This window comes from Budorcas taxicolor, chromosome 1 (genome assembly GCF_023091745.1).
Source record: "Budorcas taxicolor isolate Tak-1 chromosome 1, Takin1.1, whole genome shotgun sequence".
NCBI lineage: Eukaryota > Metazoa > Chordata > Mammalia > Artiodactyla > Bovidae > Budorcas > Budorcas taxicolor.
In genome coordinates, this window is record NC_068910.1 from 85058057 (window position 1) to 85346414 (window position 288358).

Below are 288358 nucleotides of genomic sequence, written 5' to 3' on the forward strand. Positions count from 1 at the left end.
TTCTCGGGTGGTGCTAGTGGTAAAGAACTCACCTGCCAATGAAGGAGACTTAAGAGATGTGGGTTCAATCCTTGGATTGGAAAGATCCCCTGGAGGAGGGCATGGCAATTTACTCCAGTATTCTTGCCTGGAGAATCAGATGGATAGAGGAGCCTGGCAGGCTATGGTCTAGAGGTGCAAAGAGTTGGACATGACTGAAGTGATTTAACATGCTACTGAATAATCTATTTTTAAATGGACTGGGGCTTCCCTGATAGCTCAGCTGGTAAAGAATCTGCCTGCAATGCAGGAGACCCCAGTTCTATTCCTGGGTCAGAAAAATCCTCTGGAGAAGGAATAAGCTACCCACTCCAGTATTCTTGGGCTTCCCTTGTGACTCAGCTGGTAAAGAATCCGCCTGCAATGAAGGAGACCTGATTTCAATCCCTGGCTTTGGAAGATTCCCTGGAAAAGAGAAAGGCTATCCACTCTAGTATTTTGGCCTGGAGAATTCCTGGGGTTGCAAACAAGCATACACTACTGAGCAACTTTCACTTGCTACTTACTACTTCCTAGAATATTCTAGAATATATGTGAATTTAGCATATAATAAAGGTGGCATTTCACATCTCTGATTTCTACTTTCTCCCCACTATGGCTACCCACTCTTTTCTGGTTCTCATTAACCTCTGCTAACGTGTCTTTTGGTGTGTGGGTCTTTCCCCTTTGGAAATTCTTCCCTCAGCAGTGAAACTATCTAAAATGCTGCTTTCAACAAGCCCAGTTTGCTGACTAACCCTCTTTCCTTGGTTCTATCTGTTGTTGTGGATCTTCTGAAACTCCATAGTATCCTCCATTTTCCAGCTATCTCCTTGATGCTTGTTGAAGGCAAGGACATTTTTCCAGATCTCTCCTGTGCCCTGCTGAAGGGCTTTCTTGGAAGAAGGTGATGGGTGGAGGGTGAGAGGCCGGGGTGCTAGTTCAGACTCCCTCTAGTTGTCCGCTGCTGCCACTTCTATAAGCATCTACAAAGCTGTCCCGCCTAGCCCACCCAGGAGGGCTCCAGAGGGCAGGGCTCATAATCCCTCTGGCTTTCATGTCTTTATGCTCATCCAGCAGGAGCCTGTTACCTGTTTCCCTCCCCTAGAAGTTACAGCAGTCAGAAGAGAGTATGTGATGTTCCTTACCTACATCCAATTTTCTCCCCTCTCTCTCTCTCTCCTTCTCTAGGCTCTTCATACACCCAGTCTAGAAAGTTTCATGCTGTCCTGTGAGATGAGCAACTACTTGTAGCTCATATCCTAAACTCTTCTCTAGTTTAGGGTTAACTTTTATAAATCCTACGATCCAAATCTCTAGTATCTAGGTTACGATTTCTAACCAAGCCCTTTAAGAATTAAAAAGAAAACCATTTCCCTCTCAAGAGCCCAGCTCTTCCAACTTAGAACAGTGTGTCTTTCCACTAAACGAATAAATGGCATTGATCAAATGTGTAGAGAAAAATAAAAGCAACAAGCATAAATTGGGGAAATGATAGCCTTGGTTAAAATTTTTCAGATCTCATTCTACATGCAGTTAATCCCTTGGCTCTTCTAAACACTTCTCTGTTCCATCATTCTCTCTCCACTTCCACTGACACCACCTTCATTCAGGCCGTTTTCATCTATCCAAATTAATATATCAATGGAATACTTATATATAATTATATAAATGTGTATTTATCATCAGAATACTATTTATAATTAGGAAAAAAAGAATGGAAAAAACTCAGCTTATACCTATGAATGCAGTAGGTAAATTAATCATATTATACCCAAACAATAACATAATAAGCATATGCTAAAATGATATGTGGGAAAAGTTCCTTTGGTATTAACAATTAAACAGCAAGTTACAAATATTTATGAAGATATTCAGTGTATCTGTGAATGAGAAAGACAAAGAAGGAGAGAGAGGTATGATTATATACCATATGACAACTGGAATTATTTTCTGAGTGATTATATATATATATATATATATACACACACATATATGTATACATATATGCATACATATATATTTGATATTTTGTCTGAAATTTCTAATTTTATGAAAAGAACCCTTTTTATTATGCAAGTAATGTTTAATATATTTTGTAAATAAGCTACTTGCCTGTGTTGTTGTTCAGTAGCTAAGCCATGTCTGATTCTTTGCAACCCCATGAACTGCAGTATGCCAGGCTTCCCTGTCCTTCACTATCTCTTGGAGTTTGCTCAGACTTATGTCCATTGAGTCAGTATCCATGAGTTGACTATATCCAACTCATTCTCTGTTGCCCTTCTCCTCCTGCCCTCAATCTTTCCCAGCATCAAGACTTTTTCCAATGATTCAGTTCTTTGCATACATGGCCAAAGTATTGGAGCTTCAGCATCAGTCTTTCCAATGCATATTCATGGTTGATATCCTTTAGGATTGACTGGTTTGATCTCCTTGCTGTCCAAGGGACTCAAGCGTCTTCTCCAACACCAACATTCAAAAGCATTAATTCTTTGGCTTCAGCCTTCTTTATGGTCCAACACTCTCATCCACACATGACTACTGGAAAAAAAATATAGCTTTGATTACATGGATTTTGTCAGCAAAGCAGTATCTCTGCTTTTTAATATTCTGTCTAGGTTTAATACACTGCCTTCTCAGACAACCACTTTACCAGTTGCCTTTAGAGTAATGTAAAAATATCTTAAAGATTAATTGAGATTAGCTGGTTTAATAACATTGGACTGGTAGGTTACTCTAATTCTAGTTACTCTGTTTTTAAAAAAATTAATACTATCTTTCCAGTTGCATACAGAAGAATTCCAGCATTTTCAGGATATGATTCACTTGAGGAAGACAAGAGTTTTAAATGAGATATATTTTCATAAACAAACAATGTTATAAAGAAATTTCTTCCTCTTTCCAATCACCATACTTACTTAGGTTGAGATAAAATGTCTCCATATTATGGTTCTGTTTCATGAGTTATTGCATGCTTCAAAATTACATATTTCATTATGACAAAGATTGCCATTTTTCTGAAATTATCTATTCACTTATTCCTCTGGTTTTTAGCTGGATGAATGCCTACCCAGAATAAAGTCTACGTTTCCATGAAAAGCCTTCATCAAAAGCCTTGTGGACCTTCTGACTAAATTCTAAGGGCATGGCAGAGTTTTTATTTAAAAGTAAGTGTACATTCTTGGACTTCCCAGATGGCACTAGTGGTAACGTATCCACCTGTCAATTCAGGAGACACAAGAGACCTGGGTTTGATCCCTGGGTTGGGAAGATTCCCTGGAGTAGGAAATGGCACCACACTCCAGTAATCTTGTTAGAAATTTATGTGGGCAAATGAGCCTATTGGGCTACAGTCTATGGGGTCACAAAGAGATATGATTGAGTAGCTGGCTCTGTCTGCATGTAGTGTCCTTATTTTCCTCCTTATTCCTGCTGACCTAAAAACAACATGGGATAGCATCAGTGATGATTTGGAGATTAACTGAGAATCTGAAAGAAATGAATATCAGTCAAAGAGAGAAGATAAGCCTAGATTCCTGATTTCAACATGTTCAACCAGCTTTGTGTAAAAATTATTTTCAAAGCTGAGGAATCACATCCAAAATTTTAGTTAGTTCTTTGATATCTTACCTTTGGGAGTCACACTGACACCATGAATCTGACATGCATGATATCAGATTTCTATAAACTGCAATAGGAACTCGGGGAATCTGGTTCACAGAGGATTATCATTCTCATTCTTCAAGTGTCAAAAGGAGGAGGGATTTATTGTCATTTTCCATTTGTTTTTTCCTTACCATAGTTTTTATTCCCATGTAATCTACTAGGTTATGAAATTATCTTAATTATATGGTCATGATTTCTCATATATACCATCTCATTTTCACACTAATTATTCCTACCAGTTCTTAATTTTTGTGTAATTTTAGTCTCAATTCAGAATCTTAGAAACACTAAAGGCTCATTTCCCCCAAAATAATGAATATCCCACTCAAAATATTTCATATAATCTCATGGGAACATGGCAGACCTCAGATCAGGAAGCCCAAGTTTAGATCTCTATTTTCATTTCTTCTTATGTCTAATTATCCTTGTTCTTCTCACCAGTCTCTACCTTATCTAGGAGCTTTTACAAATGCATCTGTGTGGGCTTGACTTCTATCCAACTGAGTCAGAATGTACAAGGTTAGAATAATGGTGTATCTTCATAAGTCTTTCTGAGTAGTTCTGATATGTCCCCTAAGTTGAGGTCTTACGTTACACTGATTTTGGATTAATCTTGACTCTTTCCCCAAATCTTTAAAGGATGCCCAGTGTCTGCCATACTATAAAACTACACAATTATTAGAAAAGCCTCTGTGAGCACTGAAGGGCCTCTGTTAGCTGGTCTCAGGTTATCCTTCAATAGGCATTGCATAAAAATGCACCTAATGTTCCAACAAAATTAAATGCCAAACATAGCCTGTCTTTCCTGCATCTACACATTTGCTCATGCTGCATATTTTTACTGAAACTAAGCCATCACTTCCTCTAGAATTTCTGTCACAGACTAGCTAAATACAGCCTCCTCTTGAGAATTGTCTTTGATTCTCAACAGCCAAAGTAAATACTTCCTCTCCAAACCCCAAACATTGTGTTTTTATATTCCTCAGGATCTGTCATATTCTGATTTGATAACTTTTTTTTAATTTTTAGCTTTTCTTATTTTTTCTTAAGAATGTATCTTGTGAAGAAGGAATTCTAACTTCATTTTGCACATACTTACCATAGGGTCTTGTTTTGTATAGATTATGAATAAATGGATGGATGAAAATAAGGATGGATAAAAAGATTGGGGCGTTGAGTGTCTCCTGTTTGTAACTGCCTATAACCGCACTTGTTGCTTGTTGTTGTTTAGTTGCTGAAGCATGTCCAGTTATTTTGTGACCCTGTGGAATGTAGCCTTTAGCCTGCCAGTCCATGGGATTTCCCAGGCAAGAATATTGGAGTGGGTTGCCATATTCTAATCCAGGGGATCTTCTTGACCCAGGGATCAAACCTGCATCTCCTTCATTGGCAGGAGGATTATTTACCACTGAGCCACCAAGGAAACTCACACTTGTTCATGGGACCCTTCAAAACAATGAACTTAGAAATCAAAGAATATTCTTGTTTGAAAGTAAGATTTGGGACAAAATTGAAGACTCATAATGGAGAGGAGAAAGAGAAATCACTGCCAGACTTTGGGGTGATTTTTCCATACTTGACAAGAGGGATGATGCCCAAATTCTCAGTTAATAGTTATGTTTCGAAGATCTAAGGTTTCATTGAGTTTAAATCAATCTTGTTGAGGGAACAAGCAAATCTATTAAGGAAGTACAAGTTTCTCTTCCTCTGTGGGTTTAAAGAAGTTGGTTCCTAAAGGTGAAAGACATAACAGAATTGTTAATTTTTAAAAAAACATTCAATGGGAAGCTCCTACAAGAGCTATAAAGAACTTCTTTTTACACTAGTCAAATGTAGATTTTTTTCTATGCCACTTGGTCAAAAATATTGTGGCATAATTTAATGCTTGACCTATGTAATACAGTTAAATGCATACAATTTCTCACTGACTCTATAATCCTTAAATCTACATTTTATGTGCAAGAACATAAAAGTATAAATCAATACTTTTCATGGTATTCTAGGCTTGAGACTTGCTTAATTGAAGTTCAAAACCACTCCATGAATGACATTATGTATTATTAGATAATCAAAGTTTAATCTGGGAATGTGTGCACAGAGCTCGCATTTCAAAATCACAGAATTTTACAAACATTCTGCAAAACTAATGGCAGTTACTGCTACTGTCATATTTTAAAACTATCACTACATCATGGTTAAAATAAAATTTAGCTTATCAGTGATTTTTTTCTTATATAAAATTTTAACAATCAAGTTTTCCTTCTTGAGACTGAATAAGGAAGTAAGAATGTTTTTTACAGCAAGAAGATGTATAATGATGCAAATAATCCTCTGATGAGCATGAAAATTCCAAGCAAGTCTCAAGAAAACACAAGAAGAAAAGACTCAGAGTAATAATCCAAGATTTGTGAAATAAAATTGATTTCCATTCAAATCAGTTCTTTTATTCTTCTTGAAAATGTCAAGGTGTCAGCCTTGGTCATTACGAGGCTGACTTATAGTTGAGACAAAGTGATAGTACCAGCTGACTGTCTGGAGCCACAGCCTAGTGTCTGGAAGGGCTGCCAATGACAGCCCTTTTCTTAACCAATCAGCAAGGCTTAACTAAAACCCTCACCTTTTCCCTCTATCTTGATAAGGAAAAAGATAAAATACAATCTGGAAGATTTATTCTGTGGGAAATAAACAAGCATTATGAGAGGAAGTAGGTATCACACTTCCATGGAATAAATAATAAAGATTATTTATGGCAATCTATATTTCAACATTTAGAAACACATATTCATAATATGAGCAAAAACAGATGTTCTAAATATGACAACTTATTTTAATATACTGGAAACCACAGCATAATTTTGTAATTTGATTAATTAGGAAGAAGAATTGTGGATGTGAAAATCAATTTTCAAACTTTCTAAATTATATTTATAGCCTTGCTCATCTACATCACAAAACCCCAAAATGTTTTGCATGAAAATCATTATTCATAGCAAATTAATCTTTTTCTCAGTGAAGAAGATCCCTAAATAGTAGTCAGTGGTAGTATAATATCTAAAATTGTCCAGTTCATAACATGGTAAAAAACAGTGCTGAAAAGGTTTAGGATCTAACATTCTAATAATATAAAATTATATAATGGTTATATTTATATAAAGATGCAGTTGTTTATATGTGCATTTTATGAGTATATGTATTACTATGTATGCTCAATCATGACCCATATGTTATAGCCCACCAGGTGCCTCTGTCCTTGGGATTCTCCAGGCAAGAATACTGCATTGGGTTGCCATTTCTATTCCAGGGGATCTTCCTGACCCGAGGACTGAACCTGTGTCTCCTACATTGGCAGGTGGATTCTTTACCACTGAGCCATCTGTGAATACATGTATAACTATGTGTATATACAAATATGATTATATCTGTATAAAATTATAGCCATTGTATTGATTTTATACAGTTAGACTGTTATATATATATATAATATATACATACACACTTACACATGCATACACACACACACACACACACACATATATATATATGTATCTCTAAAGATAGTAGAAGAGGAAGAAACTAACTCACAGGTCATAATAAAATATTTGTAACAATCAGCATCATGAAGCTCCCTAGTACTATAATATTACAGATAAAGGTAAAAGGATATAAAATTTTCTATAACAGAATGACCTAATCATATGGTGGCTGAGGATAGACAGTTCAGTTCAGTTCAGTTCAGTTGCTCAGTCGTGTCCGACTCTTCGCGATCCCATGAATCGCAGCACGCCAGGCCTCCCTGTCCATCACCAACTCCCGGAGTTCACTCAGACTCACGTCCATCGAGTCCGTGATGCCATCCAGCCATCTCATCCTGGGTCGTCCCCTTCTCCTCCAGCCCCCAATCCCTCCCAGCATCAGTCTTTTCCAATGAGTCAACTCTTCGCATGAGGTGGCCAGAGTACTGGAGCTTCAGCTTCAGCATCATTCCCTCCAAAGAACTAGACTACATAATATTAACAATATCCCTTTTATACCAAACTCCCATTTCTAATAATCCTAAATAATTTTTAAAATGACAAATTCCTAAATGAGTCTATCTAAATATTGACTACCCAATATACGCAAACTATTAAACGATCATGAAAAAATGCTAATGAAATATAAACAATCTCAGAACTTTTGCATTCCAGTGGTTAAGGTTCTGCCTTCCACTACAGAGGGCATGGATTTGATCCTTGGTCAGGGAACTAAGATCTTAATTAAACTCTTAAAAAAAACACTATAATTAATCTCCATGTAATTAATCTCCAAGGTTGAGATTTGCTGCGGCTAATGTTTTATAGTTACAAAGCTATACAGAACACATTTGTTTTAAAAAACGTAATATGACTTATGTTGATAGGCCTCCACTAAGTTCACCAAGACAGAAGCCTATAATGTATCATTCTGTAAAGCTGGAATATATAAGCTGGAAACGCGGAGTGGTTGTTGGGAGCCCTGTTACATTTTTGCCTGCTTTGAATTTCTTTCACCTTCTGCCAGTGACATTGAACTTGCCAGATGTATCTTGTGAGGCTTCCCAGGTGGTGCTAGTGGTCAAGAACCCACCTGCTAATGCAGGAGACTTAAGAGACGGGGTCTTGATATCTGGGTTGGGAAGATCCCCTGGAGGAGGGCATGCCAACCCACTCCAGTATTCTTGCCTGGAGAATCCCATGGATAGAGGAATTTGCTGGGCTATAATCCATAGGGTGTCAAAGAGTCAGACACGTCTGAAACAACTTAACACGCACACCGGTGTATCTTGTACTGCCTCCCCTACACGGCCTGTCCAACATGAGTCACAAGTGGACAGAGAAGTTGCTCCAAAACAGAGGCAATCTGAGCCTTTCAGAGAATTGAAATTGATGTAGGGATTAGGAGAAACATTTTACTGTTTCCTCCTGGAGTTACAAGCTGTAGGAATGTGGCATGAGGAACATCTAGAGTTCCCATTGGTCATATTGGCTATCAGCTAGAGAGAATGCGAGAATGAGGTCAACTGCCTGAGAATGAAGTCAACACATTTATTGGAGATAGAGAAGGTGGGGAGAGATATTGTGGAGTAAAGGAGACGGACCCAGGTAGAGGAGGAAAGGAGAAACAAGAGAAGGAGGAAGAGAAAGAGGAGAAAGAGAAGGAAGAGGAGGAAGGGGAGGAAGAGGAGGAGATGATGTCCATATAGTTTTCTCTTTTGTATAAACTATCTTGAGCTGAGTTTTGATCTTTTGCTACTGAAGGAGTCTGATTAGTCCAATGATCTAAGCTAATACTGGGGTTTCCCAGGCGGCACTAGTGGTAAAGAACCCATCTGACAATGCAAGGAGATATGAGAGATGTGCGTTCAATTCCTGGGTCAGGAAGATCCCCTGAAGGACAGCATGGCAACCCACTCAAGTACTTTTGCCTGAAGAATCCCATGGACAGAGAAGCCTGGAGGGCCGCAGTCAATAGGGTTGCAAAGAGTCGGACATAACTGAAGTGACTTAGCACACAGTACAAGCTAATGCTAGTCCTTCCTGACATGACTCAAAAAGTCTCCTGTGGGATGGAAAAAATATGTAACTATCTAATGATATACCAATTTTAACCTGAAAATCATTATTTTATAAATCAATCATAAATTTAAAAAGTGAAGAGGACAGAAGTTCAGTTTCATAACTAGCGGTAAAAGTTGTACTAATATTCTGGTTTTTTATTTCTGCTTCACTATTCTAGTTCAGTGGTGGCTTTTATGATGCAAAAGTCTAAAAATCCAAGTTTATTCTGTATGTTTTATTAACTCCCAGAGAATAGCCCAATTAAAATGTTTTGATCTTTTGACTAATTAATGTAATTGCTGCTTTATGAAACTCTGCCTGATCAATATCATTATATCCAATTTAGTGCTTTCTTAAAAGAAATTAAATGATAGTGCTTTTTTTTTACATGTACTGACAACATATGTAAATATTGCATTTTGGTCCAATTATTCTGGAAGTGCCATTTTTATAAACCAGTTATTTACATTGTCATGGTCTGACTATGCTTCTTAATCACCAGACCTTTGCATAGTATCTAGGCACTGAAAAATCCTAGCAATATCCCACATCTTGTCCAAATATATAGACGTTATCTCATATACACCTAGAAAATAGGACAAGCCTCATAAAATGCTAATCAATAAAATATGAAAAAGAATAAAGCCTCCAAAGTACAGAATTTATGAAAGGCTAAGGCAAACAAAAAGGACACAAAAGTGTCAGAAAAGTGAAAGACAGCTTTTGTAGAGCATAAGCTATTTAAGAGCAGAACTCCTCTTTTCCTTTCCTACAACTGACACTCAGAAAACCGTTGATAAAGATATTTATGATAAATGATTTGTGAGTGCCCTGGAGCTGAAATGATTTCCTAACGGTGTCTGAATCTCATCCTTTGGAACATTGTCTACCCAGTAAATTTGGGTGATGAAAAAAATAGTCTGTTTAGCAAAAGCAATTTCTTGGTGATAGGCACTGAGCTAAGGAATTTACTTGAATTATTTTGATGATCATTTCTGAAGTCCTCTGAAGTCCTTGATATTAAAATGTCATTAAAACATAACCAGAAATGAGTTCAGTTGTTTGGTAAATTATGAATCAAGCTTCATCTAATGTACTGAAAATAGCAACTACTTTTTATGACTAAATATTTAATATCTATATCTCCTAATCACATATCTGACATCTCATTTTAAAGTCAATCAAATTTTGTTAAATGGTCACATTTTTATTGGCCATGATGAACCCATGTATTTATGCAGCCTTAATTCATTATTTTTTATGTTAAATTTACATTTATGAATGAATGGATGAATTAACAAATTAATAGTTTATTTTAAGTTTATAAGTTATATTTATGAATTGGAAATTCATATGGGCTTCATTCTAAAGTAAAATCTTTTCTCAATGGTGACAAATATGTGTCACTAGTGAGACCCAGTTTTCCTCCTTTTTTGCAACCTGTAATCCCTGAGACAAAGGATGACAATCTTTTTCTAATATCTATATTAATTCTACAAGAAGACACTAGGAAAAAGCCCACTAGAAATTTCATCCCTGAGTCAAGGCCATAAAGGCCTTTAAACAAACTCTACAAGCAGCTATTTATCTCAGCACTAAGACTAATAAAATATACATTCTTATAGATGTGGTACTTCTTATAGATGCACATGTCTTATAAAGTGGAAAGAGCATTTTCTAAAGTCAGTAAGAGATAAGATAGGTATCATTTTAAAAATCATTTTTAACAACACAGTCGTATTATTTGTCAGCAATTTACTCTTTCAGAATTACTTTGTTACATTGAGTTAAAAATATGTCACAAAAGTGAATGGAAGGGAATGAACTAGAGAGAACATAGAAGTTGAGCTGCTTTTCTTCCAAAGGAGGAAGAGCATTTCCATTATTACATCATCTCTTTGTCTCATGTATACATTTGGGTGATTTTCATCAGTACACTTGGCAGACCTCACTAGAGCACACTCTATGGAAAGAAAATGCATTTTCTTTAAAAATAAGACACAGTTACTTTGAGACTCTGTTAATCACTCTTCCTTTCTAATGGAAAAAGTCACCACAGAAACTAAAGTACAAATTTCATTATTCTAGAAAGAACCTTAAAAGTTGACATGTCTTTGAACAATTGTTTCAGAAATCCTATTTTAAGTACATTTTCATTTTCTGGCATGGCTTGAATTGAATTCTAAACTTTCTGCTGTTTGTCCTCTAAGCCCCTCTGGTGAATTTAAATAGGCTTCCCTATATATTTAGTACATTCAAGAATTCTTTGTCATAGTGCTTACTCTGCTTTATTATTAGAAGGCTGTCTCGGAAGTCCAGCAGCCAGTTTGTTTTCTGCCATTAATAAAGAGTCTACTCTTTTCCCCACTTCTTTGAAGAAATTGAAAAGACTCCATGTTGGGTGGAGGGGGGCCAGGAAGAGAGAGAAGCGAAGGGAACCTCTGTGGTGTAATCCCCCAACAAAAAATGTTGTCTAATGTAGGATCCTCCTCAAGGTTCATAAATGCACAGGCTGGGTTTTTTCAATGCGATGTTTAACAGAGTAATAACTTAGCCACATACTGGTTCTCCCCTCACCACTCAAAAGAGGAAGTTTACCATGAGAAAGACATTACATTTTTAAATTCTACAAAACCAAGTGCATCTAACATTTCAACATCACCCAAATCTCTTAGTGAAGATGTCTGAAAACTGGAAACACCACAACAGTGTAAATTTAATTTCTCATAATTCACTTATATGTCCAGAAAAACACATAGGAGAATTTCAAGAAAGACCTACCAATTTGGCTGTATATTGATGTTGATTCTTGGCCTAGGGAAAGCTAATTCAAAGGCAAGGAAAGATGGTTCCACAGAATAGTTATCTGGGGTTCACAAATCGTCAGACACCTACCAGGAGAGAGGAAGAAACTTCTTAGAAAAGTGAAATGGTTAAGTCCACTTTACATCAAAGACCTAAAATGCCCCAGAAACCCAAAAGGCCAAGATGAAATCTACGAATCATTATTCTCATTTGGTTGACCTAACAGATATAGCCCATGATTATTTTGCACTCTAGTTTTGTTTAGGAATAATTATTAAGGTAACACACTTAAAACCATATTTCTTACATCAGATACAATGAAAAATTTATTTCACCATATGAAAATATTTCACTTTGAAACTCTTTATAAAATATGCATGGCATTAGCTGATTATATAAACCTATTTTATCTTAAATTCACTTAATTACCTTCAATTTCCACCTGCTTTCAAACTGCTACAAGTAAAGCACTACATACAACTTAATATTATTGGCTAGTAATGCACTCTATCTGATAAAGCTAGGAAAAAAGCAACATTCAATGAAAATCAAAGCTAACACATTGAAGAAATATTGTGGATAATTATATGAAATATTCTCAATTCTCATACTATTTTTACCAAAGGTTTGAAAAATTAAGATATCTTTGAATATATAAATATGTATAGTAACACATATTAATTTATATATTAAAGTATGTATTTAGTATATATGCTAATGTCTATTAATATACATACATATAATGTCTCAGAGTGTAGTTGGTCACTTAGAGATAAAAAACTAAATGTGGAGATGACAGTGTCAGTGCCTTAGTTTCCAGATACTATGTATTTGCAGCATTGTAGTAAAAAGCCTATTTTTCAAAAGCTTACAAATGTTCAGGATTTTTGAAAACTTCTCTATATTAGGAACTTTGTTTTCCTTTTATAAATACAGTCACTAAGGGATCAGTGGGATTTCAGTGCTAAGTTAAACGTCTAGTGAGAAATTAAACAAAAGAATCCCAAGTAATCAAAATGATGCCTGCACTCACTGCCTACCGAAACGTAGGCTGCACTGCATGTGTAAATGGCAAGAATATTTGGGCATTAGCTAACCCTTTACATACTGCTTTTCTAGAAACTCATCTAAACACAACAACTTGCAAAACCTTTTAAATATTCACCAGGTGAATTAGACTAAGTCTGGGCACATGTACTAGTATGTCCGTTTGAGTTTAAGGAATTTAAGGCAGTGTCCACCACTTGTAATTTCATTAGTAATTAACCTGCATTATAATTCCCCTGAGACACCTATACCTCTTCTAGACATTATTAATGTAGCTTAATCTCTGCACCTCTACTGCAGCTTTACTGGCACACTAAAGTGTTAAGGACTTTTATACTCAGAAAGATATTGACCCCATGAACCCAAAAATGAAATATAATCATATTTAGATTTGGCAAAATTCCAGAAGTGGCTTCCTTGATGGATCCTAAAAGGCTTTAAAAAATGTCAGTTTTGAAAAATTGCTGTTTTCCTTATAGAGATTGAAAGTTAAAAGCATGAGTATCACAATATTAACAGAGCAATGTGAAAGAGACAAAAGAAAAACTAATACGTCATTGGTATTTGATAGATGTTTAAGGTGAGAGATGATACTTAAAAAAAAAAAACAGAGCTGGAAGTTGACAGTAAATAGCAAACAATGTGAAAAAGGCAAAGAATCAAGCAGGGGTTAGTATGTTTCTGTAAAACAGTGATTTGCTATTTCAAAATTAAAATGTAAAAATAAGCTGGTGTCAGAGAGGAGGTGATTCCTCATTTCCACCGCATTGAGCAAGCTCACATCGGCGGCAGACAGCCTTTAATATATGCGTCTGGCTCAGACTAGTCTCCCAACCAGGAAGCCATAGAATTGTTAAGATCACTGCTTTTTTTGTATGCAACACACATCATTTTCTCACTCTTTGTTGTAGATCTCTCCCTTTATTTTAAGCTTAGTAAGATCTGATTTTCCAAATCATTTTATATAGCACCCAAACAATATCATCCTGTGACAGCTAAGATAGAAATGCAGAAAAAGTGGCATCCATCTATCCATATACAGCATAAAGTAATTTATATGAGTAAAGTTACTCACTTATATCTGTACTCACCTTCATGGAGTAAGAGAAAAGCTTTATCAATGATGCAATCAGAACAGATAGTTGACATATCAAACATTACATACAGAGGGTTCATACAGAATGCATGATGATTAGTAACATGTATACATATATTTATATGTTCATGTGGAAAATAAACACAGTTGCACTTTAAGTCTAGCATTGGTATCTTCTGACTATGAAGCAGAAGTTAATATATAGTGTGATTCGTAAATACGATGACATAAAAAATCCTGCATTTGAGATAGCTTACATTTGATAACATTAAAGCCAACAAACATCTCTCCCTTACATCATTTTGGAACTAAAGTGATGGAACACATTATACATATTGCGTTTAAAACAGGTGTTTGTAAACATATACCTGCATGTGGTGGTGTTTTGTATGAGACACTTTCTGATTCATTGGGTAAATGTTGTTATTAAATATAAGCAAGTTTCTGTGTACTTGTAGGTACGTAGAGTTCTTTGTACTGAGTAGCTTATGCGTTCAACAATGTTTAATTACAATGAGAACAAGGTTAAAAGAAATAAAAAATAAATACTACCCAAAACTTTACAGCTTATATTATCTCTGTTCATTTGAAGTTTTAAAACATGTTTATACATATATACATACTTAAAATTTTGAGATATTAGACTAATGAAGTAGGTGATATAAATATAAAATCTGAAAAGATACAGAGTGGATTCATGCTTAAATACATCCTTAAACACATTCTATGTGCCTGTATAGATGGGGGGTATGTTTATGATACTTTAACAACAATTTTTTAAGAAATATAACTCATGAGTGTTTTGTATTCTGTGATAGTTCAAATAATAAGTAATTCTAACAAATTCAATAAAAATGTAGACAGAAACTCCATTACAGTATTCTAAAACACATCCTGAGATTTATTTTTAAAATGAGAAGATATATACAATTTATAGTATCCCTGTAAAGCAATAGAGTTTAAAGAATGAAATAATATTGTTTCTTCTATTATGGAAAAATCTCTTGCCTCCATTTTGAATCTTAATATCTGCAACATAATTATAAAATTTAAAAATAGATTTAATGTAAGATTCTGTTTTCAAAAATGCACATTTGATACGGCAATAGCTAATAATGTTCAAGTGTGACATGTTATAGTTGTAATAGTTACCTTATATTAGATTAAAATTCTCATAAAAGTATAAGTCTGCAGTTCAGATTCAATTTATAGAAGAACTAGAACTACCTGACTTCATAGGTGGTGTTTACTAAATTTTCTCACATACATTCATGATATATGCCAAGCAAAATGCAAAAATGAAAAGATATCATATTCCTGCTAATTATGATAATTCATGCTCATAACAAAATAATGTCTTATTATAAGACATTTCAAGCATTTTGTCTGGTTAAAAAGACTAAAGAAAACTCTGGCAACAAATACCAAGTATAAAACAGCATTCTTCTTAAATCAGTATAAATTCTAACAGGGTCAAATAAAGAAGACGGCAAATCATTTTCTTTCTAGGCCTCAAGCATGTCTAGAGCTGTATATTACATATTTTCAGCCACAGTTACGAAAACATGTAGGAATTATTTAAGTAGCTAATGCATATATCTTTATGCATAAGAAAAAATATATAAATATAAAACACTCTCTTCATTATTAACCAAGGAGTTACTCTCTTGGGCTAGCCACCTGAAAATGCACCAAAAGAAGCATTTCAAAAACACTGTATTTTAATTTTGGTTCTTACATAGATATCTTATATTGCTTTTATATGGTCATTATGATATAATACAAATGCTATTTCTGTGCAACTCTGTCATCACTTGAGAGAACAGCTTCTGAAAATAGCATTTTGGGGGGTGGGTCATGGTGATAACATTGCTGATTATAAATAAGAGCATTGTTCTTTTCTCCTAGGCAGAATCTATGTGCGTTCTTTTGTTCTGATGGCAACTGCAGACAGTCAATAAGGTCCAAAGGTGCTAGTTCCCTCCGCCTAGGTCCCAAGAGCCTGACTTGTGATGTTACTAAAATACCTCACAAGTTAGGGTCTCAGGGACTAGGAAAAGTCCGGTTTGATGCGGTAGAATTCTTCTTCCAGTAATAAGGCTAGTTTAGAAATTACAGTTGGGTTCAGTTAACTTTTCCCTCTAAATACTAATGAAAATACACACGTAGAAATATAGATGTATGTATGGCATATATAAGTTAGGATGAGCTGAATATTGACAACAACCATTGATAGACTAATTTCAGACCTTAAAATAATGAAGACTGTAAGGAACAATGCAGATAATGAACAGTTAAGAGTCATTCCATTAGATCTAAGAAAGAGACCAAAAATGGGTTAAAAATCTGTTTCTAGCAAATTTGTACAGCAACACCATAGCTTCTATTACATTAAAGGAGGATTATATGCCAGTTAATGGGACCTAATTGAATTTTGCTTCCCATTATACGCCTATACACCACAACTTATAAGGTGGGCCCAGGACATATAACACTTTAAATCTAATACATATATATATATATATATATATATGCATACATATATATATGTATATATATATATATATATATATATATACACACACACACTGTTTCAGTTAAGAATAAAACAAAAACTTTTTGCATGTCATAATTTAGTACCTCTGCAGCTTGCTATTTCTCTTTGAATCTCCAAACTATTCAGACAGCCAATATTTCCATGCATACTCTGTAGTTATTTGATCAGTGCCACTTAATAAACACGTAACTTAAAATGCTGGCAACATAAGAAAATAAAAGACTCTATCTTTAAATAATTGCATTATAAAGCTCAACACTTCTGAAAATACACAATTCCAACCCTGGATATTCACTGAATTTCTTCCGATCTTTTATCCTTGTTTGTGGTTCGAGAACAGAATTTGTACTTTAGGAATGATCCAAGGTTTAGAAGCATAGAACGCAGGGTAAAACAATCAGACCAGCCATAACATAAAAGTCCTGGCCACAGAAGTGGAATCTGGTTCTTCTGAAGTGGTTGATCTTAAAAGGGAAAAGAGGAGGAAAAAAAAAACAAAAACAAAAACGGAAAGAATTAGAATGTTTTCCTGTAAAACAGGTGAATCATCCATTTCCAAGTAAGCTGCAAGGAAAGCTATACTGCACAAAATATTTGCTAACTGGCCCCCCTCCTCCACCCTAGTACCACACCCCTTTCCAACCACCAGCCCCCACGCTCTGTCCAGATCTTTACTTTGCCTTGTAAGACTTTAAATATTCTGCTCCATGATGTAATGCATCATTATATAAGATCTCTTTTTGTTTATCGTTTGATTTTCCATACAGAATCAGTTATGGTTTAAAATAGTAAATAGTTTTCTAAAAAAATAAAACAAAAAAGCACCACTCACAAAAAGCAAAAAAATGAAAAAAAAGAATAATAAAACAGTCCTTAGATATAAGTCCATGCTTTTCCTTAAAACTGAATATGGCTTTACAATTTTTGACCATAGCATTCAACCAATTATTAGAATGAAAAATCTCACCCCTCCATAAATATGACATTAACATAATTATACCACCCCCATCACGGAGACCCATCCTCCTTAGGGAATACATCTGATGCTCCAAAGATGGAAATCAGTCAGATTTTAGTTGCTCTCCAACGTACCTTTGCTTCTCACTGACTGACTGGCTTTTACCCTCCACGCACTCACACGCCACCCCCTCCCCTCGGCTAGACACGGATGCCCGAGCGAGCACGCGCGCGCACAGGCATACAGACACCCAGCGAGAGGCGAGGCAAAGCATCTGATGCTGACTCAGAGCGCTTCTGTGTGCAGGGGGTGGCAGCGGCTGGTATTTTCACTGCGCTCATCATTAACATTAACTCACAGTCTAGCATCCACCCTCTCCCAGACCTGCGGGACTGCAGTATTTGCATGACGCTGTCACTCTAGCCTTTGCAGGTCAGATGGAGGGGAGAAAAGAAAGAAGGAAAGAAAGAAAAGGAGTAAAAAGGAAAAGCCCCAAAGCCTTCATTTCTTCCAGGGTCTCCTTATTTTTCCACCTTTCTACTTCCTCTGTGGCTATGTCTGAGTTGTTTGACATCTTTCCGGAAGAAACTGTCTTGTGCTTCAGTGAGCCAGTAGTCAGTTGGTCCTCCCCTCACCTCACACTCCGATCCCCACCCCTTCTCCACCCCCCCAGCCCCAAATCAATAAGACAGATTTCCAAATACAGTTGTGGAAACAGGCTCCGACACAGTCTTATCCTGGATTCACTACCTCAGGAAGCAGGCAGCCAGGCTCACACGTGATAGAGAAATAATGCCAGCAATTCTCTAGCAGCCCTGGAGTTTATTCAACGCCTTATTCCACATCCACCCCTCCCCAACCCCCATTCTGCCTCCCCGGCTGACGAAAGAGCAAAAGGAGCTTTTCCACTTCTATATATGAAGCCCCCAAACAGCCCAAGAGACAGATGAGTGAGGTGGTTCTTTCAGGATCAATCATTTCTATTGTATGATGAAAAAAGCTATGATTTTAACAAAAATAATTGCTTAATATTTTTATTAGCTGTGCTCTCATTTCATAGGAATTACAAGATCTGCCAGTATCTGAATCATCAATATGATTTAAACTGTGTTGAAACCCTAACTTACTGGAATGAAATCAACCAAAAGGATGTTGGTATATATTTTACTTTTTTGACTTAAGAACTTTCAAAAATAATAATACATAGCCGTGTTGATGAATATGTGAAAGTCGTGGAGACTAAGAAATGTGTGCAGACTACAAATATTAAAAATTAAATATATGTTTACAGAAAATAAGGATTTGTGTACAGATGTGAAAACAATCTACTCTGTGCATTGTTACAAAAGGAAGTAAAAGTCTGGCTGAATGGTCGTGTTTGTGCTACAGCATTTCATAACTTAAAAAGCTGTATATAGGTATTTTTCCAGTTCCTTTGTTCTTCAGTTGTTCCCTTGAATGATAGAATGCAGTAAACAGCCTACCTTTTCTTTCTACATGAGCGATATTTCTGGATTACTTGCCAGACAGAGCTAGCCATCGGTGACTCTGCAGCACACAAGAAACACACAAAGGGAAGAAAAGTAAGGCAGCTCTCAAGCCAACTCTAACGCTGTCTGGTGGTGGAGAGATTTCGGTTTACTCACACAGACATATCCCAGCATGCACTGCAGCACTGCAGGACCAACTAAGGTAGCAGTTTGGCAACAGATCTGTGGCAACAAACATGAAGGACGATCCTTTGCAGAGGTTCCAAAAAAAACATCACATAACTCAGAAAGAAGCATCTGCAGTAGGATATGTACCTCTATAAGCTGCTCCTACAGGCTCCTGATTTGAAAGAAAAAGAACAGAAAAAAAGGAAAAATTCAAGTGCAAAACCAAAAAACGCAAATAAAGAAGGAAGTGGTCACCGGGAGGAGGCATGGTATTAAGTACACACTCTCACCGGAGAGAGAAAGGCAGGAAGGAAAAGAATATGAGGTGGGAAGAAAAGGAAACGAAGAAATAGGAAGAGGGAGGGGAATGGAGAAGGGGAAGAAAGGGACAGGGAAGAAAGAGCAAAGAATCACTGAGCATTGAAACAACAAATGTAATATTAGATTTCAGAAACCAAAGACTAGAATAGAGTCTAACCAAAGCTTAGAATCTAATGAAAAATCATAACAGAAATCAACACATGCACAGCACAGCTTAAAATAGTTATTGTTGGTAACAGTGAGACGCCTGCTGACTTCATCCCTCCTGTTCTACGTGTGTGTATTAAATTGGTCATCTCTTAGAGTCTCTTTGCTCTGATCCATCTTTCTTTTTCTTTTTCTGTCTCTCTCCAGCATCATCAGTGTCTTTTATGCTATTTTTTCTCTAGACAGTTGCCCACAATACTCTGGATAAATTAATGTCGTGACCTCGCTATGGCTATCAGACATAAAATGTCGACTATTTTAATAATTGAACATGTGCTTACAGCAAACTGCCGACTGATATCTTAGCTCTGTGGACTGCCTGCATAAACACCTCACTCCTAGCTCTGCGAATCAGAAACAGATGCAAAGGCAACTTCTTTTCCTATCCCATGCTTTCTTTGTTTATTACATACAGATACACATGCTACTTAACTTTACAGAAGGCATAAAATATTAACCAAGTAAGTGAATTAGAAAATCAAGAATAAAGGTTTGAAGAAAAATAATAATTATAAATGGCCATGCATTTAAAATATTAATATCCAGACAGGACTGAGCCAGTTTCAAGTGCCTAGGCTTCTGTCAAGACCACCATTGGACCAATGGGAATGCAGACATGATTAAATCAATATTTGTTTGATAGACAATGTAATCAATCAGTTCAACTATGACCATCATAGACATGGATTTAAGGTCTCTTCTTATTCTAAACTTCCATTCATCAATACTAAAACATCTGTAAATGAGAGTATGACTATGGCTAAACTATTTACAAAGTAAAATTTCCTTCTGTTTTATATTTAATTTGAGCAAGCAATGCAAGTATGGTTTTCCTAGATTAACTATTTTTATATGTGTTCTGTTAACTTAAAAAAAACCCACGATAGATCTGGATGTATATCAAATGATTTATTAAGTTAAAAGTAACAATCACTGCTCTGAAATATTTTAATATAACCTGCCTCCTACATTACAAAAGATCTTCTCTCAGAAAGGCCATTTGAACTCATTGTTATTGTGGGAAATATATTTAAAATCACTGATGAGGTTTAGGACAGGGAAGATGGAGGATGGACAATGATCTACAGTTCAAACTTGGACTCAAAATACATGGATGTATAGATTACATTTTTTTTATCACTTGCATATTTTCTTCATTTTATTTAACCTACACTTTCTAACAAACCAGCCACAGGTAGTTATGAAAATTAGAATTAAATAAGGTAAAAATTCAATTCCTCTGTTGCCCGAGCCATATTTCAAATGTAAAACAGCACATGTGGCTCGTGGTTACCATTCTGAACAACACAGTTATAAAACATTTCCAACCCTGCAGAAAGTTTTATTATATAGTGCTAACTTAAAGAGTCCTTGTGAAAAGTTTATAGCATTAACTGATCACTGGGTCCCAATACCTTCATTCTGGTCTATTTTAAGAGGATGAATTTATACAGATATATCTGAAGATCTAAAATACGAGAATTTCCTTTGACTACAGAGCATCTAATATTTTTATTTACTAATAGCTTAAAATATGAAAGATTACTGAAGGGGAAGGGGTGTAAGAAGTGAACTTTAAGATAATTGACAACAAAACCATGAGAACACACAAAAATATACTCCAGCTAAAGTCTCTGAACATATCTGACAGATGCTTATTTGTCTAACCTTTCCAGAAATGAGAGTCGTGCTCTTTTTAGTGCCAAACAACGTATATTACATATCTCTGTTTCCAATAAAGAAGGGCTGTAATAGTAGCATGAGTAGCAAAAATACAGAAAAAAAAGCAATTTTAAAAGTTCTGTTAAGGAAGGAATTGCAGTTAAGAGCAGTAACAGCTATGGTTATTCTATTTTCTTTCTTTCTTTCTTTCTTTTTTAAAGAGATAGGAACAATTAAAGGGCAGGGGAGACAACAGTCAGATGCCAGTGAACTAGGATGACCTGGTTGGGAATTTTCTACTAAATGAAACATGAATCGGGGAGAAACAGGTGGGTACTGGTGTGCATGTAGACCTTGTCAAGATAATTCTGGGCTATCAGTCAGATTCTGGAGCTAATCATCTTATGCAAAATGAAAATAAAGTAAAACATACAAATTATTACTTTAAAAATTTCCTGGTGAATGATGCAGCTGGTTTTCCACAAGGAAAAAACTTGACATCTTTTCTTTTAGTGTTTTAGTATTTGGACTAGGGGATGACTCAGTGTTTAACTCAGACATGTTCAGACTGGAATGCAAAAGGCATATTTGTCAACCTCAAGTTACTTTTTCTTTCTCTTTTGATATGTAAGTACAGAGCATCACAAGTGACATGGAAAAATAATCAGACAGGTCTCAGTTCCTTTCAAGGATGATCCTTTAGACCCCGGCATGTGAAGTCTAATATTTACTCTTCTATTTAGAAAATGTACATGACTGTAACACTGCAGCCTCTCTCTCCCTTTCTCCCACCTTCTCCCCATTTTGCTCTCCTCTTCCCCTCATTCCCCCTGCTTTCCTCAAGTGTATAACCCACTTGCCAATCCAGTCTGTCATCAATAGCCACAAGGGGACCACATTCAAAGCCACACTAGACAGAAGAGAGGAGATCAAGTCTGAAACAGGGGTAATTAGAGCAAGAACATGAACTTGAGGGAGGTCTTGAGGGGAAAGTGACAAAGACAGCAACTTTTGTAGAGCCACACGCATGAACAAATAAGTCTTGAGGGTGCTGGTCGAGGGCTTCTCTTTCAGGAAAAAGGTAGAGTATGATAATGAGGGGCAATTTGGGGGCCACAGAAAAAGTTATGCTGTGCTAAATTATCCTGAAATTCAGAAGAGTAGTTTTCAAAAGATAGCAGGATTATACATTCAAACAATCCATGACTAATTCTGCTGTGTTGACATGCTTCCTAACAGATAAGTAAGAAATTAATTTTGACTTTTTTAGATGGGACGTTATGTGGAAATGATATCAAATGACTTCAGAATTACTGTTATACTTAGAGCATGAAGACTATAGCAAAAGAGAAAAAATAACTTATGTTTTAGCTAACATACTATAAAAATATAGGCATCCTTCAGATTCTGTGGGGGCTTGGTTTCAGAACCCCCAGGGAATACCAAAATCTTTATGTAAGGGATGCTCAAGCCCATTATATACAATCCTGTAGTGTAGTATTTACATATAACTTACACATGTCCTTCCATATGTTTTAAGTAATCACTTCTAATACCTAATACAATGTAAATACTATGTAAATAGTTGCCAGAATGCAGCAATTCCAAGTTTTTCTCTTTAGAACCTTCTGGGATTTGGAGGGGGGTGGAATATTTTTGAATATTTGAATGCGTGGGTTCAGGAAACACAGATTTGGAGAGCCAGCTGTATTATTTTCCTTATGTTCTGTATACAACACTTTCAAACAAAGTGAGAAGAGAAGTCATCTTACAGTCAGGTAACTAGTTCTGGTGCTAGTTTGGTAAATGATAAAATTTATGGTCTTGGATGAGTCATTTAACTCTTGGAACCTTAGTTCTCTTGTCTTTAAAATTAGGTTGGATGACTAGGTTAAACACCAAGGTGTAATTCAGTGCTAAAATTTTGTGCAATGAAAGGGAGTAAAGTTGGAAACACGTGTGATCACTGCTACCTTCCATTTAGATATTTGTATGCATAATTGTGTCATTTAATCTTCATGGTACCATCCAGTAGCATTCATTCAGAAAGACTAATGATAAATCCTCTTCATATGTCCCTGTGATACCGCATCTAATAATTCAATCTCAAAAGTGTATCCTTTCATGCTAGCCATGTGATATGGCAATATTAAACTGTTATATTAGATTTTTTATGTGGATTACCCTGTTTACATTTAAATCATCATTGATTTGAAACAATATATGAAATATTTTTATTGTAGAACTACAGATGTAATAATTTCCCAAGTTTTAGAAAAATATATACACATGTTATGGTACATGCATTAAGGAGATGAACTCAGTCTCCTCAGATAACTTATTTACAAAAATTAGCCTACATGGAGGTAAAAAAATCTAGGACTGGTTGAATAGACATATTTTAGCTTTAAAAATGCATTTACCATTCAAGCTAAAATATGTCAGTTTATAAAACTGCCTTAAATGGATTTAGAAATTCTGGGGGGGAAATAGATATCAGAAAAACAGGTGAATCATAGGTTTAAAATTCTCTTATCAAAACTTTAAAAACATCTTTTTTGATTTATTAAAAATACTCATTTTGAATACTGCTTAATTTCAGTGAAGTTATTAATGGATAGTTATTTTGTTTGCTCATAATCATTTTTATTATAGATTTCTAGTTATTTTTATTATGAAAATATGCTAATTTTGTAAGCTTTTTTTAACAGAAAGGAAAGATAAAACTTTATCCATTGACTATGATAGGTAGGAATGGAATACAAATAATAGGATCAATTAAATAAAATATTCTCTCTTTATAGATTCCTTTATTTCATTTCCTGGTTTTCCCTATTATAACACTGTGTAGTTTTGAAACTTAATATCAAACAATCAAAGACATTTTTTTAAGACTGAATTTTCACTTTGCTATCTCTGTGCTTCAGTGATAAATATTGTTTCCTGGTTAGCTTTCAGAAGCATACACTTTTAGAAGTATAACTATAAAGAGACACTTTTTAACTTTTCACAACATATTCTTTCATGAAGAATGCCACTGTAACTTACCCTTGAACCTTATTATACAAGTATTTAATGTAGGATGAAGAAGCTTCCATTATATGGGTGGAGAAGAAAATACTTAAAGCATTATAAATATCATTTAAGTATTTCTGAATTGTGAACATTCAAGTGTATCCTACATTCTCATGTTTTGTTCCCATACTTCCCAAGCAATTGCATTGATTTGTTAAGGGGTAGAGGGTATACTTCCATTGATCAGAGGAATAGCCTGACTCAGCATAACCATCTGCCGGTGAAAACAGATCAATCCCACCTTTGTTTCCTTTTGGATACATTATGATTATTCATTCTGCATCACTTAAATTCTATAATACACATCTCAATCTAAGAAAGGAAAGGGATAAAGAATAATTGTGGTAAAAAAAATGATACATTCCCCACACTGAATTACTATGACTTTGCTGTACATTATAACACCTGATCAAGTGCTTGGTCTCATTTTCAAGTTCACTTGAAATTCTGTCCATTTACATTTTTTCCAAAACCTTTAGGAAAAAAAATTAGCTTGGAATATAATTAAGAATAATTCATACAAGCTTACATTATCTTGGAAGGATACTACTCTAATAAATCTCCAATAGTTACTAGCATTTTGACTTTTCATAACCTGAAAAATTTGTTGCTGTTGTTGTTGAGTCGCTCAGTCATGTTCCACTCTGTGCAACTCCGTGGATTCTAGCCCATCATGCCCCTCTGTCCATGGGATTTCCCATGCAAGAATACTGGAATGGGTTACCATTTCCTTCTCCAGGGGATCTTCCTGCCCCAAAGATTGAACCCATGTCTCCTGAATTGCAGGTAAATTGTTTACTGCTGAGCTACCAAGGAAGCCCAGAACCTGAAAAGTTATATGTTATTTAATATTCTTCCAATGCTTACCTATAAAAATTTACTTAAATAACAACAAAAATAGTCACAGATTCAACCTTACAGACATGTCAATTTTTTGCAGTAATATGTGATTATATTTCTTTATTTAGTTAGTTTAATTTTATTTTGTGCTTCATGAGCCATAAGCCATTAAAGAAAAAGGTTAAATTAGGATTTAAGTTCAAATACTTTGCTATTATAAAGCTTTGAGTATAAGAGAAGCATACCTTAATTCATATGCCTATCGAAGACATGTTTTAAAGTACATGTTAAACAAAAGGAAATGGCTTTTCAATGACTAAATTCAGTGCTCAGTAGGACAGAAAACTTACTGCTTTTCTTAAAAGCTAGACCTTTAAAACATTTGCTGGAAGACAGCATTATATTAAAAAAAGTTTCTTTAGCAAAGAATTAAAGCTGAATATGCAACATTTCTTAGGAGCATTGAATAAGTCTATTTGTCCAGCTTACTTTGCAAAGACTGTGTAGAAAACAGCACCATAAACACTTTCAGCCCCCACACAAGGGCTAAACAAAGAGTCCTCTTTCTAGCCATCTAATCGGGTAATTTATTTTTTCAACCATCACATAAATCGAAACACAGCTGTAACCAATGACTTGCAGATCCAGTTCCCAGCCAGCTGGAATCAGTTGTGCTGAAACAGCAAGATTTTTACATTGTTCACTTCTGTACATCTGGAGAAATCATCGAGGTTCAAAGGTGACCAGAAAAGCTCTTGAAATAAATTCAACCAACAGTGAAGATTTGCCTACGGATCTAAAAGCTCCACATTCACTTTTACAAAATGTTCATTTCATGAAATTAATGCTTATAAAGGCTATTTGCATCCTCATCAGTAGATTTTATGAGTTACTAATTGAATTAAAAACTTAAATGCCTGTTTTTTGTTTTTTCTTCAACTTGCTTAGGGTTCTTCCAAACTTCTTCCTAGGAGTTGTAGCTACTAAAGATGGTCACATTAAAACATTATGTTACATGCAGAAACATCGACCATAAGAAACTGTAACAAAACCAGACACCAGCATGTGCCTACTCATATCTCAAATTTAATCATGTTTAGCTAATATAATCCTCTATTTAGATAAAATGAAGGAGAAATACTATCCGAAAGAAAGCAGAGCTGGAATACTTCCACCGAGCTAGGCAGCCAAATCCCTAAGGAGCCAGAGTCCTGGGAGAAACAAATGTGGGTTAGGAAAGTTCCCCATGCAGTACTGCAGGGGGGTGATTCTGCTACTAGAAGAAGAGAAACCCCAGAACAGCAGCCCCTTTGCTCTACCCTGGAAGCATATAACTGCACACAGGATAAAACTTAAGAGTTAGTCACTCAGTAGTGTTCAACACTTTGCGACCCCATGAACTGTAGCCCACCAGGCTCCTCTGTCCATGGGATTCTCCAGGCAAGAATGCTGCAGTGGGTAGCCATTCTCTTCTCCAGGGGATCTTCCCAACCCAGGGACTGAACCCAGGTCTCCTGCATTGGTAAGTGGATTCTTTACTGTTTGAACCACCAGAGAAGCCTTAAGATGTTTGTCCCCAAAATAAAATATAATGCAGCCAATCCTTGAGGTAAAGAGCCTTCATAAAAGTTAGATAAATTTAAGGCAAGTAAAAACCCAGAAGAATAAATGTATTCTTGGCATTTTAAACTATGCACAATAGATTGACTCATATGTGTCATTTTCTTCACTAAAGCCATCAAAAAGACATTCTTGGGAAAATAAATGTAACTATCTTGCAAATTCTCAATCTAGCTTTTGTTGTGCTAAAACATACATATTTTAGTTCAGTTCAGACTCTTTGTGACCCCATGGACTGCAGCATTCCAAGCCTCCCTGTCCATCACCAACTCCCGGAGTCTACTCAAACTCATGTCCATTGAGTCAGTGATGCCATCCAACCATCTCATTCTTTGTCGTCCCCTTCTCCTCCCATCTTCAATCTTTTCCAGCATCAGGGTATTTTCAACTGAGTCAGTTCTTCGCATCAGGTGGCCAAAATATTGGAGTTTCAGCTTCAACATGAGTCCTTTTCAGGACTGATCTCCCTTAGGATGGACTGGTTGGATCTCCTTGCAGTTCTTAGGGACTCTCAAAAGTCTTCTCCACACATAAGTCACAAATAAACTTTATTTTCCCTCCTTAGTTAAATCAATATGCAGGATATGTTATTTTCATTATTTAGCCTTCTTATTCAAATGTGTGACTATTTCAATTACACTGAATCAAAAATCAGTAACTTCCTCATGAGTTGTAGCTCTAAATAAAATGAGTGGGGTGGAAATAAACAGTTCTAAGGTGTACTTTCCCTGCACTGGATGACAGACTGTGCTCACATAGGGAGATGCATGTTCTATACCTGGGTTGGGAAAATTCCCTGGAGAAGGGAATGGCTACCCACTCCAGTTTTCTTGCCTGAAGAATTCCATGGACAGAGGAGCCTGGTGCGCTCCTGGTCCATGGGGTTGACTATTTTTTTCACAGTAAGGTGTTTAAGTTCATTCACAATGTAAACACGTGACTGATTTTTATGTGTCATTCACTGTGTACAGAAGCTATGGAAAAATACTCTGGAAGAGTTCGAAATGTGATTTAATAAATAATGAAATTTTCAGAGTCCTTAGGATTACCTCTAAGAAGTTCAGGGTAATATAAAATTGCACCTGACAAAAGGTAGGCGATCTCCCCACTTTACTATCTTTGTTGTTAACTGACTGCGGGATATACAGGAAGCACTTCACCTTTTTAGATCTCCTGTAGAATTTAGATCTAAAGTCCTTTACACCTCAAAGGTCCACACTTTTGTAGATAATTCAAAAGTCCCTATGTATATCTTCTTAGCCAACCTGAAATATAAAATCCCCAATTTTCTTTCACTTTGGGGGTAAACGCCACTAAAAATCAATCTGTTTATCAGATAAGAACCAACCTCTTCAGAAATAATCAGAGTCTACTAAATAATATTCTTGGGGAGCAGAGGGAAAGTTAACTTGATTGGAAAAACTGTTGAATGGATATAGCTTAATTTTATGAATATGTCATTTAAAATTAAGCATCCAGTTAAATTTCCCATTGTTTTAAAATAGAACTGAAATTAGGCAACTCCCACACTGTTCTCTATTGAATATTAAAACATGCTTCATAAGGAAATCCACATGACTAAAGTTTTCAGTGCTATTTATAAATATTTTTCTTATTTGAATTCATATGTATTCCAGAGTCCTATGACGCTATGATGTCTATATATTTATTCACATGCAGTAAAGAATCTGCCTGCAATGCAGGAGATTCCTGGCTTGGGAAGATCCGCTGGAGAAGGGATAGGCTACCCACTCCAATATTCTTGCGCTTCCCTTGTAGCTCAGCTGGTAAAGAATCCACCTGCAATGCGGGAGACTTGGGTTCAATACCTGGGTGGGAAAGATCCCCTGGGAAAGGGAAAAGCTACCCACTCCAGTATTCTGGCCTGGAGAATTCCATGGACTATAGAAGTCCATGGGGTCGCAAAGAGCTGAACATGACTGAGTGACTTTCACTTTCATTATACTTTAAAGACACATGTAACATATGATGTATTTATATAAATACACATACCATAGAAAATCACCTGTGACAATAGCATCACAAATTGTTCCACAAATACTTTTCCATGGCAAACAAACAAAAATGACAGTTTCAGCTGAGATTAAAAAAGGAGGGGTGGGTCCTTATTAAAAGTAATTTATCTTAGGTGTTCTCCAACTGATAATATCTTGAAACATGCCCAGCTAAACACTAAATTTCATAAATAATAAGTTACTTTAAAACATGAAGTTTACCTTTAAGTATTACAAAGTAATGGAAAGCAATTAGTTTCTTACTTAAACTAAGCATTATTGAAGTTCAAGTTTTTACCCTTTTTCTCATAATTTCTTTGGCATTTCAGTTATAAAATAAACTTTTAATATTTGATCTGTGCAACACAGGCTATGAAAACTTTACGGAAAAATACTATATCTGTGTTATTCTAAGTTGTTGAACTCTAAAAATGTGTGTCAGTCCTAATTCATCCTCAAGAACTGAGAATGGATTTCTCATCTAGTTTTGAGCTGGTAGACTGAGGAAAGTGTTCTTAAAACGGCAAATATTTCACGTGTATTTGTGATTTTTGCTCTTAACTATATTAAAGGATTATTTAATTGTTAATATTAGCTTGATTCTTTTCAAATGCTAATAAGACATGATGTTTCATCAATATTCCAAATACTTTATTAGGCATATCCCATAAAACTTGTAAGATGATAAGAGTTTTAATTTCTTTGGGTTATGTATTGAGTAACAGCATAAATTTTAAAAGTATGTACTTAAATGTAATTGTCACTGAACTAGCTTAATAATTGCATTTTTGTTTAATAAAGGCTTCTGCTATGTTGCTATGTTGCTTCAGTCGTGTCCGACTCTGTGTGACCCATGGATGGCAGCCCACCAGGCTCCCCCTGTCCCTGGGATTCTCCAGGCAAGAACACTGGAGTGGGTTGCCATTTCCTTCTCCAATGCATGAAAGTGAAAAGTGAAAGTGAAGTTACTCAGTCGTGTCCGACTCCTAGCGACCCCATGGACTGCAGCCTACCAGGTGCCTCCGTCCATGGGATTTTCCAGGCAGGAGTACTGGAGTGGGTTGCCATTGCCTTCTCCAATAAAGGCTTCTAGGTCCTATTAATTAATTTTGATCATCAAGGCAGCATTTATTTATACTAGTTGTCTGCCTATATGCTTTATGTATGTTTCGTTTGTAGTGGTGGTACACAAGTATCATCCAGTCTCCACAGGGGAATAGTAGATTATTATATATTTAAAAGGGCTTCCCAGGTGGCACAGCGGGTAAAGAATCTACCTCTAATGTAGGTGACACAAGAGACACAGATTCAATCCCTGGGTCAGGAAGATCTCCCAGAGGAGGGCATGGCAGCTCACTCTTGTAGTCGTGCCTGGAAATCTTATGGACAGAGGACCCTTGCAGGCTACAGTTCATGGAGTCATAAAGAGTTGGACATTACTGTAGAGACTGAGCATGCGTGCATCCATATATATTTAAAAATGGTTTGGAACTTGGCAATGTAGAAAGTAATAAAAATACATATTCAGGATGGAGCGAGAAGTCCTAATTTGTTGCATAAATATGAACATGAGGAGAATGCAGGGGTGGAGGGTGGGGGCTGGAGAAGCAACATGAAGTGAAACAGAGAAAGGACTCATAAAATAAGGTGAGATTCTTAACATATTCTAGACTCTTCCTAAATCAAATAACACTTCCAAGTTAGGGTTACATGTGAATCAGTTTGTCTTTTTTTCTACTTGAAGAAAAATATGTACTTAAGGAGCTTCTCAGGTGGCTCGGTGGTAAAGAATCTTCCTGCCAACGCAGGAGATTCAGGTTTGATCCCTGGATTGGGAAGATCCCTTGGAGGAAGAAGTATCAATCAGCTCCAGTATTCTGGCCTGGAAAATCTCATGGACAGAGGAACCCTATGGGCCATAGACCATGTGGCTGCAAAGAGTTAAACATGACTGTGCACACAAATGTACATGTAATTACTTAAATGATTCCTTCTCCAGTTCTGATAAAAGAGAACTGGAACTTGCAAAATACTAATGGATTTATCTTTAAAGTTTAAGTTCACTACTGCATGTGATCAAGAATAAAGATTTTTGAAAGCTTACTCTGACCTTGATAGTTTTAAATTTTGATGGGTTTTCTCTGTTAAACTATGGCAAGTAGAGTCACTTCTTTAACCAGGGTTGGGTCATTCAGTATGAAACACCAAAAGAAAGTAATCAAGATATTTAAAAATCATAAGCTTATGATTACACATTTTGATTCTTTGATTGGATTATCATGTATATTGACTTTGTCAGAAAATGGATATCATGAACCATTTTAGTATGTTTTATCCAGAGATTAGCCAAACTGTGTAGACAAGAAAAGAATAGGCAGTTCATTAGAGTAAAATTCTTTGAAAAAAAGAACTATATTTGTCTATAATGTATACATACACATTTATATATTTTATATATATATCAGATTTTGCAGTTTAATTGATCTTTTCAATCACTCAGAGTAACGTCTTACAAAAATGGTTCCTAGATTAGTAAAGATGTGAAGAATTCAAATACCTAGAAGGGCAACTTTTATTTTTTTGAGGCTTAATGGATATTACCTATCAATGGGTGAAGATCAGGTTGCTAAAAAATATTTTAATTAGACTGAAGTTAAGAACTCTTTTAAGATGAGCTGACATTCATGTTAGGATCAAGTTTTTCACTTTTTCTTTCCCTTAATATCACCGCGAGTCAGTTTTAAAAACCTAAAATTTCTTTCTCTCCAAAGAAAGAATTATAAAGTATGTTTGAAATCACTAGTCTATTTTCTTTCCAGAGGATTCACAAGTCTTCCAAATAGCCATGTTAATGAATGCACTTATAATGCACTTATCTTTCCCTACTTTTAAGTAGTAAAAATTTCCCACAATATTATAGACACTGTTGAAAACAAGCCAGGGATAGAGCTTGAAGATTACATAAAGGTTATGTCCATGAATACACCTAAATAGAAAGAATATTATACACATTTAATTTGTACCTGTAAGTTTTATATACTCCTATGCTTCTTATATCTGTATAATTTAATTAAAGTGAAATTAGAGTGGGAAAATTGATCTCAGGTCAAGTATTCCAATACATTTAGCCTTTATAGGACTGACCTCACAGAAATGAAATTTTGATATGTTAAAATTAGAAAAGTCACACTCCAATGGGCACTTCAGTAGCACTTACTCATCAATAAGTGTCACACAAGGTTTATTTCTGGAGCTTTCAGTCACCACAACGTCCCCCGTGGCTCAGACAGTAAGGAATCCACCGGCATTGTGAGAGGACTGGGTTCAATCCCTGGGTTGGGAAGATCCCCTAGAGAAGGCATGGCTACCTACTCCAGTATTCTTGCCTGGAAAGTTCCATGGACAGAGGAACCTGGGGGGCTACTGTCCATGGGGGTCACAAAGAGTCTGAGTGACTTTCACTTCACTTCAGTCACCTTTGAATTTAATTTGACACATAGTTTCTGAGCATCCACTGTGTACAAGTGATTAAGTTGCTGAAAGAATGAATAGCGTGTGGGGAGATAAGATCTCTCTCCTAAAATAGGCTAATATGTAGTGGAAGTGTCTGACACAAAATCGTAACGCATGGAAAGTGGGAATCATGCTGTTTTAAATAGACTGTGCAAGAACACAGGGGAGAGAGACTACCCAACAAGTTCACTTGAATTGAGCCTTGAAGGACACAAAGGACTGTTTGAGAAGGCACAGTTAGAATGAAAAGACATCAGGTCTGAGGGCAGAGGGAAAGGTACGGCTTAAAGGTGGATTCATACAACATTTGGGAAATGACCAGGTCAGAGTGCTAGAAAGCTGCTTTTGCAAGGAGATTTATTGAGAGAAATGGCCAAGCAATTGGATTAGGAAACAGATACAGAGTGTCTTTAATATTATACTGAAAATAAGCTATTTGATCAAAAATGAACAATTAAAATATTTTTCAATAGGATATTTTTTAATGAGTAAAATAACCCACCAAGATAATAGCAATAAATTACCATGTATTCAATACCTAAACCCTATGTAGTCTGATGTTGGTTCAAGTCATGCCATTTTATCATCACAATGTCTCCATAAGTGATATCCTTATTTGCAATTTATTGACAGGAAATCTGAAGTTCAAAGAAAGTAATGTATCCAATATCAAGCCACGAGAATCTGATCCTTGCCTTTTTAAGTCTGAGGTTCATCTCTCTTTTTCTGTGTATTATCACAGCACCAGACAAAATTAAATTGGCCTCTCTGAGAGCACACTTTTGAAAAACTAATAATTATATTTATTAATCTATTTCTGTTTATTTTTGGCTGTGTTGTGTCTTCACTGCTGCACAGGCTTTCCTTTAGTTGCTGCAAGCAGGGGCTACTCTTTGCTGCGATGTTCAGCCTTCTCTGCGGTGGCCTCTCATGCTGCAGAGCGTGGGCTCTAGGATGTGCAGGCTGCAGTAGGTGTAGCACATGGGCTCAATAGTTGTGGCTCCTGGACCCTAGAGGACAGTCTCAATAGATGTGCAAGGGTTTAGTTGTTCCACACATGGGATCTTCCCAGATCAGGGATCGAACGTCAGCAGGTGATTCTCTACCACTGAACCACCAGGGAAGCCTCAAAGGAAACTTACAAATTTGGATCCCACTACTCAGCCACACAGGTGGTCTCCATCATGTCAGGAAGAATTTCTAAGAGGGCACAGAGATTCTAGAGATCCCTTCGTCCTGAGGATTTTGGAAATGGCAGAAGGATTCAAACATAGGTCTGTTCAATCCCAAAGCTGATGCTCTTCCCTAATTGCATGTTACTATTCCTCTAATTAATAATTTAAATAGCTGTATAAAATTACATTTGGGAAAGTCCCATAGTGTGTTTAACTGTTTCAGAATGCTGAGAATCTCTGGAGGTTCCAGTTTGTGGATGTTACAGATAGCGTTGAAATCAATCCTTTTCTCCATGTGTCTTGTTCCCTATTGAATTTCTTCCCTTTGTATAACACTGCAGAAGTGAGAAAGTTACAATGATTTTAAAAAACTGAGCAACTTAGGCATCACTAAATAATTTTGGTGGCCTAGAGATTTTTCCATTTTTGTTTAAATTTTTGCAACACATCAAGCATAGAATCATAATATCTAATATAATTTCCTTAAAGCCTTTGCTTATGTTTCATTTCACTCATTCAGTTATTTTTCCATTGGTTCATTACCCAACTATTTTGTCACTTATTTTTCTCTGATTTGACTACACATTAGTGAGCTAAAAAAATCAGCTAAATTTAAAGTTTTTCTTTATCTAGTAGATTTTGAGAATAGTCACTGAATGCTTTAATGTAAGAAGGAAATATCAACAAAATATTCTATTTTCTCCCATGTGGTATTCTCAAGTTTCAAGATAAAAGAGTGTTTAGCAAAACACCATTATGTCTATTCCAAGGAATAAAGTCAGTTTGTCAAACATCAAAGTTTGTACCAAATCTCCCATGAGGATTTTATTAAAACAAGAAAATTATCAGTTTGGAGGATTTTATTTGTATTCCTATTTCATTCATATTTCTAGCATTTTTAACCTTTTGAAAGTAAGCACGTGAATCATAGAAAAGCTAAGTATATCATAGGACAAATGTTTTTGAGAGGTTAAATTAATTTTAAAAGCCCATATCATTTCTAATTTGAGAATTTAATATATAAAAGAAAAGCAGATGGAAAAAACATTGAAACTTAGAAAAGAAGTTCTAATTTTGTCTCTGCCATGTTCCTGGTGCAACTACCAACAGGCTACTTAACACTTCAAAGTTGTGTTGCCCCACTTGAAAAAGCATCAAGCTATCACATTGGAATGGAATGTTAATTGTGCAACTTTAAACCCAATGAAAACAAAAAGTACCATATCAATACAAAACAACAGCCCGCGTAACAGTTTGATTTGGGCTATTTTTCTTGCTACTTTTAAATCAAATTTTGTTAAATGAAACAAACAAAAAAATACCCCCAGTCCATTTCTATTTTTTTTTAAACTTGGCTTGTGGTGACAAAGTTGCTGGGTTTTAAAGATGTGAAACAGAACAAAGAATAAATGGGAAAAGTCTAAATATTTCCCTTTAGTTGAGGTATATAAGGTCTAGAGGGTAAAAAGAAATAGAGACAACTAGTGGATGGCAGCACCGACTCAATGGATGTGAGTTTGAGCAAACTCTGGGAGACGGTGAAGGACAGGGAAGCCTGGCATGCTGCAGTCCATGGGGTCACAAAGAGTCACACTCGACTTAGTGACTTAACAGCATGTGGACTTTTCAGGGTCTGAGGGCACTTTTATTCTGAGAGAAAGAGTCAGATAACGAAAATTTCCAAATTGTAATAATGCCATCTCAATTCACAAGTCCCATCCAAAAAGGCGGTTTACAAAGGCAATGGAAAATATGAAAGGCATGTCAGACTCCTTGGAAGAGATAACCTTATAATAATTTTGAAAATAACAACTTGCACATAGACCCTAAAAACACATCTATTACTTATAATGAGGAAAAGGAGGTAAGTGAATAAGTCAGGGGAATGTAAGACACAGAGGTTCTTTCCCTGGTTTCTTTCAGGCACCCTGATCTTTCTATCTGAAAAGTGGTAGCCGTGAGGGACTTTCTCAATAGGGTAGGAGAGGATCCACTCAGCGGTTTCTCAAATAACGCCAACCAGGTTTAAAGGAAGTTGACTGGTGATTGCAATAAGGTATCCCAATTCCAGGTAACCAACTTTTATAACTGTAAAGTGACTAGTAGTGCATGCCCATATAACTTGAAATGTTTTTTTAACTTCTTTTCCCTTTTACTCATTATTTAGGAAAAAATCAATAGTGTGGGTAAAGAGGAGGTAATACTTCTATTCTGATTGCTCTTCATCTCCTATTCAGATAGGCATGAGGGTACTTGGAAAATTTTTTATCAATATTCCAGACAATACTCCCAGATAAATCTCTGTTAACTAAAAGAAAATTAAAATATATATCATCTTTATATATATGTATAATTTCATATAATACATTAAATTTCATATATATATGAAATATATATATATATATATTGGAGTAGGAAGTAGCAATCCACTCCAATATTCTTGACTGGAGAATTCCAGGGATGTAGGAGCCTGATGGGTTACAATCCATGGGGTCCCAAAGAGTTGGACACAACCGAGTGGCTAACACACACACACACACACACACACATACACACACACACACACACATATATATATATACATATTACTGTTTAGAAGTGAAAGTATTTCACTAAGGGTTATTTTTTAAAGAGAAGAAAAACATGCTGGGCATTGCATGAATTAGATGCATAAATTATAACAACAAAGGAACAGCAGCAATAATACAAAGCTAAGCTTGTTTAATATAAAATGCTTATTCATTCATTCACTCTTCACAGTCAAAACTCTTTTCACAAAAAGGCTGTCCTGAACAAATCAGAGAGGTAGAATTTCTAACCGAAGATGTAATCTTTGACCTTCCTAATTTTCTCAGGATCCAGATGTTTTTTTTTACACACTTCAAACCTCTCTGGAATTTTGTTTCTTTCTTCAGAATGGTTTGCTCTCTCTTTAAAAATACTGAGTTTAGGATTTAAAGAAACCCTGTAAAATTTTCCTTGAGGTTAAGTACAGAATGTGTTAGATACTATTTTTAAAAACATGAAGACAGGAAAGAAAAGTCACAGAACAGCCTGTTCTAGAGGAGGAATAACAATGATACATAATAAAAAAATGAAATTACTAAGGGTTTCAAAATTGAACAACATATGAGGTTCAAACATGCTCATTTACCTTCCTAGCTCTCTTGTTTCGCTAGTTTATATTTTGGGGGGATTTACCAGACAACTTCCATATTACCTGACACTCATTCCCTGAGCAGATGCCTTGAGAGATAAGTGAAAACCCTGACTGCTGATGTGTCTTTCCAAGCTCCAGTGCAGTCACAAGGTAACAGAAATCCTACTCTCGACTAGCTAAGTGTACTTATATTTTGATCTACTTGAAGGATGCTTTTGCTGCCATTTCTATAATTTTCACTGGCCTTTAACCAAACTTCCGAGTGGTTCATTCACAAGACCTGATTTTCTTAAAAAAATTTTTATTAGAGTATAGTTGCTTTGGCAGCAGGGTGTGGGGGCCACTTCCCAGGTGGTGCTAGTGGTAAAGAACCTGCCTGCCAAAATATAGGAGACTTTTTATAAGAGTCAATCCCTGGGTTGGGAAAATCCCCTGGAGGAGGGCATGGCAATTCACTCCAGTATTCTTGTCTAGAGAATTCCATGGACAGAGCAGCTTGGTGCCCTACAGTGCATGGGGTCAGACACAAAGAAGTCAGACCCAATGGAAGAGACTTAGCATGTGCATTAGCTTAGCCACTATAGAGACTTAGCCGCTTATAATGGCTTTATAATGATGTGTTAATTTCTACTGTATGGCAAAGTGAACCATATATATATATCCCCTTGTTTAAATTTCCTTCCCATTTAGGTCTCCACAGAGCATTGAGTAGGGTTCCCTAAAATATACAGTAAGTTCTCATTAGTTATCTATTTTAGAGATAAATCCTTCTGTACATGGGATTTACCAAAAAAGAATATTGGAGTGGGTTTCCATTTCTCCTTCTCCAGGGGATCTTCCTGACCAAGGGATTGAACCCAGGCTTCCTGCATTGAAGTCAGATTCTTTCCTATCTGAGCCACCAGGGAAGTCTACCTATTAGCTTTACCTATTATTTAAAATAATTTATTTTCAGAAAAATTATTAGGAAAGAACATACTGGCTTTAAAAATTTTATTGAAGAGTGGATATTATATGGTTTAGTAAAATGTACATATTGTTTATATAACATATAAGGGGATATTGTATATATAACACATAGGACTAATATCACAGTGTGTCTCTCAAAGAACTATTTAAACATTTGAACACCAGCATTCTATGTAGGCCTATGAAACTGAAGTCAGTATTAGCAAATAAAGAATAATTTGAGATATAGACACTGGAAAATAAGTATTCATGAACAGAGCCATTAATAAAACATGCAGGAAATATGCCCTTCAACTAAACCTAATCACCAAGCATTGGGGTCTGTATACTTGCTGGTGTGATGTGAATTTTGGTTGTTCTAAGAAATATTAATACTTTTGACAAGACAGGGGCAAAACAGTTTAAGCAATGCCAAAGATAAGTATTTCTTTTTTTCTTCAGAACATGTACACTGCTGCTGCTTCTGCTGCTAAGTCGTGTCAGTTGTGTCCCGACTCTGTGCAACACCATAGACAGCAGCCCAACAGGCTCCTCTGTCCCTGGGATTCTCAAGGCACGAGTACTGGAGTGGGCTGCCACTGCCTTCTTCCAGAATATGTATAAATATATAATAAATAGAACCATTAGAATTATTTGAACATTAGCCTTCTTGGAGAATAACACATAAAAGTTTTCATAGCTATTCAAAATTAAGGTGTTATATTTTATTACAAATATAAAACTAATAAAAAACAATGAGCATTATTTTTAAAAAATAAGAGTAGTACAGACAAAATGAACAACGTGGGAGTAAACCTTTTCAGTAGCAAAAGGGAGAAATCAGGTAATAACACGGTCTATTTCACTTTTAAGACCTATTGTTGTTTAGTCCCCCAGTCGTATCCAACTCTTTGCTGCCCCATGCTCTGTAGCCCGCCAGGCTCCTCTGTTCATGGAGCTGCCCATGCAAGAATACTGCAGTGAGTAGCCATTCCCTGCTCCAGGGGATCTTCCCAATCCAGGGATCAAACCTGAGTCTCCTGCATTGGCAGGCAGATTCTTTACCACTGAGCCTCCGGGGAAGCCCTTTATTATGACATTAGTTTCCTTGTAATCCTCTCTAACCTCTATTTATAGGACAGGAGTTAATTCATCTTAATTCCATCTCATATTCATTTTTTTTTTTTTTGGCTTTTTTAGATTCAAGAGGAAAACGTGTCTGTGATCAGATCTTCCCCTTTACAAGATCCACCAGAAGGAGAATGTACACAAGCAACAGTTTCGGAGGCATTAAAAGTAGCAGCCTCAGGATGGATAAACACAGACCATGAACATTCACACGACATATTGTGCAGCGTTAATTGAAGAATGTTTATTTGGCACAAGAGCCACCCCTTTTTGTACATTCCATAAGATGGTGGTGTCATGTTTGCATGGCTGTGTCACCCTGCAGCAATGCATTCTGCAAAACAATGTTTAAGTGCTTTTAAAATTACCTGTTCTGAAACGGGCTTTGTACACTTCACTGGGTTTATGTTTTAGAACCCTGTGCTGTGCTTAGTCACTCAGTCTTGTCTGGCTCTTTGCGATCCCATGGACTGTAGCCTGCCAGGCTCCTCTGTCCATGGGGGTTCTCCAGGCAAGAATCCTGGAATGGGTTGCCATGCCCTCCTCCAGGGGATTTCCCAATCCAGGGATCGAACCCTGGTCTCCTGCAATGCAGACAGATTCTTTACCATCTGAGCCATCAGGAAAGCCCTTTGGAACTCTAGGTGCAGACAATGCATTATCAAATATTTAGATGCCTTTTTCAAGGTTGAAAGAGAGGCCTCACATATAAACTAATCAATTTCATTGCCATGCAACTACCTGTGTGAGTCAGTGGCACAAAAGAAAGGATAGTAAGTGCCATATGTTCTTCTGTGGGATACTCACTTTCTCTTAGTTAACAAGAAATATATAACATTGTAGTCATTCTTTCATCTAGCTAAATGTGACAGTTAGCAAAGAGATTACCCTAGACCAAATATGGGTTAAAAGTTGCCTATAAATATGTAGGGGAGACTTTTGCTTGTAAGGAAATTGTTAGTGAGCAATGTTGAGGATATAATTATTTTAAGGAAAATCTTCTGTTGTGGATGATGGCATGGTACTGATAGCCAGTGAGAAAATAAGAACACCAAAAATGTTAAGGTTTGGTTAACTGTTCAGAGAATGAACTCCTTAGAGTCTTGAATTTCTCCAGGTAAACCTCTTAGAGTCTTACAGATTTCAGGAAATCTAATATTTATCAGTGTACATTAAACTTGCTTCAAGGGATGGGAATGAAATTTGCTGGGTTCAAGAAAAAGACCTTTTTAATTGACCACTGTGCAACATGGATCCATAATTTTCCATTCTTTAAATATTAATTTTATACAAAAGTTGTCAGTTACTAGGAAGGGAACAGGACAATGTGGATGCATTGAATAATTTTTTAAAACTTAATTCTCTCCTTAAAGATTTTGTTGAGAAACAGAATAATAAATTGGCTTTTTTTGACAAGTAATATTAAATATGCTAAACTCACTATTTAACATGGGCAAAAAGCTCAAAATCAACTAAAAAACCCTAGAAATGTGGTCATTTGTATTCTTTATAAGAACTTTTAAGTAAAAAGTTGCTGATAAGAACCAAAAACAATGGCTAAGTGGGATCCACACTCAAATTATTTGATGCAAGTAAGATTTTAAAAATATACATGTCATAAATTTAGGTTACAAAGTATTTAACCAGAAACATCATAGTCTAACAGTGCAGGATACAATTCACTATTGAATGTGTCTCTTTCCTGACTAATTATATTTAAGGTTTTATGAATTTTTCCATATGCATAACTTTAAAATTTTATTATATGAAATTTTATATTAATTTTAACTTTCAATTTTGAACATATACTGTAACTGGAGGTTATATTATGGTATTTAGAACACTTAAAAAATGTTTGTCATTGTACTTACTCCCCAATTATCTCTTCTACGTACATTACTTTTCCAAAAAGCCATCATGTTATACACACACACACACACACGTGTGCACGCGCACACACACACACACGTGTGCACACACACACACAGGATCTGAAGGTAAAAAATCAAGTAAAAATGGGAAAAAAAGAATGGCAGGTATGAATAGTAACTAATAATCATTGCCTACAGTGTCACGAATGCATGTCCTTTATTGTGTCTGACTCTTTGTGACCCCATGGACTATAGCCCACCAGGCTCCTCTGTCCATGGGATTTCCCAGGCAAGAATACTGGAGAGGGTTGCCATTTCTTCCTCCAGGGCATCTTCCCAACCCTGGGATCGAATACACATTTCCTACATTGGCAGGCAAATTCCTACCACTGAGCCAGGAGGGAAAACCGTTCTAGAGTGTCATATAGGGGACGTATTAGACTAACAAACCTTGTTGGTTTCAACACCAAAATGATATTCACAATTTTGCAGATCCATCCTCTCCAAATTATTGATGTCTCTCAAATGACCAACAGAAGTAAGTAAATTCTCACTGGAGGGCATGTGGTCTCTTTTATTATGTTTTCTGTAGGTAATTAGTGAAGGCATGACACTTAAGAACCAATTTATTCTACCTGAGAATGATAAAAATCTAGACGCCAGAATGTGAAATACACACTCAAAATCCAAGAACTAGTAGCTTTAGCATTAGGAAAATATCATGCAAGTAAAATCGAAGGTCATTTATTTTCTTAGATAAACACACACTTTCACTCGTCTACATCTATTATTTAGGAAAGAGGAATTATGGGGAGAAAAATCAACGTTATAACCATCACCATGAAAAATAAATGTTATGGTTCCACTAATACATGAAGTTAGAGCATGAAAGTTTTTTTTTTTTTTTTTTTTTTAAGACAGAAGCATAATGCCTATCTGGAGAAAAAGAAATCCAATGTTTTATGACGTGTTATTATGTAAGACTATGTAAGAAAACGGATACAATTTATGGTGAAATAATACTTAACACAAATAATTACTAGATCTCACTACAACTACCTTGCTACACTACAGTAGAAATTTTAGTTATGTAGGGCTAATTTTTAAACTTCAGAATCTTGCTAAAGCTTTATGAGAACTTTACTGAGAACAATATTACTGATAGAAAGTACGAGAATTGGGAACAAGTAATCTCCACATAAGAGCTTCCCTTGTGGCTCAGCGGTATAGAATCTGCCCATGCAGGAGATGCAGGTTCAATCCCTGGGTCAGATAGATCCCCTGGAGTAGGAAATGGTAACCCACTCCAGTATTCTTGCCTGGGAAATCCCACGGACAGAGGAGCCTGGTGGCTACAGTCCATGGGGTAGCAGAAGAGTCAGACATGACAGTGACTAAGCAACAAGGCCAACTTCCACATATGGGATTCCAAGGTGGCACAGTGGTAAAGAATCCACCTGTCAATGCAGGAGACACAGGAGATACAGGTTAGATCCCTGGGTCAGGATGATCCCGTGGAGTAGGAAATGCCAGCCCATTCCAGGATTCTTGCAGGAGAAATTCCATGAACAGAGGGGACTGGCAATCTACAGTCATGGGGTCCCAAAGACTAAAACGACTGAGTGACTGAGCACACATGTGCGTGCGTGTGCATGCACACACACACACACACACACACAACTTCCACATATCCCAAGTTCAGACGCTCCTTGAGGGGGATGCATAGGTGTCTACATAGCAGTAAAAACCAGTGACATAGTACAATTAGTCCGCTTTGCTGATTTATTGCTTCTGCTTAGCAAGAGTGGAATGAATTTCCTGACAGATTTGTTTAGTAAGCAGCAATTGGACAGTTTGTGAACACTGGTAAGAGGAGGATTTTCTGCCTGCTAAAGCCATTCACATGACTAAACCACTTTTTGGTGGCCTTAATCTACAGTGAAAACGGCAACTGGACAAGTTCATGGATACAGGAGCCTGGCGGGCTACAGTCCATAGGGTTGTCCTCCATCCTTACAGTGGGAAAACCCTAGCAGGCAGGGGAGGGTGGTCTGAAGGGGCTTCAACCAAAAAATTATAGTGACTCAAAGGCAAAAATATTATCTAGCAAATTCTACGAGAGTTACTGTGTTTATCTCTGCAGACCTTTCCACTCCCTTCACCAGAAACTTTCAGACATACCCTTTTCCTCTTTTCACAATGGGTTTCTGACTGACTTACAGGGGAAAGGGTGACAGGGTGGAACATCTTGACAGTTCCAGAAAGGCATCTCTTTCTTCCCTATTAATTTTTGCACAATGCAGTTTGAAGTGGAGAGACACTGGGCTGAGCAAAGTCACCAGCGGGGGAGGTGTTCCTGGAATGTGTTGAATGCACATTCTTTAGATGCTTGGGAGGGGTGACTACCCCCTTATTGGCATCTACCCATCTTCACTGGTTTGGCTGCTTCAGTAGGAAACAGGTATTATTTTGAAACACTCAGTGAATTCTCTAGCTCTTAATCACTGACAGAAGACTGCTCTTAGGTTTCTGATATTAGGCTTTTAATGCAAAGTGACATTTTCTGTACACTTTATTTGGTTTCTTCAATTTTTGTTTATTCTGTTTTAAAGAATGAAGTTGAAAGTGTCATCTTATCTTGGTAGAAGATTTTCAGTCATGAGTAAGACACCATACATAGCAAAGGAAATACGTAGATTAATAAGGCCAGGCCCCTTTCCTCCAGATTAGTAAGCATTGCAAATAGACTCATGCTATTTATTGACAATTTCCTATTTTTCATTCCTTCAGTAAGATATTTTGTCATTATTAAATGTCACCATTTTCCATGGTTGTTTCCTTTTTCTGAAGAATAATTTAAAATCTATGAAAGGAGAAATAAATATTTTTCTCCACTCAACTAGTTTTTCTTTAAAAGATTTTTTTAAAAAACAGCAGATGAACTTCTGATCAAAACTCAGGCACACAGCTGCCTTCTGGAACAGTCTTGCAAGTTCCTGCCTCACGCTAAGCCATCGTCATGCCATACTGCACTCCTACCCCAGTTCTTCACTCGTCTATTATTGTTAATGTGCTTGTGATAACTGTCTCTTGAGGATTATCTTAGGATTCCAAGTTACATAAATGACAGCGAAAGTGATTTTACTAAGCAAGCCGTTTAAAACTATCATGGGTGAGCCTTTATATAGACTTTTGTTTGATATTCAAATTCATGTGTAATATGAACAATAATGAAAACTAATTAGTTTAGAAATAGTATTGCAATATTTAAACTTCCATTAATTTGCCTAGGCTTCTGCCTACCTTTTTCTGAAAGAGTGGTTATGTACTAAACATTCAAACATAAAAGGGTAATAAAAGAACATTAAAAATAAAATGAAATAGAGCAAATGAACATGCACGCTTTTTGTTCCTTCTTTGGAAATGCCACAGCACAAGAGCACATTGTTCTGTCAAAACCCTTATCACATTGTATTATAATTTCTGTTTATAGTCTAGTTCTTTGACTAGGCAGAGAGCTTCAGGAGATCTTAACCTATTAATCTTTGGATCCCAGGTTCTGACATAATGTCTGGCAAGTAGAGGATGCTCAGCATAAATCCATTAAATGAAACGGAAGAGAAAATGTGTGAGATTTCCTCATTCTGCCATTAACGGTGCACGACCACCTAGCTCTTAACCCCCGTGAATCTCACCTTCTTCATTTGTACTGTGGGTGAAATAAGGAGTTGTGAAAGCCTCAGAAGAGATCCTCTGTAAATTCAAAAGAACGTCACAGGGCTTGGATAGCTTTGGGATCTTTCAGCTCATTAGAAGAGATCAACACACTACGTGTGAAACACTGAGCTAGTTAATGGGACACTCAGCTCCTTTCCTCATGGAGTTTGAAAGTCTAGCAGGACATATGTGTGTGTGTACATGTGTGTGAATGTCTTCATTCATGTCTGACTCTATGGACCCAGCGACTGAAGCCGCTAGTGGGAGATAGTGCCAGGTAAATGGGCAACTGCAATAACACGCTCTGATGAAGGCTGAGATGCTTTAAAAAAGCACACTGGAGAATCTTTGCTACTGCCTTGAAGCTTGTGAGGTGGATTCTTGGAGAATGTGATATCTGAGACTGGTGTATGATAGGTAAATATTTCAAGCAATGGAGAGGAGATGAAAAGACCAGGAGGGACGAGTAGGAGGAAGGACGCTGTGTGTGTAAGGGGGACACCTTCAGTTCCTCGTGTTCTAGTCTTGTTCCAAAGATCATGGCAGCAATGCTTTTGTAATCTTCTATGGTTCAACTATTTCCAAACTGTACAGAGAAATGCCTGTTAAATTATCTTTTTTCTTCCATCACATTGGAAGTTTTCTCTTTGGAACTACATTTCTAAGAATTTCCTAACTTATAAGCTTACTTTTGTGACTTGGTAATAGTTCTATCAAAAGAAATACAAAAATCTCATCTTCATAATGCAAAAAAGAAACCTTGTTCATAGTGTTCCTAAATACATTGCATATAAGCAAATTAGTTTTAAACACCTGAAAGCATTTTACCACGGAGTGGTTACACTTCTCATTGATTACTGTATTATTTAGCTTCTTTAAAATAAAAAGAATACTCTTCACAGAAACATTAATATTGACAGAATTAGCAATTTAATGATTTTTTTCACATTAGATTGCTATTTGTGATTTATTATCACATATTAGGTGTCATATTACCATTTATATTTTGTATGTTCCATGTAAACACAATACTATCGTGAGGTATACTTTGTGTTGACAAAGACAAAGCCAAGTATTCAAGTCAGTTGTGTAAAATAAAACACTGACTTCTTTAAAAGAGTAGTGAAAAAAATTTGAACAATTGAAAAAAAATCAAGATAGGATTCTTGGTGGAGTCATGAACTAATTCAGAGGCTTCAGGCATGTCACTTAACTTCTATTTTAGTTATTCATTATTTACTCATTTACATTTTAAACAATATGGGAACAATGTTTGCAAGAACTATCCATGGAGATTAGTTATAAATACTCAAAGTTTATTTGTGTTTGTGTGTGTGTGTGCTAAGTTGTGTCCGACTCTTCGCAACCCCTAGACTATAGCCTGCCAGATTCCTCTGTCCATGGAATTTTCCAAGCCAGAATACTGGAGTGGGTTGCTATTTTCTTCTCCAGGGCATACTCCTGACTCATGGATTGAACCTACATCTATTGCATTTCCTGCATTGGGAGGCAGATTCTTTAGCACTAGCACCACCAGGGTATGGGTAATGCCTACACATTAAAATTAAAAAGAAAAAAAATTCCACATTATCACCTTCTATTTCAGTACATGAATTCTAGACTAAGAATCAAATCTCCTGGAACAGTAATTTAAAATGCAAATGTAAAATTTAATATATATTTTGTTAAATCATTATTTATAATTATCAGATCTCAATGTTTGAAATAGATTATAGCAATATCAATAAAGGAAGACACTTAAAAATAATGTTAGTGTATCCAGATATCCAACATATTAAATAAAACATAGATAGAAAGAATCATGAAGTTACTATAAGAGGAGATCCTTAGGTATTTTTCTAGAAATTTGGGTTTTCTGTGTTTGATGGTGTTAGTTTCTCAGTCATGTCTGACTCTTTGCAACCTCATGGACTATAGCCCACCAGGGTCCTTTGTCCATGAGATTTTCCAGGCAAGAATACTGGAGTGCGTTGCCATTTCCTTCTGCAGGGGATCTTCCCTACCCAGGGATCAAATTTGGCTCTCTATCATTGCAGGCAAACTCTTTACCATCTGGGTCACCCGGGAAGCCTATATGTTTAAAAAGTCTATATGCTTAAGAGAACATTTTATGGCCTGATCGAATATTTCTAATCATATTCACACCCTAATGCAACAGTTCACTTTGTTCATTTTGACTTATCAAGAATTATACCCACTGTTCTTCCTAAAAAGAGCACACAGTAGAAAAGCTTGGTGCCTCCCTGGTTCCTGAAGCAAGTGAAATTGTTAATTATCTTGAAAGATGGACATGACTTCAAACCCTATAGTATTTATTACAAGTTATTATTTTTCCATCCCCAAATTTCCTAGTGATAAGAAACAGCCTATGTAATCAAATTGGCTTCCTTATGCTCCTTAAGTGCAAGAGACACCCATCTGGGCCTGGAGATAATGATGCCATGAGATGGCAATCTAAGTGTTAGGACACAGTCAGGGCAGCCTTCCTCCAAAAATAAGTGTCCATTTAAATGCTACCAAATCTTGTTTTGCAAACCTATCCTTACACAGCAAATAATTGCTTTTGGTGCAAAAGTTAGTCATAAAATTCTCCATTAGTGGTTGGTAATGGACCATAATGTTACATGTTTGTAAAAAGTGCATTTGGGAAATGAAATGCTGGAAGCAATGGTCATATAAGGAATATTAATATTTATATGAGATAACCTTGTGGGGACAGATTTCCCTTTCACTGACAATGGCCTGCATCAAGTATTTTCCACTTTCGTAGGAGAAGGAGCTCTGAAATTCTATCATTTGTCAAGCTATATTAATATCAGCTTTGTTGCGTTCTAGCTGATTTAATAGAAAAATGGGAGTGATTAATAATTGTTAGTTTTATGATATATGTGATAAAATAAATCAGAAAAGAGTCTTGGAATGTTATATATATTACAGCAAACACTATTAACCTATGTCTAAATCAAACCTGAATGCTTACAGCAAATTTCCACCCTTCATTATTAAAACATAACCCTAAAGGGATGAATTTCAAGCAAGTATCAAGACAGGATCTGGCACTTGTAATTGTACTTTCAACATAAGGTTATATACATTCCTGATGTGATGCCAATACGCTGGAGGGAATGTGTTCGATTTCCACCATGGTCAAAACTGACAAAGGTTTTACTGAAACTAGAGTGAACTGAAATCACTTCATGGTACACAAAAGTTAACTCCAAATCCCTTTATTTCTTGATTTAAAAAGAACTTATTTACTTGCATAAAGAAAAATGTGATACTCATTTCAATGACCAACTCAGATTGGTATGAAATTGTTGCTTTTAACATCCACAAAGTAATGAATAACGATAGTGATTAGGAGTTAATAGTTACTGAGCTCTCCTTACATGCCAACACTGTTCTTTATATTCATTTCAGTCAGCCTTCGCTGCAACATTTGAGGTTGGGCAACACTTTACAGAGGAAGCATCTGAGGCACAGAGAAGTTAAAAGATCATTTAAGACCATACATCTCACAAGCGAGTCCAAATCTGACAACCTGATACTGGAGCACACTCTGTCTCTGTTTCCTGTTCTCTCTCTCCTTGAGCAGGGAAATAAAAGACTCATTGACATTTATTGCTCAGTTCAAGAGCTAATTACTAAATGCAGATTGTGCATCCCTAAACCACAATGTGAACTAGCCAGCTATTTATTTGGGGGAACTAAAGAAGCCTTTAGCATGAAAACTCAATGGGTGTATAGCCCATGGCTATTCTTAGAACTTTACTAGAATATGCAGAGGAGAATACTGGGTTTCTCTTACTGGCGTAGAATAAGTAGGAAATATTCTACTAGTATAGAATAGCTCAGGCACAGGTCTACGGCAGCCCTAAGGAAGCAATGAGAGGCAAAATTGTGCAGTGTAAACAGCAGTATAGGAGAAAGGAAATCTGAATTCAAACTAGACCTTAGTTCCCTCATTTGCAACACACAGATCCTAATAACTTCTCTGTTTCTCTTTGGGTTATTATGGAGTAAAAATGAGGTAAGCATGGAAGTAGTCTGCAGACTGCCCCAGTCAACACAAAATAGGCATTGTTATGAAGTCAAAACTGAAACAATCAAGTGTCAGACAAAAGAAAGGACTCCTGGGTTTGAAGTCAAGGGGAGAAGATCCACATGACCAGATCAACTGCACTAGGAAAAATACTACTGCTTCAGCTTCATTTTTCCCTGGGCCTGCCTACAGAAGCATGCCTTGTCACAACACCAAAGTAAAGTAAATTAAGTGATTGCATAGGAGAACCAGATTTTCTGTCCCTTAAACACATCAGCCCTCTTTGGACCACTGTAGGATGATCAACAAATTACAAGAGACGTTTTCAGTACTTGAATTTTTAAAATAAGATAAAGTTTGAATGAGAAGAAATAGTACAGCACAAAAGCACTAACTGCAAAATTGTATTCATTCTCCAAGATCTGTTTTTCCCCTATAGTCACATTTATATGTAGTGAATAGTGTTTAAGTTGCATGTTCTGATCTTTTCACTCTCTTATTTCTTAATTGACATTGTATCCTTTACTTCCTTAGTTTGTAACTTAAAAAACAAACAAACAAAACAAAAATGTCGTAGGTAATAAGAGTGACAGGGAATTTGACAGTCATTCCTCCAAAATCCTCATGAGGAAGAATGAATACAATTTTGCCAGAAATTAAAAAAAAAAAAAAACTCTTTTGGAGAAAAGGAACAAGATAAACAGAGACTTTCATGTTCATCTTTACCATATCACATCAGCTTCCACTTACTGCATTCCCAGTAACAACTTCTAACATAAGTTAAGTGATCCTATTTCAGTTAATCTTATAGGAGCTCTATACTGTATTATTACCCTTGCTTTAGATAAAACAAGTGAAGCTTATAGAGACAGATGCCACAGATATTTTTATAAGGCCACATTTGTGTCCTGGCTGCCTCATTCCTAAGCCTGATCTTACATACTTTCTGCCTTCCATTACAGAACACTTTTCCTGAGCTTCCTTTGGGTATGGAGCCCCAGCATGGCTGAATAAAAGACAATGGTGAATGGGTATGAACTGGAAAGAGATGTTGCCAGGAGATGATGGAGAAACCTGACAGGTTGATATTGGTACACTGGTAACAGACTGTGAAGTTCCTCCTGTCTTGCAGAAAAATTTATTCTGCATATGAGAAAATAAAACTTTTGTGAATTACACACTACTCTTTGGGTAGGGACACGGAGAGAGGTAAGGGAGCTTCAGGAAGTGAAAGAGAGAAGCTTCAATAAAATACTGGGAAAACTGAGTAAATATCTAAACTTAGACATAAGGGACACTTCTTAGAAATCCAATTACTTTAAAATATCCCATGGTTTACTTCAAAATACCATGGCAACCATATAATACCTATAGTTTTCCTTTTTGTAAGACTATTTTTTATTGTGGACCATTTAAAAAATTTTTGTGAGTTTGTTACAATATCGCTTTTGTTTTATGTTTTGGATTTTTGGCCATGAAGCACATGGAATCAGCTCTCTAATCAGGGATCAAATCTGCATCCCCTGCATTGAAAGGCAAAATCTTAATCGCTGGACCACCAGGGAAGTCCCCTTATGTTATTTTCAAATATGTCAGTAAACAGCTAGCAAATAATAACAACGTTACAGTATACTCATGTGCTTATTCCTTAGAAAATACTGATAGACTTACAACTACAGGCTAATTAATTAGGAAAACTCTAAACTAGAAAAAAATATAGAATCATATAATCACAAAACACCACTGAATAACAGAGAATTATGTCCAGGAACAGAAAGATTAAACAAATTTGTCAGTCTCAAAAAGCAAGCTAGGCAGAGACCTGGGAATGAATAGAATTCTTAGCCCCAACCAAAGCCGGGTCTTCTAATAAATGTATTCATAAATTCTAATAAAGTCTTTAGTGAAAATGGGAGGAAGAAATGTTTTCTGAAAGCCCATTATAAGCAAGTCAGCTAGATACTTTAAGTTTTTGTTTAATTCTCACAAAGCATCACTCTTTGGCCATATGATCCCATATGCCAGAGGAAGAACTGAATTCTCTGAAAAGACTGATTTAATGAAAGGATCAGAGTTCCAGCCTTGACTTGTAAATGACTATGTGACTTTGAAAACAATCTCCTGATCTTTATGTGCTTGCATCCTTTTGTATAAAATAGAGAAAATGGGCCAAGTGGACAGGGCAAATTGCCTCATTAAATGAAAAGATTCATTGTGTGTGAACACGTGGATAAGCAATATGTGTGTGCCTGGTGTGACCCGATGGGTAACACTATGAAAGTCTCCAGGTCCGTGATTCTCTGCCCATGATTGCCAGAATAGAAAAGAACTTCAATTCTGACAAGTGTGGGGAGAAGACCCAGCTGGTGGGGTCTGAACAAAACTGGAAAGGGTGGGAACCACGGAGCTGGGGACCCTCAGGATGGTCGGGAAGGAAGAAATCAGGCTGTGAGAAAGGATGACTATGGTGTGTACAAGCACAGTGCATGCGGCCATCAGCCTTATCCATTTCTAAGAGGCCCCAACTCTTAGAAATATCCTCCAACTCTAGTTCAAACCCAGACACAGCATAGGTTATGTATGGAAGATTTATCCTGTGACGGTAGCTGATGTTTGAAAAGCTAACAAAGATTCTAAAGTAACTAATAGCAGCAGCAGATGTGCCAAGTGAGTAATGCTTTACACTGCTTTCACGAGAATGTTCATTTTCCGGAAAACTTTCTCTCTGGAACTCTCAAAAAACACGTAAAAAGCAAATAATAATAATAATAATAATCTGTCATAACTAATGCAGAGATTGCTTAGAATATCACATAATGTGCCAGATAATGTGGCTTTGACATTATAACAGAAATTTAATTCCTTGATTTTATGCTGAAGTTATTAACTGACTTCCCTTAGTTAAACATCATTTGCTAAACTACTTTGTTTAATCTTGTAAAGTAATATGGCCTAATATTTATTTTACATGGCCCTAACATTTAGGAAAAAAAATATCTCAAACGTTCTATTATTTAATATAAATTATTATATTACTTCTGCATGCTTTCCTCTGCTATCTTATGACATAAATCATATTCTGGTTTCTTTATAAAGTTTTCAATTCCTTATTTAATGAGAGTGGAGATGATATGGGGAAATGAGATAAGACAGTTAATTACGGAAAATACTACCCTAAAAAAGTTGCCTAAATATAAATATAAAGGTGGCAAAGTCAAATTTGAATTTCAGATATAAACAATAAAATCAACATGAACTACTGAACATAGCAATACTAAAAATTATTCATTGTCTATCTAAAATTCAAATTTAACTGGATATTCTATATTTTTACTTGCCAAATCTAACAGTCCTATACCTAAACTCCATGCTATGTAGTACAAGTGTTCGACTCTATGCAACCCCATGGACTGTAGCCTGCCAAGTTTCTCTGTCCATGGAATTCTCCAGGCAAGAATACTACAGTGGGTAGCCATTCCCTTCTCCAGGAGATCTTCCTGACGCAGGGATCCTGAAAGCATCTAAAGAAAGGAAAAAAGTCTACCTTCCCTGTACCCCGACAATCATCCACCAAATCTGAAAACATCTACTCTGAAGGCATAGAGCTTTCAAAGCTATCAGTTAAACAGCATTTGAAAATCATCAAGGTCAGTGTATCAGCTCCTAAAATCCCTGACACGATCACAAATAGAATAATAGGTGCTTAGGACCAAATAGATAAAGATGCAATTTCCTGGAGAGTATTTAAGAACTCATCCAGGACCCAGCAAGGCAATGTGGACTTTCTGTAGGTTCGTGGGATGTAATCAGAGCAACAGTTAGTGGATATCAGACCCTACAGGCATGACGCCACTGAACTTTAGATGCCAATGCTGCTTCCTTCCTGGAAGTTTTCCTGCTTTGGGAACTCATTCAGTACTCTGATATAGCACCGTATCCAGCCTGGGGAAAAGAGCCATGTTTAAAACCTCAGAAATTCTGAACTTACTTTAAAACCCTCCTATTATCTAAAATCAAAAGTGGTTGTAATGAAATTACTGAATATGCTTTTACTGGACTAGCATGGCAAACTGAACTTAGCTTTTTACAGATGAACCAAATATTGACTTAATCATGAAACGTAGGGAGCCACCCAAATTTCAGTGAGAAATATGTAACACAAATTAATCTTATCACACAGGCAAAGTGGGATACCCTCACTGATAATGAGATGATCAGCTTTATATGAAAATAAAACTGTTGGAAAGTAATTATAGAACTGACTTAGCTTCTTATGGCAACACCTGTCCAAGATAATCACCAAGATTGTGTGTGTGTGTGTGCACGTGCACGCACATGTGTTCGGTCATGTACAACTCTATGATTTCATGGAAAGTAGTCTGCCAGGCTCCTTGTTCCATGGGATTTCATAGACAAGAATACCGGGGAGGGATGCCATTTACTTCTTCAGGGGATCTGCCTGACTCAAGGATCTCTTGTGTCTGCTGTATCAGCAGGCAGATTCTTTTACTACTGAGCCACTTGGGAAACATCACCAAGATTAGCAAACTATATATTAATCGTGCTGTAGCTAAAACTTTCCAATTTCTTATGAAGTAAAGTCTACATTTCTGTAGTTGCTCTCATTAATTTAATTAATCAATAATTCATTCAGTTATCTAGTAAATATAGCATTCTTACTTTTAGCACTTGGCTGGAGCTTCCCTGGTGGCTCAGACGGGTAAAAGCATCTGCTTGCAAGGCGGGAGACACGGGTTTGATCCCTAGGTCAGGAAGATCCCCTGGAGAAGGAAATGGCAACCCACTCCAGTATTCTTGCCTGGAAAATTCTATGGATGGAGGAACCTTGTAGGCTACAGTCCATGGCGTCACAAACAGTCAGACACAACTGAGCGACTTTACTTTCACTTTCATGTTAGATCTGAGAAAGGAACTCTTGAGCAGTAAGGCAGACACAATACAAGAGAGAAAAGGAAAGAGAGGGAAGGAGTGAGAGAGAAAGACACAGACAGACAGGCAGAGACAGAGACAAAGAGATACTGGCAAGGAGAGGCACTGAGAGAGACATCTTCTCTTTGGGAAGGACTAGCTTAAGAAGACTTCTCTACTTCTCCTTCCCTGGAATTCCATTTACAAAAATTCCTCTGTGCATATGTGTTAGTTGCTCAGTTGTGTCTGACTCTTTGCAACTCCATGGACTGTAGCCCGCCAGGCTCTTCTGTTCATGGAATTCTCCAGGAAAAAATACAGGAGTAGGTAACTGTTCCCTTCTCCAGGGGATCAAACTGACTCAGGAATTGAACCCAGGTCTCCCACATTGCAGGCAGATTCTTTACCATCTGAGCCAACAAGGAAGCCCTAACTTTCCTGTTCAGTTCAGTTCAGTCACTCAGTCGTGTCCGACTCTTTGCGACCCCATGAACCGCAGCACACCAGGCCTCCCGGTCTATCACCATCTCCCAGAGTTCACTCAGTCTCACGTCCATCGAGTCCATGATGCCATCCAGCCATCTCATCCTCTGTTGTCCCCTTCTCCTCCTTCCCCCAATCCCTCCCAGCATCAGAGTCTTTTCCAATGAGTCAACTCTTCACATGAGGTGGCCAAAGTACTGGAGTTTCAGCTTTAGTATCATTCCTTCCAAAGAAATCCCAGGGCTGATCTTCAGAATGGACTGGTTGGATGTCCTTGCAGTCCAAGGGACTCTCAAGAGTCTTTTCCAACACCACAGTTCAAAAGCATCAATCTTCGGCACTCAGCTTTCTTCACAAAGTTTAAATGGTTAATTTTCTATCTGTGGGAATGCTGCTGTTTGTTTGTTTTTCTTTTTTTTTTTTTTAATATTACATACTTTCAGTTTCTCAAGAGTCTGGAGAAGTACTATAGGATGGGATTGTTAGCCCTATTTTACAGATGGAAAAACTAAGGCACTTATGCAACTTATCACAAACTGCCTGTATTCGAAGTAAGAAGACAAAAAGACAACTTCAGACATAGGAAGAGGGACTATTTCCTTTCTCAGAAGGAAAAGGTGAGGCTTCTTGTCTACTATGATCTGCCAGTGAGGAGACTATCTGAAATGCAACTTTTTCAAATCAGCAAAGCCATGATTGAATCAGCAAAGCCATGATACTCAGGAATCAAGGGGGTGAGCCCAGAGAAAATCACTCCTCTCAATATGGCTGACTTTACAAAGATAAACCCCACAGCATTGAATCTGTGGGACGTTTAATCAGTAAACTACTCTTCATTATTTAATATGTATAATGATGGCCATAATAATTATATCTCTTCTAATTCCTATTATCTACTAGGCACCACGCCTGCTTCATGCTGTATAGGTAAAGTCTTTTCATCTTCACAAAATCCTTGCAGGGCCAGTATCATAATTTTTACTTTACAGATGAAGGTCGTGAAGTACTGATGAAAAGATCAGCTTTGGAAGTGGTGCCTGACTCAGACTTGTTATAAATCCAGGCGTGCCAGACTCCAGGATTAGAGTTCAAGCTCCTTATTCTGGAAAATGGGGAACAGTCAAAAACCATGCTCTAGGTTTACTATGCAATGAAAGCCCAAGCTAGTCTGGAGCAGGGGTGATCTTTCTGAGGCCACTGAAATTCTATCACAAAATGGATGCCTTCTGGAATAGGTGATGATGCAGATGGGAAATGTGAATAACACTGAGGACTTTTTCAAACTACACCCACCTCCTGCCCCACTTGCCCATCCCCCTGCAGGTCTGTAAGCAATAGAGTTGAGAAAACACTTCTAAAAGATCTTAAAACTCAGAGCAAGGCAAGGTTAAATAAAGTGTCAAGCTAATAATATTAGAAAAGCAAGAAAGAAAAAGGAGGTTTTTCTGAGTTACCAGATGATGTAAGAAACAATAGTGTTGTTGTTGTTGCTGTGAAAGTCACTCAGTTTTGTCTGACTCTTTGAGACCTCATGGACTGTAGCTTGCCAGGCTCCTCTGTTCATGGACTTCTCCAGACAAGAATACTGGAATGGGTTGCCATTCCCTCTCCAGGGGATCTTCCTGACCCAGGGATTGAACCTGGGTCTCCTGGATTACAGCAGATTCTTTATCATCTGAACAACTGTAGATATTTCCCAAATATCAGTAAATTATTCTCACGTAGCTGTTGAGTAAGGTTTATTGTACTCCAATGTTTTGAAGGCTTTAAAACAGAAGTAATTGTTCATGGAATAGAACGATACCATCCATGTTTCTCTTTACCATTAGATCAACTTTTTAGCACACTGAGTTGATAAATTCTCAGTTAAAGGTAAATTTATTGTTTTAATGTAGGTGTGGCAACCTTATACTATTCTGTATTTTACAAAATCAGAAGTGGAAAAGAGCCATTGAACTTTTGTTGTGTGGGTCTCTAGACTGAAAGAAACACTGGTCCAGGAAGTCTCTAGAAACACAAAAGAGGGCTGGTTGGGTCAAATAGTGAAGCTGCATTTACACTTTAAGGGGAGTAGAGCAAATCTTACTTTCAAACTTTTACTGTGGGTACTAACCACTTCTGAGTTGCTAAGCTTCAAGTCACTGGAGACATATAACCAAGTAGTTCAAATTAACTTCTCTGGTGCAAGATGCATTTCTTCCAGTCTTAGGATTTACCATTTATGTGATTGTAGGAAACTATATAAACCTGACTGTGGTTTTCTCACTTTTAAAGAGGATTGATACTGTTAGAGTAAAATTTCTATTTTTTTCCCCCATGTTTTCACGTGAGATAAGTCCTTTTATTGAGTACGGGACTGGCAATGGTCTATTCAGTTTTTATAAATTGTACTCATAATATACTGCTTCAATGGACTCCACCCATTCAAAAGCAAGAATATATAAAGGCACTGATACAGGAAACAGAGATGGTTCAAATCTATATTTTTATAAGCTTTTGTAATAATTTACAGTTGAAAGTTCAAATTTAATATGACAGGGATTTAAGCTATTTAATTTTATTGAATCTTTCTAAGAAATTAAGCTATTTATTTTACCAACCATGTTCCATAGGTTTAGCTAATTAAATTATGCATTATTATTAATAAAATTACATATAAATTACATATTGCACAAAGTTGAACTAAAATCTTAACCTTAATTATATAAATAAACTTTATTTTTATTTTTTTAATTTTTATTTTTACTTTATTTTACTTTACATTACTGTATTGGTTTTGCTATACATCGACATGAATCCACCATGGGTGTACATGCATTCCCAAACATGAACCCCTCTCCCACACCCCTCCCCACAACATCCCTCCAGAAATACGAAGGATCATAAGAGACTACTATCAGCAATTATATGCCAATAAAATGGACAACGTGGAAGAAATGGACAAATTCTTAGAAAAGTACAACTTTCCAAAACTGAACCAGGAAGAAATAGAAAATCTTAACAGACTCATCACAAGCACAGAAATTGAAACTGTAATCAGAAATCTTCCAGCAAGCAAAAGCCCAGGTCCAGACGGCTTCACAGCTGAATTCTACCAAAAAAATCTAGAGAAGAGCTAACACCTATCCTACTCAACCTCTTCCAGAAAATTGCAGAGGAAGGTAAACTTCCAAACTCATTCTATGAGGCCACCATCACCCTAACACCAAAACTTGACAAAGATGCTACAAAAAAAGAAAACTACAGGCCAATATCACTGATGAACATAGATGCAAAAATCCTCAACAAAATTCTAGCAATCAGAATCCAACAACACATTAAAAAGATCATACACCATGACCAAGTGGGCTTTATCCCAGGGATGCAAGGATTCTTCAGTATCCACAAATCAATCAATGTAATTCACCACATTAACAAATTGAAAGATAAAAGCCATATGATATGTCAATAGATGCAGAGAAGGCCTTTGACAAAATTCAACATCCATTTATGATAAAAACTCTCCAGAAAGCAGGAATAGAAGGAACATACCTCAACATAATAAAAGCTATATATGACAAACCCACAGCAAACATTATCCTCAATGGTGAAAAATTTAAAGCATTTCCCCTAAAGTCAGGAACAAGACAAGGGTGCCCACTTTCACCGCTACTATTCAACATAGTTCTGGAAGTTTTGGCCACAGCAATCAGAGCAGAAAAAGAAATAAAAGGAATCCAAATTGGAAAACAAGAAGTATAAATAAACTTTATAATTTGAAATATATATGTGGATGTATACATTTACAATATTTGTAAGAGAAAGCTTACAATTCTAGCAGAATGTACTAATTAATTAACTTCTGGCACCTTAAAAAGTATTAAACAAATAACCAAAGTTATTCTTAATGTTTTCAGGAAGCCATGGAGTCCCATGATAATCTGACAAGAGCTAGGACTTTTTCTTCAGTAAAATAAACACATCCGCATACCTCTAAAGAATTACAAATATTTTCAAAAGGCACAGAGACTCAACAAGTTTATTCTATGGCTCCTTATGGATTTCTGGTTCTTAAATCAACAATACTTTTTTTTTTTTTTTTTTTTCGCTAGTGTGAGACCTAAGGTATTTACTTTCTAATTAGATTTGTATTGATCAAATGCTTCAGGAAAAAAAAAAAAAAACAACTGCAAACCTCTGTAGTTTCTAATTTTTTGACTTCTTTTTTTTAAATAGAGTTTTAGAATTCCATCAAACTAAATCTATACTCAAAAAAGATCAAAGTAAACAAACAAATTAAAAACAAAAATGAACTCCTACCACTTCACATTTCCCTAGCCATTCTTCCCCTAAATCTTAATTCAACTACAGAGAAAATACCCATAGCTATTCACCACTTTACAGAGTATCTGACAGTTTAAACAAACGTCACCAGCATGCTAAAAGCAAGTAAAGTACTTTCTAAAACTGTGCTGTCCAATATACTAGCTACTATCCACATATAGCTATTTCAATGTTAGCTAACTGACATTAACTAAATTTAAAATTCAATTCTTCAGTCACAGTAGGCACATATGCCCAGTGGTTACTGTTTTGAACAGTTTAGGAAGCATTTTCATCGTCTCAGAAAGTTATAGAACACCAAAGTATTTCTGTTCCCACCCTTACTATGAATGTTTGTTGGTAGTCACTTATGTTTATTGCCAAATCAGTTTATGCCAGTTGGCTTAATATAAAATTGTGTAATTTAATTAAATGTTATATAAGTAAATTTAAATATGAGTGTAAAAGAATAGGAGGTGTTCTAAACCTGAAAATTTTGGAAAGACAAAATTCAGTCACTTTAAAAAAATACTATAGCTTTAAATATACTCTTGCCTGGAAAATTCCATGGACGGAGGAGCCTAGTAGGCTACAGTCCATGGGGTCGCAAAGAGTTGGACACGACTGAGCAACTTCAATGTCAAATGTCAAGACATTAGAAAAAAGTCATAGAGAAAAATGAGAATTTGCTCTCTAATTTCTTTGTACTGGATTTCCAATTAAACATATTTATAAAGCAATCAAAATTAGAAATCAAAGATAAATTATGGGATTTACAGAAAGCAAAGATGACTAAAACTAACATCTATAATCAGCAACCTAAGCATCACGGACTCAATGGACGTGAGTCTGAGTGAACTCCAGGAGATGGTGATGGACAGGGAGGCCTGGTGTGCTGCGATTCATGGGGTTGCAAAGAGTCGGACACGACCGAGCGACTGAACTGAACTGAACTGAAACTCAGAAATAGTTATTGGCTAACTTAAAAACACTGTCAGGACTTCCTTGATGGTCCACTGTTTAAGAATCCCCCTGCCAATTCAGGGGCATAGATATGATCCCAATACATGGGATCCAGAAGGATCCCACATGCCACGGGGTAACTAAGGCCCTGTGCTGCACCCACTGAGCCCATGCACAACAGCTATTGAAGCCCACACCCTAGAACCCTTGTTGCTCTGCAACAGGAGAAACCACTGCAATGAGAAGCCCACAACTAGAGAGGAGCCCTCACTTGATGCAACTGGAGAAAGCCTGTGAGCAGCAGCAAAGAACCTGCATAGTAAAAAAACAAAAAAATAAAACCTGCAAATAACTACATTATCAAATTTTAAAACTTAAACAAAATATGTATTTATGCATGTATTTAAGAACTGTTTCTTTAAAAGGCTTTGTGAATTTACTCATCAACTACTGATCCCAACTACATTAAACAGATATAGCAAAACTGCAAAAACTAAAGAAATGCCTTCTTTAGTACTATAAACTCAGCATTTTCATAATTGATTGTGTCATTCCTATTTGCCAGATTTAAGTTTTTTGAATTAAATCATATTGAAAAATTTATACACAGGGACTTGACCTAATTCCAGATTTATACATAACTTGTCTTTTAATTATAACGCAAAATATAACTAACAGCAATATTATTACTTCACTCTTAAAGTCTACCCAGTAGCCTGAGTTTCTAAGACTACACGGTGACAAGAACACTCAACTTTAAATTTGTTCACTCTATTTAACCTTTTGATCTTTTTCTGACTTGAGATTTCTATCTCTCCATCAATCTATAATATTAATTACTTGAGAAATAAAAAGTATAAGAATCTCATTGTTTTGAACATCAAGATTTAGATGCAAATGAAAATCTACACACTAGGACTACTACAATTTATACTACTGCATTTTTTTCATTAAAATAGCATCAAAATAATCAGTAGTTTCTGCTTGACCAATGACTATTTTTCATAAGTCAATTACATTCAGAGAAATATTTAGACTGTCATGAATCATACATGTCTATTTGAAGTAACAGTATAAGCATGTAAGTGTGCACTAACATACTATTTTTATATACCTTAGAATGACTTGAAAGTACCAAAGATACTCCAAATTATCTAGTTCAACCATAAGAAAACATGTGGTTAAATTCATAATAAAGAAACAAAACAGATTTATTGCAATTTTGGTTTACTGTTTGATGCCTTCATACCAAAGATGAAGAACTGGTTGCCTCTGGGGGCCAAATTTAGATTGATGGATAAAATCATGTTGGAATGTCTGGAAAGCAAGCATGCCTTCTTTAGTCTACCACAGTGCCCAATTTCTTCCTCTTGTCTTTAAGTCTGGCTTATTACACAGCCAAGACCCTGAAGTTATTTAAATTCATGACCCTTCATAAGGTGTTTTACATAATGATATATTGCATATATCATAGGGGCATAGGTAATTTAGTTCTGAAGCTGGACTTAGTTATGGCTACCATTTAATATTAACTTCCATTCTCCTAAGCAACACAGTGCTAAGAGGTTAACCAGTTCATGTGTGCACGTGTGTGTGTGTGTGTGTGCGTGCGTGTGCATGTGCCTGTGCTCAGAGTTCTTCCCTTTTCACTTAAGATATACCACCAACTGCTAGGCCATACTCCTCTTCCTGGAGAATTATTCTGAAAGAAGGAGAAATATCACTGTGCAAATGGAGAGTAAAATACTCTCTATGCTTAGAAGAATAAGAGTGCACTGGTACTTGAAAAGAAACAATTAAATGGATACAGAGTTTATTTTAAATAATATTAAGTATATACCTATCATATTTGAATCTGAAGATAGTTCTACTCATGGTCTTTCAGAAATAAAGCCTTATTTAATTTCAATCAGTTAATCACAATTAATTATCCAAAAATGCTACTCAAGAGATACATTGCTTCTCAAGAACATGAGATACATTTTCTTGGATAGGTCACTAATCTGGATAGAAAAATGGCCTATGTCTGTAACTAGTGGATTGACCCTTTTCAAAATTATTAAAGATTCTGGGCTCTATTTTGGTCACTTGGAAATTAAGCCAGTTGATTTCTAAGGTTCTTGCCATTTACAAATCTAGATTTTACTTTTAATTTCCATCAAGTACTCCTTAAGTGTCAACTACAAGTAAAAGTTTACATGAACTATATGGCCTAAAGTCTAACTTTATCACTTACTATTTAAACATATAAAAAGTAAGGGGAAATACAAGGCTGAATATGACTGGCATAAATCAAGTGCTCCAATAGTTCAGAGTGAAAAGAAGATTTAAGAGGAAAGAAACAGATGCAAGGAAGAAACATTGCTACTTTATTTAACTCACACATTCCATATAGCTTAGAGTGAGAAATGTTAATAGACATTTCTCCAAAAAAGACAGCCAGGAGGCACATGAGAAGATGCTCATCACTAATTATTAGAGAAATGCAAACCAAAACTACAATGAGATATCCCTTCATACCAATTAGAATGGCCATCATCAAAAAATCTACAAAACATAAGTGTTGGAGAGGGTTTGGAGAAAAGTGAATCCTCCTACACTACTGGTGGGAATGTAAATTGGTACAGCCGATATGGAGAACAGTACGGGTTTCCTTAAAAAATAAAAATAGAGCTACCATATGATAATGGCAATCCCACTTCTGGGCATATGCCCTGGCAGAAACATGGTTCAAAGGATACCTGCACCCCAACCTTCACTGCAACACCGTTTACAATAGCCAAGACAAGGAAGCAAGGTAAATGTCAACAGATGGATGGATGAAGATGTGGTGCATCAATGGAATGCTACGCAGCCATTAAAAGGAATGACGTAATGCCATTTGCAGGAACACGGATGGACCTGGAAAGTGCCATACTAAATGTAGCAAGTCAGACAGACAAAGTAAAATATCATTTGATCTTGCTTATATGTGGAATCTAAAAAAATGAAACAAATAACTTATTTACAAACCAGAAACAGAGTCACAGAGAACGGTCTTATGGTTACCAGAGGGGAGGGATGACAGGAGAGGGCTAGATTGGGAGTTTGGGATTGACAGGCCCACACTACTCTACTAAAAATAAGTAACTAGCAAAGATCTACTGTATAGCACAGGGACTTCTGCCCAACATTCTCTAATAACCTAAATGGGAAAAAGAATTTGAAAAAGCATAGACACATATATGTATAACTGAATCACTGTGCTGTACACTAAAGCAACATTGTTAATCAACTATGCACCAGTACAAAAACAGAACAAGATGAAGGAACACACAAGGCAACGCCAACTTAAAAATTAGGAACCGCCATCAAATTGATTTCATGAAAGTTAAAAGTGATAATCTTAATTTCTCTTAAATTCTAAACAAACATTTTGAAGAAGTCCACTTAAATATAAAATTACTTCACAGTATCACATAATGTTTTTATTTCATTAAAAGTTCTATTTATTCACCAAAGGGTTCTACAATTCATCCGATAACTTGAGCACTATGGTAAGAGTTGTTATATTTGAAAGACATATTACTGTACTCAAGGGGCTTAGATGTATTATAAATAATAGAAATCAGTTAGTTTCATAAATAACTTTCAATGGCATATGATAGACTTAGTCCAGATAGATTATTAATCACAACAATGTTAAAAACAAACAAACAAAAAACTCCTCATCCCATAATGACATACTCTGGAGTCTGGAAATATATTGAATAACACAGGGCTTTACTGCTGAAGAGTAGTTTATTTTAAGATGAGTATAATTTTAATTGCCCATAAATGATTTTAAAGTTTAACTCAATGCAACAGCTTAAAAAACATATGTACACTGATGGAGGTAACAAAGCAGTCACAGTGCCCTGGAACACTTGGATATACTACTAAAGGAAGTTAGAGAAAAAGCCTGTGGGGAAAAAAGGCTGCAGTGGCTACAGGAATTTATAAACTGAGAAATTCCCTTTTAGAGAAAGAATAAAAGCTTTGTGGATGAAGAAGTGATACCTGTGGATCTTGAAGAACATGATGTCTATTAGTAGCAGGTTTGCCTGGAAGTAGTAGTGGGTGATAGGAATTGGTAAGCGAGTGAGAAATAAATGTTCTCTTGCTTATGTCAGAATCTTCACTTAATGATTTTCATGGGTGTTTCCTATGGGTCTTTTAGGGAACTGGTGTGAGTACAGGTCAAGATCAGTGACCTCAAGAGTGACTTCTATAATCTGAGAAGAAAAACTAGAAATGCTCAGGGTGTCAGAAGCCTGAATCGCATCATCTAGGGAATCACCTAGGCTCATGAGTCAGCATTTGGTAATAGGCAAAAGAGAAACAAAATGAGTATTTACAGAAAGTGACTCACTTAGTCTAATAACATAGTTCATGAACCGTTGGCTCATGTTCAAGAAGACCCAGTCCAATTGCCAAGAGATTTATCCGATTCTCTCATAGTTACTTTGGCCAATTCAGTTCATCATATTATGAGCTAAATTAGACTTTTCTGGTAAGGTTCAGTCAATTACTTTGCAGTTGGTTTTCCTTTCCTTTGCTTCTTTCTTCTCTTCTTTTCTCCCTCTCCCCTTCTTTCTTTCCTCTCACTCCTTTCTACCTCATTCCACAAAGCATTTAAGGTCAGTCAGCCACTATGAACCTAAACTTAGTGTCCCCAAACACCAAAAGAGATAATAGTTAAGTAACATATGATTTGCTGATATTTGTTTCCTGAATTTTCACACTTCCTTTGTTACCAAATGTGAAAAGGTTAGAATGGAGTAAAACTTGACCACTTACAATTCAGAAAGAAATTATGTGAATCTGCAGAGTTGTCCCCCAGCTGGATGCTAAGTTTCTAAATGTACAGTGTTTCTCCATGGTTTCTTAGTTATAATTTAACTATTTCTAGATATGGACCCTGAAAATTAGTTCCTTCAAAAAATAATCTTTTTAATTTGTATATTTCTTTGCCATTTTTTTTTTCACAGAAATAAAGGATCTGGAAGAAAACTTTACTATTAAACACTAGTGAAAGCATAGTTCTCTCAAGTAGCAGTCTCTTTGTTTTCTTCACTGAGGCTAATTACATCCTCTGCCCTGTAGACTTGGTATGATTTCTGCAAGACCAACACAATGGATCATAGCTACATCGTTATCATTTTTTCAGTTATTCTTTCATACTGTTCGCTTTAGATATTTAGATAGCACTTTTATAAGATTATCCTTACACTGCATATCATAGTTGACTTCTGCTGTCTACTTAACTATTGCCCTGCACAGAAACAGGCATTTATTGGAAATAGTATTGCATTTGGCCCTCAATGTGTACATGACTTTTCTCCAAATCTGTATACAGAGTATTGGGCTATACACACATATACTTATACACACACAAGGTCACAAAGAGTCGGACACGACTTAGCACCTGAACAACAACAAAGAGGAACTACATTCTCAAGAGTTAAACTTATAAAGGTGTAATTGTTTACAACTCAGTTGTCTGTTTCTTCCAACCTCTCTTTCTCGCTCTGTGTATCCTGACCCTTGTTCATTATCTCTTGATTAGTCCTTGAAGAGACTTTTCTTTCTTAGAGACTACTAGTTTTTGACTTCTGCATACCAGCCAAATAATTATGCTTGAAATCACTGGTCTTTAACATTCTAAGTCTCACGTGTTCTTACCCTTGGGGATTAGAAAGTTCCTTCTTCACCTCCATTGTTCATAAACTCTAGATTCTGAGACATGGGCATGCCAGAGTGTTCTATAGAAAGCTCACCCCACTCCAGTACTCTTGCCTGGAAAATCCCATGGACAGGGGAGCCTGGTAGGCTGCAGTCTATGGGGTCGCGAAGAGTCGGACACGACTTCACTTTTGACTTTTCACTTTCCTTTGGAGAAGGAAACGGCAACCCACTCCAGTATTCTTGCCTAGAGAATCCCAGGGATGGGGGAGCCTGGTGGGCTGCCTTCTATGGGGTCTCAGAGTCGGACACGACTGAAGCGACTTAGCAGCAGCCGCAGCATGGTCTTAACAGATAATTGCATCCAAATCATTTTCTTAAGCATTCAATGTTTCAATCTGGGAGTTTAAATAAGTTATAATATCTACAGTTATTTAATCCTGTGGCTGAAAAATGATCTATATAAATTATAGCATTCACTGTCAGTAAAGTAGGCACACAGCTGATGGACTCCAAAAGAGACCAATTTTCTTTGTACAGAGAGAATATTGTGGGTGCCTTTCCTTCAAACAAAAATTTAATCCTCAAATTATACTTCATATACTTGTTATTAATTTCTTAATATATTTCTGGTTTAGTTGTTCTTCTTTACTCAACAGTTAAAGTTGTAAAAAAATAAAAGGTAAATGGTAAGGAAAGTATACAGAATACAAAAAGCTGACTTATAAGACTTATGCTAAAAGGAAAATTATTCATCTGGAAATCAAGGAAATTAAAAAGTCAAAAGAAATGTACATAAGAAAAATTTAGGATTATAAACTACAATGAACTTATTAATAAAAATGAATGTGGCCCACTGTTTTTATTCTAGGGAAAAAGCAGTCCTAAATTAAATTGTATGTCTATGAGGAGTAGACATACTCAACACAGACCATAAACAAGTCAAGTATATTACTGATGCACAGCACTCTCTGAATTAAATTTAGGTATGCTTTAAGACAAATAATAATTAAGAAAACCCCTCAGATTTATGGCCGCTGTTGTAATTCATTGAAATGTTCAATAGAAATTCATCACAGAGAGATCTTCAACTCCATTCATTCATTCATCCAATAAATCAATAGATCTTATTATGTGTAAGGCATTGCAGGGGATACAATGAAAAATACGGCATGGACTTTGCCCTCAAGGGGCTTACAGTCTAGTATGTAAAAAATAAACAACCACATAGATAGCTGTAACATAAGGGAGAAAGTGATGTGTCATAAGAAAGACTCAGACAATGTGCTGTGAAAGCCATTGACATTTGCGGACTTTTTTTTGATTACTACAGTGTTCAAGTAGCCAATAAAAACAGAAAGGCCAATGACAAGCTTGCAAAATTAAATGCCAAATTTTGTGAATCTATGGATGATGAAAGCTGCAATATTTATGCAGTGTAAGTCACTACTCCCCAGTTCTTAAATATGTTTGACTATAGAGTAACAACCGATCAGAAATACCATCTTGCCAGTTTATAAGCAGATGCAAATACAATAATCTCATGCTTACAGATAAAAGATAATTTCAATTATCTAGAATACTCATGACACATAACCTTCTTGCACAGAAATTGGCTCAATCAGATTAAAATGATGAAGAATTCCTCGATGGCTCAAGTGTGCTCCAAGGAAAGCTAGAAGGTTGTACAGTTAACTCCCAGGGTGTAACTCTAAACCATACAACCTACTACCTCAACCCGGATGCACACAGCTTCCAGTGTTGCTTCAAACTCCTTATCATATCTTCAGTCAGCTCCTCCAAATATGGCAGCCATACACCTAAGGACTTGGCAAGGATGTAGATATAACTACATAATTATATATATAATCCTAACATTTTACTGATAAACTGAACTTGTGTGTACTAGGACTATCCTAACCTCTTCAGTTTCTAGCAAAGTTCATATAAAAGGCCTTCTGACGTCTCTCATGGCATAATTCCACTAGCAATTAATAATATTAAAAGTCAATAGCAATTCAGCTTCAGTTTTAAGGAGAAATAGGTTCAACAGTGACATATCTAGTTCACAGCCTTTAATTTTCTAATTGAAGTTAATGAAGTACACTAACGACTGGAATGTGAACAGAAGTTTCTGAACAGAATCTATGCAGATATTGGTTCAAACCTTGCTATACAAAAATTCAAGTTTTTAAAATAATTTATTCTACTTGAATTTAAACTTCAGTGGCTGTGCTGAGTCTTCTCAAGTGGTCAACAACTGAAGCCTGCCTCAAAAGACAGGTGAGGATTTATATATATATATATATATAAGTATAAACAGTAAACAACTGGAGTTTAACAGGAGTTTGATTGAAATATTATATAACATCCATGTATAGTGCATTTTGTCAGATTACCACACTGACACAGACCCATAGAAGCGAGCTTGTGCGGTCCACTTCACCACAAGATCGGATCTACGGGTTTATGCCAATGGGCAACGTCTCACGTGGGCTCCCTAATAATGCAGAATTTGTTGTAAATATCTGATGAAATTAGGAGAGCAAAATAATAATATCAATACTTTAGCATAAATATTTAAATGCCAAAATGCTCTAAGGATGCATATTTCCAGTTAAAGGCCTTCATAAATACTCTACACTAAATACACGTTATATACATGAGAATTTTGAAAACAGTATATTGAAAGGTCTTTCACAGATTACTTTTGTTTTAAGAATGAATATTTTGGAATTAGACTATCCTAATTAATGATGAATTTTAAAAGAAAATAAAAAAGAATCCATATATGCATGCATGAATTATGTTATTGTGAGGCATGAATATAGTATTATGAGCCTATAATTAAGACCAAATTAACTATTAAGCTAATTGTGTTAGAGCTAGACAGCTTGTTTTAACTCATAAAACCTCAGTTAGTGGTTTCAAGGAACTGGTAATATTGTAACTTTCTCATAAAACAAGTAAGATTTTGTTGATTACACAAAGAGCACAGGAAGTTATTTAAATTCTTAAATATACATGTCTATAGTTAAATGAACAATATTTGGGTAAATTAATATCAGAAAACAAACATTAATGATACATTAATAGCATTATTACTACCACTATGCACCAACATTTATACTCCAGATCAACTGCATGAAAGAGGATATCTTGTCCCTTAAACACAGTATATTGACGTTTATTTTTCAAGAAATATGTACTTAAAACATCCGATATGGCTACATACTACTCTCATCTGGTCAACAGGTTGGGCAAAAATAAATTGTTATTAAAAATTTTTAAATCACAAAACAATAAGCAAATACACAAAGAGTAAACATAAAGCCACACACATACACATTTTTTAAAACTCCCAACTCAATGGCAACAAAATTATAAGTTGTACATTATTAATCGTTTCACTTATATCCACAATATTTAGCATGTTCAATTATATCTTCATTGTGAAAACTAATAGTACTGCATAAAAATTAATTAGTGTTTTTGCATGTTTTGAAATAAAATAAAATGTTTTTTACAGATTATAGATAATGTGGTCTACATAATTTTTACTATTTGTTTTCTAATTATTCCCATGCTTATTAAAAACTATAGTAAAAACATCAACACTCAGACATTCAAATGTAGTAAAAAATATTTCAACATATATTCACAAATTTAGACATGAAATCAAAGCAACATTTGTTTTGGGTTTTATCTTAACCATAAGAATGTATATTTTGGTTTCATTCTTTTAGTAGATCATAAAAAAAGAACAGAACTTCATTCCCTTTCCCCAGATTTCACTTCCTTTTATATGGTGTGACAAATGACAAAATATATTGTCTTTTTCCTAAATTACTTTCTATTCAACTGTATTTCACCTATATTATAGGAATGGATATTTAGATCTATATTCAAAGGTACCCAAACTGTACATTGATCCCAGACTGAGACAAAAATTTTTCAAAAAGGTAGGTAATATTATAAACTCTCAAACCATCAATGACAATTCCAACAGCTAAATCCATAAAGAGTATGAAACATAGTCTTATAATTAAACAGCCAAAATTATTTTTTCTTTAAAAATATTAAATATTAATTGCTCTTTTGGTTTTTATTTTTACCTGAGATGATTTTCTCCTATGATCACTTTCTTCACTTCTCATATCCACTTTAAGTTTTTCCCTAAAACAACCACAAAAGGAGAAATGTCAGACAACTGCTGTCTAGAAGAAGCATCTGGGTGTATGGTGGGAATGAAGGTAGTCGATCGAGAAGAAAACACAATACCAAAATGGGCAAAACCTTTTAAAGTTTTTTTTTTTTTTTTTAAAGGCTTGGAAGACTCATGGAGCCCCACCCAAGGCTACTCATATGACATATAATGTGGTTTCATAGTTTGCATTTATGCATTCATTTTGGTTGATGTTGTTTTCACAGTAACAGTTTTGAAAGTGAAAGGAGGCATGGCTGTTAAAGAAGCGACTAGGTTTTGCACAATGAACTAGTGAAAGCTGAAAAGAGATTTGGATTTGGCATGGAGCTTAATAAGATAATTAAGAGTGTAGAGACTAATGGCTCCTAAAAATAACATTTAAAATAATGTTTTTCAACTAAAGGATCTTGAAACATGAAAACAGGTTTATAAATGTTAATTAAGCCTGTGAAAGTTGATGTTTCATTAGCTGAGGCAGCATAAAGGAACAAGAGCTATTTTTTAAATAATTAGTGAACAATAACCAATAAACTTAATAAAACATTTTATTTGAATGTTATCAGTATATAGGGTACTTGTAATTTCCCACAATTCTTTGTATAATGACAAAACAGAAGATAGAATTCATCACTTCTGTAGTATTTTTCATTGTTTACCCTATATATTTCTATTTTAATAAAATACGATTTTAAAAGAACAACAGTTTGCTTGAAGTTTATTCTTTTCACGGAAAATATTATAGCATCAACTCTTCACGTGCAAATTATAGTCTTTATATACATTCCATATTTCAAAAGCATTCTTTTTCTTTAACAATTTTAAAACATGTTTAGAAACAGTTTTAATAAAAATTAAAATAGGTGCAATACATCGGCTAATCCTTTCCCACTGAATTAGGGAAAACTAGGTTTTTGTTACAAAATGCTTAAATTGCTCAGCAATTTACTAATACAAACAGACGAAATAATTAGAATGCAATGCATTATATGCTGAGCCAATACATTGCTTTAAACGTGAAACAAGTTTGTGTATACTTTTTCCGCTAAAGTACCTAATTGATATTTCTAACAGCTCTAAGACAAATGCCTCTTTTAAATATATTTTAAAAGTCAGTATTATTGTAGAACAAGCTCTTTTTCTACTTAGCCACTGAGAACATGATCTTTTCATCCTTATTTTTGTCACATGAAATCCTGGTAAGAAAATTAAATATAACTTCCCTCAAACTAAATTTCACTTATTAGAGAATTTTAATACACATTCTAATACAACTCTGTTTTAGGAGTTCAAGAAGTTTCTTCTTTCATATTTCAAATTATGTGGCACATCACATGAAAGATTTAGTTTCTTTACCAACTAGGGCTAAATGTTCACTTTTCTTAGACAACCAAAAGTAATACTGTACACAAAAAGCACAGATAACATATTAATGCTTTTCCAAAACGTCTATGTATAACAAAAATTAAAACAGGTACCATCTTTTTCATAGAGATTTCTCTAGTTTTGCTTAAGTTTCTATTCTACTCAGGATTAGAGCAAGAGAGCAAAAGGAAAAAGTTAATAAGAATAAAGTGGGAGATGAGTTATAAAAGAGTAAACTGAAAGTGCAAGGATCCCCTTTTATATAACAGTAGACTTAAAAAGAAACAACAAAAAAAAGTTATACCTGATACGAAAGGTGCGATTTCACCAAGTGCAATAAATTGCTTATTACGCCATATTTTTGCAATAATACAAATACAGAAGGCTCATTTGCTTATGCTGCCTTACAAAGCTGCTTTACAAAGCGCGATGTCTCTGTAGTTAAATACAAGCCAATGTTTGCTTTTTTTTTAGTTTGTTTTGGTTTGGATTTTTGTTTGTTTGTTTTTGTTTTTGAGCAGGAGCATCTCTCTCTCTCTTTTTTTTTTTCAGCACTGTTGTATGGAGTAGGACAAACTCAGATTTTTTCTTCATGCCTCCTGCTATTTCTTGGGAAAAAAAGAGGACCAGGGTGCTTGTCTTCTTTTTCTTCCTTCTCGGTATTGCAGGCACAAAGCACTGCGTAGAAGCTGCACCAATCCTTGCAGTCCCTGGCAGCAGAATGGTAGAAGGTGGGAGAAACCAGGAATCCTTCCAGGCTCTGCTGACTTTAGAAATGAGGATTGCACACGTTTGTCTCCTGAACCAAAAGGGTGAGAAGGCAGGGTGCCAGTTTGCTACACTGCTGCAATGATCTCACGCTCACTGCTGCTGCCGTCCTGTTTGCCCAGTTCAAATGCCTGTTCAGTACAAACCAAAAAAAAAAAAAAAAAAAACACTACTTGGATTCTTCAGCAAGCAAAAAAGGTATTAACATTAAAAAAGAATCAGCAATAAGAAAAGGCAAAAAACAAAAAGCACATACAATTTTAGGTTTCACTTGTTATGCCTCAATATTCTGTTTATATGTTCTTTCTTTCTCCCCCCCACCCCCATTTAGAGATAAGCAGCAGAATTTATCAGGCGTGAAAGGGACAGCCTCCTGGTGGCCTGCCAAAAACCCAGAATAAAGGCGAAGTTGTGCTTCAAAGCTCAGTCGCTTGCTGAGTCTGGCTAAAGTCAAGTATTAAGATCCACCATTTTCTGAGCCATGCTAAAAAAGAAGAAAAAAGTCAGGACGGTTCCTGCTTTCCAAGTCTCCGTTGGCACCATCACAAAATCTCAGTCGTAAGGTCACATGATCCTCTGCCAAATGTAGAGTGCATTCCCATCAACCATTCTGCTGATACTGCGAAGGCAGCTATTGTCTCGTTTAGACCCAAAGTTCAGCCCACTCTTCATTGAATTAGCTGAAAAACGCATCACCTTTGGGGGCTGGGAGTCATGGAAACGTCTACCTGGCAAGCTGCCCACTTTTTCTGCCCATCAACCAGAGATGGAATTGTGCTGCCTAATGCAATGATGACTTGGAATGTGAAGAGTCGTCCAAAGTGAATCTGATTCTTGCAACGCCTGCTTCAGTTTGCACGGAAAACTCTGGCTTCTTGTAGTTAAGAGGGAGGGGGGGAAATCTTTCCTACTAAATGTAGCAAATAAAGGTCTGAACATGCCTACTCTGCAACTTTATTTCACAACACACCCAAATGGTTCTCAAATGAAAAGACTGAAGTCTGTGCAAGTTTCCCGAGTTAAAGGTTAAAGACATCCCTTCCTCAGGCTCCTTTTTCCTTATGAGTGCATGCAACAAGCCCAGGACATTCGTTTCAGTCCCTCACGTGAAGACTTAAAATCTCTGAGTTTCGTCTTGCTTTTTACTACTTTCTGATTTTATCTGGCACCAGTTTTGTACTACATGGTCACAAAATCCACTAGCAAGAGTAGGAATGCATTATTGTCGCAGTCTCCATCCAGGTGGTCCCCTGAGGGAGCCAGTTGTCTCTTCGACCACACAGACCACTGCAACTGGGTCTTGTGATAATCCTTCACAGCACCTAGCACAGCTGCTGTGCAAGTTTGCCGAGTCTGACTCATGTAAGGAGTGCTCTTTCTGTTCCTTCACCAGCTACAGTTTTCCTGTGTGGTATGAAAGATGCCTTTGAAAGATGCAGGAAATATATCAACAGCTCTTAGGCAATAAAATGAAATGGTTCCCTCTCCCCAGTGAATTTCCAATCTAGCGGGCGACGAAAGTTCCCGTGGACAAACATTTCCATACTTTCTAACAAAAGTACAGTGAATTAAATCTTTCACCATTTCCTTAAGCAGAATCTAAAGCCAAACAAAGCAAGTCTTATTAGTATTTAAACCAAACATACTCAGTATACTGAAAAGAATCATGTTCTTCTATCCGCATTTAAGTGTTTCAATTTTTCAATTAATGAGAGGATCTTTAGAACTCTGTTACCAAAATTTTTAAACTATATTCAGTGCCTTACAAAACTACTGACCAATGTTATACCTCCTCCATGTAGGTACCCCACCCCCCGCCGCCGCCCCACTCACACACACACTGCACAATACCTGAAAAATATTTTAAAAAATAATCAAACCATGACTTACCTAATAAAAGAAAATCCAAAAAAAAAAAAAATCACACAGGGGATCTAGGAAATACCCTGAAAAAGGTATGCATTTTTTTTGAGTCATGGTCTTTGGGTCACTTTCTTAAAGATCGTAGCAATGAATATGTACACACACATGCATGGGAAACATTCTGCTGTCCTCCTCATTTGTAATTCAGAACACAAACAATTGTAAACCATAAAACAAAAGCTTACACGTGCTGAATTTAAAAATGCTTTTTTTCTAGATTGCAAACTTCTGGACAAATTTTGCTAATGTCCTAAGCACATGCTTTAGAGTGCCCGATGGAAAATTGAGCACGGCAGACACAGTGTCCCATGCTTCAGCATAGCAAGAAGAAAGTAGACAAGACCCCATAGAAAGAAAATAGTTAAATTTTGAGTTTTCATTCATTTATTCAATATATATTATCAAGTAGTATTATATGGCCAGGCCTTGTGGTAGACATAGGGGAACAATAATGAATCAAATGGGCATGCCCCCAAGTAGGAGTCTTTCGGTAAAAACTTTCACGTGAGAAAAGCTCACATCTGAACAGAAGTGTAGATCCTAAAGGAGCACTACTGCTAGTCAAGAAACAAAGTGATAGGACTAGGAAAGTGGAATGAAATGGATATAAATAATAGCTTATAGATAGAGATACTTTGTCATCTGCTATTTAAAATTTACTCCTTTTAATGCAAAATACAATTAGAACTTTTTTTTACAATTCTGCCTGATTCCTTAAAGAACCTAATTTGAAAAGTATATACTGACATCTAAACTGAAGAAACAAACACAGAAGATGTGGCAGATATTCACTTCCAGGCAGATGGAGTAGTTTATCCCAAATTCTGCTGCTAGGTACAATGAAAAAACCTGGACATTGTCTTCAAAACAAAGGTAAAAAGACTCTGAAAGATGGAGACCAGTTAGGGACCCTAGGACCCAAGGGACAACTGGTGGTGAGTTCCCTGCATTTTAATTTTGCCTTATATCCAAAACTCGACGCTAACGAAGCCTGCAACCCTGAGACACCAATTGGTGCAATCCCGAAATTTCCCAACAAAAACTTGTCCTCTCTAGCCAAAATCAGGAAAGCAGCAGGCTGAAAAGACAGAAAGCACAGGGACCTACCACTTTGCTCTCAAACGCCACACACCCACCCCATGCCTGCAAAGGCAGAGTTGAGGAGCGGGGGCTAGTGCCAAACTTGTGAAGCTAGAACAGAGTATCCCAAACAACTTCTCCCTGCTAACCCCAGGGCAGTGTAGGAATGTATGAATAGGAAATTTGGATTTTCATCCTTGTCAGGGAATAATGAGGACTCTTCCTCCCAAATCCAGTCTCAATGGAGACTCATAGAGAGGCTGAACACTCACCCCAACCCAAAAGTAATGAATCAAGCTTCTTCCTCCTGCTAAGGTGATGTCAGACAAAGGATACCTAGTGGATTAGAAACTGCCCAGCAGTCACAAGGCAACCCCACCACCCCTCAACCTATAAGCTGGAAAAGGCCACAAATGGAGCAATTAAAAAAAAACACTCCAAATTTCCCTGGCCCGGAAGGTATCAATGGAGGCCTGCTGGGGAAGAGGAATACTTAACTCCGTCCCTGAAGCAAAAAGTCAGGTGTCAGTGGTGGCCACAGGGTGCCTGTACCTTTACCTGGCAGTGTACCCCCTTTTTCCTGTTGGATTAGTGTCAGAGGAAGCTGGCTTAAACAGAAGGTTTAAATAAGATCCAGAGACTCATAACATAACATCCAAATGTCCAGGCTTCAGCTGGAAAGATTTTGCATGCAGAGAAGCAGGACGATCTCAAGCTGAATGTAAAAAGACAATCAATGCACATGAATACCAAGATGACAGAGATACCACAATTACCATGCAAAGATTCTAAAGTAGCCATCTTAAAAATGCCTCAGTGAGCAATTATGAACATGGTTGAAATAAACTTTAAAAAAATCAAAGTCTTAGCAAATAAATGGAAGATATAAAAATAAACAGATGGACATTTTTGAACTGGAAAATACAACATGTGTGTATTAAGTTGCCTCATTTGCGTCTGACCTTTTGCGACCCTGTGGACTATCACCTCCTCTGTCCATGGGATTCTCTGGGCAAGAATCCTGGAGTGGGTTGCTGTGCCCTCTTCCAGGGGATCTTTCTGACCCAGGGATAGAACCCACGTCTCTTATGTCTCCTGCATTGGCAAGTGGTTGGTGCATTAGCACCACCTGGGAAGCTCGGGACATAAAATAGCTGGAGTAAAAAACAAATGGAGGGGGCAGAGGAAAGAATCCGTGAGCTGGAAGCGAGAACAAAAGAAATCACCTAATCTGAACCACACAGAGAAAATACACTTTAAAAAAATAAGTAATAGAGACTTATGCAACTATGGAACTGTAAGAAAAGAAAAAAATATCTATGCCACTGAAATCCCAGAAAGAAAGGAGATAGAGGGCAATGTATAAAACATGCTCAAAGGATTAACGACTGGAAACTCCCCAAATTTAGCAGAAGTCACACAGATTCAAGAAGATTATCAAACCACAAGCAGGAAATACCCAAAGAAATCCACACCAAAACACATCTTATCAAATCTCTGAAAACTAAAGACAAAGAAAAAAATGTTGAAAACGGCAAGAGAAAAACATGACCTTATGTATAAAGGAAAAAAAAATTCTGACAAGCGAGTTTCTCATCAGAAACCATGGTGGCCAGGATGAAGGGAACAACATTTTTAATGGCTGAAAGAAAGAACTGTTAACCCAGAATCCTGTATCTATGGAAAATATCCTCTAGGAATGAAGGGCAAATCGAACCAGTATCTGACAAAGGGACACTAAGATAATTTTCAACAGTAAATCTACCCTAAAAGAATGGTTAAGGAAGTTGTCTAAACAGAAAGGAAATGATAAAAGAAGAAACTTGGCACAACTTTAGAAAAGAGGAAAGAATCCAGTAACAAAAATATGAGTAAAAATAACAGACTTTCCTTCCTTGGAGTTCTCTAAGTTATGGTAGATGGTGAAAATAAAAATTTATCACTATCTGATGTGATTCTAAATGCAGGTAGAAGAAATATTCAAAATAATTATATTATAAATGGATAAGGATAAAGGTACCAAAATGCAAGTAAAATTTACGTACTTCATCAGAATTGGCAAGTGAAGACACTGGTGGACTGTGATAAGTTATGTATATATAATTTAATACATAAAACCACAAAAATGCACAAATAGGTATACAGGAAAACACTAGGTAAGTAAAAATTCTAAATTGTTCAAGTAACCTACAGGAAGGGAGGAGAAATAAAACAGAAAATACAGAAAACAAAGGACGAAACATGAAGCTTAAAGCATAACATATCTATAAATAAATTAAATGTAAATTGTCTGAATATACCAGTTAAAGTACAGACATCTACACAATGAAGTGGAAAAAAAAATCACAGCTTAGTTATATGCTGCTGCTGCCAAGTCGCTTCAGTCATGTCCGACTCTGTGCGACCCCACAGACGGCAGCCCACCAGGCTCCCCTGTCCCAGGGATTCTCCAGGCAAGAACACTGGAGTGAGTTGCCATTTCCTTCTCCAATGCATGAAAGGAAAAGTGAAAGTGAAGTTGCTCAGTCATGTCCGACCCTTAGCGACCCCATGGATTGTAGCCTACCACGCTCCTCCGTCCATGGAATTTTCCAGGCGAATACTGGAGTGGGTTGCCATTGCTTTCTCCCTGTCCACAAGGAATTCAATTCATATCAAATAACATACACAGATTGCAAGTAAAATGATGGACACAATATATCTCATTAATCAAAGAAAATAATATTAATATCAAAACCAAACAACTTCAATAAAATTCCCAGAGACAAGCATCACAAAATGCTTAAAAAAAAGACATAGCAACCCTGAGTGTGTATATACCAAACAAAAGAGATGCAAATTGTGTAGCATGAAAACTGGCAAAATAGAAGAGAAAAACAGACAAACCCATGATTAATGTTGTAGACTTCAACAAACCTCTTTCAACAATTGTTAGAACAACTAGATGGAAAATTAGCACAGATACCAAATTCATCATTATCAGAAAACAGAGTCTAATTGACATTTTTAGAGCATATCATCATACAGTAGAATACACATTATTTTCAAGTCCCTCAAAACATATATCAAGACAGACCATATCCTGGTCCATAAAGCAAATGTGAACAAATTAAGCATAAGTGAAATCATACCTTGTATGTTTTCTGACTGCAATAGAATCAAACTAGAAACTAATAGGGAAAAGATAACAGAAGATAACTTGGCAAACCTCCAGCAAGACAAAAAAGAGAGAAGACACAGATTATAAGTTTCTGTAATGAAATAGGATATATCACTACAGAACCTCGTAGATATCTAAAAACAATAATGAAAAACTACACACACAGAATCTAGACAAATTAGATAAAATGTACCAATTCTCCGAAAACATAAATTACAACTCACTCAATATAAATTAGATCATTTAAATAGGCCTAGATGACACCACCTTTATGGCAGAAAGTGAAGAGGAACTAAAAAGCCTCTTGATGAAAGTGAAGGAGGAGCGTGAAAAACTTGGCTTAAAGTTCAACATTCAGAAAACGAAGATCATGGCATCTGGTCCATCACTTCATGGGAAATAGATGGGGAAACAGTGAAAACAGTGTCAGACTTTATTTTTGGGGCTCCAAAATCACTGCAGATGGTGACCACAGCCATGAAATTAAAAGACGCTTACTCCTTGGAAGGAAAGTTATGACCAACCTAGATAACATATTGAAAAGCAGAGACATTACTTTGCCAACAAAGGTCCATCTAGTCAAGGCTATGGCTTTTCCAGTAGTCATGTATGGCTGTGAGAGTTGGACTGTGAAGAAAGCTGAGTGCTGAAGAATTGATGCTTTTGAACTGTGGTGTTGGTGAAGACTCTTGAGAGTCTCTTGGACTGCAAGGAGATCCAACCAGTCCATTCTAAAGGAGATAAGCCCTGGTATTTCTTTGGAGGGAATGATGCTGAAGCTGAAACTCCAGTACTTTGGCCACCTCATGTGAAGAGTTGACTCATTGGAAAAGACTCTGATGCTGGGAGGGATTGGGGACAGGAGGAGAACGGGATGACAGAGGATGAGATTGCTGGATGGCATCACCAACTCAATGGATGTGAATTTGAGTGAACTCTGGGAGTTGGTGATGGACAGGGAGGCCTGGTGTGCTGCAATTCATGGGGTCCCAGAGTTGGACATGAATGAGTGGCTGAACTGATCAGCTATATTTAAAAATTACCTTTATAATTAAAAATTCCCTCAAAAAAAAATCTACGGGCTTAGACAGTTATATTGAATAATTCTAACAAATATTTAAAGCAGATTTAGTGCAAATTGTACACATTTTTTTTGAGAAAATAAAAAAGGAACAATTTCCAATTTATTTTTTGAAACTAATATCATCTTTATAACAAAACCAGACAAAGACAGTAGGAAAAAAGTATAGACCAATATCCCTTCAGAAAATATACTTCAAAATTCTTAATAAAATATTAACAAATAGAATTCAGCAACATGTAAAAGGACTTATCTACTACAACATCACAGGGTTATTCCAGGGATACAAGGCTAGTTCAATATTCTAAAATGAATAGAATGTATCATATTAACAGGCAAAATAATCACATGAATATATGAATGGGTGTTTTATAAGCGTTTGAAAAAATCAGCCACCATTCATGACTGACAATGCTCTTACAGCTAGGAATAAAGGGAATTAGCTCATTTTCATGAAGATCTACCAAAAAACCCTACAGTCAACATTATGCTTAAAGGAAAAGACTAAATGCTGTTCCCTAAAATCAGCAATAAGGTAAGAATGTTCACTCTCACTATTCTTATTCAACTTAATATGCAAGTTCTATTCTAGCTAGGGTAACAAAATATTTAAAAAAAGAAAATGAAAGATAAAAATACAATGCTAATGGAAATCACTCAAAATGATATACACATGCTGAGGAGAGAAACTGAAGAGACTGGAAGAAACACATGTTCACAGATTGCAAGTCTCAATATAGTTGAGATGTCAATTCTTCCCAAATTGATATATAGGTTTAATGTAATCCTCTATCAAAATCCCAGTAAGAGTTTCTTTGTAGAAAAAGATAAAATTATTTCAAACTTTATGTGGACTTGCAAAGGAACTAGAATACTTAAAACAATGTTGGAAAAATATATTGCAAAGAATTATCCAATTTCAAAACTCACTCTATAATAGTATATTTCTAAAAATTATGTATAAAATTATATATATGTTAATATATTAATAAATAAAATATTATATTACTATTTGATGACAATTAAGACTGTGTGGCATTGGTGAAGGAACAGACACATCAATCAATGAAACAGAACAAGGAATATTAAAAAAAGACCCACACATATGTGCATAATTGATTTTTGACAAAGATAAAATAACTCAATGGAGAAAAAATAATATTTTCAACAAATGATACTGGAGTTATTAAACATCTACCAACCAAGAAAAAAAAGAATACTTTAATATATATCCTATATTAACTCAAACTTTAAAAAATTAACTTATGTATTTAAAATTTTAGTTCATTATTTTATTTTTTATTATTTGTATTATTTTAATTTTAATTAATTAAAATTACTTCAAAAACTTAAAAATTAACTTAAACGTAAATATAACACTACAAAACTTCTAGAAAACAACATAGGACAAATTATATGGGATCTGAGGCTAGGCAAAATGTTTCTAAAATTGACACCAAAATCACAAACCATAAAGAAAAATGGTAAATTAGTCTTCATCAAAGTTAAAATCTTTTGCTCCATAAAAATTTCCATTAAGAGGATGAAAAGACAAGCTACAGATTAAAAGAAAATATTTTCAAACCTCATATCTGAAAATTCATTTCAGTTCAGTTCAGTTCAGTTGCTCAGCCTTGTCCGACTCTTTGCGACCCCATGAATCACAGCAGGCCAGTCCCTGTCCATCACCAGCTCCCGGAGTTAACTCAGACTCACGTCCATCGAGTCGGTGATGCCATCCAGCCATCTCATCCTCTGTCATCTCCTTTTCCTCCTGCCCCCAATCCCTCCCAGCATCCGAATCTTTTCCAGTGAGTCAAATTTTCACATGAGGTGGCCAAAGTACTGGGTTTCAGCTTTAACATCATTCCTTCCAATGAACACACAGGAATGATCTCCTTTAGAATGGACTGGTTGGCTCTCCTTGCAGTCCAAGGGAATCTCAAGAGTCTTCTCCAATACCACAGTTCAAAAGCATCAATTCTTCGGTGCTCAGCCTTCTTCACAGTCCAACTCTCACAGCCATACATGACTACTGGAAAAACCATAGCCTTGACTAGACGGATCTTTGTTGACAAAGTAATGTCTCTGCTTTTGAATATGCTATCTAGGTTGGTCATAACTTCCTTTCCAAAGAGTAAGCCTCTTTAATTTCATGGCTGCAATTACCATCTGCAGTGGTTTTGGAGCCCAAAAAAGTAAAGTCTGACACTGTTTCTCCACTGTTTTTCCATCTATTTCCCATGAAGTGATGGAACCAGATGCCATGATCTTCGTTTTCTGAATGTTGAGCTTTAAGCCAACTTTTTCATTCTCCTCTTTCCCTTTCATCAAGAGGCTTTTTAATTCCTCTTCACTTTCTGCCATAAGGATGGTGTCATCTGCATATCTGAGGTTATTGATATTTCTCTCGGCAATCTTGATTATAGCTTGTGTTTCTTCTAGCCTGAGTTTCTCATAATGGACTCTGCATAGAAGTTAAATAAGCAGGGTGACAATATACAAACTTGACGTACTCCTTTTCCTATTTGGAACCAGTCTGTTGTTCCATGTCCAGTTGTAACTGTTGTCTCCTGAGCTGCATACAGGTTTCTCAAGAGGCAGGTCAGGTGGTCTGGTATTCCCATCTCTTTCAGAATTTTCCACAGTTTATTGTGATCCACGCAGTCAAAGGCTTTGTTAGAGTCAATAAAGCAGAAATAGATTTTTTTCTGGAACTCTCTTGCTTTTTCCATGATCCAGAGGATACTGGCCATTTAATTTGGTTCCTCTGCCTTTTCTAAAACCAGCTTGAACATCTGGAATTTCACGGTTCATGTTTTGCTGAAGCCTAGCTTGGAAAATTTTGAGCATTACTTTACTAGCATGTGAGATGAGTTCAATTGTGCAGTAGTTTGAGCATTTTTGACATTGCCTTTCTTTGGGATTGGAATGAAAACACGCCTTTTCCAGTCCTGTATCTGACAATTAGTATCTAGTAAATATGGTGCTAGTGGTAAAGAACCTTCCTGCCAGTGCCAGGGACATGAAAGATGCTGGTTCAGTCGATCTCTGGGTCAGGAAGATCCCCTGGAGGAGGAAATGGCAGTCCACTCCAATATTCTTTCCTGGAGAATCCCACTGCCAAAGGAGCCTGGCAGGCCTCAGTCTTTAGGGTCACACAGAGTTAAACAATACTGAAGCGACTTAGTCCACACACATGCAAATATGAAGAGCCCTCACAACTCAACAGGAAAAAAAGCAAACAATCCAAATGGAAATGGGTGAAACAATGAAGAGACATTTCATTCAAGAGGATACACAGATGGCAAATAAGCACATTAAAGATGTTGAACATTATTAGTCATTAGGAAATGCAAATTAAAACCACGATGAAATATTACTACACTTCTATTAGAAGAGCTAAAACTAAAAAAAATTAGTGAGTACATTAAATATTGGTGAGGATAGTGGATCATTACTATTATTGCTGATGAGAATTTAAAATGGTGCAATTAGTCTGGAATTTGGCACATTCTTTTAAAACTAAACATATGTTTACCATACGACCCAGCAATTTTCCTCTTGGGCATTTATCCCAAAGAAATGAAAATTTATACTCACGCAGAAACCTGTACATGAATGTTTATAGCCTTTTTTTCCCCATGATGACCCAAAGCTAGAAACAACCCAGGTGTTCTTCAATTGATAAGGTGTCAAACATATAAACCCATACCATGGGATACTCCTCAGCAATCGACAGGAACTAACTATTCACACAACAACATGGATGATTTCTTGAGACTCATGCTGAATGAAAAAAGTCCCTCCCCAAAGGTTCTGTTCTTTATGATTCCGTCTCTAAAATTTTGGAATGATAAAATCATAGAAATGGGAAACAGAAGGGTTTAAGGTGGGGGAAAATGGGAGGCAACCAGGAGTGGGTATAAAAGGGCAACAAGAAGAATCCTTTAAGATGATGGGAATACTCTATATTAACTGTATTCAGGTTAATATCTAGATTGTGATTTCATATTATTATTTTCATGTGGTAACTGAGTAAGTTATACATGGTATCCCTTTGTTTTATGTCTTAGGGCTGCATGTAAGTTATCTCAAAATGAACAGTTTATTTATTTTTTTAAATTAACAAATACATCAAGGAAACTGCTTTTACGGTAGTTTGTATTTTGTGTTATTGTAAAGAAAGTGCTCATGGAAAAATCTGAACAAACTGACTGCTTATCGGTTTATTTTGACTTGAAATACCTAAGTGTTATTCAGTAAACAATGATTTGCCTAGCTAGGAAAATAAGCTTGGGAAATGCTCTGAATCAGAGGTCAGCAGACTTTTCTGTAAAGGGTTAGACAATAAACGCCTTAAGTATTGCATGTCATATGGTCTTTGTTATAACTGCTTGATTCTGCTATTGCAGTATGATAATAGTCCAGACAACACATAAATTAAAGAAAGGGGCAGTGTTCCAATAAAATTTTATCATGGACAACACAATTTTAACTCATCAATTTTCATATATAAAATATATTTGTTTTTTCAAACATGTACAAATGTAAAAACTATTCTTAGCAAGTACACTGTACAGAAACAGGTCCTGGATTTGAGCTGCCAGCTACAGCTTGCTGACCTATGATAAATTACAATTTTTGAAATTTTCTCTTGTCTCATTTCCATTTTGTTTCCTTTTTATTTTCTTCTTGAACATTTTCTAAATTTCAAAAGATACTAACTGCTCCCACTTAGGAATTTCGGTTCACTGTCCCTTCATCTACGTTTTTCTTTCTTGTGTTATCAAAGGATACAAACAGAAGTTTTGGGTATGCTGCATTGCAGGCAGATTCTTTATCATCTGAGCCACCAGGGAAGCCCATTAAAATGTGGAACTTGGGACAAAGTAGAACATTGAATACATTTTTCTTCCCTATATTTTTTGCTTACTGTTTTTCATAAATTTAGTGAGAAACATTGTATTTACTTGCACTGAGCACCTTCAGCTCATGCAACAAATTCTGATAAATTCTCTTTTCATTTTTATTCTGTTACAAGTATTTTCTAATTTTCCTTGTTATGGCTTCTTAGATACACCCATCATTTAAAAGAGGATGTTTAATTTCCAAATACATGGGGTTTAAAGTTATCTTTGATATTAACTTCTCATTTTGTTATTAATGTCTCATTTAAATGCTTTCTTCTCTGCAATTACCCTCCATGTTTTTTCAGTCTTTAAACTTTATTAGGGTTTTCAACAGCTAAGTTGAAGTTCTGTCTTGGTAAATACCACCTTGTACTTGAAAATAAGTGGGTTATTTTCAAATATCTTTTGACATTGATTTCTAACACAATTCCACAGTGATAAGAGAAGAGACTCTGTATGATTTCAACACCTTAGACCATGAAATTGTGGCACCTTGTTTTATGTCTCTGGATATGTTCCAGGGTCTCCTCTTTTATAGTCTATAGGAACTTGAATAGAATTTGTTTCCTGCTATTGTGTGAAAATTGTATAAATCTTAATTATGTTGAATTAATTCATAGTGCTTCCATGGAATTCTCCAGACAAGAATATTCTCCAGACATTTCCTTCTACAGGGTATCTTCCCAACCCAAGGATTGAACCCTTGTCTCTTATATCTCCTGCATTGGCAAGTGGGTTCTTTACCACTAGCACCACCTGGGAAGCCCACAAAACCATCCACATATTAAAGTGGTACATCTTCGGGCTAATCTGTTCTGAACTCCTGCACAAATAATACCTGTGGCCACCACATACAACACTACTTCTTATAGTCTTTTTCTTTATGCTTTTTTTTTTTTTAAAACTTCTAGTCTACATAAATTCGAATCTTCTAAATAATTTTTTAATATAATTTCCTAAAACAGTTCTCAAGGCCATTTCAGCAAAGACTATCTGTAAAAGGAAGTGTTTTTCTCACTAAATTTATTATTTTTATTTTCTTTTTTAGTTTTTTTTTTTCAATTATGAATGTATAATAACACATCTACAGGAGACTTGGAAAATACGGAACAAAGTTACATATAGTTCTATAATGTATTACAATTATTATTTAAGTAGACATAAACATTTTTAGTTGGAGGTTAGATATAACACTCTCAGAATTATAGAATGAATAGACAGAAGAGTAGAAGGATATAGTAGACCTGAAAACTAATGGCAACTGGGGACCTACATCTCAAGAGAAAATATTGCCCCTCTCTTAACTACCTTGAAGAATTTAAATTAGTGATTTTTCCCAGAAAATAGAGATTTTTAAAGGAGATAAATTTCATCTTAGTGGCCCCACCTTATATGGCGGACTAAACATCAAATTGAAAGTGTAAGTGAAGTCATGTCCGACTCTTTGCGACCCTGTGGACTGTAGCCTATCAGGCTCCTCCATCCATGTAATTTTCCAGGCAAGAATACTGGAGTGGGCTGCCATTTCCTTCTCCACGGGATCTTCCCAACCCAGAGATTGAACCCTCGTCTCAAACTCCGGTCTCCCTCATTGCAGCCAGACGCTTACCGTCTGAGCCACCAGGAAAGCTCAAATTACTGAACATCTATTCTTCTTATTGTCTTGTGGATGGTCTATCCTGGGAACCCCAGACCCCTGCCCATTTCTCAGCTTACAATGGAATATATACCTCATTTTACCTTTTTGTCTGAACCTCATGTATGTTAGGCTCTGATATATATAAAATCAATTTTTATTTTACCCTGTTAACCTGTCTCACATTTATTCTTAGATCAGCAGAAGAAACTAGAAGGGCAGAAGAAAATTTATTTTCCTCCTTGAAACTTCCATGGTGGTGGTTGGCAAGGTGGGAGGAGTGACAAGGAACAGAAATGGTATGCAAATGCAGAAAAAATAAGTAGCTTATGAAAATAAAAAGCAGATTGAAATCACTAAATGAATTACACAAGGAGGGCATTAGATGAGGTGGCTTTGGTACCTTTGTAAGTGAATGGAAACTTAAGCCTGAAATGCCTCAAGGATAAGAAATTGAAACCTAAAGATAACCAATCACAGCCAACAAGCCTTTCCTAAATTAGGCAACTGATTAAGCTATAGCCATCAAATTTCCTGGCTTTGCTTCACTGTCTTCTCTGTTAAAAAGTCTATCCTATAGTTCCTATCAGTAAAGCCCTTCTGAGAGCTTCTAAACACTTTCAGTTGGTGCTGCCAGATTCAAATCATTTTTTATCCTCAAATAAATGCTTAAAGTGTTAATACGCCTCAGTCTACCTTTTAACAAAATTAAACTTAAGTCACAGAAATATAAAACTATGTCAAGCACAGGCTTCCCTCATAGCTCAGTTGGGAAAGAATCTGTTTGCAATGCAGGAGACACGAGTTTGATTTCTGGGTTGGGAAAATCCCCTGGAGAAGGAAATGGAAACCCATTCCAGTATTTTTGCCTGGATTATCCCATGGACAGAGGAGCCTGGCAGGCTATAGTCCATGGGGTCACAAGAGTTGGACACGACTTGACAACTTAACTATGTCAAGCACAATGTGAAATTTAAAAGCAAAGCCTAGATTGGAGTAATGATAGTAAGTAAATAATAACTTGAATAATCTTGAAGTCAAAATATTCCACCGTGTCCACGTAAGGACAAAGGAGAAGGAGAAGGCTCCTAATGTAATTATTATTTTCATTAAAAATAAGACGTTTTCCAGAAAAATATGCTTAAAGACACCATAAAACATAGTTAGTAAATTACACAAATGAAAAACATTCTGGAGTCTTCAGAAAATACTGTCCAAATTTCTTTAGAAGATCAAAATGAGTAGTGGAAAATAAAACTTTTTTAATTAACTGACTTCAAACAATTAATATAAAGAATTAAATTGCTTATTATTTTTGCCCTTATGATCATCAAGACTCATTAAGAAATTATGACCATTCATTATCTTTGTATCAGATGGGAGGTGATGAAAACATTTTAATTGAAGTGAGAAGTTTTAAATAAACATGATTTCTCAAAATATTGGCCATGTAAAATGAGGTTTCATCATTACTTATATTAGTTCATACATGCATTTAAAAGTCAAGTTAAAAGTCCTTTAATAGATATAGAAAAGGATTAATATTTAGTGAACATTCTCAAATTATAGGTCTGGTGCTAAGCAATTTATGTCAATTGATATAGTTGATGATTCAGACTAATTTCTCTAATCCAACTTTGATGAGCATGAAGTTCATCCATGTATGGTTATATTTGCTTGTATACCATTTTCACATTGGAGAAAAAAGTGTTTTTAAGTGTGTGGTAACATCGGTGTTTTAAGTGGCTTAGAGTTTTTTAACCATTACTCTTGTAGTAACTACGGAATTATACAATTCAGTTTTCATTTTTCCAAAACAGAGAAACTAAATAATATGCAGTTTTCAGTATATGTCTTTAACTAATTTAAAAAAAAATGCCTCTCTTGCTGCTTTTGGATATGTGGGCCTTCTCAAGTCTACAGATTTGGCTCACAAGTAATTAGCAGATCCTTTCAGGCTTTGGCTGATTAAAAAATTTGGGGTACCAAGATCATCGCCCTGAAAGCTTACAAACCAGATTAAAAGGCCTTTAAATAAACTGATTTGAGAGTAAGAAAAAAAAAATCAAGACCGTAAATTTAGTGTATGTCATAAATGCTCTTTCTTTGGGACTTTTAATCAGTCCTAGTACTGTATTAAAAGTTGGAGAAGATAAATCATATCAAGTTTAAAATTAATGAAGTTGGGTAGTTAAACATGTTTCAAACAGGTAAAGTTGCTAGTTGTATTAATTGGACTGTTTAAAACAAGCATTCATCTTAAATATGCATGATATTTTATTTCCTGGCTCACATACAAATGAGGCTCACTTACTAAGTGTAGCAATCTTAGAGGTCTGGCATCTTTCTTACCCACTTAGTAGCTATGCCTTACACAATAACTAATTTCAGATTTCATGGGAGTGAAAGGCTATAAACATTTCTGGTTATTAAAATATAAATTTTTATTAGAAGAGTTAAGGAACAAAGTTAAAAATATCCGACTTGACTTTCTACCTAACGAAAGACACCACAAAGGCTCCTTTGACTTAGTATCAAATGTTCACATGACTTCACAATTTGCATCCCCAGAAGTAAGTGGTAAAACCTTTAGAAACAAGAGGAGCATGAACCAAAGGTGTGCAGACAGGACCTGATTGATCCTAGGATTGAGGCAATATGGAAAGTACTGCTAGGAAGGGCATGCACTCAAAACTGGGAACACCTGTTTGTTATTTCCTTTTAGCAATTGAATTATTTAATAGGAGTGTTTTTCTGCAGTGAAATGAATATACTCAAATGATATCCAAGTACAATAAAGTGTTTAAAGACTTAAAAATAGAATAAATGTGAATTAATGCCATCCCAGAAAGATAGAGGGAATTCATTCTACAAACATACTTAAGGATCTAACTGCACATAAGGAACCGCACCTTGGTTTCCTGTTCACCACATCCTCTTCCACTGTCTGTTCTCAATCACGGAGAGCACATTCTACTTTTCAAAAGTCACATATGACCTGATGCTCCCCTCACGTGTGTACTGTCAATTACCGATACTTGAAAATAATTTTCATTTCAGATAAAATTGCCCTCATCCTCCCCACTAACTTGTGGTGTGCTGGTGTAATGTCACCCTCCAGGTCTGCATATCTTCTGTATTTGATGACTGAGTCTCCTTAAAAGGACTGTGGTTGAACAAGAGTGGGCCAAATTAGCAAAACATGGATTATTCATATGTTGCCATCTGTAGTCAACTGTATTAAATTTATTCCAGATTTATAATGTGAATGCTTCAGAGTAGTCCCATATTGATGGCCATTGGTCCAACTGCATCAGTTTTTACATCTTTATCTTTCTAGAACCAAACAAAATTCTTTGGGGTTGCTTACATTTAGAATCATCTCATGGTCTACACAAGGAACTTACTGTTTATATTTTACATGCAAAATCATCTCTGTTAGCATACTATTATGAGTGACAACATGGGTTTTTATTTATCAACAATGTTAATTCTGTGATTAATGCAAAGATACTGTTATTAATGTTACTTTCATAAATTAAGAGCAGTTTTTATTTCACAAACACCATGTGTAACTAAAAAAAAAAGGAATGATTTGTGCGTGAATTGAATCCACTTTAATCAATTCTTTCTTTTATTGTTACTAACTCTTTAACTATAGAAAGATATTACAGGTGTATATAGTCTATACTATAAGAGAATGGAATATCCCACAAATTATTTTTAAATAATGGAATGTTATTCTATTAACATGGAAATAACTTTAAACACACTGAATATATTTTCTAAGTATATTTTCTGTATATTTTCTAAATATACAATATTTAGAAAACATTGTATAGTGTACTTACTAAACAGAATATATTGCCATGATTTTAATTTTCTATATATATTTAATTTGATTGGTGCAATTATTGGACTTCCCAAGTAGCACCAGTGATAAAGAATCTGCCTGCCCATACAGGAGACTTAAGAGACACAGATGTGATTACTGGGTAGAGAAGATCCCCTGGAGGAGAGCATGGCAACCCACTCCAATATTGCTGCCAGGAAAATCCCATGGACAGAGGAGCCTGGAGGGCTATATAGTCCATAGGGTTGAACAGTGCAAATGTTGCATGACTGAAGCAACTTAGCATGAACACACAGTGTCATTATTAATGGCCTTGGTTATTATATTTTGGTTGACTATAGAGTCCCAGTTCTGTAATAGGCCAAGATAGTCTTGCAGAAAATAATAATAATAATAATATGCAAGAGAATGAGTAGACAAGCAACAAACTGGGATAAAATATTTACAAAAATCCTGATAAGGGATTGATCCAAATATAGAAAGAACTCTTAAAACTCAACAAAAAGGAACAAACAACCTCATTAAACAATGAGCCGAAGACCTTGGTTCAGGGGATACAAAAATCTGCCTGCTATGCAGGAAATGCAGGTTCAATCTCTGGGTTGGGAAGACACTCTGGAGGAGAGCATGGCAACCCACTCCAATATTCTTGCCTAAAGAAGCCCATGGACAGAGGAGCCTGGGGGGCTACAGTCCAGAGGGTCTCAAAGCATCAGGCATGACTGAAATGACTGAGTACACACAAAGACCTTAACCGGTGCCTCACTAAAGAAGATACTTTGGGATTGACAAACACGTACTACTATATATAAAATAGGTAATTAATAAAAAACCTTGCTGTATAACACAGGGAACTCTACTTAAAACTCTGCAATGGGCTATATGGGAAAAATAAAACAAACAAACAGAGTGGATACATGTATATGTACAACTGACACACTTTGTTCTACACCTGAAACTAAAACAACATTGTAAATCAACTATGCTCCAACAATTTAAAAATAAAATATACATATGGAAAATAAATGTAGGAAAAAACTTTATATATCATATGTTTTCAGGGAAATGCAGATTGAAATAACACACTGATTAAAATGGCCAAAATATGAAACACTGACACCACCAAGGGTATGGAGCGACAGGCATTCTCATTCATTACTGGTGGGAATGTGAAATGGTCCAGCTGCTTTGGAAGACATTTTATCAATTTCTCACAAAAATAATATTCTTATCACAATTTCCAGGAATCATGCTCCTTGGTATTTACTCAGAGGAGTTGAAAACATTTCAGTTCAGTTCAGTCGCTCAGTCCTGTCTGACTCTTTGTGACCCCATGAATCGCAGCACGCCAGGCCTCCCTGTTCATCACCAACTCCCAGAGTTCACTCAGACTCACGTCCATCGAGTCCGTGATGCCATCCAGCCATCTCATCCTCTGTCGTCCCCTTCTCCTCCTGTCCCCAGTCCCTCCCAGCATCAGAGTCTTTTCCAGTGAGTCAACTCTTCGCATGAGGTGGCCAAAGTACTGGAGTTTCAGCTTTAGCATCATTCCTTCCAAAGAACACCCAGGACTGATCTCTTTCAGAATGGACTGGTTGGATCTCCTTGCAGTCCAAGGGACTCTCAGGAGTCTTCTCCAACACCACAGTTCAAAAGCATCAATTCTTTGGCGCTCAGCCTTCTTCACAGTCCAATTCTCACATCCATACATGACCACAGGAAAAACCATAGCCTTGACTAGACGGACTTTAGTCGGCAAAGTAATGTCTCTGCTTTTGAATATGTTATCTAGATTGGTCATAACTTTCCTTCCAAGGAGTAAGCGTCTTTTAATTTCATGGCTGCAGTCACCATCTGCAGTGATTTTCGAGCCCCCCAAAATAAAGTCTGACACTATTTCCACTGTTTCCCCATCTATTTCCCATGAAGTGATGGGACCAGATACACAAAACCCTTCACACTTTTGTTCACAGTAGCATGTTAGGGAAAGGAAGGGGTGATTAGGCTGAGTACAGAGGATTTTAAGCCAGTGAAGTTACTCTGAATACTAGAATGGTGATAGATTTGTCCAAACCCATATAAGGAACAACATCAAGAGTGAGTCCTAGGGGACTTCTCTGGTGGGCCAGTGGTTTAAAATTCTCCTGCTAATGCAGGGGATATGGGTTTGATTTCTGGTCAGGGAAGATTGCAAAGACATGCAGCAACTAGGCTCATGTGTCACAACTACTGAAGTCCACATGCTGAGTGCCATGACTCCACAATAACAGAAGATATGGCAATGGAATCCCTTGCACTCCAATGAAGTGGAGTTCCCAGTGAAGATCCAATGCAGTCAAAAATCAAGAATTTTTTTTTTTAAACAGTGAATCCAAATGTAAACTTCATGGACTTTGGTGATGATGATGTATTAAAGTACATTCATTATTTGCAACAAATGTACCCCTCTCATGGAGGGTGGCTATGATAATGGGGAAGGCTATGCATATGTGGCGAATAGAGGTCATGTGGGAAATCTCCATATATTTCTTCCTCTTCATTTTTCTATAAACCTAAAACTGCTTTAAAAAAATTAAATCTTTTAGAAGAAATAATGTGCTCCCTTGACTTGCCTTAACATTCAATGCCTAGTTAGTCTATTGCACTGAGTGTAAGGTCAGTATAGTTTTTAGAAGATATAATTTGGTTATTCATCCTTAAACTACATGCTGTTTATATTTTTATACATGTATGTTTTGTATTACATTCTATACACACATATATATGCATATTTTATCATCTGGGTTTCAGTGACTTCACATACTTTTGTTTTCTTGTAGGGATATCAATCATCGATTGGTCAGTCCGTGTCTATGCCAGTTCTTTATTTACTGAATTCAATCTGCTGTAGCCAAAATAAAAACAGACAAGGCACTACAACAGTGTCAATATTGCCATTACTCTTTTAATATTTAGTACATAATGAACAGTGCGCATGTAAGCTGCTATGCAGGAGATAGACTTATGTCTTCAAAAAGCTTAAAATCTTGGAGAAATAATAAAACATGTCAAGGTCATATGTACCTTTGAAAGTGGACTATGACTGAGAACAGGTGTAAAGAGAGGTTGGGTGTGAAGATATGAAAAGAAAATCTAGAAAAGCTCTATGTGTACTTGAACGTTGATGGTTAAGTACAAATCTGGACATTAAAAGCAATTCTATGACTTATTTCAAAATTCATTCTGTTTTAAATGTGATAAAAACCAAATACTTGATGGGATGTATATTGGAAACATTGTCTGGCATTCAGTGTGGTAGTACCTAGAAAGCACAAAAAGAAGCTAGTGTTTGGTACAGAATACATTTTAGTCCACAGGCAAAAACATATCCAACTCCACATCAAAGATAGAAAAGGAAAAGATAAAGTTCAGGTGTAATGCATGGTCCTTGAATAAAATCATTGTTTAGTTGAATATTTTCTTTAATTAAAAAGGTTCAAATATACTACAAGATAGATTATATACCTTGATTATTTTCAAAATAATTTCCTATTGGTTTCTAACAAACAAACTCCATGTATTGCTTGTCCAAATGTGTGTTTTCTTATTTGAAAATAGGGTGTTATAGGAAAAGAGAACATATGTGTATGCATGTGTAATGTTATTTACTCACAGTTCAGTAATTAAAACTGTTTCTATATGACACTGTCTTCAATTTTAAAGAAAAGGAGCATCTATTTGTTATTTTAAGGCAGAAAAGAGAAAAACCAAGATGATTGAAAATATAAACAACATTTAGATATGCTAAATACATACTTTGGTTAAAAAATAATCTAACAACTTGAAGTAAGACTTGCTTTACATAACTTATACTGTAGTCAGAGTTGGAATTAACTATTTAATTTCAGTTGCTTTATTCACTTCACAAATAATGCCTCAGTAGTCACTGTGTTTCTTGTAATTATTTGATTTTGATAACGATGGTCCCTGGGAGACACATTTCCAGGGTGTGGAGAATGGATCTATTTAACTATTTAGTCTGAACTTCTGAAACGTTAACATGTGCATGTGTATATGCAAGAATTTCCTACATATGTTGAGAAAGCATGGACAATATGTTTCATTTCAAAAGGTTTATTGCTTAGATTATACTACAAAATGTTTCTCCTCATATACAGAATAACAAACATCTAAGAATGCATTTGTAAGGTCCCATTAGGATATTTCTAGGGCTTCCCTGGTGGCTCAAATGGTAAAGAATCTGCCTGCAGTGCAGGCGACCTGGGTTCAATTCTTGGGTCAGGAAGATCCGCTGGAGGAGGGAATGGCTATCCCCAAAAAAAGAAATTCAAAAAGGCAAAATGTTGTCTGAGGATGCCTGACAAATAGCTGAGAAAAGAAGAGAAGCTAAAGGCAAAGGAGAAAAGGATAAGATATACCCATTTGAATGCAGAGTTCCAAAGAATAGCAAGGAGAGATAAGAAAGCCTTCCTCAGTGATCAGTGCAAAGAAATAGAGGAAAACAATAGAATGGGAAAGACTAGAGATCTCTTCAAGAAAATTAAAGATACCAAGAGAACATTTCATGCAAAGATGGGCACAATAAAGGACAGAAAAGGTATGGACCTAATAGAAGCAGAAGATATTAAGAAGAGGTGGCAAGAATACACAGAAGAACTATACAAAAAAGATTTAATGACCTAGATACCCACAATGGTGTGATTACTCACCTAGAGCCAGACATCCTGGAATGTGAAGTCAAGGAAAAAAAAAAAAAAAAACTTTGGAAGGCACTACAAAAAATAAACTTAGGAAGCATCACTACAAACAAAGCTAGTGGAGGTGATGGAATTCCATTTGAGCTATTTCAAATCCTAAAAGACGGTGCTGTGAAGTGCTGGAGTCAACATGCCAGCAAATCTGGAAAACAGCAGTGTCCACAGGACTGGAAAAGGTCAATTTTCATTCCAATCCCAAAGAGAGGCAATGGCAAAGAATGTTCAAACTACCACCCAATTGCACTCGTCTCACACGCTAGTAAAGTAATGCTCAAAATCTTCCAAGCCAGGCCTCAACAGTATGTGAACCATGAACTGAACTTCCAGATGTTCAAGCTGGTTTATATGAACCATATATCAAATTGCCAACATCTGCTTCATCACCAAAAAAGCTAGTGATTTCCATAAAAACATCTACCTTTGCTTTCTTGACTATGCCAAAGCCTTTGACAGTGTGGATCACAAGAAACTGGAAAATTCTTAAAGAGATGGGAATACCAAGCCACTTTACCTGCCTTCTGACAAATCTGTGTACAGGTCAAGAAGCAACAGTTAGAACTGGACATGGAACAATAGACTGGTTCCAGATTGGGAAAGGAGTATGTCAAGGCTGTATATCATCACCCTACTTATTTAACATATATGCTGATTACATCATGTGAAATGCTGGGTTGGATGAAATCAAAATTTCCAGGAAACATATCAATAACCTCAGATATACAGATGACACCAGCCTTGTGGAATAAAGTGAAGAACCAAAGAGCCTCATGAAGAAAATGAAAGAGGAGAGTGAAAAAGTTGGCTTAAACCTCAACATGGCATCTGGTCCGATCACTTCATGGCAAATAGATGGAAAAACAATGGAAACAGTGACATGCTTTATTTTCTTGGGCTCTAAAATCACTGCAGATGGTGATTGCAGCCATGAAATTAAAAGATATTTGTTCCTTGGAAGGAAATTATGACCAACCTAGACAGCATATTAAAAAACAGAGACATTATTTTACCAAAAAAGGTCCATCTAGTCAAAGTTATGATTTTTCCAGTGGTCATGTATGGATGTGAGAGTTGGACCTTAAAGAAAGGTGAGTGCCAGAGAATTGATGCTTTTGAACTGAGAAGACTCTTGAGAGTCCCTTTGACTGCAAGGATATCCAACCAGTCCATCCTAAAGGAAATCAGTCCTGAATACTCATTAGAAGGACTGATGCTGAAGCTGAAATTCCAATACTTTGGCCACCTGATGCGAAGAACTGACTCATTGGAAAAGACCTTGATGCTGGGAAAGATTGAAGACGGGAGGAGAAGGGGATGACAGAGGATGAGATGGTTGGATGGCATCACCAACACAATGGACATGAGTTTGAGTAGGCTCCGGGAGTTGGTGATGGACAGGAAAGCCTGGCGTGCTGCAGTCCATGGGGTTGCAAAGAGTCAGACACGACTGGGCGACTGAGTTGAACTGAACGGATCCCCTCCAGTATTTTTGCCTGGAGAATTCCATGGACTGAGGGGCCTGGCAGGCTATAGTCTATGGGGTCGTAAAGAGTCAGACACGACTGAGTGACTAACACTTTCACTGTTTCACATCATGATATTTCAGAACATACTTTAGAACTTGACCCTTTCTAATCCCTCACTGTCATCTGTCCAAATTATTATTGAAATTTATTTCTTATAATAGCAATAGTGAATTATTGAAGGTATTTTCTTTCAAGAGTTCTGGATATTTATGTTTGCTGTGATAGAGAAATAAGCATCAGCTTAATTCATGGGTATGCTTTTTAAAGACTTGGGAGTTACCATGGGAGGAAGTCCACTCACAACAGTGAACACATCCAGACATCTCATTGACTCAGATATGTTTCAACAGAGGCTGGAAAAGTGTGTAGATGAATCCTACAGTAGATATTGCCCTGTCTAGACAGTGAGGCCATATCATCTGAGCCCCTTCTGGCACTGTGACCCTGGATAAACTTATTTGATCAGGCTATGCTCACTTTTCCTCTCCTTTTTGATAGGAATAAAGATAATAATTACTCCGTTAGGTTGTTGAAAGAATTAAATATATAAATTCACCTAAAGATGTTAGAACATGTCTATACAGAATAAATATTAAATAATGTCAACTATCACAGTGATTTTTAAGCCTCCAAACTTTATGCTCAGTTGAAAATAACTATGGAAAGCTAGCTAGGAATATTTCCCAGTAACATTTCTTATAAACATCATGCGGTAACAACTATTGTGCATTTATTTGACACTATATTTTACATCCATTGTTTGATAACCGTCATTTCTTTAAAAACAAAGTAGGGCAGGTGTTATTCTCTACAAGCCAAGAAACTAAAAATAAAAGTGATTAGCTTATCTGCTTAAAGTAACATATCCAGGACTTCAAACCCAGGAACCCAAGTCATCTGATTCTTATCCAAGACCAGTTTTGTTTTGTTTTGTTTCCCCCACTAACTTCTTCTTTTTTTTTGAATCTTTTAGCTTGTTGTATTTTGTTTTACTGTTGATCCCACTCTATCTCTGTCTGTTTCTGTCTCTGCCTGTATCTCTCTCCTTTTTTCTCCCTTCTCCCCATCCACCAGGGGGTAGTGGGGACTGGCAGAGGCATACAGTATAAAATTATTTTTCCTTAAAATTGTATTGAATGTTTTTGAATATTGTTTAGACCAGTAGATATTATTTGTTTGTTTGTTTTTCTTGAGGATGGGATATAACTCATCAAAAATAAGTAAAAGCAAATAGTTTGGAGTTTAGTGAATCCTGATTATCTGAACTTCTCACTTTATGCAAAAGAACATGAAGAATGTGAAAAATCTTTGGAGCTCTGTTTTGTGAGAACTTCTGAAAAAACAAATCAGGAAGAATTCAAGTTGAATTAGACTTTCTTCCAGTTTTATTAACATAATAAATAAACATGCCAAGATATTTTTAATAATTATTTTCATCAACAAAAGGTATAGCTTAAAAAAGTATTTTCTTCTCGATTTTTCCTATACAATTTTAATCTTCACATTTAAAATGTATTCCTTTCACCTATAGTTGAATTGACTTGTTAATAACTTCTCCAAAGACCAAATTAAATCTATAAAGAATAGTAGGACTGAATGTTGTATCAAAGAGCATGTCATTAACTTGAACTAAGAAGCAGTCTTAAATCTAAGACTGAATCTTAGATTTCACAAACTCCATATATCCACCTTCTATGAAAACTTGAGACAGAGAGTTTAATTAATATTTGCTTATAAACTCAGGTTAAGCTGTTTTTGTAAACCACAAGTATGCAGGGCTATTACAGATTTTTCAAACAATACATCCACTTTATCATAATTAAACAAAATTGTATTTACTTAAACAGTGTTGTCTAATAGTTCATTTTTGAAATATTCATTAATCTGTAGTACAGATTCATTTAAGGCAAATTAAAAATCTAGGAAATTGCATGTATTTGAAGATTCATTGTAACTTACTATTGTGGTGGAAAATTCTGAATTTAGGTTTATTATCAGACTTTTTCTTTACTAAAGGAATAACATTTCTATGTGTCAATCTATATTATTTCAGGATAGTTGAAAAAGTATAGAGTTTGGAGAGAAAGTGGAAGTTCACAATGGTTACCATACAACAAGCTATCTGTCACTTGTATTAAAAGTATTATGACAAGCATAGAAGTTACAGAGTTTGAATCATGAAATTAATGTAATTAATTTAGTCTGTTGTTTTAGTGACTGAAAATTCAGTTACATTCAGTCATACAATGCAGATAAATTAAGTAGGGAAAGTGACAAAGATGCAGGGATTTTTAGAATCAAGAAAGAAAAGAGAAGAGAAAAATGTTGCAACAGGGATCAAAAAAGTAATACTGAGTCACTTGTTTCGTAAAAGCGTTCTACAGGTTTGAAAATACACCGGAGGTTTTGTACTGCTATAATCTTACAATCTTCTGCCCTTTGAAAAAAGAGTAAACAAATTCTCCTACTTCTTTATTATTTACTGGGCTTACTAACCCATTGAGGGGGGCTTTTAATCCTATAATGACAGACACTTTTATTTATTTAAATTTGGAGAAGTATTTACCTCAAAATATTTGAGAGGTGGTAGAGGGTTAGCCTCTTGCCATAGGAATTAAACTCTGTGAGGTCAGGAATATTTGTCTATTCCATTGATTGTTGTATCAGTGGTGTTTTAAAGTGCCAGGCACTAAAGAAGTACTCGAAATATTTGTCAAATTAATGAATATTGAGCTGTTTTCACTTGTATAATCAAGTTAATTTTCTAAGGTGGCTCTTCTTAGAAAAATATTGCAGTTTTAAATGAAAAATCTCACTGACGAAAGTAATATTCTGAAAAAAAATGAACAAATGCAAAGCTTGCTTTGTGAAAATAGTATATCTACAGTCATCCACGCTAAAGATAACAATTACAATGCCATCCTACTCCTGAAGTTTTTATAGATGGCAATTGAGTATAAATGTGAAATGGCTTACTAGTTCTACAACATGAAAAATGTTCTTTCCACTTGGCATGCCATACATTTTTCTTTTTTTCTTTCTTTTTTTTCCTGGCTGTTAGAGTCTTAGTTGTGGCGCATGAGCTCCGTAGTCATGGGGCATGTGCTTAGCTGCCCTGAGGCATGTGGGATCCTATCTCCTTGACCAGCGATCAAACCTGCAACCCCATTCTTAGCTACTGGACCACCAGGGAAGTCCCTGAATTTTCTTTTAACAACATAATTTGAAGATAAATTCCCTCTGCATTCTTAGTTATATACTAGGCACTCACAGACTAAATGGACAGGAGTTTGTCAGGAGTTTGTTGTACTTTTAATACAAGTGACAGATAGGTGGTTGTATGGTAACCATTGTGAACTTCCACTTTCTCTCTAAACTCTGTACTTTTTCAACTATCCTGAAATAATATAGATTGACACATAAAAATGTTATTCCTTTAGTAAAGAAAAAGTCTGATAATAAACCTAAATTCATAATTTTCCACCACAATAGTAAGTTATAATGAATCTTCAAATACATGCAATTTCCTAGATTTCTAATTTGCCTTAAATGAATCTGTACTACAGATTAATGAATATTTCAAAAATGAACTATTAGACAACACTGTTTAAGTAAATACAAACTCAGAGATAGTGAAGGATAGGGAAGCCTGGCCTACTGCAGTCCATGGGGTCACAAGGAGTCGAACACAACAAAAGAGACTGAACAACAACAGCAAGGAATTTTGTAGATGGGAAATTTATACCATAATTTTAATAAGTGTATCCCCATCTCAAATTTAGCAAAGCCCAATTACAGTGGTGTTCCTCATCAAAAGTACTGGAAAAACCACAACAGAGGCAAACATTAAAGATCTGAAACACCCTGTGTTATTGTGAATACCCAAAAGGGAACATGCCACACAGTATCTAAAAGATATACTTTCAGACTAATAATGTATGATTTCACTTATATGTGGAATATAACAAAACAAAATAAGTGAACAAAACAAAAAAGGGGAAGTAGATTGAGAGGTATTGATTCAAACTTTCAGTTGCAAAATAAGTGAGTCACAGGTATAAAATGTACAGTGTGGGGAATAAAGTCCATAATTATATAGTATCTTGCATAATGACATATTGTGACTAGACTTCTGGTGATCACTTGAAATGCATGGAAATACCACATCACTAATGCTGTATAACAGTAACTAACATGTTATAGGTCAATTATGCTTCAAATAAATAAACAAAATCATAGAAAAAGAGATCAGGATTTGTGATTATCAGAGGCAAGGGGTTGGGTGAAGGTAGAATTGGATGAAGGTGGTCAAAAGGTACAAACTTCCAGGTATAAGATAAATAAGTACTAGGGACATAATGGAATTAGCACTCCTATATAACATACATGAAAAGCGTAAGTCCTAAGTGTTCTCATCACACACAAGATTTTTTTTCTATATCTTTAATTTTGTATCTATATGAGATGATGGCTGTTCACTAAACTTATTGTGGTACTAATTTCATGATATATGTAAGTTAAACCATTATGCTGTACACCTTAAACTTATACAGGGTAGTGTGCCAATTATATCTCAATAAATCTGGAAGAAGAAACAAACCAAATAAAAAATAGTAAAATGAAAAAAAATGAAAGATTTATTTTTCATGGGCTATCTCATTTAGAATAAAGCTACACTGAGTTTATCGTTAATGATAATGAGTCAATAAAATGAACTATTTGACCAAAATATTTCCTTTTAATATGATTTTTTCCATCGCAGTAGGCAGTGCTAATTTTTCCAATCAAGGCATTTCTCTACAATCATTTTTATGATCACAGTATGGCAGATATCACATGATCCGTCCACCCTCAGAAATTTGGGAGACCATCAGCAGCAACCACCATCTACACAGCTACCTTGATTCTCAAAAAGCTTACAAGCATTTTCTACCACAACGTACACATGGTGTTAATTGCTGTTTATGGCATTCCCCTTGCTGTTTTTTTATGCTGGCCATTTATTTAATTAAAAAGATTTTGCGTAGGTGAGGTAGGGGGTGGCAGGAATTCTTTTCCATTCCTGATTTTTTTTTCCCCTATAAAACAATCCAGGCCTCTCTCTTTTTAGTCAATCTTTCCAGTGACCTAATCTGATTGATAGTTTGCAAGAAAAAAATTCCACACATAAATTAATCCCCTTTGCTACTCTATTTTTTTGAAGATGATCTTCCTGCAAAAAGAGGTTTCTACAGTAAAACGGGCCCATTACAGAGGAGACCTAGATTTTCTAGTCCAAATGGGTGAATAAGTTTCTCTGATTCTGAGTTTACTATGAAAAAGTCTGTGTAGCTATTGATATAAGCTAAATCCTCCAAGCTAGTCTTTAACCACAACAAATGTGATTTTTTAGCCTGCCATCTGCCTCCTATTTCCCTTCCTTTGCCTTATTTCACAGTTGGCTCAGAACTCAAAGTAGCCTGTAGGGTGTGTGCATTTCTATCAGATCTCTTAAGGACCCCTGAGATCTACTGAAGAAAAGTCAGCCTGTGGAATTTTGCTTCACTTGCAAGTTGAAATAGATTCAATATTCGGTTATGAATTGGTTCATTTTCCATGGTCTCTTTAGACAATTTTTAGTATTATTTACATTACTTTGCCAACAAAGGTCCATCTAGTCAAGGCTATGGCTTTTCTTGTGGTCATGTATGGATGTGAGAGTTGGACTGTGAAGAAAGCTGAGTGCCGAAGAATTGATGCTTTTGAACTGTGGTGTTGGAGAAGACTCTTGAGAGTCCCTTGGACTGCAAGGACATCCAACCAGTCCATTCTGAAGATCAGCCCTGGGATTTCTTTGGAAGGAATAATGCTAAAGCTGAAACTCCAGTACTTTGGCCACCTCATGTGAAGAGTTGACTCATTGGAAAAGACTCTGATGCTGGGAGGGATTGGGGGCAGGAGGAGAAGGGGACGACAGAGGATGAGATGGCTGGATGGCATCACGGACTTGATGGACGTGAGTCTGGGTGAACTCCGGGAGTTGGTGATGGACAGGGAGGCCCGGTGTGCTGCGATCCGTGGGATTGCAAAGAGTCAGACACGACTGAGTGACTGAACTGAACTGATTCTGTCATATGTCATTTGAGGCCACAGTTTGCTTTGTAACTGTTTATTGCAGTACTGAGGGGATAACTGATGCTTTTCTTCACACATGAACATTACCGATAAATAATAACAAGCAGATACTGTGTATAGTTGTGGATCTTTTCTACCCATGTTGCTGGATTTACTTTCTCTTCCCAGTTTCCTTACTGTCAGTGGCAAGCAGCTATGAGATACTTGGCCTGGATTTGAACTGTAGTCTGTGAGTCAAGAAGAGCAAACCTCACCAGACCACACGACGGTTCGACACAGGCTTTGGCCTCGTTAGTGCCATGAGTCAACTAACTGAGCTAATTAACCACAGATGCACAATTATTATCAACTGATTCCAATTCTTGAAGAATTATAGGTTGACAAATAGTAGGACAAACTTGAATGTGTTATATTAAATATATTTAATATATTTAACTTAAGGAAGTTAAAAAATAACTTTCTTTTTTTCTGGAAATCTTAACACCATTTTAGCAACTGCATCCAAATAGAAAATGAATTCAGAATAGAAAGGACAAAGGTGCCTCCCTCCTCCTTACCCACCTATCTCTCTTTCTTTCTCTCACACACATGCACTCTCCCTCACATACACATACCATCACACATTTACAAATGTCCAGTGGCATATATAAGCTCTCCCATTGGTAATCAGTATTCTATAGTTACTTCTGCAACATGGTTTTGATCAGTGCTCTTGGTTTGGACTACCAATTTCTCTTATTTATAGAGCAGTTCTCTAATTTATTCCCAAAGATCCTCATATCCCACTTTTTCTCCACTCACTGTTCTTTTATTTCTCTTCTCTGCATTCTCTCTTTCTATTCTACACAGACTGATGGGCACAATTCTTTCCTGACAGCAGATACAATTTCTTAATACAAAAAAAGCAGTAAGCAAAATAAATCTAGTAAAATCATTTTTAGTGAAACATCATTACTGATCGAGTCCTGAGAATATACAACTTGTGACTAGCAACTATATTTTATTATTAATTATATTGTTAAAATATATCTGTATATAAATAAATAAATAAATAAAATTGGCTTCTCCACAATGATTAAGATGCTTGCAAGACCTACACTACATTGTAAGTTGTTAGCAAGAGGCAGAATTGCCATGGACTTCCAGAAATTCCTTTTTCCTATTTTGTTCTCCACTTAAAGACAATGAGGATATCTGTGTCATTTAATTTTTAAAAGTACATATTCTTTTTTCTCACTTATTCTCTGAATGAAAATTGAAACATAATACAAAAAAAAAATAACATGAAATTTGGGTATAGTTTCTCACAATGACTTTTTAAGAAAATATATATGAACTTTCCCCATGGAAATAAATTATTTACATGAGCAATTTTCAGATAAACTTCAAGGTCATATTTTAGAGTCAGAATTTCAAGTTCCTGATTTGAATCTACCCCAACTTGACTTGCATTAATTCAGCATAGTTAGACTTTTTTTTAAAAAAACAGATCTATTTTAAGGCTTTACATTTATTTATTTTTTCTTTCAGCATGGTGCAATCTGGTGCAACCAATTCTTGATCTTTACATTTTGATTTGATATCTTAAATATGTTTTATACTTGTCTACTTTATAGTATTCATTTCCTGAAGCAGTCATTAAAAATATCAAAACACATTAAACATTGCTATATGTTTTCTTCATCATTTGCTATTTTTGGTGTTACAAGAAGCTTGTGTTCCTTCTCCCTCCATGATTTGGCATAACTTCACATCTATCATCTTGATGTTCCCATCTAAACTATTTACAACTTCTCTTCATCATTAAGAAGAAAAGATATTTTTCTTTTCTTTTTAAGTAAGCAGTCCCCATGTTGATGTTGTTGGTGCTATTTAGTTGCTCAGTCATGTCCAACTCTTTTGCAATCTCATGGACTGTAGCCCAACAGGCTCCTCTGTCCATGGAATTCTCCAGGCAAGAATACAGTAGCAGGTTGCCAGCTGCTTTTTCAAGGGATCTTCCCAATCCAGCAATTGAACCTGTGTCTCTTACATTGTAGGCAGATTTTTTACCACTGAGCCAACAAGAAGCCTGTCATACTATTGATGAGTAAGTTTTAATTATCACTATGTCTGTGGGCAAAGAACAGATAAATTGGCTCCAAGCAGTGAACTCTCTATATAGTTTAAATCAACTTCCCACTTCTCTCAAGCTCTCTTATGCATTTTAGACTGAAGGGGAATTAGGCTACCTGTGAGGATCATCAGTTCAGTTCAGTTCAATCGCTCAGTCGTGTCCAACTCTTTGCGAGCCCACGAATCACGGCACGCCAGGCCTCCCTGTCCATCACCAATTCCTGGAGTTCACTCAGATTCACGTCCATCGAGTCAGTGATGCCATCCAGCCATCTCATCCTCGGTCGTTCCCTTCTCCTGCCCCCAATCCCTCTCAGCATCAGGGTCTTTTCCAATGAGTCAACTCTTCACATGAGGTGGCCAAAGTACTGGAGTTTCAGCTTTAGCATCATTCCTTCCAAAGAAATCCCAGGGCTGATCTTCAGAATGGACTGGTTGGATCTCCTTGCAGTCCAAAGGACTCTCAAGAGTCTTCTCCAACACCACAGTTCAAAAGCATCAATTCTTTGGCGCTCAGCCTTCTTCACAGTCCAACTCTCACATCCATACATGACCACAGGAAAGACCATAGCCTTAACTAGATGGACCTTAGTCGGCAAAGTAATGTCTCTGCTTTTGAATATACTATCTAGGTTGGTCATTACTTTTCTTCCAAGGAGTAAGCGTCTTTTAATTTCATGGCTGCAGTCACCATCTGCAGTGATTTTGGAACCCAAAAAAATAAAGTCTGACACTGTTTCCACTGTTTCCCCATCTATTTCCCATGAAGTGATGGGACACCAGAGCTCTAATACAGTTTTTATTCAGACAAATATGACTCAGAAAGTGAAGTCTTATACATCTCTTTAAAAAGTGAAAGGCTTACACTGCCCACCGAAAATTCTTAGAGATTTTCAAATATGGTTCACTAATTAATTTTAAGATAGAAGTTGTAATCACAAGATTCAAGAAGCCCTAAAAATACTTGCTATATTATATAAAAGTCAGACAATAATTTACTTATATCTCTATAATTCTTCCATGACTGAGATGTAGAAATAATATACAGTAGTACACTTGAATCATGGATTATGGGTTGCAGCAATATAACTGATTGAATATCTGTTATGTAAATAACATTCCTATTAGACAGGTAGAGAGGGCAAAAATAGACAAATAGATACACAGAGATTTGGTATAAAGTTGTATAAGTGTCCAAGAGGATAATGCATATTAAAAGCACGCTCTTGAGCTAGCAAAACAACTTACTTGGATCACTTAATTGTCAATTTACTGACATAAGGAAATTAGTTGCTAAAGCAGCAGGACAAACAGAATTGACAAGATGCAGATACAATGTATATAACATTTATCATGTCAAAACCATCCTGTATTGACCCCCTTAGTCAAGGTAAACGACATTTTAAGTAAAGCTGGTATAGGATGGTTCCAATTTTAAAATCAAACAATACAGAAAGTAGGCATAGAGGGAACATGCCTCAACATAATTAATGACATATATGACAAACCCACAGCTAACATCATCTTCAGTGGTGCAAATCTGAAAGCTTCCCTCCAATATCATAAACAAGACAAGGATACCCACTCTTACCATTTTACTCAACATAGTTTGGGAAGTCCTAGTCATAGCAGTCAGAGAAGAAAAGGAATCTAAATTGGAAAGGAAAAAGAAAAACTGCCAGTGTCTGCAGATGACATGATACTATACATAGAAAATCCTAAAGCTGCCACAAGAAAACTACTAGAGCTCATCAATGAATGAGAAAAAGTTGCAGGATACAAAATGAATATCTATTGCATTTCTATACACTGAGTGAGGTATCAGAAAGAGAAATTAAGAAAACAATCTCACTTCTATCAAATCAAAAAGAATAAAATACTCAGGAATAAACCTACCTAAGGGGGCAAAAGGTCTGTACTCTAAAATCTGTCAGATGTAGATAAAAAAAACTGAAGACTACACAAACAGATGGAAGAAATATATTGTATTTTTGGATTAGAAGAATAAATATTGTTAAAATGGCTACACTGCCCAAGGCAACCTACAGATTCAATGCAATCCCTGACAAATTGCCAATGGCATTTTTTCACAGAACTGAAACAAACATTTTTAAAATATTTAAAGAAACACAAAAGACCCTGAATAGCCAAAATATCTTGAGAAAGAAGAACGAAGCAGGAAAAATCATGTTCCTTGACTTCAGACTCATTTTATAGCTACATTAGTCAACATCATATGGTACTAGCACAAAATAGACACATAGATCAATGGGACAGAATAGAAAGCCCAGAAAAAATCCAAACACTTGTGGTCAATTAATCTACAGCAAAGGAGATAAGTATATACAATGAAAAAAAGACAATGTCTTCAATAAGTGACTCTGGAAAAATTGGGCAGTACATGTAAAAGAATGAAATTAGAACACTGTCTAACATCATATACAGAAATAAACTCAATATGGATTAAAGATTTAAATGTAAGACTGAATACCATAAACTCCTAGAGAAAAACATAGATAGGACAGTCTTTGACATAAAATACAGCAATAATGTTTTGAATTTGTCTCCTAGAGTAATGAAAACAAAAACAAAGTTAAACAAATGGGACCTAATTAAACTTAAAAGCTTCCGCTTAGCAAAAGAAACTATACACAAAAGAAAAAGACATCTATGGAATGGGAGAAAATATGTGCAAAGTGACAAAGAATTAATTTTGAAAGACACAAACAGCTCTTACAACTCAACAACAACAACAACAAGAAACCAAAAAACCCATTTCAAAAACAGGTAGACAACCAAAATAGGCATTTCTCCAGAGAAGACATACAGATGGCCAACAGGCACATGAAAAGATGCTCAGCATCACTAATTATTAAAGAAATGCACATTAAAACTAAAATCAGTTATTAGGCATTACCTCACACCAGTCAGAATGTCCATCATCAAAATGTTCACAGATATATGCTGGTGCAGGTGTGGAGAAAAGGGAACCCTTGTACACTTCTGGTGGGAATGAGAATTGGTACAGCCACTATGGAAAACAGTAGGGAGATTCCTTAAAAAAACTAAAAGCATAACTACCATATGATCCAGCAACCGCACTCCTATACATATATCCAGAGAAAACTGTAACTTGAAAATATACATGAATCCATTGTTCATAGCAGTGCTACTTACAATAGCCAATATAAGGAAGGGACCTAAATGTCTATCAACAAATAAATAGAGAAAGAAGATGCGGTATATACTTACAATGGAATATTACTCAGTCAAAAAAGAATGAAATATTGCCATTTGCAGCAACATGGATGGACCTAGAGATTATCATACTAAGTGAAGTAAGTCAGACAAAGACAAATATATGATAAAACTTAAATGTAGAGTCTAAAACTGGTATAAATGAACTTATATACAAAACAGATATAGATTCACAGACATAAAAACAAACTTACAGTTAACAAAGGGAAAAGGGATGTGAGTGATACATTTGAAATTTGGGATTAACATATACTGACCAAGGAAAAAAACAGAATGGGAAAGACTAGAGATCTCTTCAAGAAAATTAGAGATACCAAGGGAACATTTCATGCAAAGATGGGCTCAATAAAGGACAGAAATGGTCTGGACCTAACAGAAGGAGAAGATATTAACAAGAGGTGGCACAAATACACAGAAGGACTGTACAAAAAGATCTTCACAACCAAGACAATCACGATGGTGTGATCACTCACCTAGAGCCAGACATCCTGGAATGTGAAGTCAAGTGGGCCTTAGAAAGCATCACTACAAACAAAGCTAGTGGAGGTGATGGAATTCCAGTTGAGCTATTTCAAATCCTGAAAGATGATGCTGTGAAAGTGCTGCACTCAATATGCCAACAAATTTGGAAACTCAGCAGTGGCCGCAGGACTGGAAAAGATCAGTTTTCTTTCCAATCTCAAAGAAAGACAATGCCAAAGAATGCTCAAACTACCACACAATTGCACTCATCTCACACGCTAGGAAAGTAATGCTCAAAATTCTCCAAGCCAGGCTTCAGCAAAACATGAACCGTGAAATTCCAGATGTTCAAGCTGGTTTTAGAAAAGGCAGAGGAACCAGAGATCAAATTGCTAGCATCTGCTGGATCATCGAAAAAGCAAGAGAGTTCCAGAAAAATATCTATTTCTGCTTTATTGACTATGCCAAAGCCTTTGACTGTGTGGATCACAATAAACTGTGGAAAATACTGAAAGAGATGGGACTACCAGGACACCTGACCTGCCTCTTGAGAAACCTACATGCAGGTCAGGAAGCAACAGTTAGAACTGGACATGGAACAACAGACTGGTTCCAAATAGGAAAAGGAGTACGTCAAGGCTGTATATTGTCACCCTGCTTATTTAACTTACATGCAGTACATCATGAGAAATGCTGGGCTGGAGGAAGCACAAGCTGGAATCAAGATTGCCGGGAGAAATAACAATAACCTCAGATATGCAGATGACACCATCCTTATGGCAGAAAGTGAAGAGGAACTAAAGCCTCTTGATGAAAGTGAAAGAGGAGAGTGAAAAAGTTGGCTTAAAGCTCAACATTCAGAAAACGAAGATCATGGCATCTGGTTCCATCACTTCATGGGAAATAGATGGGGAAACAGTGGAAACAGTGTCAGACTTTATTTTGGGGGGCTCCAAAATCACTGCAGATGGTGACTGCAGCCATGAAATTAAAAGACGCTTACTTCTTGGAAGAAAAGTTATGACCAACCTAGATAGCATACTAAAAAGCAGAGACATTACTTTGCCAACTAAGGTCCATCTAGTCAAGGCTATGGTTTTTCCAGTGGTCATGTATGGATGTGAGAGTTGGACTGTGAAGAAAGCTAAGCGCTGAAGAATTGATGCTTTTGAACTTTGATGTTAGAGAAGACTCTTGAGAGTCCCTTGGACTGCAAGGAGATCCAACCAGTCCATTCTGAAGGAGATCAACCCTGGGATTTCTTTGGAAGGAATGATGCTGAAGCTGAAACTCCAGTACTTTGGCCACCTCATGCAAAGAGCTGACTCATTGGAAAAGACTGTGATGCTGGGAGGGATTGGGGACAGGAGGAGAAGGGGACGACAGAGGATGAGATGGCTGGATGGCATCACTGACTCTATGGCTGAGTGAACTCCAGGAGTTGGTGATGAACAGGGAAGCCTGGCGTGCTGCGATTCATGGGATTGCAAAGAGTTGGACACGACTGAGAGACTGAACTGAACTGACCATTATGCACAGAGTTGGACACAACTGAAGTGACCTGGCAGCAGCAGCAGCAGCATGCATAGAACAGAGAAGCAACAAGGACCTACTTGATCTGTATTCAGTACTTCCAATATCTTTTAGTAACCTATATAGGAAAATAATCTGATAAAGATAAGTATATATGTATCTGAATCAGTTTGTTGTGCACTTGAAACATTATAAATCAACTATATTGCAATTAAAGATAAAATCAAAACAAAAACAGCAGCAATAACAACAGTAAAACACTGTTTTTCTAATATTCACCTTCTAATTACAAGATGAGTCTTATCCTTCGAATGGGCAGGAAAGAAAATTTCCCATTTTATGTGAAGAATCATCATGCTTCTATTGCTGAACTCCATCACATAAATGAACTCTAAATAGCATTCTAATTAATGAGCACAGTATGAATTACTATTTTAAAAGTGAAAATGTACTCCTTTGTTTTTCATAAGATTCATATAAGCATCAATCTCATATCTTCATTAAATATGCTATTAGTCTAATTTGGAGCCTGGATTCTGACTACAGAATTAGTGAAAAAGCCTTCTTAGACATAGAGCTCAAAAAGAAATTCTGTCAGCTTAACTTTTTTCCATCTTTCTGATAGCTAGCTTATCCTCCATATTACACAGATGGATTGGTTCAGCTGCTCAGTAAATGGTATTTATTATACTGCTGGGGGATAGTATGCATTATATACCTTCTGCCTTCTATTTCATAGCTACAGATTTCAGTCCTAAGCCATCACTGGGTCACTAACCCTTGCCAACAATCACAAAATACTTGCTGTTGCATTTTTGAGATAGTTAAAAGCATGCTAAAGCTGAAACTCCAGTACTTTGGCCACCTCATGTGAAGAGTTGCCTCATTGGAAAAGACTTTGATGCTGGGAGGGATTGGGGGCAGGAGGAGAAGGAGATGACCGAGGATGAGATGGCTGGACAGCATCCCTGACTCGATGAACGTGAGTCTGAGTGAACTCCGGGAGTTGGTGATGGACAGGGAGGTCTGGCGTGCTGTGATTCATGGGGTCGCAAAGAGTCGGACACGACTGAGCGACTGAACTGAACTGAAAAGCATGTTTGGTTAAGCAAATTATACTGCCATTGTTGGAAAATAATTCAAAGTACATGTCCTTCGTGGAGACGAGGAGGTTGTACTACCTTCTGTATAGACAGGGCAATGTGGATTTTTAATAATGCCTTTAAGAGATAAGGATGCATTAATGAAAACATATTTTGCTCAAAGCACTAAACCAACAACATTCAGACCAAACATATGAGGGTATTTATAAGATTAAAATATTGATATTTAATGTTATCATAAACTAAATGCCTCAGGTATCCTCTGTTTTCATGCCATTCTAATTCCCACCACCTGAAGCTAAAAGCTTATCACTCATTTCACACCTGCAACATTGCAACTCTTTCCAATGGACTTTCATGGCTCCAGGCTGCCTCTCGCCTTTTTTTCCACACTCCAACAGTCACCGACATATTGCATACCATTTCCAGACTAATCCATGCTAAATGCTGCTTTCATCATGCTTTGCTTAAAAATCACTTACAGAGTTCTCTTTCAAATGACACCAAAGACAAACTTTTCTATCTAGATGTCACAACCATATATAAATTGTTTCCATCATTCTCAACTAAATTTATTTGTTGAGATTCATCAACAAATACCTCAGGATCACCTTCACACTGTCTCATTAAAAGTCACGACTTTTGGAAACTGCATTCTTTTGTTCATGATATTCACTTCACATAAAATGCCTTCCACTTTTACCCTTGTCTCATTAACAAAGTTCTACATAGTCCGCATTATAATCCTGAGGCTTTAGGAAGAACTCTTATTATTGCCACTATCATCAGGCCCCATCTCCTCCCAACTCTTCTATCCCTAATAACACTTCCTGGTGATAAAGTTTTTTATCATTCAAAGTTCTCTCATGTGTTTCAGATACATTTCCATAATTATAATACAGTTAGAGAGAGGTACTGTATTAATTATTTTGCATTCTTTTACTTTGGGCTTAGAAGGAAAGCTAAAACAAACCTAGTGAAGTTAAAAGTCGCTCAGTCATGTCCGACTCTTTGCGACCGCATGGACTATACAGTTTATGGAATTCTCCAGGACAGAATACTGAAGTGGGTTGCTATTCCCCTCTCCAGGGGATCTTCCCATCCTAAGAATCAAACCCAGGTCTCCCACATTGCAGGCGGATTCCTTCCCAGCTAAGCCACCAGGGAAGCCCAAGAACATTGGAGTGGGTAGTCTATTCCTTCTCCAGGGGATGTTCCCAACCCAGGAATTGAACTGGGATCCCTTGCATTGCAGCTGAGCTACCACAAACTTAACAGCGTATTAAAAAGCAGAGATATCACTTTGCTGGCCAAAGGTCCGTATAGTCAAAGCTATGGTTTTTCCGGTAGTCATTCCATATTTGAGAGTTGGACTACAAAGAAGGCTCAAGAATTCTTGCTTTTGAAATGTGTTGCTGGAGAAGATTCTTGAGAGTCCCTTGGACTTCAAGGAGATCAAATCAGTCAATCCTAAAGGAAATTAAACCTGAATAGTCATTGGAAGGACTGATGCTGAAGCTGAAGGCCAGTACCTTGGCCACCTACTGTGAGGAGCTGACTCATTGGAGAAGACCCTTACGCTGGGAAAGATGGACAGCAAAAGGAGAAGGAAGTGGCAGAGAATGAGATGGTTAAGCTCTGGGAGATAGTGGAAGACAAGGAGCCCAGTGTGCTCCAGTCCATAAGGTCACAAAGAGTCAGACATGATTTAGTGAGTGAACAATAACAAAATCTTTTACTTTATGATGAAAACTGTACTAAAATATAGCAAGCACTTAGAAATTACTGATGAATTGTAGTGGATATTCTTAGAGCAGTAAAAAAATTAGAGCATTATATTCCTGCTTAGGTCAGAATTCATAAAACATTTTCTTCATGATTTTCCAGTAATTGAAATGGTTTTTAACATAACAAAATTTTTTTCTTTGCTATAAAAGCTAAAGTTTGCCACATGGTACTAACTTTTAAAAAGTAAAACTCTCATGTATAAAACTTAAATTTCCATAGATAGGCAGCATAATATTTTAGAACCATGAGAAAACAGGTAAATAAAAATTGTTGCCAACTCAAACTGCTGTTGTTACTTAGGCACTCAGTCATGTCTGACTCTTTGGGACACATGGATAGTAGCACGTCAGGTTTCTCTGTCCATGTGGTTTCCCAGGCAAGAATACTGGAGTAGATTGCCATTTCCTTCTCCAGGGAATCTTTCAGACCCAGGGATCAAATTTGCATCTTGCACTGCAGATAGATTCTGTAACACTGAGCCACAGAGAAGCCCCAACTCAAAGTGTATACCTGCACAAAAATGTCAAAACTACATGAACTCCCAAATACTAGACATCGTTTAAGGGTTTTCCTATTTACTCAAAACTTTAGCATATTTGTATTAAAAGGGAACTTGGCAAAAAATGCACCTTTAATAACTTTATTAAAGCAGATTTTGAATTTCTGAAGGAATTCTATTTTCTTTCTGATTCTTTTCATTCTCCTAAATGGAATAATCCAGCAATTAAATTATTTTTAAAGCACTGTGATGGAAAGATCAATTCTTGTTAAATTGCACTGATGAGTATTGGATAAATTCAAGCATTTTGAAAGCTTTTTATCTTTTTGTAAAAGAAAATGTTTATTATTTTGCCTATTTCTTTAAATGCTGTTTATAATTCTAGGAATCAGCTCCCATTAGAATTATTATAGAATTTTTATATACTTACAAAGAAATTGCATTCTAAATTCAAAAGGTATAACAATTGTATTTTGCCATTAGTACTTTTAAAAGGGGATCACTGGTAAATTATCCTTACCAATCAAAAAAACAACAGGTAGCCCAGGAGAAGCTCTCCTACATGAGATTTCTAATTCCTCTGGATCTTGTTACTTTGTTCACACAGCTCTGTCCTGCCCCTTCTAGTTTGAGGGTCTGATGTGCCTAATCTAGCACCTTTGTATGTATGATGTTTGAAGAGGGAGTCATTGAATACTGGTAACACATTGACAATATTAACATTAATAACATTTTATCAAATGGATAATAATAATTTATTAATATTTCTAATAGTAATATTGAGATGTCTAGGGCACTGGAAAGAAATGCAGCTTAGGGGATTGCTAAGAACACATAGGGATAGGAATTGAGAAATCTGAAAGCTTCTAGGAAATAGACTGGAAAGGTCTAAGTCATGGGATGGCATGGGGAAACTAGTGGGATGTGTTTTTCTGCCGTGTGTAATATAAATGTGAAAAGTAAAGAGGAGAGCTGTGATAACCAATTTATTTCTATACATGTGTTTATTTTAGCACTGTAGGATTATTCCCAGAAATATGGTATTTTTCTCACTTCAAATTCAAATAAAGAATTTTCAAGGAACAACTACAACCAGAAAAGAAGGTGTGTTGTCTGTTCTCTTTGTAGAATACAGGGTTACTATTTATCTTTTATAAAATTCTATTGCATAGGAAAAATTCAGCAAACACAGAAATAAATCTGGAAAACTCCACAATCTAAAATATGTCTTTGTTTTACTTCTTCAAATTACTTTAGTGTTAAATTTAAAATTCTAATTTTAAAACCAAATCACTTTCCCATGCAGCAGAAATTAACATAGTACATCAACTATACTTCAATTAAAAAATCAAAAATCTATTTTCCTGCTCTAAATTTTCTAAAATAACTTATTTCCAAATCATCATCAAAGAGTAGAATTTATACACAGTATTTCTTTAATTCCATCTGCCTTGAGAAAAATCTCAACAAATAATGGTCCCCTTTCTTAACTTACATCCAGCTCAACAGCCTTTTAATGAAAGCCCAAGTTCAGTAATTGAAAGCATCCATTTTGCTGGAACTGAGCACACCCAAATCATCCCTTTAATAAATTAAACTTACCAGTACCTGACACTCAAATAATTGACTTAATATAGCTATGAGTCTGCTTTTTTTCCCAGTAATATTACAACATAATTATATTCATGAATTCTACTTTATGAGCTCTATTTCATACTCCCCTAACATTAAGATGGGCAATGTTTAGTTTTGTCTTATGAACTCAGTTACCATGTCCAAGTGTCAAAGCAAAAGAGGAGGGTAGCTTTGGCCGAAAGACACTGTCCTTTAGGTGAGTAAGTGCCAGCCTCTTTGCCACAGTGTTTGCATGAATGCCCTGATCATCTTAAGAATTTTTTTATTTGCTTTGCTCTAGTTAGTTGACATACTCTCTTCCACTATAAGAAATGCATTTCTATGATTAAAGCTTACATGCTTGATGCCAAAACTACCAACCAAAAAGTTAAAAATTAAAATATTTTTGGCAGGGTAGGTTTTCTTTTGTTTTTGACTATAGGGTAAAAAAACAAAACAAAAAAGGCTAGTTTAACTAAAGTGTTGATGAAGTACATTGTGTGGTATGAAATACTGTGGTTTGGTGCCATCTAGCCAGAGAACTAGCTGGAGATCCAGCCAGAGAAAGATATAGGTGAACAACATTCCAAATTGGTACTGAGAATTACAAGAGATGGAAGTTATATGTTGAGAATATTTTCTCAAAGTTCACCTACTATCGCTTCATAGATTATAAAAAAAGTGGAAGTGGGACAAAAGTACTAAGAAAATGTCACAGTGTTGTCTATGTATGCTAATTTCAAGCAGACAAAAGGATTCTATTGCTATAAGGTCTAATCATTATATTCAAGTATGAAGATTTAGAGGAGGATGAAGAAAAAGGGAGATAAAGAAGGACTATGTAGAAAAAAAGAGGAAAATTAAAAGAGAACAGAGATCAAAGAAAATAATACAAGCAAGAGACAGGCTGATTAAAAAGAAGAAAATGCTGTTAACAAAGAAACCATAAAAGCTAGCAACACATAACACTTAGGTTTATTTCAAACAGGAGCAAAAGCAAAAAAATTGAGGTTTGGACCATTGAAAAGCCAACCTATGAGGCTTAAGATTTAATTTGAAACTCAGCTTTTCCCCATTTTTCTATCATGGAGGTTTTCTTTTTTTTCTTTTTAAAAAGAGTCTTTGATCTTTTGCCTTAACGAGTCCAGTCAATATGTAAAGAATCAAAATTGTGAGTGCTAATGCCTCTATTTTGTTAAACCAAGTATTAAACATTGTACTATTTGTGTGGTCTGAAGACCACTGGAATTGTACTTTGTGTGTCTGAGGTGTTTGAAGATTCTGGAAACAAAATGCCTAAACAGGAAGTCAAAGTAAATTTTTTTTTCTTTTGCCAGAAGAACATTCTATTCATTTTAGATAAGATAAACTATAAATACTATAAAAATATCAATTCTTTCCAACAGAGAGTTAATTGACAATTACATTTAAGTCAAAGTCATTAATAATTTGTATCTTGATAACCCAGTATATGACCTGAGAATATTATCTATGTTACTTTTCACTCTAATTTCACCTAAAGCAATAACTATGCTTTCTTTGAGTCCATGATCATAAATTAATAACACCTCAGAAAATTCAAATTTCAGCTAGACTAGAGAAATAGCAAGTGTGTATTTCAGATAAATATTTTAAAAGAAAAACCTAAACACTTTAAAAATTACTGATTTACTACATATAGTTTTATAAGTTGAGAAATGGCAACCCACTCCAGTATTCTTGCCTGGAGAATCCCATGGATGGAAGAGCCTGGTGGACTACAGTCCACGGGGTCACAAAGAGTCGGACACGATTGAGCGACTTCACTTTCACTTATCACTGTTTATTAAAAGGACCACAATTACTTTCTGATTACTGTGTTCAACGACTATGCTAAGTAAGATACAAATATACATAGAAATGCAAGTGTAAATATAAATATATATCCAAATGAGGCAGGTGATATTAGCAGATGGAAGAAAAAATCTTTGATTTATGAATTTGAAGTTGCAGATCTAAATATTGTATAGGCCAACTGAGCTGATTATCAAATCAATTGGTCTATTTTTCCATGAATAATTAATCTGTAAGCCAAATGCATAGCTTGATTATTATGTTCTTACTTTTTCTTTGGAAAAAAAACATGCATTTGTCTGAATGGAAGGCAGATTATTGAAAATGAAACTCATGTATCCCAAGAACACTACAATATAAATAGGATTTAATGACTACAATTTGGGGACAATTAAAGTTAGTTTGCATAATTTTTGAATTAAACTTAAATGTATACTTATATAGAACATAACCACCATATGTAAATTGTTTTAAATTATCTTAATTGGTCAAATACTTATTATTTACATATCTTTAAGCTATTTTTCAAAGACTCAGCAACCAAAATTGCACAAACATTTCTGGGGGATTCTAAATATGTTACTGCTGTTGTCTAGTCACTAAGTCATGTCCGACACCTTGCATCACCATGGACTTCAACCCACTGGCTTCTCTGCCCATAGGATTTCCCTGGCAAGAATATTGGAATGGTTACCGCTTGGGGCTGGTACACTGGAATGACCCAGAGGGATGGTACGGGGAGGGAGGTGGGAGGGGGGTTCAGGATGGGGAACACGTATACCCATGGGGGATTCATGTTGATGTACGGCAAAACCAATACAATATTGTAAAGTAATTAGCCTCCAACAAAAATAAATAAATTTGTAATAAAAAATTAAAAAAAAAAAAGAATACTGGAATAGGTTCCTATTTCCTTCTCCAGAGGATCTTCCGGACCCCAGAGTTTGAACACGAGTCTCCTGCATTGGTAGGCAGATTCTGTACTGCTGAGCCACTAGGGTAGCCTTCTAGATATTCAGACCTTAAGTTATTTTAAAACACAAAATTGAAGGAAGAAGATGGCAGAGCAATAGGAGGACACAGAGTTCATCTTTCTCCACAAATGCATTACAATGCATCTACATATAGAACATTTCTCTTAGAGCCCCAGCTGAACACTAGCAGAAGACCCTGGATGCCAGAAAGGACAAGAAAGATCCCCACATACCCAAGCAGGATGAAATAAAGAAGAAAGCAAAAAGAGGAATTGGGATGGAACACACACCCTTTGAAGGGGAGCTGGAGGAACAGAGAGGTTCCCACATCTGGAGAAACTCCTGCACTGATGGGGAGATTAGTTGGGACAGAAGGAAATATCTGAACTGTCAAAAGAGAATGAAACAGCTGGTCTGTGGCAAAATAGGACAGAGTTAGATCTACACAGGCAGCCCATGCCACAGCCCTGCACGCTCATGCTCACGCCTGGGATGCGTATGTCTGCCAGTGTGCATGACGGCTGGGTGCTGGAATGTGGGGATTGAGGAGCTAACCTGGGGAGAGGACTGCTTTTGGGTGGGAGGAGAGTGCCTGAGGGGATGGGAGGGAGGAACCCTGCAACTAGGAATGCTTGTGGGTAAAATCAGACTGCCACAGAACCAAGGCACCGTGACTAAATGACATACATGGAGCAGAGCCACCATTGCAGTCCCTCTCCCCACACGCTAGTTTCTGTCCCCTCAGGCACTAGGGAAAGCCTCTGTCAGGGCTGGCCATCTCTTGCCAGTAACTGGAAGCTAGAAAAGGCCCTACCAAAACTGGATCTCTCACACTCATGGCCACTGGCTGCCTTCCATGCCTCATCAAAGACTGGACTAGATCTGTCACGTTCGCCAAGTCCCCCACACACCTGTTGCCACTAGGGCTTCCATGACCCTGGCAGCTTGCCACCTCCATGCCCTGTACTCAAAAGGGCAGAACTTGGTGCTCCAAGGCAGCCTTGGTCCCAGGACCGCCTTGTGGTTGGCCCACATGCAGAGGTAGGGCTAAAACCACAGCTGAGCCCTAGGGGCCATGCAACTAAGGAAGAAAAAACTGAAATCTCTCCTTGAAGCTAGTTGTTTAACGATCAATTGATACCACTGCAATTTTCTTGGTAAAAACTCAAGGCCTACAAAATATTTGAATGTATAAAGGCTCCCTCAGCCAAGACAGACATAGCTTTAGCAGCTGTAGACTCTGTGAGCTGATCCCATAACACCAACAACAGGTCTATATCTATGATCCATGACTACAAACTTGGGACCTGACTTCAGTGGATCTATTCTGCTGGCCTGGTGAAAGCAATGTCTGAGAGACAACAGGGGCAATTTACAACAAATCTGCAGTTAAGATGGGGCTGAGAATAGTGCCAACATCAGCGTAGTCTGGAAGCTTGCACAACAGGTGAAAGGTGACACAACAGAGTACACCCAAATGTGAGCAGCTCCAGAGGGAGAATACCCAGCAGCTTCACTCCCAGTGGGAGTATTCCAACTCCACCTACCTCACACTGCAGATAAGAGATACAGCTAATAAACAGATCTGTGGGCCTCCACTGATCATGGAGGAGGCCCCACCCCTGACAGGGCACCATCAACCACAGAGCTAAAGGGAGGCCCTGCTCAATACCTAGGTCAGGATCTGATCAACACAACACCAATCAAACCCCATATCAAGCAGATAATAGCACAAGTCTCTGGACCACCCTCACTCACCAGCAAGAAGGAACTAGGATCCTGCAGCCTGAAGAAAGGAGATCACAAACACAATAAGTCTGACAAAATGACATGACACAGAAATATGTTGCAGATGAAGGAGTAAGATAGAAATCTACAAAAACAGATAAAAGAAGAGGAGAAAGCAACCTATTTGAAAAAGAATTCAGAGTAATGATAGTAAAGGTGACCAAAGAGCTTGGAAAAAAAGAATGGAGGTACAGATCAAGAAGATACAGGAAAAGTTAAACAAAAATCTAGACAAACTAAAGAACAAGCATAGATGAACGAGACAATAACTGAAATGAAGAATCCACTACAAGGAATCAATAACAGAATGAACGACTAAGGCAGAAAAACAGATAAGTGACCTGAGATACAAAATGAGGGAAATCTCTGCTGTGGGATAGAATGAAGGAAAAAGAATGAAAAGAAAAGAGAACTGTCTCAGAGACCCATTGGACAACATGAAACATTTCAGTGTTTGAATTAAAAGTGGGGTGGAGGGGGTGGGGGTGGTGACAGAAGAGGGAGAAAAAAGGAAAGGGACTGAGAAAATATTTGAAAAGGTCATAGCTGAAAACCTAACTAACATGGGAAGGAAGTAGTCACCCAAGTCAAAGAAGTGAAAAGAGTTCCATACAGGATAAACCCATGGAGGAACATGCCAAGACATATTAATCAAACTAACAAAAAATAAATAAAAAATATTAAAAACAGTAAGAGAAAAGCAACAAGTAACATACAAGGGAAACCCCATAAGGTTATTAGCTGGTTTTTCAGCAGAAATTCTGAAGTCCAGAAGTGAGTGGCAGAATATATTTAAAGTGATAAAGGGAAAGAAACCTAATCTACCCAGTAGGGCTGTCTTTCAGAATCAACAGAGAAATTAAAAGATTTGTAGAAAACAAAAGCTAAGAGAAGTAAACACCACCAAATCAGCTTTACAATTGATAAAGGAACTTCTCTGGGCAAAAGCACAAAAGAAAAGAATAATAGAGGAAGAGAAAAAAAAAAATAAAACAAAAGACTTACAAAAACAAATCAAAAACAGTTAAGAAAAGAGCAATAGGAAATTAGTTCAGAAATGGTATGGACCTAACAGAAGCAGAAGATATTAAGAAGAGGTGGCAAGAATATACAGAAGAACTGTACAAAAAAGATCTTCATGACTCAGATAACAACAATGGTGTGATCACTCACTTAGAGCCAGACATCCTGGAATGTGAAGGCAAGTAGGCCTCAGGAAGCATCACTACCAAAAAAGCTAGTGGAGGTGATGGAATTCCACTTGAGCTATTTAAAATCCTAAAAGATAATGCTGTGAAAGTGCAGCACGCAATATGCCAGCAAATTTGGAAAACTCAGCAGTGGCCACAGGACTGGAAAAGGTCAGTTTCATTCCAATTTCAAAGAAAGGCAATGACAAAGAATGTTCAAACTGCCTCACAACTGTGCTCATCTCACACACTAGCTAAGTAATGCTCAAAATTATTGGAAAAGGAAGATACATATTGGTAATTGCCTTAAACGTTGTTATTGTCCTTGCTGTGGTTCAGTCACTAAGGCATATCTGACTCTGTGCAGTCCCATGGATTGCAGCACACTAGGCTTCCCTGTCCTTCACTATCTCCTGGAGTTTTATCAAGCTCAAGTCCATTGATTAAGTTAGTGATGCCATCCAAAATCTCATTCTCTCTCATCCACTTCTCCTGTCTTCAATCTTTCCTAGCATCAGGGTCTTTTTCAATGAGTTGGCTCTTCACATCAGGTGGCCAAAATATTGGAGCTCCAGCATCAGTCCTTCTAATGAGTATTCAGTGTTGATTTCCTTTAGGATTGACTGGCTTGATCTCCTTGCACCCAAGAGACTCTCAGGAGCCTTCTCCAGCACCACAATTCAAAGGCATGAATTCTTCAGCATTCAGCCTTCTTTATGGCTCAACTATCACATCTGTACATGACTACTGGAAAAATCATAGCTTTGGCTATATGGACTTTTGTCAGCAAAGTGATGTCACTGCTTTTCAATATGCTGTCTTGGTTGGTTATAAATTTTCTTCCAAGAAGCAAGAGTCTTTTAATTTCTTGGATTCAGTCACCATCTGCAGTGAGTTTGGAGCCCAAGAATATAAAATCTGTCACCACTTCAAGTTTTTCCCCATCTATTCACCATGAAGTGATGGGACCAGATGCCATAATCTTAGTTTTTTGAGTGCTGAGTTTTAAGCCATCTTTTTCACTCTTCTCTTTCACCTTCACCAAGAGGCTTTTTAGTTCTCTTCACTTTCTGCCATTGGAGCAGTATCAGCTGCATATCTGAAGTTGATGATATTTCTCCCAGAAATCTTGATTCCAGCTTGTAATTAATCCAGCCTGGCATTTCACAAGATGTACTCTGCATATCTATAAGTTAAATAAGTAGGGCAACAATATACAGTCTTGATGTAGTCTTTTCCCAGTTGTGAACCAGGCCATTGTTCTGTGTCCAGTTCTAACTATTGCTTCTGAACCTGCAAATAGGTTTCTCAGGAGGAAGATATAGTGGCCTGTTATTCTCATTTCTTTTTTTTTTTTTTAATTTTTGTGTTTTACTTTATTTACTTTTTTGGGGGGCACATGTCATTTTATTTATTTATTTTTAATTTAAATTTATTTATTTTAATTGGAGGCTAATTACTTTACAATATTGTATTGGTTTTGCCATACATCATCATGAATCTGACAAGGGTGTACATGTGTTCCCTATCCTGAAACCCCCTGCCTCCTCCCTCCCCATACCATCCCTGCAGGTCATCTCAGTGCACCAGCCCCAAGCATCCTGTATCCTTCATCAAACCTGGACTGGTGATTTGTTTCTTATATGATATTATACATGTTTCAACACCATTCTCCCGAATCATCCCACCCTCTCCCTCTCCCACAGAGTCCAAAAGACTGTTCTATACATCTGCGTTTCTTTTGCTGTCTCACATACAGCGTTATCGTTACCCTCTTTCTAAATTCCACATATATGCATTAGTATACTGTATTGGTGTTTTTCTTTCTGGCTTACTTCACTCTGTATAATCGGCTCCAGTTTCATCCACCTCATTAGAACTAATTCAAATGTATTCTTTTTAATGGCTGAGTAATACTCCATTGTGTATATGTACCACAGCTTTCTTATCCATTCGTCTGCTGATGGACATCTAGGTTGGTTCCATGTCCTGGCTATTATAAACAGTGCTGTGATAAACATTGGGGTACACGTGTCTCTTTCAATTCTGGTTTAATAATTTTCCAGTTTGTTTTGATCCACATTGTCAAAGGCTTTAGCATAGTCAACGAAGCAGTGGTAGATATTTTTCTAGAATTGTCTTGCTTTTTTTATGGTCCAATGGATGGTGGTAATTTGATCTCTTGTTCCTCTGCCTTTTCTAAATCCAGCTTGTACATCTGGAAGTTCTTGGTTCACATACTGTTGAAGCTTAGCTTGAAGGATTTTGAGCATTACTTTCCTAGCATGTGAAATAAGCACTCTTCAAATGTGAATGGATTAAATATTCCAACCAAAAGACACAGACTGGCTAAATAGATTAAAAAACAAAACCCTTATATATGGTGTCTACAAGAGACTCACTTCAGAACTAGGAATACATACAGACTGAAAGTGAAGGAATGAAATAGATTCTTTACAAAAGGAAATCAAAAGGAAGCTGGAGTAGCAATATTTGTATTGGACAAAATAGATTTTAAATAAAGACTGTTACAAGAGACAAGAATGGACACTACATAATGATCAAAGGATCAATCCGAGAAGATATAACAATTGTACACACCCAACATAGGAGCATCTTCATACAAAAAGCAAATGCTAATAGCCATAAAAAGAGAAATCAACAGTAACACAATAATTGTGAGGGATTTTACCATCCCACATACACCAATGGAACAATCACCCAGGCAGAAAATTAATAAGGAAACATATGCTTCAAATGATGAATAAGGCCAGAGAGATTTAATTACTTTTAATAGGACATTCCATCTGAAAGCAAAGAATACACTTTCTTCTCAGATGCACATGGAAAATTCTCAAGGATAGATCACTTAGATTACAAATCAAGTCTTGATAAATTTAAGATAATTGGGTCACAAATCAAGTCTTGGCAAACTTACGATAATTGAAATTGTGTCAAGCATCTTTTTGGACCACAATATAATGAGATTAAAAATAAATTACAGGGGAAAAAACCCTTTAAAATCTCAAGCACATGAAGGTTAAACAATACACTACTAAATCAAAGAGGTAATAAAAATTACCTAGAAATGAATGATAATGAAAACACAATGACCCAAAACCTATGAGATGCAGCAAAAACGGTTCTAAACAAGAAAAATCTCAAATTAACACTCTAACTTTACATAAAAAGCAACTAGGAAAAGAAACAAAAACCTAAGTTAGTGGAAGGAAAGAAATCATAAAAATCAGAGTAGAAATAAATGAAATATAAATAAGAAACAATAGCCAAGATGAATGAGACTAAAAGCTGATTCTTTGAGAAAGAATTGAAAGTGAAAGTCACTCAATCATGGGACTCTATGCAACCCCCTGTACTGTATAGTCCAAGGAATTCTCCAGGCTAGACTCCTTGAGTGGGTAGCCTTTCCCTTCTCCAGGGGATCTTCCCAACCCAGTGATCGATCCCAGGACTCCCGCATTGTACGTGGATTCTTTACCAGCTGACTCACCAGGGAAACCTGGTTCTTTGAGAAGGTAATCAAAATTGAAAGTTTTAGCCAGACCCAACAAGAAGAATAGAGAGAGGACTCAATGAAATTTGAAATGAAAAAGAAGTTACAACAGACACTGCAGAAATACAAATGATCATAAGAGACTACCAAAAGCAGCTACATGACAAAAAACTGGACAACCTAGAAAGGATGGACAAATTCTTAGAAAGTACAACCTTTCAAGATTGAATCAGGAAGAAATAGAAAGTATAAAAGGACCAATTACAAGTAATTAAGTTGAAACTGTCAAATCCTAAAAGATGATGCTGTGGAAGTGCTGCACTCAATATGCCAGCACATTTGGAAAACTCAGCAGTGGCCACAGGACTGGAAAAGGTCAGTTTTCATTCCAATCCCAAAGGAAGGCAATGCCAAAGAATGCTCAAACTACCACACAATTGCACTCATCTCACATGCTAGTAAAGTAATGCTCAAAATTCTGCAAGCCAGGCTTCAACAATATGTGAACTGTGAACTTCCAGATGTTCAAGCTGGTTTTAGAAAAGGCAGAGGAACCAGAGATCAAATTGCCAACATCCGTTGGATCACTGAAAAAGCAAGAGAGTTCCAGAAAAACATCTATTTCTGATTTATTGACTGACAGATCCTTTGACTGTGTGGATCACAATAAACAGTGGAAAATTCTGAAAGAGATGGGAATACCAGATCACCTGACCTGCCTCTTGAGAAACCTGTATGCAGGTCAGGAAGCAACAGTTAGAACCAGACAGGAACAACAGACTGGTTCCAAATAGGAAAAGGAATACATCAAGGCTATATATTGTCACCTTACTTATTTAACTTCTATGCAGAGTACATCATGAGAAATGCTGGGCTGGATGAAGCACAGCTAGAATCAAGATTGCCAGGAGAAATATCAATAACCTCAGATATACAGATGATACAACCCTTATGGCAGAAAGTGAAGAAGAACTAAAGAGCCTCTTGATGAAAGTGCAAGAGGAGAGTGAAAAAGTTGGCTTAAAGGTCAACATTCAGAAAACTAAGATCATGGCATCTGGTCCTATCACTTCATGGCAAATAGATGGGGAAACAATGAAAACAGTGAGATACTTTATTTTGCGTGGCTCCAAAATCACTACAGATGGTGACTGCAGCCATGAAATTAAAAGACACTAACTCCTTGGAAAGAAAGTTATGACCAACCTGGACAGCATATTAAAATGCAGAGACATTATTTTGTCAACAAAGTTCCGTCTAGTCAAGGTTATGGTTTTTCCAGCAGTCATGTGAGAGTTGGATTATAAAGAAAGCTGAGTGCTGAAGAGTTGATGATTTTGAATTATGGTACTGGAGAAGACTCTTGGGAGTCCCTTGGACTGCAAGGAGATCCAACCAGTCCATCCTAAAGGAAATCAGTCCTGAGTGTTCATTGTAAGGACTGATGTTGAAGCTGAAACTCCAATACTTTGGCCACCTGATGCAAAGAACTGACTCATTGGAAAAGACCCTGCTGCTGGTAAAGATTGAAGGCAGGAGGAAAAGGGATGACAGAGGATGAGATGGTTGGATGGCATCACCGACTCAATGGACATGAACATGATTTAGGGTCAACTCCAGGAGTTGGTGATGGACAGGGAAGCCTGGTGTGCTGCAGTCCATGGGGTGGCAAAGAGTCAGACATGACTGAGCCCCTGAACTAAACTGAAGTTGAAACTGTGATAAAAAATCTTCCAACAAACCGACGAAGGTAAGATGGCATATAAGGTGAATTCTATCACACATTTTAGAAGAGCTAATACTCTTCTCAAAACAATCCAAAAAACTGCAGAGGCAGGAAAACTCCCAAGTTAATTCTACTAGGTCATCTTCACCCTGATAGCAAAGCCAAACAAAGGTATCACAAAAAAAGAGAAAATTATAGGCCAATATCACTGATATACTTAAATGTAAAAATCTTCAATAAAATACTTGCAAACCAAAACCAACAACACATTAAAAACGTTATACACCTTGTTCAAGAGGGATTTATGTCACAGATGCAGAATTCTTCAATATATGTAAGTCAATGAATGTGATATATCATATTAACAAATTGAAGAATAAAAATGATAGGGTCATCTCAATAGATGTATAAAAAGCTTCTGACAAAATTGAATACCTATTTATGATAAAAACTCTCCAGAAAGTGGGCATAGAGGGAATCTACCTCAACATAATAAAGGCCATATGCAACAAACATACAGAAAACATTCTTTTCAATATTGAAAACCTGAAAGCATTTCGTCTAAGATTAGGAATAAGACAAAGATGTTCACTCTCACCACTATTTTTCAACAGTTTTGGAAATCCTAGCCATGATAATCAGAGAAGAAAAAGAAATAAAAGGAATCCAATTTGGAAAAAAGAAGTAAAACTGTCACTGTTTGCAGATGACATGATACCACATATAGAAAATCCTAAAGAGGTCACCAGAAAACTGCTAGAGCTTATCAATTAATTTGGTAAAGTTTCAAGATAAAAAATTAACACACATAAATCTCTTGCATTTCTATACACTAACAATGAACGATTGAAAAGAGAGATTGAGGAAACACTCTCATCCACTATTGCAACAAAAAGAATACAGCATCTAGGAATAAATTTACCTAAGTAGACAAAAAATACCTGTGACCTGTACTCAGAAACTGTAGAATACTGATGAAAGGAAAGAAAGATGACACAAACATATGGAGAGACATCGCATGCTCTTGGATTGGAAGAATCAATATTGTGACGATGAATACTACCTGAAGCAATGCACAGGTTCAGTGCAATCTCTATCAAACTACCAATGGTATTTTTCACAGACATAGAACAAAAAAAAAAAATTTACAATTTTTATGGAAACACCAAAGACCCGGAATGGACAAAGCAGTTTTGAGAATGAAAACAGAGCTGGAGGAATTAGGCTTCCTGACTTCAGACTATACTGAAAATGAAAGTCACTTAGTCATGCCGACTCTTTGTGACCCCATGGACTGTGGAATTCTCCAGGACAGAGTACTGGAGTGGGTAGCTGGTCCCTTCTCCAGGGGATCTTGCCAATGCAAGGATCGAACCCAGGTCTCCTGCATTGCAGGCAGATTCTTTACCAGCTAAGCCACCAGGGAAGCCCAGGAATACTGGAGTAGTTAGCCTATCCCTTCTCCAGTGGATCTTCCTGACCCAGAAATCGAACCAGGGTCTCCTGCACTGCAGGTGGATTCTTTACCAACTGAGCTATCAGGGAAGCCCCAGACTATACTACAAACCTACAATAATCAGGATGGTATAGTCCTGGCACAAACACAGAAATAAAGATCAATAGAACCAGATAGAAAGTCCAGAGATAAATCCAGGAACATATGGCCACCTCATCTAGGACAAAGGACTCAACAATACCCAATGGAGAAAAGACAGTGTCTTTGATAGTGGTGCTGGGAAAATTAGACAGCTACCTGTGGAAAAAATGAAGTCAGAATACTCCCTAACACCATTACACACTATACACAAAAATAAATTCAAAACGGATTAAAAACCTGAATGTAAGGCCAGACACTATGGAACTCTTAGAGGGAAACACAGGCAGAATACTATTTGACATAGATCACAGCAAGATCTTTTTTGACCCATCTGTTAGAGTAATGAAAATAAAAATAAGCAAATGAGACCAAATTAAGCTTAAAAGCTTTTGCACAGCAAAGGAACCAATAAACAAGACAAAAAGACAGCCCTCAGAATGGGAGAAAATATTTGCTAATGAACCAACCAACAAAGGATTAGTTTCTAAAATATCCAGAGTATGCAACTCAGTATCAAAACAAAAAACAAACAACAAAATAAAAAGACTGGGCAGAAGAACTAAATAGACATTTCTCCAAAGAAGACATACAAAAAGTACATGCAAAGATGCTTAACATCACTAATTATTAGAAAAATGCAAATCAAAATTACAATGAGTTATCACCTCATACTAGTCAGAATGGTTATCATTAAAATTAATCTACAAACAATAAATGTAGGAGAGGATTTGGAGAAAAGAAAATCCTCCAACACTGTTGGTGGGAATGTAAATTGGTATAGCCACTATGGGGAACTGTATGCAGATTCTGCAAAAAACTAAACACATAACTACCATATGACCTAGCAATTACACTCCTTGGCACTTATCTGGAGAAAATCATAATTCAAAAGGATACATGCAACTCAACTCAATGTCCATTGCAACACTGTTTACAAGAGCCAGGACATTTTCATCAGCAGAGGAATGGATAAAGAAGATGTGATACATATATATGATGGAATATTATTCAGCCACACAAAGGAAAGAAACAGTGCCATTTCCAGGGACAAGAATAGACCGAGAGACTGTCACACAGAGTAAGTTAAGTCAGATAGAGAAAAACAAATATCATATAATATCATTTAAATGTGGAATCTAGAAAAATGGAAGAGAAGAACTTATTTGCAAAGCATAAATAAAGACATAGATGTAGAGAAAAAACTTATGGATACTGAAGGGTAAAGGGAAGGTGAAATGAATTGGGCAATTGGAATTGACACATATACATTACTATGTATAAAACAGATAACTGAACCTACCTATAATAGCACAGAGAATTCTACTCATTGTTCTGTGGTGATCTGAATGGGAAGAAAATCTAAAAAAGAAGGGGTGTATGTATACATATAACTGATTTACTCTGATGTACAGCAGAAATTACACAACATTATAAAGCTATTATAATCCAATAAAATTTAAAAATATACACAAGATTTTAAAAAGGTCTACTTACTCCTTGGAAGAAAAGTTATGACCTCCTAGATAGTATATTCAAAAGCAGAGATATTACTTTGCCGACTAAGGTCCGTCTAGTTAAGACTATGGTCTTTCCAGTGGTCATGTATGGGTGTGGGAGTTGGACTGTGAAGAAAGCTGAGTGCCGAAGAATTGATGCTTTTGAACTGTGGTGTTGGAGAAGACTCTTGAGAGTCCCTTGGACTGCAAGGAGAGCCAACCAGTCCATTCTGAAGGAGATTAGCCCTGGGATTTCTTTGGAAGTAATGACGCTAAAGCTGAAACTCTGGTACTTTGGCCACCTCATGCGAAGAGTTGACTCATTGGAAAAGACCCTGATGCTGGGAGGGATTGGGGGCAGGAGAAGAAGGGGACGACAGAGGATGAGATGGCTGGATGGCATCACTGACTCGATGGACGTGAGTCTGAGTGAACTCCTGGAGTTGGTAATGGACAGGGAGGCCTGGGGTGCTGCGATTCATGGGGTCTCAAAGAGTTGGACACGACTGAGCAACGGAAATGAACTGAACTGTCTTGTAATTAAATTTTAAAATGTAGGACATGTTCTCAAATGTCTTGATATGTCAGTATTGGGACTTTTCAGTAAAACTGAACACTCAGGACAGGGAAATGAAAAACTAAATGCAATAGGAGATAAACAGATATTTCAATAAAACTGTTAGGGCACATTTACCAAATATTAAACAATAAGTGGGCTTCCCTGATAGCTCAGCTTTACAAACAATCCGCCTGCAATGCAGGAGACACCAGTTCGGTTCCTGGGTCAGAAACATCCCCTAGAGAAGGGTTACACTACCCACTCCAGTATTCATGGGCTTCTCTGGTGGCTTGGAGGGTAAAGAATCTACCTGCAATGTGGGAGACCTGGGTTTGATCCCTGGTTTGGGAAGATTGCTTAGAGAAGAGAACGGCTACCCCACTCCATTATTCTGTCCTGGAGAATTCCATGGGCTGTATATAGTCCACGGGGTCACAAAGAGTCAGACACAACTGCATGGCTTTCCCTTTCATTTTAAATAATAGATAGGATTTCAAGTGGTAGATATGGAAAGATAAAATTTATAGAAAAGGGGGTATTAGAAAGTACATCTATCAGCTGAACATAACTATAGGCTATATAAGGGAAAGGTAAAAATTTTGTGAAGAGAAAGGAGGTTGGGAGTAAGCTGTAAAGAAGATAGTAATCTGGACCATCAATTTGGAAGCTATATTGTGAGTAACTTGGAATCATTGATATTCTCTGTTCAATGTGTGCAGTAGTAGTGGATTAGAGGTCAGTAGGAAGACTGGAAGCCTGAAGACTCTTATGGATATTGTGCTAAACATTTTAAAACATTATCCTCTAATTAGAATAAATGAAAGAAATGTAGTTTAAAATGACAAATGACAATTTTTTATGTTTATCTAATTAGCAAACTTTAAACACCACAAGACTTCTCAATAATGGCAAGAGAGAAGTGAATCTGGAAGTCTCATAAATTTCTATCTTTCTTGAAAGCAGTTTCTCATAAACTCTAAAATTTAGATTATAACAATTTTATTTAGAGAAAAGTATCCAAAGGAAAAGTTAAAATTCAGTTAAATATGTCTATAAAATGATACACATGTGAAATAAAATATTAAGCTATGCTAAAAGTTTTACATATAAAGAAATTTTACTTTCATATGAACATATTTATTAATATTGAAACAGTGATAAAACCGGGCAGAGTGTGTTTAGGTATTAGCTAAAAATAATATTGCAAAAAACTAATAATATCTGAAGGAATTAATTTAAAATACAAAATAACTGTTTTTTGGATGATGTTTATATAATAAACAACAGTTGAGCACCTAGAACTATCTGTCATCAAACATTAGGGTTCTGGGAATACAAAAACAAATTGTTTATAAAATATTAGGGAGTGTTTGATAACGGATAAATGAAATTCATTGCTCTGCTTGATGTTTATTCATAGAGTGTAGGTCCATAGATGAGAGGAGAGTGTGGATATGCCTAAGAGGAGCCTTCACCAGACATTAACTGAGGCAAGGTTAGGGGCATGCAGGGTGGGGAGAGTACAGGGAAGGTAGGAAGAAGATGAAAGAAAGAGGGCTATGTTGGAGAAGGTGGTGAGGTCAAATTTTGCAAGCTATAAAGAGAAGAAAAATATCAAGGGTAAAATCCAAAAGTTATCTTTTCATTAAAATAACAGAAATCTCAAAGGAGTAAGGAGGAGCTAGCCACAAATCTGGAAGAGAGTGAGTTAGATCAAGTTGAATGGAAAGAAACTGTCAAAGAATAAAGATGTGCATATAAGTTGATAAAAGAGAAAATAAGCATCTCAAAAATGCTTACTTTAAAAATGTCAAAATCTGATTCATTTGGTTATAAGAGAAAACATGTTACAAGAACATGTATTTTTCTTACTGTGACTTACTGATGAAGGTGTTCTTACTTTTATCTCTGTGAATATAATAATTTCTTATTTTAAGGCCAAGATAACAAAAACTTTTAAATTCCAATGGGGTACTGATGTTAAAAATACAAATTTTTAGTATCATGAAATTGTAAGTTGGAAATATGTTCATAAGTTAAACAGTTCAGTTCAGTCACTCAGTCATGTCAGACTTTCTGACCCCATGGACTGCAGCACACCAGGCTTCCCTGTCCATCACCAACTCCTGAAATTTACTCAAATTCATGTCATTTGAATCAGTGATGCCATCCAACCATCTCATCCTCTGTCATCCCCTTCTCCTCCTGCCTTCAATCTTTCCCATCATCAGGGTCTTTTCAAATAAGTCTGCTCTTAAAATCAGGGACAAAAGTATTGGAGTTTCAGTTTCAACATCAGTCCTTTCCAATAAATATTCAGGACTGATTTCCTTTAGGATGGACTGGTTGGATCTCCTTGCTCTCCAAGGTATGCTCAAGAGTCTTCTTCAACACCACAGTTGAAAAGCATCAATTCTTTGGCACTAGGCTTTCTTTACAGTCCAATTCTCACATCCATACATGACTACTGGAAAAATAATAACCTTGACTAGACAGATCTTTGTTGGCAAAGTAATGTCTCTGCTTTTTACTATGCTGTCTAGGTTGATCATAACTATTCTTCCAAGGAGCAAGCATCTTTTAATTAATTTCATGGCTGCAGTCACCATCTGTAGTGATTTTGGTATCTCTGACTTTCTTGAAGAGATTTCTAGTCTTTCCCATTCTATTGTCTTCCTTTATATCTTTGCATTGATCACTGAGGAAGGCTTTCTTATCTCTCCTTGCTATTCTTTGGAACTCTGCATTCAAATGGGTGTATCTTTCCTTTTCTCCTTTGCCTTTAGGTTCTCTTCCTTTCTCAGCTATTTGTAAGCTTCCTCAGACAGCCATTTTGCCTTTTTTGCATTTCTTTTTCTTGGGGATGGTCATGATTACTGCCTCCTGTACAATGTTATGAACCTCCACCAATAGTTCTTCAGGCACTCTGTCAGATCTAATCCCTTGAATCTATTTGTCATTTCCACTGTATAATTGTAAGTTATTTGATTTAGGTCATACCCAAATGGTCTAGTGGTTTCCCCCACTCTCTTCAATTTAATTCTGAATTTGGCAGTAAGGAGTTCATGATCTGAGCCACAGTCAGCTCCCGGTCTTGTTTTTGCTGACTGTATAGAGCTTCTCCATCTTTGGCTGAAAAGAATATAATCAATCTGATTTCAGTTTTGGCCATCTGGTGATGTCCATGTGTAGAGTCTTCTCTTGTGTTGTTGCAAAAGGGTGTTTGCTATGACCAGTGCATTCTCTTGGCAAAATTCTATTAGCCTTTGTTCTGCTTCATTCTGTACTCCAAGGCCAAATTTGCCTGTTACCCCAGGTGTCTCTTGACTTCCTACTTTTGCATTCCAGTCCCCTATAATGAAAAGGACATCTTTTGGGGGTGTTAGTTCTAAAAGGTCTCATAGGTTTTCATAAAATCACGCAATTTCAGTTTCTTCAGCATTACTGGTAGGGGCATAGACTAGAATTACTGTGATATTGAATGGTTTGCCTTGGAAACGAACAGAGATCATTCTGTTGTTTTTGAGATTGCATCCAACTACTGTATTTTGGACTCTTTTGTTGCCAATGATGGCTACTCCATTTCTTCTAAGGGATTCTTTCCCAAAGTAGTATATATAATGGTCATCTGAGTCAAATTCACCCATTCCAGTCCATTTTAGTTCCTGATTCCTAAAATGTCAATGTTTACTCTTGCCATCTCCTGTTTGACCACTTCCAATTTGCCTTGATTCATGGACCTAACATTCCAGGTTCCTATGCAATATTGCTCTTTATAGCATCAGACTTTTCTTCCATCACCAGTCACATCCACAGCTGGGTGTTGTTTTTACTTTGGCTCCATCTCTTCATTCTTTCTGGAGTTATTTTTCCACTGATCTCCAGTAGAATATTGGGCATTTACTGACCTGGGGAGTTCATCTTTCATTGTCCAATCTTTTTGCCTTTTAATACTGTTCATGGGGTTCTCAAGTGGTTTGTCATTCCCTTCTCCAGTGGATCACATTTTGTCAGAACTCTCCACTCTGACCTGTCTATCTTGGGTGGCCCTACACTGCATGGCTCATAGTTTCATTGAGTTAGACAAAGTTAAACTTAAGGAAGGATTTATTTTTAGACACTAGATTAAAGATATATTCCATAAAATTGGATACAAGCTTCATCCTAAAAGTAGATCTGAGCAATAATAAAATAAGCAAACACTTATTTTAATTATATATTACATCAAGAAACTCATGAAAATACCAATCTTGGATGGTATCATTTTTCAACAGTCCTTCAAATAAGCAAATTTGCACAACTTCCACTCACCCTGCTCTGTTCTCCTGCAACCCTTAAAGTCGTACTCTTAAAAACAACATATGATAATTTAGAAATGGGGAAGGGTATTTTTTGTGTTTCCTCTCTAGAGATCTTTTTAAAAAATTCTTTTTTGGGAAAGCATTACAAATTCTCTTTGTATTTATTGAACACACACAGGTCAGAGCTATATGTGGCTCTGTCTGATCAAGAAAATAGTACACCCAAGAGAGAAGAGGGATGAAGAAGGAAAGGGAACAAGAGGTTAGAATTGGGTTAACAAAGAACCAATCAATCCAATATGTTCATGAGTAGTGACAGATATTCAAATTGTCTTAAATGGTAATATATTATTTTTGTTTGTGAAATTATTTTCTAAAAAAAAAACCCAGTTTTTAGCATGAATACTAATGATTGTTATAAAAGACAGAGACTTTATCTGTTTATTTATGACTTGGACATGCACGGTCCAATATTTATATTTTTAAATGACAATTATGATAATATAGTGAAAACGATGAAATTTTCTGACCATACAAATTAGAAGAAAATTATTGTCAAATTAAGTAACTAGGTCTTATATATTTGTATCTGGTTTTGATAAAACTTAACTGGTTTGTTTGAAAGATATCTTACTGATGATAATAGAATATAGTAAAATCTAAGTAATAATGAATCCAGTAAGAATAGCTATGACAAACGCAGAGAGTGTATTAAAAAGCAGAGACATCACTTCACTGACAAAGGTTTATTTAGTCAAAGCTATGCATATTCAAAAGCAGAGACATTACTTTGCCGACTAAGGTCAGTGTAGTCAAGGCCATGGTTTTTCCAGTGGTTACGTAGGGATGTGAGAGTTGAACTGTGAAGAAGGCTGAGTGCCAAAGAATTGATGCTTTTGAACTGTGGTGTTGGAGAAGACTCTTGAGAGTCCCTTGGACTGCAAGGAGAGCCAACCAGTCCATTCTGAAGGAGATCAGCCCTGGATGTTCTTTGGAAGGAATGATGCTAAAGCTGAAACTCCAGTACTTTGGCCACCTCATGCGAAGAGTTGACTCATTGGAAAAGACTCTGATGCTGGGAGGGATTAGGGGCAGGAGGAAGAGGGGACGACAGAGGATGAGATGGCTGGATGGCATCACTGACTCGATGGACTTGAGTCTGGGTGAACTCCAGGAGTTGGTGATGGACAGGGAGGCCTGGCGTGCTGCGATTCAAGGGGTCACAAAGAATCAGACATGAATGAGTGACTGAATTGAATTGAATTGAATTGAATGGTTTTTCCATTAGTCATGTACGGATGTGAGAGTTGGACTCTAAAGAAGACTGGGTGCCAAAGAATTGGTGCTTTGAATTGTGGTGCTAGAGAAGACTCTTGAGAATCCTTTAGATGCAAGGAGATCAAATCGGTCAATCCTAAAGCAAATCAACCTGAATATTCATTGGAAGGACTGATGCTGAAGCTCCAATAATTTGGCCACCTGATGAGAAGGGCTGGCTCATCAGAAAGGACCCTGATGCTGGGAAGGATTGAGGGCAGGAGGAGAAGGAGGTGACAGAGGAAGAGACTGAGGAGGTTGGATGGCTCAGTGGACATGAGTTTTAGCGAACTCAGGGAGACAGTGAAGGACAGGAAAGCCTACTGTTCTGCAGTTCATGGGGTTGCAAACAGTAGGACATGATTTAGCAACTGAACAACAACAATAAACCTTAGGACTATGGAACTGATTCATCTTTATGGCATTCAGCCCCATAGTCTTTTAATAATGTTGATCCCACAGAGATATCACTAAGGTGCCCAGGAATAATTAAAAGTCAAAAATTAAATTGACTAAAATATTGCCTAAAATATATTTTATGTAGCATCTATCTAAAGCCTATTTAATTCTCAAAGGGAAAAAAAAAGCCATCCTAGACTGTATTTCTTTCTGCAGCCTTTTAATCTTCTCCAACTTTGTTTTACAGTGTAGAAAATGAAATCTTTCTATTAGATTATGTGAATTCATATGAAGGTTACATTAAATGAAATAGTTAAGCAATATGTTATTAAGGTCAAATATTTAAGCTATTTTTACTCCCATTTATTTTTATGCCATTGGCATTCTTTCTGATGAGCTAATGTAGGAAAATATTGCTATGACCGAGTGAGTTAGATCACTGAAAACTTCACACTTTTAAAAGGTTGTTCTTTAAGTGAATTGGGTGGTATAAAACTAAAAAACAAAAAAAATCTGATAGGAGAAAGTGGGATTCTGAGTGCTGAATAATCCCTGGTCATACTTTTGTGCTCGTATGTGAACAGGATGAGTTTAACCACTTCTGAGTTGAAACATAAAGTGGATTGTTGAAAAATAAGATTTGAAGAATAGGAACATATTTCAAGATCTGGGCACTCTTTCTTTTATTTTGGAAAGATTATTCCCAGAACTTGGATTTTTTTTTTTCTTTTAATATAAGGCATCTTTCAAGTGAAATCATTCCTCATCAATATCCAAAGACATTAAGATTCTGGGGACTTTTCTCACATCAGTCCTGCATTTATAATTCCATGTACTCTACTGGCTTATCATGGTCTGAAGCTATATTCACTTCTTTCCAGAGATATACCATTGGACTATTTTATTCACATCAATTAATTGCCTTCCACCTCTCAATACTGATTATAACTATCTCTAGTTTACCTCTGGTCTAATTTTCTCTATCTGTTCAACAGTCAACTTGAATAATTAGCTGAATGTACCTTAAACACACCAACCTCTCAACATGTTCATAATTGAATTCATTGTCTCATTAGCACACATGCACAATTGCACTTTTATCTCCTCAACCTTTCTTGTAAACCTTGACAGTTATCCAAGGTTTTCAGCTTGTGTTAACCTCCCTCTGTGAGTGGTGAAGTCTTATCAATTTGATATTTAAAACAGCTCTTGAATAACCTGTGCAGTTATTTTCTTCGTATTCTTCTATACATTGATCATTCTACTGACTTCTTTGCTGATCAATTTATTTAGCTTTCATAGTTGCAAAAACCTCCAGAGATCACTCTAAAAAGTCAGTCTGGTAAACTCATGTCCATTCTGATATTTATTCAATTGTTCTTTATCATCTTTAGAATTTAATTCAAAATCATTAACCTGCCCAGTTTGGCAAATGCCTACTTCTCCTGCTCCTCACCCACTTACCCTCAGCATTCCCAACATCACATTCTTCATTTCTCAAGTGTGCTTTTCCTGTCATCAACATTTGTTTCAGGTAGCTGAACTCCCTGATCCATCTTGTCAGGCTGCCTGAGAAGACCGGGAATCCATACCAGAGGATTTCAGGACAGGTTATGGCTAAAAGCTGTTGTCTGTGCTCCTGCATTGTGTGCACCCGTCTGAGGACAGACAGTTTAATTTATACCTGTGAGTCTGCAAAGCCCAGCACAGTGCTGGTATAGAGCATGTGCTCAATACTCACCGACAGAAATCCACAAATGGACAGACACTTGAATGGATGAAAATAAATGGTGCGGGGCTGTATGAACTGCGACTGTGAAACTGTGAAATATTTCTGAGTTTTAAAACTTTCAACTTACATTTGTATATTTTGTATTCTATATATTTAAAGTAGTTACAATTGATTACTAAAAGCTTAACACACATTCTCACAGTGTCCAGGGGAAAAACGAGTGGCATTACATAAATTTTGTCTACCTCTTTCATAAAAGATAAACCAAAAAGGTAATTTGAGAGAATCATAATTTATTCATGCATGACATTACCATTCTGGCTTTTCCATTAACTGGTTGAAAAAATTACTGAGTAGGTATTATGAGTGAAATATTAGGGATATAATGACGTCTGTGCTTTTAATGTCTCCATTTAGTTGAAGTTCTTAGGTTTTGGACTGCTATATGGAAAAGTTGAATTTGTGGTTGAGAGACTGAAGAGTAAGCATTCTTTTCCTGTTGACTAATCCATTCGGAGTTTCCCGGCAGGTGCATGAATTGACTGGAGACCTAACCTTTACAACACAGATTCAAACATATGCAGAGTTCAAGAATCTATTTGGGCTTTGGATATCTTAAATTGGGAGATGCTCAAAGGTCACTATTGATAGAACTGAGTTACTGAGGTTGGATGTAAAAAAAAAAAAAGAAGTGTAAGAGGTAACTCAACTGTCACATGAGGACAATGAGGTGACTCCGGGTCATCTCTTTCCCCCTTGCTCAGTATATTACTCTCTAGCTACAGAGGCTGATAAAATGTTAATTCTCTGAGCACTAAAGTATATTTTAATCTTTCTTTTTTCTGGAGTTACTAAAAAAGGAAGTGAATTTTTCTTCCTAATAATAGTAGGACATGGAATTATACCCCCAAGAAGGGCAAAGCAGAGAACTAAGGCAATTATAAGGGTCAATTAAGCACAAAGGTTGTTTCTGCTTCAGTAATCCACGTAATTAAACTGAAACAGGTTCAGGCATGTAATTGGCACAGTTCTCTTGGCTTTGGTAGCAGAGACACATGATGTTTTCACAAGTCAGGAACCAGGTTCAAGTTACAGCATTTATTCTATGACACGTTTTGAAATAGAGAATGAAGTACTAGAGTTTCCAATTATATATTCAAGCAATAAATTAATTTGATAGCAATAAATTAATGAGAAAATAAAGTTTTAGATGATCCTGCGCAGAGAGGATTGATACACCAGACTTTGTTATATATGCATACCTTTAAGATGATATAACATATGTGCATATATGCGTGTGTGCATGCTAAGCCACTTCAGTTCAGTTCAGTCGCTCAGTCGTGTCTGACTCTTTGAGATCCCATGAATTGCACATGCCAGGCCTCCCTGTCCATCACCAACTTCCAGAGTTTACTCAAACTCATGTGCATCGAGTTGGTGGTGCCATCCAGCCATCTCATCCTCTGTCTTCCCCTTCCCCTCCTGCCCCCAATCCCTCGCAGCATCAGGGTCTTTTCCAATGAATCAACTCTTCGCATGAGGTGCCCAAAGTATTGTAGTTTCAGCTTTAGCATCAGTCCTTCCAATGAACACCCAGGACTGATCTCCTTTAGGATGGACTGGTTGGATCTCCTTGCAGTCCAAGGGACTCGCAAGAGTCTTCTCCAGCACCGCAGTTCAAAAGCATCAATTCTTCAGTGCTCAGCCTTCTTCACAGTCCAACTCTCACATCCATACATGACCACTGGAAAAACCATAGCCTTGACTAGATGGACCTTTGTTGGCAAAGTAATGTCTCTGCTTTTAAATGTGCCATTTAGGTTCGTCACAACTTTCCTTCCAAGGAGCAAACATCTTTTAATTTCATGGCTGCAATCACCATCTGCAGTGATTTTCAAGCTCATAAAAATAAAGTTTGACACTGTTTCCACTGTTTCCCCATCTCTTTGCCATGAAGTGATGGGACCGGATGCCATGATCATTGTTTTCTGAATGTTGAGCTTTAAGCCAACTTTTTCACACTCCTCTTTCCCTTTCATCAAGAGGCTTTTTAGTTCCTCTTCACTTTCTGCTATGAGGGTGGTGTCATCTGTGTATTCGAGGTTACGTCCAAATCTTTGTGACCCTATGGACTATAGCCCACTAGGCTCCTCTGCCCATAGCTTTCTCCAGGCAAGAACACTGGAGTGGGTTGCCATGCCCTCTTCCAGGCGTCTTCCTGACCCAGGGATTGAACCTGCATCTCCTACATCTCCTTCAGCGCCCCCTGGAAAGCCCGTATGTTCATATATATACACACATGAAAATATGTACATGCATTTCTTCAGTTCTGATCTCTCTTCCTCAACAGGCATCTCAATTAAATGGCTAAAACTAGATTCCTTTTGGTGCCTCTCCATTTTTTCCAAATATTTATCTGTCTTCCCATATTCCTTGGCTCAATTTAGGATATCTTCATTCATGCAGGGACTAAAGTCAAATATAGAAAGTGTTCAAGCTTTTACCCTTTTCTTTCAGACTGTGATTTACCCCTCCCTCGCCACACTACCCACCACGTAAGTGAAACATTCCACTGATTCTATTTCTCAAGTAACTCATGAATGTGTGTGCCTGCCCCTTCCCCATTCACCATCTCTTCTTCATAGCCATATGTTAGATCTTCACCTTTTCTTGTCAAGACCAGTGAGCTAGCCTCCTAACTGGTAGGCCACTGTATCTGTCTTGTCTCTCCCACACTTACTCATCTATAATCAAACTACATACAAATATCCCATGTCACTCCCATTACTGATAGACATTTAGAATCTATGGGGCCTTAGTACTGCAGAGAAATGTCTCCATTACCTGACTTCTACTTATGTCTTCATTTTCAACTCACGTGTCTCTGTCATGCAATTTTTACCCTACCGTGGAGGACTGATGATGTCTCCCTCATCTTAATTCACCACTGCTATGTTACACTTCCATGTCCTGCCTAGTTCCTCTTCCTGGAGTTGCATTTACCTCTAGTATGTCAATTCATTCTAATTAAGTAAATCATTCATTCATTCAACCACTGTTTATTAAGCACCAATGATGTATCAATAACCTCTTATACGCAGATTGAAAGGAAAAGGAGAAGAGGGTAACAGAGGACAGGATGGTTGGATGTCATCACCAACACAGTGGACATGTATTGGAGCAAACTCCAGGAGACAGTGAAGGACAGGGCAGCCTGGTGTGCTGCAGTTCATGGGATCACAAAGGGTCAGACAAGACTGAGTGACTGAACAACTACAACAACAATGTACCAGCTCCTAAACTGAGTACTGATTATCAAAGTGCGCTTCTTCTCCATCCCACTTATTTCAGTTTGGTTTAGTTTTCATCAGGACCTTTTATGGGCATAATCTCCTCAGAGAATCCTGGGAAGTTGGACAATCACCTACCCTCTGCACCTGCAAATTCCCCAATGAAAGTCCCAACCAGTACACTGAAGTTGTATTTACTTATCTGTCTTACCCAAACCACTGAATTCATTCTATGGAAAGTTCTTATGTCTTATTCTTCTTTGCATTCCCTGATTTCAGTGTCTGCTCCATGACAGTTTCTTAGTAAATAGGTTTTGACCTGAACTAAATGCTACTGCCCTTTAAGGCTACCAGAGTAAGTTAAACTTGATGCAATAATATATCTTCCTTTTAGGTTCTTCTTCCCCTAACAGCATTTCTTAAGTTCACTCTATTCTTTCTCTCATTGTTTTCCCTCTTTTCTAACTACAGCTCTCCTCTTTTCATTTAAATATTTGTAAATGGTAAAGAATCTGCTAGCAATGCAGGAGATCCAGGTTCAATCCCTGGGTCAGGAAGATCCCTTGGAGAGGGGAATGGCAACCCACTCCAGTATTCCTGCCTGGAGAATTCCATGGACAGAGGAGCCTGCAGGGCTACAGTCCATGGAGTCACCGAGTCGGACATGACTGAGTGACTGATACACAAGCTGTGACTAGTCTCCGTTATCTACAAGTGGTAATAGTAGCACTGTCTACTTTCTTGGTCACGGGAGCTTATTGTTTTTTTGTCAGCAGTGGGAATTATAAGTTTCTGGTGGTCAAAGGAAAGAATGTTTTCGAAAGGAAAGGGAGAACACAAGAATGTCTGTAAGGGCAGTGCTACTAGGATCAATGTTTTGGAATTCAATGTAATCAAATATGGGAAGGGTTGCTCTCGGCTCCTTTTAGAATCATGAGGTCTTACTATCTCTTGAAGTTTCTGTCTTCTAATACCCATCCAACACATACAAGCACACAAATAAGTGCACACTTGCAACCACATAATGCAAATAGACACATGCTTCCTCTCATACTTCGTTACGCCTGAATTGCTCATTTCTCTAATTTATAAACTAGTAAGACCTTTACCTATTTTACAACAAGGAGATCAAACCAATTAATCCTAAAGTAATTCAAACCTGAATATTCATGGGAAGGATTATTGATGAAGCTGAAGCTCCAGTATTTTGGCCATAAATGTGAAGAGTTGACCCATTGGAAAAGATCCTAATGTTTGAAAAAAATTGAGGGCAGGAGGAGAAGGGTGTAAGAGAGGATGAGATGGTTGGATGGCATCGCTGACTCAATGGACATGAGTCTGAGCAAACTCCAGGAAATCATGAAGGACAGGGGAGCCTTGAGCGTGGCATTCCATGGGGTCAAAAAGAGTCAGACATGACTGAATAACTGAAGAAAACTACAAGATTTTACCCACTCTTTAGGTGCAAGGTCAAATTCCACCAAGTTCCCATCCACTTTAATCACACTTTACTCTGATGGGAATAACCACAAACTGTGATAAATGAGCCATTTTTAACTTCTAATCCATTATGGATCAATAATATGGCAAGTACAATGCAAATTAATTACTAGATAAATGGAATAAAAAAGAAAATCAGATAAAATAAATCTAATATGTCACTTCAGAATTAATAGATTCAGCAGAAATAGAACCACTTTGTCAAAATTCTAAAAAGGTTTTCTAAATACATAACCCCAATGTCATCGTGAACCAGAAATAGGACGAAAACTGGAAGCAATCCACAGACCACGCTTTGAGAAGCACTGTTGTAAAGAAACTGTTATTAACTTACACAATAGCCAATGTATGCATGTTCAATAAATAAAGAACAGATCTCAAAAACACTAAGAGAAGACATCAGAGTTTGTGTGTGTGTGTTTTCTTTATTTCTTATTTTGAACCTGCTTTACAATTTTCTCTTTAAAGTTTTGAAATTGTTGCTAACAGCATTATGCAAGTGATTCAGTCAAAGTTTTCAATAACTAATTCATTCCTCAACAAGTGTTTATTGAACAACATCTATATGCCAGACACAGTCCTAGACACTAGGATCCAAATTTGCATAAACTATGGTCCTTAATTCAAACAAATCTAAATTAAAGGCTGTGCTACAAAGCAACTGGAGTGTAATCTTTAAAAGTATCAGGGTCGTGAAAGTAAAGGAAAGTCTGTAGAATTTCTACACTCATGAAGACAAATAAAATGAAACTAAAAAACAAAGCACATAATTTGGAAACAAATTCTTACACACTAAAGACCAATAGTTGGAATTTATTTGGACAACTGATGAAACTTGAATGGGATCTGGGGATTAGATAGTAGTGAACTAAGGATGTTAATTTTCTGATGTATTAGTTAGCTGCAGCTGTGTTAACAAAATATGATCAACTGGGTGGCTCAAGCAACAGGAATTTATGTTTCATAGATTTGGAGTCTGGCAAGTCATGATCAAGGAACTCACCAATTCCTTCTTTCTTGCTTTTTTTCACACATAACAGTGAGAAAATAAATAAACTCTCTGGCCTCTCTTCTTATAAGAGCACTAACCCATTATGAGAGCACCATGCTCATTACCTCATCTAAACCTACTTAGCTACCAAAGGCCTCTCCTCCAAATACCATCACACTTAGCTATTTGGCTATTCTCCAAATACCATTACAGGGGTTTGGAGGAGGGGTTAGGTCTTCGACATATGAGTGGGACTGAATGTGCTTAGCTGCTCAGTTGTGTCTGACTCTTTGTGACCCCATGGACCGTAGCCCTCCAAGCTCCTCTGTCCATGGGGATTCTCTAGGGAAGAATACTGGAGTGGGTTGTCATGCCATTCTCCAGGGGATCTTCCCAACACAGGGATTGAACCCAGGATTCCCACATTGCAGGTGGATTCTTTATCATCTAAGCCACCAGGGAAGCTATATGAATATAAAGTGGGGCACAATTCAGTCCTTAGTACCTGATATTGGTGATTTTATTGTGGTTATGCAGAAAATGTCTTTGTTTGTAGGGAGGCACATCCTAAAGCACTCTGGGTAATGTGGCATTATGCTGGCAATTTATTTTCAAGTAGCTCAGTGGAAAAGTTCTCTGTGATGTATGTACAAATTTTCTGTAAGTTTATGATTGTTGAAAGATATTGTTTCTGGCCTTGAGATTCTCAAGTCTACTTGGGAAGAGAAATGTGTGAGCAACTGTAATTAGGTGCCATTAAATGCAGTGAAATGTGATATAATAAAGGACTGAAATGAAAGAAGGAAGGTGAGTTTGTCCAGAAGTTTGTGCAGGAGAGATCTCAAAAAGAAAGTAAATCTTGAAGGTCAAAATGTAAAACGAACCAGAGTCCATTGAACCCATATTTATTCATTAATGATTATGTGACAAAATTGGCATACTTGATTTTTATTTTTCCCTCGTGTTTGACTTCCGGTAGAGTCATTATCTTAACTCACCATTTTCTTTTAAAATTAACAAAATTACAAAATATTTGAGGTATTAAAGAAAAGAGTAATTAATTAAGAGCATAAGGTAAGTTGGGGATCAGATAAAAGTGTGTTCAAAAAGTGATATCTCTTGAACATCATTCTTTGCATATCATAATATATCTTAACAAAACCTTAGGTCATTCTTGCTTTCTCTTTTCCAGAATCCAGATATAGACTGAAAAAGCTTATCTGAGGTCTCCATCTTTGTTGCTAATGGCTATTATCCTCCTTTAAGTATTATATGAAATTTCCAATGAACATGGGAGAACAAGGGCTAGAGTGCTCATTTATTTCCCTGTATCTTAAAGATATCTATAATTCACTCATTGATTGAGCAAGTATTTGCAGGGTATCTATGCAAAGGTAGCAAATTGCTTACCTAAAGGCATGCTATGATTCCTTTACATGGTTTTCTTTTTTTCCCCAATGTTTAAAATTGAGCCCATATTTAGAAACTCTGAGATTTCACATAGAAATTTCAATATTCAATTCCTTTTACCTTTAGAAGTTATGGCTACTGGAACGTACTGTTAGATAGAAAGTATGACTGGAATGAGGAGATACAGCCCCTGTTTGTTGAGCATGTGATCGTCTTTTCCTCAGTCCGCACCACTCCCAAATGTACAGTGTTGGTCTGTTACACTCCCTTTGGCTATACTCATGGGTTCCAAAAGTACCTGCATTGGTAACCCTAGCCGAATATTAGATAAATTTATTTAGAAGACTGAGCAAGATCCTTTCCTCCTTCCTGATTTGTCCAATAAGATGTTTGTAGAATCAAGAGTTTGGGGCTGGTGACTTCTGCAAGTCAGATGAGGAGAAAACCTATTATGCAGTAGGCATAACAGTTACTACTTTCAGTTTCAAAAGAGATCTCATACCCACTTATTTTTCATTTTCCTGTTAAAAAAAGAATTTGGTACATATGTTCAAGATGTTTCAAATTAATGCTACCATTGAATTCAGACTAATGTGAAATCAGAGATTCTTTTAGACACAATTCAAGCCATTAATAAGTCTCCTTTTGCTGGCTGAGATAATGTCAAAGATTCATTTAAACAGCATGAGTAGCAAGTTGCATTACATACAAGTACTAACATTACTCTGTTTCTTCTAACAGAATTCATGCAGAGAATTGCTTCTTTTATATGTAATTTCTACTTTGCAAATAACTATCCGTACTTTTAACCCACAGAGACAAATTTGTTACTGTCTTATCAATAAAAATAATGTCTTACATGTGTATAATACTTTAAGGCTGGCAAAGTGTTTTTAGATCCATATGAGGTAATGTATAAATAATTTCAGTACTATACAGATTTTTTACAAATTTATAAATAATTTTCTGAAACAACCAATATCTGATTTTAAGCATGAATGCAACTAAGAATCATTAAAGTTCAATTCGAAAGAACTTTTACTGTGTATCAAAAATCATGTGTTTATATCTTTTGTATCTCATTCATCAGAAGAATTATTAACAATTACTACTGTGTTACTCCAAAGATAATAGGTAGGTAGTGGTACTTTATAAACATTTGGTAAGACTAAATATTTCTACCTGATTTCTCCCCTTTGTCACACTTCAATCCAATTTAGCTGACTGCTATTTATTCAGCACCTACTAAGTTCAAATAGGAGTAACACACAGTCATTACCCTCTAAGGGTTAACATCTTGTAGGGAAAAATACAAGGTGAAATTTTGTATGTGACATAATATGTATGATGAGATCTATTTTTCCAAAAGCTTTATGGAGATGTAAGATGACTGGTGAGAATGAAGATGAAGGGAAACATCTTTTTGAAAGCTATGAAAGAAGGTGTCATCTGGGGTGAATCCTGAAAAACAATAACGTTACTCTTACATACCTAGAACACAGTTGCATAAACATCTACATTATGAGCTTTTCTTTCCCCTGACCATTTATGTGCACTTACCTAACACTTTTTATGACTCTTTACTGTAACACTTTTTCTTTACTCCTTAATTTCCTAATTCAAAGTACAAGTGAGAATTATTCTTTTGTATGCCTGCCAAAAATGTAATTAAGGAAGGGCTGCTTTCATTCTATTTTAAAGTTCTATTTAAGAAAAGATTTAAAGGGCCTATTAAATAAATCATGGCACATCAAAAAAAATTGTCTAATATGCAGCCATTAGAAAGGATGAAATAGATAACATATATTGACATAGAAGAAACTTCATAATTAAACTGTTAAAAAAAAACACAGACTCATGAATATGGTGTGAAAGCATCGTGTGCACAGATTAATATTGATATTTGTGTATATAAAGAAGGAACCATGAAAGGAAAACACCAAAACTTTAGCAGTACTAACTTTGAGGGAAACATATTTTTCTATTTAGTATAATTCTTTATTTTTAATATGAAATACTTCCTAACAACAAAAGTATTGATATTGAAAGAAATACAAAGCATACAGCATCGAATTTTTTCCCATTCTAAGACTGGAAAAAACACAGATGTTATTTAAGTCAGTAACCTAATTCAATAATTCTTCACGAATGAAAAATTTAACTCAAAACAAATTTCAGAAAAGTTGAAATATCATAAACTGCATGAAAATACAAATTCAAATTCTCAAATCAAATTCCACTGAAGAATGATAATGTTAAAAATTATGTTTATAGTAAGGCAGATTTCTAATTTTATTAGAATTAAGGCTAATTTTTTTTTTTTGTCCGTAACCAGCAAGTCTCATTATTTTCTGTCAAAATACCAACAATATTGGTGATAATCCCGTAGAGATAAAAGACAACACATAAGAAACACATGGATTTGCTGTATCATTATTCGGTGCTTTAGAAACTGGAAATAAATTATTTTCTTTCGTAGCAGATGACGTATAGAGTTTAAACAGAATTCATAAAATCTCAGTTGTTCATTAGAAAGTGATACAATGACCCACCGCAAAGGCAATTACAGATTAGAACTAGAATGTAGTAGCTAGGAAAATAAAGGATTTCCAGACCTTCTACAACAGCAATATATCACAGTTGGTCACTTTCAGAGCTACCTAAGGTATTCTTGTCCATCTGTGAGGTCCGCTTGTATCACTCAGCCAGAATACCGAAAATGAGTACAGGTGAGGAGACTTGGCAACTTAGAGGCACCATGATTTGCCAAATACCAATCTCATGAGCAGTGAGCAAATGATTGTGTACCCAACACACATCAAGCACAAAAGATCATCAGCTCAGGTGAAATAAATGCAACCTGCCTTGCTTGCCGTCTTTATGACTTCTAGCTCATTGCTGTTTTTATGTTATTATCATTTTGCTTTGCCATATGTTTTAAATCTGTACCATTCTGCCTCTTTCAGGCATTGAGCAGTTTGTCTTGAATTAGAAAAGAGGTGCTAGAATGTGGAAGTGGGAGGTTGACCTACATCTGAACAATTTGCATATGATTCACCACAATTAAACAATTTGGTTTGAAATAGCTGCAATTAAGCTATTATCAGAGAAGTATCTACTAGAGTAGAAATTCTAAATTTATCGTCACATACATTCTAGCCAAGAAAAGGGACACATTTTCTGGCACTCATTAAGAAAAGCTAATACAGAATTAAATTCTTCCAAATTAAAATTTATTTTAATAAATCACTGATAGCTAATTATACTTATGGCAACTTTGGTTGTTTCTTTAAAAATTATAGTTTTAAAATAAGAAGAAAACTATGAAATTATGGTAGGTTGGAGAAGGCAATGGCACCCCACTCCAGCACTCTTGCCTGGAAAATTCCATGGATGGAAGAACCTGGTGGGCTGCAGTCCACGGGGTCTCTGAGAGTTGGACACAACTTAGTGACTTCACTTTCACTTTTCACTTTCATGCATTGGAGAAGGAAACGGCAACCCACTCCAGTGTTCTTGCCTGGAGAATCCCAGGGACGGCGGAGCCTGATAGGCTGCCGTCTGTGGTTGCACAGAGTCGGACATGACTGAAGCGACTTAGCAGCAGCAGCAGCAGAGAATCTTAGTTTCTAACAATATATTCTATATGTTAATATATAAACGTGTGCGTGTGTGTGTGTGTGCCCAGTCGAGTTGACTCGGCAGCCCCATGGACTGTAACTCGCCAGGCTTCTCTGCCCATGGAATTTTCCAGGCAAGAATACTGGATAGAATAGGTTGCCATTTCCTCCTCCAGGGGATCTTCGAGAGACAGGGATTGAACTCACATCTCCTGTGTCTCCTGCATTGGCAGGTGGATTCTTTACCATTGAGCCACCTTGGAATCTCATACATAAGTGTATATATTATAAAATTATCTTCTTGATATATGGAAGTCATACATGGTAATGTCAATCTATGCTAAAATTATGAAGGTAATACAAAATGTAAAATAATGAATAAATTCTGCCCACGGGAAAAAAAAAAAACTCTAAATAATATTATAAACTGAAGTAATATGTAATAGTAAGGGGTTTCCAGGTGGCTCAGATAATAAAGATTCAACCTGCATGAAGGAGACCTGCATTCAATACCTATGTCTGGACAATCCCATGCAAAGCGACTACCCGTTTTTATTTTTGCCTGGAGAATTCTTGCCAGGGACAGAGGAATCTGGTGGGCTATAGTTCACGGGGTCACAAAGAGTCAGACATGATTGAGTGACGAACATTTTCACTTTAACCTCACAGTATGTAATAATATGAACGCAAAATGCAAACTGACAATTAAACACTATGCATTGGGTGATTTCAAGTTGACAGGTGAGTAGAGATAACACATTTTTCGGATTTTCCAAATAAGCAACATTAACTATGTCTATGTCTAAAAAGAGGCGTAAAGTATTAAAACATAGCTAAAACAAAAGCATTCTATTTGCCATAGAATTACAAATATATTCTATAACCAGAAATAAGGGTTCTTTTTCCTACCTTTAGAGGCACATAAGAGGCTCTCTGACTAATCTTCAAGGATATCCTAAAAAATAAATAGAAAATGGATGACATAAAGAGCAATAAAATAGAAGGATTGTTTTAGCATTATTATTAACACTGAGTTTTCGTGGTCTATTTGCTGGGGGTTAGTCTATTTACTGTGTCAAGGAATTGTTTTTTCCATCCACCAATGAGTTTGGCAGCACTGAAGGGCACATAAGCATTACAATAAAATATATGTTTACTGACATTTTTGCTTTCTGTTGGATATGGACATAGTGATTAAGATTCTTCTTATTTACAACTATTAGCCAATTTAGCAATTTTACTGTTGACAGTAGAGGTAAAAAGGAAAAAATAATTATGCCTTATTGCCAAAATGAAGCAAAAAACCCTATAAAATTGCAAACACTTCTAGATTTAATAACACCTTTTTATATCATTAGGTGTCACACTGAGTGAAGTAAGTCAGACAGAGAAGAAGAAATATCATATGACATCCCTTACATGTGGAATCTAAAAAGAAATGATACAAATGAACTTACTTAGAAAACAGAAAGAGACTCAGGGACTTAGAAAAGGAACTCATGGCTGCCAGGGGAAGGGACAGTTACAGACTTTGGGAAGATCATGTACACACTGCTATATTTAAAATGGATAACCAACAAAAACTGATTGTATAGCACATGGAATTCTGCTCAATGTTATGTGCCAGCCTGGATGGAAGGGGGGATTTGGGGGAGAATGGATACATATATATGTATAGCTGAGTCCCTTCGCTGTTCACCTGAAACTATCACAACATTGCTGACTGCCATACCACAATAGAAAATGTTTTTGGTGTTAAAAAATAAAAATTAAATTAAAAAATACAGGTACTAACTTGTAGTCCATTTTGTGGATACAATCACAAGATTTCAACCTGGAGTGAGATCAAGTCCCATGTTCCAGAGTTTTAAGAGAGATATTACCTCAAAGAGGGGAAGAGGGAATTACTGTAAGGAAATTCTGGTGATTGTCATTAGAAAAGAACTGATCTTAGAACTAGGAGGTAACTTAAAAATCAACTGGTCCAACATCCTCGCTTGACAAAATAAAGCAGTATCCCATAGCTAGCTTATGGCAGAACTAAGGGTAGAATATCCATCTCCCAGCCTCATCCCACTGCATTAAGTTACTTAATTCTTTGTAATTTCCAAGATTAGAAAGGAATAGAGAAGAGTGGAATTCTGTATTTTGCTTTGGAAAAGTTCCATCTTCTTGGTGAAGCTTCATACTCCTAATTGCATAAATGACCTATTGAATCTATTTATTTTATCTACATCATTCAAAACTCCTTTCCTTGGTAAAGAGAGATATAGTCCTCCCTTGGTATGTGAAAGGGATTGGTTCTAAGACCTTCTCTTTTCCATGGATACCCAAATCCCTGGATGCTCAAGTTCTTTTATAAAATAGCACAGAATTTGCATGTAACCTATGCACATCCTCCTATATACTTTAACTTCTTTCTTTCCTCTTCTGAGATATAATTGACATATAGCATGAAATAAGTTTGAGGTATACAGCATGATTATTTGATTCACATGCATCATCATTTACACAATGTATTTAGTGAACAGCCATCATTTCATATAGACACAAAAATGAATAGAAAAAAATTTTTCCTTCTGATAAGAACTCTTAGGATCACTCTTTTAACAACTCTCATATCTAACATACAACAGTGTTAATTATATTTATCATGTACATTACACCCCCAGTACTTATTTACCTTATTATCATATACGTTACATCCAAAGTACTTATTTATCTTATAACTGGAAGTTTGACCTTTTGACTGCCTTCATCTAACTCACCCTCCTTATACCAGTACCTCTGGTAACCACGAATATGATCTCTTTTTCTGTGAGTTTGCTTGTTTGCTTTGAAGTGTAATTGACCTGCAACACTATGCTCTTTGCACACAACAAAATGATTTGATATTTCTATTTCAAAATGATCATCATGATAATTCTTGTTATTGTCTATCACCTTACAAAGATACTACATAATTATTGACTATATTTCCCACTGCAGATGGTGACTATAGCCATGAGATTAAAAGAGGTTTGCTCTTGGAAGAAAAGCTGTGACAAACCTAGACAGCATATCGAAAAGAAGAGACATTACTTTGCTGACAAATGTCCATATAATCAAAGCTATGGTTCTTCCAGTAGTCATGTATGGATGTGAGAGTTGGACCATAAAGAAGGCTGAGTGCTGAAGAACTGAGGCTTTTGAACTGTGTTGCTTGAGAAGACTCTTGAGAGTCCCTTGGACTGCAAGGAGATCAAACCAGTCAATCCTAAAGGAAATAGACTCTAAATATTCATTGGAAGGACTGATGCTAAAGCTAAAACTCCAATACTTTGATCACCTGATGTGAAGAACTGACTCATTTGAAAAAGACCCTGATGCTGGGAAAGATTGGAGGTAGGAAGAGAAACTGGGTGACAGAGGATGAGATGGTTGGATGGCATCACCAACTCAATGGACATGAGTTTGAGCAAGGTATGGGAGATAGTGAAGGACAGGGAAGACTGTGTGTGCTGCAGTCCATGGGGTCAGAAAGCACTGGACACAACTTAGTGACTAAACAACAACAACAGTATTTCCAACACTCTCCATTTTATACCTTTGATTCATTTATTTTGTATCTGGAAGTCTGTATATCTTATTAATCTCCCTCTTCTATTTCTCTCCTTCCATATACTTTAAATCATCTCTAGATCAGTAAAATACCTTATACAATGTAAATCCTATGTAAAGAGTTATCTGAATAGAAAATTCAAGTTTTGCTTTGTGAAACTTTCTAGAATACTTTGTTAATACTTTCCAAACAGTGGTAGATTGAATCCATGGATGCAGAACCCCTGGATATGGAGGCCCAATTAAACTAAAGAGTTAAATGACAGGATTCTAGTCATAAACTTCTTATAGTCAGTGACAGAAGTCAGGGGGGAAAAAAAGGGGAAAAACAAGAGCTACAAAGCTGACAAAAACTGTCATGAACACTAGAAGCAGAGTATGAGAGAACCAACACAGTATCCCTTTGCATAAAATCTTTTTACTGGGCAGTCTTCAAGGGAAGTCTAACAGTGCTCTTTAACAAATGGCTCCTCTCTCTCAACTGATCTACATAACTATAGGCAGTAATGAAATCATCTGCAATCCAACTAGACTTCATTAAAAATACATATCTATTATATGTACAATCATTTGAGATTCTTAATAAAATGTAATTTTTGTAACAATAACCATGGCTTATTAAACCATTCCTTATGAATGCCTCTATAAGGTGGGCAGTAACCCCTGGGCCCCAGTTTGTGTTGCTGTTAACAGTAACCTCTACATTTTCAGAAAATGCAATATCAGAGTCAACATTACAAAAGAATAGAATCTACCCCTGTACTGACAAGATCTAGAATTTTGAGAGCCTGGAAGTTGAGCATGCAGCAATGTCACCCCTATGGGGATGTTTTCTTGTGCTGTAAACTCAGGTACAGCTTGTGTTTGCCCTGCTGGAAGCTCAAGATGTCGTTCTGCTTGCTGGACAAACTCAATGATTAATTCATGTTTCCACTGCAGAATGTCAAAGGATGAGAGTCACAGTTTAAAAGTTACATCAGATATCAAAAAGACATGGAATAAAAGAAATGTAAACATTTGGAGTGTAGCTAGTCAAAGTACTAGTGTCTCTAAGAAGATAGAGCATTATTTAGTAATAAGAGATATTTGTTGGATTTTATTGCCATAATTTTTCAATTATATCTAAATCATGAGGAAAGAATTCTGAAAAAAAAATTGTTTCTGTGAGCCAAAGTTTAAGCAAATTAACTCAACCATATTTAAGAGAAATAAAGTCATAGAGTGAATTACAAGGAAATATGTTTTTGAAATTTTGGTAAGCAATAAAGTAAAAATGTTTTTATATTTTTCTATTTAGAGGTCAGCCCTCTTACAAATATTTAAATATAAACATACCGAATTACAAGCAAGTATGTTCTTTGAAATTTCGGTAAAAATAAAGTAAAAATGTTTCTACATTTTTCTATTTAGAGGTCAGCCCTCTTACAAATATATAAATACAAACATATACATACTATTGTGGGTGAACACATTTACATTGTACACAAACAAGTATGGTTAAACACTGAAATATATGTTTTAATCCATTATGTATTTTATGTTCTCAAATATCTTTGGCTAGAGACTAGAGTTTTGGCTTTATAAACAACTCTAATATCAGGGTTATGAAAAATAAACATGTCTACACGTTTCAAAGTGACATACACAGGATAAATCACTGCCACTTTAGGGCAAGATTACTAGAGTGTGAGATACAAGATTTTGTAGACAGTTGGAGAAGGAAGAAGTGAATGTCAAATTACTATTTTTAATACAAAATTAATTAGAAGCTCTCTTGTTTTCTGCTTTCCTCTTCCACTGAGGAGACTACTGTTTATTAAAGATGCTGCCAAAAAACACTTAAAAGATATCCTGTTTTAGAAAAATGCAGTTTAAACAATCAAAAGACTTTAAAATGTTGTATATACCTAGTTATGCACTAGGGATTCCCAGGTAGCTCAGGGGCAAGAATCCACCTGCCATTGCAGGAGACACAAGAGAGTTGGGTCCCCCTAGAGTAGGAAATGGCAACCTGCTCTAGTATCCTTGCCTGGGATATTCCACCGACAGAACCTGGTGATCTACAACCCCTGGGGTCACAGAGTCAGACAGAGCTGAGTGACTGAGAACACACACACACACAACTATGCTTTCATTCCTAAAGTTTTTTCTTCTTTCATCAGAATAAGAAGACTCAACAAGTGTATATTCCACAGAGAAAGTTGCTTAATGCATTTAAGAAAAGCAGAATTAGACTGTAGCATTTCAGTCTCAGCACACAGGAACAACCACCCTTATGTCTTCATGTTACACCTCTAACAAAATATGCATCCTTTATCCTCGACCCAGGGATTGAACCTGGGTCTCCTGCATTGCAGGCAGATTCTTTAACATCTGAGTGACCAGGGAAGCCCATAGAGAATTATATTTCAAGTATTTATTAAAATAGAATTTGAACTTATAGTTAACAGGAGGAATGGTGGGGGTTGGTAGATAGGGTGTTTGGAATTGAAATGTATACTCTTATATCTAAAATGGATAACCAGCAAGGACCCACTATATAACACAAAGGAATTCTGTTCAGTATTCTGTAACAACTTAATTGGAAAAAGAATTTGAAAAGGGGTGAAAAGTGAAAGTGTTAGTTGCTCAGTCATATCTGACTCTTTGCAACCCCTTGGACTGTAGCCCACCCGGCTTCTCTGTCCATATTTTCCAGTCAAGGATACTAGAGTGGTTTGCCATTTTCTTCTCCAGAGTATCTTCCCGACCCAGGGATTGAACCTAGTTCTCCCATATTGCAGGCAGATTCTTTACCTTCTGAGCCACCAGGGAAACCCCCTGAAAGGGGGTAGATACATGTATATATATATGGCTGAGTCACTTTGTTGTATACCTGAAACTAACACTGTATTGTTAATCAACTATACTCCAAAATAAAACAAAAAGTTTAAGCAATTTTTAAAAATTGAATTTAAATGTTTTGCATTACTTGTGGGCCAACTGGGTTAAAACCTTTTTAATGTCTAGATAAGTTTTCTTATTTTACGTATAAATAGATGAATACAAATGTATAATATTTAAAGTAAAGCCTAATTTTATTATCACAGCATATGTTTTCCATTGATTTCACCGAGTATTGCCATTTTAAGAATAGTGGGCATGAAAACTTCCACATGTTTAGCTTTGGGATTCATGTCTAGCCTGTCTTCATATTGCATGATGTCTCCTGGTACTATATTTTTACTTGAAAACCCATATGCTTCTATGTAGATCAACACAGAAGTTTAAGGTTAAAAAATAAAGTTCCATTTAAGAACAGTAAATTTCTGACTTTATTAATAAAGTATAAATTTTTCATTTCAGTTCAGTTCGGTTCAATCACTCAGTCATGTCCGACTCTTTGCGATCCCATGAAACGCAGCATGCCAGGTCTCCCTGTCCATCAATAATTCCCGGAGTTCACCCAAACCCATGTACACTGAGTCAATGATGTCATCTAACCATCTCATCCTCTGTCATCCCCTTCTCTTCCTGCCCTCAATTTTTCCCAGCATCAGGGTCTTTTCCAATGAGTCAGCTCTTCACATCAGGTGGCCGAAGTTTTGGAGTGGCAGCTTCAACATCAGTCCTTCCAGTGAACACCCAGGACTGATTTCCTTTAAGATGGACTGGTTGGATCTCCTTACAGTCCAAGGGACTAGAAAGGGTCTTCTCCAACACCAAAGTTCAAAGTACCAATTCTTCGATGCTCAGCTTTTTTATAGCCCAACTCTCACATCCATATGTGACTACTGGAAAAACTATAGCTTTGACTAGACAGACCTTTGTTGACAAACTAACATCTCTGCTTTATACTATGCTGTCTAGGTTTGTCAGAACTTTTCTTCCAAGGAGCAAGCGTCTTTTAATTTCATGGCTGCAGTCAACATCTGCTGTGATTTTGGAGCCCCCCAAAATAAAGTATCTCATCGTTTCCTCTGTTTCCCGATCTATTTGCCATGAAGTGATGGGACCAGATGCCATGATCTTAGTTCTCTGAATGCTGAGCTTTAAGCCAACTTTTTAACTCTCCTCTTTCACTTTCATCAAGAGGCTTTTTAGTTCCTCTTCACTTTCTGCCATAAGGGTGGTGTCATCTGCATATGTGAGTTTATTGATATTTCTCCGAGAATCTGGATTCCAGCTTGTGATTCTCCCAGCCCAGCCTTTCTGATGATGTACTGTGCATATAAGTTAAATGAACAGGGTGACAATATACAGCCTTGACGTACTCCTTTTCCTGTTTAGAACCAGTCTGTTGTTCCATGTCCAGATCTAACTGTTGCTTCCTGACCTGCATACAGGTTTCTCAAGAGGCAGGACAGGTGGTCTGGTATTCTCATCTCTTGAAGAATTTTCCACAGTTTATTGTGATCCACACAGTCAAAGGCTTTGGCATAGTCAATAAAGCAGAAATAGATGTTTTTTGGAACTCTGTTGTTTTCTCGATGATCCAGGCAATTTGATCTCTGGTTTCTCTGCCTTTTCTAAGACCAGCTTGAATATCTGGAACGTCACGGTTCACATATTGCTGAAGCCTGACTTGGAGAATTTTGAGCATTACTTTATAGTGTGTTCAGTTCAGTTCAGTTCAGTCGCTCAGTCATGTCTGACACTTTGCGACCCCATGAATCGCAGCACGCCAGGCCTCCCTGTCCATCACCAACTCCCGGAGTTCACCCAGACTCACATCCATCGAGTCAGTGATGCCATCCAGCCATCTCATCCTCTGTCGTCCCCTTCTCCTCCTGCCCCCAATCTCTCCCCGCATCAGGGCCTTTTCCAATGAGTCAACTTTTCACATGAGGTGGCCAAAGTATTGGAGTTTCAGCCTCAGCATCAATCCTCCCATTGAACACCAGGACTGGTCTCCTTTAGGATGGACTGGTTGGATCTCCTTGCAGTCCAAGGGACTCGCAAGAGTCTTCTCCAGCACCACAGTTCAAAAGCATCAATTCTTCAGCACTCAGCTTTCTTCACAGTCCAACTCTCACATCCATACATGTTAGATGAGTGCAATTGTTCAGTAGTATGAGCATTTTTGGCATTGCCTTTCTTAGGGATTGGAATGAAAACTGACCTTTTCCAGTCCTGTGGCCACTACTGAGTTTTCTAAATTCGCTGGCATATTGAGTGCAGCATTTTCACAGTATCAACTTTTAGGATTTGAAATAGCTCAACTGGAATTCCATCACCTCCACTAGCTTTGTTCCTAGTGATGCTTCCTAAGGCCCACTTGACCTCCCATTCCAGGATATCTGGCTCTAGGTAAGTGATCACACCATTATGATTATCTGGGTTGTAAGATCTTTTTTTGTACAGTTCTGTGTATTCTTGCCACTTCTTTTTAATATCTTCTGCTTCTGTTAGGTTCGTACCATTTCTGTCTTTTACTGTGCCCATTTTTGCATGAAATTTTCCCTTGATATCTGTAATTTCCTTGAAGATACCTAGTCTTTCCCATTCTATCGTTTTCCTCTATTACTTTGCCTTGATCGCTGAGGAAGGCTTTCTTATCTCTCCTTGCTATTCTTTGGAACTCTGCATTCACATGATTATATATTTCCTTTGCTCCTTTGCTTTTCACTTCTCTTCTTTTCACAGCTATTTGTAAGGCCTTCTCAGACAGTCCTTTTGCTTTTTTGCATTTCTTTTCCATGGGGATGGTCTTAATCCCTGTCTCGTGTACAATGTCACGATCCTTTGTCCATAGTTCATCAGGCAATCTGTCTATCATATCTAGTCTCTTAAATCTATTTCTCACTTCCACTATATAATAAGGAATTTAATTTAGGTCATATGAATGGTCTAGTGGTTTTCCCTACTTTCTTCAATTTAAGTCTCAATTTGGCAATAAGGAGTTCATGATCTGAGCCACAATCAGCTCCTGGTCTTGTTTTTGCTGACTGTGTAGAGCTTCTCCATCCTTGGCTAAAAAGAATATAATCAATCTGATTTTGGTGTTGGCCACCTGGTGATGTCCATGTGTAGAGTCTTCTCTTGTGTTGTTGGAAAAGGGTGTTTGCTATGACCAGTGTGTTCTTTTGGCAAAACTCTATTAGCATTTGCCCTGCTTCATTGTGTACTCCAAGGCCAAATTTGCCTGTTACCCCAGGTGTTTCTTGACTTCCTACTTTTGCATTCCAGTACCCTATAATGAAAAGGACATCTTGTTTGGGTGTTAGTTCTAAAAGGTCTTGTAGTTCTTCATAGAACCATTCAACTTCAGTTTCTTTAGCTTTACTGGTTGGGGCATAGGCTGGATTACAGTGATATTGAATGGTTTGCCTTGGAAACGAACAGAGATCATTCTGTCGTTTTTGAAATTGCATCTAAGTACTGCATTTCAGGCTCTTTTGTTGCCAATGATGGCTGCTCCATTTCTTCTAAGGGATTCCTGCCCGCAGTAGTAGATATAATGGTCATCTGAGTTAAATTCACCCATTCCAGTCCATTTTAGTTCGCTGATTCCTAGAATGTTGATATTCACTCTTGCCATCTCCTGTTTGACCACTTCCGATTTGTCTTGATTCACGGACCTAACATTTCAGGATCCTATGCAATATTGTTCTTTACAGCATAGGACCTTGCTTCTATCATCAGTTGTAGCCACAGCTGGGTGGTGTTTTTGCTTTGGCTCCATCCTTTCATTCTTTCTGAAGTTATTTCTCCACTGACATCCAATAGCATATTGGGCACCTACCGACCTGGGGAATTCCTCTTTTAGTGTCTTACCTTTTTGCTTTTTCATAGTGTGATTTTTTTTTTTCCCATAAAATTTTGTTCAGGAGAAATACTTGTGTTTTTCCTAGCTTTTACACACCTTATTTTCTGTTCTAAACCCTACATTTTCAATAACCTAATTCTATACTTTGAATTCATGTCCACAGAAGGGTAAGGACTATCATTAGTCTTTTTGGCTTTGTCTCTTTAATAATACCAAGAAATTGTGGTTAAGTTAATGGCACACATATTCTTCTCACAAAAGGTTATAAGACCTAATGCTTTTATAGTATTTTAACAATCTTCATTCTCTAACAATATTAAGATGGCCTAACTCACTATAAGCCCATTTCTGACCTTTCAAATGCTGCAGCTTCCTTGCATGGTGATTACATGGCTTAAGAATTGTTCCAACAGTAACTTCATGTCCAAGGAATTTGATAAGGCCTTTTTCCCTACAAAGGCTCTTTGGAAATGATGATATGACTGGTTTTCTGCCAAAAGACATGGTATAGAGATTTATCTCTAGTGATTCCCTGCCCCCCCCCCCCCCCCCCCCGCAAGTGACAGTTGGAACATATCCAGGAGGATAGCTGTAGAAGTATTCTTAAGTAATTTTAAGGACCCAGCTGAGGTCTTGTCAGCCGATCTGGAAAAAGCAGTGATAGCACCCCAGTGACAGATTGTCAGATTATCCTGTTTAATACCTTTCTGGAGTAAAAATCACCATGCAGGTAAAATTTGCTGTATTTTAAAAATCACACAGATCTAGTATGTGTGATTAACTATGTTCATACATACTTGATACAGCAAGTTTCATACTTATTAAAAGGGCATACACACTCTTTTTAAATGTATTTTATCTTGCATAAACTAAATGCTCAGTATTTTATTCCCAAAATATCCCAACTTTCATTTTGGAAGATACAAAATAATTAGTAACTCTAATTAAGGAAAGAAGAAATTCTTGTTCAGAGTTTAAATACTATCCCAAATAATAAGCAAATTAATAAATAAACATGTAACAAGCCAGATAGTGCTAAGTGCTATGAAGATGGATAAAGCATGGAAATGGGGACGTGTGGAGCCAGTGTTAAGATTTTAGAAAAGGTTGGAAGATTAGGATGATGAAAGAGAAGAAAAAATGTTACATTGATTCCTTGAGGCTCTAAGCTATCACCTTGGTTATGTTATTATGGCATTGGAAACATTTGAGCCTGAGTTTTTCTTCATGTCACCATGTGATCTTTCTGTAAAATGGGATAACAGCATGCTTTTTTCAAATTTTTGCCATATGTAATTGAATGTAAAAATATTATAGGTAAATATCTGAAAAGAACGAGCTTCATTTAGCTTTGGACACCATCCTAGGTCATTTACATATATTAGTTAAGATTCATAATGATTATTTCCACTTGTGGATCAATAAATGGATATGTTAGAAGATTAAGTGACTTCTTAACATCAGAAAGACTGTAGGGAGAATGCAGGGTTTTGATCTGAGTGCCTATTGTTCCAAAGCCCAATTCCTACAGCCCCACCTTACTGACTCTCTGAAAAAGACTCTTCCATCATCGAATCAATTCTCGCAATCCTTAAACCAAACCTGCATACAGGTTTCTCATAGGCAGGTCAAGTGGTCTGGTATTCCCATCTTTTTAAGAATTTCCCACAGTTTATTGTGATCCACACAGTCAAAGACTTTGGCATAATCAATGAAGCAGAAATAGATGCTTTTCTGGAACTCTCTTGCTTTTTCTATGATCCAACAGATGTTGACAATTTGATCTCTGGTTCCTCTGCTTTTTCTAAAACCAGCTTGAACATCTGGAAGTTCACAGTTCACGTTGCTGAAGCCTGGCTTGCAGAATTTTGAGCATTACTTTACTAGTGTGTGAGATGAGTGCAATTGTGTGGTAGTTTAAGCCTTCTTTGGCATTGCCTTTCTTTGGGATTGGAATGAAAACTGACTTTTTCCAGTCCTGTGGCCACTGCTGAGTTTTCCAAATGTGGTGGCATATTGAGTGCAGCACTTTCACAGCATCATCTTTTAGAATTTGAAATAGCTCAACTGGAATTCCATCGCCTCTACTAGCTTTGTTCGTAGGGATGCTTCCTAAGGCAAAGTTTCTCCAAATCAGAAGCACACTTCTGTTTTCTTGTTTTGGCTTTTTTTTTTTTTTTCTCCTCTTTGGGGTTGAAACTGGGTAGTAGCAACAAGTATAAAAGAATTGAAAATTAAGTTCCCTCATTTTCTGATTTTACCATTCCCATTCTCTGTCTTTTATAAATAACCTTATTTTACTCTTCATTTTGTTCCTTGGCTGCATTCAAACAATCAATTTATTCAATTCTAAATGTATGAACATAAAATGCTTTACTTTATCAGACTTGATTTTTTGCAAAAGGAGCTCATGATCTGAGCCACAGTTAGCTCCTGGTCTTGTTTTTGCTGACTATATAGAGCGTCTCCATCTTTGGTTGCAAAGAATATAATCAATCTGATTTCTGCATTGATCATCTGGTGATGTCCATGGGTAGAGTTGTCTCTTGTGTTGTTGGAAGAGGGTGTCTGCTATGACTAGTGCATTCTCTTGGCAAAACTCTGTTAGCCTTTCCCCTGTTTCATTTTGTACTCCAAGGCCAAACTTGCCTATTACTTCAGGTATCTCTTGACTTCCTACTTTTGCATTGTAGTCCTCTGTGATGAAAAGTACATCCTTTTCTGGAGAAGACTCTTAAGAATTCTTTGGACTGCAAGGAGATCAAACTGGTAGATCTTAAAGGAAATCAATCCTGGATATTCATTGGAAGGACTGATGCTGAAGCTGAAACTCCAATACACTGGTCCACCTGATGAGAAGAACTGACTCATTGGAAAAGACCCTGATACTGGGAAAGAATGACGACATGGGGAGAAGGTGGTGACAGAGAATGAGATGTTGGATAGCATTATTGATTCAATGGACATGAGTTTGAGCAAATACTGAGAGATAGTCAAAGACAAGGAAGTCTGGCATGCTATAGTCCATGGGGTCACAAAGAGTCAGGCTTGACTGAGCAACTGAACAACAACAACAAAATCAGGCTTGATACAATTCCACTCTTTTGGTATTTGCATAAAAAATTATTATTCAGTTAATTTTTTCTGTCTATAAATAAAGCTGAGCACCGAAGAATTGATGTTTTTGAACTGTGGAATTGGAGAAGACTCTTGAGAGGCCCTTGGACTGCAAGGAGAACCAACCAGTCAATCCTGGAGGAAATCAGTCCTGAATATTCATTGGAAGGACCGATGCTGAAGCTGAAGCTTCAATACGTTGGCCTACTTCTCACCTACTGAGAAGAAATGACTCATTTGAAAAGGATGCTGATGCTGGGAAAGTTTGAAGGCAAGAGCAGAAGGGTACGACTGAGGATGAGATGGTTGGATGGCATCACCAACTCAATGCACATGAGTTTGAGCAAGGTCATGGAGTTGATGATGGACAGGGAAGCCTGGTATACTTCAGTCCATGGGGTTGCAAAGAGGCAGACATGACTGAGCGGCTGAACTGAAATGAACTGAACTGAACTGATCCATGATTATCTGAAAAGCAAACGTCATTATTAGGTATACATTTTTTCCTTCCTCAGAATCATCTATAGATGCTATAGTCTGGGCAAAATTACTTTTTTTTATAATATAATAATTGAGTTTTAGATGTTCATAAGATCTAATAGTCTACCAAGTTCTGGAAAGAAACTGCTCTCATATTATGATGAATATAAGATGACTTATTCCATGTGGTGTCAATTTGAGTTATTTAGATAAAATCTAAGTTGCTCTGAAATTTGTGCTTAGGTCAATAAATCACTTGAGATAATGAAGGAGCTTGGTACTGTTTTCTACTCAACTAGAGAGAATAGATCAAGGACCAAGTTTGACTAAAAACAACATTCCCACCATGGCAAACAATGAACCTCATTAGTTAACTTTTGTGGGAAAAGATAAAACACCAGAAGAATAATGTCAATCATTGGAAATTCCCAAATCAGAGGGAAGTTCTCAAAAGATCTTAATCTATTCTTTAGAGTTGTTTGGCATCCTTCCATATATTCATATATTCTCATCAAGAGTTCATCTTTATCACTTCTTTTAGGTTTTCAATAGTAATGAATCACTTAGAATATGTTTCTTGGACAGATTACACATACTACTTCCAAAATATTAAAAGTCCTTTTTATCACTGATACTTGAATTTTAAATGCCCTTTTTGACAAAAAGTTTAAAGTTCCAATCTTCAAATAACACTCTAAAGGGGTGACTTTTGTTTTGTTTTTACAGAAAACAAGCCCCTCACATGATTCTTCTTTCACCCAGAACTTCTTGGCCTTATCATATTAGAAGTCTCAAATTTGGAAAAAAAATCATAAATATTGTACAAATACAATACAAAACTGGCAAAATGGCATATAAGTAGTTACTCAATGACATAAAAACAAAATTTTCTCCCCAACAAATGAACCAGTGAGTTACCAAAATTCTCAAAGCCATTAAAATCAAGGCATTTGCCCATCATTTATCAAAGATTATAACATGCAGATTGTTAAAGGCATAGAACAAAAAACTTACTAGGAGATTTCAATGTGTCCCCCCAGTGAGTTTATCTACAGATGACCACAAAAATTTTGCCCATCTCTTAGACTTCAAGTTCTTTAAGTACAAAGACCTATCACTACTATGTCTCCCTGAATCCTCGTGGCTCAGTGGTAGAGAGCCCGCTGGCTAATGCATGAGATGTGAGTTTGATCTCTGGATTGGGAAGATCCCCTGAGAATAAAATGGCAACCCACTTCAGTTTTCTTGCCTGGGAAACCTATGGACAGAGGAGCCTCATGGGTGACCATTCATGGGGTTGCAAATGGGTCAGACTTGACTCATCAACTAAACAACAACAACAGACATCACGCACAGAGCCTGGCAAATTGCAAATGCTATTTTAAAATTGCTTGACTAAATGGAAATTCTTAAATTACTCGAAACCCAGATCCAATCTTATTACTCCTACTCACACTTAAAGTCCTTCAATGCCTTCCCATCGCTCTGAGAATAAAGACTGACATTCACCACAGAGTTTGCAAGGATGTGCTGGTTTAGCACCCACCTACTTCTCCAGGCGTGTCTCATATGAAACTCCTACCATACTGTTGGTGCTAATCTAGATTCTTTTAGTACCTTGTAGACACCAGTATCCTTCCCCCAGACTAAAAACATATACATTATCTAATGATTTCTAACATACTTCAAATACACATGTATGCAGTATCAAGAATTATAGAATAGGCTCTAATTCTCCAACCCAGATTAAATAGGTATTACCATGTTTCCAGAGTCATCTTTTTCTCTAGCTCTTAAAAGAAAAAAAAAAAAAAAAGACATAGTTAATGATCTCTCTTCATTCAGGGGTCTGCCTAGAAGGGTCTTCCCTTATCCCCTAAACTGAAATGGCATCCTTCCCTAACCTTTCCATTTCTTGTTTGCTTTATTTTTCATAGCAGTTATTACTACCTTGGAGAAGGAAATGGCAACCCACTCCAGTACTCTTGCCTGGAAAATTCCATGGACTGAGGAGCCTGGTAGGCTACAGTCCATGGGGTCGCAAAGAATTGGACACAACTTAGCGACTTCACTTTCACTTTATTACTACCTAACACACATGATATGGGTTTCCATGGTGGCTCAGTGATAACGAACCCACCTGTCGATGCAGGAGATGCAAGTACGATCCGTGGGCCAGGAAGATCTCCTGAAGAAGGGAATGCCAACCCACTCCAGTATCCTTGCCTGGGAAATCCCATGGATAGCGGAGCCTGGTAGGCTACAGTCCATGGGGCCACAAAGAGTCATACACAACTTAGTGAATAAACAATAACAACAAACATATTTATTTACTAAAATGTTTATTATCTTCTTCTTCTTAGGATGTGAGCTAAATAAATACTAATTGTAGCCAAAGTTTTATCCAACATATTTCATCTCCCCTCCATGCCACCTCAGATATCAGTAACAGTCTAAAGTCAGCGTGTGTGTTTTATAAAAATGTATATGTTCATAACAAAGATACTGTATAGCTCTCTTGTCTTTCTTTTTGCCTGTGTAACCTTTATCCTCCAAATAACTGATGTGTTGCTTCCTCAGACAGGCTTCCCCCACCACCCTGTTTATTCCTTTGCACTACATCATCTCAGCAGTTTGGACAGTGGACATTTTACTTTTATTTCTGTGTATTCGAATAACCTGCCTCTCTCTGCCACTAACTGGCAAACTCTATGAGGTGGGATCAATTCTTTGTTTTTATTTATCATCCCTGGCATGTAGTAAGTGTTCAGAAAACACGAGGAATGAACTGGGCTATACCATCACTCAGAGGAAGTGATTCCTATCTGTACTCTCACACATGAAAACACAGCTTGTTAAGGCCAGGAATCCGTCTGTTTCTGTGGGCACATTTTCCTTCTCCATTGTCCTACACGTGAGGTTGGTGTGCCTGGCTAACTCAAAACAAGGATAAAAAGGGAACTATTCCTATTCATCTTACAGATATCTTTCCCTGCAATTTTATGACACTTCTGGAGAGCCTCCCATTCATTTCTGCGAATTGGCTAGTGCACATATTGTTTTATATTTTAAGACAATTATATTTCAACACATTCCAAATCTAGGAGTTACCAGATTATATTCAGACACCAAAGAGAAAACTACTTTGTGCTATTTACTGATTTTCAGTGAATCAAGCGGAAATATTTCATATTGCTGTCTCATCATTTTCAAATCATTCCATGTAAAATATGAGATCCAATTCACCTAAGTTCCAGTTCAAAAGTTCATGTATTATTGGGACAAATTACACATCTTTTGTATTCTGAACTGAACCTTTTTCCCTCTTCCTCTTTCTTCTCACATTTTTTTCAAACAACATACACACACACATATCGTGACCAAAAATTCAGACTCAGATAATATAGAAATACCTATGATAACATATAATCACTTATGTTTAGTTTTACAAAAAACATACAAGTAAAAATTCAAGAAAACTTAATTCTTTTAACTGAGGGCTCTAAAAATACATTGCTACAACCAAGTAGTTTTTAATTGAAAAACTTTCCAGGCTATGCAGAGCACATATACCTACGTTCATGGAAGGTAAAGTTGTGCCTTCAGTTTATGAGTAAGAAGACTAGAAAAGCAGTGTGAATTATGTTATAAAAGTCTTATATCAAAACACTTATTAGATGTTCTGCAGACATATGAAGGCAAAGCATATGTCTGTGAGGAATAAATAGTACTCACACTGCACCAATAATCAAGTCAAGATGTATTCTTTTAAATATGGGTGAAGACAAATACTATATATATATAAAACTCTGATGGATGATATGTGATAATAATTCATAACTAAAAACTATAGAATTTAGTTATTTATAAGCAATTTCAGAAAAAAATTTGTCTTCTCTGAAGTCATTAACTCAGTCATCATTTAAATATATACATTTACGTAAAATGTGTCTAGCATGTCTGGCATTTAGACAAATGTCTAAAACTTTAATTCCTATAGCAACCTGACAACATGAATTAATTAGGTGAACTGGACTGGACTATATCAGGCTGGAGAGAATATGTCAAAAGTTGATGGATTTTGCTTTAAAGAAAGAAGAAAACCTCTATTACATACACCTACTTTTGCTCCATTTACAGTAATACTTTTAAAATTAATTCAGCTTATATAGTGCTTGGCTATGTGTTAGTTACTGTTGTAGTTGTCCCCAGGTTGCAAAAAATAATAAAACTGTGTTTTTGTTTCAAGATACCTACCATCTAGTAAGTTAGACAAAGACATAACTGGAAAATACGATAATCAAGAAAAATAAGAGTAATGACAGACCTTAATAGAAAAATGCACAGGTTATTACAGGACAATGTATTAGAGTCGTCATCTCTCACTGGAGTCAGGATGAGGGTATGGACTAGGTTGGCTCTACAAAGACAGGTAAGAATGAACTGGAATTGGAATTGGCAAAAAGTTGGGAGTGAAGAGTAAGCCTCCAGACAAAGAGGTCAGCATAAGCAAAAGCCTGGAGAGAAGGAGCTGCATGCTGTAAAAGAAAAAAAAAAAAAGGCTGTCACTGAAGTGTTATTGATACATAATGTACAAGTCAGTGAGTGGCTGGAAACGAAACTGCAGAATTTGACAGAAGCCAGGTTATGGATGAACTTATGTTGTACTGGGGACAGGGGGGTTATTCTAATCTACATGGCAAGTGAATTTACTCTTAATGCCAAAGCTTTTATGATGTAACTTGTTGGCTTTGTTTTTTTCTGTTTTGAGAAAGATTCTGAACAAATATTAGGATTTTTTTATTTCAGATATTTTAGTTACTAAAATTTCCAGAGTTGCAAGGGAGTCATGGATTTGGTGATATATTTGCTATTCCTGTTATACACAGCTGATATCTTTCAGTGTACATGCAGGGTAATATATTAATTTTTATTTAATTGTTATTGCTCAGGCAAGAATTGGAATGGAGAAACAAATTAAGAGGGTTTTGTAACAGTTCAAAAGAGAGACGATGCGAGTCTTAAAATGAGAGCAATGGGAATAAACAGGGAGAGGAAGAAAAGTTTCCATAAATATTTACAAAGCTATACTAGGAAGAGTCAGATATGGGTGATGGTGTTTCAGGAGGAATGACAGATGACTTAGTAAAATTCAGCTGGAAAACTGGTTCATTCTAATGCCATCACCCAGTATAGAAAGTGTAAGAGTAACAACAAATTTGAAGAGTAAATGCTGAGATAAGCCTTTAAAAAATTTAAGACACGGTTAGAGCCACCTAGAGGGCAATGAATATGTGACTCAAGGAAGAAGTCATTTTATTGGTGATAAAAAATGGGGAAACTCCCACTAGTAAGACCTGAAACTAGGGGAATCAACTTGCTCACCTAGGAACACTACATAGACTGTAGGGAGAAGGAATTCCAGAATGATAGATGATAGTGTTCCTGGAGACAGAGAGGAGGAATGATGAGAGATTAGAAGGAAAAGAACATGGAGAATCACATGAGTCAACAAAACTTCAAACAGGATGGTTGTTCAAGTCAAATGCATTGAGAAGTCCAACAAGATAAGACTGAACTTGCAACTAAGACCTCATTAGCAGCATTATAAAGGCAGCAATTATATTTTTAAATCACTGATTAAGTTTTTATTATGTCTACTGAAAGAATAAGAACAAGGATATGATTTCTTCTTTGTGTGTATAACATACAATTGAAGTATTAATTTGAAAATAAGCCATTTCTATATTATTTTAAATATATAAAGGATGAATGACATTGTAATTAAAATATGTGTGAGCTTCAAGGTGCCTATATTCTAATGTTAGGCAATAAAGGCATTGTGCATTAATTTATTATTTATACCTTTTATTTCCTTCATTTTCCTTGCCTCTGTAAATATTATTCTAAATTATATTTCTCAAAAAAGCATACAGGATCTATTAATTCATATTATTTAGAAAAGGAATCTTTTAGACTAAATTAGTAGTTGGCAATATTATATTTTACACTATAAGAAATGCTATTTGAAACATTATTTAAACATGGGCAAAAATATGTCGGGCTTTGTTTTTGTAAAATCCATGAATCATAAGCAAAACATGGGAAGAAATATAGGACAAGTTAAATTAATCTACACCCAAAACTCATAGGGTAGCATGTCACTGGCCTAAAGAATGGAATCTCTTCATATTTTATTCAGTGAGGAACTCTCCAAATACTAGGGACCCTCACAGTATGAATATGAGAAGAAAATTCAAGATCAGTGATTTCTAATTCAGAAAGTACACAGGGCTTACTCAGGAGTCTTTTCTGCTAAGGCTCCACTCCAGACCTATAGATGCAGAACATCTAGGAATGGGTACAAGGCACGTGCATTCTGAGAGATCCCCAGGGTGATGCTAATGGTCACATGGGGATAGGAACCACTATCTTACATGGGAGTGAGGATTGCTTAGCTCACAGATTATGGCTCCATTCTTGATTCAGTCAAGTTCAATAAATGTCACGATGGAGACACAATTACTCCTGAAGTTCCTTCATCCACCAGAAAATGAAACGTCACCTGTACTAGAAAATCTTCACAGTGGGCAACAGATTGACATGGGTTTTCCACTTCTCCCATTAGGATTTGAAAGGGATGCCAGGAGTGGCCTCTGCTAGGTTTTAGCTACTTTTTCTAAAATTTCAGTTTATGACTCCCTAAGAATTTCAGTTAAATCAATGTTAAAGGCCTGGTTGTTGTTGTTTAGTCACTAAGTCATGTCAGATTCTTTTGAGACCCCATGAGCTGTAGCCCAGCATGCTCCTCTGTCCATGGTATTTCCCAGGCAAGCATACTGGAGTGGGTAGCCATTCCCTTCTCCAGGGGATCTTCCTGACCCAGGGATGGAACTCACATCTCCTGCAAACTCTGCAAGCAGTTTCTTTACCATTGAGCTACCAGGGGAGCCCTACAGGGGTGGTAGATTAACACAAACACACACACAATTGTACAAATTGAACTTTAAGTGATTGAATTTTGTTAATTACTTGTTAATATTTGTTAATCAGCTGTTTAGATACATAATACAATTGTACAAACTATACAAAAGTATACAGTAACACAATTTCAAAAAGAAGAATATTAAATACCACAGGAATGATTTCACGTAAAATGGCTAAAATATGTAAATGATGCGTTAATTATGCCTATTTCTTAGCTACAGTCTCCCTTCAAATAGAATGGAACACGGAATGAGCAGAGATAAACAGTCAGCTGCATGCCCCTCGCCTCTCCCTTCCTTCCTCATTTACTCTCCCCATGGATTTCCCAGGCACCCTTTTGCCTTCAAATGTGGAAAGCTACTACTACACCCTTAGGAGTAGTGACTGGAAAAAATGGGTGTGAATGCCCAGAGTAGGGCATATTTTCCTTTTTGATGAAGGAAAGCTATAGTTCTGGCCGTCATAAATGAGGTAAACTGTTTAGAGTATATTATTACAGACAGAGAGCAATTTTCGAATATTTTGATGCTTTCGATGATACGTTCTAAGATTTTCACAAATGTAATCACTATCAGTATCATTTTTACCAAGTTTGATTCACCAACTGTTTAATCCTTTTTCCCACTGGTAAAAGAGAATGGAAAATATTTATAATGTAGGCATGATTCAGAAATTACAGACAGGGTGCTTGGAGAGTTAGTAAAGGGTAGATACTGCCTCTTCCAGGGTGTCACAGCACATCACTGGAGAAAGTAATGTTCCACTTTTTTGCTGTTGTTTTTTAGGAGCCAAATCATGTCCGACTCTTGTGACCTCATGGACCATAGCCTGCCAGGCTTTGCTTTTTTTGGTTGTATGCAAATGGAAGAATAGACAGTTGTGCAGCTTTTTTGAAATATCCATCCGATTTCTGTTCCAGCATCCCACCCACACCCTCAAGAACTGTTACTCTCAGGAACCCAGTGCCTTGACCTTCCTTATCTGTCCTTACACCTAAAAATAATCTAAGTCATTAAATGATTCCTGTCTGGTGCTCTTGAACTAGACAACAATTTTGAGGACTTGGAAAACAGAAATCAGCAAAGACAAAAAATGATAGGCTGAGGATATTTTATATTTCTTTGACCATAAAAGAGTTGGATGTACTTAAAAGTGCATAATGCGTTCTCCGATGAAAGTAGAACAAAAAGAAGCTACGACATTTCAGGAGGAAGAATTTAGATTTTACATACTTGATCAAGATCAAGTGATCAAGTCTGAAAATAGGTTTTTAACATCTATAAGCCCATTCTCAATGGTTTTATCAATGGAACCATCCTTCTGTTTGCTTTGATTCCAGACTCTCTCTAGCTGTCTTTCAGCTTCTTAACATAACCTACTTACTTTCAGAGCAAACTTTTGAAAATGCAATTCACTCAGGTAGTCACTCACAACTAATTCGTTTACCCTATAGATATTTACTAAACTTTGTTGTCCTCTATCCACAGGTTCTACATCCATGGATTCAAGCAACTGCAGATTTCATAGGATGCTTATGACTGTTGGTTGCTTAAATCTACAAATGCCGAATCCTGCCAGGCAGAACATGCAGATACAGGAGTGAAAGACCTAAACATTCCTGGATTTTTATGCAGAACTCGCAGATACAGGGGTGACTAAGGGACCTAAATTTTCATGGATTTTGGTATCTGGTGACTCTTGGAACCAACCCCCCTATGTGTACTAAGGGACACCTGTACCTATTATATGACAGGCACATTTCTAGGCATATTTTTATATCAGTATAAAAAAGAAGAGTACCCCTGCCATTATGGGCTATTATTCTATGAAGAATGGTGGAATTACTCCAGGATTTCTCAACCTTGGCACAATGGCATTTTGATCTAGATAATTCTTTATTGTGGGGCCTATACTTTGTGTTGTAGGACGTTAGAACCCATGGCTTCTACCAATTGGAAGAGAGAAAAATCCCCCAGTTGGGACAAGTCAAAAACATCTCCAGACTTGGCAATGGTCTCCTAGGAAGGGCAAAATCACTTTCAGTTGAGAAACACTGGGTTGCTTATTAGCAACTCTTACAGCTGTAATTTTATATTTATTGTAGTAATTATTAGAATACTATCTCTTCCCACAAGATGACACCTGGCCCATAAAACATACAGTATCTGTTTTTCTTCTCAATATATTTCTAGCATTTGGGTTAATGACTAGTAAATGCATGCATGCATGCTCAGTCACTTCAGTCACGTCTGACTCTTTGTGCCTTTATGGTCTGTAGCCCACCAGATTCCTCTGTCCATGGAATTCTCCAGGCAAGAATACTGGAGTGGGTTGCCATGCCCTTCTGCAGTAGATTTTCCTGACCCAGAGATCGAACCTGCGTCTCCTGCGGCTCCTACATGGCAGGCAGATTCTTTATCGCTGAGCCACCAGGGAAGCCCCAGCTAGTTGATAGTAGGCACTAAATAAATAGCTGTTAAGGAACTGAATGATTATGTGAATTCTCAAACAGCTCTCTTTTCTTAAATCTAAGTTAAACACTTCATTAGTTCTTTCTGCTCACCCTTCAGCATACTTATTACTCTGTACTACAACTGCCTACCATTTGGTATATATATATAACTGTCCCATCTCTCTAGGGCTTCCAGGTAAGAGCCTTAGAGTTTAAATAACTGGCTCTAGGCATGATGCAGTGGGGCTTCCCAGGTGGCTCAGTGGTAAAGAATCCAGCTGTTGAGCAGGAGACACAAGAGATGTGGGTTCGATCCCTGGATCAGGAAGATCCTCTGGAGGAGGAAATAGCAACCCACTCTAGTATTCTTGCCTGGGAAATTCCATGGAGAGAGAAGCCCGTGGCTACAGTCCATGGGATTGCAGAGTCAGGCACGATTTAGCGAATAAACAGCCTCAGCAGGCATGATGTGGTGCATGTAGAAAATAAACTTTCTAGGCCTTATTTGCAAACCCAAAGCGTTACCCTGACTACTCAGGGAAAAATTTCTTCGCTTTGTCTATGATAACTAGTGAGTGAGTTAGGACAGGGCAAATTAAGAACAACCCAATATTTTTCAACTCAGAGATGAATAACATTTCAAATCACTGTCTGGACCCAAATAGTTTAAGAAGATGTAAACCAATCACTTTTGTAGATGAGATGATGTCCTGGTACCTAGGTTTTCTTGGGTGGCCAAAATTTCATTTGAAACTTAATCTACAGTGCATGATAACAGAATGCCAGTTTGGTCAAAATTAAATTTTTTTAGTCAAATTTATGTTTGTTTAGCTAATAATATTTCTGCCATGTAGCAATTTATTGAGGAATCAATAGCAAGTTTTAAATATAAAAAGTTTTATTTTTATTTGTTTTTTCAATCTCTTCAGTCTTAGATTTTAAGAAATAACATGGTTTTGGAATCCATTGCTCAATAAACCATTAAAAAGCTTATGTATTACACTCTAATCATTAATTTATAAGTAACTTTATCATTATTTTGTCCACAACTAAATGATAGTTTTTCTAGTGAAAGACTATAATTACTTTTAACATGCCTTTACTTCTCTTCCAGCTACTGATTAAAATGATAAATGTGTATATCAGACAAAATTTTTTTATCAGTTCTATGGGAGAAAAAAAGACTTAAGAAATAACACAATATCTGTCGACAAAAATGTATTAAAAGGTAGAATTTTAAAACATAATTGATTTTTTGAACATTAGAAGAAAATGATCAGAGAACAAAGAAAATAATATAAGAACAACGACAACGTCTCCACTTGTGGGCTTCACTATTTTTAAAGCTTACTCATTTACTTGTTACAGAACCCTCACGATTCTGGAAGGTAGATTTGGGAACAATTATTTTTTTACATGTTGTTGCTGAGAAATCTGAGATTTATATGATTTGAAACAGATTTCCAAGTTCACTGAGAGGGTAAGTGGGCTACCTTGAAGCAACTCACCTCTGAAAATGTTGATTCCAACATTAGACCTGCTGCTCACTTAACTAGATGATCATATAGATGGTACCAAAGAAAAACGGGAGGGCTTAAGGGTTGTTAGATTCACATTCTATCCAAGTTTCAGCCTTAAGCTGTTGTATTTTTTTGGTATTTAGTCATATTCTTTCTTCCTGAAATATAGCATTCAATGCCATTACTGGTTTTGAAATTACTTAATAATGTTTGTTCTTAACTATTACAAAATTTGACAAAAATCAATGATTCTATTCAAAAGTAACTCAAGTTTTGCACCGGAAATGCCTTTATAAAACTAAAATTCTTCTAACTTAAGGTCATACGTACAGGATAGTATTTGCATCATCTGAAGGAAGGGTGTTTTCATGTTATGATAGTAAAATTTACTGTAATCTACCCATTGCTCCAGTTTCATCCATTTTTTATTAAATGATTATCTGCACAAATTGTTTCAACTTCTTTCATTGCCTGGGGCAGTGGTTTTCAACTTGAATATCCTCAGAATGCAACAAAGGCAAGTTTATCTTGGGAGTTTTCTCCCATTAGAAAGTACTGCCTAGTTGCCTAGAAAAGACCCTCATGCTGGGAAAGATTGAAGGGAGGTGAAGGGGATGGCAGAGGATGAGATGGTGGGATGGCAGAGGATGAGATGGTGGGATGGCATCATCAACTCAATGGACATCAGTTTGAGCAAGCTCCAGGAGATGACGAAGGACAGGGAAGCCTGGCACACTGGGTCACAAATAGTCAGACATGACTGAGCAACCGAACGATTGCCTGGTAACAAAGCCAGGACTTAGGTAAGTTCCTGGTCTCTGAACTTCCAAAGGACTTTGTATCCCCAATCACACATTTAATATTCATGTACATAAGACTTTGTATTGGTTAACTTTTCAAGGATTTAATTATTTCTCAACGTAAAATATAAACCTCAAGTTCGGAAGCCTTGTTATATTTCCTTTCATCATAAAAAGACAGTGCTAGTGAATACAGTTGGTGCTCAGTAAATATTTGTTAAGAAGATTGGCCAATTTAACCATAAACTGATTTAACCAAAAGGAGCTTAAACTATCCACACTTAAGATCAGAACCAGGATGAAAATGACCAAAACATTGCATTGTTTGCTCTGAGTGGGGTGCAGTTTAGTTCAAATCACTAAAACAAACCTAATACATTCAGCTTAGTTTCAAATGGGTTGAAATCCAAGTAAGTATTTACCAAAACCTACTCCTTTAAGACACAGGAGGAACTTTGAGATGGAAAATGAGAGTTTGGGACTCTCACAACATTGAGTTCCCCCTGAATGTGCCTGGTAGCAACAATGGCAGGATGGAATTCCATCCCAGGAAATTCTATTCAAGGAAGAGCTCCCCACTAATAATCCTTCAATAGCCTTTGCAAAAACTATGAGAAAAATGATGTTTGATTTTCTTCTCACACTAAATTCAAGCAAATCACTTCTCTCTTTTTTCTCTTTTATTTTTTGGGAAGAAAATTAGGAGAAAATGTTGACAGAAAAAAAAAAACAACCCAAAAATTAGAAGTCAGGAAAAAATAAGTATTGTATCATTCTTTTACGTTCTCATGTTCCTGTAACTGGTTTACATACATGCATGCATGTGCACACACAAAATACATTCATTCAGTAGATACATATATATACCATTTATACATATTCAATAAACATTGTGATAACACTGCTTTGAATATTGTCTGAGTTATAGGTTAGAAAAGTAGAAACATATGAATTACTTAAAAGGATTTGCAGACTACAAAAGACTTTTTCATGATCTAATATCTAATATTCCAATATCTATATCTTCTCTAATAGTTGCAACACAGAAACATATTATGAAGAGTGTAAAATCCCCAAATTTTGTATTTATCACACACTTAATATATGGTTATTTTCTATGTATTGGTTAAATTTTTACAAGAATTAGTTTTCATTCCAACACTAAAGGAAAGCAAAATGGGGAAAATATATGACCAAATACAAGGTTCTCTTGAAATTAAATATAGAGCCTAAATTAACCAGTTAAGGGCAAATGCATATTTGTTGTGTGTGAGTGCTCAGTCGCTTTAGTCGTGTCTGACTCTTTGTGATCCCATAGGCCCTCTGGCCACGGGATTTCACAGGCAAGAATATTGGAGTGGGTTGCCGTTTCCTCCTCCAAGGGATCTTCCTGACCAAGGATTGAATCCACGTCTCCTATCCCCTGTGGCTCCTGCAGGCAGATTGTTTACTACTGAGCCACGAGGAAAATCCAATATATATATGTATCTGTGTGTGTGTATAAATACATATCTAATATAGACAGACATATAATATAGATATTTAAATATCTAGATGTGTTTTGCATTCTTAGAATAATTACACAATTTATAGAACTAGTATACATTGAAACTGCTACTTCTGGCTTTTTTTTTTCCTTTGTATTCTAAAAAAAAGGAAAATAAAAGCGTTACTAAACAGAATTCCCTAGAGGAGCCGTCATTGGTTATTTTGTTCATTCCCTTACTTTAGAAATGAAAAAAAAAGATTCAAACAATTTAACTGACTTCTTTTTGAAATCTGAAGCATAAATCACTTGTGGATTCCATTTCTAATGAGTGAGAAGTTCAGTTAGCAATTCTTTAAATAATGGTATTATTTACAGCATCCATTTCACAGAAAGGGATGTTCTTTGTCTATCTGGCAACTTGTTTTCCAGAGTCATAAGGTTTCACCTACGCTCATCCCTGTCTGCTGTTTCTGCTTTGTTGCTATGCCTATTTTTCAAAGACTTGCTCAAATGCTACTCTTTCTTAAGGATGTCTCCTTTGGTCATCCCAGCTGGAAGTGATCTTTGCTTCCTCTGATCCACTAGAGCAATTATCACGTTCTGTCTTGTAATTCAACATGGCTTAGTGGACTCTGGAGCTAAGAAGATAGGGGTTCAAATTTTGGTTTTGCTGCTTGCTTCTGCTGCTGCTAAGTCGCTTCAGTCGTGTCCGACTCTGTGCGACCCCATAGACGGCAGCCCACCAGGCTCCCCTGTCCCTGGGATTCTCCAGGCAAGAACACTGGAGTGGGTTGCCATTTCCTTCTCCAATGCATGAAAGTGAAAGTGAAGTCGCTCAGTACCAGCAAACAATATGTGCGCTCCGTCAGCTTCTCTGAGTCATAGTTTTGGACAGTTTTACCTACTTTAACTGTATTTGTTTTTACCCCTCCTGTAATGTGGTAACCAAACATATTAATCAGCTAGATAACTTTAAGTCAACATGCCATATACACTTATTACATATTTACTAATTATTTTGAACATGCCAAATCCCAACTAGATTTCTTCAAAATTTGAATGTGACATGGTCATCTGTATAACGGTATGTATTATCTCCCTAATAAGATTATTTAAATTTTAAAAACAAGGACTATAGGTATTATCATATATTATTTTATGCTGCATAGTGTTATAGTAAGTATTTGACAAATAGCTGAAAAATGAGTGAGAAATCTAATTGATTGTTACTCTTATTGGTAAGTTGATGGGCAAGTTGTCAGAAAGTGTTATAAACTGATTAATAGCTAATTATTCATTCTACATAAGAATGAACTATTTTTTTGCCAATGTAATCTATCTAAAAATGAAAAATAGATTTCTTTCTCTAGATGTAATGAATGAATATATATCTTTTCACCAAGAAATATACATTTGGTTCATTAATATATCACACAGGAAATTTTATTAAATGAAATTAAGTTTTTATTAAAATTTCTACATGGATTGAATGGTTGACAATATAAATATAGCTGAGCCCTCTGCAAAAAAATTTCAATTGGAGAAAACATGATTTCTACTTATTAAATACATCTATGATTTATTTTTCTCATATCAGCATATTATAACTCCTTCAATACCCCAAGCAATCAAATAACTATGGATAAATTACAAATGTCTGCCAAAGCATGGCAAAATGCTTTGCATATCTAAATGCTTTAACACTCAAACCCTACAACTGTAAAGCAGTATACATAAGCAGATTCATCTTTATTTTATTCTTTAAAAGGGTTAATGCTCAGAGAATCCTTTGTTTTATGGCAAGTGTAATGTGAGGACCCTCCAGTCCTGATTTATCATTGCTCCTTTTTTTCTCTCTCTCTTTCCTTGTGTTATTTTTTAAGTGCTTGTGATCCACATTGGATAAAAAAGACATTTGAGGCTGAGAGCTGTGAAGGCTCAGGGTGGGAGGGAGAAGGCTATTTTGAATCTTGTGACAGTGAGGTTTCGTTCACTAAGGAGCTCTCTGTGGGTTTCTGGCATTGTAAGTGTTTTGTCTGCTTGCAAGCAAGCAGCTGATGGATGGGGAAAATGTTCATTGATTTGTAGTGCCTGCACTGCAGCCAACCAGCACTAGAATGAGGTGGCACCATCATGAATCTCTCAACTATGCATATTTATATGCAGCTGCTGGGCTTCTAAACCTCCAGTGAATACAAAGTACTTGTGTGGCCACCAGTTCACACAATGCTGTACTGCCGCATGCCCTGATTTAACTACTGTATGGAAGAATAGACTTGGTGGGGAGGGCGGGCTCGGCGGGATATAGAAAGGAGAGGTGAGCGTGGAGAGAGAAAAGACTTCTGCACAATTCCTTTCTCACAGATAGCCAAGAGAATGAAATGAATGTGGGAACAAGTAAAGAACATTCTAATAGATGCTTTGCGTACTTGAATCTCCAGTTGTAAAATTGATTAATGGAAATGAAATCCTTTTAAAGATGGTGTTTTCAGTGAGCAAGGCTTTGGGACTAGATGATAATGATGTGGTTAAAATATGCTGGCACTACTGAAATCATCATAGCACTGAGCGGCATGCATGAGAAAGTCCCTCCCTTGGGTGAACCACAGCTTCGTATAGAGAAATAGATGAGATGCTATACTTGGGTGGGGATAAGAGGGGTGAGAAGTGAAGGAGGAATAAAGATTCTTTAATAGCATTGCAAAGCAAACTTAAGTGAGGTGAAAATATCGGGTTATTAAAAAACACAGATGAAAGAGAATTCACTTTAGAATAGAAAATGGAGCAGGAGGGATGGTTTAGAAGCATGAAAGCTACAGGGCGAGGTCTGAGAGCTGAAGGCTTAGAAGGAAAGAAGCAGTATAATGTGAGCAGGAAAATAAAATTTAAGGGATCAAAGAAACAGAGAAAGGAATTGTCAAAGTGAGAATCCTCTCCTACAAAGAATGTATGACATGTATTTGAAAAATGCACCCATAAATTAAGAATTGTAGGTTCCAAATGGTTTTATAAAAATGTTGTTATTTTATTGGACTGCAAAAGTCAAAGCACAGTAAAATTGTAAGGTTGAAGATTTTTAGTCTTTAACAGTAAATTTCAATTTCTCAGCATTGGAAAGAAAGAATTAGAGAGACAAGAGAGAAATGGGGGAAATTGAAAAGCATACAGAACTGACACCTACCATGAAATCATTCTCATTCGTAAAGTTCTGAAGGCTGAATTCAGGTAAATGCTATTGACAACAGTAGTCCCACAGAGCATCAGACAGTTCATTTTATTACAAGATTAGAGCTCAGCTCCAATATAAGCTGTATCAAAGCAACATCAAATGAAAAGTCAAATTCAATATCTGGATACAGTTTGATTCCATTATCAAAAATAAGCTTCCTGCTTTTCCATGTAGAGTTAAAGCACTAATTCTGCCCAAATTGCAGCTGCTCTTTGGACGAGAACATAAAATGGCCTTCTTCCAAATAATTCTTTCCGACTTTTTAAGGCAGGGTGTCAAACCTTATCTCCCATGGGCCTAGAGATAATGGATTGAATCTTGAAACTTACAGTGCCAGGGCATATTCAATGTTGGTATTATATTCTAGTATTTAGCCTTTATTAAACATGTCCAGCTTCTTAAAACAATTTACAAAACCTCAACTTTGATTAGAAGTTTCTCTCATCTGGCAAAAAAACACCCTACAATGCAGTAATATTAGATTCTGGGCTAGCAATGTACTCCACCCAGTGGTGTGTCAGAGTAAAAATGTCTTTTATAAAGGCTAAATCTGACCTAATTTCCTTCAATTTTTCACTCCCAAGATTGGTAAAATGTTACATAAATATATGAAATATAACATGAACTTTACTCTTCATAATGACAAAATAGAAAGACACATTACCTTTTTTCGAAAAGATGATTTTTCCCAATTTTAAACTGAAAGCAAATAAAATCTTTAATGCAGCTCTCATAGAAGGATTATATATAATCAATATATGTTTGCATATTATAGTATTTACATATTATAGTGATAAAAGTCACAGTAAAATTAAAAAAATAACACACAATATGAGGTCATATAAGAGAGCATTCAGTTGCTCTGATTTACACTGACAAATGATAAATGAGAAATTATATCACCATTTTCCTGATAGTGAAACCAAATTTGAATGCTAAGCAAATAAACAAAAAAGACAAGGCAAACCACTGATGACCACTAGGATGCATGGAGAATGGACTCCGCACACTCACTCCACTACTGGTTCACTTGTCTAACTAGAATATCTTACTCAATGATATTGAAATATCTAAAATCTTGTTCATTTGTGCCCTGTCCTAGTTGGCCAGAAAATAGAGGAAGTAAATGGAATCTTTCCTTTCTGATGCATCGCTATAATGAACAAAGATTTAGACATCAAAGATGTTATGGCTTGGATAAACAATGTTCTCAGATTAGGTCTCCTCCAGGAAATTATATTGAAAAAATTCTGGTGGTCATTCACTTCTTACAAAAACTGAGCAGAAATATTAAAAACTGAATTAGAATTTGGATGTCTAAATCTGAGTTGAAATTTTCCCCTATGAGAAATGCAGGCATATGAAAGCCCATGTTTTCATTTAACAGATGAAGAGAATGTAGGAAAAAATGCTTCAGCCTATATGGCTAGCCAACATTTTAGAGCCTGAACAAAAATTCAGATAATATTAATGAAATAAATATATGGTGGGAAGCAACTCTGGATTATGCCAAAAGACAATTCTCATTTTAAATCTGTCATTAAACAGAAATGTTGGGTTGGATGAGCACAAGCTGGAATCAAGATTGCTGGGAGAAATAGCAGTAACCTCAGATATGCAGATGACACCACTCTTATGGCAGAAAGCAAAAAGGACCTAAAGAGCCTCTTGATAAAGGTGAAAGAAGAGGCTGAAAAAGCTGGCTTAAAACTCAACATTCAAAAAACAAAGATCATGGCATCTGGGCCCATCATTTCATGGCAAATAGATGGGGAAACAGTGACAGACTTTATTTTCTTGGGCTCCAAAATCACTGCAGATGGTGACTGCAGCCATGAAATTAAAAGACGTTTGCTCCTTGGAAGAAAAGTTATGACCAACCTAGACAGCATATTAAAAAGCAGAGACATCACCTTACTGACAAAGGTCCATCTAGTCAAAACTATGATTTTTCCAGAAGTCATGTATGGATGTGAGAGTCAGACCATAAAGAAAGCTGAGCACCCAAGAATTAATGCTTTTGAGCTGTGGCATTGGAGAAGACTCTTGAGAATCCCTTGGACTACAAGGAAATCAAACCAGTCAATCCTAAAGGAAATCAGTCCTGAATATTCATTGGAAGGACTGATGCTGAAGCTGAAACTTCAATACTTTGGCCACCTGATGCAAAGAACTGATTCACTGGAAAAGACCTTAATACTTGGAAAGACTGAAGGCAGGAAGAGAAGGGGACGACAGAGGATGAGACGATTGGATGGCATCACCAACACAATGAACGTCAGTTTGATCAAGTTCTGGGAGTTGATGATGGACAGGGAAGCCTGGCGTGGTGTAGTCCATGGAGTCACAAAGAGTCAGGCACAACTGGGTGATTGACATTAGGCAAATCATAATACTTTTGAATCAAAATTTCTTTACATATTTACATATTAGAATGAAAGAAAGTCACTCAGTCATTTCTGACTCTTTGCAGCCCCATGGACTGCAGCCCACCAGGCTTCTCAGTCCTTGGAATTCCCCAGGCAAGAATACTGGAGTGGCTTGCCATTCCCTTCCCCAGGGGATCTTCCTGACCCAGGGATTGAACCCAGGTAGCACCGTGGGCAGATTTTTTTACTGTCTGAGCCACCAAGGAAGGCTAAAGTACAAATTAAAAGTTCATATTAAAAACTCATTGCCTAGGGAGAAGAGGATTAATAATTCCTAAATCTGTTTACATTATGAAGCTTCAGAGAACATAATGAAATCCATGAACCTCTCCTTATCAAAATGTTCATATTCATAGGCTCATGATAATTTGCATATAATTTTAATATTTCAAGAATCTCAAGATATTCATACACTTAGATGGAGACTGTGAACTTCATGTAAAAAAGCTATGAATAATGTTAATTTGTATATCTCAAATAATAGAAAAAATCATTTATTTTTGTCCTTATATCTCAAGCAAAGTATTTGCCCTAGAGCCGATACTCAATATATTTGGGGCATATAACTATTTCCTCAAATATTTTTTAATTAAAGCTCTGATCTAAGGAATTTAAAATCACATTGTGTCTGAACAACTTGAGTTAAAATGAAAAGCAGAAACCAGGAGCCACATCTAATTTACTTGGTTCAATGAATGTTCAGACTTCCCTGTAGTGCAATTAGACAAAAGGAGAACATTGGAGAAAGTAGTCATGTGTATGGAAATGTGGAGTCGGTGGCATCTTGACTGAATTTTATATTGTCATCTCTTCAGTTTTTATATAATGAAAGTTTCATAATCTCCTTGTTGGGAAAATACTATATAATTACTCTATCATCAGCTCATGGAATACAAAAGAGTTTCTCTTATGAAACTTACAATAAAAAGCAATGTAGAATGCGTACAGTCATTGTTCGTTACTTTTCTTGTGTGTTGCTTATGAAATCATGTATAGTATCACGGTTACAGCTATACCAATGTGACTCTCCTAAAACATGTGGTGTTTACTGCAGCAAAGTAGAAAACCAGATATAACCAAAGAAGTTTAATTGGACCTATTTTATACCCAAGGTCAAATGATGTGCCCAAATGGAGTAAAGTATACTTACCACTATCCGAAAAGGCCAAAGATTTGGCCCTACTCTTATAGCATTATATCATGATTATATTGTGTGATCAAGGCAGTTTTTCAAAGATTTAGAACCAAGGAAAGAAGATATTTGTAGAAATCAGTATAAATTACAGGTAAGTCTGAACGTTAGATAAGTCACCTAGTTTTTTGTTGAGAGTGGCTCTTGCTTACACAAAGGGTTCAAGATAATGGTAGCTGTGCAACTGTAAAGTGTACAACAACAAGGCTGGTACAAAGCAAACAGTTAAAACATGGTAAGTGCTACATTTCTATTTTTAACATCATTATTACAATTGTACAACTAATTAAGTATTATCACAGCAGAACTTTGACTCACTAAAATTTTGCTTTCCTCTTTTGGCAAAATGAAAAACTTTAAAATAATCTTTCTAATACACATTACTTATTGTAAATCTGGAATATGTATTAACCAAACTAGTGTCTCAAGGGGGCTTCCCTAATGGGAAATCCACTCCAGTATTCCTGCCCAGAGAATTCTATGGACAGAGCAGCTTGGAGGGCTACAGTCCACGGGGTTGCGAAGAGTCAGATGCGACTGAGCAACGCGCGCGCGCGCGCGCGCACACACACACACACACACACACACACACACACACAGTGTCTCATGAATAAGTCCTATATGACCAAATTTTGTTCCAGAGTTGCTTAAAATCTTATTTATTATCTTCTTGCCTACAATGTTTGTTTCTAAAAGAACTGTGGGGATAAAAGTCACTGTTGGGGGGTGTCTTTGCACCAAGAACATTGTTTAAAACAATCGATCCCTCAAGTACTACTTTAAAATATACTTCAATAGTGTGTAATATTATTATAGCTACAGTGTCTGCTTTCTCTGAACAAGGATCTGATGACAATGATCTTATCTCAAATAAACAATTGTGTTAACTGCTTTTAACTACTAAGCAATGTACCAGAGCATTTTTGGACACATTCAGAACTCTGAAATCAATGCAATTTTGTTTGCATATACCACTGAAAGTACTACATATACTGTGGAAGGCATCTGTTGAATAGCAGAACATCTGCACTTCAATTGACATTTAAATAATCAAGGGGATGCATGATTACCTCCTAAGTAAAATAATTGTATTGATTCTACCTTAGTCTTATTTATGTAAAGAACTGTAATATAATGGTGGTTGGATATTTCAGTTTCTTTCAAAAGATGGAAAGATTTCGTAGTGGTTTTTTTGGCCAATATTAACATCCGTTACATAGGACTCTTATCATTTGAACTGGAGTAAAACCTGATAAAATTTTCTTTACCTTCAAAGAATTAAGGTGCATCCATCACAAGAAAATAAAATTTTTGCTGATAATTCCTCCCATAGACTTGCTTTGGAAGATACAGGAATATTAGCAGAAGATAAATTCAGGAGCTAGAAGCCTTATCAGAGGCTATAAAATGACTCCCTGTAAACTCAAACTGTGACCTGCTTCAGGGCAATCATAATTTGGTCATTTTTCAAATTAGTCAAATTCTCCTGACTTGCTTTGCCTCTAATAGCAGAAAGTGAAGAACCTTGGAATAAAGACAAAGGTGACTCTACGTGTTTACACACATTATGAAGGGAAATCAAAGGCTACTTCTATATCTAAATTGAAAATTGGTTTTTCAAGGAATCTTGGCCTGGAAGATGAAGGCAGTTTTGAAATTCTTTCCCAGCCTCCAGTCATCTCAAAGATTCACAGTAACAGCCTAAAGCAGATCATTTCTAACTCTGTCTCTATTTCACCACTGGAAATCTAAGACCAGGGCTTTCAGACTTCCACCCCTGTCACACCAGAATAATTTTATAAAAATGAATGTCAGTGTGCAATGTGTAAACACACAGTATCAATTTTAGAGGGTATATGAATAACCTCTGAGTTACTACACTGTATCTATTTTGCAGTCGGAGGAGATAATAAATAATTCAACTACCAGCAGCTTAACAGAGAAACTACCAGACAAATGAATGTAGTCAGTAATATAACCTATTCTTTTCCTTTGTATTTTGTAGATAATCATAGAGATTCGCTGCTTATTTCATCAGTTTGGATGAGACGTCAATCTAACAATTCCATCATCTAGGGCTCAGTTGAAATTGAGCCTGGGGCTTTAGCAAGACAACGAAAATCTCAGAATAAAGACTTAGCCCTAGCTGAATTTATGAAGTGATGTTTTGACATCCAGGAAAATCCCAAACAATTAGAGCTTGGCTTCTAACTTACATTTCTGCTGCTCGAATGAGCTCACTGGTCATAGGTTTATTGCACTCTTTTCCAAATACTCCATTTTCATTTTCCTTCTTTGTATTTTTCTAACCACTCATGGGTCTTTTCTAAGTGCCCAGATGCTTACAGTGTACAAAGTTTTTTTCTCTATTTTTATAGTGAACAAATTTGTTAAATAATCATATCCTTCAGCTTCATTTAAAGCTTTTAGTACGGTTCTGTTTCTTTTTCTTTCTGGTCTGGGAAGATGAGTAAAAGCTTTAAAGAAAATTTTATATACTTTATTCAGGAGAAAAACTTAATATTGCCTATTGTCAGCCTAAGTACATTTTAAATGGTTGAATGCATGTCATGATGCCAAAGGTCCATAGTGGGGACATTTACTATAAAGCAACATAATAGATTTGAGTGCATCTGACTATCAAAGTGAGTTGTTGTTGTGTTAGTGGTTCAGTCATGTCTGACTCTTTGTGACCCCACGGTCTGTCCACGGAATTCTCTAGACAAGAATACTGGAGTGGGTTGTCATTCCCTTTTGCAGGGGATTTTCCTGACCCAGGGATCGAACCTGGATCTCCTGCATTGCAGGCAGATTCTTTATTATCTGAGCCACCAGGGAAACTCAAAAGGGGTCCAGAGGGGGGACATCTACTAGCAAAGCACCACAATAGATTTGAATACATCTGAATATCAAAGTGAGGGAGCCAGGAATTAAACACTGTTTAAGAGGAACACTTGCAAAATGAGAGGACTACACCAGTGGTTTCCCTGCATAGTCCCACATTTTCCACTTCTGGGTCTCAGGTACATACAGACATGTTGAACCAAAGTTACACTGGTAGGACCTATGTACCTGTGTGACACGCTCTTAACATGATGCACAGCCAAGTTTGGGAACCACAGGTCTAACTTTCATGAAATGTCAATAGTTTAATCATCTAAAGTATTCAATGGTAAATACTGCAAATATTTAATAATCTATTTTTGAGACAAAATGTTTCATACGATACACCCAAACAATTCTCGTAGCTATGTGACATCAAATTGCTATAAAATTCACTTTGTGGTAGGATGAATGTGTTCCATCAAGGGGATTTATACATTAAAGAATCAATGGAATCTTATTTTTAAGCAGTGCAATAAGGTAATTTCAGGGCATCCTCCATTTTGTTGAGTGAGAAAAGTTCACGAGTCATCCATGAATTCAAGCAGCTGGAAAGGGCTTAAGAAATCACAACATTGTATTTATGAGGCTAAATCTACAAGAGATGCAAGAAGAGAAAAATACTTATAATGCAAGGCTTTATTATGACACTACTAGCATAATACAGAGCAAGAGGACAAAAATGTAAGAGAGGAGATAGAAGATGTAACTAACATAACCAACATCTTCAGTCAGTGATCAGTGACAGTCACTCAGTTGTGTCCAACTCTTAACAACCCATGGACAATATAGTCCATGGAATTCTCCAGGCCAGAATACTGGAGTGGGTAGCCTTTCCCTTCTCCAGGGAACAAGCCCAGGTCTCCCACACTGCAGGCCAATTTTTTACCAGCTGAGGCACAAGAGAAGCCCAAGAATACTGGAGTGGGTAGTCTATCCCTTCTCCAGTGGATCTTTCCAACCCAGGAATTGAACCAGGGCCTCTTGCATTACAGGCAGATTCTTTACAAACTGAGCTATCAAGGAAGCCCCAGAGAACACTAAAGAGTAGATCTAATTAATAAACTTTAAAAATTGTTAATTAATAAGAGACAAAGTACTAGATAATCTGATCAAGAAAAAGCAGTAAGAAAGCATAGTAAAGAAGTTATGTAAAGTAAGAGATGGAAAAAGGAAGTAACTATTGAAACTAAAGAAATGATAACATATTGACATGCATACATATCACACATGTCAACAGACGCACACACTGAACTGCTTTGAAGAGCTTTATTCAAATAAACTTGAAAAATTAGATAACTATATATTACCAAATCTATTTCACTTGTGTACAAATCTTAGACCAATTTCTGCAGGAAAAATACACTGAAACTATTCTAGACATTATTCCACAAAAAGCATCAGGCCCTGATGTTTCGACAGGGGATTATTTTTATCTATTTTCTATGGCTATATAAACTAAAGACTGCAGAAATTATTTCAGTGCATTAAGAATAAATTAAATATTCATAATTACTCTTATGAAATAAGTATAGCAATGATACCTAAAAACAAATACATCACAAAAAAAAGAAAAGACTAACGTCACTCACAATGTAAGAAGGATAAATAAAATATTAACAAACTGAATACAATACCATATTAAGAAAATAATGCCCCAGGACAAAATGGCTTTATTCTAGAAATGGAAAATCACTTCAATATTTAGAAATCTACTATCACATTATTATGTCATAGATCTAAGGGGGAACATGATCTCTATGGAAGCTAAAAACAGTTTTGACAAGATTAAACACTCATTCATGATTAAATAAAATGCAAAACAAAATAGGAATTGAGGGTTGCTTTATCTAAAATCCATTATTTTATTTAATGAGGAAAACTAGAAACATCTTCACTAACATTGAGAACCAGGTAACCATGCCCACTATTGATGCTGCTATTCAGTAATGCAATCAAGATATTAGCTTGTACAATTAGATGACACACATTAATTACTGGCACAAAAACAGTTAGAGAAGCAGCAAAACTATCTCTATTTGCAGGTAATATAAATAGAATACAAGGAAAGCCTCAGAGAATGAATGATAAAGCTAACTCAAATAGAGAATCCAATAGGTATCTTGATATAATATTAATAAACAAAAGTACATAGCTTTAATATACCAACAAATAAATAAAGGAAATAATGACAGAAGGAAACCATTTACAATAACAATAAAGAAGATTAAATACTTAGGAATTAATTTAACAAGGAATGTGGAAAATTTACCATTTTTTATAATACTCCTCAAAGACATAAAAGTAGACATGAACAAATTAAAAAATAACACCCTGTTCCTGACTAAGACAACTCGACACTAAAAAGATGTGAGCTCTCCCTAAATTAGTTTAGAAACTCAATAAAATTCCAACAAAAGCATCAGCAAGCTATTTTATAGCTTGACAAGCCAGACAAGTTGATTCTAAAGTCTATTTTAAAATCAAATATGAAAGAAGAACCAGGGAAACACTAAATAACAATAATTACAAGGGGGACCAGCACTACTAGATTAAAATATACTATAAGTCCTCTATAACTAAAACATATGTACTGTACAAAGGTAGACAAATAATTCAAAAGAGTGGACTACAAAAACCAGAAGTAGTCTAAAATTTAAGACATGTTAAAAATGGTATCTCTAATCACTAAAGCAAAGGTAAACTTTTAATAATAGGTGCTGGCATAAGTGGGTAGCCACTTGGAAACAGGTTAAAATTAGGTTCATAGCTCATAGCACATACCAAAATAAATTCTAAATGAATTAGGGATCAAGATTTTAAAATGAAACCATATAAGTACCAGAAGAAAGCATTAATAAATTTTTCTTTTTCCATGTATTAGGAAAAGTCTTTCTAGATTTCATTTAGTGACTTCAATTGCAGAATAAATGAAAGAAAATATTCTAACATTTCTCATCACAAGGAAAAAAATGATTTTTTAAACTATATAAGGCAATAAATGTTAATTAGACTTATCATGGTAAATATTGTGCAATATATATATATGTGTATATGTCCAGTCATTATGCTATAAATCTTAAACCTATATAGTGCTGTATGTCAATTATATCTGCCGGAAAACAAAAAAGTAAAAGATTGATAACTTTGAATAAATAAAAAAAAACCTAAAAATATGCAATAGAAAGTTTGAAAAGACAATTGAATAACTGAGAAAATACATTCACAACACATACCACAGACAAAGGGCCACAATATACATCCAAATATATCAAAAACTGATAGAAACTGAGGAACAAATACTAAAATATAAAAATTAGAAAATATTTGAATCAGCAGTTTTCACACAAAAGATAAAAATAATCTCCTCTATATAGAAATATTTTAATTCAGTCATAATCAATGAATTTGAATTAAAACCCTGAGATAGCATTTCTTAACTCATACTGGCAAAAGTTAAGGATATCACATTCTGTTTATGATGGTGTAGGGGGAAACAGGCACACTCTCTTGTACTTGTAGAAATAAAAATTGGTCCAATGCTTCTGGAGATAAACTGGACAATACCTAACAAAACATGAAAGAATGGACTGGTTCAAAATTGGGAAAGGAGTACATCAAGGCTGTATATGGTTACTTTGCTTATTTATGATGTACTTATATGTGCAGCACATCATACAAAATGCCAGGCTGGATGAATCATAAACTGGGATCAAGACTGTGGGAGAAATATCAAGAACCTCATATATGCAGATGACACCACTCTTAGGGCACAAAGCAAAAAGAATGAAAGAGCATCTTGATGAAGGTAAAAGAAGAGAGTGAAAAAGCTGGCTTACAACTCAACACTCAAAAGATTAAGATCATGACATCTGGTCCCATCTCTTCATGGCAAATAGTTTGGGAAAGAATAGAAACAGTGACAGACTTTATCTTCTTGGGCTCTAAAATCACTGCAGATGGTGACTGAATGAAAAGATGTTTGCTCCTTAGAAGAAAATCTATGACAAACCTAGACAGTGTATTAAAAAGCAGAGACATTATTTCCAAAGGTCCATATAGTGAAACCTATGGTTTTTCCAGTAGTTATGTAAGGATATGAGAGTTGGAACATAAAGAAGGCTGAGTGCCCAAGAATTGATGATTTTGAACTGTGGTGCTGAAGAAGACTCTTGAGAGTCCCTTGGACTGCCAGGAGATCAAACCAGTCAATCCTAAAGGAAATCAGTCCTGAATATTCATTGGAAGGACTGATGCTGAAGCTGAAGCATCAATTCTTAGGCCATCTGATGTGAAGAGACAACTTATTAGGAAAGACTCTGATACTTGGAAAGGTTGAAGGCATGAGGAGAAGGGGATGACAGAGGATGAGATGGTTGGATGGCATTACTGATTCAATGGACATGAATTTGAGCAAGCTCCAGGAGATGGTGAAGGACAAGGAAGCCTGGCCTGCTGCAGTCAATGGGGTCACAGTGAGGCAGACATGACTGAGTGGCTGAACAATAACAAATAACAAAACTACATATGCAATCATCAATTGACTTAGCAATTCAGCTTCTAGGAATCTACCTTCATGACATCTCTGACAATTTGAAAATATGTGTGCACTAATTAATTCACTTCAGCATTATATTAGATGCAAAATATTGGAGACAACCTAATGCTTGTGTACAGAAAAGTCATTTACTACATTACGTTAGAGCCGCACAGCACAAGGGCATACCACGCAGCTGAAGTGAGTTGGATTTGTTTTCAGAAAAAAAATTGACAAAGAAGCAAATTATGAAAGAATATCAATAGTAGCTACCTGTCTTATAAGAAAAAAAGATACAAGTAAATAAACATGTATCTGCTTGTTTACATATCTCCAAAAGAAATATAGAAAGGGGAAACCAGAAACCAGAAAAAATGGTTATCTACATGGAATGGGGGGAAAATGGGGGTAAAAAAAAAAAGGAGAATGGGAATCTGGCACTAAGGATGTAGTGGGAGCAACATTTCCCCAAGTTTAGCTGTTTTTTATAGTTTCCTCTTTTAGAATCATGGTAAATTTCACAACTCCTGCAAACTTAATAAAAAAGTAAAATTTACAAAATTAATTAAGAAATTAAATAACCAGGATATGAAGTGAGACATATGAGTAACAAATGAATCTAGTTATATTATAAAGGGATAACACAACCACACTGAATGGAAAGTAAAAGATAATAATGAACCAAAGTAGCTCTGGAAAAAAATATTTTGAGATACTGTGAGGCAAAAATACTTCTACACAAATACTTTACTCTCATTATTAAGTCAGTTTCTCACAGGGGTAAGGGTTATCAACTTTGTCACTACTTGTGTGTCCCAGGACTGAACAAATAAGTATATTATAGACAAAGAGAGCCAAGTTTTTCAGTTTGAGAAAAATTTACAAACATGGAAAGGCAGGTGGTTAGAATGAACCCTGTTTATTAGATTAAAATCAGAGATTAATATTAATTCATAATTGTTCAAATATTTATAGACAGATTAATGTAGAAATAAATATGAATGTCTCTGCATAGATTAGTATATATGCATATATTCCCTAAAATTGTCCATTAAAAGGGATTAAAAATAAAAATACCCTTTAGCAACAAGCATACCTGGCACCTAGATCTTGGTTTCTAAATCCATTCTCCAATGAAAGGAACCATAACTCTTTGGACAAGTGGCTTATTTCTGGCCTGAGTGGGAAAACCACCAAGGTGAGTCTGGAATATTTTGTACTGCCAAAAAATAAGAAAATCCTCAGAAAAAAAAAAAAAAGGCAGATCATATCAAGTAGACAGTAAGCCAGCCTGAAAAAAATTCCCCAATAATCAATGCTGGAATAATTTGAACAAACTACATAATGATGTGCTGCTGTGCTTAGTTGCTTAGTCATATCCGACTCTTTGTGACCCCATGAACTATAGCCCCCCAGGCTCCTCTGTCCATGGGGATTCTCCAAGCAAGAATACTGGAGTGGGTTGCCATGCTCTCCCAGGAGATCTTCCCAACCCAGAGACTGAATTCAGGTCTTCTGCACTTGCAGGTGGATTCTTTAGCATCTGAGCAACCGGGGCTTCCTCTAATGCAGAATGATAGTATTGAGCTATAACTCCTCAAGTAAATAAATACATGTTTTCACACTAATATAAATGTATAATGGAATAAACAACAAATGTAGGACAAGGAACATCTCTTCTGTTGAAGAATTACAATTAATAAATGTAGAAGGAATGTGGGACATACAAAATAACATTAGGCAAATGTAACTAATATTTGTTATGGACAAGGTCTACCAATAAATGTTGTAATCAGTGGGAAAGAGATTGAAGGAAAACAAGATATATGCTTAGTCTAAAAGATTTCTTCTAAGATATATACATATACATATAAGGAAGAGAAAAATAGCAATCTTACTTTGGAAAAATCTAGCCAACATCCCTTTCCTCAAGAGACAGTAGTTAACATCATCAGCAATAAGATCTATTGACATCATGTACCCCTAATATGATCAGCTGTATAGGGCATATGCCCAAAATGCACATCCCCGATATACTCATGAGAAAGCACCGGACAAATCCAAATTGAAAGTCATTCTACAAAATAACTGGTGAGTCCCCTTCAAGGTCTTAAATAAGCTAAGACAGAGAAACTGTAAAATATTGAGGAGACTCAACAAAAAAGGTAATGCAGGAACCTGAGTTTAATTTAATTTCCCAGTTTTTATAACTACACTGTAGTTACATAAGCCGTTAACATTAAAAGAAACTAAGGAAGGAGTTTATACATGTACTTTATTAAGTTATGACCAACCTAGACAGCATATTGAAAAGCAGAGACATTACTTTGCCGACTAAGGTCCGTCTAGTCAAGGCTATGGTTTTTCCAGTGGTCATGTATGGATGTGAGAGTTGGACTGTGAAGAAGGCTGAGTGCCAAAGAATTCATGCTTTTGAACTGTGGTGTTGGAGAAGACTCTTGCGAGTCCCTTGGACTGCAAGGAGATCCAACCAGTCCATTCTGAAGGAGATCAGCCCTGGGATTTCTTTGGAAAGAATGATGCTAAAGCTGAAACTCCAGTACTTGGCCACCTCATGCGAAGAGTTGACTCACTGGAAAAGACTCTGATGCTGGGAGGGATTGGGGGCAGGAGGAGAAGGGGACGACCGAGGATGGGATGGCTGGATGGCATCACGGACTCGATGGACGTGAGTCTGAGTGAACTCCGGGAGTTGGTGATGGACAGGGAGGCCTGGCGTGCTGCGATTCATGGGGTCGTAAAGAGTCGGACACGACTGAGCGACTGAACTGAACTGACTGAAAATTATTTGAAAATAAACTTTTTAAAAAATCACAGCATTTTAAGTCAGAATTTTACTTTTTACTTGGCATTGTGATCTGGGCTTCAGTTCTAGCATCAATACTAAAAGACATGACTTGAGTGTGTCAGTCAACATCCCTGGGCTTCATTCATTTATATATTCAATATATCCTCTAATGATTTTCCTATTTTAATAGTCTTTTGTCTAGGAAAAACTGAGAAGCAGTATGGAAAAATTATTTACAGTCTCAATTTCTCTTCAGATGATAGTCATACTACTTTAGATATTTCATTCCAGTTACTCAAATTAGCATTTTTCAAACAAATCTTGTTTCTAAATTTAGTGTTTGTTTGTTTTTTCATGATTATGTAGTTTCATGGGGAAAAACAAGACAGCAGAGAGCATAAACTATTATTTGGGATCCTATAACATCTCACTGAAAATATATTATTGTTCTAAAGGGCTCATTTAAAGCTTACAAAGATCAATCAGCCTTTCATAGAAGGCCAACTATGAAAGGCATAATAGAAGGTTGTAAGAACATATAAATGAATAAGAAATATTTTTGGCTATAAGGAGCTGACAGTATAGCTTGAGAGCAGATATGTATGTAAATGAATATTTGTAAGGCACCATGTAAAGCATTGTGATAAAGATATATACCATCCCAGAAAAAAACAATCAAACTCTCCCTGAAGGACTAAGTAGAGATTTTTCAAATGAGATGTCAGAACAGTGGTGTACCAGCAGACAATTTTTCAAATAGAAAAGAAGGGAAGAATCTTTTATAACGTGTCCATACTATTCTACAATATGAAAAATTCTTCCCTTCTTTTCTATCTAAAAATTTTTAGCTGGTCCTCCAATATTCTGACAAACACAGGCTTCCCTAGTGGCTCAGATGGTAAAGAATCCACCTGCAATGTGAGAGACCTGGGTTCAATCCCTGGGTTGGCAAGATCCCCTGGAGGAGGGCATGGCAACCCACTCCAGTATTCTTGCTTGGAGAATCTCCAGGGACAGAGGAACCTGGCAGGCTACAGTTCATGGCATCTCAAAGAGTCGGACATGGCTGAGTGACTAAGCACAGCACATAGAAAAACATGTAATGTTGTGAAAACCTGGTTGAGTTCCACATCAACTGAAGCACATACTAAAGAGAAGTGACAAAGACATTTCACATGAAACTGATGTGCAAAGGGCAGACAAACTTATCAGCTTTTCTCTATTTCCCATCCTCTTTATCACTGCTCTCTTGCTTGCTGGCTAGTTTTCTATTATACAACAGTTCATCAAAAACAAAAACAAAAGAGAGCAAACAGTACAAAACAACCTCCCATAACAAACACATATGGTTTCAGATCTAAAATATAACTAACAAATTCTTCTATATGCATATATTACACAGCACATTCACACAGAAAAAGCCTTCAATAGACAAAATCAGATGGAACAACTTAGTTTTCAAAAATCACTGCAGTAATCATGAATGAGATAATGGAATTATTTTGATCATGATATGGAATTTCTCATTATAGTTAATTTTTACTGAAGTTTTTTTTTTTTTTTTTTTGGCTTGTAGCAAGTATTATTTCTGAAGAAAATCATGTTCAAATAGTTCAGTGATTTTTACAGATGTTTAATACAACAGACCTATATTTCTCTTTTTTCTTTATTTTACTTTTTTACTGACAATTTTTTAAAAAAATTTTATCTTCCTACATCTTTTGAAAGTCTGACTTCTATTACTAACTAGAATGGGGCTCCCCTTATAGCTCATTTGTTAAAAAACCCACCTGCAATGCAGGAAACCCAGGTCCAATTCCTGGGTCTGGGAAGATCCACTGGAAAGGGATAGGCTACCACACCAATACTCTTAGGCTTCCCTTGTGGCTCAGCTGGCAAAGAATCAGCCTGCAATGTGGCAGACATGGGTTTGATCCCTGGATTGGGAAGATCCCCTGGAGTAGGGAAAGGATACCCACTCCAGTATTCTGGCCTGGAGAGTTTCAATTATTTTAAAGTCACTGTTGTCAAAACTTTACCATGGCTACCAATAAAATAGTTTTTTAAAAACTCAATTGATATTTTAAAATATATTTTAATATATTCTGGATGTTATTTGTACAGTGAGTTCAAATATCTTATTAAGTTACAGTGCTAGCTATTGATGCTAAAACAATTTCGTAATAATAATAGCTTCATGGAGTAGTTAATGACTATAAAACAGTTACTAAAATACTGAGAATTTTATCTCTTAAACTCTTCTTCAAACAAATAAAATTAAAATTAAAACCACATATAATTTTCATGTTTTGGTAACTAAATGAAATCACTTTCTTATTCTTTTCAATCTTTAAATACATACCACCAAAGTTATAGAAATAGACTCTGAAAAGAATTTATTGAACACTAAAAGCTATGTTTTTAGTCAAGCAATGACCTTGGAGGCTTAATACATGACTTATACATAGAGCTATTGTCTTTACTATTAATTGTAGTGGTCATATTTTAAAATATGGAATTTCTGAGAAAGTTCAATTTATTCAATAAGGCAAGTTAAACATAAAATTCAGCATCATGTTTCTTGCCCTGCAGAATGCCATCACTTTTCTCTTTCAACTCTATTCTTCACTTATTTCCATATACCATTTAAGAGCTTTCAGAATCTTTATATTATACACCTGTAACTTATATGAAATTGCATATCAACTATACCTCAATTAAAAAATGGGGGTGAAAGGTCTTTCAGAATCTTTCTGCAAGCTTTCTATTGAGCCATCTAAAGTGCATATGTATTGTAACTTATAAAACAATATCAAGAAATGTTTCATTACAGAAACTTTCTCCATGATCAATTTAGTATAATAATCAGTTGATGATACTCAATATGCAAGTTTGGAAGGAGGAAACAAACTTCAGAATCATAAAAGACTCAGAAAAGCAGAATTGTGATCTTAACTTTTTGAAGGAAATTAGGCAAAAGAAATGGAGTACATTATCGAAGAAATAAAACCTTGAAGATCAGTTGGAAAATGGCTGCAAAAATGTAATAATTCAACTGTAATATGCAGGATGAATGGCATGGTGGAAATCTGTTTTATAAATAACCTTCAACCTGTGCTAAGAAAAATTTAATTTCCTGATGAGATATAGTTAGAGGGTAGTTAAGAAAATGAAGTGGCAGTAGGTAGACAGATGATTTCAATCCCTTATTACCTTGGATGGACAGCATACATATGTTCTTAGAAATCACTGAGCTACTGAAGGATATTCTTCATCTTTTTTTAAAGTTTTCATCAAGCAACATATAGACTCTGCAAGAAGACCCTCTTGCTATACGTTTGTTTTACTGCACTCAAGAATTTGGGCATCTTTTGTTGAACTTCAACACTTTAGTTTCTGAAACTTGGTTGCTTTAATCTAATCTACCACCCTACCACCATATCATTTCCTTTCCCAAAATATCCATTCATTTTCTTTTTTAAAACTTTTATTTCAGTTAGTTTTTTTCTGATTTATGTTTCTAGTTAAATCTTGAAGTAAAAAAGAAAACAAAATCACCCATCAGGTCTGATATTTTTGTGAAAAAAATGAAAGAATAGAAGCATTGATGTTTTCAATATCTACATATACAAGAGATCTGAGATAGGGACAATTCCTGAGATTTAGATCAGCGTAGATTAGGTACTGTGCTGCCCTCTAACTAGTCTTCTATAGAAGTTCAAGTTTGCTCTTAAAATGGATTCATAGACTTTACATAAAGAGATTGGATTAGTGACTATCAGATTTTCCACACTAAAAGGTAATTAAAGTTTAAAAAATTAGTTCAAAACGGAGAGTATAAAAAGGTATTTTTAAGCAGGGCAGGATACACTGATACTAATACATCTTAATAAAAAATTCGCTAGCTTGACTTGGAACTATATTTCATATCTAAATAGATGAATTAAGCTCAAGGTCTAGTCCAAATATATATATTCAAATCTGTATATAAAAGACAATAATTAAGCAATATACTGATTTCTTTTCCAAAACTTAAAAGTCCAGATTTCATTTCTTCTAGCATTCCTTTCCCTTAGTTTATTAAACAATAGAATTAGCATCAGAAGGAGAAAAAAAGATAGCTGCAAACACCATTTAGCCTTTGGCAGTAATCAAAATAACCAGTTACTTTAGAAAAAAAGGCCAAGAGAAGGTACAATTGATTCCAGAAAGAAATAAGAGAGTTGAGAATATATATTTCATCACCTCCCAATGTAAACCTGGGGCATATAAAACTTTTCAACTTAATTGCATTTTCTTATGTGAATCTATACTATGAGAAGTAAAGTGGATCCTTTGAAGTTTTATTCTGGTTTACTTAACATGCTTACAGTTCCTTGAAACGTTTCAAAAGAAAAAAACAAAAATAAATGGAAGCTAAGGCTGGCATACCTTCCAGTTAATGATGATATAAAAACTGGAGGCAATATTTATTATTAATATTTTCCCATATTCTTAGAAACTTGCCACACTGTTCTGTGTTTTGACTTCTGTGATGGCAATACATTGGATACTATCATGCTTTTTCACTGGCATTAGATTAACAAAGAATAACATTTCGGAAAAACACCCTCTTTTTCCAATTCATTCATATTCACTCCCACATCTGAATTACGTTCTATGCATCTTCATTTAATTGGAAGAGATGTTATTATTTTTGAAGTTGACAAATATTTCAAAAATCAATTGTGTTATCACCCATTAACAAATAAGAAAAATAAGGTAGGGAAGGCCTTTTACAAGCTTTGATAACTAGCTATTGGCAGACATGGACTTGAACTTGGACAGCCTGAGTCCAAGAGTGAACAATTTGGCTTAAAACTCAACATTCAAAACACTAAGATCATGGCATCCGGTCCTATCACTTCATGGCAAATAGATGGGAAAACAATGGAAACAGTGAGAGACTTTATTTTCTTGGGCTCCAAAATCACTTCAGAGGGTGACTGCAGCCATGAAATCAAAAGACACTTGCTCCTTGGAAGAAAAGTTATGACCAATCTAGATAGCATATTAAAATACAGAGACATTACTTTGCCAACAAAGGTCCATCTAGTCAAAGCTATGCTTTTTCCAGTAGTCATGTATGGATGTGAGAGTTGGACTACAAAGAAAGCTGAATGCTGAATAATTGATGCTTTTGAACTGTGGTGTTGGAGAAGACTCTTGAGAGTCCCTTGGACTACAATGAAATCCAACCAGAAAACCCTAAAGAAAATCAGTCCTGAATATTCATTGGAAGGACTGATGTTGAAGATGAAACTCCAATACTTTTGCCACTTGATGCAAAGAACTGACTCGTTGGAAAAGACCCTGATGCTGGGAAAGATTGAAGGTGAGAGGAGAAGAAGACAACAGAGGATTAGATGCTTGGATGGCATCACCAACTTGATGGAAATGAGCTTGAGTAAGCTCCAGGAGTTGGTCATGAACAGGGAAGCCTGGCGTGCTGCAGTCCATAGTGTCGCAAAGAGTCAGACACAACTGAGTGGCTGAACTGAACTGAACTGAACTGAGCCTGACTCTAGCATCCATTATTCTAACAATACTATTCTAGGAGAAGACCAGTACAGATTCCAACATAGTAGTAGTAGTTGTAGCTGCTGGAATTATTTTCTGAAAAGATTTTTGCTGTAAAAAATTATTTGCTCCCAAATCTCTTTTGTGTGTGTGTGTGTGGGTGGAGGAAGAGGAAAGGAAAGATCATGGGTTTTATATCTGTGTTAGTAATATATCATAAAATAATTCAATCATTATAAACTTGGCTTCCCCCATAGTCCTAAATGTACATTTGTTGTTAACTAAATGAATTGATTTTGATTAAACATCCTGATGATTAGTTAAGAAATTTCCTGTTGATGACACACAGAGAGGCAAAGGCAACACCATGAACAGGAGAATCAAAATCCATATGAACTGTAGGACTTACAAGTTATCACCAAGAAGAAAAAATACTGCTCCATGTACTACATCAGTTAAAAGGTGTTTAACAGAGGCACTATAACGGTTTAGCATAATACTCTGTATGCTGCTGCTAAATACTCTGTATGCATCCTCATTAAACATAAAAATTTATTAGTAATTGAAAATAAAAATAACTACTAAACCTTTGGTGACAGTCTTTATTCTTTCATGGACTAGATATAGCCACAATGATTCACACGTTAGCACACTTAAAGATCTTCTGAAATTATCAATTTCATTGGCTGATAATATTACAAAATGGGAATCAGAGTGACTTCTCTGAATATGTAAATTTTATCTAGATGCTATTCTGTTGCAAAGAAACTGAACCATTGGATAAGCACTCCGGAAACAGCATTAAGAATCTTCTGTCTTTAAGGAAATGAGCCATGTTGAGAAGGGGAAACTGAGTTAGAGTAACAAACACTTATTTTATTAGGATTGTTCACTCATTAATTCAACATGTATTTGTTGGACAAGTATTATATGTCACTTCCTTTTCTACAACAGACATTTAAGTAGGGTGCCAAATATATTTTCAGGGTAGTTTTCACACATAATATCAACTAATGGCTTTGTAAAATTCAGTTACTTTTCTAGGAGGCTTATATGGAGTTTCAAAGTCGATTTTTCATATGAAGTGTTAGGCACTCAGTTGTGTCCAACTCTTTGCTATCCCCCACCCCGACCCCACCCCCGCAGCCACCACCAGGTTGCTCTGTCCATGGGATTCTCCAGGCAAGAAAACTGGAGTGGGTAGCCATTTTCTATTCCAGGAGATCTTCCCAACCCAGGAATTGAACCTGGGTCTCCTGCACTGCACTCAGATTCTTTACCATCTGAGCCACCAGGGAAGTCCAACTTTTTTTTTTTTTTTTTTTTATCACTGAAAGTTGTTCAAAGTGATTGCCATTGACTTTGACTTGATTACTTTTTCTTTTAAGTAGAGCAAATGATTTTTTTAAAAAATCCACTAGTTCAGTCATGTTAGCCTATTTTTCATTTTTCTCATGTGGCTCATTTCTATTTAATATTTTCAATCAATTTGTAATCTTCATGGGGACAGAAATACCTACAGATGTCTTTTTAACAAGGGCAGATATTACTTTGGTTGATACATATACCATGTCCTTTGTTCATCTTTTCATTCCTTGAATCATTTACCTAATATTAGCAGCCATCAGAAATAGGAAGAACAACATAGGGTGAAAGGTTAGCAGTTAATTTTGTAACACTTCCTTTACAAAGGCTTTTAAAAAATAGTAATGAAACAAATGCAAAAGAATGAGATAATCTATGCCTCTTTAATCCTTTGTGGCTTGATTTTTTTTTAACAAACTCAAATGACAAATTAGTCATGCATCAGAATGGAGTGTTATTTCTGATCAATTATATTAGACCCTAAAATGAATAAGGAATAAAGTTAAAGATCTTCTATCTAATTTGGATAGGGCAGGAGAAAGTTTTCCACATATGACAATTTTCTAATTAAGTGTGGATACCATTGTGGTCTATATTGACCTGAACTGCAATTTAATTTTCTAAAACCTAGAATTTCTTAAAAACAAGACAAGAAAAAAAAATCAAAGAAATATCAGCTATATCCCCTCCTTTCAAAATAAAACTTACTGATAAATTATATTTAAAACTATGATTATATCAAAGCAATTATTATAGACAGTAAGCTCTGTGTATTTAAAACATGTTATAATTGACTAGAAATTTTTTACTTTGTTTCACAATAAGTCTGAAATGAACAAAATAAAACAAATATTGAGTTCTTTGTTCCTTGTAGTTAAATGTAAATTCAGTTTCTCTTAACAAAAATAAATATAATACTGGCAGAATGATAATCTACTAATGTTCTAGTTCATGCTCTATATCAGACTAAAAGCATTTTCAGAATATAAATACTATAGCTTCAAAGTAAATCACTATTAATAAAAAAAGTCATATGCCTTGATTTTTTCTCCTGGAAACCTTTTATACCTACCAAAAATAACCTGAGATGCAGACTATTTCAGTTTAAAGTTTCAAAACCTAAATAATTTTCATGAATTAAATTCATCTCAGTAAAGAAATGGGGCTTCCCAGGTGGTGCAGTGGTAAAGAATCCGCCTGCCAATGCAGGCGACACAAGAGACATGGGTTCAATCCCTGTGTCAGGAATATCCTCTGGAGTAGAAAATGGCTACACACTCCAGTATTCTTTTCTGGAAAATTCCATGGATAGAGGAGCCTGGTGGGTTGCATTCCATGGAGTTGCAAAGAGTTGGACATAACTGAGCACTTAGGCATATACACAGTAAATAAATACGCATGTATAAATAGATACACATGCATATATATTCTATATATTTATCCATAAAATTATATACAACACAAATGTATTTATGGTATATATTTATAATAAAATGTATATGTATACATATATGTTTACTGGCAAAAGGCAAAGGAGAAAAGGAAAGATATACCCATCTGAATGCAGAGTGCAGAGTTCCAAAGAATAGCAAGGAGAGATAAGAAAGCCTTCCTCAGTGATCAGTGCAAAGAAATAAAGGAAAATAACAGATTGAGAAAGTCTAGAGATCTCTTCAAGAAAATTAGAGATACCAATTAAACATTTTATGCAAAGATAGGCACCATAAAGGACAGAAATGGTATGGACCTAACAGAAGCAGAAGATATTAAGAAGAGGTGGCAAGAATACACAGAAGAAATACATAAAAAAGGTTCTCATGACCCAGATAACCGCGACGGTGTGATCACTCACTAGAGCCAGACATCCAGGAATGTGAAGTCAAGTGGGCCTTAGGAAGCATCACTACCAACAAAGCTAGTGGAAGTGATGGAATTCCAGTTGAGCTATTTCAAATCCTAAAAATGATGCTGCTAAACTGCTGCACTCATTATGCCAGCAAATTTGGAAATCTTAGCAGTGGCCTCAGGACTGGAAAAGATGTTTTCATTCCAATCCCAAAGAAAGGCAATGCCAAAGAATGCTCAAACTACCGCACAACTGCACTCTTCTCACACCCTAGTAAAGTAATGCTTAAAATTCTTCAAGTGGTCTTCAACAATACATGAACTGAAAAATTCCAGATGTTCAAGCTGGATTTAGAAAAGGCATAGGAACCGAAAATCAAATTGCCAACATCTGCTGGATCATAGAAAAGGCAAGAGAGTTTCAGGAAAACATCTAAAAGCCCCTACAATGGTCAGTACCTTTTGCATATTTTTGCAAAGCCAAAGACACATAGCACAGTAGTAAGGCAAGCTAATTTTTAAAATGTTCATATTACTTGATTTATTTGGAGGCCTTCAGACATTCGCACACATTTGAAAATGTATTTGATATCTAAAATAAAATTATGGAGAAAAAAAGCATTGCAAGAATTTGGCCTTCTCTTTCTATTAGACAAAATTACAGCTAATTAAGCAGAATTGAAGCAGTGGAGTTTTGCAGTGTCCATTACATGTTTGCATGGTGAACAGGCCATCTATGAATTCATCTGAGAGGGAAACTTATTGCCAGTTGGTGTCAAAAACAGAATCATTATTGGGCATTGTGTAATTTTCAAAAATAATAAAAGCCAACACTGACCTCAGCCAATGGATTGGTTGTATAAAAAAATAGTAAAAAAATGGTACTACCATTTTTGCAGTCAAAATATTTTAAAAATATCCCAATAGATCTGTAAAAACAAATTATTTATTGATGAGAAATTCCCAGATTACAAGGGAATTTTGTAGTGTGATAAATATAAATAAAACCCAGTATTAAAAAACATCTTGCAAAAATGTAGCAAACTATTTGTTCAGCCTGGGCCTCTTAAATGGCATCCCGTTATTTATAGAGATGTAGTTTCTTATAATAAGGGATGATAAATCAGAGTGGGAAAAATCCCATTACAGGTTATAAATCAGACTTTACTAAGTATGTGTGTGTGCTCAGTTGTGCCTGACTCTTTATGATCCTATGAACTGTAGCTGGCCAGACTCCTCTGTCCATAGAATTCCTCAGGCAAGAATACTGGAATAGGTTGCCATTTCCTTCTCCAAGGGATTTTCCTGACCCAGAGATCAAATCCATGTCTCTTGCATTGCAGGTGTATTCTTTACCACTGAGCGACTTGGGAAGTCCTTACTAGCTATAGGATACTTGTTATTTCACTGTTTAGGGTTGGTGGGAAATGTGATATCTTCTCCCCCCAAGTTAATGTGTGTATTATGTGAAATGGCTTTGTAAACTACATTTTAATGTACTACATTAATGCTATTTATTATATTTAAAGCAGTTGCTATTAGTGTGTAAATATTACCAAATGGCACTCCTATATTGTTTACCAAAATAGCCAAATATAGTCAGTGTTGTGTGATGTACTCAACAGAAACTAGTAAATAACTCAATAGATAAGTGGGATAATAACATCTAAACAAAAATGTAATCTTATTTCATTCTTCAATGAAGAACTTTTCAATTTTTTAATGTGACGTTTGTGTTTTTAAGTAGAGTAAACCCTCTTAATTTGAATATAGAATCACAGGTATGAAGGAAAAACAATAACAAAAATAACAGAAAATGATACCAAAAATGTCTGTGAAACTATTCCCATTACTTTCAAACAAATATTTATTCATCATGTCAAAATACTGAATTTTATTTTGTTCATATATGAAATGAAGAGATTAAATACGTGCAGAATCATTCCAAATAATTCTTTGTCAAAGATAATAGCTCAGTTTATGTTGCTTTACACAATAAAATTTCAGCCATCCATAAGGACTTGAAAAAACTGACAACTAAGTTTAAAAAGATGCATATGTGGAGCGAGCTATAATTATAGTTACATGTATATATGCAAGAGACCACCTTACCTGCCTCCTGAGAAACCTGTATGCAAGGCAAGAAGCAACAGAACTGGATATGGGACAATGGACTGGTTCAAAATCAGAAAAGGAGTATGCCAAGGCTGCATATTGTCACCCTGCTTATTCAACTTACATGCAAAGTACATCATGTGACATGCCCAGCTCGATGAAGCTCAAGCTGGAATCAAGATTGCCAGATGCAATATCAATAACCTCAGATATGCAGATGACACCACCTTAAATGCAGAAAGCAAAGAGGAACTAAGGAGCATTTTGAAAAAGGTGAAAAAGGAGAGTGAAAAGCTGGCTTACACTCAACATTCAGAAAAGGAAGATCATGGCATCCAGTCCCATCACTTCATGGTGCATAGATGAGAAACAGTGGAAACAGTGACATACTTTACTTTCTTGGGCTCCAAAATCACTGTGGACACTGACAGCAGTCATGAAGTTAAAAGGTGCCTTCTCCTTGGAAGAAAAGCAATGAAAAACCTAGACAGCATATTAAAAGGCAGAGACATCACTTTACTGGCAAAGGTCCATTTAGTCAAAACTTTGGTTTTTCTAGTAGTCATGTACAGATGTGAGAGTTGGACTGTGAAGAAGGCTGAGCGCCAAAGAATTGCTGCTTTTGAACTGTGGTGCTAGAGAAGACTCTTGAGAGTCCCTTGGACAGCAAAGAAATCAAACCAGTCAATCCAAAAAGAAATCAACCCTGAATATTCATTGGAAGGACTGATACTGAAGCTGAAACTCCAATACTTTGGCCAACTGATGCGAAGAGCCAGCTCATTGGAAATGATCTTGATGCTGGGAAAGGCTGAATGCAGGAGGAAAGGGGGATGACAGAGGATGAGATGGTTGGATGGCATCACTGATTCAATGAACATGAGTTTGAGCAAACTCCAGGAGATAGTGAAGGACAGGGAAGCCTGGTATGCTGCAGTGCATGGAGTCTCAAAGACTTCCACACGACTGAGCAACTGAACAACAACAAATATGTAATAAGCAATAAAAGCAAATGGATAATGATTAAAAATTTAAGTATTTTAGGAATACTTAGATAGCATCTACTTGAAATAATATACAGTAATTCTCATTTTCAGAAAACATTTCCATTAATATCAGTGATGCTGAGTCCTGGTTTCATGTGGTTCAGTTCAGTTCAGTTCAGTTGCTCAGTCGTGTCCGACTCTTTGCGACCCCATGAATCACAGCACGCCAGGCCTCCCTGTCCATCACCATCTCCAGGAGTTTACTCAGACTCACGTCCATCGACAGGCACAAGTCCATTATACAAAGAGAACACTGACTTTAACAGTTTAATTAAATTGACTCTAATTCCTATTTTATCAACTAGAAAGAAAAACTGCCTTCTACATTTTTAACACCAGATCTACATTTTAAAAATCATGTAAAAACAACTGGAAACAACCAATAAGTATATAATTAATGAGTTAATTGTAATACATTCACATAAAATATTAAAACATAATAAAAAGAACTTATGATATGTACAAGTGGAGAAATCACAAGGACAGAATGATGAGTAACACAAGCCAGACAAAAATGTATATGCATTGTGCAATTTGATTTATATGAAATAAAAAAACTGGTAAACCTAATCAATGGTATTTGTTTAATAGTGATAGACATCAATAAGGCATGAGATAATCTTCTAGGGTGCTGGAAATTTCTATATCCTGACCTGAGACACTGCATATATATGCATGTGGTTACATATATTTACACATATGTAAAACATTCACCCACCTGTATAGTTAGGGAGCATATATGTTAAATACTCCATTTAAAAAAAAAAAACTTATAGTCTCATAAAGAAACAAAAAGTCAAAGGACCATCTTCAAATTTTCAGAAAGCATGCTAAATGGAAATTTTAACAAAACTCATGAAAGGATCAAAGTGCCCTAGGATACAAATCAAGGACGAAATTATAAACTAGAAACTTTTAATAATGTGACTTTTACAGAAACAATAATTCATGGTCAAGTTTATATTCAATATATATATTTTTATTAGTCCTTTACATGTTGAGTAATGAAGCTAAATGCCTCTTCTATTTTGTTTCCATATCACTAGCGTTTTAAAAAGAGAACAACAGAACATTTGGTAGCTGGATATAAATGACTTTACAGCAGTAAGAGGTCCTTGTGTAGAGAAAGGAATACAAAACTTGAAGGAAGATTTATATTCAAGGCAACTTTCCAGGCACTGGTATTATTAACATGAGCAGAAAGATCATTTTTTTCCCTCTCTACATCACCATTTTCTTCTACAATGAGGAAGTTAAAGAAAGATCATTGATCATGATCACAGCTCAAAAAGTGAATGGATCAAATATCTTAGAGTTGGAAAAGTGATTTTGGACCAATTTTTTTAATATTCATGAAGAGAGTTTGAAAAGTCACATCCAACAATTTTATAAAATGCATTTTTTGCCCATATCCTCATTTCTCTTAAGTTTTAGTCTTAACAGAAGTTAGAAATCTAATTTTTAAACATTTATCAACAATTGCTCGGTAATATAGTTCAAGTTTCTTTCTACACAGCCTGTGATATGGACAAACTGAATTTTGTAAAGACACCATCATCTAGTGGGAACACTGACTTCAGAGCAGCAAAACATTGTGGAAAGAGTTCTGAATCTCTGCTTCCATGGAATGCCATGATAGTGCTGTGCTCAGGACCACTTGGTATTATTGGTGACCACAGTGAAAACTCACTGTGCCTCTCCAGTTCATGTACCTCTTTATTTATAATAAAACATATGTTAACAAACAAGCTAGTGAAATTTCCTGGCTAAGAAGATGTTTTTCCCCCTATTGTACTATTCTACAGCTCAACATTTTAAGCCACCAATATGCAAAAGTGAAGAGGAGCTAAAAAGCCGCTTGATGAAAGTGAAAGAGGAGAGTGAAAAAGTTGGCTTAAAGCTCAACATTCAGAAAACGAAGATCATAGCATCCGGTTCCATCACTTCATGGGAAATAGAGAGGGAAACAGTGGAAACAGTGTCAGATTTTATTTTGGGGGGCTCCAAAATCACTGCAGATGGTGACTGCAGCCATGAAATTAAAAGACGCTTACTCCTTGGAAGAAAAGTTATGACCAACCTAGATAGTATATTCAAAAGCAGAGACATTACTTTGCCAACTAAGGTCCATCTAGTCAAGGCTATGGTTTTTCCTGTGGTCATGTATGGATGTGAGAGTTGGACTGTGAAGAAGGCTGAGCACCGAAGAATTGATACTTTTGAACTGTGGTGTTGGAGAAGACTGTTGAGGGTCCCTTGGACTGCAAGGAGATCCAACCAGTCCATTCTGAAGGAGATCAGCCCTGGGATTTCTTTGGAGGGGATGATGCTCAAGCTGAAGCTCCAGTACTTTGGCCACCTCATGCGAAGAGTTGACTCATTGGAAAAGACTCTGATGCTGGGAGGGATTGGGGGCAGGAGGAGAAGGGGACGACCGAGGATGAGATGGCTGGATGGCATCACGGACTCAATGGATGTGAGTTTGAATGAACTCTGGGAGATGGTGATGGACAGGGAGGCCTGGCATGCTGCGATTCATGGGGTCTCAAAGAGTCGGACACGACTGAGCGACTGAACTGAACTGAACTGATATGCAAAAGAGCCTCATATTAGAAATGCAATCATTACCCACATAATCATTTCTTTAATGTAAAAAACCTCTTATGCCCAAAAGCATTTAATTGGTGACTGGTTATTGCTTAACTTAACATTAAATGATTTAAGTCATACCTGAATGATCTAGTGGTTTTCCCTACTTTCTTCAATTTAAGTCTGAATTTGGCAATAAGAAGTTCATGATCTGAGCCACAATCAGCTCCTGGTCTTGTTTTTGCTGACTGTATAAAGCTTCTCCATCTTTGGCTGCAAAGAATATAATCAATCAGATTTCGATTTTGACCATCAGGTGATGTCCATGTGTAGAGTCTTCTCTTGTGTTGTTGGAAGAGGGTGTTTGCTATGACCAGTGTGTTCTCTTGGCAAAACTCTATTAGCCTTTGCCCTGCTTCATTCTGTATTCCAAGGCCAAATTTGCCTGTTACCCCAGGTGTTTCTTGACTTCCTACTTTTGCATTCCAGTCCCCTATAATGAAAAGGACATCTTTTTGGGTGTTAGGTCCAAAAGGTCTTGTTGGTCTTCATAGAACCGTTCAACTTCAGCTTCTTCCACATTACTGGTTGGGGCTTTTACTGCAAGGAGATCCAACCAGTCCATTCTAAAGGAGATCAGTCCTAGGTGTTCTTAGGAAGGACTGATGCTAAAGCTGAAACTCCAATACTTTGGTCACCATATGCGAAGATTTGACTCATTGGAAAAGACTCTGATGCTGGGAGGGATTGGGAGCAGGAGGAGAAGGGGACGACAGAGGATGAGATGGCTGTATGGCATCACCGACTCGATGAACATGAGTTTGGGTGAACTCCAGGAGTTGATGATGGACAGGGAGGTCTGGCGTGCTGCAATTCATGGGGTCGCAAAGAGTCAGACAGGACTGAGTGACTGAACTGAACTGAACTGAACATTAAATGTACTTCATATATTAAAAACACCTATTATATAAAGTATCTCTCACTATTCTCCATCTATGATTGATTTTTAATGTTTTTAGAATTTTGTTTCTTCAACTGTTAAAGAAGAGCTTTTAAATCAAAGGAATATATTTAATGTTCCTTATACTCTTAAAGCCAAAAATCATAATATATAGTGCATTGAAAAACAGGATGGAGTAGAAGCACTATTAATACAAATTCAAATCACGAAAAGGACTCTCAGCAGGCCAGAAACTCTAAGAAAATTACTTAAGCACTCTAACAACTCTCATCTGTACAATAAAGGTAATGATCCCCAATTTGATATTTACTTTAAAAATTAAGGGAGATGACAAAGATCTTTGAACAGGATCTGAACCACTACATCAATGACTGGTCATGTATAACACTTCCAATGGTGGGAGCTAATTACTTGAAAAGAAATGTTATAGACAGGATAGATAAAGGTTTCCATCAGGATACTCCTAACCAATGAGTCCGTTTTCTAAATACCTCCAAGGTCAATTTTTTGCAGTTATTTTAGTAAAACTCTTTGAAAAGCAAATTATTGTTAAAATACTAATGGATTAATTATAATGACTCTCTGAGCTTACACAGGATAAACACCCTTTGATTCCCTGGCCCAAAACAATCATTCACCTTTCACTTCCCCTTTTTCCTGCAACCAACAACACGCCTTCTCAGAAGAGTTTTAGAAAAGTTTGGCTATTCTAAGCTGCAGAGAAAAGTATATTTCAAGACTGAGGTAACGTGGTGAAGAACAGATCTTTACCGATCCAGAATTGCCAAAACAATCCTGAGGAAAAAGAACAAAGCTGGAACTAAAATAGAGCTACCATTTGAGCCTGCAATCCTACTCTTGGGCATATATCAATAGGAAAACGGTCCAAACATATACATTCAGTTCACTGTAGCACTGTTTACAATGGTTGAGATGTGGAAGCACCCTAAATGTCCATCAACAGAGAAATGGATAGAGAAGATGTAGTACACACCTATAATTGAATATTATTCAACCAGTAAAGAGAATGTAATAATGCCATTTGCATTAACATGAATGGATCTATAGATTGTCATCCTGAGTGAAGTAGGTCAAACAGAGAAAAATGAATATTGTATGATACTGCTTATGTGAGGAATCTAAAAAGAAGTGATGCAAATAAACTTTTTTACAAAACAGAAGCAGACTCACAAACTAGAGGATCAGCTTATGATTACTAGGGGGAAGGGACAGTTAGGGAGTCTGAGACTGGCATGTACACACTGCTATATTTAAAATGGATAACCAACAAGGATTTGTTAGATAGCACAGGGAACTCTGCTAATGTTAGGTGGCAGCCTGGATGGGAGGGGAGTTTGGGGGAAAATGGATACATGTTTATATATGGCTTAGTCAGACTGCTGTATACCTGAAACCATCACAATATTGTTAATCAGCTATACTCCAGTATAAAATAAAAAGTTAAAAAAAAAAAGAGCTGGAGATAAAACCCTCTCAGACTGCAGACAATACTATAAAGCTACAGCAACCAAAACAGTATGTTATTGGCACAAACATTATGTTATTGGGGACACATAGATCAGTGGAACAGAATAGGAAGCCTTGAAATAAACCCATACACCTACAGTCAAAATATCTTCCACAAAAGAGGCAAGAAAATACAATGGGTAAAAGACAGTCTCTTTAGCAAGTGGTGTTGGGAAAGTTGGACAGCTACATGTAAACTCATGAAGTTGGAACACTCCCATACACCATACACAAAAGTAAACTCCATATGGTTTAAGGACTTAAATATAAGACATGACACCATAAAACTTCTAGAAGAGAACACAGGCAAAACATTCTCTGACATAAATTGTACCAATATATTCTTAGATCAGTCTTCTAAGGCAAAAGAAATAAAAGCAAAAATAAACAAGACCTAATTAAACTTAAAAGTTTCTGCACAGCAATCAACAAAGCAAAAATACAGCCTACAGAACTGAAAAAAAAAAAAAAAGTTGCAAATGAAGGGACCAATGAGGGGTTAATTTGCAAAATCCACAAGGAGTCCCTACAGTTCAATACCAAAAGAAAAAAAAAAAAGAAAGAAAGAAAATGGGTGACTTTCTTGGTGATCCAGGGGTTAAGAATCCACCTTGCAATGCAGGGACATGGGTTCCATCCTTGGTAGTGGAACTAATACCCCACATGCTGCAGCACAGCTAAGCCTGCAGACCACAACTAGAAAGCCCAAAGCAATGCAACAGAAGGTCCTGCATGACGAAATGAATATCCCACACACTGGAACTAAGACCTGACACAGCCAAATAAATACATCTTACAAAATGGGCAGAAGACAGAAACAGACGTTTCTCCAAAGAAGAAACACAGATGATGAACGGGCACATGAAAAGATGCTCAACACTGCTTATTATTAGAGAAATTCAAATCAAAATCAGGTATCATTCACACTAGTCAGAATGGACATCATCAGAACATTTACAAATAAATGCTAAAGAAGGTATGGAGAAAATAGAACACTTCTACACTGCTGATGAAAATATAAACTGGTGTGATCACTATGGAAAACAGTATGAAGTTTCCTTAAAAACCTAAATATGGATCGAGCAATCCCAGTTCTGGGCATAGATTCAAAAAAGATGAAAACTTTAATTTGAATATGAAACCCAAAGTTTAAAGCAGCACTATCTATAATAGCCAAGACATGGAAGCAACCTAAGTGTCCATCAATATATAAATGGATAAAGACATGGTGTCTGTACACACACACACACACCCACAATGGGATATTACTCAATCAAAAAGACTGATATAATGTCACTTTCAGCAACATGGATGGGTCTAGAGATTATTAAACTAAATGAAGTAAGCAAATGGAGAAAGAAAATATCATATGATATCACTTACATATGAAATCTAAAAAAAGGTTACAAGTGAATCTATTTACAAAATAGAAACAGACTCCCAGACATAGAAAACAAACATGGTTATCAAGGAGGAAGTGGGGGGATGAATATATTAAGAGTATGGCGTTAGCAGATACACACTATTATATATGTGTGTGTGTATATAGAATGTTGCGTATTCTATTATCTATATATATATAATAGAAAAGCAACATGGATTTATTGTACAATGCAGGGAATGACATTCAATATCTTGTAAAAACCCATAATGGAAAATAATCTGAAAAAAATGGGTATATATAACTGGATCAGTTTGCTATATACCTGAAACTAATACAATATTGTAAATAAACTATACTTCAACAAAATAAAAAGCAGGTCTTTTCCTGGTCAGATAATATTAATGACAGTAGCTTATCACTATAGGCTTCCCTGGTGGCTCAGACATAAAGCATCTGCCTAAAATGCAGGAGACCCGGATTCGATTCCTGGGTCAGGAAGATCCCCTGGAGAAGGAAATGGCAACCCACTCCAGTATTCTTGCCTGGAAAATCCCATGGATGGAGAAGTCTGGTAGGTTACAGTCCATGGGGTCGCAAAGAGTCAGACATGACTGAATGACTTCACTTTCACTTTATCACTATGGAGTATATAAGTAGCTCTAAGTGAAATGAATGGATTTTTTTTAAAAAGCTGATTTTCCAGAAATGTAGGCTCAAGGTTATTGTTTATAATCCAATAGACTAATACAGTTTATTAGTATTCCCTATTATACCAATGTATTTACATCTTATTCTTGATATTTTTCTTATCACTTGGCAAGCAAACATAAAGCTCTCTTACACACACACACGTTATCTTGTGAACATGCACACATACACATTTTGGCTGTAGTTGGATCATCTTGCATGTTATCAGGAAGTATATAATGTAATCTCATGAAGGCATAGAGTATATAGAAGAGATCTACACTCTTAATCACTCTTCACAAATCTGCTGTATGTTTTGGTCTGGTTGTAATTTCCAATAGCTTAATGGTTCTATAGCTTAATGGTTCCAATAGTTTAATGCTACCTAGACAGTGACTCTCCCAAGTGCTCATAAGTATTAATTCCCTTTATCTAGTAAACCTAGTACTGATGCTTCAAATCCAATTTAAAAACCATTAAAATGCAGTGAGTTTTAAATCCATTGTAATTTAGCTCATTTCTGTGAAATTTAGAAGAAAGCAGCTGTACATTGTACACATCTATAAATTACTTTTAATTGCACTTTTCTCAAGCGAGAAAGCAAAAGCTTTACCTGCAATGCAAATTGTAAATCTGACCACAAAAATGCTGGTAAACACTTTTGTTTTATATATATTATATTACATATATATACATACATACATATATATATAATTTTGTTCTGGGCTCATCACATAATCTCATCTCACTATTAATCCAGACTGTTATAAGATTTAGTTACTTCAAGCTTCATCTGAGTAGACATTAAGATGGAAAATGGAAACTGTAATATATTTGATTACTCCGAAGTTGTTTACTTATCAAAGAGGAGGGAACAAATTTCATAGGTAGGCTGGCTGATTCTGAAAGCAGAAAATATGCAAATACTAATACATTCATGTTTACTGATTTGGGTACTGAAAATTTAAACAAATCCCAGATATGACGTAGCCTAGTAGCTCACATTTTATCTAAGACCAATTCATTCAATAAGTCAACCCTTTGTCTTATATCAGGCATTTTGAATTACTGATTACCAAAGTCAGTTACTACCTTCTAGTAACAAATAGCAGTTTCTAATTTAAATTTCTTGGTACAAAATATATCAATAGAAAAATGTTATCATTATATAAATATTCTGAACTGATTATTGCTGTTTCATCTGACAAAATTACAAATCATTGTTTGTCTCTATATCCTTGTTGATTCATTACCTAACCTAATTCATTACCTAATTGAATATGTTTTAGAAACAGCTAAATTTCACCTGAATAGGGATTTTCTATGCATCAAACTTTTGACTGTCAAGCTACATGAATGTATCTAAAATTGGCTGTTGACAAAAAAATCTCTCTGGGGAATATTTATGAGTATATAAACATTCCACTCTAGGAGTGGAAAGGAAAGTACATGTGATCCATTTAGAATCCTACAGAATAAGAAATAGCAACATACATACAATTTTCAAAAGCTGCCCCATTAGCAAAAAATTTCTATTTTCATCGTTATGCCTCATGAAGACAATAATAGAAACAATTTTTAAAATGGTTTCAACAAGTAGTTTGCAGATGACATCTCAAATAAATTATAATAAAATTAATCCCAAATTGAATTTCAGGACAGTTGCTTCATCATTGTTTAAATATTTGGGGCATGCAATGTATATTAATATAAACTATTTTGATCACAAAGCACAGTTTGTTAATTCACAAGTAGAAAATTCATATTATACAGCTTTTAGACACTCAACCTTTCATGTACAACTGTCCACATTCTTCAGGAAAGTGCCCAGGTTTAGTGAAGAATTAAAAACTAATTATCCTTGTTAAGGCTGAGTTGGCTTGGTTATTATGCTGATTTGGCCAACTGATTGAGCTGATTTACCCAAATTGTGATTTTGTTTCTTAAAATTACTATACAGAGAAGAACACTGCCTTTGCCAAAGAGACCCAATCACAGACCCTCCAGTTAACAACAAAGAGTGTGTTCTGAAACATACTTCTGCAAAAATTTCTGAGATTAGTCTTATGGGGGCTCTGAAGCATGACATGGAAAACGACTACATGGGCCTGAAACTTTATACATCGTATTAGACTGGACCAAAATCATCACGTTGCTACCACTTTCCTAGTAGCTCTTAAGTGAAAAGCAAATGAAGGCTGCTCTTAAAGCCCACTGTGTATCTTTCCAGTTTGTTGTTTGGGGATGAATAGCAAGTTGTAATTAGTTGCTATAAAAATACACCACGTCATTAATCTTCATTTTATTCTCTATTTTGTTTTTTTTTTTTAAACTGAATTCTGTAGAAAGCCCATGTATTCCTCACATTTACATAAACACTTTTAAAAAATACAGTCATTCCTTTCAAAATCTCTGCAAATAGTAAAGTAGTTGATAATCACAGGAGAGAAAAAAAATTTTTGAAATATTTTCAGGTGTCCTGCCACACACACATGTTGACCTCTTAAGCTAATGGGAGAAATGAAAAATAAAGCACGGCGTAGTTTCATGGTATTTTTTAGGAGAGTTATTACATGGCACTCAAGAATAGCAAAGTAGAGGCAATTTAAAAAGTAGTAAATACTAATCATTTTTAAGCCAATAATCACATTATACACTTTCTATCAATTAGTAAATCTTTAAACTAATAATAATGAAGTATCTAGAATCACTATACAAATATGTAAATGACCACTAATTTACACAAAATATTCAGTGCTTCAAATTATCAAAATCATCAGATATGATATGATTATCTATACTGATTTATATATAAACTAGCTTTCAATATGAAACTCAAAATCTTTGTTTATTCAGCGGACTGTGGAATAAGAATTAGCTTCAAATCCACTACTACATTTTCCAGCCTAATTCTCAGAGCAGAAGATTTACTCAGAGCAGAAGATGTACCTAGACGCATAAACAAGAAAGCTAAAAGTTAAAACTAAAAAATTGATTTTTTTAGGGGAAAAAAAAAATTGAGAACCAAAATAGAGGCCCTTTGTTAATCTTGACTTTGAGAAAAGAATATACAGCTAGGTATAAATTGCCATTGTTTAAATATATAATAAGTCAGGTTGTTTATAAAATAAATCCTACCATGTTTAAAAACTATATCAAATAGCAATATTTATTTTATGCTAATTTTAAAATTAAATCAATAGTAGCTAAGAAATGCAACAAGTGCAAATTGATCATTCTTTTATATGAAATAGACAAAATAAAAAAGCATTATTCATTTTTATTTAATATAAATTGTATTTCAAATCAAACCATAACATTTAAATAATAACCTGTTTATCTAATTTATAGCTACATATGGAAATATAACAGTTGTTCATCTCACAGAAGGATAAAATACTACTGTTATTTCTATGGAAAAAGTCTTCTAAATGCACTTTCAAGAAAGTAATTTTTTAATGTTCAAGATTCACTGTATTCATTAAATGACAGAGTACTATCAGCAGTTTACAAGAAAAGTATCTCTTTACTGTTAGCACATACTTTCTCCAGTACAACAAAGGTTGGTGTCTTACGTGTTTCACTGTCTACTTTTGTTATTACAAATTCAAGATCATCCTACGTATACTAATCTTTTATGGGAGAGGTCATTGCAGGTGTGCCAAAATTCAATAATTATATTCTATCTAATGCAGCAATACATTTACCTCATTGCTGGATTTACTATTTAGAGCAAAGCATTTTGTTTGAATAATAAAATGCTCAACAAAAATGCCCAGTTATAACATTTCTCGCATTTAAAAGTTGTGGATAAAATACTGCAGCTTTAAAGTGTGTGTTCTTTTCAACAAGAAGTACATTTTATACTTAATTATTTAATATTTCTTTTAACTGAGGGGAAAGAAAGAATTTTATGTGCCTGTTGCATAATTGAAACTAACCAAAGCACTGTCACACTTAAAACGGTAAAGACCCATAATTTAAATTGACAACTGCAAATGAATTTCACTTTCTCTAAAGAGTGAAGTAGTTTCCAGATTGTAAACTGGAATTGGTTTTTACATTTCCAAGAGATTGGGAAAAATAACAAATAAATCAAATTATTCAAACTGTTCTTTGCAAATATACTTAACAAAATATTGAAATATTTTTCTTTTTAGAAGTAATTGTATTCTGAATGTAGTTTTAAAATGTCAACTCAGTGGAAAAATGTATTCAGTGTTTTTCAGCCATTGTCTCAAAAGAAAAATTAGCTAATAATTCCATAACAAGCATATACTTTTGAAATATTCAATTACAGTTTATAACTATTGCAAAAAAAAGTAAATTTGCTAGCTTTTTCAGTAAAGTACACAACTTAATTTTTTCTCAATACTTATGTGCTTCTACCTCAATTCAAAAGTATTTGTCAGTAATTTTGTACAATTGAATTTCTTCTGACCTCACAAACTAACGTATTTGTGCACTTTAAAAGTTTGACATTTTACCGCATTTATTTTACTATGGCCTCTAGTAGCCAAAAAACCCTACCACAGCAACAGCTAAAATCATTACTTGAAACATTTCTCAATATATTTAAGAGAAATATGCTGTCAATTTCAAATAAGCAAGACAATTAATTAAAAAATAAATGGAAATAGAAGACAATGTCGTGTTATGACAGCTAAGGTTAAGATAAAAATAGAATTCAAAAATAATTTTTAAGCAAGGACCTTGCTGAATAAGCAAGCTATATTATTTTTCCTGCACCTGTTTGATCATAATAAATAATAAAAATGTTCCTGCTTTATTCAAATTTTGAAATATCTATCTTATATATTAATTTCTTTTTCAAGAATACAAAATATTAGATTAAATGAGAATTCAACTGTGATCTCACAAGGAAGTATAGAACTTATCCAGGTAAATATCTATAAATACCAGATATTTATTGCCCTTTCCTAATTTATAGCATCTCTGTATTTTAATGTTGACTGATGTAACTTAAAACACTTCATGCCTGAATACAACTAATAGCAAGGTAAATACAATACCATAACTCACCCCACAGTAATACCAAAAATATTTTATACATACATAAATTATATATGCATACATAAAGTGATCTGAAGGATATCAAATGCATTTGCTAATGCTAAAATTTACTTTAAGCTAATGTTCACTTTTTCCTATGACTCCAATTAGCAATCTTTTTACCATGTAATAAAAAAAGGTAAGATAAACATAGCGATAAATATATGAAACACATATCTACTAAAACAGCTCTAATTCATGATTCTTTAAAGAATAAATCAGATTCTTATCAATATTTCTTTAAAAAATACGGTTATTTTAAAGTGAAAAATAAAGTTTCATTCTAGATTACCACAGACTAACATATAAGGGAAAATAGTTCTTATAGTAAGGTCTCTTAAAAAGAAATAGAGCAACTGAGATCCCACTTTTCTGCTTTTAAATACACTTCTATATGTCTATTTCTAATGTTTAAATATATTGCTGAAAATGGTTATGTAAAATCTGAAGTTGTTTGTATCTGATTACTAAGGTATTTCATTGCAACCTGTGAGTTTAACTCTTAAAGTGCTGGAGTATAAAGTAACGCATTGGCTTTCGTGAAAAAATTCATTTATAATAAAATAAAAAGTGACAGTTCTAAAAATCAGATGAATGTGTCTTTATGATTTCTTTCACACACATAAACACATCATTTTTTATCACAAAACAGCAATTAAATACAAGTATTTAAAGTTATTCAGTCATGTTTATATATATCAAGCACTTCTATTAAAATATTTATTGTAAACACATCAAGGTGTTAATACATTTTTAAAATTATATGAAAAGTTCTAACATTTTTTAGAATCTTAAACACTATGATATTTAAAATATACAAAACATCCTATTTTAGAAATGTTAAACTCATTGTGCACAGAGTGAAACTTCTAGAAAACTTCATTACTTACTGTCCACTGAGTATTACTGACAGAGATGAACATTTTTCAGAATTAATCTGCTAATTATCCTGAAGTGTTTTGAATAACTCTTTCGTACTATATAGTTCTCAGTGTGATTATCCCTACACTGATCTGCTGAGGAAAACAAAAAAAAAATCAGTAAATCTTCTTCTTTAAGATTGTTCTTGTTATAACATATTTTAGGTGGCCACAAGCAGGAACTCATAATTCTCAAAAGCAACAATATGAGGAAAATGTTTTTAAATGCTTGTTTCATATTTACTGTATAAAGTCATTTTGACATGCCTACACAACTGATTATGGCAGCTTTCAGACATGATTTCTAATCAGAAAAAAAAAAAAAAGTGTTTTTTTTTTTCTCCAGGTTCTTTAGAGAAAGCTTGCCGCTGGGAAGTTGATCTTGGCCAAGTGCCAAAATCATGTGCAAAGGGGCCTCATTAGGGATTCATGGCAGCCTTCAGCACTAACAAAAAATGTGACCCAACAGGCTAAATCAGCGACTAAAATTAAAAAGTAAGAGACAAAGACAACTTACTTAATATTCCTTCCAAAGCAACATTAAACTTCTTTTGGTAATTAAACCCTTGTTAGTCTAATGCAGTGTTCCTCTGTCCTCAAATGATTGTACAATTACTCTTTAAAACTTGTCAATTTCCCTCCTAAATACACTTTCTTTCTGCGGCAGTTTACAAAGATTTTGCTATATAATAAAACCCTATATCCACTATAATCAGTTCAACAGCAGAAAACAAAATCGTCAAAATGCAGACTACAGTATTCCCTTAAGATTTAAACAAACAAACAAAAAATAAGCAAACAAGTAAGTACCTTTTAAACTTCTACAGAAGTGAACAGGCACACTCCAAGCTCACATCGCTTGTAATGATTCATTCTCACTGCCCAACTTTTCCCCCAAAAAGTAGATTTGATACGCAGCCTTACCTAGATGTCTTCTGGCTTTCCTGCAGATCAAAAAGTTTCCTGCCTAAGCACACAGATATTCTTTCACAAACCATAAAGGCCCTTTTATGAATCCAACCCTGGAACAGCCTGCCTTCCACAGCACGTTGAGAGCTCAGTGCGTCAGCTCTCAAGATAAAATACACTGCTAATACACAATTAGTGGGAGAGATTGTCTACTGGAGAATTTATCTTAACGAAAGAAGGAAAAAGAAGCTTTTTTTTCTGCCTTTTTTTTTTTTTTTCTGGAAAAAGAAGAGAGGGTGCGGTCAGATGTTAGGTTTTGCCTGAGAAAGGGCCCTACACTGCACTAGTACCTAAATACTAGCAGAAGCTGCCTGGGAAGACAGCCAATGGAAGGACTTTGTTTGACCCAGCTGCCAATCTCCCCTGAAGCCGTGCGCCAGACTAAACACTCACACTATTTTAACTGAAATCAGGCTACAGCAGCTGTTTGCTTTCCGGCTCTGAGCTCTGCACCCACCATGGCCTGTGCAGTTCACCCAGCGAGTTCTGCTAGCTGCGTGGCTAAAAATCTGTTCTGGGTTGGGATTTGTCACTGGAGAGCAAAATTTAACCCTATTCCTCGTGGTAAGTCTGAACTGTGTGTTGCTCAGCTTTTGCATCTGGTAATTCAGAATAATTTTACGATCTATTTAAAGAAGAGTGACATTTTCTTTCACAGAAGAAAAGATTTGAAGGTTACAAAGATTCATATTTTCTTTGAATTTCTAACCTAAATTCTTCAGATGTTTTCAAATAACACTAAGATAACTCTTGTGCATGGCAAGAACAAGACCCTTACCAAGCACTTCTAAGAACAAAGATGGTACCTATTCAACCCAACCCAAACTTCTTCAGCCCTGCCAAGATGGAAAGTTGGTAGAATGGGCACAGAGACTCAAATCATTCTGAAAGTTAGTTCTTTCTACTTAAGACTCCTCCAGAAGCAGCGTCCAAGCACAAAAGTAATTTGTGTTCCTTATATGAAAAAGTACCAAGTGATCCCATTTATCTTTCCTAAATTTCTAACCTTAGTTAGCCATTAGGCTGAATGTGAAAATTAATTATGAATTGTATAAGATTAAAATATGCCCATTGGTAGCCTGAAGTGAAAAGGAAACTAAAGAGAAGTTAGTCAGGAGAAGCACAGTTTAAATAATAATAAGAATTATCTGATGTAACAGGAAGAAAAGATCTGATAACCAAGAGTTACTGCAAGCAAGATAGCAGCCAAACATTACATATACACAGAAAATAAGTCAGGAAGTCATTCAACATGTGGAAGAGAGAAAGACATTGACAGGAGTGTGATAACATGGACTATAATCAAGTTATTCTTATTCCGGACCAAATTCCTAATTATGGAAAACCATGGTGAGAGAGGACAGCATCTTTTCACTTAGGGATCTTAATTTCTGTTGTTGCTCAGGGGTAGAAGAATGTCTCTTTGTTTATAGGCAAATAGCCAGTAAAACTTTTATTTTTTTTTAATGTAACTAATTCTGTTCACAGTGTAGTCAGAAGATAACCAAAAAAGAAATATTTCTGATACACTGCAAAAGTACTACCAGGGATAGTTTTGCAAAGTTGTTCCTCATACTTTAATAGAAAGTATACTTTGTTGCTGTTTCTGACCGCAAAATAATATTTCTGTTTTCTTATTTTAGAAACAAGAGATTGAAGTTACAAAAAGTAGTGAAGATGGTTCTAGAGAGGCTGAACTATTAGGTTTGATGGGTACAGGTAAACTGAAAGACCCAATTCATTAAAAATGCATGTAGAGAGAATACTGCATAACAAATGAGTTACTATCTCATTCTGAAAGGACTACATGCATTAACCTGGAAGATTTTCTTTGGATCTGGCTTCCTACATAGTGGAGTAAAATTGGTTGCTCAGAATTCTCATAGAATCAGACAAAATGTAGGAAAATGTTTGTGTATGTGTGTGTGTGTGTGCGCCTCTCTTTCAATCCACAAAAATATTCAAAGTTTCTCTGAATGGTCTATTACAATCTACCAAGAAAATATCATACAAATTACACAACTACATGTACTTCTGCAGTAGCTTAAGAAATAAATGTCAGCTTTTTAAGTCATCCAGTCTGTGGCATATTTTATCACAGCCTGAGAAAACTAATATAACGTTTAAGTTAAACGGAGTGAAAACTTATCTTATTGTTGACTACTTGATTACAGTTTGTGTCTATACTCTGGTGTTTGATTTTGCATGACAGTTCTGATCCATGGGTAATTTACAATCAAGGCACGGTACTAGACAAAAATTTCATATCAAGAGTTGGAATTATCAAAGGTTAGTCTTTGTAAGGGGAAAGTTCAAATAAATTCTACAAAGAGAATAGACTCTAAAGGAAGAAGAAAAAGAAATGTGGGTGCCTTCTAAGAAAGTTTGGATAAAGGTAAAGGAGGTGAGACTGAAAATAATCAAAGATAAAATAAGTCAAGGGGGTAATCAAAATATCCCCAAGGGAAGCCATATTTGCCCAGATAATTAAGAATGGACTCTCCACCTACATAAAGCTGGAAGTAGCAAGATCATGGTAGGAAATGGATTAGAATAGGAACACTTTTGCTGCTGTGTCAGGCTGAATTCTAAAACAGCCCTTAGATTCTCACTCCCTGGTATACCCTTATATACTACTCCAGAAGTTGGGCAGACCCATGAATATGATAATTTAGTTGTTTTGTTCATTAGGTTATCAACTTCCATGTAAGAATCAATGAGATCTCCATACAGAGTGAGAAGAATGAAGATACTATTCGGGAAGGAATACACCTGATCAGAAGAGGTAAGGAAAAGACAATTGAAGTTACCAATGCAATGAGGTGATGGTTTACCCATCAGTTGGCATGTGATGTTAGCATTCATTCATCTTTTGAATCATCTATCCTCTCAAAAATTCTAATTAATGTCAACTCTGCAGGGGCACTAGGCTAACTGTTGTGTGGGATTAAAAAATAATAATAACAGCACTCAATCTCATGTTTCCAATAGTCTAGTTAGCAAACTGAAAGCCAAACAGTCAGTTCTGAGGAAAATAGCACTGTGTTTGCTGAGCATGTCAGAATGCCAAGGCATTAGGTAATGTCAAGTGATTTAGTAAAATTAGATAGAATATTAGGACAACATTGATAATTATCACATATTCAAGTATTAATAATAAACAGGTTACTCTATTATAAAATATGATATATTTTTGTCACCCTACAGCTTCTTAATATCATTGTCTTAAAGTGCCTGGAGACATCATTATTTGTGTGAAATTATAATTGTTAGTCTCTCCTGTCATTTTTGGTAAGCAGTTCCATTATTTCCCACGATACTGCTAAGTCGCTTCAGTTGTGTCCAACTTTGTGTGACCCCATAGATGGCAGCCCACCAGGCTCCCCCGTCCCTGGGATTCTTCAGGCAAGAACACTGGAGTGGGTCATCATTTCCTTCTCCAATGCATGAAAGTGAAAAGTGAAAGTGAAGTCACTCAGTCGTGTCCGACTCTTAGCGACTCCATGGACTGCAGCCCACTAGGCTCCTCCGTCCATAAGATTTTCCAGGCAAGAGTATTGGAGGGGGGTGCCACTGCCTTCTCCATTTCCCCTGCTAACTGAGACCAAAAAGACCACATATCTCTTTAAAACTTAACAATTAAAAAATAAAATCCAAGACATCACTGTTGTGCACAAAAGTCCATTATTACACCAAAGTAAATTGTGAACCACACTATAGTGGCTTCAGATTTAAGCAAGATATAAGAAAAATACAAAAGCATTTTGAATATGTTTGCTAATGAGAGTACCCCTAAAAAAATGTTAAATGTAAATTGAATGTGATCAGGTAACGGAATAATTCAAGTTCTTATAAAGAAAATAATCCTAAATGACCAAGAAAAATCATATGCAAAGTTTTAAAATAATACCTGACACAACATACAATTATCAAAATAGAAAAGTAAGTTAACACTTGGGGTAACAAATGATGATACACTTGGACACACATCATACATATAAACAGAAAAAAAATTTTAAGTAATGGAATGATTTTAAAACAGACTTCACTTTGTAAGCTTTTTTTTTTAACCATTCCTGCTTCATTCCATTTTTTAGATTTATAATCTGTTTTTGAGACTTTTCATATTTTATAGTTTCAGAAGGATTAAGAACAATCTAAATACATACAAGGAGCAATAGATAACATGACTAGTCCTATATCCATAAATAAATTGAATTAATAACTAATAGCTTTTCTCCAAAGAAATCACCAGACACAAACAGTTTCACAAGCGATTTCTAACAAACGTTAAAGGAAGAAGTAACATCATTTCCCCACATTTTATTTTTTTAAGCAGAACGCTACGTAACTCATTCAATGAGCCTGGCATTATTTTAATGCTAAAATTAGATACAAGAAAAAAATCACAGACTTTTATCTCTCTTGAATATAAACACAAAGTGAAAACTCACTAAAATATTAACAAGTGAAATTCAACAATGTAGTAAAATAATAACACACTGCAACGAAATGATATTTATTTCAAGTATGCAAGGCTGTTTCAACATCTGAAAAATCAATCAATGTAATCTACCGTATCAACAGACTAAAGGAGGCAAATCATGCTGCTGCTGCAGCTGAGTCGCTTCAGTCGTGTCGGATTGTGTGCAACCCCATAGACGGCAGCCCACCAGGCTCCCCCGTCCCTGGGATTCTTCAGGCAAGAACACTGGAGTGGGTTGCCATTTCCTTCTCCAATGAACGAAAGTGAAAAGTGAAAGTGAAGTCCATCAGTCGTGTCCGACTCTTAGCAACCCCATGGACAGCAGCCTATCAGACTCCTCCGTCCATGGGATTTTCCAGGCAAGAGACTGACCTGGGCCGCCATTGCCTTCTCCAGTAAATCATGTGATCATATTAATTGACACAGAAGAAATAGCATTTAACAAAATCCAACACTCAATCACAGTAAAAATTATTCAGCAAGCTAGGAATAGAGGGGGGATTTCTCCAAATAGGTGAAGGACATCTACAAAACCCTACAGTTAACACAATCAAAAGTGAGTAGCCAGATACTTTCGCTCTAAGACCAGGAACAAGGCAAGCATGTTCCCTGGCACCATTCCTATTCAGCATCACATAGGAAGCCATAGCTGACGCCATAAGACAACATGAGAGAAAAAAAAAAAAAAGATAAATATGGGAAAAAATAAAACTGTCTCTATTAATTGGTGATAAGATTGTCTAGGAAAATTGCAAGCAATTTTTTAAAATAAAAAAGCAACTAGAGCAAGATTTCAGGACACAAGATTGATATACAAAATCTAACTGCCAGTTAGCAAATGAATAAGTTCTGGGGTTCTAATGTACAGCACTGTGATTATAGTAAACAGCATTGTATTGTACACATGAAAATTGCTAAGAAAATAGATCTTAAATGTTCTCAGCACAAAAAAGACATGATAATCATATCACGTGATGAAGTGTTAAATAATATTGTTGTAGGGCTTTCCCTGGCCCAAACTGTAAAGAATCCACCTGCAATGTAGGAGACCCTGATTTCATCCCTGGGTCAGAAAGATCCCCTGGAGAAGGGAATGGCAACCCATTCCAGTATTCTTGCCTGGAGAATTCCATGGACAGAGGAGCCTGGCAGGCTACAGTTCATGGGGTGGCAAGACTCGGACATGACTGAGTGACTCTCACTAACTAACAGTAGTAATCAGATTGCAATATGCAAGTGTGTCAGATCAGCTATGTGGGGTGCCAGCCTGCATTCTAAGTGGCTTCAATAGCGTCCGACTTTTTGTGACCCTATACCTATGTATAAATCTAACAAAATATGTACAATACATATTTATGTGGAAAACTACAAATTGCTGGTGATGAACAAAAGGACAATCTAAATATATGTATGCTTTTGCTCTGTTAGGGGAGGACCCAGTATGCAATGTCTCCAGTAGAGATGAACACATATATCACCCAGATCTTGGTTTCTAATACCATTCTCCAATAAAATGGAATAGGGCTCCTTGGAGAATTGTCTGATCCCAGGACTCAGCAAAATGGGCCTGCAGCTTCTTATAGTGCCAAAAAGTAAGTGCCAGAAATAAAAATAAAAATTAATGGTGAAGATACATTAAAGGGATACAGGAGCCAACTGAAAGAAGTCTCAAGGGCCAAAATTGAAGCAATTTAAACAAAAAAATACATAAAGTAGTATTGGACTACAACCCAAAGTATCAATACAAAATAAATATCCATGAATACAAAATAAATATCCATGAATAAATATCCATGAATATGCATATACATGAAATATCCATAAATACTGATATGAATTAATAGCTATGTATTCCATACTTAAGGAGGTGGAGCAAATCTGCCAACTCCTTAAGTGTTGGCTGAGCATAGTGACTTCTTAGTAACTACAAAGTAACTTCCTTCCAAAGAGCACAATATTGAAAGAGAAAAAAAAAAATAGTTTACAGCGGAGAAAGCTGACAAACACTTCTGCAAGCCAAGTGATCAAAGAGTAATATTAACATTGATATTATTTTAAAAACATTTAATTTTTATATTATGTAATGAAAATGGCAATTCACCCTGGCAATTCTTCCTTCCCAAAATGTACACTTCAATCTAACAAAAACATCAGACAAATTCAAGTTGAGAGATTTCCTATGGAACAATTGATCAGTAAACCTCAAAATTTTCAAGTTCCCATTTTTTAGATTTATAAATCAGCTTTTCAAGGCTTTTCATATTTTATCAAATTTATTTTATACTTTCAGAAGGATTAAGAATGATCTTAATACACACGAAGAAAAATAGTAACATGACTAGCTCTGTATCACTAGAAAAAAGTCAGAGAAACTGTCACAACCAAGAATAGTATAAACAAACATGACTCTTAATAGAATGTGGGGTCCTGAATGGGATTCTGGAACAAAAAAGAAAGGGCATATGGGAAAATCTAAGGTAATCTGAAAAAGTATGGACTCCCTGGTGGTTCAGATGGTAAAGAAACTGCCTGCAATTCAGGAAACCCAGGTTTGATCCCTGGGTTGGGACGATACCCTGGAGGAGAGCATGGCAACCCACTCCAGTATTCTTGCCTGGAGAATTCTTGGGACAGAGGAGCTACATGGGGCCCCCCATGGGGTCCCAAAAAGTTGGACATGACTGAGCAACTAAATTTTTTTTTTTTAGTAGGAAGTAATGAATTGACGAAAGAGAAAGAAGAGAGTGAAAAAGTTGGCTTAAAGCTCAACATTCAGAAAACTAAGATCATGGCATCCAGTCCCTTCACTTCATGGCAAATAGACGGAGAAACAGTGGAAACAGTAGCAGACTTTATTTTTCTGGGCTCCAAAATCACTGCAGATGGTGACTGCAGCCATGAAATTAAAGACGCTTGCTTGTTGGAAGGAAAGTCATGACCAACCTGGACAGCATATTAAAAAGCAGAGACATTACTTTGCCAACAAAGGTCCATCTAGTCAAGGCTATGATTTTTCCAGTGGTCATGTATGGATGTGAGAGATGGACTATAAAGAAAGCTGAGCACAGAAGAATTGATGCTTTTGAACTGTGGTGTTGGAGAAGACTCTTGAGAGTCCATTGGACTGCAAGGAAATCCAACCAGTCCATCCTAAAGGAGATTAGTCCTGAGTGTTCATTGGAATGACTGGTGTTAAAGCTGAAACTCCAATACTTTGGCCACCTGATGCAGAGAGCTGACTCATTTGAAAAGACCCTGATGCTGGGAAAGATTGAGGGCAGGAGTAGAAGGGGATGACAGAGGATGAGATGGTTGGATGGCATCACCAACACAATGAACATGGATTTGGGTGGACTCTGGGAGTTGGTGATGGACACAACTGAGCAACTGGACTGATCTGAATGTATTGACTGTGTTTGATCAATTGTAACAAATATGTCATCCTACTGTAAGGGGAAACTAGGTGTGGGGTAGGTATTCAGAAAAGCTCTGTACCAACTTTATGATAATTTTGTAGATATAAAATTGTTATACAGTTAAAAGTTTATTAAAATGTGCATTATAGAAACATTTTAAATAGGAAAAATTACTAAATATTTCATGATATTTTACCAATAATTTCTTAGGTGTGAGACCAATATCCAGAAAGCAGTTTAGGGGAAATTTGTATTAAAGTATTAAATCTACTCATTTTGTTTCCATTACATTGTTTCCCCAATATTTTTTTTCTTCCCATATTTATGATTTTGCTTTTAACTCTTTAAATTTGTTATTCAAGATTCTCTCCTTAGCTACTTTTTTCTTTTCTCACTCTACTCAGAAATCGAATTGACTTTTACAAATAAGTTGATAACCTCTAAATTTTCATCACAAACACCTCTATATGGTGTTCCATATCCCATTTTTGAAATATCTATTGGCATCCCATATTCATTCTTAAAACCATATTTATTCTTTTCCTCTAAACTGCTCCTACTCTGCTGAACAGCCAACCATGATCACATGGTAGATGGCTAAAGTCAGAAGAGATCTCATGGTAGTTCAACAGTTTCTGAGTAAAACATTGGGACAAGTGGGAAAACATGGAATATAAAAATATAACTAAAGAAAAAATTTTATCAACAACAATAAAGAAACTTTAGTAGGAAGATCAAAAAGATTTATTTTCTTCTAGGAAAGAAAAAGAAAGAAATCATGAAAGAGAAATTGATGCCCAAAAATGATTAAAAATAAAATTATAGTTCATGAATAAAGTTCCTTAACTATAAGAACATTAAAAAAAAAACCACAAAGATATCAAAGATAGAACTTTCTCAAACTTAACGCTGAATTAAAAAATACCCCATGTGTTTAGCAAAATTAATGGAAGAGACTACAGACTTAGATCACTCAAGCAAAGAAAAAATTTAATTACAATTTTAAAGGACAAATCTTTGTTGTTGTTGTTACTATTCATGCTAAGTCCATGCAAAATGCTGCAATCCCATGGACTGCAGCATGCCACGCTTCCTTTTGCTTCACTAGCTCCCAAGTTTGCTCAAACTCCTGTACACTGAGTTGGTGATGCCATTCATCCATTTCATCCTCTATTGCCCCCTTCTCCTCCTACCCTCAATCTTTCCCAGCATTACGGTCTTTTCCAATGAAGCCAAATGTCCTTTGGGTTCTTCATATCAGGCGGCCAAAGTATTGGATCTTCAACATCAATCCTTCCAATGAAAATCAGGATTGATATCTTTTAGGATTGACTGCTTTGATCTCTTTGCTGTTCAAAGGACTCTCAAGAGTCTTATTCAGTACCACAGTTTGAAACCATCAGTTCTTCAGTGCTCAGCCTTCTTTATGGTCCAATTTTCTTATCCAAACATGACTACTGGAAAAACCACAGCTCTGACTATATGGACCTTTTGTCAGCAAAGTAATGTCTCTGCTTTTTAGTATGCTGCCTAGGTTTGTCATAGCTTTTCTTTAGAGGAGCAAGTATCTTTTACCTGTGTGGCTGCAATCACCATCCTCAGTGATTCTGGAGCCCAAAAAGATAAAAGATATTACTGTTTTCACTTTTCCCCATCTATTTGCCGTGAAATGATGGGACCTGGTGCCATGATTTACATTTTCTGAATGTTGAGTTTTAAGCCAGTTTTTTCACCTCCTCTTTCACCCTCATCAAGAAGCCCTGTTGTACCTCTTCACTTTCTGCCACTAGGGTGATATCATCTGTGTATCTGAGGTTGTTATTTCTCCCCACAATCTTGATTCCAGCTTGTGAGTCATCCAGCCCCAGTATTTCACATGATGTACTCTGCATATAAGTTAAATAAGCAGGGTGACAATATACAGCTGTGATGCATTCCTTCCCCAATTTGGAACCAGTCCATTGTTTCATGTCTGGTTCTAACTGTTGCTTCTTGATGTGCATACAGGTTTCTCAGGAGACAAGTGAGGTGGTTTGATACTCTTATCTCTTTAACATTTTTTCCACAGTTTATTTTGATGCAAAAAGTCAAAGGTTTTAGTGTAGTCAATGAAGCAGGTTTTGTTTTTTGTTTTTTTTTTCTGGAGTTCTCTTCCTTTTTCTATGGTCCAATGGATGTTGGCAATTTGATCTATAGTTCCTCTGCCTTTTTTAAATCCAGGTAATGCAAAGAATGTTAACTTTCAGATGTGCAAACCGGATTTAGAAAAGGACAAGTCTTACCACTATCAGAATTAAAAAAAAATAAATGTGTGCATTTATCTACATAGGAATAAAAATGGTCTGTCCACATTATTTCTTTAAAAAATGAAAAATTAATAATATCTATGTATCCCTGGTGGCTCAGACAGTAACGAATCTGCCTGCCAATGCAAAAGACCTGGGTTAGAATCCTGGTTCAGTATATCCCCTGAAGAAGGGAATGACAATCCACTCCAGTACTCTTTGCTTGGAGAATTCCATGGACAGAGGAGACTGGCAGGCTATATAGTCTATGAGGTTGCAAAGAGTCAGACACGATTGAGTAACTTTCACTCACTCACTCAATATTAGAGTATAATAATTTTTGAATGAAATAATTTAGTTCCAACTATAGAGATATTATTAAAATGAAAATTTCTTCTTACTCTACATTTCACTGTTTTCAGTTATACAAGCCAGTAACATTCCTTATTGTTTAAATAGTGTAGAGTTTATTTTTCTTTAATATAACATAGCAAGTATTACAGGCTAGCCAGATTTCATCTCGTGCATAAAGGCAACAGAAAAACATCTTAAATGTTCAAAAATTATGAGGTTTTATTATTCTTTATAAAACTACATAAGATATGCCAGCTGGCTAACTGTTGGATCAAAATTCAGTGTCCACCAATGGATGAATGGATAAAGAAACAGACACACAATACATAATGTAATATTAATCAGCCTTTAAAAAAGGAAATCTTGCCATTTGTGAAAATGTATATGAATTTGGAGGACATTATTCTAAGTGAAATAAACCAGAAACAGAAAGACACATATTGTGTGATCTCATTTATATGTGGAATCTAAAAAATGTCCAACTTAGTAAAACAGCGAATAGAATAGTGGTTTGCAGGGGCAGAGGAGGTAGGACAAATGGGAGATGCTGATCAAAGAGTACAAACTTTGAGCTGTAACATGAATAAACTCTAGATATCTAATGTACAACATGGTAACTATTCTTAGTTTTACTGTATAACATATCTGAAGTTTTCTAGTTGAGTAAATCTTAAGTGTTCTCACCACACACACACACACACACACACACACAATTATGTCAAGCAATGGATATACTAATTAGCTTGACTGAGTGTGATAAACATTACATAAGGTATACTTACATCAAAACACCATGTTTTATACCTAAATATATATAGTTTTAAACTTGTTAATCATACCTCAATAAAGCTGAAAAAAAAAAAATAAGTTTAAAAAATAATTTAGTATAGAGGACTTTCTTACTCATGATGGACCCAAAACTGCATCTTGATTCAGAAATCTTCCTTAAGTTTTTGTACTCCATTTTCTTCTTTTTCCCCTATACTAAGAAACAGATGTGTCATGCTGCATTCTTCATAACACAATGTTTGATGATGCCTTAAAGCAATAGTGATATGTTCTACTCCAATACTTGCTAATGATAATCATTTACAAATCTGTGATATTCTCCGTATGCATGGCGCTGGAGTGATTTTCAGGAGATACACCACATCCAAGGGCAAAGAAGAAACCCAGAAAGACAGTAAGAGGGGCAAAATGCTGTTTAGAAACAAACTCCATACCTACCAGAGACGTTCAGAGGGCTCAAACAAACCTTGGGTGCAAAAGGACCCAGAGACCCAACAGAGACTGACAGAAATGTGTTTGAGTGTATCCTGCAGGGTATGGGTCAGCAGGGTATGGGACTGCTGCAGGGGCAAAGGCTCTAGGTGTAGTAGACCTGGGTATGGCATAAGCCTTCTCGGAAGGTTAACCTCACCATAGAGCCACCAAAACTTACACAGGATTGGGGAAACAGACTCTTGGAGGACACAAACAAAACCTTTTGTGCACCAGGACCCAGGAGAAAGGAGCAGTGACCCCACAAGAGATTGACCCAGACTTGCCCGTGAGTGTCCAGGAGACTCTGGCAGAAATGTGAGTTGGTTTGTCATATATAGCTTTTATATGTTGAGGTATGCTCCTTCTATTCCTGCTTTCTGGAGAGGTATTTTTTTCTTTATCATAAATGGATGTTGAATTTTGTCAAAGGCTTTCTCTGCATCTATTGAGATAATCTTATGGCTTTTATTTTTCAATTTGTTAATGTGGTGAATTACATTGATTGATTTGTGGATATTGAAGAATCCTTGCATCCCTGAGATAAAGCCCACTTGGTCATGGTGTATGATCTTTTTAATGTGTTGTTGGATTCTGATTGCTAGAATTTTGTTAAGGATTTTTGCATCTATGTTTATCAGTGATATTGGCCTGTAGTTTTCCTTTTTTGTGGCATCTTTGTCAGGGTTTGGTATTAGGGTGATGGTGGACTCACAGAATGAGTTTGGAAGTTTACCTTCCTCTGCAATTTTCTGGAAGAGTTTGAGTAGGATAGGTATTAGCTCTTCTCTAAATTTTTGGTAGAATTCAGCGGTGAAGCCGTCTGGACCTGGGCTTTTGTTTGCTGGACGATTTATGATTACAGTTTCAATTTCCGTGCTTGTGATGGGTCTGTTAAAATTTTCTATTTCTTCCTGGTTCAGTTTTGGAAAGTTGTACTTTTCTAAGAATTTGTCCCTTTCTTCCACGTTGTCCATTTTATTGGCATATAATTGCTGATAGTAGTCTCTTATGATCCTTTGTATTTCTGTGTTGTCTGTTGTGATCTCTCCATTTTCATTTCTAATTTTATTGATTTGATTTTTCTCCCTTTGCTTCTCGATGAGTCTGGCTAATGGTTTGTCAATTTTATTTATCCTTTCAAAGAACCAGCTTTTGGCTTTGTTGATTTTTGCTATGGTCTCTTTTGTTTCTTTTGCATTTATTTCTGCCTTAATTTTTAAGATTTCTTTCCTTCTACTAACCCTGGGGTTCTCCATTTCTTCCTTTTCTAGTTGCTTTAGGTGTAGAGTCAGGTTATCTATCTGACTTTTTTCTTGTTTCTTAAGGTATGCCTGTATTGCTATGAACTTTCCCCTTAGCACTGCTTTTATAGTGTTCCACAGGTTTTGGGGTGTTGCGTTTTCATTTTCATTCATTTCTATGCATATTTTGATTTCTTTTTCAATTTCTTCTGTGATTTGTTGGTTATTCAGAAGCGTGTTGTTCAGCCTCCATATGTTGGAATTTTTAATAGTTTTTCTCCTGTAATTGAGATCTAATCTTAATGCATTATGGTCAGAAAAGATGCTTGGAATGATTTCAATTTTTTTGAATTTATCAAGGCTAGATTTTTGGCCCAGGATGTGATCTATCCTGGAGAAGGTTCTGTGAACACTTGAGAAAAAGGTGAAATTCATTGTTTGGGGTGAAATGTCCTAGATATCAATTAGGTCTAACTGGTCTATTGTATCATTTAAAGTTTGTGTTTCTTTGCTAATTTTCTGTTTAGTTGATCTGTCCATAGGTGTGAGTGGGGTATTAAAGTCTCCCACTATTATTGTGTTACTGTTAATTTCCCCTTTCATACTTTAGCATTTGCCTTACATATTGCGGTGCTCCTATGTTGGGTGCATATATATTTATAATTGCTATATCTTCTTCTTGGATTGACCTTTTGATCATTATGTAGTGGCCTTCTTTGTCTCTTTTCACAGCCTTTGTTTTAAAGTCTATTTTATCTGATATGAGTATTGCTACTCTTGTTTTCTTTTGGTCTCTATTTGCATGGAATATCTTTTTCCAGCCCTTCACTTTCAGTCTGTATGTGTCCCTTGTTTTGAAGTGGGTCTCTTGTAGACAACATATATAGGGGTCTTGTTTTTGTATCCATTCAGCCAGTCTTTGTCTTTTGGTTGGGGCATTCAACCCATTTATCTTTAGGGTAATTATTGATAAGTATGATCCCGTTGCCATTTACTTTATTGTTTTGGGTTCGGGTTTATACACCCGTTTTGTGTTTCCTGTCTAGAGAATATCCTTTAGCATTTGTTGGAGAGATGGTTTAGTGGTGCTGAATTCTCTCAGCTTTTGCTTGTCTGTAAAGCTTTTGATTTCTCCTTCATATTTGAATGAGATCCTTGCTGGGTACAGTAATCTGGGCTGTAGGTTATTTTCTTTCATCACTTTAAGTATGTCTTGCCATTCCCTCCTGGCCTGAAGAGTTTCTATTGAAATATCAGCTGTTATCCTTATGAGAATCCTCTTGTGTGTTATTTGTTGTTTTTCCCTTGCTGCTTTTAATATTTGTTCTTTGTGTTTGATCTTTGTTAATTTGATTAATATGTGTCTTGGGGTGTTTTGCCTTGGGTTTATCCTGTTTGGGACTCTCCACAGCAAACATTATCCTCAATGGTGAAAAATTGAAAGCATTTCTCCTAAAGTCAGGAACAAGACAAAGGTGCCCACTTTCACTGCTACTATTCAACATAGTTCTAGAAGTTTTGGCCACAGCAATCAGAGCAGAAAAAGAAATAAAAGGAATCCAAATTGGAAAAGAAGAAGTAAAACTCTTACTGTTTGCAGATGACATGATCCTCTACATAGAAAACCCTAAAGATCCCACAAGAAAATTACTAGAGCTAATCAATGAATATAGTAAAGTTGCAGGATATAAAATCAACACACAGAAATCCCTTGCATTCCTATACACTAATAATGAGAAAGTAGAAAAAGAAATTAAGGAAGCAATTCCATTCACCGTTGCAACAGAAAGAATAAAATACTTAGGAATATATCTACCTAAAGAAACCGCTGCTGCTGCTGCTGCTAAGTTGCTTCAGTCATGTCCGACTCTGTGCGACCCCATAGACGGCAGCCCACCAGGCACCCCTGTCCCTGGGATTCTCCAGGCAACAACACTGGAGTGGGTTGCCATTTCCTTCTCCAATGCATGAAAGTGAAGTCTCTCAGTCGTGTCTGACTCTTAGCAATCCCATGGACTGCAGCCCACCAGGCTCCTCTGTCCATGGGACCTAAAGAAACGAAAGACCTATATATAGAAAACTATAAAACACTGGTGAAAGAAATCAAAGAGGACACTAATAGATGGAGAAATATACCATGTTCATGGATCAGCAGAATCAGTATAGTGAAAATGCATATACTACCCAAAGCAATCTACAGATTCAATGCAATCCCTATCAAGCTACCAGTGGTATTTTTCACAGAGTTAGAACAAATAATTTCACAATTTGTATGGAAATACAAAAAACCTCAAATAGCCAAAGCAATCTTGAGAAAGAAGAATGGAACTGGAGGAATCAACCTGCCAGACTTCAGGCTCTACTATAAAGCCACAGTCATCAAGACAGTATGCTACTGGCACAAAGACAGAAATATAGATCAATGGAACAAAATAGAAAGCCCAGAGATAAATCCACACACCAATGGACACCTTATCTTCAACAATGGAGGCAAGAATATACAATGGAGAAAAGACAATCTCTTAACAAGTGGTGCTGGGAACACTGGTTAACCACTCGTAAAAGAAAGAAACTAGAACACTTTCTAACACCACACACAAAAATAAACTCAAAATGGATTAAAGATCTAAACGTAAGACCAGAAACTATAAAACTCCTAGAGGAAAACATAGGCAAAACACTCTCCGACATAAATCACAGTAGAATCCTCTATGATACACCTCCCAGAATACTGGAAATAAAAGCAAAAATAAACAAATGGGATCTAATTAAAATTAAAAGTTTCTGCACAACAAAGGAAAATATAAGCAAGGTGAAAAGACAGCCTTCTGAATGGGAAAAAATAATAGCAAATGAAGCAACTGACAAACAACTAATCTCAAATATATACAAGCAACTCCTGCAGCTCAATTCCAGAAAAATAAATGACCCAATCAAAAAATGGGCCAAAGAACTAAATAGATATTTCTCCAAAGAAGACATACAGATGGCTAACAAACACATGAAAAGATGCTCAGCATCACTCATTATCAGAGAAATGCAAATCAAGACCACAGTGAGGTACCATTTCACACCAGTCAGAATGGCTGAGGTCCAAAAGTCTGCAAGCAATAAATGCTGGAGAGGGTGTGGAGAAAAGGGAACCCTCTTACACTGTTGGAGGGAAAGTAAACTAGTATAGCCACTATGGAGAACAGTGTGGATATTCCTTTAAAAAGTGGAAATAGAACTGCCTTATGACCCAGCAATCCCACTGCTGGGCATACACACTGAGGAAACCAGAAAGAGACACGTGTACCCCAATGTTCATTGCAGCACTGTTTATAATAGCCAGGACATGGAACCAACTTAGATGTTCATCAGCAGATGAATGGATAAGAAAGCTGTGGTACATATACACAATGGAGTATTACTCCACCATTAAAAAGAATACATTTGAATCAGTTCTAATGAGGTAGTTGAAACTGGAGTCTATTATACAGAATGAAGTAAGCCAGAGAGAAAAACACCAATACAGAAACTAAGATCTGGTCCCATCACTTCATGGCAAATAGATGGGGAAACAATGGAAACAGTGACAAGACTTTATTTTGGGGGCTCCAAAATCACTGCAGATGATGACTGTAGCCATGATATTAAAAGACAGATGTTCCTTGGAAGAAAAATTATGACCAACATAGACAGAATATTAAAAAGCAGAGACATCACTTTGCCAACAAATGTCCATCTAGTCAAAGCTATTGTTTTTCCAGTAGTCATGTATGGATGTGAGAGTTGGACTATAAAGATAGCTGAGTGCCAAAGAATTGATGCTTTTGAACTGCGGTGTTGGAGGAGACTTTTGAGAATCCCTTGGACAGTAAGGAAATCCAACCAGTTTATTCTAAAGGCAATCAGTCATGAATATTCATTGGAAGGACTGATGCTGAAGCTGAAACTCCAATACTTTGGTCATCTGATGCAAAGAACTGACTCATTGGAAAAGACCCTGTTCCTGGGAAAGATTGAAGGCAGGAGGAGAAGGGGACGACAGAGGATGAAAAGGTTGGATGGCATCACCAACTCAATATACATGAGCCTGAGTAAGCTCTAGCAGTTGGTGATGGATAGTGAGGCCTGGTGTGCTGCAGTTCATGAGGTTGCAAAGATTTGAACTTGACTGAGTGACTGAAATAAACTGAACTGATACTGTTTCAAAATTACAAAAAAGTTATTTCACTTATTTTTTTCTTTTTCCCAGGAAATAAATATGTAGAGCACCATGATGATCAGTAAGAAGTTTTAATAAAAACTTTGTAGACATAGATATTTGTGAGAAAACCCCAAATTTCATCATTTAACATCAAGTTCCCATGAATGTATCTTTTAAGCACTTCAAGGTCAATCAGTAGAGAATAATCTTAAATAAAGTGCAACAGTTAATTACAAAATGCACTGAGTGCTAATTCTACTAAATTCGGTTCAAATAAATGGAAAAGCAAGATTAAGCCCAAACAATCTACTGCCAGAGACTGTCTATACTGTCTCTAAGGAAACATTTATTGAGTGCTTATTTTACAATGGGTACTGACTCTCCTTTTTGTGATTTAGTTATTGTTTATCACTCTATTAACATCTCTTGTAAATTATCCACATTACACCATTCATGCATGAAACTAAGTTCACTGTTATGTTTTCTCTCCTTAATCTGGGCCTTTGTGGTCATGTCCTTCCATCGCATACTTTGCTTGACTGTCTTCTATTTGGAGACAGCATGGGTTTCCATTGTATCAGGAAGACTTCCTGAACTATTTTCTAACCAAAGTCTAGTCAGCATTCTGTTAATGTCTTGCCATAGTACCAACATACTTCTAAATCTACTATAATTTGCTTTCATCCATTTCCCAAGACTTTAAGATCAGGGGGCTAGCTTCTCTCTTTTCATTCTCAGTAACCCATACAGTGCTTGGCACTGAATAAACACTCCAAAATGTTCAGAATTACTTGATGTGAAAACTATTAAGTGGAATCAGTGGGTGTGTGTGCTCAGTCACTCAGTTATACCCAATTCTTTGTGACTCCATGGACTGTAGCTCTCCAGACTCCTCTGTCCATGGGGTTTTCCAGGCAAGAATACTGGAGTGGGTTGCCGTTTCCTCCTCCAGGGAATATTTCCAACCCAGGGGTCGAACATGCATCTCCAGTGTCTCCTGGATTGGCAAGTGGATTCTTTCCCACTGAGCCACCTAGGAAACCACATTAACTGAAACACTTAATGCTGAGTGAAGTAGAAATAAAATCTTGAATTACATTGAAAATATAAATGTTTAAGGTTAATTTAAAATAGCCAATTTAAGCCTATGGAATAAATACAAATTCATATACATGAAGTAACTAGATTTTGGAAAGTAGCATTTTTGAGTCATTTCATACTCTCATTAAGAGATGAGAATAATATAAATGAATAATTATCACTTTGTTTTTCTCATTTTGAACATTTGTTCTTTTATCATGGTTTAAGTATTTATTTGTCATCTAGTTTATTCCTGGTTGTGGGTTGAATTGTGCCCTCCACAAAGCTATGTTCAGGTCATAAACCCAGGTACCTGTGAATGTGAACTAATTTGGAAATTGAGTCATTACAGAAGTAGTTAAGATCAGCTCACACTGCATTAGGGTGGGTCCTTAATCTGGTATGACTAGTGACCTTCAAAGAAGAGGAGAAGAGACTTAACACAGACACAAAGAGGGATGACAGCCAAATAAAGACTAAAATTCACAGGGTCAACATCATTGTATAATGCCGGTAGAGACTGGAGTGATGCCTCTACAAACTAAGGACCACCAAGGATTTCTGGCAACTACCAGAAGCTAATACAAAAACTTGTGACAGAGGATTCAGAGAGAAATGGCCTGCGGACACATTGATCTCAAACTTCCAACCTTCAGAACTATAAGGGGGAGGGAGGTAGTAGGAGGGAGGTTTAAGAAGGAGGGGACGGGCACTATCTGTGGTTGATTCATGTTGATGTATGGTGGAGACCAATGCAATATTGTAAAGCAGTTATCCTCCAATTAAAAATAAATAAATTAAAAAAATAAATTTCTCTCATTTAAAGCCACCCTGACTGTAGTATTTTGTTTGGACAGCCCTAGAAGGTTAATACCGGAGAAGGCAATGGCATCCCACTCCAGTACTCTTGCCTGAAAAATCCCATGGACGGAGGAGCCTGGTGGGCTGCAGTCCATGGGATCGCTAAGAGTTGGACATGACTGAGCGACTTCACTTTCACTGTTCACTTTCATGCACTGGAGAAGGAAATGGCAACCCACTCCAGTGTTGTTGCCTGGAGAATCCCAGGGACAGGGGAGCCTGGTAGGCAGCCGTCTATGGGGTCGCACAGAGTCAGACACGACTGAAGCGACTTAGCAACAGCAGCAGCAGCAGCAGCAGAAGGTTAATACAAATTTCTTTTTCTTAATACAACCTTCCTCACTTTCTTTCTAAAGCTCCTGCTTTGGGCTCATGAAACTATAATTTCTTAAATGTTTACTGTTAGTACAACTTTTTTTGGCATCTAAAGCAAAGTAGTCATGGTAATAAAAGCTGTATTTGATATATATTCATACATATATATATCACAAGCATACATCCATATTAGATAACATATATGTATATATGTATTCTAATAGTAACTTTTTCATGGGAACTGGGAGAGATAAAATATATTGAAATGGAATGTGGCTCTCTCAGGAAAAAGGCATTGATGGCTGACAGACTTGCACTTTCATCTGGCCAGATCTCTCACCACAGTGTTTCCCACACCATGATGCAGATTGCATTTCAAATTTATAACCTTCTGAAGAAGCTTGAAATGCTCAACAGTGGGAATGAAAAGCCTGTTTCAGTTCTGATGCATCTAGTCTACACTTCACAAGGCCCATGTGAAACATGACGTATGGAAAGCTGACAAAGTTTTGGGGTTAAAAATCTCAAGTCTGCTAAAACCATAATTAATGTTACATTAGCCCAATGAGCAAAGGTTTAAACTATAATACATTTTAGGTTACAAGCAAAACCAGTGGGACATAAAACTCAACAGACACCTAGGTATAAACCCATAAACTTAAGCTGTCCTCTCAGAGTACTCTCTAAATCTCACAAATAATATAACAGTGATTAGATGTAACCAGAGCAGATATCAAGAATGTGTGCCGCCACCAGGGACCTTCGCCAGAGCACAAAGCATGCTGTTTGTCTTGGGAAACTTCTCACCTCTTGGTAAACTCTCCTAATCAGCCCTTGGGCATCCAGGGCCCTCATGCTGCCCTCTGGCTGCCCCACGCTCTCCTCACTCACTCAATCCCTGCATCCATTCCTCCTGGAACAGCAGCTCCATGTTTCAAAATCAAGCTCTCTTGTCAGTTCCACTTTTCATTCAAACTCCATTTTCCTCATGCTGGCTGATTTTGGCAGGCTCTAAGCAAAATCCTAATCTGATTAAATTAATTCAAAGTACATTGTAAATGGCTAATAGCCTCGATTTCTGAGAGACGCTGAGTTTTGACAATCTAATCTGTGGAATAAGTAAAGGAAACACACTGGACCAGAAACCTTCTGAGTGTCCTTTGTTTATACACAAATGTCTTCCATTGCTTGCCTGACTTCCACCCTTCCTTCCTCTCCCTCTCTTTCTCCCTTTCTCATTATTGGCTCAGTAATGTGGCTCCATTTTTGTATGGTAACTTCCTATTAACTGACAGCCAAATAGCAGTTAGGGATTCCTTGGTGGCTCAGATAGTAAAGAATCTGCATGCAATGCAGAAGAACCGGGTTAGATCCCTGGGTCAGGAAGATCACCTGAGAAGGGAATGGCTACCCACTCCAATACATCATATCCAGTGCATGCCTGGAGAATTCCATGGACAGAGGAGCCTGGCAGGATGCAGTTCATGGGGTCAAAAAGAGTCGGGTATGACTGGCTGAATGACCTTCTCACATAGGAGTTAACATTCAAGCAGTCACTGTCTTTCTCAAAGCAAATGCAACTTTCTCATTCATTAACGTTGGCAATGTCTGTACTCAGTATTGCCTTCTGTTTCAGTTCAGTTAAGTCGCTCAGTTGCATCCGACTGTTTGTGACCCCATGGACTGCAGCATGCCAGGCTTCCCTGTCCATCTCCAACTCCCTGAGCTTGCTCAAACTCATGTCTATTCAGTCGGTGATGCCATCCAACCATCTCATCCTCTGTCATCCCCTTCTCCTGCCTTCAATCTTTCCCAGCATCAGGGTCTTTTCCAATGAGTCAGCCTTCGCATCAGGTGGTCAAAGTAAACACTTCTGCTTATGACTTTTTAAAAAATCTATAGTTTAATTTTTTTAATCTATAATTACACATATATATTCATGTTCCTTACATATACACACACACACAAAATTATGTATGAATATTGATACTAGTTCAAGCTCAGCATCCATGGAAGGTATAGGAACAATAAGTAAAGTTTAGACTATGTTGAAAACTTCCCTTGCATGGAAAACAAATAATCTCTGATAATAATTTAACTGAACCTGAAAGAAAACTGGTGAATGAGATACTAGAAAGTAATGTCTCAAGAATCTAATCAGCAGTAGAAAAAGAAAATGAGTCACCCTAATTGCTGTGAAATATGAAGGGAAAAATATAACATAGATTCTTACCCGAATAAAACTTTATATAATCTAAGAATATAGCACAAATGTAATCTTATTTGATTCATTTCTGTTGAAAAAAATAAATATTGCTAAACAGAATGCCACCAAATAATAAGCAATGCAAAACAAACTTCTGAAAAATTGCTCAATAAACATCATGCCTGAGTCTTTTAAGATATAAAAGTAATACTTTCTTGAGGTTAAAATATCTAGTAAAATAGAAGTCTGTAAAGCAGAAAATAAGATGGCTTTCTTTCCTTTCTCCATGTATATTGTCACCCTGCTTATTTAACTTATATGTGGAGTACATTATGTGAAATACCGGGCTGGATGAAGAACAAGCTGGAATCAAGACTGCAGGAGAAATATCAATAACCTCACATACACAGATAACACCACCCTTATGGCAGAAAGCAGAGAAGAACTAAAGAGCCTCTTGATGAAAGTGAAAGAGGAGAGTGAAAAAGTTGTTTTAAAACTCAACATTCAGAAAACTAAGATCATGGCATCTGGTCCCATCACTTCATGGCAAATAGATGGGGAAACAGTGGAAACAGTGAGAGGCATTTTTTTTGGCTCCAAAATCATTGCAGATGGTGATTGCAGCCATGAAATTAAAAGACGCTTACTCCTTGGAAGAAAAGTTATGACCAACCTAGACAGCATATTAAAAAACAAAGACATTACTTTGCCGACAAAGGTCCGTCTAGTCAAAGCTATGGTTTTTACAGTAGCCATTTATGAATGTGAGAGTTGGACTATAAAGAAAGCTGAGCACCAAAGAATTGATGCATTTGATCTGTGATGTTGGAGAAGACTCTTGAGAGCCCCTTGGACTGTAAGAAGATCAAACCAGTCCATCCAAAAGGAAATCAGTCCTGAATATTCTTTGGAAGGATTGATGCTGAAGCTGAAGCTCCAATACTTTGACTACCTGATGCAAAGCACTGACTTATTGGAAAAGACCATGATGCTGGAGACGATTGAAGGCAGGAGAAGGGGACAACAGAGGATGAAATGGTTTGACGGCATCATCAACTCGATGGACGTGAGTTTGAGCAAGCTCAGGGAATTGGTGATGGATAGGGAAGCCTGGAGATCTGCAGTCCATGGGGTAGCAAAGAGACAGACACGACTGAGTGACTGAACTGAACTGAACTGATCATTCTGTTCCCTGATATAGCTACTAGTCTGTGTGTGATTTGAAGACATTTTCACTGCATGAACAAATGTATGCTGACTTGTCTTATTTTTGTAAACCAAATGGACTAAAATTATATTTTGTATACATGTATATGTGCTCAAGTATGATTGATATAAGTGTTTATTTTTCTGTGAGAAGAGAGATTTTATCATACATATTTATGCTAAACTTGATTGATTTCTCTTTTCCCCCAAAATACATTATGGAAAATTCTCAAGTCAGAACATGCATAGTGCTATCATTTTTTAAAAAGTTTCCTACTGTTCCACAGTATGATATCTCATAAGTCATTTACATATCCATATTTTTTGTTTTTCAAGCTAGGTTTTCACACCTTTATACATATATATATATATATATTATTAGCTTAGGTATTTAGGTGTCTAAATTCTATATCATTACCACTTCTGTTTAATTTTCCTAGAAATTCAAGCTTAGAGCTATGTCTAGTATATTTAATCATTGGAATACTGTATATTTTTCTCTATTATCTGGACGAAATAAGATATGAAGGACTTGAAAAAAATACTATATCCAATTACTTCTCAAACATTTCATGCTGTATATTTTGGTGGGTAAAAAAGAAGGTCTGAAGTCAAATGGCTGAGTTTAAAATACCCTGAAGACCATAGTTAAGTATGTAAAAGTTTAATAAACTCAAGTTTCCAGTTACTCTGGCCAAAAGTTTATGTCTAAGAAATATTAACTGACCATCTTAAAAGTAAATCCTAAATGTTGGGCTAGGTGGTTAGGCAAAGCATTCCTCCAAGGACTCTAAGGAAAACTCACTGACAGAGTCAGTGTGAGTGGGGTCATCCATGTAACAGCAGATATATTTTCATCCCATTCTGCTTATCCCTCTTGGCACTAAAGAGATCCCTGCTCACAGAAATTTTCCAGCTGGGCAGAGGAGACAAGCATCTGGCTGAGAAATAACACTGTAACTCAGAGCAACTTTTGGCTTTCTACATTGATCTTATCAAATTTCAACTTTTTCTTCTGGAAAATTGATTCATGAAGAGAAGAAAAAATAATTGTGGTGCAATGACTAAAGCTAAAAGGCTTCAGATGTCATCTAGGTGGGAAGCACATTTCACCATCAAATGGAGATGTGGGCTGGCATGGGAGGCCTTCTTGGGCTCATCAGAAACCAGAGTAACCTCTCTCCTCCCTTTCATCAAAAAAAAAAAAAAAAAAAAAATCGAAATATCTGTACTATACCTTTATAACTTGCATATTTTATGAAAAAGATAAAATCGGTTATCATTTGGTATAGATACAGGCTAGCTGAGAATCTCCTAACAAACAGAGTTCAGTGAAAATAAAATTGGCTGCTAGAATACCAAAGATTAAATAACTTTAGGAGTGCAAATGGAAGTGTGACGCAGTGTCCACATTACCAGGGGTAGATAGTCTGTGCAGGAAGCAAAGAAGTATTTTTCATAGTTTCCAACAAAAATGAAGAAAACTTGTGACCCAATCAGAATTGCTTTTCCTACTTACAACTGTGAACAAAAATAACAAAACAGACAGAACAGAACTCTGGAGGCAATAGGGATCAATATTCATATAACAGGGTTCAATACTGGAAGAATATGCAAAAAAAATAGATGTCTTTTAAAAAATACACATTCAGTCATAGAATAACTAAAAGTCTATGTGAAGGTTTGTAAAGTGACTATAAAGCAAACTTCAGTGGCGTTTTATATTTTTTTATTTGCAAGAAAAACTACTTAAATTCGGTTCAGGACTTGGAGAATGACGAAAGGGAAAACACCAACAAAACTCTTTTGAATAGTTTTTATTTCTCTAAACATATTTATAATTTAAAATGACTCATGAAGGTACAAACTTACAGCCAACACCACCTGGAATAGTAATAAAAATGTGTATATAAAATCTCTATACTTCCTTCAAATTCTTTAATCACATCTGTTCTAAATTAATAGAACCATGCTAGATAAAAACTTTTTGTGTCATCAAGATCCTTTAAAAAATTGATAAAAACCTATTAATCATCTCCACAGGATAAAAGAATATATATACAGTATACTGTATATTATTTCAGAGGGATTGCTAATAATCTTATATAAAGCTTACTCTTTGATCCCAATTTAAGAAATTCTAGTCTAAAAGAATGACCCTAACTAAATAAAATGAGATCAACTGATAGTTTCTAGGAAACCATCCCAGGAAAAATCTAGTTCATGCCACTGTCACCATGAACATGAACACATTCATTGGGCATTGGGTGGGGTGGGATGGTGAGGACTGACAAGAGTACAGAGTGTCAGCATGTTTCTACTCATGGTCCAGAAATGGCTCTGGAACACTCTTGCTCTATCTTTCCTTTGTTCTTTCAAGCCCCTATAACTCATCCATTAAGAAGCCCCACAGAGTGTCTTCTGAATAGAATGAGAAAAGGCCCTTCATTCATTATAGAAAACACAACAAGAAAAGAGAATAACCCAAAACACTAGAGATTCTATAAATTCAGTAAAACCAACTTGCTTTTTGCAAACTACTTTTTAAAAAGCCTTTTAAGCATCAGGATATATTTATTTAACTGTTGCATGTCAATGTTGAATAGTTTGAATAACAAGTATAACCATATTTAAGAAATTGAAAAGCCTTTGCTCTTTTGTAAAGTAAGATCTTGACCCTAAAAGTTATCTTATATAACTCCACAGTTACCAAAGCACAAATATGAGTGTCCCAATCTTACAAGCCATCTCGAATTCTCCCCAGTTAAAACTCAGAGTAAAAATCTCCTGTCATGTTTGATAGCCAGGTGTCTGTTACATCAAGTTTATCAAAACAAATGTAAAGGAGAAGACCGAGTTTGATTCAACTGTGGTCATATTTCACAACTGATTGCAACAGTGACTACCACAAGTATGCATTTATATGTATACAGCTTACAAATGATAACTACACAATGGAGCATAAGATTAGATGAGACTGAAATAGCTTATCTGCAAGTCACTTACCGTACTCTGTATTTCATTCTCTTCACTTTTCAGATCTCGACATCAAGAGTTTTCTTTCTCAAAAGCAGCCACAAACTCCTGAAAAGTAGTTTTATGTTATAAAAGATTATACTTATGCATATTCATACAAATATTTACCCAAACAATGATGTTTTTAAGAACTATTTTCAATATTTATTAAGAGGTCTGGAAACAATAAACAAATTAGTATACTATTTCTAAGAACACTAAATTGTTATCAAATGCTCTCAAGACATCAAAATGTTACAGATTTACCATTGAAAAGTGTTAAATTTGGATTTATTCTTTTGTCCCTAGGCTAACAGCTGGTGGTGGTGGTGTTTTATAAAGTACCCATTTGAGGCGCTAATAGGTCCTAATTAGATAAATTAAACAAACATAGCATCAAGTCTCAAAACTGAAATATCAGAACACATACCTTTTTGATCTGCAGATCACTAAGGGAATAAGAGTAAACGGCAAGTATGTGATTGTGTTTCCCACCTCAGTACACTGTGTTTGATAAAAAGAATGTTAATTTAGTAACTGCCCAAGATGTTGCTCTGAGTGATTGAGATGTTTTCTAGGGAATTCTAGCTGCTTTCACTGTAATTTTCTATGTCCCTATTATGGATGAATGAATGAGTGAAAAAGAAATACTAATGCCTCCATGTTACAGTGTGACATTATCATACCTGAGAGGAGCATGCTGTTTGCATGGCCGGCTAAACAAAATTAAACAAAACAAATAACCAAAACTACAAGAAGAAGCCAGGAGTGATTCATTTCCAGTCAGTTCAACATATCTATATGTAAGTAAGGCACTGGGCTACCTTATGAGGACCACAAATATCACTTGAAGGATTTATACTCCAATGAAAAAATACTGACATGTCTACAACTAATGATAAAACATAAAACAATAAAGTTAATTATAAACACAAGAATCTTAAATTATTGTTGAATTAATAAAGCAGGCAGCACTGATGTAGAGTTTGAACTGCACCTGAAAAAAAGTGTACAAACATGAAAGGAGAGACGGACAACCATCTAGATAAAGAGAATAGTATAGATTAGGAGGCAGCAGACAACATGTGATGGGAGAACTTAATGAGTAGATTTAATCTCAGCCTAAGTTTAGTAGGAGGTTAGAAGACATAAGAAGTTCATGTTAAAAGGGAAATCAGTGACTTTTGTTTGAGAATTAATTGAGTTGGATGTATCTATGTGAAATTATGATCAGGATGGATATCCAAATTAAAGATTGTGTCACTTGCACAAAGGGAATAACTAAAGTTCTGGGAGCCTTTGAGACAGTCCAGAGAATATGCACCGTATGATTAAAGAGTAAACCTATGGAATACCTCTGTGTAAATGCAAGTAAGAGGAAGAGAATAAGAGGAAGCATTCTGGGACATAGTGGGAGAGCCAAGAAAGAATGTATCTCAGATAGTATGAGAAGGTAAACATTTCATGAAAGAAGAGAGTAGCCAACATTGTTAAAGGATGCACATGAGCAGCAGACTTAGCTTTTAGAAAGTCATCTGCCACATTTAAAAGAGCAATTTCAGTGAAGTGGTACAGAGGGAAACCAGGCTAGAGTAAATTGACCAATGCAGGGATTGGTCAAAATGAGTGGAGGAGTTACCCAAAAGCAGAGGGGAAAAGTTTTCCAGAGTGTAGGGAACATTAGGAAAGAAGGAGGGAGATGTATTACAAAAATATTTAGCCATATCAATTTAAAACAGCACATTTTAGGTGTGACTTTGATATTCATTGAAGAGGTACATCAATCAAGCCTAAAATTTTCCAACCAGGACAATGAATGGATCACTTCAAACAGTTACATTTCAATATCTTGACTTGTCTGATACTATCTACCTATTGATTACTAAGAAAGAAAATGCATAATGTGTATGACTTTTAAAAAACTTTCATACTGAATGAACATATAAGTGTTTCAAAGGAATTATACAGGAAAATTCACCTGCAAAGAAGAAAAATAAGACTTTTCTGCCTTAAAAAAAAAAATCTCTAAAATATTCATTCTTATACCATGGAAAATAAGTCTGTGATTCAGCAAAGCATTTGGAGAAACAAATGTTTTCCACTCAAATAATCCTCAGAAAAGACTATGAATATATTTTTCAAAGGATATAGTCACTGCTTACATATCAGACAACCTGAAATTCACATTGTGAAAAACCACTGGTGCAGAATGTTTTAAGATCATGATGTTAATGGGCAAAGAAAGACTGAGGATATGTCAGATTGGAGGAGAGCAAGGTGATTTAAAGATCAGATCCTGAACCACGAAAACCAACCTGAGTGAAACAACTAAAGAAACATGACTAAGCCTATAGAGCATGTAACAGAATTGCTTCAGTGCTAATTTTCTAGTATTACTAATTGTATCCTGATTATGTCAGATGTTAACATTTGGGAAACTGGAAGGAAATTATAAGGAAATTGCAATATTTTTCAAGCAGTTTTGTAAGTCTGAAATTATTTAAAAGTAAAAAGTTAAAAAGAAAAAAATATTGGTTTTGGCTGCACCACACGGCTTATGGGATCTCATTCCCCAACCAGGGATTGAACCCAGGCCCTCGGCAGTGAAAAATCTACAGTCCTAACCACTGGACTACCAGGGAATTCCCTAAGAAAACAATTTCTAACCACTAAAAGAAATGAGTGAAGAACCACATCTGGAGTGAATTAAAAAAAAAAAATTGACTATATAGTTGTGTTTAACATATTACCTTTTCATTTTATTAAAAAATTTCAACCAGCTGTAAAAGGTCCAGAATTAAGTGACCGACTGAGTGAATTAAGAAAATATACAAAAAATGCTTGGGTCCTCAAGAAAGAAATACCTGTACACATGTGAACCGACCTGTGTATTTCAGTAAAAGACTTATAAATAGAAACTCAGAAGGCGATTTTCAATCTGAGTTTTCATGTGACTTTCCTAATGTAAAAAAAGATTATCAAGGACAGTTTTGAGGTTGTCATGTCACCCAATTTTGAGTAACTACTCTGTGCAAGACATTGTTTTTCATAAGTAAAACATGCTCTCTGATTACTAAAAGTGCCTTATCAATGTTGGTTGACTATTACACATTTCTCAGTAACAGTATTTCATAGAATGTTATAACAAAGAGGCAAGCAAAATCCTTGGGACGAAGGAAGAAAGGAATCATTGGGATGACCTCATAGAGGCTTGGACAAATAGTTTTCCATCAAGAAGAAAATGGGGAAAGGTAATAGGCAAGGAAGTTTGAAGACAGCAGAGAATTCTGATGAGTGGAGGCTGAGGCATAAAGGACAAAGGCATTATAGGGAAGAGAAAAAGCCTAAGCAAAGTCATGGGGAAGAAAATGCCCCAATCGCTTTGATTGTCTAATTCAAGTGAGAAGTGAAAGAGCTCCACAGCTGGAATTTCACTGAGTGACAGAATGTGAACAAGTAAATTTGGGCTTGAGCCTTGGAGCTCCCAGAAAATTATGTGCTGCAAGTAAGTACTAATCCTTCTCACATGGAAGGTCAGTTCCATTAAGTACTGCTCAATACAATTCTGTCCCTAAATTCAGTGTATTTTCTTAGACTCCAAACTATGAAATATGTATTTTAGTTGCCCACTCCAAAGTGGTACTGTCAAATTCCAAAGATGTTGGATTTCTAAATATATTGAGTCTGTTGTTCTCAAAATGTGCTAAGTCACTTCAGTCATGGCTGACTCTTTGTGATGCTATGGACCTTAGCCCACCAGAATACTCTGTCCATTGGATTCTCCAGGCAAGAATACTGGAGTGGGTTGTCATTTCCTTCTCCAGTGCATCTTCTGGACCCAGGGATCAAACCCGTGTCTCTTAGTCTCCTGCATTAGCAGGCAGCTTCTTTACCACTAGCGCCACTTGAATAGTCAATTACTAATCACTGCTGACTTCTAAAAGATCAATAATTCAGAAGTGTCCAACAGGTTCCTGGGCCAGTACCAAGCTGGTCACTGAGTTTTACAAAACTGAAAACCTCTTTGTTACTCACATATGGATGTCATTCCAGCAGCACCTAAAATGCTCAGGTATTTTAGTAGCATTTGTTCTGTGAGACATTAGTTCCAGAAGATGTTAATTGGTCTGATATGAAAAAAGCATTCCCTCAGCAAATAAATTTGGTAAACTTTGGATTAAGGAAGGTGAATCAGATTTCTTTGCTACAGGAGTTATCAGAAACTTGAAAATTCTAATGAAAAATATGGCATTTAAAAAGAGGGAAATAAGATGTGTCATTACACAAATCCAACAGAAATCTAGAGTAGAAGTGTTCTACATTTGAAAACTGTACCGGAGGCATCTCTGCTTGGCCTAATTTCAAGCCTATGGTACATTAGACAGAATGACTTAATGATATGTCTATGAGAAAAGATGAGTTTTTTGCCAAATTAGTTTGATTTCTGATACTTGCAGTTTATTCTAATTTCAACTTTTAAGTTAATATCAGTTATTGGAAATTTTCTTTCCTTGGGAAAATGTCTCTTCTTTTAAAACAGAAATTAGTGGGGAAAAATTATGAACCGACATCCTTTCTTCTTTGGTGGAAAGCTAATTTCTAATGGGAACTCTGAATTGTATTGAGCTTATGGTTACATCATTTGAAATGGTCACTTCAATGATATGTTGATACTAAAATCAAAGAAAGACTGTGACAGAAATCAAGAGCATAAACCACTACATAAATTTCAAAGAAATTAAAATCTAAGAACTCTAGTAGCAGTTTGGAAATATTTATGTACTGTGAAGGGCTTCCCAGGGGGTGCTAGTGGTAAAGAGTCCACCTGCTAATGAAAGAGACACAAGAGACGTGGGTTCGATCTCTGGTTTGGGAAGATCTCCTGGAGAAGGAAATGGCAACCCACTCCAGTAGGCTTGCCTGGAAAATTCCACAGAGAAGCCTGATGAGCTTTAGTCCATGGGGTTGCAAAGAATTGGACATGACTGAGCAACTGAGCACGCATGCACATGCACTGTGAAAATAAACAAACTTCATTCAAACTGGAGCCTGGAAGCCCTGAAAAGGGTGCGGCCATGCATATAACTCACTCCAGCCTGCAGATCCCAGCAGGAAGAAAGATTTCCTGACCCAGAACAGCAAACTGGTCCCCGCCTACAGCCAATGAAGAACCACCACAGCCTCCTCAATCTACCCCTTTCTTCTACAAAAGCAAGCACTTCTCCTCTGTTCTCCAGACCTGCCTATAGTTTACCAAACATTGCTTGTCCTGAAGTGCAGTTCTCTTCTTTCCCCACATACACTCATTTTGCTGGTAAAAATAACAGTCAAATTTATTTGAAGATCAATATTACCTCACGGACCCCTATGTTCTACTACAGGCAGTCATAACATGTTACATGCATAAAATATACGTATATAACATCAATACTTTGGTACTGGCTGCTGCCGCCAAGTCTCTTCAGTCGTGTCTGACTCTGTGCGACCCCATAGACGGCAGCCCACCAGGCTTCCCCGTCCCTGGGATTCTCCAGGCAAGAACACTGGAATGGGCTGCCATTTCTTTCTCCAATGTGTGAAAGTGAAGTCACTCAGTCGTGTCTGACTCTTAGCAATCCCATGGACTGCAGCCTACTAGGCTTCTCCATCCATGGGGTTTTCCAGTCAAGAGTACTGGAGTGAGGTGCCATTGCCTTTAGTAACTTCAAATATTTGGATCTTGAGAAGAGTCAAAATTTCTATGCAGGTTCTGTAGCTTGAGAAGTGAAAGCATATGAATATCTGGCATTAGGTTCTGGATTAGCAGAAAGGATGTGTGCCTACTCAGTCACTCAGCCCTGTCCAACTCTTTGCTACCCCATGGACTAGAAGTCACCAGGCTCCTCTGTCCATGGAATTCTCCAGGCAAACATACTGGAGTGGGTTGCCATTTCCTTCTCCAGCAGAAAGGATGATACTTGATCAAAAACACTACGCCATTTCATAATATCAATTTATAGTCATCAGATTGTTTGAGAACAAAGTACTTTGTGGTTGCAGCGGGGTTTGAAATTAAAGCTGTTTTTCATATCTGCCATTATATTTCTTCATCAGATGTACATTAATCAAGGGACTTTTTGTGCTTTAATTAGTCTACTTACATAATCATAATTATTTTTTATTTATAGTCACTTTAACAAAAAGTAAGATTACCTTTTCTCAAGTGGTTGATCAGGATTGTCAACCTATATAACCTTTGACACTATATACCCTTTAAAAAAGCATATTTTAATATAATTTTTCCTTGGGAGAATTTACTAGTTTTTTTAAAAAGCGAACTTTTTCCAATAATCAGTTCCTCCCATACAAATTATAATTTACTTAATTGGGACAGCTTCCTCTATTTAGAAAGTTAAATGTTTTAGAATTTTCTGAATCTTGAGGCAAATGCTGGATTTGATTCTTCTTGCTTCTAAGAAGAGTGCAGTTAATGTCACTCCAACTCTCTCCAGGTTGCTATTCCATGTTGTCTTCTATTTTGTTTTTCTCACCATTTTAGTTAATCTTCACTATCCAGGATACCAAGCAAATGCATGAGCAATATTATTTCATAATAACTAGAAAAAGCTTTCAATAAAAGTTTGATCGTAGGGGTATAGTAATACTTTATTTCAAAATCCTGGAATTCTTAGATAAATATTATTTAGAAAACTTCCCCAGTGGCTCACACAGTAAAGAATCCACCTTCAATGTGGAAGACATGAACTGCCAGCTCTCAGGAAAGTAACTCACATATGATAGTTGTTCAATAAATTAAACAAACGAAAGAGCTCCATCAAAAAATTATCTTCTATGAACACAGATAAATCTGCCAGTGGCTGTACTTTGTCAAATAATGATCTTCTCAAAATCCTTTGACACTTCAACAACAATGATTAAATGCTGATGAGCAGATGATAGAATATTTGGAAATTTGTTGTTGTTGCTTAGTGGCTTATTCATGTCTGACTCTTTTGTGACCCCATGGACTATCGCCCACCAGGCTCCTCTGTCCATGAGATTATCCAGTCAAGAACACTGGAGTGGATTGTTGGGCCCTCCTCCAGGGGATCTTCCCAACCTACGAATTGAACCCACTTCTCTTGTGTCTCCTGCACTGGCAGGCACGTTCTTCACCACTAGAGCACCGAAAAATTGATGCTTCTAAAATGTGGTGTTGGACAAGACTCTTGAGAGTCCCTTGGACTGCAAGGAGATCTAACCAGTCCATCCTAAAGGAAATTAGTCCTGAATATTCATTGGAAGGACTGATGCTGAAGCTGAAATTCCCATACTTTGGCCACCTGATTCGAAGAACTACTCATTTGAAAAGACCCTCATCCTGGGAAAGATTGAAGGCGGGAGGAGAAGGGGAAGACAGTGGATGAGATGGTAGGATGGCATCATCAACTCAATGGACATGAGTTTGACTAAATTCCAGGAGGTGATGATGGACAGGGAAGCCTGGCGTGCTGTAGTCCGTGGTGTTGAAAAGAGTCGGGCACCACTGAGCGACTGAATTGAACTGAGGGCCACCAGAGAAACCCAATTAGCTCTTTAGGATGATACTAAGGTAACAATCAAAAGAGATTAGCATAGTAAGCACTTACTCTACATTCATATGTCATTTAGAGTATTACAAAGAGATCTAATATAAAAGTTGAAAGAAAAGTTACATTTATACAAAGGGTACACATCAATGACTATAAATGCACTGTCCTTTGAAGAAATTTTCAAAGACATTTAATTGTTTTTCATCTATAAACTGTCAAAAAGTTAAGGAACACGACAGACAACATTATTAATATTTTCATGATACCATAATTTATTTCAGCAAGACTTCAGTGTCCAGCATTTTGAGTTTTTCTAATTTTTCATTATAATTTAGTGTTTAAGAATTGTAGGTAAGCTAAATTTATGTGTGATGATCATATCATTAAAAAACTCAGGTTTTTTAACAGAGAAATCAAATTAAAATAGTAAAACACTTATCAGTAGTGAAAATTCCATACCAAAGTGTAAAAGGGAAACCAATACAAAGGCTACTTTTTAATAATGGCTAATTTGAGAAGAGTTATGGTAACTTAGAGGCTTCCCAGTGGTACAGTCATAAGAATCTGCCTAACAATTCAGAAGACAGGAGAGACATGGGTTGGATCTCTATGTTGGGAGATCCCTTGGAGCAGGAATTGCCAACTCACCCCAATATTCTTCCCTGGGAAAATTCCATGGACAGAGGAGCCTAGTGAGCTACAGTCCATAGGGTTGCAAAAATTAGAACAACTAAACTCATATGTGCACACTCACATGCACACACTGCAACTTAAAATATATAAAACATCTTGAATGTTATTAAAGTATTGTGTCAAGTATTTAGACATTTTAAGATTTTAAGGTGCTTAGCATTTTAATCAGCATGTTTAAAATTTTCTCTTTTTAATTAAAGAATGCATTTTAAAGGTTACTACAGAATGAATAAAGCTATATTGTTTTATGGCATTTAAAAAAATTTAATATACACACATATAATTTCACTTAATGCAAGTTTAATTTTATATCTTTAACATATTGCATTTAAGTCAACTTTCAACATGAAAAAAACTCAAGTCAAACAATCAAAATGTTAGACTAGTGAAGAAAGCTGCTGCTGCTAAGTCACTTCAGTCATGTCTGACTCTGTGCGACCCCACAGACGGCAGCCCACCAGGCTCCCCCGTCCCTGGGATTCTCCAGGCAAGAATACTGGAGTGGGTTGCCATTTCCTTCTCTAAGGCATGAAAGTGAAAAGCGAAAGTGAAGTCGCTCAGTCGTGTCGGACTCTTAGCGACCCCATGGACTGCAGCCCACCAGGCTCCTCCATCCATGGGATTTTCCAGGCAAGCGTGCTGGAGTGGGGTGCCATTGCCTTCTCCGAGTGAAGAAAGACTTAGTGAAAAACAAAACAAATGAAAAAAAGTACAGAATAATTTCACAGAATTCCTTGGAATACTACTTGAAAAGTCAACGATTAAAACATAAAAAGAAAGGAAATAAAGGAGAAAAAAAGAAACATGAAGGGAAGGAAAATCAAAAGAGCAAAACACAGAAGGAAGGAAGAAGAAAACTTAAAATAAGTCTTTAAAGAAAGATGACCAGGTTACCCTCTCTCAAATCATATTCTAAGGTTTGCTCAAAATTTGGAATTCAAATTGATAAATTAGGATTAGGCTCATCAAGGAGTTTTCACAGTAGTGCTTAATTTATGCATCAGTGCATTTGAGTGTCTTCCATTTTAGGCTGGGACTTTCAGAACACCAATAAGTCAGTACCTGAGATGTCTATAGTCTATAGTATAGTTTGCTGCTGCTACTGCTGCTAAGTCGCTTCAGTCATGTCCGACTCTGTGTGACCCCATAGACAGCAGCCCACCAGGCTCCATCGTCCCTGGCATTCTCCAGGCAAGAACACTGGAGTGGGTTGCCATTTCCTTCTCCAATGCATGAAATTAAAAGTGAAAGTGAAGTTGCTCAGTCATATCCAACTCTTCACGACCCCATGAACTGCAGCCTACCAGGCTCCTTCGTCCATGGGGTTTTCCAGGCAAGAGTACTGGAGTGGGTTGCCATTGCCTTCTCCGATAGTATAGTTTAAACATGTTTAAATATTAGAACCCTAAGGGCATTTTGATTTTCCACTTTGCGGGCAGACGCTTTACCGTCTGAGCCACCAGGGAAGCCCCCTTAAAAATCCCTACAGTAATTGAAATTAAAATGAAATATGACACATTAAGTGATGAGTAATCATACCGGAGACATACTATTTTGTCCACTAGAAGAATTTCTGAAGTTTAGTCCTCAAATAGAAAGAACGTATAGCTACTTGAAATAATGATGTTTAATGTAGTTGCTTTTGGAATGACATCAGAATCATCATAAAACAGCTACCTTTTTTTTTCCCTTTAATTTCAAAATATGCTTCTACCAATTAAATCTAAAATCTTCCTAATAATGGAAGGCACTCATTAAATAATGAGAAAAAAATAAGGAAATGAAAAAGATCACAATGCTTATCTCTGTGTAACTTTAATATGTGTGCCTGTGTGATCAGTCAATTAGTTGTGTCTGAATCTCTGCTAACCCATGGACTGTAGACCACCAGATACATATTATTAAAAGTGCTTCCCCACCACAGGTTTTAGAATAGGCTTGATGTGTAAATAGTGATAGTGAAAGCCACTCAGTTGTGTCTGACTCTCTGGGACACATACAGTCCATGGAATTCTCCAGGCCAAAATACTGCAGTGATTTGCCGTCCCTTCTTCAGGGGATCTTCCCAACCCAGGGATTAAACCCAGGGATCAAATGTCTCAGACATTGCAGGCAGATTCTTTTCCAGCTGAGCCACTAGGGAAACACATGTGTAAATACTTAATGGTAAAACAGTACAGAACTTTGTAAGATTCTTATGGATAAATAATCATTTGGAAGCTACCTGTGTCATGAAGAGATAAGAGGGTCCTTTAGGAGAGAAAGGTGAAGTTAGAAGATAATGTCAAATTTTAGATCACATGTTTGTATTCCAGAAAGAAAAATAAATCTGTCCTAGATAAAATCTGTTCTAATTAGAATACAATTAAAAAAAACTTGGATACCAAAATCCCTGTTCTTGTCCTAATCAGAAAGGTAGCATTTGTAATCTCACATTTTAAACAATTTCAGTAGAAACAACCTTTGTGTGCATGCTCAGTCAAGTCTGACTCTTTGCAACCCATGGACTATAGCCTGCCAGGCTCCTCTGTCCATAGGATTTCCCAGGCAAGAATACTGGAGTGGGCTGCCATTTCCTCCTCCAGGGGATCTTCCCAAGCCAGGGACTGAAACTGAGTCTCCTGTGTCTCCTCGCATTGGCAGGCAAATTCTTTACCACTGAGCCACCTGGGAAGCCCCCAAAATGATTTTTAGCTACATACTAAATATTTGTTGGAATATAGAGGAAATTGTTTTCTTCAGTGTATGCTGATCCATCTATTTTGTGGGGGGCAGAAAAGAAGTTCCTTAGAAAGCAAATTATCTATCCCTTGACATTTACTTTTATGATGGAAAAGGAGTCCTATACTTAAAATTTTGCATTTATTTAAAGTTTTACCAGCTATATATTTATTCACCTAGGCTAAACCTCCCCAAAAAAATCACTTACAATTTGCTTTTGCTTCAAACTCTCACCAGTTATCCATTTACAATGTGAACTATTTTATGATTTTTTAAAAAATGATGTATAGCGTGATTGACAAATTTAGACAGTGTGTTGAAAAGCAGAGACATTACTCTGCTGACAAGGTTCCATATAATCAAGACTGTGGTCTTCCCAGTGGTTGCTTATGGTTGTGAGAGCTGGACCATAAAGAAGGCAGAATGCCAAAGAATTGGTACCTTTGAACTGTGGTTCCGAGAAGACTCATGAAAATCCCTTGGACAGAAGGAGATCAAACCAGTCAATCTTAAGGGAGATCCAACACTGGAAGGACTGAGGCTGAAGCTGAAGCTCCAGTATTTTGGTCATCTAATGAGCACAGCCAACTCATTGGGAAAGTCCCTGATGCTGGGAAAGATTGAGGGCAGAAGGAAAAGAGTGTATCAAAGGATGCAATGGCTAGGTGGAATTACTGAGGTAAGGAACATGAACTTGGGCAAACTGCAGGAGACAGTGATGGACAGGAAGGCCTGGCATGCTGCAGTCCATGGGGTCACAAACAGTCAGACACAACAGGGTAAGTGAGCAAGCAATAGTGTGATTTACAGTTCTGTGTTAGTTTCAAGTGTACAGCAAAGTGATCAGTTATACATATATATTCTTTTTCAGATTCTTTTCCATTACAGGTTATTACAAGATACTGAATAGAGTTCCCTAAGTTATACAGTAGGTCCTTGTTGTTGATCTGTTTTATGCACAGTTATGTGTATATGTTAATCCCAAACTCCTCATTTATTCTCTCCTCCCCTTTGGAAACCATATGCCTATCTTCTGTGTTTGTAAGTCTATTTATATTTTGTAAATAAGTTCATTTGTACCGCATTTTAGATTCCACATATAAGTAATATCAGACAGCATTTGTGTTACTCTGTTTAATTTATTGCATTTAGCATAATAATCTCTAGGGGCATCCATGTTGCTTCAAATGTCAATATTTTATGTAACATTCCATTATATACATATACCACTTCTTTATCCTTTCTTCCATTAATGGACAATTACTGTGCTTCCAAGTCTTGGCTATTGTAAATAGTGCTGTTATTTAAATCAGGGTACATATAACTTTCCATCTTTGAGCTTTCATGTTTTATGGCTATATTCCCAGCAGTGGGATAGTTGGATCGTATGGTAAATCTATTTTTATATTTTAAGGAACCTCCATACTGTTCTTCATACTGACTGTACCAATTTATATTCTCATCAATAATGTAGAAAGCTTCTCTTTTCTCTATATCCTCTCCAGGATTAATTATTTGTAGACTTCTTGATGATGGCCCTTCTGACTAGACTGAGGTGATACCTCATTGTAGTTTTGACTTGATTTCTTTAATAAATAGTGAGGGACTTCCCTGGTGGCTTGGTGGTAAAGAATCACCTGCCAGTGCAAGAAATGCAGGGTCAGTCCCTGGGTCAAGAAAGCCGCCTGGAGAGGGAAATGGAAACCCACTCCAATATTCTTGATTGGGAAAACCCAAGGACAGAGAAGCCTAGCAAGCTACACTACATGGGGCTACAAAAGTCAGACACAATGACTAAACAACCACAATAATTAGCAATGCTGAGCATCTTTTCATGTGCCCACTGGCCATCTATAAGTCTTCAGGAAAATGTCTAGTTAGGGCTTCTGCCCATTTTTTTTATTGGGTTGCTTGTTTTTTGATATTGAATTGTATGAGCTGTTTGTATATTTTGGAAATTAACCCCTTGTAGATTGCATTATTTGCAATATTTTCTCCCAGTCCATAAGTTGTCTTAAAATGTGTACTTTTAAAATAAAATATTTAAGAAACATTTTATAGACTATTTTAATAAAAATTAATGAAAATACCATCTATACCTTGTATATTTTTCAGATAACTGGAATCAAAACCCTCAGTGAAAGTATATCCCTGGAAATAAATATATTTAGTAAAGGTAAACTACCAATTTATCCTAAAAAGCACTATATGAACAAAGGATGAGTATACGTAACTATTAGGGCTTCCCAGGTGGCACTAGTGGTAAAGAATCTGCCTGCCAATGCAGGAGAGGTAAGAGACACAAGTTCAATCCTCAGGTCAGGAAGATCCCTTGGAGGAGGGCATGGCAACCCACTCTAGTATTGTTGCCTGGAGAATCCCATGGACAGAGGAGCCTGGAGGGTTATATTCCATAGTGTCACAAAGAGTTGGACACAACTGAAGCAACTTAGCATGCACATACACATTACTACTAATAACTTTCTCCTAACCAAATGTTCTAAATTCTCTGTAGCCAAAGTCTTGATTCAGGGGAAAAAATTAAAAAGAGCCTTTCAAAATTTCTCCACTACTATACTGTTCAGCGGCATTATCCTAAAAACACTAAATTTTAATTTGCAATATATAAAAGGATTATTATACTGTGGAAGAATTCTCCATAATTAGAGAAAATGAGTATTTGGGGAAGAGGCTAACATTTGCAAACAATAAAACTGTGGATTTTCTCATGTTGAAACAACATCAAAGTAATGAGCCTCTTTGTCACGTGGGTGCCAAAGGTTCAAAAGTGTAAGTCCAAATGTCCTAATGAGACCACCTGGCATTTATTTCTTTTAATGTCTCTTGCTTAAGACATGGCAGCAATCACGCATGGAGTACTGCAATTCATTCCACTTTAAGAACTCCATCTTGTAGCAATTGTTCTTTTTAAAGAGAAGTGTCTTTAGTTACAGAAATGGGCATGGTTTTAGAGTAGAAAAGATTAGCAACAAAGGATAGCCATGTCCTCTGAACTGACACTGATTTCAGCTTAGAAACTAGAGTTTCGTTTTTAAACTAAAGGGCTCAGTGTTAAAGAATCTGCCTGCAAGTGCAGGAGATGAAGGAGAAGTGGGTTCGATCCCTGGGTCAGAAAGATCCCCTGAAGAAGGAAATGGCAACCTACTCCAGTATCCTTGCCCGGGGAAATCCCATGGACAGAAGAGCCTGGCAGGCTACAGTGCTCAGGGTCACAAAGAGTTGCACAGGACTGAGTGAATGAGAACACACACAGCACACACAATTAATCAACAGTTATTCCCCCAAATTAGGATTGTTTAACAACAATAAAAATTCAGTTTTAAAGATGAAAACTTTAAAATATTATTTTTGATGCATCAAATTACTCAGCACAACACACTTAGAACACTTTACTAGGTATCATTTGGTTTCTATATTATATTCTTAGGTATAAAATATTTACAACAGTGCCTGAATTGTATTAAGCCAATATTTTTATTGCCATTTTTGACAGATAATATCTAATTGAGAGTATTTCAATAAAAATTTGGAGAGTAAAACTTATAGTCAGGTTAGATTTTTCAAAAGTTAAACTAGTTGAATACACATTTATATGGACATGAATATTCCACATGTAGAGGCTATTTATGCTCCAATTATTTCCTTAGTAATGGGGGAAGATTTTTCACTTAGATCACAGAGAAATTTTCCCTCTAATTTTCAAGGCAGTTATGAAGTATGCCCTCATGTCTGTTATCACTTCTGCCTCATGGCTCCAACAGATGCTATAAAAAGTTAGTTAGTAGCTCTGAAAAAGAGACAGTCCTCTTTAAATTGCACATAAATGGACTTTTTCCAGTAGTTAGTAGGAATCAAAAACATCAAACAAAGTACAATGAATATGTTTTAAGCAACTGCACTCAGACTTTTCTGTAATTAATATATCAAATTCATCAACTTTTATGCAAGCAAATGGTCAGTTCATTGGAAATTGCCATAGGACAAGAACTAGCATTAGAAATAGAAAGAGGACCATCTGGGAACACAGAAACCAGAAAATGAAACTAGGTTTCATATAGGTATATAGAAAATAATGCTGTATGTATATGTATGTTTGTGTGTGTGTGTGTGTGTGTGTGTGTGTGTGTTAGCAGCTCCTGGCTAAATGTTTCACCAATATTCTAAATGGATGAATTAGTAGTAAAATTAGGACTACACAGAGGATTGTTGTTGTTTAGTGGCTAAAGCATGTTCGACTCTTGGCAACTCCATGGACTGTAGCCTGCCAGGCTTCTCCGTCCATGGGATTTCCCAGGCAAGAATACTGGAGTGGGTTTCTATATTCTTCTTCAGGGGATCGTCCCGACCCAGGGATAGAACCCATGTCTTCTACATTGCAGGCAAGATTCTCTACCACTGATCCACCAGGGAAGACCACACAAAGGGTATGCAGTTTTAAATTAGTTTTAATTAAAGAAGGTTCATGTATGGTTTAATTTGACTATTTAGAAAACTTTAATGTCTTCCATTGTTTTTGTTTTTGTTTTTTTTCCAACAATTTTTTTTCTTTTGTAAACAAATCCATCTCAATGACATTTTCTATACTGGGGCTCTGAGCATTTGGATAAAGTAAAAAATAAATAAATAAATTCTTATAGATGCTGGCAGAACAAACAGGATTCCTGGTTAAGTATGCCACATGTTCCACAAGAACTTCTAGTTCAACAGTATTTCAACAAAAGTATGTCTTCATCAGACAGTATTACCAAGGACAGTTTTCATTAATAAAGTTGGGGGAATTAAAGTACACATTCTCTAGGATATGCATAAAATGAATCACCCTAAAAATAAATAGAAAACAAAAATACAAAGATAGAAAATATATACAGAACTATTAAAATCTCTGCAAGTGCTTTTCAATAATAAATTATTATTTTATAAGCTATTATCTTTTGTCTAATGGATAAAAGAAAATAGAAGAAACCAAGAGAAATAATATATAATAGCTGAGAGAACAGTGATATTCTAGGAAAAGTATTTAAAATTAGTAATCAAGAATTGGAGGCAGAAGCAGAAACAGCTATTCTGAGCTGCATTCCTAAGAGCCTGATTAAACCAATACAGTATTGTAAAGTAAAATAAAGTAAAATTTAAAAAAGAAAAAAAAAAAGAAAATCTTGAATTTTGGCATCTAACAGAAGGAAAGTCTTCTTCTGGTGCTGCCCAGCGCCTCCTGCCACACATAGGAAGGATCAGCATAACTCCTTTCTGGAAAGATTTCTGCAACTTTTCCAAGCTAGTTAATAGCTCTTGCACAATATGTTCAAGAATTTGGGTCATATGTCTGGATTGTAATTATTTATTTCTCTTTCTCCTAAACCAGAATTTGAGCCTTCTCAGGGTTAGAGTAACATTTTAGTCATCTTGATATTTCCCAAGCCTGACAACACTACCTAGAGTTATAATTACATTACCTATAATTATAATAACATTATTACCTTATAATACAGCCTCCACTAAAGTATTTCCCGTTGTTAACGCCACTAAGATCTGTGCATTTATTCAACATTTCTCTCAGTATTTATGTTAGAATTATATTCTTTGTTTTCAGATTTACTGCAACCTTTTTAGGCTATATCTGAACTATAAAAAAGGGAGCACAGTCTGGTGTTTTGTGACATCCTGGAGGGGTGGAATGGGAGTGGTGTAGGAGGCTCAAGACAGAGGGGATATATATATAAAATTATGACTAATTCACATTGATATACAGCAGAAACCAGCACAAAATTGTAAAGCAATTATCCTCCAATTTAAAAGAAAGCTTCGATGTAAAATTTTAAAATAAAATGGGAAATACACTACATAATAAAAGAGGTCCTTTTAATTCCTGACCTCTTCCTAATAAGTGGAAGAACCCAGATTTTGCCTATAAAATTTATTTCATTTTTTTAAGCCACACTTCTTGGCTTCATGTTATCCAGTCTTTCCATACTAAGTATTCACAGCCTAATGTATCCAGAAATTTTTATATCCCTGTTTATTATCACTTAGTCTTTTAAATGTTCCAATTTATAGTTCTAAGTAATACAAAATGGGCAGGCTGTTACAATTCTGTCATCGAATCAAAAACTTTAGCACAAGTTAGACTGTGGGAGGGGAGGCTCAAGTAGCTGTTCACCTAACAAAAACTTAAACAAATATAAACTTGTGTATTTGCATTGTGGTGTGTATGTGCTCACACATATTATTTGTATATGCATTTTTGTGGATGTGCATATATATACACACCCATATATCTATCATGTATGTGCATATAACCACCACAAAGAATGCTAACTGCTACACAGGTATTTTATATGAGCAAATGGTTTTCTTTCTCTGAAGTAAGGCGAGATACCAGTGTGATAGAAACATAGTACTGTACATAGCTTTAGTTCACCACCTGGAAGGACATTTAAATCTAAAAGCAGGGTCACAAGAAGGGGAAATGGGATAATACAAAGGACTATTTTCTTGAAAAAGGTAACAGCATATAAAAAAGCCAAAAGGATAAGCAGAACTTGATCTAGTGGGATTATTATTATTATTTTTTTCATTCCGTATCCTTGACTCACAGATGGAGGGGAAGGTGGAGGGAAAGTGGTGAGAGGTTGAGGAGGCCCCAGACTGTTGACGCTGGCCTGCTTCCTTCTTTTGGACACTGTGGCTTTCTCAGAGGTGGTGAAGGAGGAAACCCACTAAGGAGCAAGAATGGAAAGCAGTGAAGTCCCGCAAAGCCCGAGCTCCTCAGAGGTGGTGGTGGCAGGTCACCATGTGCGGGCCCCGCGGTTACAGCCTTGGGATGCCAATCTTGATCCACACCCAAGCTCAGAAAGCTGCTCTGGTGAAGGCTATGACAGGATGGTCGCGCAATGCAAACGGCAGCATCCTGAGGTTTCGGCCACGAGCACCAAATAAAGAGGGCAAAGTTCTCTTGTCTGTTTACCAATTTTTTTTTTTTTCTTAAAATAACCAGTTTCTTCATCCTCAGAACTAATAGCTTATGGCAGTTTTAAACCACGTATCCGTTTGAAATTCAGAGTTTAGTCTAAATGGCTAGGGGGCAACCCTATTTAGCAGCACAAATTATGTCTAAATATGGAAAAAGACAGGTAGTCAGTGTAGAAAATTATACTGAAAGATCATTTTTTTCTTCCCTTTGTGCTGACAGAACTGGTGCTTTGAAAGTGAGAATGAGCTGGACAGTTATCAGGGAAAGTTTGTTCCAGGAGAAGAAAAAGAAGACAGGGCACCTGAAAGCTCTTTAGAGCAGAGGAACAGCCTCATCTTCACTCGGCTCAGCTCTATTTTGAGCTGTTTGTTAGTTCATATTTCACAGATGCTCCAATAAAATAAAGGTTAAAAAATGTGAATATAATCCCTGATGCTGGTTTTGTGACATTCAGCGATATAGTATAGGTGGCTCCTAGATTTCCACAGCTAGTATTTGTTATCAGAAGAATATGGGATAAGCTGTCTGCAGTCCCTAGGATCCCCTTTGTCTCATCTATAAAATGTGGATGGTAATAATTCCAACCACTCATGTCTCTTAGAAGACTTTGATGGGAATCTGCAAATCTAAAGATGAAAATGTGGTACAGTGGATATATGCTGTTATTTGGAAGGGAGAGTTTTATTTGAAATTTTTAACGGATCACGAGCTTAACTCCAAAACAGTTATATGGACTTAGAAAAGGAGAAAAGTGGAAGATAATTTAGATTGTAGTATTAAATAGAAATAGCTTGCAACCAAGAGGAAAGCATGGCAACCCACTCCAGTATTCCTGCCTGGAGAATCCCATGGGCAGAAGAGTCCGTAGTCCATGGTGTTGCAAAGAGTCAAACATGACTGAAGACACTTAGCACACATGCAACATGCAGCCAAAGATAGGAATGATTTAGTCATGTCTGGTATAGCGTCAACTGTTGCTGATAAAACTGCCAAGAAGGCGAATGTGACATAATATGAGGTTCAAGCCTTCTGCTCCTTCAAAAATTGAAAACACAAGTTCTCAGACCTCAGTTTAATCTGATGTGATGTTTTCACAGAAAGGGGTTAAAATATAAACTGGTTTGGTTGCCTGGAATATGGAATCATCACAACTGACAAAGAAGTAGGAGGAATAGTTAGGATACGTGTTGAAATCTGAGGCTGGGGCTTAAGGAAGATGCTTGTTCTTTCAATTACAAGTGAAGCAGAACACCAAACAAAGGACAGAAGACCAAATATCAGAGCTAAGAGGAGAGTCTACTTCTAGAGAGGGACCAGAATGTCAATTACTATCTCAGAAGTACCCCTCAGGCTTATGACAAAATCATCTGGCCCACAAAACACAGATACATCTCCAATGAGACCTCATACTATGTGTGGCAGTAAAATTATCAGCTAGATGGAAAAGTCCCCTGATGCACACTGAATATAGGCTAAGACATTTTCCAGGTAGAAAGAAACTTTCTCCCACTGTCCTGGTTTCTCACAGTAGTTGCTCTTTCCCACTCATTTAATCAGATTAGCAGCCCCTCTACAACAGCTCTAGAGGGGCTCTGCTTGAGGGCCATTTCCCCTAAACGCATTCTTCTCTCCACTGCCAAAACCTAAGGAAACACAGTCCTAGTTACCTCTTGGCAGCTGTGACAGCCCTGGAACAGGAACGTATGAGACAGCAGGAAAGGGCCCCTTACTCTTTGGGGAATACCGACTATCAGTGACATTTTAAGTGCAGAAGCCTATGTTTATTCCCCACTCTCCACTTTTGCGGCCACTGCATTTTTTAATTTTTAAATTCATTAGCAAAAGGTTTATTAAGCATCTATTCTGTGTCAGGCTACATAACAAATGATGATGGACTGTCTCCATCTTCATGTTCATCACAGTCATTTGCTTTATAGAACTAAAAGACTGGTGAAATGGTCAAGATGCCAGGGTTTACAAATACCCACCCTGCAGACTCCATTAGCTCCATTCAGACTGTATAAACATTTCTACCTCAGGCATTTCTAGGAGAGAGTCTGGTTAAAGGGAAAGACACGTGCTTCTAGAGCTTCTAAGACATGCCCACGATCACACAGTCTTGAATAGAAAAGCTGACCAGATCGGTCCCAGATGTGGCACTATCATCTAGTTCTTTCACGTTCCGCAGAGATGACCCACTGGAAAAGACCCTGATGCTGGGAAAGATTGAAGGCAGGAGGAGAGGGGACAACAGAGGATGAGCTGGTTGGATGACATCACCGACTCAAAGGTCATGACTTTGAGCAAGCTCCAGAAGATAGTGAAAGACAGGGAAGCCTTGTGTGCTGCAGTTCATAGGATCACAGATTTGGACACGCCTGAGTGACTGAACAACACTAGTGATTTTCAAATGTTTGTTTCATTTAACTTGAATAATAGAAATCTTTGCTTAAATTATATATTATTAGAAATCCCAATCGGAGAAGGCAATGGCACCCCACTCCAGTACTCTTGCCTGGAAAAATCCCATGGGCAGAGGAGCCTGGCAGGCTGCAGTCCATGGGGTCACTAGGAGTCAGATACAACTGAGCGACTTCACTTTCACTTCTCACTTTCATGCATTGGAGAGGGAAATAGCAACCCACTCCAGTGTTCTTGCCTGGAGAATCCCAGGGACGGGGGAGCCTGGTGGGCTGCCATCTCTGGGGTTGCACAGAGTCGGACATGACTGAAGTGACTTAGCAGTAGCAGCAGCAGAAATCTCAATATAAAAATGAATAAAAACAAAAGTGTTCCGTTAGAATCAGACCCAGAGTGGGCTAGTCATGTGAACACCATATCACTTAGTGGCAAAGTATTCAGGTTCAGCACTAATTTTCATAAAAATGTCAAACTGGAAGAATAGAAAACTCAAAGTATGTTCTTACTTCTTGCCAGAGGCTGAATATTTATCCAACCTACCCCATCCTCATTTATATGTTGAAGCCCTACTAGCATTTGGTGTGGGGCTTCTGTGAGCTAATTAGGTTTAACAAAGGTTCTAAGCATGTAGCCCTTGAGGATGTTTAGTGTATAAGAAGAGGAAGAACCTGCCCTCCCTACCTTATGAGGACACAGAAGAAAGGCACAAGTCTGACTCTCTGTGACCTCATGGACTGTAGCCTGCCAGTCTCCTCCATCCATGAGATTTCCCAGGCAAGAATCCTGGAGTGTGTTGCCATTTCCTCCTCCAGGGGATCTTCCCAACCCAGGGATTGAACCTGCATTTCTTGCATCTCTTGCATTGACAGGTAGGCTCTTTACCACTCAGCCACATGGGAGGAAACAAGGAAGGTACCTGCCTGAAAACTAGTAAAAGGACCTCATCAGACACTAAGTCTTCCAGCACCTTGATCTTGGACTTCTCAGCCTCCAGAACCATGAGAAATAGAAGCTCCCAGTCTTTGTTTTGATTTTGTTACAGCAGCTCAAACTGACTAAGGCAGTGGCAATGTTTTTGCACTTAGCGACATGAAGCATTGAAGAAAGTGAGGGTCACGTGAAACAGAAGAAAGAAGAGACATTCACTTCATGCTATTAAAGCTGGCACAATCACTTTTTCTCTAAAGAAAATCTTTACAAAGGAATTTTTAATCTTTTCAAAGACATTCCAGCCTTCGCATTCTGATCATCACATATCTACAACTATGGTGTTAATGGAGCAAAGAAACTCAGGAGCCCAAATTAATTTTAAAATCATAACTGTATACCCTTGGGAGGAAAAATAAACGTGGGCACAAATAATAAACTGATGAAACAGAGCAAATCCAGACAACAAAAGGTTTTTTTTTTTCTTTTTTCTTTTAATCTTCAGTTAAAATGAGAGTTTAAAGGAAAGATTTCAAATAACTTGTGTTTTTATTTGTTTTAAGCTTAAGAGATTTTTTGATATTTAATTAATCTGTTTAGCTCTTTTGCAGGAGAATTTAAATTAAGTGTTAGAATAAATTGTTGATTGTATAAATTTATATTGGACACTGCTTGTTAGAGAACATACAGATGTTCATTGTCAAGAAATTCCTTTGCACATAATAAATATATCCAAAAGCTCTTTGGTTTTGTAATAGTGCATTTTATACTGTCACTTTTTTCTCCCTTAAATGAAATTGAAGAATGTTTTAAGTCTTTTCTTATTCTATATTCCACAGGTGTTCCAATAAAATTTTAAGAATTGCAAATATAAACATTTAATGCTGTTTTTTAAATATATGTTTACATGGTGTGGGTGGTCCCTAACAATTTTCCATGACCAATACTTATTATCAGAAGACCTGTTTTTTATCTCCCTAAAGATTTTTTTTAAAGCCAAGATACTTTATTTTGACAGGTATGCCTGAAACAGTGTAATATCCCTATATATCTTTTATAAATGAGCTGCTCATTGGTATTATTACAGAAAGAATGCCTAGTATATAATAAAATTCAAAGTCACCCAATAAAGCAGCTTTGAAACTATGGCTGTAACTTTTATTGAAGAATTTTAGATGGGAAATGGAACTGTTTAAAAAAATTATTTTATGTTGGCCTAACAATTGGGGAATTCAGTTTAAGAATATTATCCTCTAGGTCTTAACTCTAAATTAATTGTCTGTGAGATGGGGGATGTCACTACATCCTTGGATCTTTTCTTTTCTAAGATTATAAAAGAAAAGAACTGGACCATATTGCATCCAGGAACAGCCTTCCATTAGGCTTATAAAAAGGCCATATAAAGGATCCAGTCCATACGTTGGGCTCTAAAGAACTAGAAGGATTTTGACATGTCAAGGATGATTTTTCTCCTGATTTCTATCATGTTGATTTCCAATTCATCTCTACTTTTCAAAGAATACCACTTGTTAGAATACAATCCCAAATCACATCACCAAGCAAAAGAGCATTTTGTAGTTGATCTCTACCATTTCAGTGTTTCTAGCTTAAAGAAATGTTTTGCAGCAAGTAAACTCAGCTGCTCACTATATCCCAAACACACATCCATCCCTATGGCATCATGGACCATCTTATCATCCTAGCATCTCTCATTGGAATGCACCTCTCCCTTCTTTCAAATTTCATTTGATTTTCAAGTGCTAACTCACATATATATTCCTCTATAAAATTTTCTTAAATGTCTATCTTCTACTTAACATCTCTTGATGGTTTCTGTTGCATTTGAGATACAATTTTGTCTCTGTAACATGATACACAAAGCTTTTTGTGACATGGCTCCTGTCTCTGCTGCTGCTGCTGCTGCTGCTGCTAAGTCGCTTCAGTCGTGTCTGACTCTGTGCAACCCCATAGATGGCAGCCCACTAGGCTCCCCTGTCCCTGGGATTCTCCAGGCAAGAACACTGGAGTGGGTTGCCATTTCCTTCTCCAATGCATGAAAGCGAGAAGTGAGAAGTGCAGTCGCTCAGTCCTGTCCGACTCTTAGCGACCCCATGGACTACAGCCTACCAGGCTCCTCCATCCATGGGATTTTCCAGGCAACAGTATTGGAGTGGGGTGCCATTGCCTGTCTCTAGTCTCCTCTATTTAATGCATTTTAACAGATAGCAAACAATTTAGAGTGTACCAAGCAGTAAGTCAAAATGATGAATCAGATGGTCAAGATCTCTGTCATCATGGAACTTGGTTCTAGTGGAAAAGATAGATGATAATAAGCAAGTAATACATTGAGAAGATAATTCTAGACAGTGATATGAAGGAAACAAAGCAGGAGAGTATATTTTGAATTGAGGAGAGAGAGGTGGGTCAAAGAAAATGTCTGTGAGAGAAGGATAAAAAAGGTATTCTTTCAACAGAGTCTAAAAGATAAGATGTTAGACAAGTAAGAATCCAAGGGCAAAGCAATGCAAGAGGAAAAAGCCAGTGTCAGCAGTAGGACTGAGGTAGATGAGACATGTGATTGCAGATGACTACAGAGAAATGTTAACAAAGAATCAGACGCAATTGAGTGACTAACACTTTCACTTTGGGGCTTCCCAGGTGGCATAGCAGTGAAGAATCAGCCTGCCAATGCAGGAGATACAAGAGTTGCAGGTTCCATCCCTGGGTCGGAAACATCCTCTAGAGGAGGAAATGACAATCCAGTCCAATATTCTTGCCTGGATAATCCCATGGACAGAAGAGCCTGGAGAGCTACAGTCCATGAGGTCACAAAGAGTTGGACATGACTGAGCAACTGAATGAGTACACTGAACCACAGAAATAGGCAGGGCCAGATCAAGCAAGGTCTTATCCGCTGGACTATGTGGAATTTGGATTTTCTTCTCAGTGTATTAGGAAGTTACAGAGTGGTTTAAGTGAGGAAATCATGCTCTGTCTTATATTTTTAGATGATTGTTTTGGCTGCTGTGGAGAGAATGGATTTTAGTGTTATAAAAAAGGAAGTTGGGAGAATAAGTCATTTCAGTAGTGAATTCATCTCACGTTTAAGCATCTGTCAGCAATGCGGGAAACCTGGGTTTAACTCCTGGGTCAGGAAGTTCCCCTGAAGAACACACTTCAGTATTCTTGTCTGGAGAATCCCATGGAAGAGGAGCCTGGCGGGCTACAGTTCATGGGACCGCCAAGAGTTGGACATGACTTAGCGTTATCTTTCTTTTTTCTTCTATCTTCTCTTCTGCCTGGATGAAACTTGCGGAGTGGCTTTTCTACTAATGGAGGAGTTGGAAATGGAATTCTGTTTCATGAATAAAGACAATATTTCGGGTTAGTGGTGTTTCAGCGATGTGAAAGTCAAAGGAGATGAATGTTTTTAAAATGTAGTAATTTCAGCTGTGTTAAATGCAGCATTCATTAATTCATTTCATTTACGCATCCACAAGATATTGGTTGAAAGTGAATATGTATCAGACATAGCGCTAATTTCTGGGATTAGAGAGGTGACAAAAATTAGAGCTAAATAATGCTAAGAGTAGCTGAGATACATAGGACATTTACTAAGTGGTAAGCTATTCCCACCCTTGTTACACATGTAAATTTTATAGTTTTCCTCACAATGGCTTTTATGAATTGTATATTATTATTTGCCATTTTATAAATGTAGCAACTAAAACAAAGAGGTTAGAAATTTCACCATGGTCATTCAGCTATGACAAGGAAATAAAGGGTTTTGAACCTAGGGAGTCTAGCTCCAGAGGCTACACTGTGTTCTCATCAGTTTATCAAGCATCTTTAGAAAATAAAGCAGATATAGTCCTTATTTTCATGGAACCTACCATCTGGATATTAAGAAAGGTAATATTTAAGATTATAAAGAGACATGGTAATAGCCAATGGTCATGGGTTTTGAGGGGGTAAATTTTGTGGTAACCTGAAATATTGACATCTCCATAATAACTTCAGTGAGGTAAAAAATAAAAAAAATGAGTACATAATAGCAATGGATTTGAAAATTTTTTAAGAAATTGGCTAGTTTAAAGAATATCTTATCAAGCTAGTATATATAGGCTGGAAAAACAACAAAGTCCTATTATATAGAATAAGAAACTATATCAGTATCCTATAATTAAGCCATAATGGGAAAGAATATAAAAAAAGATGGAGAGATACATATATATGAGTCACTTTGCTGTAGAGCAGCAACTTTGCTGTATAGCAGAAATCAATACGACATTGTAAATCAGTTATACTTCAATAAAACTTTTTTTAAAATCATAATGTAGGAGTAAGAATTGGAAAAAAAAAACTGTCATTAAGAGTGGAAGGCTCTGAATATGTTTATAGATAGAGCAAATGTGCCAGCTAATAATAACCTGCAGGTTCGGATGATCTAATTACAGGTAAAGGAATTCTGTTTAGTACAGGAAAGAAAATTTTGTCTAGGTTTTGAAGAAAAGAGAAAGGAGATGATAAGAAATAAAATGAGGTAAAAATTAAGGACAGAATAAGTAATTCATATTACTTAGTCATATTAATAACATTTTCTTATGGAACATAAAACCATATATGTCATAACAAGATCACCACATGGTATTGAAGCTCCACACAGGTACAACATTATTTGTTCTTTGCTGAAACAATACTGCAAGATAAATATCAAAACTATATTTTATAATTTGACATGTTACATAGAAATATCATACTTATGCTAACAACTTTGTATATTAATATAGAACACACTATCCCATATGTTCCACTACTCTTGCTTTCTTATTACATTGTCTTTGTAAAACATTGCAACTGAACACTTTCAGACATTCTCAGAGTCAATCTGGTTGAGATGCCTAATAATGTCAATCAATACCAGGCCCAAAATATATGACTTAGCAATGGCAATTTAGAAGGGATTATTATAGCATAGAAGCACACTTCTAGTCACTCAGGACTTGGGGTAACCTAGTATTGCCCCATGTAGCTAATATCACTTATATCTGAATATATCTACATAGCTCAATGCTAACTGTGAAGCCACGAATGAATGAGTGAATAAACAAACAAAGAAGGACTCAGAGAAGAGATTGAAGAGAGAGAGAGAGAGAGAGAGAGAGAGAGAGAGAGAGAGAGAGAGAGAGAGAGAACGCTACCATAACTCCTCCATAAACCACTGTAATTGGTGAAATGTGCACCAATGTGTCTGCACGCTCATTACTCCACTGGGATTGGGTGTTACACACCATCGTCAAGAACAGGTGTTGGCGTCACTTACAGCTCATTCATCATCAGGCTGTAGCAGTGTTAACATATGCTCCTTTAGTGCTAATTGTGTTTGTTTTTACAATCAACGTTGATCTGCCCTTCATCATGCCAAAGAGATAAATGTTAGCTGAGGAAAAACAAACCAGGAGCATCATGTCTATATAGTTACCTAAATTCTCACTCTCCTTCCCCTGTTCCCCCAGGCAAAGTCTCATGCCTAAAACCTGTAGAGTCCCAAAGATTTCAAATCCAAGATTCAAAAGTAAAGTATAGAAGAGGCATTTTTCAAGATGTATACTTGACATGAACGTATTGGAGAATGCCTGGTTAAATCCTTAAATTTTGATATTGATTGAATGTCACTGATTCAACTATAGATCCCTGAATCAGTGGCTTCTATTTAACAATGACTTTAGAGATTAAGATTTAGAGACGATTGGATTTGAATCATGGACAGCCATCCTTGCTATTCAATTGTTACAATATAAGATCAGAATAAAATGTTTAGTATTTTAGCAAAATCAGGAAGCATATAATCAGATATATACAGCAATATTCATTGATTAGGTTTTGATTTAACATAAAGATTCAGTTTCCTGCTGCAAAATAGCTGTGCTTTTCATTAAATGTATCACTTGACTTTAGCTTAACAAATGAGAATCTGTTAATTAAGTAGTTCATTCACTCCTAATTTGCAATTTACATACCAACTGTTAGTTCTTAAATAGATTTCCTAGAATATTTAGAGAAAGTTCTTTTCTTAAATGTCTATCTTATTTTTTTCTTATGATGACAAAAGTTTTGCTAAGACAAAGTAAATTTCAATGAAAATTCACTGCAAATACGATCACTCTTAAATTAGGGTATAAATAGTTGAGGCTGTACACTAAGTAATTTTAGCAGCTAGATAATTTGTTATTGTTGTTTTAAGGATTCTTTGGTTGTGGTGTGGATGTATGTGCTATGACTAGGCCTTAGTTATGGTTGCATCATCTTTCTCATTTAGCTTTTTGCCATGTCTTTCTCATTGTGCTATTTTTTCCTTCAGGTTATGGCTTAGATTCCACTCTTTGTGGCTTTTCCACTTGACTTTCAGTTCTCTGATTGTAGCCAATTTAGTATCTTGTTACTCTTTTTGCCTTTTCTGTGTTCTGGTATAATTTGTTCCTGAGATAGATAAATGTTTACTTGATGAACTTCTAGTATGAACTTTCCCTTTTCTGTTAAATTTTTCCCAATGATTTCCTTCTTTTATAGTTTAAATTAGAATCTTCTTTCTTAAATATAACTTTTTATTTCATTTACTCTATTCAAGGTCTTGAATATTGTAGCTATGTCTGCAAGATTTTATGGAAATTCAAATTATCCTTCATTTTCAACCAAGTAATCTGCACATTTTTTAAGCAGAGTATTTGTTACTGCCACTTAATATAGAGACAAATTTTACTGTAAGGTTGAACTGTCAGGCTGTGGAAATTAGGTATACACAATTTGGGATCAGATTCAGTTCAGTTCAGGTCAGTTCAGTCGCTCAGTCATGTCCAACTCTTTGTGACCCCATTAATTGCAGCTTGCCAGGCCTCCCTGTCCATCACCAACTCCAAGAGCCTACCCAAACTCATGTCCATTGAATTGGTGATGCCATCCAACCGTCTCATCCTCTGTTGTCCCCTTCTCCTCCTGCCCTCAATCTTTCCCAGCATCAGGGCCTTTTCAAATGAGTCAGCTCTTCTCATCAGGTGGCCAAAGTATTGGAATTTCAGCTTCAACATCAGTCCTTCCAATGAACACCCAAGACTGATCTCCTTTAGGATGGACTAGTTGGATCTCCTTGCAGTCCAAGGGACTCTATGGCTTTAGTGGATTCCTTATTTGGGAAAGACTAATTGTCTACTTAGGGCTTCCCAAGTGGTCCAGTGGTAAAGAATTCGCCTGACAAGCAGGACACTGAAGTTCAATCCCTGGGTCAGTAAGAGCTTGGAGAAGGAAATGACAATTCACTCCAATATTCTTGCCTGGGAAAATCCCATGGACAGAGAACCCTGGAGGGCTATAGTCCATGGAGTCTCAAAGAGTCGGACATGACTGAAACAACAAACAAATTGGCTACTTATGATTGACTGTTTTGAGGTTTTGATTTCCTAACCTTGAGGCATTTCAGGCTTAGGTTTGGGTTTACTTATCTAGGCTTTAAAGCCACCTCAGTCTAATGACTTCCTTGTTTAAATAATCTAACAAGAGTTGTGTATCCTTAGCTATAACACTTAATCTCCCTGTTTCCTAGTTTCCTCATCTGTAGATGATGGTGAAGCTATTACCTAAAATAGGGTTGTTGTGAAAATAAAGCTAGCTATCTAAAGAGTCTGTGGGGTCACAAGGAGTTGGACACAACTAAGTGACTGAAATGATCTAAAGAGTACCTGAAATATTATGTTTATTACTGAAAGTGTTTACTGAGCTTTGAATTTTCTGATTTATCACTAATATTATTTTGTACTTTTATTTCTAGGATGGAACACTTAACTTTATGTAGCTTGTGTGTTTGTATCTCTGTGTGTGTGTGGCATATGTTAATCACAAAGCCTCGAAAGTTACCATTTAGGAATCCAAAATGCTCTTCAGATCCAAAATGTTCCAGGTGGAGGTCTCTGTCCAAAACCTACTATTTCACCTCAATTATACCTGCATGGCTTTCACCTGTAGTTGCAGAGATCTGAGTTTTTAATAACCCTCAGTGCTGTCTGAAAAGATCACTTATGCTAACAGAGATGAAAAGTATGAAATAGTGGGCAGTAGACCCAATAAATCATGCCTGTGGCCCCTTAACAGTCCTTCACAGGACTCAGTAGGTGATTTTCAGCATCCAGAAGAGAAAATTGCCAATCAGTAGCAAAGGAGACAGGAAGAGGTGAATAATGGTATTTTGATTAGAATACATTCAATCCCTGTTCCCAACAAAAATTCAGGCTAATAGGGTTATATGTAATTCTTATTCAACCATTTTTTCCTGTGAAATTTTAAATTTTAGAACTTATGAACACATATAATAGTTCTTTATACAAATTCTAAAATACTGCTATAATGTGTAGCCACCAAATTCCCTGTGGCATGACTATGCCCAAATTCAATCTGGCCATGAACTTTCTGTTTTATTCTGTTTCTGATTACTATTACAAGAAGCAAGTTGTATTTAGACAGAATGAAAAAATAAGGTGTGCCACTAAGTTGAGAGTGAGGCATTCTCTCCCAAAGATCTTTGAAATAAATTAAATTCCCTGCCTTTAGGAAGCTCAATGCAAATCACATTACATGACAATAACATTGCCTCCTTCACTTCACGTGTACTACAGAAAGAATAACTGAAAAATAATTTTAGCTCTTGGATGATTTTCCCCTGCTATTAATACTTTGCTAATACATTTACCATCGCAAAACAAGAGCATGGAACCAGCACCAGTTTGCATCATCTAGAGTAACACATACTCAGTAAATATTTATTGATTCAGTGAGTGAGAGAACAAAAGCATGTGGGTGCTCAGAAAAATCCCAGAGGTCACTGATTTCTTACTGAAAACCAGGTGTTGCCATAGTAATATCTACTATTGTGTTCCACATTTTACTTTTGTATTTGATTTTCTTGCTGCATTTAGATTCTGCTTCATGAACCCTGATTCATATTTTTACATTATTATAATATAATGTATAATATTAATATAATTAATATATTAATATCAATATAATATAGTGTATAATATAATATATAATATTAACAAAGACTGTGAATATAGTGTATAGGTTTTGGCTTATTAGAAGTAGTCTAGTATAAAAATGTTCATTTGTGGTTAAAAACACATCAGTTTTTATATATAGAATGAATAAACAACAAGGCCCTACTGTACAGCACAGAGAACTATATTTAAAACTATGATAAAACATGTTTTATCATATTTAACTATATTTAGAACTATGATAAAACATGACAAAGAATATAAAAAGAATGCATATATATGTATAACTGAATTACTTTGCTGCACTGCAGAAATTAACACATCATTGTAAATCAACTATACTTCAAAAAACATGCAAAAATTAAAAAATAAAATGTTCATTTGTACATTTGAAATTTGTGAACTGATTCAATCAGTTAACTGAAGTTTTACTCTATAAAATTTTTGGAAGCTTGCTCAGGCCTTTTATCTAATGTGCTATTATTATTTTGCCTCTAGTTTCTCCCTGAAACTGTCCATATTTCATAACAGGTTAGAGAGGAAGGTCTGAGTAATCAGAGAGTGATAAAGCATCTTAGTGGAAAGCAGGATTTGACAAAAACAGAGTCGCTTGCCACTTCAGTGTTTTCCATTCAAAAAAATTGACATCATTGACAAATCTCAAATCGTTGTCCTAACAATAGCTATAACATTTCTCATTTTTATTTTCTTCTTTTTATATAAATATAAAATAGTTTATAATATACAGTTTTTTGTTTTATCTGAGCTTTCTTTTTCTTTTACAGATGTTTTATATTATTTTTAGGATCTGTATGCTTCTGCATACACTTTTGCATGCTTCCCCTTTGGCTCATCATCACAGCTTTATGCAAAGAGCCAATCTGTTCAATGTACATCACAGGAAATAGACGTGAAAAATACTGACTTAGTTTAAAATCTACACTATCTTCGACTTTTACTGCAAATCTCTACAAATAAGGTAGCACAGTTTTTCCAAACACAGGAGAAAGGGAAAGAGGGATAATTTTTCAAATTTATAGAATGTATTATATATACATTAATGTTTTATTAAATATGGTAATGTGTAATGTCATATTTCACCAAGGCAAGGTGAACATGATTAAAAAGGAGATATTTGTTTTTCGGTTTTTTTTTTTTAAGATAAGGGGATGACATTTTCTGAGAACTTCCTAGACTCATTTTTTAATTATTATGAATTCTGTATGAGTAGCACACAGAGACTCCTAAATCTCTACTGACTGATACCACAGACGATGCCTTCTAACTACCATGGGAACACCAAGGTGTTATGGAAAGAAAGTAAATATGTACAAAGTGAATCAATATGCTACTTTCTCACATAAGGCTTCCCTGGTGGCTCAGTGGTAAAGACCCACCTGCTAATACAGGAGACTCACGTTTGGTCTCTGGGTCAGAAAGATCCCCTGGAGAAGGAAATGGAAACCCTTGCCCGGGAAATCCCAGAGGAACCTACTGGGCTACAGTCCATGAGGTCACAAAAGAGTCAGACACCACTTAGCCATTAAACAACAACTATGTCCATCTCTGGTTGAAGCGGAAGCACCAATACTTTGGCCACCTGATGCAAAGAGCCAACTCATTGGAAAAGACCCTGATACTGGGAAATATTGAGGGCAGGGGGAGAAGGGGTCAACAGAGGATCAGATGGTTAGATGAATCACCAACTCATTGGACATGAGTTTGAGCAAACTCTGGGATATGGTGAAGGACAGGAAAGCTTCGCATGCTGCAGTCCATGGGGTCGCAAACAGACATGATTGAGCGACTGAACAACAACAATTATGTCACACACAATGCTGTATATGGTTTGGTTTGGAGACAGAAGTTTAACACAAAAAAGAATCACAGAAAGCTTGTGTAGAAGGAAAAATAAAGATTGATTTAGAAAGAAAAATAGCAAGATTTCAAAGATAAGATGGAGAAAATAAATAGGTAAGCAAAATAACACAGCTCTTGTAAACTCATGATCTTAACAGTCTGTGTTTTCATCCTGTTTTCTCTTAAATTCAGAGGCAAAAATTTACCTTTCTGTACCTTATTATCAACCTATTAAGTAGCAGAAAAGGAAAAAGGAATACTGTTTTCTTAAAAAAAGAAAGAAAGAAAGAAACTCTTTCTATATAGTATTCTTGAAACTGCTGAAACTGAGAGGTCTATAAATATCTTAGAAGAGGCAGTTTTCCTTGTAAATATCCAAATCAATTTGAGTTGTCATTAATTAAATTGCTTGCAAATGTTTTCATTTAGTCTCAACATGGGATATATTCACTGATGAACACTTTATTGCTATCTATTGTTGTTTTCACTGTCTTTGTCTCAATAAAATGAAAGATGCAATTTATTAAAATAAAACTTTGCAGTCAGAAAAAGCCATCTTGGTCTCAGTGAGTGGGACATCATTTGACTTAAATGTGCGAGAAAATAGAGGTCAGATGGACAATCTCTGGATATTATACACTGCAAGCAAAAGGAAGAGGGAGAGCGACAGGGCAAAGAAGGAATGCGGAGGGAAAAATAAAGCAAAAACTGTTCTTCAAACAGCCATGTTCGTCAGGTCCTGATTTCCTATTACATGTTTGGAATACTTGGAAATCTTTATGAAATCAAGTTGGAATTCTTACTGCTTTTTTTTCCCTTCTCTTTTTATTGGAATATTATTGCTTCACAATGCTGTGTTACTTTCTGCTGTACAACAAGGTGAATCAGCTATATGGACACATATATATCCCCTCTCTCTTTGATCTCCCTAGAAAAATGGTACACATGAACCTATTTCCGGGCAGAAACAGAGATACAGATTTTGAGAACAGACAGGTGGACATGGTGGGAAAGGGGAGGGTCGAATGAAATCCTTACTACTTTGTAGCCTCTGAAATATTCGAAGTTACTGCAAAGGAAGATTCCATGTTGCATGATAAAGAAACCATTTAAAGAATGACTTTTTATAAAATATGCCTAAGAATTTAAGTTGTATTAGAACACACATGAAATCTAGAGATTTGTAGTTAATAGTGTTAAAACAATTTTTACATCTCTACGTTAACTACAAAATTATCTCATTTCCCCAAACATTAATGGATGTATTAAATACAAAAGTAGAAATATTAACTTAAAACTTGGAAAATCCTACTGTACATTTAGGAAATAGCTCAAATGTTATCTTTCTCACTGATTTCTTAATTCTAGTATTCTTGCAGTTTAAAATTTTTTTTTATGGTAAATTGTAAGTTTTATTTTCTCCTGCTGCCATTACATCATAATGTCTCTGAAACTAAAAATCATGCTGTCTTTGATGCTGCTAATCTCTTTTCCCAAAGCTTTTGTTTGGATAGGATGGAGGAACCAAACCAAAATTAATCTCAAGAAAAGAGAATTAAAACCAAAACCCAGGGTAGAGCCAAAAATAACATAGGCAGGTCCTCCTGCACTCAATCTTCCTTAAGTGTTCTGCCAGTGCACTCTCAATGTGTATATTCAATCACTATCAAGGGACTGTAAATTATGTGACACATTTTGAGTGGTCTAATGTCCACCAGGGAAATGAAAGAGATGCTGCAATGATTTCCATTTGCTCACTGACTTTGAACTCCAACTACCAATGGATCCCACTTGACTGAATTTTCTCCTTGAAAGACTTGAATTCATATGTCATAAATAAAAACGATCTTATCTACAAGCATATAAAAATTTTTATATGGCCTTTCAGTTTGGTGAAGGAGAGTTTCACTATATTCCTAATACTTTAGTTATGACCAGTTAATGGTTTTACAACTCTTGTCTTTTTCTGTGTAAGGCTGGCAAAGGGTTTTCCAGCAATCTTTCTGCATGAGGAGTACATTCAGGGCTTTTGGGAATTGTATTGTGGAAAGCCTTGAAGTGGAGGGAGGTAAAGAAGCTGCCAATCAGGCCCCAGGGTTTTGTTCATTCTAAAGATAATGTAAAAGGCAACCATCAGCCTTGCTAATGAGGCTCCCTGATTTGTTTTTTAGAAAACTATTAGGACCCAGTTGTTTGATTGCTTCTTCCATCCAGAGACCACAGGGAACATTTCTGCGGCTACCAGTTCCTACAAAACATTACTCTGGTTCAAAATGTGACAATCCATGAGTCCTAAGTCCATAGACTTCTGAGACATACAAGATTTGAGTCTTTAGATTTAACACAAACAGTGAACTATATTTTATGTGTATATTCAATGTTTGCCTTGAGCTAAATTAAAAGCTTTTGTGGAAGACATTCTAAATTCTTTATTTTACATGCCAATATCTTTTTCAACAAAATCACAGTTTCCCAAAATGATTATAAAAGAAATGAGATGAGGTTGAATGATTGTGGAATTTAACACTATTATTTTATAATTGAGAACTTGTGGAGTCACAAGTTGATTTACTCAAAGTTTCATGTTATATTCATGTATGTTACATTTCAATACCAGATTTACTCTGATTAATAAGTAACTGCTAGCATCCTATCCACTAATCTATGTATCATCAACTCTAAGAGTGGTCAAGAACACTTGAAAAGTATATCAAACTATTATTATTAATAAATTATCTGTACCTGAAAATCATGGTGTGATCTGAATGAATTTCTTTCTCAAAGTATTCACCTAAAACAAATTGCCACAATGATCAAGATTAAGAGTTCAATTAAAAATAATCAATCTGAGTAAGTAATTAACACATTTTTATTGACAGTAAAGCACAAGGTCTTCCCATGTGGCTCAACTGGTAAAGAATCTGCCTGCAATGAGGGAGACCTGGGTTTGATCCCTGGGTTGGGAAGATACCCTGGAGAAGGGAAACACTACCTACTCCAGTATTCTGGCCTGGAGAATTCCATGGACTGTATAGTCCATGGGGTCACAAACAGTCAGACATGACTGAGTGACTTTCAGTTTCAAAGCAAAAGCTGATTTTATAAACAATTTGAAAGTTTTTAATTTTAAAATAATCATGTTTTATATTGAACACATAGCCTCACAGTCATTAACTATATTATCCATGATAAAACTATTCTTTAATCTATTGTTATTTAGTCACTAAGTCATGTCCAACTCATTGTGACCCCATGTACTAAAGCCAGACTCTCCTGTCCTTCACTATCTCCCAGAGTTTGCTCAGATTCATGTCCATCAAGTTGGTGATGCTGTCTGATCATCTCATATCCTCATACTTTGCTGCCCCCTTCTCCATTTGCCTTCAATCCTTCCCACCATCAGCCTTTTCCAATGAGTTGGTTTCTGCATCACGTGACCAACAGAGCATATTGATAAAGAGGCAATTATCTTCCAGAATCAATTTTCTTATGCTCTTATAAATAGATAGGGATCCTCAATTTGTTTCAGACACTCCTTCAGAGGGTAACAGGACTGTGGAAAAATTATATTTCTATATTAATATACTCTGGCATTTTAATTCACTTGGGGAATAAAACAGGTCCTTTTTTTTCCTGATATTGTGTTGGCATAGTCACTCCTCAATTTTAGCTTTTTTTCCAATGATGGTCATCCAATTTCTTTACTAGTAAAGAAGAAACAAAACTCTTAAACATAAAGACTTATTTTCCTGAAAGTGTGAAGTTCTCATTTAAGAAGGAGCAGTTGATAATTCTTTATGTATGCAAATCTCTTTACTTAAATTTTGCTTAAATCTCTTTAAATCTAAACTTTATTTTTAGCCTTCATTAAAATGATAGCTCTATACATCATAATACATGGGTTAAAAGTGAGCCTTATACTATAAATGCCTTCTTCTATATGACTCACTATAAGAATGATACATCATGAACTGTCATAATTGTAGAATTAAGAATGTAAACTATAATTTACAAAATAATATTAAACTGGTATGCTAGTTTCTTATGTATCAAATATTTTGAACTTATATTTTAAACCATCATTTCAAAGTGTTTAATTTTCTTTGAAATTGACTATTGACAAAAAAATTCTGAAGTCTACAAAATAATGAATACTTTTAAAATCTAAATATTTCCCACATTCAAAATTTCATTTGTGAATTGAAATCAAATTTAACTCCAAAGCAGACATTTAGATTCCAGAAAACATAGACTTTTTAAATGTATTATTTTGGAGTTTGGACCTATTTCTTAGTTTAGAGGAGGTTTATACTAGAAAATATTGTTAACTGAAAAAAAGAGATTATTCAAACCATGCTAACTAATGGATTCAAATTTTTAGAACAGACCAGTATGTATGGTGAAATGAATCTTTCAAACATGAATATTTTATAAAATGATGGCAGAGTAGATGATTGGAAATTACCAAATATATTTAGAACTCTGATGTAAAATATATCACAATAACATGTCCTGCAACATTAATCACATCATTAATTGACTGGATATTGGGTTCCTTCCAATATTCTAACTGACACTGTTCCTGTTTTCTTCGTTTATTTCAGCCACCTGAGAATTCTTGCTCAAATCCCAGAGTTTGTGTCTAAGATTAGACTCAATCCAGACTTGAATGTTCCTATTTTCACCTTTCATTTATGGTGTTGTATTATTAACTTCCTAAATTTACTCTTTTTACATAAAGATGTGTTAACATATAGTGGTTTAAGAAAACCTAGGGGAAGAAACCTCAACTTAGGCTTATGCCCAGCAATCCTCTCCCACCTCCAGAATGATGGCAACATTATTGCCCTCAAAGTACTCATTCATGCAAACATTAATATCATAAATTCTCATCTTTCTGTGAGACTTTGAGTGGCCACTTACATTACCCGGGGTTACAGAAAGGCAAAGAACTATTCATCCATCAAACTCAACAGAAAAAAGGAGAGAATGTTGATCCAGCACCTTCCCTTTATTTAAGGAAACCTGTGACATCTTTAAGTTACCAAGCTGTTCTTCCAAGACTCCTTAGAATCCATGACCTAATATCTGGTGTCAATAGGATAGAAAAATAATATACTCTTCGTTGTGATCTCTTTACAAACTTTCCCCTTTCTTATACTCATCACAGGAACATACTTAACACTGGGACTCAAGGGACTGTTTGGTCTTTTGTTTCCTTAAAATCTAGGTCCTACAAAAGGCTGTGTACACTTTAGTAACCTAGCCTTTTGCCTAGCTTAAAGATGATTCCATTGCTAGTGATTACCTTTACATGACAAAGTGATAAGTGGAGGAGCACTGATGTATTTTAGACAGTGAATTTTTACAAAATTATTAGGGCGTGACCTGCTGGTTTTAGAAAAGGCAGAGGAACCAGAGATCAAATTGCCAACATCCTCTGGACCATTGAAACAGAAAGAGAGTTCCAGAAAAATATCTATTTCTGCTTTATTGACTATACTAAAGCCTTTGACTGTGTGGATCACAATAAACTGTGGAAAATTCTGAAAGAGGTGGGAATACCAGGCCACCTGCCCTGCCTCTTGAGAAATCTGTATGCAGGTCAGGAAGCAACAGTTAGAACTGGACATGGAACAACAGACTGGTTCTAAATAGGAAAAGGAGTATATCAAGGCTGTATATTGTCACCCTGCTTATTTAACTTATATGTAGAGTACATCATGAGAAATGCTGAGCTGGAGGAAGCACAAGCTGGAATAAAGATTGCCAGGAGAAATGTCAATAACCTCAGATATGCAGATTGGCACCACCCTTATGGCAGAAAGCAAAGAAGAACTAAAGAGCCTCTTGTTGAAAGTGAAAGAGGAGAATGAAAAAGTTGGCTTAAAGCTCAACATTCAGAAAATGAAGATCATGGCATCCGGTCCCATCACTTCATGGCAAATAGATGGAGAAACAGTGGTTGACTATTTTGGGGGGCTCCAAAATCACTGTAGATGGTGACTGTAGCCATGAAATTAAAAGACACTTATTCCTTGGAAGCAAAGTTATGACCAGTCTAGACAGCATATTCAAAAGCAAAGATATTACTTTGCCAACAAAGGTATATCTAGTCAAGGCTATGGCTTTTCCTGTGGTCATGTATGAATATGAGAGTTGGACTGTAAAGAAAGCTCAGCACTGAAGATTTGATGCTTTTGAACTGTGGTGTTGGAGAAGACTCTTGAGAGTCCCTTGGACTGCAAGGAGATCCAACCAGTCCATCCTAAAGGAGATCAGTCCTAGGTGTTCATTGGAAGGACTGATGTTGAAGCTGAAACTCCAATACTTTGGCCACCTGAGGCGAAGAGCTGACTCATTTGAAAAGACCCTGATGCTGGGAAAGATTGAGGGCACGAGTAGAAGGGGATGACAGAGGATGAGATGGTTGGATGGCATCACCGACTCAATGGACATGAGTTTGGGCAGGCTCCAGGAGTTGTGATGGACAGGGAGGCCTGGCCTGCCTGCAGTTCATGGGGTCACAAAGAGTTGGATAAGACTGAGTGACTAAACTGAACCGACCTGACCTACATATAATTTATTTGGAATCTATTATTTAAATTTGGATGATCTATTATTGATTTATATACAAAGGATATTGGTAAATAAATATCCAGATAGAAATCTAGTAACATTTTATTTTATTTTCAATTATATCTCAAATCCTTTACCAAATCAACCAATAGCTATCATTTCCCTCCACAGTCAAAAGGATGTGATCCTTACCCACAACTGACATGTATTTGTATATAAATCATACGGTCTCAAGGTAATATTAAGGAAATCAACCCTGATTATTCATTAGAAGGACTGATGATGTAGCTGAAGCTCCAATACTTTGGTCACCAGATATAAAGAGCTGACTCATTGCAAAGGATCCTGATGCTGGGAAAGACTGAGGGCAGGAGAAGAAGGGAGCAACAGAGGGTGAGATAGTTGGATATCATTACTGACTCAATGGATGTAAGTTTGAGCAAACTGTGGGAGACAGTGAAGGACAGAGAGGCCTGGCATGCTTCCGTCCAGGGGATCACAGAGTCAGACATGACTTAGGACTGAAAAACAAATGATATCATAATATTACTTATCCATATTTCACAAATGCATAAACACAGCAAAGTAAAATTCCAATAAAATGGAATAATATGGAAATAGGAGGGACCTGCTACCCAAGCTAAAAACCTAATGTCCAAAACTAATTAGGGACAAAGTGTTTTTGAAATTCTAGAGCTATAAGCATTCTCAAGATGAGGATATTTTTAGAGAAATTTCAAGAGTTCATTCTTTCTTCCTGCAGGCAAACATCTATTGAATTTAAATTGAGTGTCAGGCATGCAGCTAGCATATTTATTACGTATATAATAAATCAAATAGTACCAAACATTTTTAAACTAACAAGGGTATAGGCCAAGCAGAGTTCAAAACATCAAGTTCAACATTTTGGGAAAAATATTATTAGAACACATGAAGAAATAAACATATGTGAAATATATTAAGACACTGCAGTCAGTAGTAGAAAGTTATATTAAAATATATATTTGTAAACAAAATTCTCCTGATATCCATGAGATGCACATATAAAAACACATTCCTGATGTATTTCATATGGTGCTCAATACTAATTACATATGTAGTTCTGTTTACACAAAACTGAATAAGAAGTCCTATTTGTATTAGATTAAATTTGAGGAGCCAATCTTAGAGTTCTTCTCTTTTTTCAACTATGTAAGACACTGCCACTCTTCAAAGACATTAGATTCATTCACAGCATAAAAAGACCCTTGAAAGAAAATATTATGACTTCCCCTCTCAAAGGTACAAGTGGTCTCAAAAGTCAGTCAGTTGTAGAAGACACATGATTAACTGTTAATATAAAGCAACTGGTCATTTTCAAAGAGGGAGAGTTGTATAACAGAGTTGAATAAAATCACATGTTGCACTTTTATTTCACATAAATGAAAGTTAAATATAGGTTGAATATTATTCTTGAATTATCAGAATTTTCAAATGAATGGCTATATTTTCATAGGTAACTCTGTAAATATGGTTTGTTTATAGTTACAGCTGATAACATCTGTTGCTTTTTAAGCACATATCTGTAAATATTGCTTTTAAGTAAATAGTATAAATTACATAATTGGTTATTTTATGAATTCTGCATCTCCTAAATAATTATTTTACATTTGATGACTTAATAGGTTTACTAATATAAGATTACAGAGTAATATAAAATACTAACAGTTGAGCTATTAAAACCTGAACAAAATTTGCCATCTAACAAGATCTCAATTAATTTGAATTCTAATGAAAAATGATCAATTGCTTTATAGACAATTGTTCACATTTTTTTTCTTATAAGCAGATACCATATGTAAACTTTTCTTTTGACACATTTCATTATACATACTACCATCTGCCTTGCCACAAGGAGTTACATTCACATTGAAATATACTGAAATATGTACACATTCACAAATGTATATGTGTGCATGCATCCACATAAACTCACATATATGTTTAGTATTAGAAACCGAAAACCTGGGTTCTTATTTCATTAAGCAGCTCTCTATCTCAAACAGGACCAATTAGAGCCTCAATTTTTCAAAGTATATGAATGATGGTTTCCTCCTTCACAAAGATTTTATGAGCCATCAATGAGAAAATATATTTGAAAGCACTTTAGAAATATTAGGCTATAGCTACAAACCAACTAAATAATACTGGGTGTATTTATGTTAGTCTTGCACTGTTATAGTCAACATCTAAAAATGGAAAAGGGGGAAGAATTCACATAGTATTCTCAGCCACATACAAAAAGCATGCATTAAATTTTAGGGACAAATAACAAGAAACTAAAGATTCTCTCTATCTTTGATAATTGTAGTAGTGGGATAGCCAGTCATTGTACCAGGGATGTTTTCAGTTATAGTGAGATCTGTTACAGAGGTGAGGGCTGAAGTGGGGGAGGGAAGGTGGTTAACTGAGTGAGCTGAGTGGATCTTCAATATTCATTTCTGCCTGAGCTGGGGAAGGATGCACTGACTCTCAGATACTACAGATAGAATTATTTTGCACATAGGAAAGTTAGGAAGGCAAGAATAAAAACAATAATTTTGAAAATTACTTCATTACTTCAAAATTAATGCAGAAGGTAGAGGGGAAAAATTTGACTAAAGTTAATATTATTCTAAATCTTACCATTGTTTTTGACAACTCCTTCATGTTAACATTTAGTATAAATTCATATCAGATTATGGGATTAAATAATAGTGGCACAGAATGTAGAATAGTGTAAATATTTTTCCAAGGCCTGTTTTCCCCAATGGTCTATTTAGGAAAACTATGATTACATACAACAATTGTTTTATTTTTTTTCCCCTTTATCTATTCATTTACTATCTCTTGAGCCTTATGATGACAATCAGATTCAGTTTAAGGCTTCAATAATCTCTACATGCTGAAAAAATCCAAATATATAATTCCAGTGTGGACTTCTCCCCTAAAATCTAAACCTCAAATACAATGCCAACTAAACATTGCCACAAACCCTAATATGTTCAAGTCTGAATAATGATCTCCCTGAAACCTGGTTCACGGTCTCCACTCTCCACTTGAATGATTGCAACTACACATTGACATGACGAACTATTCAGCCAGTTGCTCAGGCTAAAAATCTGGAGTCATCTCTAACTACACCCAAAGCATCAACAAAATTTTTGGCTCTATCTATCTCCAGAATTTATCTATCCCTTTTCAATACCTCCACTTCTAACAACCTGGGCCAAGGTGCCCCCACATTATAGCACCTGGTGTTTGTTGAAGTGGGTTTCTAAAAGGTCATGTAATTTCCATCCCTGTTTCTTTCCCTACTTCTTACTCCTAACTCAGTAGCTAAGGAAAGCTGTTAAAATAGAAATCATATTTTGTCAGTTCTCTGTTCAAAACTTCTAATAGTATACCAATTCATTCAGAATAAAGCCCATATCCTTAAAATAGCTAAGATCTTACAAGACATCATCTGCTTCCTCTCTGACCTTCTATCCTGTTCCTTGTGCTTCCTCTGCTTCAACCATTTCCTCATATTTATGAACACACCAGTATCACTCTTCCAGCTACAAGGCACAAGTATTTTTATAAAATATACATCATTGTCAAGATCATTTCTTCTTAAATTAAGAATCATTGTCCTCTAGAAAACTGAATGGATTCTAGTATGCTTAAATAATAGTTAGGAAAGCCTACCCTGTAGTCAAATTAACTTTTAAATGAAAATGTTAATAGTATCAATTATGGAAGCTGAGTTTCTGGATGCTGCAACGGTTTGCAAATACAACTATTTAATAATAAGAACTAGACTGATTAATTCTATCATATTATTATTAAGTGATGTCATCAAAATTCCTCTGATTCTTTTAAGAGTAAAGTGATATTGCCATGTTATTAATATATTTTAACTTAACTGAACTTATTTACATAGGCATTCTATTTAGAAGAGACACAATAGAATCTTATTAAAAAAAAAAAAAAGTAAGAGAGATATCCTGAGAAATTTTGGAACAAATTAAATGAAGCCAATTTCATGTAAATTTTGGGAGTAGTTCAAGCAATCTAACCAAACAATCTAAAAATTCACCTGTGGACATGAATCATACAAGATTTAATGAAGAAGACAGTATCTAAAGTCAATTATCTCAACTCTAGGACCTCTTTATATCAACAATAGAGCATTATACCTTAATAGAAAGCACATAAAAATTAAGTTCTGCTTTGTGTGAAATAAGGAAAATAATAAATGGAAAACTGAAAGGTAAATATATCATAGTACTTGTACTGGGGTAGAAAGTTGAGCCTTTCTAACTATATACACTTAATGTTCTTCAAAAGAAAGACATCATCACCTCTGAAACATTAATTTCCTTTCCAGGTATTACTAAATTAAATTCTGTTGTTATAGAATAGGACCTAGACATTATGTGGACATGTTTATTGAATTGTTAATTGTAATGTTGAAAACTGGAAATAAAAATTATATTCAGCATTGGAGATTGATAAATGGCAATAGACCACTGGTATTAGATTATATTATTATATAACCAATAAAATATAATTTCAATAATGTTCATGTAATAATGGTAGGTACAAAAGAATAATATATGGCACATTTTCCCCATTAAGTATAAAATATTTACTAATAAAATATCTGTAATGAATAAAAGACAAAATTAAACATTTTTCCAAGTGATGAAATTATGGGTAGTTACATGTTTTAAAATTCCTCACAATGATTTTTATGTTATTTTATAACTTCAATATTTGCATTTTAGTTATCTTTTGCAGGAAACAGGAAAAAACTTATTTACTGAAACATATTATAAACAAAGAGGAGGGAATGACAACACACGCCAGTATGCTTGTCTGGCAAATTCCCATGGACAGAGGAGCCTGGTGGGGTACAGTCCATGGGGTCACAAAGAGTCAGACACAACTGAGTGACTAAACACAGCACAACACATTCTAAAGGAAAAAAAAAAAAACCTTATTAATAATACCCCCAAAATTGTTAATTTCCTTCCCTATTTTTTCTTCCTTTTTCTCCAAAACACTTCAAAATATGTTTTAAAAGTAGATCTGACTAAACTCTATCATATCTCAAGTGAAACTGGTTACATGAGTCAGAAACAATATAATATAATACCTTTTCAAATACACCTTTTTTATATTTGATATAAGTTATTGTTAACAGTTCATTCCTCAATCATCCTAAACTTTAAAATGCCAAAAAAGTGCCATTCAGTTGAGTTCAGTTCAGTCGTTCAGTCCTGTCCGACTCTTTGCGACCCCATGAATCGCAGCACGCCAGGCCTCCCTGTCCATCACCAACTCCGGGAGTTCACTCAAACTCACATCCATTGAGTCGGTGATGACATCCAGCCATCTCATCCTCTGTCATCCCCTTCTCCTCCTGCCCCCAATCCCTCCCAGGATCAGAGTGTTTTCCAATGAGTCAACCCTTCACATGAGGTGGCCAAAGTACTGAAGCTTCAGCTTTAGCATTAATCCTTCCAAGGAACACCAAGAACTGATATCCTTTAGAATGGACTGGTTGGATCTCCTTGCAGTCCAAGGGACTCTCAAGAGCCTTCTCCAACACCACAGTTCAAAAGCATCAATTCTTCAGCGCTCAGCCTTCTTCACAGTCCAACTCTCATGTCCATACATGACTACTGGAAAAACCATAGCCTTGACTAAACAGACCTTTGTTGGCAAAGTAATGTCTCTGCTTTTGAATATGCTATCTAAGTTGGTCATAACTTTCCTTCCAAGGAGTAAGCGTCTTTTAATTTCATGGCTGCAATCACCATCTGTAGTGATTTTGGAGCCCAAAAAATAAAGTCTGACACTGTTTCCACGGTTTCCCCATCTATTTCCCATGAAGGGACAAACAAGTGCCATTAGAGATGAGTTATAATGTAACTAAAGATAAAAGAGTTAAAGAACGCTCTATTGGAACTGGGAACATCTAGTGCTATGAAGTTTCTATAAACTATTACAAAATATGGGGCAAAACAGTGAAGTTAATATGAAGAAAGTGCAATGTATCTATAAATGTTCTTTGGTTGCATTCAGCCATCAGCCTTCATTTTTCAAGAAATCAACAGTGAAAGATTCAGAGGCAATGCATATTTTCTAAAGGTAAAAAGTCAAAGTCGCTCAGTTATGTTTGACTCTTTGTGACCCCATGGACTGTCCATCTAATTCTCGAGGCCAGAATACTGGAGTGGGTAGCTTTT